The sequence below is a fragment of the Calonectris borealis genome, chromosome 28, assembly GCF_964195595.1.
Source record: "Calonectris borealis chromosome 28, bCalBor7.hap1.2, whole genome shotgun sequence".
Taxonomy (NCBI): domain Eukaryota; kingdom Metazoa; phylum Chordata; class Aves; order Procellariiformes; family Procellariidae; genus Calonectris; species Calonectris borealis.
Genome location: NC_134339.1, coordinates 241,475 through 472,590, shown reverse-complemented (window position 1 = coordinate 472,590; position 231,116 = coordinate 241,475). Strand labels below are relative to the sequence as shown.

The 231,116-nt window shown below is 50.7% G+C and overlaps 8 protein-coding genes across 26 annotated transcripts; 4 read left to right on the top strand and 4 right to left on the bottom strand.

Moving 5' to 3' along the window:
- Positions 1–12,558: 12,558 nt before the first annotated feature.
- Positions 12,559–88,803, top strand: DOT1L (DOT1 like histone lysine methyltransferase). Of its 15 annotated transcripts, XM_075175720.1 has the most exons (29): positions 12,559–12,916; positions 29,458–29,501; positions 32,033–32,107; positions 34,281–34,344; positions 35,902–36,130; positions 39,487–39,581; positions 42,273–42,335; positions 50,462–50,517; positions 53,244–53,323; positions 54,677–54,745; positions 57,050–57,156; positions 58,172–58,213; positions 59,698–59,781; positions 60,513–60,747; positions 61,179–61,292; positions 62,744–62,835; positions 65,709–65,810; positions 66,405–66,542; positions 67,132–67,257; positions 68,090–68,571; positions 68,835–68,958; positions 69,774–69,920; positions 71,284–71,410; positions 72,898–73,511; positions 74,247–74,452; positions 75,221–75,285; positions 75,768–76,739; positions 77,870–78,699; positions 80,663–88,803. In XM_075175720.1, the coding sequence occupies exons 1-28, from the start codon at positions 12,836–12,838 to the stop codon at positions 78,457–78,459; spliced, it is 5,223 nt and encodes a 1,740-aa protein (XP_075031821.1). In that variant the 5' UTR covers positions 12,559–12,835; the 3' UTR covers positions 78,460–78,699; positions 80,663–88,803. The 15 variants fall into 15 exon arrangements, with proteins under 15 accessions (XP_075031821.1, XP_075031813.1, XP_075031808.1 ...); XM_075175713.1 differs by lacking the exon at positions 77,870–78,699 and having other exon boundaries at positions 12,563–12,916; positions 74,331–74,452; XM_075175718.1 differs by lacking the exon at positions 77,870–78,699 and having other exon boundaries at positions 12,564–12,916; positions 73,282–73,511; positions 74,331–74,452.
- An 821-nt stretch (positions 88,804–89,624) lies between these two features.
- PLEKHJ1 (pleckstrin homology domain containing J1) lies at positions 89,625–98,973 on the bottom strand. Its single transcript, XM_075175722.1, has 6 exons — positions 98,810–98,973; positions 97,904–97,971; positions 96,132–96,198; positions 93,603–93,693; positions 93,341–93,404; positions 89,625–92,753 (listed from the first exon to the last, which is right to left on the bottom strand). Exons 1-6 carry the CDS (start codon positions 98,901–98,903, stop codon positions 92,688–92,690), a joined length of 450 nt encoding a protein of 149 aa, XP_075031823.1. The 5' UTR covers positions 98,904–98,973; the 3' UTR covers positions 89,625–92,687.
- A 44-nt stretch (positions 98,974–99,017) lies between these two features.
- SF3A2 (splicing factor 3a subunit 2) lies at positions 99,018–104,780 on the top strand. Of its 2 annotated transcripts, none has more exons than XM_075175533.1 (9): positions 99,018–99,074; positions 100,059–100,229; positions 100,724–100,795; positions 101,102–101,148; positions 101,839–101,948; positions 102,590–102,639; positions 102,933–103,073; positions 103,582–103,650; positions 104,301–104,780. In XM_075175533.1, the coding sequence occupies exons 2-9, from the start codon at positions 100,104–100,106 to the stop codon at positions 104,631–104,633; spliced, it is 948 nt and encodes a 315-aa protein (XP_075031634.1). In that variant the 5' UTR covers positions 99,018–99,074; positions 100,059–100,103; the 3' UTR covers positions 104,634–104,780. The 2 variants fall into 2 exon arrangements, with proteins under 2 accessions (XP_075031634.1, XP_075031635.1); XM_075175534.1 differs by lacking the exon at positions 99,018–99,074 and adding an exon at positions 99,739–99,948.
- Positions 104,781–105,810: 1,030 nt separating this feature from the next.
- AMH (anti-Mullerian hormone) lies at positions 105,811–112,734 on the top strand. Its single transcript, XM_075175527.1, has 6 exons — positions 105,811–106,234; positions 106,342–107,731; positions 108,794–108,972; positions 109,637–109,760; positions 109,925–110,111; positions 110,288–112,734. The coding sequence occupies exons 2-6, from the start codon at positions 107,128–107,130 to the stop codon at positions 111,201–111,203; spliced, it is 2,010 nt and encodes a 669-aa protein (XP_075031628.1). The 5' UTR covers positions 105,811–106,234; positions 106,342–107,127; the 3' UTR covers positions 111,204–112,734.
- Positions 112,480–145,903, bottom strand: JSRP1 (junctional sarcoplasmic reticulum protein 1). 4 transcript variants are annotated; one of them, XM_075175528.1, is made up of 8 exons: positions 145,807–145,903; positions 117,381–117,518; positions 115,898–115,944; positions 114,858–115,020; positions 114,231–114,383; positions 114,075–114,137; positions 113,772–113,917; positions 112,480–113,628 (listed from the first exon to the last, which is right to left on the bottom strand). In XM_075175528.1, the coding sequence occupies exons 2-8, from the start codon at positions 117,496–117,498 to the stop codon at positions 113,140–113,142; spliced, it is 1,179 nt and encodes a 392-aa protein (XP_075031629.1). In that variant the 5' UTR covers positions 117,499–117,518; positions 145,807–145,903; the 3' UTR covers positions 112,480–113,139. The 4 variants fall into 4 exon arrangements, with proteins under 4 accessions (XP_075031629.1, XP_075031631.1, XP_075031633.1 ...); XM_075175530.1 differs by lacking the exon at positions 117,381–117,518 and having other exon boundaries at positions 113,772–113,941; XM_075175532.1 differs by lacking the exon at positions 117,381–117,518.
- A 299-nt stretch (positions 145,904–146,202) lies between these two features.
- Positions 146,203–150,320, top strand: OAZ1 (ornithine decarboxylase antizyme 1). Its single transcript, XM_075175723.1, is given in 6 exon segments — positions 146,203–146,403; positions 148,732–148,789; positions 148,791–148,877; positions 149,008–149,180; positions 149,679–149,764; positions 149,891–150,320. Coding segments are annotated over 6 exon segments (651 nt in total). The 5' UTR covers positions 146,203–146,287; the 3' UTR covers positions 150,022–150,320.
- Positions 150,321–153,483: 3,163 nt separating this feature from the next.
- Positions 153,484–157,304, bottom strand: PEAK3 (PEAK family member 3). The gene is made up of 4 exons (XM_075175071.1): positions 157,198–157,304; positions 156,248–156,393; positions 155,304–156,067; positions 153,484–154,744 (listed from the first exon to the last, which is right to left on the bottom strand). Exons 1-4 carry the CDS (start codon positions 157,302–157,304, stop codon positions 153,749–153,751), a joined length of 2,013 nt encoding a protein of 670 aa, XP_075031172.1. The 3' UTR covers positions 153,484–153,748.
- Positions 157,305–161,690: 4,386 nt separating this feature from the next.
- LINGO3 (leucine rich repeat and Ig domain containing 3) lies at positions 161,691–187,518 on the bottom strand. Its single transcript, XM_075175854.1, has 3 exons — positions 187,424–187,518; positions 176,449–176,552; positions 161,691–165,586 (listed from the first exon to the last, which is right to left on the bottom strand). The coding sequence occupies exon 3, from the start codon at positions 165,550–165,552 to the stop codon at positions 163,735–163,737; it is 1,818 nt and encodes a 605-aa protein (XP_075031955.1). The 5' UTR covers positions 165,553–165,586; positions 176,449–176,552; positions 187,424–187,518; the 3' UTR covers positions 161,691–163,734.
- Between the last annotated feature and the right edge of the window lie 43,598 nt (positions 187,519–231,116).

Here is a 231,116-nt window from a genome sequence, read left to right as displayed (position 1 = left end):
GCAGCTCCACAGGCTGCCGCAGCCCAGGCACCGGCTGCCACCACCTCACGGGGAGTGAGCACTAACCTCCGTGGCCGCTCACAGTCACTAACGCTGGTGGAGGCTTAAGGAGCCTCATGAATACAGTCACCCATTTCCCAGGTGACAAGTGCCAGCGTGGGAGAGCTGCTCCAGGTGACGGGTGGTGGGTGACGGTGACGGGTGATGGGTGATGGCCAGGCGGACACGCAGCCTCGCGGGTAGCACCATGCAGGCGGGCACAGAGCGGGATGTGGTTCCGCTTTGCCATGGCCGCAGCTCATCCTCACCCACGTGCTGAGCACCCGCATCATCCCTGTGTGTGTCTGCCCGGCAGGTGACGTGTCCCTCTGCGGGTGGGTGGTGCCGTGGAAGAGGAGGGAGAAAAGAAAATGTAGAAGAGCCACTTTCCCACCCCACCTTTGTCTCCAGAGTGGGATTCCAGCATCCGGGAAAGAAGAGGAATAAACGGAGAGGAGCTTGCAGACAAAAAGGAGACGTGACTTTGCCACGATCTGCTCGGGCTTTTGAGCCACTTTACAACAGGGGGAAGGAAAAGGATTTCTGTTTGCTTCCAGTGTTTTTCCCCTTTGTTCTCCATCTTCCAGCTTGTTTTTGTTGGACCCTGGCAGAAGAACGGAGCCCATGCGTTTGTTTTTGTTTTATTCAGAAATAGCTATGGACATCAGCTCCTACGCATTAGGTTTCCCTTTTTAAGGGAAAAAGTAAAGGGTAAGAGTTACGTTCGTAGGAGTCCTGGTGGTATGGTAACATCCAGGATGAGGCGGTGGGCTGAGAAGGGGCGGCTGTGCCCACCCGCGCTGTCACCGTCCCCTGCAGCCATCCCCTCACCTCCGCCGGTGTGCCAGCGCCACTCTCCAAGGGACTCCGCCAAAAACCTTGCGAAAAATCCTGGTTTTAACCCAGACTGTTTCAGTGGCTCAGCTGGAGCCCAGGCCCACACACTGTCACACTGTCACATCGTCACATCGTCACACTTGCAGGACAGGGCCAGGCGCGGAAGCCCAGGCTGGGAGATGCAACACTGCAACGAACCTCCCCACCACCAGCGCTAACGAACCCCATGCTGCAGGGCGGGAGCTGGGCAGGAGAGCTGCAGCAGCACCCGAGAGCAGGGTGCTGGGGACCGGCTCACAGGGAAAGTTTCCTACAGACGAATTTAGACCTAGGACTTGATCCCCCCAGACTGAGTTTCCAAGGATTTCTCCTCCTGGCGTGGCCTGACTTGGTTCAGCCTTAAAAATTTGGGGCAGTAACGACTTTTTTACTCTACTTCCTCCAAACCTTGGAGGATTTGAAATTCCCTTACGATCATGCTTAATTAAGAGCGTGGCTCTAAGCCTAATCATTGCCATAGGTAATATCTAAAGCCCTTAAAATTCCCAGCTTCTTGTCTTTTATGGCTTTTGCAGCTCAGATTTTTTTTTTTTTTTAATAAATAACGCCACCTCCTGTTTTTGCTGTTGTAATTTCGCAGGCAGCTTTCTCAGGGAAGGAACTTTCCCACTCGCAGCTGCGTCTCCTCCTGCCACTGGCAGCGAGCATCCTAAGGGATGCTGTGCCATGGGAGAGCTCTCGCCATCGGCCACCGAGTCCCAGTGGGAAAACACAAGCCTGGCCATCACATCCCTGATGGAGCTGGACCTGAGCTGCTCAGTTCAGGGCCTGATCCTGCTTTTTCCCTGAAGGCAGTACTTCTGTGAGTTTTCTGGCTGTCTTGCAGGGCTCCCCTGTCCCAGCACTGGGAGCGCTTCATGGATTTCGCTGCCTGGGCTCCATCCCAACGAGGTTTAACGAGGTTTGGCTTGCGTTACGTTAATTGCTATTTTCCTGTAAACTGATGTGGGGGAAAGAAACATGAAATCAGTGCTGTTCAACCTCCAAGGGCGAAAAAAGGATTTTCTACAAAAGCTGGACTCAGGCTGGGCTCCAGCAACCGCTGCAGCACGGGAGTGACCTCAGGCCCATGATGCTGGACCAACCAAGCATGGTGTCACTGGTCCCAGGGCCATGTACCCCCACAGTCCTGCCCCCAAAATGGGGGGCAGATGTGGGCAGGGTTCACCCAGTGCAAGGGGCTGCGGCAGCCTGAGCGCAGCCGGCAGTCTCAGGTGCCATGGCACATCCTTGCCCCTAGCTGCTGGCCCAGGCACAAGCGGGGCAATGGGTGCCGGAGTTGGGGTGATGGGTGCCCATGTTGGGGTACCTGTGCTAGTGTGCCTGTGTTAGGGTGACCATGCTGGGGTACCCATATTGAGGTGCCCCATGTTGGGGTGCTTGTGATGGTGTGCCTGTGTTCAGGTGACTTTGCTGGGGTGCCCAATGTTGGGGTGTCCTTGATGGGATGCCCATGATCGGGTGCCCGTGTTGGGCTGACCATACTGGAGTACCTGCATCAGGGTGCCCTGTCCCCAGGTGACTATGCTGGGGTGCCCATGTCAGAGCACCCATGCCAGGTTGCCCATATGAGGGTGCCCCATGTTGTGGTCCCCATGCAGAGGTGCCCGTGACAGGATGCCCGAGGTGGGGTGCGCATTTTGGGATGCTTATGCTGCGGTGCCCCATGCCGGGGTGCCCATATTGGGGTGCCTGTGTTGGGGTGCCCGTGCCGGGCTGCGCATTTTGGGGTGCCCCATGTTGCGGTCCATGTGCCAAGGTGCCTGTGACAGGATGCCCGTGCTGGAGTGCCCGTTTTGGGGTGCCCATGCTGGGGTGCCCCAAGCCCGGTTGCCCTGTCTTGGGCTGCCCGCTTTGGGGTGTCACGGTGCCCAGTGTTGCCCCGGCACAATCCCCGCCCACGGCCCCGCTCCACCGCCTCACCCGGCCGGCGGCCCCCGACCCGCCCTGCCCGGCCCTGCCCGCCCCCGCGCTCCGCCGCCTCCCGCTCGGCCCCCGCGAGATGGCGCCGGCGGCCCGGGAGAGCCGGGAGGGGACGGCGGGACCTGCCGGAGGTGGGAGATCCGCGTGGGGTGCCCCGTGTCGGGGGACAGGGAGTGACCCGCGTTTGGGGCATGGGTACTTGGGTGGAAGTGATGGGTGCTTGGGTGGGGGAGCTGGGTGCCCCGTGTTTGGGTGATTGGTGCCCCGTGTTTGGGTGATGGGTGCCCCATGTTTGGGTGGAGGTGATGGATGCCCCGTGTTCAGGGGATGGGTGCCCCGTGCTTGGGTGGAGGTGATGGGTGCCCCGTGTTTGGGTGCTGGGTGCCCTGTGTTCAGGTGATGAGTGCCCCGTGTTTGGGTGGAGGTGATGGGTGCCCCGTGTTCAGATGATGGGTGCCCCGTGCTTGGGTGGAGGTGATGGGTGCCCCGTGTTTGGGTGATGGGTGCCCTGTGTTCAGGTGATGAGTGCCCCGTGTTTGGGTGGAGGTGATGGGTGCCCCGTGTTCAGGTGATGGGTGCCCCGTGCTTGGGTGGAGGTGATGGGTGCCCCGTGTTTGGGTGATGGGTGCCCTGTGTTCAGGTGATGAGTGCCCCGTGTTTGGGTGGAGGTGATGGGTGCCCCGTGTTCAGGTGATGGGTGCCCCGTGCTTGGGTGGAGGTGATGGGTGCCCCGTGTTTGGGTGATGGGTGCCCTGTGTTCAGGTGATGGGTGCCCCGTGTTTGGGTGGAGGTGATGGGTGCCCCGTGTTTGGGTGACGGGTGCCCTGTGTTTGGGTGATGGGTGCCCCGTGTTTGGGTGGAGGTGATGGATGCCCCGTGTTCAGGTGATGGGTGCCCCGTGCTTGGGTGGAGGTGATGGGTGCCCCGTGTTTGGGTGCTGGGTGCCCTGTGTTCAGGTGATGGGTGCCCCGTGCTTGGGTGGAGGCGATGGGTGCCCCGTGTTTGGGTGATGGGTAACCTGTGTTCAGGTGATGGGTGCCCCGTGTTTGGGTGGAGGTGATGGGTGCCCCGTGTTTGGGTGATGGGTGCCCTGTGTTTGGGTGATGGGTGCCTTGTGTTCAGGTGATGGGTGCCCTGTGTTCAGGTGATGGGTGCCCCGTGCTTGGGTGGAGGTGATGGGTGCCCTGTGTTTGGGTGATGGGTGCCCCGTGTTTGTGTGGGGGTGATGGGTGCTCATGTTTGGGTGATGGATGCCCCGTGTTTGGGTGATGGGTGCCCCATATTTGGGTGGGGGTAGTGGGTGCCCCGTGTTTGGGTGATTGGTGCCCCATGTTTGGGTGATGGGTGCCCCATGTTTGGGTGGGGGTGATGGGTGCCCCATATTTGGGCGATGGGTGCGTATGTTTGAGTCACCCATGTTAGGGTATGGGTGATGGGTGCCCTGTGTTGGGTGACAGGTGAGCTGTGGGGTGGGTTGCGGGGGCAGCTGGTGTCCCCGTGGGCCAGGCACAGAGCGGGGCACCCAGCCAGCCGGCGCTGCGGGGACAAGGGACCCATTCAGGCGGCTGCATGCGCCACGGCTGCTTTTGGCTGCTCCGGGCCCCGCGGCGGGTGACTCGGGTCTGGCACCACGCTGCAGGCGCAGCCGGCACGGCCCCCACACCCCCCAGCCTCCCAGCGCCTTTGTCCCCCCACGGTCCCCTCTGAAATGGGGGTGCAGAACTGGACACAATGGGGACGGTGCTGTCCCGGAGTGGGGATGGAGCCCGATGGTTAAATACCGCAGCCGCGTGCTCAAAAATGCCACCTCTAATTCCTGGCTTGAAATTGGTTGCAGACGATGCCAGGCTGGAGCGGGCCTGGCCTGGCAAGCTGGAGGCTGGGGAGAGCCCGCCGGACCCTGCGGAAAGCTCGGTGCTGGGTGCCCCCAGACCCGGCTGCCTTCCGCGGTGCGGGCAGGGAGGGCAGTGGGTGCTGGGCCCGGCCGAGAGGCGCATTGGGGACAAACTGCTTGAGCCAGCTCCCAGCTTGCAAGCCCCAAGAGCTGGGGGTGAAAAAGGGCGACCAAGGTGGGAGGCAGTTGCGGGGACCTCCTGCGGGACCTGATTTGGCCTCCCCGTCCCCGTGTGGGGTCACGGCTGTGCCAGGGGCTGGGGCAGGGTGGGGGGTCCCCGCACGGATCCCGGGAGCTCCCAGCAACGTCGCATTTGCTAACGCACGGCACTGGGCGGTTCAAGCTCCAGCAGCACCTAGAAGGAGGAAACTGGGGTTGGTTTTCCCTGGCAAAGCAGAGCTCTGACAGAAACCTCCCAGGGCAGGGCGGGAGGCAGCCGGGATGGCATTCCCCAGCTCCAGGCTGTGCCGGGGGTGGTTTCGGCAGCTCAGCAGCCCCTGAGCAAACCCTGGTCCAGCTCCATGATGCCCGGTCGGCCTCAGCTGTGCCAGTACCCGGGCAGACCTGGGTTTTCCAGGAACAACTGAGCAGTGGGTGTGACCAGGTGCACGCACGCACCCGGGACATACCTGGTCCCCAGATTTCGGGGGTCGCATGTGCTGGAGAGTCCTGGGCTCAGAGTGGAGACGAGCGCCACCATTTTGTGCCTGCATGTTGCCCTCCGCAGCGAGAGAAACCCCCTTGGGGCTTTAACTCCAGCTCAGCTGGGTTTGGGCTTTCCCAGGATACCCGGCCGTGCCGCCGCTCGCCCACGGGTAATCTCCCACCCGTGCAGGGCAGCAGCCCCGGGGGTGGCCGGCCACTCTTGCCCCAGTGTCCCGCTGGAGCCTGGCTCCTGGCCGGGCCCTGGTGCTGCCGCACGATGACTCACCGGCACACAGGCAAGCCCACGCGGCCGGTGGCAGCCCACAAGCACGGAGCCAGGGCACGGCTCTGATTCAGAAGCGTCTTCCTTCGGCTGCCCAGCACAGAGGCGCGGAGCCCACAAGAGGTTGATTGGAGCAGGGGAAATTTCCCTCCTCCCCATCCTCCCAGTGCCCAGCCCAGCCTGGCGGTGATCCCCTGCGGGAGCAGGATCCCGGGGCCGCGGGACAGAGCCCTTAATCCCTAAGGCAGAGGAAAGGGGAAAGCTTGGTGGGGTTGCTGCAGCCTGAGGGGACGGGACCGGGGGGATGGCTGGGACACAGGGCTTGGTTGCAGCCAGGGCGGTGCACGGGGAAGGGCAGCAGGAGGGGACGGGCTCAGCAATGCCCCGGTGCATGCACGGAACATGGTGTTTGCTGCATGGAGGGGAGAGCTAGGAGGGGGTGGCGTCCCGTCAGGTCCTGGCCAGCTGGCTCCCGATGGGGGACCTCCTGGCGCACCCAGCCACGCTGGAGATGTGATCGGTTTGGGCTTGTTCCAGTGGAAACATCCCTGGTGGGGTTTGGGTCTGGCCCGGGGGGGCTGAGCAGAGACGGCGATTTGGCCGACACTGGCTGTGCCTGGTGCGGCAGCAGGCTGACAGTCCCCCTGGCTTTTTCCATCTTGTTCCCCAGTGAATTTGGGGCTCTGGTTCCTGATGTACAGCGCTCCCATCCCTCGGCGAGGGTGGCTCCAGCAGTGGCCGCCACCTCTCAGTGGGAAGAAAAGCTCCCAAACTGGGCTCAAACAGACCAGTTTCCAGGACCAGACTGGGAACATTCATGACCAAAAAGAGCTTTATCCCACCTAGACTTTTGCCAGCACAAGCGCAGCCGCGGCACCTCTCGCCCGCCCTGGTCCCCAGTGTTAACACCACTTCTGCATCCTGAAAGGAAACTGTTGCATCATTTTGTTGTTGTGGCAACTGCAACCGGAGCATCCCTGGAGAGATTTGGCCCAGGGAGCTGCTGGGACAGATGGAAAGGATAGATGCCGCACCGTCATGTGGAAGGAAACTCCCTGGCACGATGCAGGATTGACCCCGGGAATTTAAAATGGGGCTTGGAAAATTGCAAGTGGGCCATTTTGCAAGGAGGAGAAGGGAAGCTCTGCACGGCCGGGTTTGCGTTGGTGTTGTCAAATGTCCTGCCTAATTTCACGGGGCCGTCGAAGGGCTAATGGGGGACTGAGACGTGCAATTCCAGCTGGGGTTAAACAGCTTAACTGTTCCATGAAACGAGCTGTGCAACGGGAGCCATTTGCAGAGCCCGAGTTTTATTGGTCCTACCACGAAACAGTGAACAGAGCTTGGCCACGCTCCAGCCTTCAGGGGGAGAGAAGGAAAAACCACGTACCACGAAGGGCACCAGTAACCCCATCCCAGGGGAGCCTGAATTAGAAATAAACAGAAAGATGTGGGCACCTAGAATGAGGGGAGGCTTTGGCAGGGCTGGGGCATCAGAGCGGGGAGCCGGTGTCCGAGCAGGGAGCTGACCCCGTCCCCTGGGGCTATGGACCACCAGCATCCTGCCCTGCCGTTACGGGGGCAAATGCGCAGGGCTGCGGTTGGAATATTTAATCTGATGGGAACAGACTTGCCCACATTAACCCGCGTTGTGATCTAACTTGTTATTGTCAACTAAATTGGGTCAATAGTTGAGATGAGACATCACTGAAAAGGCAAGTTTCCAGAGCAGCTGACGTGCACCTCGAGCCCCCGCGTCCGCCCCGACCCCCAGCCCACGGCCAAGCACTCGCCCTGGCAGCGCCGTGTCGGCTGCAAGGGTTGATGCACCCGTGAGCGCGGCAGCGTGCCGCTGCGGGGAGCCGATCCCCCAGCCCCGAGGGGAATAACGCCAGCGTGGGAATGAGCTCAGGAGGTGCCTTTGCATGTGGCTTGTGCAGGGCGCGCTTGGAGCATCGCTTGTGCAAGACCCCCTTGGTGCGTTAATGCCCTCCCTGTGTCCCCTCACACCCGCAGGAGCCGGGACCCCCGTTCTGCTCACTGCCTGCCCCCCGTGGGGGTCCCAGGCTGCTGCGTGGGAGCAGAGGTGGGACGCGGGAGTGATGGAGCAGAAGGGGCTGCTGGCCGCTGCCCGAGTGCCTCCGCAGGGCCGGGCAGCAGCCGCACGCTGTACCTGGCGCCTGCCAGGGAAACCTCCCTTCTCCAGCGCCCCAGAAGCACAGCCGTGTGCGGGGAGCCGTGCAGCGCTTCCCCATTCCTCCTTCAGTCAAACCTGCTTTACCTGGTGGTGGCAAAAAAAAAATTAGCTCTGAATCACGCCGGCACGGAGGTGGGAGTTGCAGCCAGCGGGGTATGCAGCAGGGCCAGCAAACCCAGGGAGGAGACAGGCACCTCTCTGCCCACAAACCTCCGCACCAGCAAAATCCAACAGCTGCCAATTTCGAAGCCGGACTTGTGACTCTGGTGCAGGCGATGCTGCAGGTCACTGCCTGATGGCCCTGAAAAATCATTAGCCCGTGGAGCCCCGGCAGCACCCGGCAGGTCCTGCTGCAGTGCAGAGTCCAGCTGCGGGTAAGCACGGGGGCAAGGAGGCAAAGACGACCCAAAAAAGCAAAATTTCAGAGCTGTCGGAGGGGGCAGAGCGGCTCCCACCTCTCGGGGGGCTGCTCCCATCTCTTGGAGGCCCCTTCAGCTCACTGAACCGGCAGAAAACGAGCCATTGCCCTTGCTCTCTTCCCTCCCGGATGGAAAACTCAGAGAAATCAGTGAAAAAAGGATCTCCTGGTTAGGGCAGGCGTTTCAAAAATGACTTGCTCTCCGCTACCTGTCAGAAGACATCAGCGCTGGCGCTGAAGCACTGCACGGCAGCCAGATGGCCGGGCACGGGCTGGGTCTGTCCGGGAAACCCTTGTAGCTTCCATTACTCTTTATTAGCCGCCCAGGAGCCTGCTTGGGCCACACAAGGACTTCAGCGACGAACTGATTAAAGACCAACCTAACGAACTCAAAGAGAATTCTTTAAACGGAGCCTGCTGTGCCTCGGAGAACTCCTGCCATGTCTATTTATTTAAATTTAATGGAATTTTTGTGGTAAGCTAATTAAATATGAATTGATTATTTAAGAGGCAGTCAGAGCAGTTTAAGCACTGCTGACTTGATGATTTTAGTGTTTTCTTTAGAAAAGCGTTCCTAGTTATGTAGCTTTCTGCACATACAGACAATTAAGGGGGAAAAAAAGGATACAAAGAGAAGAGCGGCCGAGTTTGGACCCAGACTCGAAGGCGTTTCTGGATGAGGGAGCAACCTGCCATGGGGACAGGAGCAGGGGCACGTCCCAGGCTGAGCTCTCGTCGCAGGGCTGCGCGCCCACCTCCAGCAAACGGCTGCTCGTCTCAGCTGAAGGCTGTCAAGAAATACGGGTGTTAAATAACGCACAAAATACCTCGCCAAGAAATATCCCGCTCTGGCACGCAGCGGCTCTGGGACGTGTTTCAGGCATGGTGCGTCCCCCTGCCCTCCCACGCCGTGCTGTCGGGGCGATGGGAGCAGGAGCACGACAGCCGCAGGCTGTGACCCCAGCCATGATGCTGGTTTTCAGCACCAATATTGGACGTCTCTGAGCGTCACCGAGGCGGAGGGATCGGGATCCCGAAGGACTTTGCGGATGCCCACTGAAGGCGGGTGGCTTTGCCCGGCCCCGGAGCCGCAGCGCAGCGCAGGAGGAGAACGGATGCGATCGCACTGAAGCAGGGGCACCGCAGGCTGGTGCCAAAGCCCGGCTTGGTGGCAGGCAGCCCCCCAACCTCCCCAGCATGTCTGTGGCTGACCCACATCCTCTCCGTCAGGATAAAAGGAAGATGAGATTAATAAGCTGGGGGATAACAGCCAGAAGAGACAGATGGCAAAAGCATCCTGCCACCAGCCGTGTTTACCTATCTTTGGCTGAGAAAGTGAGAAACCAAGTGGGGGTGTTACCAGCCCCACGCCTGCATCGCAGGGCAGCAGCTCCCAGCACAACTTCCACTCCCAGTTCGACAGGGAAAGGCTGATTTTCCTTCCAGACGCCATCTGGCTCCGCTGCACCCAGCTGCAGGTCAGGCTGCGCCGCGGTGCCCGGGCTCGCCGATGCCCGACCAGGCTGCGGGTGCCTCCTCGGGATGCTCCTGCCCCACAGGGACGCTCAGCCCCGGCAGACACAGGCTAACTGCTGCTCTTCCAGCTCTCAAATGGAAACCAGCACCTGGCGCGGCTGTCCCCCGGCCCCATCCAGCAGCGGGGTGCGAGCGGAGGCGGGCGGCAAGGGTGTGGGTGCTGCGGTGGCACTGGGTGCGCTTCTCTTGGGGTCACCTGCCGCCAAGCCGGGGGACAGAGAGCCCCGATGAGCTGGGTGTTACAGCCTGGCAATGCACTGGTGTGCCATGGGCTGAAAACCTCTTAAAAATCACCTGCTGGAAGAAACTGGCTGCTTTTGAGGGTGACAGAGGAGCAAGCGGCTGCAGGGCTCCGAACTGACCTGAGGGTGCAGGTGCTTCACTGGCGAGAGCTCTGGGTGCACCGACACCGCCTGGCTGGAAACGCTCTTTCTGGAACAAGGACTTGAGACCAGCTGAAGCTGTCGCGATGTGGCGAAGGCAGCTCCCCTGGTCCTGCTCCGACCTTCGTCATGGACCCTGCGTTTCGGGGACGGGCATTTCTCAGGAGGGATCACACGTGTGTGCCCCAGAGGACCCCCCAGGGCTCTGCGGGCAGGCATGCGCCCTGCGAGGCGCCGCCATCTCTGCGGAGCGCGGCCGGGCCATTGGTGGGTGTCGGGATGCACCGACCCTTCACCGAGGTACAAGCGCGGGGTGGAGGTGACCCCCATATTGCCCACCCATGGCTGCGCCTGCCCGTGTTTCCAGCCCCGCAGGGTTTGCAAGCTGTAGCTAATTTGGGGGAGCTGCATGCAGCATCGGCAGCATTTCCTCCCATCTGAATTTTCTCATCCCCGCAAGCGGAGGAGCCCCGGGAGCAGGAGCCCCCTCGGTCCCAGCCCGCCGTGGGGCCGTGTCCCTGCTGCGCGTGGGGACAGTGCTCCGGAGCTCTGCTACAGCAGGAGGGAGCCAGTGCCTGCAGCCCAGGGCAGGGTGGCAGGGCACCCAGATGTCCCTGCACCCCAGGGTAGGGTGGCAGGGCAGGGTGGCAGGGCACCCAGATGTCCCCGCACCCCAGGGCAGGGTGGCAGGGCCCCCAGATGTCCCCACACCCTAGGGCACCCGCATGTCCCCAAATAAGGGAAATTAGCACACAAAAGGCCTGATTTTATCACTCAGCTCCCAGACGCAGCTGGGCACCTATAGAGATGCAAAATGATGGCATTCAGCTCCCCAGCTCCCGGCCATCAGGACACTATAGAGATGCAGGATGGTGTCACTCAGCTCCCGGCCACCCCCGGGCAACATCCCAGGGGCAGCACCTCCGGCTGGGGAGAGGGGACAGGGGGACGCCAACCCTCACCCAGGACACTTCCCAGCTCCCTCCATGCCCAGCGCCAGTCAGACAGCCCCAGCCCAGCACCGGGACCGTGCTGGGGTGCACATAGTCCTACTACCAGGTTACACCATGTCATAAGGCTGTAGTTGCCGGCGCAGCAGCTCCCTGCCCCCCTCTGTGCCCAGGGCAGCACTTACATTTTCCGCGCTTGGCGTCTGCAGCTGATGGACCCTGTCCACCCGTCCCCATTGGAAGATGCACACACAGGGGTGCTGCCTTGGTGCAAGGTCACGGCTCGGCTTTGCTGGGGGCTCCCAATCCCCCATCCCAGTAAAACTCCTACTCGGTGATGTGCAGAGCCCCTCGCACCAGCCTGGCGTGCTCGTCCATGTGCAACAGGAAGCCCCGGGCCGTGTCACCCACATGCGACACACGCGCCTTGCACCGTGACCTTGTGGTGCTGTGCAAAGCTCACACTGTCACTTGCCTGCAGACTTTGCACCAGCAGCCATGTGGCACGCGGGCTCGTTCCATTGTTTTAGTGAACCGTGCACGCGTTGTGCTGTCACACGGGGTGTCCCAGCCTTGCACGGCCACATGAACACTGCGTGCCAGCCTTGCACCATCACACGGGGTGCTCCAGCCTTGCACCTTCACACAGGGTGCTCCAGCCTTGCGCAGCCACATGAACACTGCGTGCCAGCCTTGCACCATCACACGGAGTGCTCCAGCCTTGCACCTTCACACCGGGTGCTCCAGCCTTGCACAGCCACATGAATGCTGCGTGTCAGCCTTGCACTGTCACATGAAGTGCTCCAGCTTTGCACGATCACCTAAATGCTGCGCGCCAGCCTTGCACCTTCACACGGGGTGCTCCAGCCTCGCACGATCACCCATCACACGGGGTGCTCCAGCCTCGCACGGCCACCCAAATGCTGCACACCCGCCTTGCACTGTGACACGGGGTGCTCCAGCCTCGCACGCCCCCCCGAGCGCCGCGTGCCAGCCTCGCGCTGTCACACGTGTGTGGCACTGCAGCCCCGTCCCGTCACCCGTCTGCACCGTGCCAGCCCCGCACCACTGCCCGACCGCAGCGCTCCAGCCCCGCACGCCCCCCGGGCCCCGCCCCGCGCCTCTGGCCCCCGCCCGCCTCGCGCCCTCCCGCGCCCGGCCCCGGCCCCGAGCGCGCCGCCCGCGGGTGAGGAGCAGGCTCGCGCGCGGGTGCCCCGCGCCGCCCGGCACGCGCTCCCCCGCTCTTCCCCCCCCACGCCCCCCGCCGGCGCGCGCGCGCGGGGAGGGGGCGCGCGCGGGGAGGGCAGCTGAGGACAGGGGGAGGGAGCGCGAGGCCGCGCCCGCCTCCGCCCCCCGCGTCTGGCGCGTCGGTCGGGCCCGGCCCGGCCCGGCCCCGGCGCCTCATTGTGCTTCGCCTCACGCCGGCCCAAGATGGCGGCGGCGCCGGAGAGCCCCGCGAGCCGCTAACGACAATAGAGGGAGGCGAGGGGAGCGGGCGCCCCCGCCGGCACCGGCCTCCCCTCCCCGCCTCTCCCGCCGCCCCCCGCCCCCCCGCCGCCGCCGCCGCACCTCGCACACGCCCCCGGCCGGGCCCGGCCGCCACACCCCACCCCGGCCGGCCCCTCTAGCATGGTGCGGGGCCGCCGCCGCCTCCTCCTCCGGCTGCCGACATGGGCGAGAGGCTGGAGCTCCGGCTGAAGTCGCCCGTGGGAGCCGAGCCCGCCGTCTACCCCTGGCCGCTGCCCGTCTACGTGAGTATGGCCCCGGCCCGGCACCTGCCCCGCGCCCTGTCAGCGCCGCCCGCTCCCCGGGCCCGGCCACCCGCGGCGGCCCCGCTCAGCTCCGCGGGCCCCCGGCCCCAGCCCGCCTCCCCCGGCCCCTTCCCCTCCCCGGCCCGCCGCGGCTCCCCCCGAGCGCTTTCTGTCACTTGTTAATCAATCTGCTAACGCGCGTCCTTCCTGGGAGCGGGAGCAATTCGCCTTATTTATCCGGTAGCGCTTCCCATGCGGGAGCACCCCCGAAGCCGCGGGCTGTGAAGGGCTGCCGGGCTGGAGCCCGCCGGGCTCCCCAGCCCGGGGTGCTGCTACTGCTCTCCTGGAAGTCAAATCCCCAATTTCTTTTTATAATTGGTTGACTAAACTTAAGGGCGGGGAGGAGGAGGACTGGTTAATGAAAAGTTTTCATGTTTTCCTGAGCTCGGCTCGTGTAACTGGTTAATAACCAGAGCTGCTTCGAGCAGGGTGAAATCGAGAGGGCTTGGTGGCTGATAAATATCGCCTAAATTATTGATGGCTTCGGGTGGTCGGGGGGACCCCCCAAAACCAGTCGCAGGAGTGGAAATAAACAGAAGAGAAGCGTTAATTGTGGGTAGGGGAGAAGGGCTTTGCCTTGGGTACGTGTTAGTGGCGTTGGTGCTGTTGCTTACGTTTCCCTCGAACGAGTGCCCTTGTAGCTTCTCTTTTATTTAGTCTGAACAGAATTCAAGTCAGGTTTGTCAGTTGATGGCAGCCGTAATCCGCATGCTTTCAAATAAAATGTCACTTGTCCCTGTTTAGTTACGGGAGCGGCGTTTTTTTCCTAACTTGCCTGACTTTTTCCTGCCTCTCCTGAGCCCTGAGAGAGAGATGTGTGACCTTGATAACAATGTCCATGTTCAAATTAGTGACAATCTCACGAGAGGCGAAAGGCTTGAGAGGTTTTTTTGTGTGTGTTGGGTAGGGCTTGTACCAATCCTTGAACAATTTTTCACCCTAACTGTTTGTAGCACCTTTGAGAACAGTTTGTAGAGGGAAAAATCTCTCTATTTTACTTGGCCTGAGTACTGTTGATTACTCCTTGCGTTTCAGGCTTTGCTCTTGTACGTGTGCTGCTTCGCGGGGAGAACGTGCTGGGGGACACGGGCTGGGGCAGCTGATGTTGCTGATATTGTTGCTCGCTTGGCAATCCTAACGTGCTTGTGTATGAATGATTAGAAAAATATCCCTTGTGGCAGGGGAGATGGCTGTGTATCCGTATCTGCTGCCTGCCTTTTGGTGCTGTTGCTGTATCTGTGGTTTCCAAAACATCCTCCATGTATACTGGCGTGCTATTTTCATCGGCTGCTCCCTGAGTTGGAGCCTCCAGCACACACTGGTTAATGCAGCCTTTCCTGTTTGGGCAGCTCTGTCATTCGTGTGTGTGTGTGTTCGCGGGCGCGCGCTCTGCTTAAATTGACAGAAACTGAAAGTATAACGATGACCAGTTCAGTTTTCTTCATGTCGCCAAATATTAACTTGTGTCTCCAAGCAGGTTGCGTGAAGTATAGGTTAAAGATTACATAGGTTAGGGATTAATCTGGAAGGAAGGAATGGTTTTATGTATATTCACAAAACTTCCTACAGGCTTAAAAAAAACCCAAACCACAACCTCCAACCTCCCCCTCCTATCCCCCCTCCCCCCTTAAAATTTAATTTCAATGCATTTTAATGCTGTTTGCAGCATGGGAAATAAGGATTTAGTTAATTTAGGAAAACTTGAGCAGCCGGTTCTGAAGAAGGCAGAGTACATAGATTTTCCTTTTCCAGTTAATCACAAATGCAACGGGCAGGGGAGCTTATCCACATGTGCTGTCTGCGTGTGTTAAGAAATACCGCAAAACCCATTAAACTGGCCTCTTTGCCTTGCAAATTTTTCCACAGTAATACAGAAGTGGATGGTTCATCTGGAGCCAATCAATATTCTGTCCTGCAGTTTTGGTGAAAATATCATGCTGCATATTAGAGAAGCGTGCGCTTGCGTGCGTGGGCATGCATGCATACACACACGCGCGCCGCTTGCAGCCCTGGCCTTTGCAGCAGCAGATGAACTCTGGAGCTTTAGAAATAAATCCTCCTCTCTGTACATGGCAATGTTTGGCCTGCTAACATTGTACTCTGCTGAACTGTAGACTTTCTTTCCCTCGTTGGCTCAGCCTTGAGTTGGCAGCAGGGTATATGTACCGTTGTGGTTTTAGAGCTCAGCTCTGTTTGACGTAAGCAGAACATTTCTTAGTTTCACCACTCTTTATGTTGCTTGGTTCCTAGGAAGCAAGGTGGGATACCTGGGGGGGGGCGGAAAAGTACACTTCAAGTAGTTTTATTTAGCAGTATTCTTGCTGCTTCCTGTTGTGTGCTGTGAGATATATTTTCCAAAGAGAGCTGGAGAGAAAGGGGAGGGGAAGCTCGCAGTCCTTGCTAATTATTTTTGGTGAGAGCGCCAGGAAGGGCAGGGAATCATCTTTCCCAACATCAGAGGCTGAGTGGTGTTGTAGACCTGCTGCTTGACGAGCACCGCTGCGTGATGTAACCCTGCATTGAGTAACTTGGCTATTTTTATGCTCTTACTACATCTTAAATTAGCGGCATCAGTATTGCTGCGTAAAAGGCTAAGGGTGTAATCTCTCGTATTAATGGATGCCTGGATTAATAACGTGTCTATTTATTGCAGGACTGCTGCTTATTTCATGTGTAATAGGAAAAGTGGGGTCTCTTCAGACTGCTGAGTTTGCATAATAGCTCAGCTGACAAACTGGTGCTTGTTGGGATACTAAAAGAGCCTGGGAGGGTGATGTGAAACATGTATTTCCTTACGAGTCTAATTAGGGCCGTGGGAGGAGAGAGCATTGGTGTTGCAGATACAGCCTCCCACTGGCTTACATACAAAACTGAAAGTATGACTCTTTCCCCCGCCTTCTGCTTTTCTCAAAGGAAAGGCCACGGTTTCCTAATGAATACATGGTGAGCAGTTCTGTCCGTAGCACACTGTGATGAGTAAGTTGAATAGTGCATGGTGAGTAATCTCTCCTCATGACTCACAAAATATTTTCTGATGTTGACCTCTGTTTTTATGAGTGCCCTGCTTAATCAGAGCTGAAGTGAGTTTATTCTTTTGTATGCCATTTAACTCCTTGACTCCCACATACCTGCCCCATTTTTTGCTTGCGTTAGGTTGTCAGAGACCAGCGATACTGTGTTAAAATTTTAATTTTGGTATTGGGTGAGATGCAGGCCTGGATAAAGCCAGTACGTTAGGTGCTGAAATGGGTGAGCGAGCAGAGTTAATGCATCTAGGTGGTCTTAAATAGGCTAATGCCGATAAGGGATGGCATTTGTAGTCATACTTCAAGTACCGATATGCACGACTTGGTATACTTATTTCTTAGATCTGATGGATACAAGGGCTGAAGTTCCCCTTGTAGTTCTAAGACTTGCAGATGTTTAGGTTTATTCCATAGAATTGTCCTTAAATTGGTTCATTCTCTTGTCTCTGACTTTTATTATATTTAAATTTGAATATTTATTAGGTTTAAACATGGAGATTTTTCACTACTGTGATAAGTTCTGCCTAATCTGTGAGGTGTCTGAGGTTGTACTTTGAACTCGTCTTGACAACAGTTCCTGCTTAAGGAGTCGAGCCTACTGTGTGTGTGGGGGAAAAAGGTGTGTGGGGTGGTTTGGTGTGGTGTGTTTTTTTGGGGTTTTGTTGTTGTTTTTTTTTTTTTTTTTTTTTTTAAAATCTGGATCATTTACACAGTCTGGTCTGGCATGGTTCTGCTGATACATCTCTGGCACCAGTGAGGGATTGCTTGCATACAGAACTGAGCAACAGGAGGCTTCAGAGCTGCTGAAGCTGAGTATTGTCACCAAAATCGATGTTTGCTAAACTGCACCCTATTGCAATGTACAAGCTTGTGAATGTGGAAAAGCCTGTTTTCTGGTAGCATGTGCATCAATAAAGAGGACACCGTGGTTCATTTCTTTCCTCTCCTTTAGGCTTGCGCTGAGTGGGTTTGCAGTGTGATCAAAGTGTCAGTGCTGACAAAGGAGGGATGGCGAGGCACAGCCAGGTGGGACTGGTGTTGACTTTGAGTGGCTTACACTGTTGTGGCACTGCGTCTTCACCTGGATGGCTGCAAATGACTCACTGCTTGTCATGTTAAGTAGTGTGCAAGTCCTTTCAAGTTTCAGAATTAGACATCTGCCTGTCTTGCCTTGCTCTTTTCATCTGGTAGGCCTTCCCATTGTTTGCCTGCTGAATAGCATTCCCCCAAAAGATGACTGCAAACCTCCGTGTGTGTCAGGTTTTTGTGTGTCGTGTTCCCTCCCCTCCCTGTTTGGCTGGTGAGGACTAGGCAATTGTGTGGTGATAGTGCCTGGGAACTTCTCCTGCAGCCCAGGCTGCTGACGAGCAAGACACTGTGGATCCCAGTAGGGTTACGCTCTGGGTATCTTTTACCAATTTTGTTCCCATCTTCCAGCCTGGAAGTCTCAGGCCCTTGACTCTGTCCCAGGAGGGGACAGTCCTGATTGTGCCATTGTACACATCTTACCAGGGTGAGGTACCTCTGCTGTGAGCTGCTGAAGTTTAAGCCTCCAAATTAGCAACTGTGGTGATAAGTCTGGCTTGAATAATGCGTTGATTTGTCTGTGTTCCTCCTCTTTGCTGCTGACTTTCCACTCAGCTGTAATGGCAAAAAATTCTCATTGGCTAATTGAGTGTTGTCAGAGCATCACTCTGCAGCTATTCAAGAGGTGTACGTGTGTCTGCTACTGAGGAGTAATGGGTTACAAGCTTGATAATACTGGACTTTGTACAGGTGGAAGGGTGCAGAGTGTGTCTGTGTGGTGTGGGGTTTTTTCTCTTTTTTTTCCTCTCTTCACCAGTCGGTGATAGAGCTGATACCATTCTGTCACCAAAGGAATGTGCTGTGGACGAAAAGCTCAAGGGCAGGCAGTGATAATGAAAATCACAGCCCAGCGGGGAGTGTCACCTTTGAAATTAAAGATCAACGGTAGAGATGAATAACAAACCTTGTTTAAGAATTTAGTGCTTTTTTTCGGTGTGTCACTCAGCTTTACTGGGAATAGTTTTTCTGATGACTAGCTTTGACTTCTGAGACAGTGAAGTAGGTGTGGGAGCAGTTGCTGATGTTGAGTGCCATAGCATAGGATGGTAAGATCAATTTAGGAAGGCCCTAAATTGGACCTAAACTGGTCCCCTCGGTCTTGCACGTAACCTGCTGGAGCTGCAGGCTGCTGCTGAGGGGGATCCCGTGCCCCCTTTCCCCCAGCCACTTGCACTTGCTGTTTCCCTTGTGCAGATCCAGCCCTTCCTTACTACACACTCCATTACCCTCTGGCAGGATGAGCTGCTGGAAAAGAGTTTCACGTTTTGCACGTGCGTGTGGTTTTTCCCTTGGATCAGTTTGTGCTGGAGGGAGAAGGTGGGGTGCCGGGCGGGGCATGGCGAGGCTGTCCCTTCAGCTGCTGTCTGCAGTTCCTAAGCGTGGTGGCAGACCCTCTGTTGTGCTGCGATGAAGCTGTGTGTGGGGCGGCTCTGTGAACCGGATCGCTGAAAATATCTGGGCTGGAAAAAAAATGTTCCAGTGTTTTCACAGCCGGCCCCCCCTCCGCCCTGATCTGTAATCTGACTCATGCTGCCTTCCCAGGGCAGCGGTGCCGGTACAAAGGAGGGGGTGGCGAGTGGAGGAAACTGTTGAGCTGGCTTGCCAGGCAAAACCTCCTCACACCCTGAGTAATTGCCCAGAAATTCGGCGGTGGTGGCAGAGGTTAGGGGATTTTCTCTGATTTAATAGATGCTGTTGATGCAGCTTGTTGGGAAATGTCTGTGGGGATGACTAATTACTTATAGAAACTTCTCTAGTGAAGAAAAGGTTTGAAAACTTTAGCAGATTTCTCAACACCCCTCTGCCTTCCCCAGTTCTTAAAAAAACGTGGCGTGGGGAGAGTGAATAGTGTAAAACTGGGAAATAATTGACTCGGTCATTTCAAAAGTACTTGGATTTCTCTGCTGCCCAGCTAATAAACAGAAGCAAATAACAGAGTTGGCACAGTTGCATAATTTTTCTGTACTTTTCTGCTCTCACGAATGCCAAAGGGAACCCAGCAATGTGCTGTTAGGAGGTGAGGTGGCCTCACAAGGCGAGGAAGACCGTAACCGTACAGCGTTTAATTGCGCAGCACGTGGTTATTACAGAATAGCAGTTTTCTTCTGGGCTTTACCCTTTGAAGTATAACTTGCCATGAGTGACAATCGGTACTTGTTCAGTTTTCAGACTGGCTTTTGTTCAAAGCTCTAACCCGTTGGATACCATATAAATCATGAATTCAGTTAACATACAGTTTTTTCCTAGTATTTCTGTACGAAAAATAAAAGTTGTTCTCCTGTATTGCATCTTAAGACCACAGTACTCTTTATTTTTCATATAACTGAATTATCTGAAAGGTAACTGTTGAAAGACAGAGTAGCTGTTCAAGATTGCTTTTTTTTTTTTTTCCTTTTTCAGCAGATGAGTGAGGATTAATGTTCCTGTCCTGGCTAGAGTTCCAGCTCTGCAATTCAAATTTATCTACCTAAAATTCACCCATCAGTTACACTTGGACACAGTATTGAAAGCTTTTAGTGTGCCAAGGGAAATCCATGCCACCACATGCAACTCCAACTCTTGTCCTTCATGGCAGCCTTATTATATATGGAGATGATTATCCTTTCAGGTCTCAGATATGTGACTGAATTGTGTTTCTCCTGGGAATTTAGGCAAAATATCTTACCTCTTGGTATCCAAGATTTACGGGAAATTTAATCACCCTTCTCCCCAGACATCCATATGTCTACTTTTGTACTCTTCCTTCTTTCTTTTTCTCCTTTCATACTGCCTTGCTTTTTTTCTTCCTGCTTTGAGTTAACCTTTGACTGTCTGATTAAAGCTTTTTACTCTAATGATCAAGACAAGGACCAGAGGTGGGGTGCTTTTTTTTTTCCCCCTTACAGTGTATTTATCAGATCGATAATCACAAAGTGTCTCAACATATTTAAAATATTTTTGCTTAATTTATTTTCTCCTTCCTAACAGAAGGATCCACAGAAGCAAGAAAAGTTCATATTTGGAATCGTGAACATAATATATTTACTTTCATAGTAAATATTAAAGATGACAAAACTAACTCTGAAGAGGAACAAGAAATAAAACTGAACATACAGTGATATTTGCCACACGCTGCTTTAGATATCGAATTGAGTAGGTAGTATTTTTAGAGCATAGGAAGAGGGTGAGTATATTTTACAGAAGGAAATGATGGCTTCATAGATATGAACAGATCTATGAATAACGAAAAAGTTCCTGTTCTGAGTATTTTGTTTTGTTTCATTTCAAGAGTGAATGAAAGTTTCCTAAAAATCTACACCGAAAGAACTTTTTAGTGTTAGATGAAAAATCTAAGGAACTACTGAAGACAACTAAATGAAGCACTGGAAACTTTAAAAAATCAAAACACTAAAGAAAGTTCTGAATAAATACTGTTTCTGCGATTGAGAAACTTTCTGGTATTTTCTGTGTAGTGTGAAGGGCAATTTCCTGAGGTTTTGGCATTAATTTTCATTTACTTCTTAGAGCTCAGCAATATTATTGGTGTTTGACAGTGTATACTTCTGAAATTCTAAAAAGTTTGAGCTTTTAAGACTGCTTTTTCATTCTTCAGCTGGATTTCCATTGGGTTGCAGGTGATCCCCTCTTGTTTGCGTATCTTTTGGCAGCAAAGCCCTTTGGTAGTGAGAGATCAGGTGCTGGCGCAGCGCAGCCTCTGACCCTCTGAAGCTGCGTTAGTCTCACTTTGGCTTCGTCCCTGCTTATTAGAAGAAATAGCAATTTGCACCGTATGAAGAATACTTTGTAATATTGTCGAGTCATTTATAAGTCTTTAAAATGGAAGCTTTTAAAAATGGTTGGCACTTAGAAGTTCATGTATGCTCTTCAAAATCTGCACTGGGTATAGCTTGTATCACTGCTCTGCAGCACAAGTTGAAGCTTACGGGGGAAAAAACATAACCATTCATGGTTTTCTTTTGTACCTCACAAACCGTCTTTCTTTAGGAGCTCAGTAGACTTCAGAAAGAACGCAAGGTTTTGTTGCTGATTTCTGTTGTAGCAGAATATTTGTGTGTGTTAAGCAGGAGCAGAATTTCTGAGCTGTCCAAGATTGAGTACCTTTACAGAATGTGAAGTGGTTGTTTCAGACGTTGTTGTCCTCCCAGTGGCCTGCAGGATGCTTCCCTTTGGCCTGCCAGTTTTCCTTGCAGGAGGTAGGGATCAGCTGTTCAGACAGCAAATGCTGACCGAAGAGCTAGGCTGTGCCATGAGCTTCCTCCCAGCACCCACCGAGGATGTGGGAGGACTGTGGCCTTGACAAAGAGATGGTAGCCACTTTTGGCACCAGCAATTTCTGGTTGAAAGGTAACTAAGCCAAAATGCCAGAAAGGTTTAGTTTTAGCTTAGGCCTTCCCTGACTTTGCTGTGTGCATGCACGGGCACTGCTGGCACAAAGCAAGAGGTGGCTTTCAGGGAAGCAGTGGTAAGGCAGGTGGCTGTGTTGGTTTAAACTGTGAAATGATGGTAGGGCCGCCTTTCTTGTTGACTGAGTGAGAGCCCAGCAGTCCACTCTGGCCCAGAATAAGCAAACACATAGTGCTGCTTCAGCTGCTGGAATAGCTACAGCATCCGCGTGCTCCCTCCAGCTGTTATATTGTGGGAACAGTTTATAAATGCCTAAAACTTAACTGAAAGGGCAGTAGGATATACCACTGCAAGGTACTGTTTCACCAAAATAATTGCATTCTCCTATATATTCCCACATAAAAATTTTGGATTTTTTTTTATCTAGTCTGTCTTTTTGCATAATAGAACTACTTACTTATGTCTGGTTTACGCAGACTAAAGCCAGTAGGTCTGTAACTGTCCCATGTGGGTGTTGCCTTAGACACTCCTGCAGAGTGATTGCACGTTAATGTATTTATACAGCCCCTCCTACACACTATCATGGGAACCGTTCCCTCTTGCATTTGTGCAGTGTCCGTAGCAACGGTTGGAATTGCTGTGTGGAAAGGCAAAATGGTTTCATTGTGGTTTAGGTAGCTGCAATGAAAGTGCGAGTCCCTATTGCAACCAGATCCACAACAGTCTTGTCTACAAATTTTGGATTGCCTGTACTCATGCTATATGAGGATTACCCGGAGCAGTTTGGATCTTCTTTTCTAATGCCTATTTCCTTTGTTAATTCGGTAGTTTTAGTATATTCTGGATCTTGGACCAAACTCTTTTTTCTTTAGAAGTCCTTAAGTAGCCATTAGGGAGGCTGTAATGCCCTCCATGTTTTCCGTGTAGTTTTGTGTGACAGTAAACTTACTAACTACTGAAACTACATCAAACTTGTCTGCTCTCTTGCTGTGTGGGAGATGGGTTTCAAAATGCAGCCTTGGTAGCTCTTGCTTCCCTCGCTGCTTGTCTGAGGCTGGGAGGAAAAGAACGGACACAAGCTGTTCTCTGCAGGAGATCTCTTTTTATACATACCAATATATATATATACTTGTGAATGTCCTTACACTTTCTTGATTAAGGGAACAACAGTAATTGGATACTGCAAAGAAGACTTTTGGTCCTCGTCTCACTTGGTAAGAGGACTTGTGCTTTGGTTGTTGCTGTGGAAGCTAAATGACACAATCTTGATTTGGGATAAAATCTGGTAATATTAAATGAAGTCTAGCTGTACAATATGAAATATTGCACAGAGCAGACTTTCCCTTTTCTTTACTCAAAGTGTAACTAGCATTTGAGCATGAGGCAAAGACCTTAAAATGCAAAGTGATTGAAGGCACTAGCTGGCAGGACTGCGGAGCTTGAGATCTTTCCTTTTGTTCGGCTGGCCCACAGGCAGCTCTTTGCCGCTGTAGCAGCTGGAAATACTTTGGTTTCAGCTTTTCATAGGCTCTTGTCAACCGCTTTTTGCAGGTGTATTGAATATGGACATGCTCTGGACATAGAAGCTGTACTGGTGAATCTTTCTAGACAGGGTGTAAATTAAGTTAAACCCTGGGGGAGGAGGAACGCAAACTTCTGACAGGCTGAAGGCAGTGGTTTTGAGAGGGCATCTGTGTGCCACGCAGAATACTGGATGCTTTCCTGGTTCCTGGGGGGAAGCTGCAGCTGCAGTAGCTCACATTGCTTTTCTTCGTGCCTAGAGAAATGCTTATCATCCTCCACAGATGGAGGAAACCTAGGGGACATTAAAGAGGCACTTGTCCCACTAGCCTTCTGCAAGATTGATTGGCTTTTCCTAATCCATCTTTTTGATCTCTGCTAACCATCTTGTCTCCAGCTGTAACATCCTCTCCTTTGGATTTATGGACCACTGCCTGGGGAGAGAGCTGCCACTACAGGCAACCAAGCTGTTCTTTAAAACCAGGGGCTAGCGAGTCTGACCTCTTTTGTTTTGCGAGTTAAATAGATCACATGTAGATCAGAATTTGGCAAATCAAAATGACTTCTCGTAATACTTGAGTGGAGTCAGCGTTTAGTACTTGGGAGCCAGTGTTACATGGTTGAAGTGTTGGAGGTAGAATGGTATCTGAAGACAATCATTAAAAGGTACATGAGCGTTGGCATTGATTTCTTTATAATTAGCTTGTTTCAGGTTTTGTTTTCTCCGAATTGCTTGGATTCATCTGGTGGACAGTGAAAAGCTTGTAGGAGATCTCTTCCTCCTGCTTTGCAAATGCTTGACCACAGCTTGTTTGCACATTTCTGAAGGGCTGCTTCGGTCACCTAGCTTGTTTTTGGGGGAGGAAGTGTGGTCTAGTGAGCCAAACACTAAACTGGCTCTGCAAAGGTAAGAATTGCTTTTGCTGTGGGACAGTTTAGTCTTGGGCAGTCAAAGCTGTGCACAAAAATGTTCCTATCTATGAAGAGTAGATAAGGGCCTTAAAGTTCTGCGCATAGTGCTTTGAGAGCTACTGGTTGAGGGCACATGAGCTGTATTTCTTTTCGTCAGGACCTCATCCAGATTTTCAAATCATTTGTTCTCCTCTCAGGTTTGCAGGTTTGGGCTTTTTGCTACCTTTACTGTGTAGCACTGTATAGACTGATCAGATCTCACAAGGACCCCACTTTGCCTGTGGGGAAATGAAGTTTAGAAAAATAGTGTTCACTCCCAAGCCCCAACTTATGCTTATCCCCAAGGATAAGCATAGTTTCATAAGAAGGACCTAAATATAAAAAGATGTGAGTTTGGAAGGGCACTAGGGTGTTGTTCCTTGCTTCAGGCAATGATGGCTGCCCGATTTAATTGAACATGTTCTTTCTGTTTGAGGAAGAAACATATAATGTTTAAATCCGTTGCTTTAGGTTAGAGATTCACTTTAGAGTATGAATTGTTGCACTGTGAGATAACTAGCCCTGTACAAATACACCCGAGAGTCTAGGATACAGTACTGGAATACAGAATTATATCAAAATAATGCCATTAAGATATCCTAAGGGATGTTAACTTGAAAGAATAATGTAGCCAAAATGGCCACACCTGGTGGAAGAGTGTGTAGTGCTTTGTATTCAGTGTGAATTACAAGCCCTCATAACAGCTAACTTGTGGCAAAAATGTAACAAATTGTAATTTTCACTTTACCGTGCTCTTGTAGAGCTTTCTGCAAAAACTTGATTCAGCTGTTTTTATTACAAATTTGGTGCTTTGCAGAACAAAGTTATGTATAGATAACTGAAACGTGTCTGATACTGTTCATATGATGCATAGTATGATTGGAGCTCCTTTAGTTTTCTTACATAGGTGTTAGAGTAATAGCTGTGATCACTACTGAGAACTTGTAAGTTCTGGTCATATTGATGATTTTTTTTTTTTAAATTTGGGTTAACAAGCAAAGAGTATGTGATTATAGAAAATGATAATGATTGCACAAAAATACATATTTGGAAAGAGCTTTTGGGCACTGCCTTATTTGGCCTTTAAAACCAGGTATAGGGCTTCTCATATCTGCAGGATAGAAAATGTCTTTTGTACAAAGAGAGCTGGCTGTCTTGAGCATTGAAGCATGCAGAAATGTTCATTATCCTTTTTTTTTTCTTCTTCTTCTTCTTTTTTTCCCCCCTGTGGTCAGAGAGCTGAGCCTAAACTGCAGGAAAAGGTCCTAACTGAGAAAAATCAGGATGGGAAACTTTTGGAGAAGAGGTGAAGGGAAAGATCAAACTCTTAAAAATTGCTCTATGGCCTAATCTCCATGTCCCAAAGGGCAAAACCTCTAAGGCAGCTTGTTGATTTCTGTAGGAGGACTCTGTCTGCTTGGCATGGTGTGTAAGCAGGAGTCGTGCATGCTGGTAGGGCTTCTGGGCACTAGTGCACTAAAAGTAATAGCAGTGGGTGTGTTCCTGGCTTCAAACTCTTAACTCCTGTGATTAGAGTTGTAGTAACATGTGGATGGAGAAATCTGTTGTAAGAATCGGAACTGCAAAGCTGTTTGAAAAAGTGGCTGCTTTCTTTCCATTATTTTTCCAATGAAATGTCTTGGCAAAAACTATTGAACTTTCTCTGGGAGCTCACGTTTCAATTTCAAATTGTACGTTTAGGTTGAAAACAAGAACTCTTTATTATAAAGTTCAGCTGGAGAGAATTGACTGCAATAACTAACTTTTAATGTGTCTTTAGGGTTTTTTTTTATAAACTTGTTATGAATAGCTTTGGGCATTCTCAATAATTACTATAGACTGCAACTTTTCACTTTAAATACTTAGTGCATAGACCACATTAAAGAGATAAGGTCTTGTCTCATGAAATAGCTTCCATTTATGTGGCTCAGAAGATTCCAAGGGCCTCTCAAACTACATAAATATAAGATCATTGCAGAAGTACAGCCAGGCCAACGAGCAGCACGTAGTGTGCTTCACATCGTGTGTAGGGGAGGAGGGAGGGAGGGAGAACAGCTTGGAGCAGAGTCGGAGGATGAATGGAACTCTTCTTCGTGACAGAGAGTACCGTGGCATCATCTCGTGACTGCAAACAGAACAGATATGCTTCTTGAGACTCGTCCAAAAGACTTCTGCACAGTGTATTTCGTGATTGATAGCCAGTCTGTTTGTAGGAGGCCCTTTACCAGGATATTTTACTGACAAAGCATTGCGAGTACGGATGCAGATGCAGCATAAAGCTGTCCTCTCACGGATGACTGTTTGCCGAAGTATAACACGATGTGCTTGTATAATGTGCCTGCAGTAGAGGTGTAGCTGGCATGCTGATGTTGATCATGGGTCACTGCAGCCTGAGAAAAGGGGGGGGGGGGGGGAAGTAGGTGTCTGAATTTGATAAGCTTCAGGCCTCTTTGAATGTGCTGGGTTGGCTGAGCCAGGTATAAGGTTTGTCAGACTGCTGTGATTGCAGCAGAGCCATTGGGAATTGCCGTCAGTGCTTCCCAACCTGCTGGTTTCAGTATTCATCTGCTGGGTCTATAAAAGGATCTGGGTTCAAGCTGCTGCACCGACCTCAGTTGTGTGTCTGTTCAAAACCAGTGCGTCTGCTTGAAAAGGTGATGGGCAGAGGCTGATGCTGGTTGGAGTGGAGTCTGTGGTTTTGGTGAGGTTTCTATTCAGCTTGCCTTTTGAGTTGCTGAAGACTCTCTATCAGTGTCATAAGCAATTGCACGAATACAGATGTGATGACTGGTGCAGTTTAATGTCTATTCTTACTAAATCTTACAACTGTAATCTTGAAATGGGACTAAAAGTTTCTCTAAAGAAAGGGAAACTGCTCTGTATTTCCTTTAGATCTGTTTCCCCCCCTTCCCTCCTCCATTTTCCATGGCCTTCTCCGCTTTGAAGAAATGTCAGGAGATCATCTCTGATTTTGTTTGCAAGACTTGCATGAGATCTTGGGAGTTTGTCTACTCAGACAAAGTATGTTAGTTATAGAGTGTAGTAAACTTGGTAAGTGTTTCAACATGAGAGGTTTAGCAGCTGTAAATGTGGAACTGTTTTCAACTTCATTATTCCTAGATAATGACACAAACTCAGAAAGGCCCCTTCTGGCTGGAGTTTCCACTTGAGGTTGTGTTAGTAAAACCACTTGCTTAAGTTGGATGATCTGTAGTTGTAGATGTGCATTGTGTTTTGTTTTTTTTTTTTTTAAATTTATTTTTCTCTTTTTGACCCAAGACAAAGGAATCTGTTAATTAAGCAATTTTGGTCATTTATCAGGGGTGTTTTAATGAAGACCTATAGGACAAGGCGTTTCTCCATGTGTTCTGCTAGCACTGAAACTGTCCAAAATCATCAGTGAAGAATACAACTTCTTCAGAGAAAACAGTTATGCCAGAATAAGCATGAATTCACTTTTCCGGTATAATGTGCTTATGTTGATAAAGCATATTCTTACTATACAGGAACACAGTTTACTGGAAGAGCTAGATCAGCCCAAGGAGTTTCTACTGTGATAATTCTGCGTGTAGCGAAAGGTGAAAATTTATAGGGGATGTTTATGATGGGCTGACTGTCTTGCGTTATTTTTATACTTTGCAGATAAGAAATGAAAAGAAAGATCAGTCCTCCTCCTGTGTGCTTTTTCTTCTTTTATATGTGTACTGAGAGTCAGGAGCAGATTTTGGTTCAGTTGCTTCCCTTTCCTAGGCCAAGATTTATCAATAGAATTACTTACCTGACATTTCTGAACTTAAATTGGGTGACTGTTTATTGGTGCTGTTGGTTTCTGTTGGATGTGGGCTGTCCTGGTCCGGGCCCTGAGCGAGTGCCATGGACTGGAGGAGGCACAACCCCAGATCTGTTCTACATGGCTTGCGACATTCAGGGTGTTTGCGTAGCATTGGCATGTTGTTATGAAACCTGACCAAGGTAACACTCAGCTTCTACGCTACTGTATATTTGATCTCAAATGTCCTGATTACTTTTATGTTGGCTGTTTCTCCTTTTTGAGATTGTAACTGGAATGTTTTTTCTTTGATTAGTCTCTTGTGTGACTCCTAGATACGGGGTTAACTTTTTGCATTCTGAAAATAAAAGCTTTTCCTACTGAATAGGAAGTGTTCCTTCTTACCTTTAATATAACAGACTTCAGAAATGTTTGCCTTTCTTTCTATCCCTCTCAGTCATGAGATTTTTATCCAGGTATCTAAGGGGCTCTGTACAAGTTTCTTGGAATGACAATTTCTACAAGACTGGCTGATCCTAAGTATATAAACCGGTTATACAAGAGGAAATCTGTTTCCTTATGCAAATACGAAAGCTGTGATATTGATGGAAAAAGCTTCTATTTGACTTGTATCATGTCCTTCCATGTCTTGAAGAAATAGAAATAATCCCAGCCGTTTTCTGTCATCTGTCCATTAGTGTTTCTCTTCTTCCATTCCCTTCCTTCCCCTGCCCCCAGTCCTCTGCTTTCTGTTGCTTGTCCCTACCCTTTGCTATAGAATTTCCCCCGGTAACTTTGTAGAAAATGACATTTCTGCAGCAGAAGACAAGGGGAATTATTTGAGAGTGAGTGAGCCTTTACACTTCTAACTCCGGAAGGTCCTTAGATACTAGACTCCTAATTAAAAGGTCAAAGCCACTTCAAGAAACAAATGTCTAAATATAACCTCAACTTTGTGCAGATGGATTCTGCACAAAGGCTTCAGAAGATGGATATGACAATATATATAGGAATTCCTGTAACTTCCCTAAGATAGAATTTTTTTGTAGCATGGTGCATATACATGCAGCTCCGAGGGCTATATTAGTACGAATTTGGAATGGCTTGCTAAACTCACTTGTGCTTCTGTTGCTCCTGAGTAAACTCCCAAATTAAAGTCAACAAACATCTGTGGCTCACAGTCTAGTGTATACATGTAATGCACAAGTCTTAACGTGTTTTGTGCGTATGCGTTTTGTTTTTCAGTTCATGAAAAGGTTTGCATATTCAGGCCTCCCTTTTTTTTGTGTACTGTAAGGTTGTTTTTTTTTTCTACACTGATATCCACTCCTACTGTTTATTTGATGCTTTATTTTAGAAAGTCATTCACTGTGCTAGAATCTTACTGCCCATATGGAGATACGAGTGTGTACCAGATGCTAGGTTGATGAAATCAGCTGTTCATTGTGGAACTTGCAGTCAAGTACCTACTGCATACCAATAATCCTCAAGGGTATCAGCTACACAATTCCTGATTTCAGGAATTGACAAAAAAATAAGTAGAACGACAGTTCCTTCATGTAGATCTTCTGCTAGGCCATAGAAATTTGAAAAATGTATTTCCTTAAGCTTTATTTTTTCTTCGAGGGTTCATTTTGATGGGTTTAATGGCCTGGGTGGCAATCAAAGACTCCTTTCCTAGTGTGCTTGCCGCCTATATTCTTAAAAAGATTGTGAGTCCTGTAATATTCTGACAAACAGCACACCTGATATCTCTTTGAAAACGTCTCTTCTTTTTATTTCAGGACAAACACCATGATGCTGCTCATGAAATTATTGAGACAATTCGGTAAGTGTTCAATAAAGACATGGCTAGAACCCTTTCCCGTGTCTTACTGCATCTCAGTGAATGGATATCTTGAGACAAGATATAAAGGAGGGCAGCAGTTATAATTATAGTTTAGCAGCTCTAAATTATTTTCTAAGCTGAATCGATATTGTTGCAATACAAATCTCCCTCTCAAATAGACTTTGTTTTAACTTGCCATATTCTATTCTCTTTTGAACAGAATTAAAAATGAGTAGTGATATTCAAATTTGGTGCTTATGGCAGTCTGTATTCAATCTTTAGAAAAGCAAGGTTAAAAAAACATCATTGGCATGATGCGTTAAGTTCTGGTCTTGCATATCCTCTTCCCCACCCTCTCCCTTTCCCCTTGTTGCTGTGATGTTGCAGCATTGTTAGCATTTGCATTGTTTGGGAATGATGTCCCTATTAGCATTCCTCTTAATTCTGCTGATAGAGTTGGACCAATGTGGGGAAAATGGGAGGATGAAGGTGAAAGGCAAATATGAAGAGTAGGAAGTCTGAGCATTTGTCAGCACGGGCAGCGGTTATGACATGCTTATTGTTATTTCAGCAGGATTGGGAGGTGACTTGCTATAGAACAACTTGTACTAAATGCTAACACAAATTCCCCAAACACCTGAGGGATGTTAATGTGTTATACACATTAGATTGTTTAAAGGCTGTTCTTGTTAACTGTTTTAGATCCTTACTATACAGGCTTCCCTTGTCTGAGGGCTGTATCTGCATCAGGTTTTAAAGGCTGGATGGTGCAGATACAGGTGAGGTCCAACGAATGGTGTTTTATCTGCATAGCCACCTGAGCTTGAAACTTGGTCAGTCAGATATGGCCTAGGAAAAGGCAGTGAGCCTTGTTAGCTCCCAGGATGAGCGTGAGAGCTAAGTGGTTGCATGGTAGTGTCACTTATATCACTTACATACATGAAATCATAGCATTTTCCCATGGTCTGTGGTGGGAGAGAATGTATAATGGGGCTGGGGGCTAGAGCTGAGAATTTTTCTTCTAAAGAAATTTCTGTTTCTAACTACAAAACCTTGACACAAGATACACTGCCACTACTACTTCCAGTTCACTTGTACTGATGCTGATAAGATTCTCTGCCGTGGGAACTTGTGACATCATTTGGCAGTATGATTATTGAGAAGACCCTTCCTGAAGGGATTTAAACAGATGTGGTACTGAAAGTGATTGCCGGAGTCATTAGTGCTAGTGCTTTCTGTGCTACAGTAGCTGAAGGCAAGAGGAAAACTGTGTTAGAAAGCAGTTGGGCCAAAGTAATGTTCACAACTGTGTTTTAAGCATGATTGCAGTGAATACAGTGTGTTAGAAGGCTTTCATGCTGCCTTTGCCTGCCTTGTGCAAAGTAACCACAATGTGGTTATGAAAGTGGTGGGTAAAAGAATGCAAAGAAGTGTTTATCTCTTCAAGCCAATGGTAAACAACTGTTGACTGCCCATTTCCCTGATCTAAGAGAGAAAAAATTTGCAGAGATCAGAGTCCTAACATTTTTAGGGAGATGGGAGATATTAGTCAGAAGAGAGTCAGCCATAGATGTACAAGTTCTGTTTTTTACTTGCCTATAGATTTATTTAGTAAGGGTGAATCAGCCAGAAGGAACCAGAATGGTTGGATCTCTAGTCATTATTATTTTTTTTTTCACCATTTTAATAGTGAAGCATGCATCAAGGTGCATGAAGAAGAAACTCTGCCGTTCCTATTGGAATTCATCCTATGACATGCTCTGAGGTTTTTTTGATGATGATAGTGCATTTTGATGCTTTTGGAGGAAAGTGTATGCAAAGCTTATTTGGCTTTTAAGTTGTCTTTGAAAGGAATTAATCTTCCTACATTCTGAGGGTGAAGATCTCTTCTGTGAGATGCCATTGTCAGATGCACTGCAAGTGGTTGCGCGCTTTCCATTTCTAATGGCAACAACGTATGGGGCTTTGTTAACTCAGCATGTAAAAGGGATCTTCTATTTTGAAAATCTGTTTTGGGTTGGGTCATGTAAGGTGTAAGAGCAGTTTAGAGCACTACACAGAGGAGAATATCCTTGCAATTAATGTTTGGTGGCATTGTTTTGGGGTGCTGTAGGAAATGTCTTCTCCACATTCAGCTTTGTCAAAGCTTGTTACGGTATCAGAATTCTTTTGAAATATTGCATTTCTGCATTACATTTTATGTTAGATTAGCATCAGCCATGGCTTTGAGTATTTTTAGATGCATTGAATACATTTATCACCTCATTTTGAAGTTGTGCCATTTCAAGAGCTTTATACTACTGCCAATGTCTACGGGCACCTTACTGTTTATTCAATACAAATGCGAACTATTGCAGCTTTCCAATTAGCATTTTGTGATGTCTGCCTTACTCCTAACAATATTATGAACTTTCAGGTCTGCTGCAGTATTCTGTCTTAACATACAGCAATACCAGTCTAGAATTGAGGCAGACTGCCTTATTATACTTAATTGAAGATGTTTTTATTCATTATTTCTTCTCTTGTTGCAGGTGGGTCTGTGAAGAAATCCCAGATCTCAAGCTTGCTATGGAAAACTATGTTTTAATTGACTATGATACAAAAAGGTGAGAGGAGTATTTTTTTTTTCCCCCAACAGGAAGACAGACCAGTGCGGTTTATAGTGAATTAGTTTGTAACTGGTTATTCTTAGACACTATGAACTGAAATTTTCTTTTAGAACTGGCTTCAGACTCTGCAGAGTTATTTTGGTAGGAAATGTGTAACAGAAATATTGGCAAAGGCTGTTGGATTAAGGACATAATTGGAAACTCCACACAGCAGAAAGTTGAGCTCTGGTGTACGTTGGAATTACTCACTCCGAAACAATGATTGGTATCTGTGCTGTTGGACTGCATCCAGTGTTAGGAATCTGAATGGCACTGAGGTTTCTACTTTTGTAGTAACTAAGAATTCCTGTTTAGAAAGAGGCATGCCAGAGCTGTCTGTCAGCACCATGTCCTCTGCCTGCGTGACTGTGGGAGGTTAACCTTCCCCATCCCTTCTCTGGGTAGGATTCAGTGGGATGCTGCTTGGGTGGGGGGCTAAATTAAAAGGCAAACCATTCATACCGCTCTTCTGGGTGGTTAGAAGTAACCTATTCCACGAACAGCTTAAAATGAATGTATAGTATGTGGCATTCACCTTGAGGCTGGGAGAGGCAGATTCTGACCTGCGGTATATCTGTGGGGAGGTCTGAGGTTCTGTGTACTGACTTAGCTGTGCTGAGATTGGAAAAAGAGATGACCCTCAAGCTGCAGTTTACAAAAATCTCCTTAGCTGATTTCATGGCAAAGACTGAATTTGTTCAAGTCCACAGCATGACTAAACTTTTAGAATAAGGTTTACAGATGAAACTTCATTGCTCTAATTAATCACTGGCTATTGTCCTGAGCACCAGATACTTCTATCATGATCTGCTTAAGGTATTGCTTCCTCCTCTCTTAATTTCGTTTTAATTGTTTCATTGCAAGACTTGTTAGTCCCTCTCTTCCTCCTGAAAAATTCAAAAGGAGAAATCAGGGTCAAGCATCCCTTGTCATCAAATCCATTAATTTGGATTTGTGGATTACTCGCAGTGACTGCAATGCTGTAACTTTTGTAGTTCTGGCATCCTCACTGGCCATGTTTAACTGGGTAGCATCAGTGTGGCTGGCAGCAATACCGAATAAAAGAGAAACCCATCTGTTCCCAAAAGTCACACCCCACTTATCTTTCTGCAGCTTTTCAAGGAAGTCATACACCTGTAATTTTGATAACGGCTTTAGTCTTTTTACTTCCTTTGAAAAAATTTGTCAGAAAAATTACTTGTAGCAGATAGACTGACACGTGGATGCAAATGAAAAGCAGTGGATTATAGAAATGCATGCGCTGTGCAGACAAAAACCTATCTCAGCCTCTTGCTTTGTCTTAATGTGGAAATAAACATGGGCAGTTAAAAGCTTGAAGTGGAAGACAGCAGTATTCCTTGGAGAGGTGTCCTAGCCAGTGTGGTAGCAGTGAGGATCACAGGAGACTGAAGAGCCACCTCCTTCTGATGTCCCCTGGTCCCCCCACCCCCTTCCTGATTTGGGGATGGCCATGATTTAATTATTTTACTCCTGTAACTCCTTGGGTTGTTTTTTTTGCTGCTGCTTTGTGGGTCTGATTACGTAGTGGATGATGTTCCTAGTAATATGTTTTCTTCCCTGGCCTGAGATGAATTTATTTAATCCTCTCAGCTTCTGTCATTAAGGCATCTGCCTGAATTGATTGTAATCCCAACCAACCCATGAAGCAATTGGTATGCTTTTCTGATGGGTGAAATTTTAGATTGCGTCCTGATCTGTCTGCATTTTCAGTCCCAGAGTTAATTTCTAGAAAAGTATCTACTTGTCTCAGGACTGATTATCATGGAGAGATGATGGAACAAAGGAGAAAAATTTACAGATGTCTTAAATTTCTGTGCAGCTGAGAATATGGAAAATAAGTAATACTTCGAGTTCAGTCTTTTTTCCATTAACTAAAGAAACTAATATTATTTGTCATGTACTCCTGGCCTACTGGGGAATTTTTTTAAAGGAAACTGTATCCAGAGTCCTAAAGCTGTGTATGTAATTACATGTTCTGCAAGAAACAAACCCTAAATAGCCACCTACTTACAGTATGTATGATGACAAAAAAGCACAAGGTTGTACCTTCAATCCTGCCTTTTGGAGCTGTCTGTTTTTAACTGACCCTGCGTTCTTTCTCCCCACATAGCTTTGAAAGCATGCAGAGGCTTTGTGACAAGTACAACCGAGCCATTGATAGCATTCATCAGTTGGTATGTATTTACCTTTGTTACGCGCCATGATGTTTATTTAGCTGGTTTGAATTGACATACAGTGAATAATATCCAGAAAGTGGTGACTGACTTAGCGCTGGATTATATGTGTTAGTCTAGTTGCATCACCAGTATTCAGCACTTCATTCTTTTGGGGAGTTAATAAGTCTGATATGAAACCTTATTTTATTGATCACACCTGGGCAGTCAAGGAGTTAATATTGGACGGATATTCTTATAGGAAGAAAAGAAAAAAAGCAAGCTATCACTCTTTAGTGTGCTCTTCTGGCACCGTTGTTTTGGCACTTTGAAATAGCTGAGTTACCTTTAGGGGGAAGAAAAAGTTTCTCTGCATTTAGTGTGTAGATGTTTCACAGGGATTTGTCATATAGATTTACTTTTGCGTGGGGAAATCTGTGGCTTATGGGTACTTAAATAATCCATATGAACTCTCCTGTGTATTCTGGAAGTGATCCATGGCTCAGGAATTTCCTTGCTTGCCACTCAGTTCAGCCGCTCTGTTCTGCGGGATCACTCTGACAAAATGAATAGAATGTAATCTCTTTTCAGACCAATTTAACAAGCTCTTTGGTTTTCTTACCCCTATAAAAGGTTGAATTGGAGGAAGCAAAACATGAACGATGAATTAATGTTATTATTCCGTTTAATTTTGAAAGTATAGGTGGATTTTTTTTCTCTGCTGTGCTTGTGGAAATTATTTGAAGTATGCAGTATTATGGCAGTAAGACTTTTTTGCCAGGCTTTCCTTCACTTTGTGGGCCTATAACTCCCTAAAACGTGTGCTTGTTTGGATTCAGGTGTCCTCGTGTGTGTGTTGGTTAATGGCTAAAATTTGAAGCTATTCAGCATTTGCAATTGGTGTCTGAAATGGCAAACCTGATTGGTTTCATTTTCTTCTTGCCATCTGAATCTCAAACAGAGGAACATTTAGGAGGGTCCTGGAGTTGTCCTTTTTTTGTTTGTTTTTCCTTATCAAAGGGAGAGGTACACATTTTTAAAACTTAACAACTTTTGTGTTTAGGACAGGGTTTTTTCTGAAGAAGAAAGGAAGCTTGATTTCTTTCCTGCCACTCCCTTTTTGAGTACATATGATCCCTCCCATCCTACAGTTCCTGGAAGAAAATGACACTGCTCTTATGTTGACAGTACAGTCAACATCAGTTCAGTGGTGATCTGTAAATAAAAAATGAATGAACAAACTTTTACACCTGCTCCAACTATATTCAGTATTAAGCTTTACATTACCTATTGACTTTTACATCTCTCTGATTTCCCCTTTACCACCTATTTCCAGCAGATATATTTGAAATTATCTATTAGTTGAGGTGAGACAAAGCATAGAGCCATCGGCGTTGCGTAATTTCTTTAGTATCGTTCACTGTTTTTATCTTTACAGAGCACCTGCAGACCAGCTTGTGAGAGAGGGGATGGGAGGATTTTCTCTCATTTCTGTGTTATGCCAATGCAGCATTGTTTTGGTGACGTTTACTTGTCCTCACATTGGGTTCCTATCTTCTTCCTGCTCTTTACCTTTAGTGGAAGGGAACCACCCAACCGATGAAACTGAACACTCGTCCCTCCAACGGGCTCCTCCGGCACATCCTGCAGCAAGTGTATAACCACTCGGTGACTGATCCAGAGAAACTCAACAACTATGAGCCCTTTTCCCCAGAGGTTTACGGAGAAACTTCCTTTGACTTAGTGGCCCAAATGATAGATGAAATTAAAATGACAGAGGATGATTTGTTTGTTGACTTGGGCAGTGGTAAGTGACCAATAACTTAAGTGGGTTTTCTTTTTCTCTTTTTGCTTGCTGTTTTTTCCTTTCTTTAAAAAAAAAAAGTGAAATTCATGTTTGGAAAGTAAACCAGGACTAAGGATTGTGTTACAGGATAAGCACCTTTTCTAGATAATCCGCAATGATGCTCCTGCTTTTTATGACAAGATTAAATAGACCAAACAGACATCCCAGGCGTTCTTCCCTGTGGTGTTAGTGAAATGTCAGCCTATGAATGCAATAAACATTTTTCTGCAATGTTACAGAAAAATCTTGGTTTCTGTTGCTATTGGTGGATACACTTATAAAGAAGAAACAATATTAAAAATGATGCTTGAAAGATAACAATAGCAGTTCCATTTCTAAGGATTCATCTATTTTCAGTGGATTCAGTTTGTGCCCTTCATATCTGAAAATGTGATTTCTTGACCCTTTCCATGCCAGCGTGAAACACTTTAGTGTGGAATCTGAAAATTAAGCAGTTTTTTTTTCTTCTGACATACTTTTCAGTGTGTCAAAAAAGACTTCATAGTTAGCTTTAACAGCTGCCTTGTGAGACCCCACAAAATCTAGCTTACAACCTACAACTGCATCTCATGAACAGGTTAGGGTTTTAAAAGGAAATAGATGTTTCTAGCTGGTAAAGAAACCAGATATGACTCAAACACATGTGGAAGAGATATACTGAGTAAGAAGATGATGTTCTTCTTTTCGTTGCTAAAATCTGGTTCAGAGCAGGAAAGGAGTAGTAAAGTTTTAACTGAAGTATGTTTTGGTTTTGTTGCTAGTATGATATAGGACTTCTGGGGCAAAATATTTTAAAATACATTCAGTTGTTAAAAACCAAATATATTTTAAATTTAAATATAGCAGGACTGCCATTTCCCCCCAGACTTAATACATCTCCAGGCAGGGATCTTCAGTAATTTTTTTTTTTTTTTTTTTTTAAACCCCCTGCTTCCTGCCTTAGTGGGACTTATGTCTGAAATTTCCTGTTTCAATGAGTTACGTTCAGATGAGACATTTAGAAAGGCATCAGATCTGACAAACTGTTTTCCATCTGGAAGAAAAAAAATTGCCATAGGTGCTCACAGTTGTTTGTTCAGGAAGGTTAAAGAAGATCATGTCTGAAGTCCTGTAGTGCTGCTATTTATGTAATAAGCTCAAATGTTAGATAGTTTTACCTGCTATCATCAGAAATACAATGAGGTATTTATTGCTAATCTCCCCACTTTAATCTTGGAGATAGACTGTGAATTTTTATACTGTTGGTCAAAAAAGCCTGTATGAAGGGAATAGTTTAAATTCAGAAGCCTTTGACTTTCAATGTTTGGAGCATTGAAACAATTAAAACCAGAAGATAGTTGTTGAGTTTGTACTGAAGGAGTGAACTTTTTGTAAATTGTAATCAATGCAGCATTGAGCACAGTGTAAATGAAAACACTGTCATAGCATATTATTTCTATCAATAAATTTAACGCTGTTCCAATAACTACATGCATACAGCAATGGCTGAACAGCAGGGCTAAACCCCCACCAGGATGCTGTGACTGTTCTTGTTAGTTTTGTGTGTGATGCCAGGAATGTGTGGCTCATTGCAGGAGGAGTTTATAGAGGTATGCATCATCATTAGGCAAACTGAAATTACAATACGGTTAAGTTCTTGCAAAAAGAAAAGCCAAAAAAAGACAAGATTAATAACTACTTATGATATAGCATATGATATCTGACAATGCAGTGTGTTCTTGATAGTCCCTTTAGTCTTTGGCCTCCTTGCTCTTCATAAATAAGAAACAGCGAAACAGTTCTGCCTCAGATTTTTGATAGTCCATGTTCTCCCCCCTGCAGAAATTTGTACATCTGTATTTGCACGTGTATAAAATATGCATGTGTACGCAAAATGGGAATTGGCAAAAAAAACCCCAAACAACCAAAAAAACCCAACAACAAAACCCCCTGTCAGCACTACAGTTCTCATTGTGCCAGACAACATTATAGTGGTAATGGTTTAAATGCAGGAGTTCCACCCCTTCAATTACCAGCGCCGCTTCCTGCCGGCAGCCAATGAAATGGAAAACAGCAATATGTTTTCTGTGCAAATGGGCTATCCTCTTAGATTCACTCTTGTTTCCCATGTGGTCATCTGCAGAATGATTAAGTGCACTGGTGAGACAACGATGCATTTTGCGTTAGTCATAGACAAAAAGTGATGCATCAGTGTACTATTGATGATATTGGATGTTTTAAGAAAACCTTAAGTGACTACTTTAACAAATGTGGAATGACATTGCTCTAGTGTGTGCAAAATGTGGGTCGCTCATACAGACAGAAATCTAATGAATATTTTTTTCTTTTTAACATAAGGTGGGGTGGGGGAGAGGGAATGCATTCAGGCAAGGTGTAGAAATGGCAGCTAATTACTGCTGGTAGCTTCTGTTCCAAGTAGAATGTGGAGTGATAGGAAGTTCATGCATTTTTAAGTACTACTTAGTCTTGCCAGCATAGTGGTTGCTTCTGAAGTTTGAGTGTTGAACCCTATATTTTCTAAAGTTGTATTCTAAAGTAGCTCATATATAAATAAGCTTTACATGTTCTCAGACTTTGTGCTGCATTTCATGGTGAAAACCAGTATAAATATTGCTAGACTATGACAAAGATTTTAGCCAATCTTTAAATTAATGGCGCAGGTATGTGACCAACAAGTACTTGTTTTGGGATGTGGTAGGGTTTGTCTTAACTGTTTGTTCAATTACTTAATTAAATAGTGAATTACAATGTAAAACCTGTAGATTTGATGGAATGCATACAAAATTTGTGGACAAAAAAATTAAAATACAGCTATTCTGAAATCTGTGTGAATTTGTAAAAATGAGCCTGTAATATTTAATAAAAGTAGCCATTAATAATTATCAGTGCAAAAATTGCTGTAAATGTTGTAGTCTTATGCTAGTATCATAAAAAGTGCTCAATATACTAAAAAATGTAAACCTCAGAACTACAAGAAATTCTTTTCTGTAAGAAAAGTGAAATTGCAGTGCTTACTTTCTAGTTAGGATGTAAACCCTTTTTACTGAAAAACAGGTTCTTAGTATTTCATGTCTTGCAGGGAAATGGGACTTACTTTAGTAATGCACATTGCCTTGAATCTGCTTTTCAGTTGAGACATAGGCAGAGTTCATATGGGAACTGTCAGACACAACTGGGAGTTGAAATTGTACCCTGAAGCCTGGTCCCACAGATTACCTGCATTTTTCCTGTTGGCCTTTGCTCTAAAAGCTCTTATCTCCCTTTGCAGTGGTTTTCTACTGAAATTTGTTCTCAGGTTTGTTTTTTCTTTCCTGCAGGTGTAGGTCAGGTGGTGCTTCAAGTGGCTGCAGCCACAAACTGCAAACATCACTATGGTGTGGAGAAAGCTGATATTCCAGCCAAATATGCTGAGGTGAGGTTTTTTTGAAGTGAGTTGTGTGTGTATGCCTTACTTGAAGGCTAACTGCGTGGTTCAGGGTCACTGTTAACTGCTGTGCAGGAAGAAAAGCAGAGTTTCAGTCCTAGTTGCTTTTGCTTCTCAGGTCAGTAAGACCTGGAGCTCGGCATGCTTGGGAAAAGAAGTGTATGTCTAGCCGTGCTAGAAGTGTATGCCAGCAGTGCTTGCGGAGTGCACAGAAGGAGCATTAGCATGTTTCTGAAGTGATTTCAGGACCAGGAGATGTAAAACTGTTTTAACAGTAGGACCTATTCAAAAGGAAGTGCAGTGTGAGCTTCACCTAAACACCTGCAATCATTCTGTGTCTGAAACAGCTCTAATACGGGGCTTCCAGAGATCATAGCATTAAGCAAATCTAGGAATGAATTCACCAACAAATAGTTCTTAAAGGTTTTAAAGGCTATGTTTCTGCTTACGGTGGTGATGCCTTTTTTTGGTGTCCTAAAGTTGAGGTTCTGCTTAGTTATTAAACTGTTGTAGGCTAATTGATGAGGCCTGTGTTGGGTATCTGGTTAATAACTGCTTAGTAGGCACCTAAATGAAGTCTTACTATACGAAAACCATAATGTTTAGTCAGGCAGGCAGTTTTCTTTACACTTCTAATTCTGTGCCGATGGGGACCCACAAAGATAATCAGTTCCAAGGCAAACCTGGGAGGCAAATGAGCTACAGGCAAACAATAAAGGTTAGTCATGCCTTACCATAAGAAGTTTACTTTCTTCAATAAACTGAACAGAAACTTATCCTTCCGTATTGCTAAAACAAGCTGACTCAGTCCGTACAGGCTAGAAAATTATACCTTCAGAAGGGAAGGAAAAAAAATTAAAATCCTTGATCCTCCTTTTCACTGGTGTGGGCAAAAATACATAAACACAGTGGCAAAGAGGATCAGACAAGGATCTAAAAATCCATTTTGTTTCCCCTGCCATGACCCAGTGGAAATTTCCAACTGGAGCTCTCTTTGCAGTCCCTCTGTGTGAGCGTTCTGGTTTCATTAGAGAGCCACTAAGGCCTGGACTCCCATCTGTGTTTAATAGTAAAGATCAGTGTTAAAGAGGGAAGGTTAAATTCTCACGTTCACTAATACCTTTTCATGTCATTGTACAAACAGAAGGCTTTAGTGAAAATGGTTAGCAAAAAAAAAATTACCCACAAATTGAATACTAGGAATATTAACTCATGGGGTACCTTCAGTTTCAGAAGTACACCGGTATTTCATAAGATTACTGGATGAACAAAATATACTGCATTATTCTTCTGGTTACAGATGATGTCCTGTCAGATTTAACAACTAAACAGCTTCTGCAGTGTCAGAATGTGTGAAGCTGCCTGTGTACAGCTAATCTGCCTTGTGCTGTGTGTAATGGACCAGTTTTCCTCCCCATCTCTGACAGACATTTGTGAAAGGGATTGGATTAAGTTTCTAGTTAAGATTGGCTGTGGCAACACATCTCTGGTTACTATGATAATTAATGCAGATGACTTTGAAAAGCTTCAGCTAAAGAGGAAGAATGTTATGGATTTTTTAGTGAAGTTCTCTTAAAAAAAAATTAAAATGTAAGTTCATACAGCATATGAAAATACTGAAGATTTTTGTGAGTTATCCTACTAAACTTCGGAGTACTTTTGAAACGTAAAGAATTTTAAAACACATCTGTCAACACACATTGTTTTATTGACCTGCTGATGGAGGTCTCCACCTCCAAGTTGTCAGTGAAGCCAGAATTCCTGCTGTGCTTCTCTCCTTTATCCCCTTTCCTTGCTGCGTCCAAATTTGGGCCCTCCCATATATGGAGTCAAATTCTAAAGATCAGGAGTTTTTTTTCAGTCTTCCAAGACACTTGAGTTTCATTTTCAAATGTGTTGTATAGGTGTAACTGGACCCTCACTGCCACTCTAAAGTAATGACCTGTGCTGCATATTGTCAATTTATGGGGGACAAGATTTTGTAAATGTGGAGATGCATATTTGTAAGGCACCAAGCTATCTTGATGTATGGGGTTTTTGGTTCTTTTCTCCTATATTTGGGCAATGGAAAACTGGCGCAGCTACCTGGTTGAGTAGTAGCAGCCTTCCATCCTCTGCAGCCCTAGTCTGTTTAGACGTAGTTTGAAGCATTCTTCCTGGTTGCTCCGCAAGTGTGATGCTCCTTCCGTTTGCTGTTGCAATGCTTTGCATACTGCTTTCTGCTTTCCCATTCACGCTAGAAGACCTGTCTTTATCCTGTTTGTTCCTTTGCTATCTGGGTTTAGACTGGACTGCATTCACTGCCTCCTGCTCGCTGTGGGATTACGTACCACAACACAGTAGCTACTTAAGGTTGCGCCATTTTTAGTGCTGAGCAGTGTCAACTCCGATTGCCTTGCTTATAACATGTAACTTTGATGAAAAGGGGGGAGAGAAGATGCCAGCTTTGACTTGGCCCTAATGAAGCAAAGTTGTTTGTTTTTTTTTTAAGGAAACTAAACTACAGTAGTTGTCTGTCTGCCTATCCTTTGAGTGTTAGTGGCAAAAAACCCTAAACCAACCAAACAAAAAGTCTTGGGGGTCGATGGAGACCGTCAGAGCTGCACCTCCTTTTACTGCGATGTAATTGGTAACACGAGATGTCCTAACAGGTGGTTTTGTTTTTCCTCCTTTTTCTAGACGATGGACAGAGAGTTCAGAAAGTGGATGAAATGGTATGGGAAAAAACATGCAGAATACACAGTGAGTGAAATTCAGCTGAAAAACTTTGTGATCCATGCTGATGTACAGAATTTGCAAAGTCCTCTTCAGCCTTTCACCAGCCAAGCAGCAGTATGAGTCATACCTGCTTCCTGGCTTTTATCTTGATCCCGAGGATGGTGTTCTCCAAGACATCCTCCCAGGCCGCTCTCTTTGTCTTGCTTGACATGTGGTACAGTGTTGTTGGGAGTACTTTCAAGTCTTTTCAGAAGCTCTTGGAAGATTTATTCTTCTAAAACATTGTCATTTTAACCGGGGCTGCCATGTGTCTTCTGTTTGTATTAAATCTCCTTTTACTTCCCCCCCTGCCCCCTGCCTCTCTCCATGATGTGGGTGTTCTCCTGGGTGGACTATTGAAAATGGCAGGTCCTCCTTGGGTATCTGAAATCTCCTGCTAGAAACAAAAGCCAAAGCTTTGGTTCTGCAGGCAGGTGAAGATGTGGTCACCTGGGACAGGTGGTGGAGGGGATGGGACTGCAGGGTTTTCAACACTGGGGAGTTGGGGTGGAAGTTCTGGATGAATGCCAGCACTGTGAGATTAGAGCAGAAAACTCCAGGACCAATTAACAGGAGAGATGGTTTGTAGTTGGAAGTAAGGGGTGGGTTGTGGGCTCAGGAAGGATGGTGGGTGGTTAGTTCTGATTTGGAAAGGATTGGAATTAGATGCTCTGAGGGTAGAGCTAGAGCAGGAGGAGTAAATGGGTCATCACAGGGCATCTCTCTACTTGGGGCTAGGGACACATGTTGAAATAGCTTTCCACTTCCTCCGAATGTTACTTAATCATTGTGGATGTGTTTTCCACTCTAACGATAGTGTGAAGCATGTGCAGAGTCATATGCTGCCTTGTGCCATTCCTTCCCCTTTTCCTTTTCTCCCTCTTCTTAAATGTCGTTAAGAAAGTCTGCTCCCTGGTTAATCACTTTCCAGTGAGGAAATGTATGTAATCACAGTACATAGGAACCCACTGGGAGTTTTGAAAATACATGTGTTTATGCTTCTCCTACTACTTTCCTATGGTCAAGGAAGAGGCTGGATGGATCAGGGTTGTTCCCTAATTGCCCAGAGAAGTTGGGTCACTCTTTCCTGCTCAGAAGTTGCAGCTACCAATGTGTACTGCAGTTGAAGTGCGAGCAAGTGTTTGGGGAACTACTTCTTCATTTTCCTTTTGTACAGAGCCATTATTGCTATGTTACCAGAATGGTTTGAACTGCATGCCTTTCAGCGTTCCAGCAATGTGGGATCAAATGGCAGGTCGTAGATGGCCTGCCTTTATTTCCCAATTTTCGGTGTCTGCTGGGATCCCTGGTGCTCTTTAGAGGGCTTATCTTGTAATGAAGGACGCTACAACTCTCCCTTCAGGGAGCAGGCTGGAGAAAGTGGTAGTGCCACCTGCCTCTGTGCATTTTTTTCCTTGAAATGCCTTTACTGTATAGTGTGATTTTCTTCAGAGGGATGCTGGGCCTGCTGTGGGACTAGTTTGTAGCAGGATTGATATCAGGCTGCTAACTCTTTCCTGCTGTGGAAACACTGTGAATGCTTTACTTTTCATGAAGTGGCCATATGGCATTTTTCCATTGTGTCACCCAGCTGGCATTACATGAAAGGAATTGTTACTGAAGATACTCTGCTTATGAGCTGTGTAATTTAAAGAATAGGATAGGAACTTGGACTAAAATATTGAAAGCATATTGATTGCCGTAGGCAGCGAGCATTTCCATATTGTGCATTCCAAGTGACAGAGTCTGGTACTATATTGAAACAGAGCTACTAAATTTTTTGCTAGGTTCTTTGGCTTTTGTAAGTCTTTTCTGAAAAGTGTTTAGAGTAAAATTTCTCTTGAGTATGCAGTCTGCTTCTCTGGGAAGGGTTGAACACTCACAGCACTTCTTGTCTTAAGGAAAGTTGGTTTCCTATCACCTTCTCATAGTGATGCTTGAAGATAGATTTTGGTCTTTTATGTGTAGACACACAGGGCAGATTTTATTTAGTTTTTATTGCTTCATCAAACATCCTAGGCTTACAATTATGTTTTTTTGCCAAACAGTATATTTTCTTTAGTAACTTCTTAGACAGCATCTTCTATAGGTGACTATTGTTAAACAGAGAGCAAACTTGTCTCGTAACGCAGCTAGAAGACACTGGAAGGCACGGAATTAAAAGCCTGGTATCTTTGTCTTTCTGGAAAACAACTTTGTCCCCTGCAAAATGCTTAGTGGGGTCCCAAAATTCCAAATGTTGGAGACAAAATAAGCGCAAATTGAAATAGTCTGTCATCAGCAGAGCTTAACTTGTGAATTCCACTCTAATGTTTTAGGCAGTCATATGAAAAATAAATATTTTGAGAAGAATAAAGTGTTGGAGGAGGGAAGCTTGGCAGAAGTTCAGTGGGAAGAAGTCTCAGGTCCCACCTGCAGCTTTGTCTGAATAATGTGGATGGTGGTTTTGACTTCATGCACTTAACAGCTGCTTTGCTGTAAAAGTAAAAATTGTGGTACATAAGGCAGCAATAAATCCTGGAGTTGGGCCTGCAGGGTTGTGTTGGTGTGTTTGTTTTTTTTTTTTTTAAACAGCCAAGAGCCTAGTACAATTACAGATTTCCAATACAAATGGTTTTTTGATTTCTCACTGAAAAGTGATCTGCTGCTTATCTTAAGTCTTGTCTTTTAGCTAACACTATTTTGGTGAGGCAATGGTTGATTGTCCTTACCAGCTCTGCAACCATCAGATTCACTTCCTCGCCTTCCCCACTGAAATATTCTTGTTACTGCTGGAAGTTCTGAGCTTGGACACGTGAATTCTGATGAGCAAGGTCCAGTGACAACATTTAAAATAAACCCTGATTGTCCAGGTATATTTCCATTTATTTTGTCTACAATCATAGAAAAAAGTCTCTTTTGAGAAGTGGTTCCATACAAAATACGCAGTCATATATATGCAGATCTTTTCAGTAAAACAAAACATCGTTGCGTAGTCACTTTCAGATGATAATTGCACATTAAACTTCTCCAGTAGCTAGTGGCAAAGTGTCTTGAGGCATGTTGGATGCCTAAAGCTTCCATAGAGCTATAGCTGCTAGTAATGGGTCATGGCTGCAGCTTTAGAGTGGGAAGATCCATTTGGGGCATGAGAGGAGTGGGAGAAAGGTTGCTCATCATACGTTGGCTTGTAAGTCTCCTTGATCTCTAGCTATTGTAGGTTATAATCCTGTTAATATAATTGTTATGTCATAATCCTGTTAAATGAACTGAATTTCATTTTAAATGATGAGCTCTTCAATCTCATGATTCTAATTGGGGAAAAAAAAAACTCCAAGAGAGTAACACTTTCTGATAAGAATTTTTCTTAGTTTTTATATTCAACTGATATGTTTCAACTTGCTATATTTACATGCCTATGCTGTGGTTGTATGGTTGTTGATGTTGAATTCCTGATCGGTTAGGGATAATCATATTCTTTGCTAGTCTTCTCTTTTGCATTCGTAGGGAATGCATTATACTTCTAGGGCTTTTTTCATCATCATCAGCTGTTTCAGCTTTTTGGACTAGAATGTCCCACTTCCAACACATCTCACTTTGTTTCAACTCCTCTTATCTTCTTGTTTCTCTTCACGTGGAACTGAGACGTTTCCAAGATTAGCCTTACCCCATTCTTTTCAAGAAAACTGTTGTCTGAAGGAAACAGGAGACTTTTCTAAGGTCATTAGGCCTAGATAATTAGAGTGTCTTTCTTGGGGAATTTCTGCACATGTGCAGTCATCAAATTAAAAAGCGGTATTGCAATTAAGAGGCAGATGGGTTTTCATGGTTTCTAACTGTAAATATCCTCATGTGGCCTCAAAATCAGAGCCATCTCCAGGTATCTAGGGCACAATGCTGAGATTGCCATGTAGCAGAAAGTGCTTAAGTGTTCTTCCTGGGCTACCCTTGAAGAAAGTTTTCAGTGTGTCCTCAGTGCCTACTATGTGTTGTACTCTTCTGCTAGGGGAAGGTATTCCTCCAGTCGTGGGTTAGAGTAGGTCTCTGCAAGCGAAGTTGGCGGTAGCTGCAGTCGCGTGTTCTGCTAAAGACAAGGATTTGTTTTGTTTTTGTTTACTCAGGGTTGTTATAGAATACCTTCACCTGTTCCATAAAAGCATGTTTTAGCAGTAGGTGGAAATCATCTATGAGTCTTCAAAATAAGTGTAGGAAAACACAGGTCAGCGTTGCTAAAGGCTGGAATTTTGGCTGGATGGACATCTCTGATACATGTGCTGTCTGCTCAGAGGAAACCCCGGTAGCTTCTAATTGCTGAAGATGCTCTGTGGTTCAGCCCCGTGCATTAGAGGTGATTTTTGTTGTGCATAAAACAGTGGAAGCCTGGCATCTGTAAGCTTGCAGGCTTGTCTCTGAGTTTGAGGTGCCCTGACTGGCTTGTTATTCTGGAAGTCTCTGTTCTGAGCAAAAGTGGAGTGATTTGTGTAGGAGTTTCATTGTCTCTTGTTGCCTGATACCAGCTGCTGGTTCGTGGGGATAACTGACATCACCTGTACTTAAAAACTTCCATTGCTTAACAGTACACTGCAACTGAGGAAAGGGCAAGATATCTGTTTGTCCCAGATATTTTTGAATGCCCTATTTCAGCGGGAAACTTGATGTTTTGGTATTTGAAAAGCCCTCCAAATGTCCCCTGTGGCTTTGAAATGGTGCCACATTTTGGAGGTTTGGATTCATGCCTCCAGTTATTTTTGAAAAGAACAGGAACCTAAAAATAACCATGTGTACTTTTCCAGGCAGAAATGACTGGTTTTTGTGAGCCAAGTGTTTGCATGGAGGCTGCTGGAATGAGGCATTCTGCGTGTGAATTTATGGCTTTGTGTAGCCGGTCAAACAGAGCGTTACCAGAGAGACTCCAGCCCAGCGCTGGGGTGAGAACGAGCCCTCCTCCATGGCAGAGGGGCTTGACCTTCATAAACTGTTGCTCTGCTACGTGATGAATGCACAGCTGCTGGAGTGTACCTCTTGTTGCTTCCCCCGGGCGGTGACCTGCTGGTTTTCTTCAAGTTATAGGAATCGGATGCCGTTAAGCGTATTTCTGCAGTCTCTGTAGAGCAAATTTATCTGTTTGAAAAACCTGAATAAAAACCTGTTTTGGCTTCTAAATTTAGAAACAATGCAGGTTGGCAGCTCTCTGAAGCGGATTTCACTGAGCTAATTATCCTTTTAGATAAAGCATGTCTCCTGCATTGTATAATCAGATGAAAATATCTGCATTACAGATGGTCCCTTCCATTCATTATTCACTAAGGAGATTAAGTTTCACAGAGAGAGGAGGAACAGGATGGGGGGGTGGGGACACTGATGGGAAGAGATTGAGTGCATCCCTGTAGCTGTCACCGCTGCTTTGCATGGGCGTGCCAGCTTCTCCCTACATGACCATAATGGATCATGTTCTTCTACTGGTTTAGCTACTGCAACCCTTGGCCAGGAGTTAGTTAGCTGGAGTTTCCTTACTAGTTCTTTTTTCGCTCTCAGAATTATTGTAAACCACTGGGATTTTGGGGGGGTTTTGTTGGATTCCCTGTGTCAGTTGATGGGGAAGGCCCTACTTTCCTCCTTTTAGGCCATCATTTATTGATCGCTGCTCCCCAAGTACCGTAGGTGAAGAAACTGGTCGTCAGGAGTAGTCAATCAGATAGCTCTTGTACTGTGCTTTGAATGTAGCAGACCGCTGATCCAGGAATCACTGTCTTGCTTCCAGAGGGGAAAAAATAACCAATTTACTCCCAACCACAGTTGACCATCTGGTTATTTCTGTAGTCCAGTATTTTTCCTGGTGAGATTTTTCCCTCAACTATTGGCTAAGTATGAGCTAGGGTAGCATTACAATACAAAAATAGACGGGTTCAAACAGGGCTGTAGTTCATTTGAATTGTAACATGGCTATATCTTGCAAAAGTAGATGGGGAAAAAGTGTTCAGCGTCCATGTGTTATATCAGGTTAAAGCATGGAGATGTTGGTTATAACTGCGTTCTTCCTAACCACACAGGCCGGACAAAATATAGTGTAACTGGATCCAAGTAAAGTATAACAGCCTCTTGGGTTAGATTTCAAGACCTTTATATGAAGCTTAGTATTTCAAAATAGTTTCATGTTACGCTGGTTCTTTGTTCTCTTACTAGACTATGGCTTTATAATCCCACTTCCTTATTTTTCAAATGTTTTTCTTTCTCCTGTTAGTGTATGAAAACCTCATGTAGACATTAGAAACTGTGTGGTGTGGAGGACTGCAATATAGAAGCTGACTTGCAAAAATGGTTGTGAAATAAATGTAGTTGCCTTGTATGTAGGTTTTCTTCTACTGTGTCTTGGTTACTCAACCATGAAACTATTTACTACAAGAACAGATAAGACTTTGAGACAAAATTATCTCTTAAAAATAATCTGGAGATGGTCTCTATTCACAAATAGGGCATATAGAGCTTCAAAAAAAATGTTTCCATATATGAAGTGAGAAAAACTCAGTACTCTTTAGAACTGTTCTGATGTTGCATTGAGTTTCTGGTTTAGGTATTGAAAATACCTAGTAGTATGTTGTTAGGTTGGATCTCTCTGAGTTCAGTCTCCAACGTATGCTTTGTTTTTACTATTGCGATATCAAAACATGCATTCCCTCCCACAGGTGTGAGAATACAGGTAGTAATTCTGTTTTAAACTCTTATTTCAGCGTAGCTGTTTGGCAGAACAGATAATTTTGACTAACTTTAGTTATTCTAACTTGCTGTTTTCAGCACGTTTAGTTTCTAACGCTTAAGGCTCTTTGCAAAGTTCTTGATCTCTTCCGCGAGAACCCTTGATGTTCGCTTTTCTCAGCCCTCTTGCACAGTGTGTAGCAGCAGGGCGTTTGGACTACTTTTTTTGGTTTTTTTCCCCTCCTTTCCTCCTGAGAAGCAAACCCACTCCTGTTGGCAACTGTGGCTTTGTCCTTCACAGTGGCTCAGACAAGTTTACCTCCCTTTGTCATCCCTTCTGTGGCTCTGAGTGGCATCAGGCTGCTCCGCTGGGAAGAGAAAGCTATGGTGGAAGACACCAGGCTCTGGTGCTTCACTGAGACAGGTATCCTGACTTAGCTAGCGAGGTTTGGAAGGATCTTGAGTGTGTCTGCATTGCAGTGCAGGCACTTCTGTTTAAGTTATCACTAAACGAGAGTAAGTGCTGGCATGTGAAATGTTCACTTCTTTCCATACAAAGGAATACATGCAGAAGAAGGATGCTAAGCAGTCACTGTTGTTGCTTTGATGTTCCTGAGGTTCTGATATAAGCCATCATCTTACTTGCCCCTTTAAAGTGTGTCATCATCATTAATTATATAGTTGCATATTATTTTTTGTCTCCTCCTCTTATCTTCCTCTCCCAACCCTCCTTCTGCCTTACTTGTGGCACAGCAAAACAGCATGGTCCATAGATTCCTCTCTCATTTCGAAAGCACGACTGAGAAAATGCTAATCTGTGGAAAAGCTATGTAGTTGCAGGTATTAACCTGGGACTTGATGTGGTTTCATCAGAAAGGTGCTATATAAGTCACTGAAATTACAACTATAATTATTTTCAAGTAAGGCCTTTATGTTACTTGATTTCCAATTTGAAAGTGTTAGAAGCATTCAAGATTTATATTTAGTACCACAGAAAAATCAGATGCCTGTCTGTCTGTTGCAACAAGAGCCTGAATCATGAGCCAGTGTTTCCAGCAAGCGCTGTGCTGAATCTCTTCGCTCTGGTTCCCCCTCTGCTAAGAGAGGCTGACCGAACCACAGGAGCACAGTCTTCATAGGGCATTGTTGATATCCAGAGACCCTTCCCTGTTTATCCCATGGCAGGACAGCAGCTGAGGGTGGGAGCAGAGAGGGAGGCACCTCCGGGACCCGAGGAATGGGCAGAGCCAGCTGGTGCTCTGGGTGCTTCATCTCCTCGGTATTTCCTAAAGACTTCATTTGGCCTTATTTGTAGTAGTATCACTGTCTTGGTACAGCATGTTTGGCCTTCTCCAAAGGAAAAGGGTTATGGAGCAGAAAGGAACAATGTTAACTCGTGTGTGTGTGTGGTTTTTTGTGTTCTTTGTCTTTTTTTTAAGCTGGAAAGAGGTGACTTCCTCTCGGAAGAATGGAGAGAGAGAATTGCAAACACAAGGTACAGTATGGCAGTTGAATGCTGCTTTATGAACTGAATATTTGGGAGTTTGTATAACGGAAATTGGGAGGCTGGCCAGCTTTTTATATAGAATTTCCATAGCAAATACCAAAAGTCTATCTGCCAGCTTTTATACTGGCCTCTTTAGATCCTGTTTTCTGACTAGAAGAATGGGTTTAAATGCATGTCCCATGATATTGCACACAAGGGTGTATCCAAGATAAATTCTGGTTATACAGAGAAGTATAAACCTCTGTTTGTTTTGCATATCCTTGTAGTTCATGTCAGTGATTCTGGCAAAACACTAGTTATCTTGGCTATTGGTGCATACAGCTAGGCTCACTTTCCATTTGAAAAAAAAGCAAAAGACCCAAGTGAGTCTGTTCCAACTTAAAGTGGGAATTCATTTAAGCTGATGGTCTTGAAGATTATTTCTGTGAAGATGTGTACAGAGGGTTAGACTCCTTTTTGATGGTAGCAAAAAGGGAATAAATTGTTAAAAGCATAAAATATTCTTCAGTATTTTTAAAGGCTTTGCATTCTTTCAGCCTTATGTACAGAAAAAGAAGTCTTTATTTTTATATGACCTTCTGGGCCACCCTGTTATGTGGGGGAATGGAAGACAGTTGCCAAAGAGGGCTCTCTGAAAGTCTTCAGCGTTGTGGCAATTTATGGATTGCTTCCAAGACACTCTTTTAAGAGTACTCCATCAAGAAGGCGTCTGCCAGGCTGATGACTTTTGCATTATTATGTACCTCAGTTAAACTTCTGGAGGTGCCTTTTAATTTGTGGACAGACTTGTCCCAGCCTTGCAGCATAGTGGGGTTTTGCTTTGTTCCTTGCTATTCCAAATGCACACTCCTCTGCTGTCTGTGCAATTTTCCTTGGAACAAATTTAATTTTTTTTTTGTTTTTTATTTTGTAGCTAAAGTACATCTAACTGTATGCAGAAATGCTGGTAGATGTTTATTTTGCGTGGTATGCAGCTAATTGTAGCCTACTGATGCACAGCCATCTTGCTCTCTGATACAGAAATCCCAAAAGAATTAGCTTTTTGCTTCGCAATTGTTAGGTGTTTGTGTTTGTTCCGAGTGCGCCAACTGTTCAGCGACTGCTCTATCTAATGAGACTGCAGATTGTCTGACGAATTCACATTGGAGCCATCCAATCTTAGAGAGTAAGTTGAAGTGTCACCCTTCCCATGAGCGTGGACCGGTGGCCAGGCTCTGAAGGGAAGGGTGCATTTGTACCAGAACACGGATCTACGTGGTTGAGTGCTGACATGTAAGCAGGCTGTGCAGCACGCAGTATTCCTGTTAACTGTACTTGTGGCTTAGCAATACGTGCTAAAAAGAGGGCTGAAGTCAAGGTGGACTGGGGGCTCCTGTGCTTCTGTCATGTGGATACAAAATATTGTGCCAGAATGAACACTAAAAAAAATATATCTGGCAAGCTATGTCTTTTTCCCTTCCTTTCCTGGATGTTTTCTAGTCCCATTAATATGCTTGGCTCTTTTGCAAGGCCTCTTTTTTGGCACGTGGTGGGAAGGAGGAGGAAGAAACCCCTGCTAGCCTTACTTGCCAGGCAGGGTTTCCCAAATTTCCAAGAGCAAGGCGTAGCAAGAATAACTTTTTTTTCCTTGGTGTATAAACATTTTTTTCATCCGTGGTTTTTAATAGCTTTGGCTGCTGCTCTTAAACTCAGTGTCCTTGTTGAACATGTTTCATGTGTGGAGGCACTAGGAGGGGAGTTTTCAAACAGACCTCTTGCAAAGAAATCAGTTCTTCATGTTGAAACAATATGCCAGAATGGCTTTCACAATTTATGCGTGCAGGGTGCTCAACGGCTTCCAAGAGATGTTGAGGACTCTTGTTGCAAGGTGGTAGGAAAGGAGCACCAGAGACAATTAGACCAGGCCCAGGCTCTTAAAAATAAAGGGGTATTTCTTTTTTAATCAGTGATGTGTTCTGTTTCTTTCCCAAACATTTTTATCATTTGTGTGATTCTACCTATGTGCTGGTTTCTTTGTTTCCTTATGACTGGTTTTTTTTCAGGAACAAAACCCTCTCATTGGATTTCCTAACCCAGAAAGAAAGATGCAATCCTCTGTTGTGGGTTAGGGTGAAGTGCCAAGTTTAGGACAGGGAAAACGTGCTGAGAGATGTCAACTGTCTTTTTGCATTACGGGGGAATTTAGAGCTAGAAGAGAAAATATATTTTGATATTGTGCTGTAATATTTTAAATGCACGTGAAGAAGTAATGGGATGAAATGGATGTCTGTTGTGTCGGAGTATAGCTTTTCACGTGTGGATTAACTACTGTAAGTGTGTTGGTAGTTGCTATGTTGGTGTTTGATTGCACCATGGCAGAGGGGTGAAAACATTTTGCACATCGTTTTTATGTTGAAACTTACGGTGCAAAATTCACGTGTATGCTGAGAGGAATTGTCAGAGCAGGACGCCTTTGAAATTTTTTAAATGTAATTATGTGGGTAATGTCTGTGAATGCTAAAGGTAAGGTACTGTTTTGTGTCACTGTGCAAGAAGAAAGCTTTTTGTTAGATGGAAGTAGCTGTATAGTCAGGGACAAGCAGCGTTTTTCAGTTTCAAAAGTGGCTGTAAAGGCTATAAGTGACTGTGACTTGTGGTTGTGGGGGGTAGTTGTGTGTGTATGCTTGGGTGCCATTTGCCTGTCCCTGTTCATTAACTAGACTATTATCTTGCAGTGTTATTTTTGTGAATAATTTTGCCTTTGGTCCTGAGGTGGATCACCAACTGAAGGAGCGATTTGCGAACATGAAGGAAGGTAACAAATCGAACTTAAAACCTTTTTCCATTGGTTTCCTGCTTACTGTGGGAGCTGGTGGTGGTAAGGGCTTAGTTACAGCCGTCAGGAGCCAGGTTGGTGGGTTTTATTCTGTGACTTGCAGGCAAGCATCTGCACCGCAATGGTTATTTCTTGGGCTTTTTACTTCCCATCTTAATATCTACTCTGACCTACCTGGTTACTTGGAAATAGCTCTGCATGTGAAGGCTCTCTGCGGAGCTCTGTTGGGGTGGGAGGAACTGCCGGCCCTTTCTTACCTGTTGCGGGAGCTGACAAAACATGCAGTGGCCAAGACTGCAAAGCTTCCTGACTGCATAGGCATGGCTTTGTATATCCAGTTTCTGTAACTGCATACTGAATTCAGTTACTGGATTCTCCTATTTAAAGTTGTCACATTTAGTACTGGGTATTAACTAATAACTATCAAAATGGGGACACTGTCCCTGGATGTCTTGTGTGCTGCTTGAGAAGTTGCATTGCAGACGGTAGTGACCGGGGATGCCCAGTAACCCCACTGTGGCCCTTATGTTGCCCGAGGTGTCTTTTTTCCTTCCTCTTAACCGCTTGGCTAAGTAACAATTTTATTTGGTTATGGCAGAAATTACAAAAATAAGTATTTCTGAAAAGAAAAATGTGTGGCATGAACAAAGAAGCTGTGGCTTTCCATAGTACAGCTTTGTGCTGAAATAAATAATGTAACTTTTGGGCTCTGTGGCAAACCGTAAAACCCCCAAACTTAAGCTGTCGTCTTTAATTTTAGTGGTTGATTTTTTTTTTTTTAAACTTTTTAGTGGTGGCTTGGGAGAAGTGGCAAGGTGGGGAAGGTTCAAGCACTCTTTAGAAAATGAAGAAACCTTAGTTCTCTTCCCAGAAGGTGCTCAGGCTCTGCGCCTTGGGCTGAATGACCGCAAATAGCTGTGAAATGCAGATTAGCGTTCTTTTAAATAAAAGGGCTTTGGGGGCTTGTGTATAAAAGACGCTAACTAGGAATGAGATAGCAGTGTTCCTAATTGAAATTTTTATAGATTGCCACTGAGAATTAATGCGCTCTTTTTTTTGAAGTGTTTTAAGATATGTCATTTTAAAGTGATCCTTGTGGTGTCACCTCATAGCTACCTAGCAGGACTAATATATTGACTTTCTTGGATGCTGTCAGAATAAGCTTTAAGTAATTTTCTTCTTTTTTTTTTTTTTTTTTTTTTTGTAATGATATACAAGTGGTAGTTTTATTAGGGCTGCTCTTTAAGGCTCTGTCCTGGGTTATGTTTAATAAGTAGTCATTTCTAGAAGAAACTGTGGTAGCTGACTTTGCTTTTTTTTTTCTTTTTCCAGGTGGGAGAATTGTGTCCTCAAAACCTTTTGCACCTCTAAATTTTAGAATTAACAGTCGAAACTTGAGTGGTATGATTACCCTTTTTATTGTTCATTACAATTATGGTGTATTCATTATCTGAACATGTCTGTAGTGGGTTTTTGTTGCTCTTTAAAGAGTTGTGTGAGTAAATAGAAAAATGCTGTTGTATTATTATAGTATACATGCCAAAGTGACATGTATTTAAAATCAAACAAACAAAAAATCCACCCAACACTGGAACAAACAGACACTCTTTTTATGAGGTTCATCCTGCTGTGTTTAATGTCTATAATGTTAATGTTTCCCTGGCTGGGCATCTTATAGTTGAAGAGAAATAAGGTGTTTTAAGGGCATGATTTATTTCTTTAACTACAAAGAGCTGCAGTGACTAACTTGCATGCAAATTCCTTGTACCACAGCTGTCTAAATTTGGACAGGTAAATCTCACCAGTCATGATTTGTCAGGCTTAGAAGCTAACATGTTCAACTTTGAATGCCTTGTCTTCCGTACTGTAAATTGATCAAACAGACCTATCCCATAAATGCCTGGTTGCCGTGTCTGTTTTAGTGCCAACAAAGTTTTGTTTTTCTTCCCTTTTGAACATAGTAGACTTGATATTTGCCAATGTTGTCCTTTGCAAGTACGTGAACTGCAGTTTAATGAGGTTTTGAGGTAACACCCTGTGTTGTTGGTTTTGCTTCTGACCTTTTTTCAATTTTTATTGTTGAAATTTTTGAAACAAAAGAATGATCCAAGCTGGGTTTTACACATATTTATTGTGTCCAGTGCAAAACATTCCCTAAATTTAAAAAATGCCTTATTCCCCTCCTTGTGCAAACATGGCAAGTTACATACTGAGTTACAAATCTCAAGCTGTGCTTTCTGTTTTTGGCCTGACACTCATGGTAAAGTGCTTTTCAAGAACAGTAATTTGAAGACTGTCATTAAGGCATTTCACTGAAATAGTGCCATTGTGAGTTATTTTTACTGAGCTTGAATTATTGTGAATGTTCTGTGCATCGGACACCCAAAACTGTCCTTTTCCTTCCTGTTTGATACTCTTTTCTGTGGCATCTGATTGTTTGGAACCTTATTAACTGCTGGGTCCTGGCCTGCCAATCCTTTGTAGACGTGGACTTGAAAATAAAAGGAAAAAAAGGCAGAATGGTACTCCTGGAAATCCTCAAACCTCCAGAGAGCTGAGATCAGTCTGTCAGTTTGCTAATAAGACAAAGAGCGCCTAAGTAAAGCCTACTGCCTCTTTTACAGCACACTAGAACTAGATGAAATATAAGAAGGCACTTCTGAGGTTTCAACTGGGAGACCTGCCTATGTAAATAAATTTTTTTTGGCCTCTCAAGCCTTTTCTTTCCTGGCTTCCGACCATTTTGGTATCTCTCTCTTTGCTAGGTTTGGGAGACTGCAGTTATTAAAAACGTGGTGGAGAGGCAAAAGGACCAATGTGTACTACTTTTTTCACCTACTAAAAGCCCTGATTATGACTGTCAGTTGAGCCAGTTCTTTATCCTATTTCAGCTTTCACCCCAGTGTGGATTCATTGGGAATGTTTTCTAGAATGCTGAAGTTTTATATAGTTTTTGTCCTTAGTAGTTCCATCTGGAAAAAGAAAGGGAAATGTGGAAAGAGTTGGGACAAACCAAAACAAGTATTAAAATGTGGTTAAAATAGTGGTTGAAGTTGCTGAATCCTAAACCTTGCTTTTTGACTCTTCTGGGTAATTTTCTATTTAATTAGAAGTGTGCCATAATTTCTTCTGCAGTCATGCCACTCACTCAGTGTTCAGTGGTTATGGAAATGCTTAGACACATTCCATACCTATTAATTTTAGGGAACAAAACAAATACAGGCAAGAAAGCAAATACAAAACATATTTGTCCCCAATCCAAATATAGTGCAATTACAGTTTACATGGGTTGGATCTAATGACGTTCTGTTACTGGTTCTATCTAATTAAATCCTGCCTGTTACTACAGATGTGTTGTTGCTGGGTTCCTTGTAAAAGTTGTCTCTGAGACACAGGAAAGTTCTGTTTGTTAAAAGCTTGCACTAGCACGTAATTTTACTCTAGAATGGCTGACTACGTCTGAAGAAATGAAAGGTAGATCTTCCAAATTTCTTAAGTTTTCTGTAGGGTGCATGTAGCAAGGGAATAAGAAATTGCTTTTTAAACTCACTGCAATGCTTTCTTCTAGGACATTGCTATCTGAATACAAAATTTATCTTTTTATTTTGAATATGCTTTTACTGTTGCATGGCTAGTTTCAGCTGAGTAGAACTGAGTGGTAAACTGAGCGAGCTTTGGTTCCCTAACTTGACTTTCTTCCTTTAGACATTGGCACTATAATGAGAGTTGTGGAGCTATCACCACTGAAAGGGTCTGTGTCATGGACCGGGAAACCAGTTTCTTACTACCTGCATACTATTGACCGAACCATAGTGAGTATACATCCAGACCAGTAAATCTCCGATTGCTTTACCTGCTCTGGAATCAACATGCCAACTTCAGATCCTTGTTCTTGGGAATTGTTTTGATATTTGTTTGCATATTTATAGACCTGTAACACATCTAATTGGGATGGGTGCACTTCCCCAGTTACCTGTTCAGCCTAGCTGAACGTGCAGATAATACTGCATGGCTTAGCCTCTGGCTGCTTCAGCGCAGCATGTTACACAAATGGTGTAATTATGGACAGTACTATGGTAGTCTGTTAATTCGTTGAAGGTGCATAGATTTACAAGTATAATTCCTTCTCATGCTCCAGAGTATGCAACTATGCAGAATGGTGGTCTTGTGCTTCCACAGTGAATAAAGACTCTGTGGGTCTTTAATTCTTTGGTTTCCTTTGTGGTGTACGGACCATTTCATTCTATCATATTTAAGCAGTAAATCTCAATTTTAGTAGAACTTTCAGTTGTTGTAGAACCAACCAAACTCCATAACAATGCTGATGCATTCACTGTTTTTTTTCAGTTAAAGAAAACAGAAACAACCCTGTAGAAATGTAAACTTTCGTGGAGAAATAGTTTATTCCCACACTGAGTTTTTTGCAATGTGATAGTAACACTATTTTTCTAAGTCTGCGGTAGTCTAATAATGCTTTTGTTAAAAAATATGCTAGAGTGCAGATATATATTTTAGGGGAGTACAAGATTGAAGTAGCTTCACTGAAAATAACTTTCTGCTGAGCGGAGATATATGACACAAAGCTTTAAAGCAAGGATAGGCAGTGGTGAAGATGATAAAACCTTGTTAAGGCTTGGATTATGTCCTGCTACACAACGTGTCTGTGTTGCTAAAAAGAATGAATGTAAATGGCTTTTTGATGTAGCTTATCAGAAGAAAACCAGTCAGAATTTCTGCAGTTCTGCATTTGTCTTAAGCTAATATTTTGTTCTTATGTATTCATCTGTCGTGACTTTGAAAATTACTATCTTATCTTTCTATTTTCAGCTTGAAAACTATTTTTCTAGTCTCAAAAATCCAAAACTCAGGGTAAGTTTCAGTCATTTTCTGTAGAAAACCCAAAGTAACGGAGCAGCCACTATGAGGAATTTAGTCACTTGTTAAAGATGTAAAGAATTGATAGAAAATCAAATTTTCTTGATAAGCAAGGAATGTGGGTGTGGAGCTAATTGAAGTGAAGCATCATATGCCATCAAGCACTAATACAATCATGTTCAAGAGCGTTCTAATAGAGAATTAATGGGGCAGCTGCAAGGTGTTTTTCCCTTGCATTGGAGGTCTATAAAGAACTATTCGTTCATTAAAGAACTGAAGTTAAAGAAGGAAATGGTAGTTTGAATCTGTCCCAGTGTTCAGCTGCATGAAAATGAAGCTGAAGAGCACTCTGAGATGTTACTTTTGGGACATACTATTTGAGACATGAAACGTGTTGTTAGTTGCTGCAGTCTGTGCTATCACATGTGGAATTAAAATGCCAGAGGATTTTTGAGACTGTGCTGGGCTGTATTAATCTGAAACAACCAATGAGGCTGGTATTCCCAGTAAGAGAATTAAGTGAGGCCACTTAATTTAAAACTTCAGGTGAATGTTAGTCTTCAGAGTGACTTGCTTAGCAAGTGTTGAAAACAGACTAATGGTAGCTTTGAGACTGGGTTATTTCAGACTGCTGAATTCAAACTTGGGAGAAAAAAGACTTCTCAGAGTCAAAAGAAAAAATGCAGGGTGGCATCCATATACTTTCGAACTTCTCTGCTTTTAATGGTGAGGCTATTTAAATCTGCCATTTTTACAGTCTAGTTGTTAATGTGGTTAAAGAGGTGTTGGAATTGCCAGAATTCTTATGCAAATTAAACCTCACCTGGAAGGTACAAGAAAGGCTTTGAGTGGGCTCCTTGAAATTTCCTGTCCTTACTGCCTAGTAGATTATCAAGCTTAAAAGTTGCTGCCTTTTTTTTTTGTTAGTCTCCTCTACAGACTTGGCTAAAGTTGAATTAAATGATGATTAATGGCTTTGCCATTTCAAGTCATGTAAGATTTTTAAAGTGATGTAGCAACACATGAAATGTTGGGGATATAGGTAAAGCTATTGAAATATTTAATTAATTAAAAAAAAAAAAAAAAACAAACCAAAACCTGTAACACCAGTGTGTGATTTGGGGGTGGGATTGCAAGGGGCAGAATAAGGGAAGAGGTTGGGCTTAATCTCCTTTGCCCTGTGGCTGCATGTTTGAAACCCATTACAGTAGGTAATGCAGTGCAAAAGGGTGACTTGCACTTATCTTCCTTTTCCCGCTGAGTGTTGCCTGAGGCAGGGTAAGTTGTGGTTTTTTTGTTTTTTTTTCGCTTGCTGGTAACAAAAGTTGTTTTGTTTTTTTTTTTTTAATTAGGCATTGTATGGTAAGAGCACTTACACGTAGCTCTTGTGGAAGACTAAGCTGGGAAACAGAGTGGTCTGTATTAAAAAGTGATAAATATATGAAACATTTTTTAATGTTTTTTAAACATTTATCCAGGAGGAACAAGAGGCAGCTAGACGTCGTCAACAAAGAGAAAATAAAAGCAACACAACTACACCAACGAAGGTTCAAGAAAACAAGGTGAACACCCTGCATTTTCATAGAGTAAATGTGTTTTCTCTTTAGCTGTGCATGAACTCATAATCTGTGTCAGGAAAAGCCTGATTCTGTGGGAAGACTGACTGTGTTTGTTCTGAACATGTAAACTGGTATAGCTGTTGCTGTGGACAAAAATATGATGGAGTGACTTAATAAAAGCTGCACTTGGGAATTGCACCACTACTTCTGGAAAAGGTATTGCAAGATGAATAGAATAGTTGGTTGTCCTCTCTTGCTTACCTTCAGCACCAGCTTGCAGAGCTTTCCCTGAGTCATGACCATTGAATGGAGTTCAAAATGTGCTGAGTCTCTTTTGCAAAGACTCATTTCCTTTCTCATTCCATTCCTGTCAGAAATGCAGTGACTGTTCATGTGCAAAAACATAAAGTATTGAATGCACTTTGACTTTTTAATGAAATTCAGTTGAAGAACATAGTCAATACAGGGTGAATAATGAGCTTTTCTCAGACAACAGGTACGGATTTCCTTTTCTGTAATCTGTAAGTCCAGAAGAGAATGAGCACAACTCTTTGGGTGTTGGGGACAGCTCATATCCCAAACAAGTCTACTTCACTGGAACGTTATTTAACCACAATGCATCAGTTTCCTTTTAATAAAATTATTAAACCAAGTTATTAATGCTTGCTTAAAAGGAATGCTGCATATGTAGGTAGAAATGACTAAAGAGCTTTTGGCTTTTAAAAATCTCTTAGGATTCTGGTGCTGAAGAAGAAAAGGCTGGGGCAAATTCTGTTAAAAAGCCATCTCCCTCCAAAGCACGGAAGAAAAAGCTAAGTAAAAAAGGAAGGAAAATGGCAGGCAGGAAACGAGGACGTCCCAAGAAAATGAACACTGCAAATACAGAGCGCAAGACCAAGAAGAACCAAACTGCACTAGAACTTCTGCATGCTCAAACTGTTTCACAGACATCTTCATCCTCTCCTCAGGGTGAGTTCAAGGTTGGCAGTGGAAGAAGCTTCCCCCTGCCACATGAGTGTAGATAAGTATCTGAGGCTCTGAATGCATACTTGGAGGTCGTTCTTCCTTTATTGCTAGGTTTAGTTTGGTTTTGTGTCTCCCTTGCCACGAAAGCAAAGCTCCCCTTGAGATGGGGGTATGCCTCTTTGAGAAGATGGTGATTGAATCTGTGTGTAGGTACTTGGCCAGAAGCTGCAGCTGAGCTGTGGCTGATAGCTTGTCTCTGCTGCTGCCGTTCTAAGGATAAATTGTAGATGTCTTTCCAAACAATCTGTTGCAGTGTGTTCATCTAGCTAAGTTACTGGATCTTGCATTGTAAATGACATGCTTTCTAATGGTAAAGTACTTGCCAGAACACTGACTTTCATAATCTGAAAGGTTATCTTTGTTTCTCTCTTTAGATGCATACAAGTCACCTCATAGTCCATATTACCAACTACCTCCTAAAGTGCAACGGCATTCATCTAACCAGCTACTGGTGACACCTACCCCACCTGCACTACAGAAGCTGCTAGGTAAGACTGTAATGTTGTCACTGTGTTTGTCATGGGAACCTCTACTTTGAGGTTTCTGAACATAGGGTAAATCAAAGGGCTACTAATAGACAGCCATTCTGGAAAGCTGTATATTGAACAGGAGAGCAGGATAGCTTCTCCCCCATCTTCCCCTGCCTGCTCCACTTCTATTAGCATCACCACGAGGTCTCTTCCCTTGCTTGCTGCTGAAGTTGATGTCTTGGTCTGCATTTGTTTTTTTGACATTGTTTCAGCTCTCGTTTGGCACAAAAGGAAATAAGCTTGGGTTTAGCAGGAATCCAAAATAACTTTAAATGGAAATGGCTAGTCAGAAATAACTTTATTTTAAATGAAACCATTCTCTTATTCTTAAATAATACAATCTTGGAGAACACGACTCCATTTTCTCTGCAAAACTTAGAGCAAAGTAAATAAGATGCTGCCTGAGTTTTTGAGGTCACAAAGGTGGTGTGGTTGGAAAATATGCTCCACATGCAAGAGGTGATTTAAGGAAGAACTTGGAGGGTGGTTTTTTGGGTCTTCTGGTCCCCCCCCTGCCATTTCTGGCCTTTGTCATTGGGCATGAGCCAGTCTAGGATCATCTGGGAATCTGATGTAATGTTCCTATCTATGTAGAGAACAAGGGCATCTGTGATGTACTTAACTCCTGGCTCTTTTGCTGTGGTGTCTTACAGTTATGACTGATTTCTTACTGTAGAGAAAGATAGAGAAAAAGAGTGAGTTAGAGGGAGGTTTCGAGTTGAGGTGGTGGGGGGGAGCGAGGAGAATGACACTTGTCTGGAATAAACCTTGCTGTAAAAGTCTGCATATCATCTATTACATGTTTTGGCTGCCTGTGATTGCAGTAGACTGGACTTAATCATGTGGTTGGCTTTATGATTATAGGGCCCCAGTGGTGAGGGCTGGGGAGAAGGAAGGTTCATTGTGTAATAGGAGACTGGAGATAGAAGGACAATGAGAAGCAAGTGCTCGTTGGAGGGTAAATGTGGGTGTAGAGCTTGTCATCTGTCTGTATGGAGGTAGGAGGAGTACAGCAAGCCCTGTCTTGTGACGCTGGGAGAATGAGTGCTCTGAGCTCAGGGCTGGTTTTGGCTGTTCCAGCTAATCTCTTTTATTATTTCTACTTACAGTGCATTAAAAGCTGTTCAACTCCTCTTTCATCATGCAAACACACCATTAGCACCCATCATCTTCCTCTGTGTTTTTGAATGCGTTGTCATGACTTCCATTGGGGTACCTATTATAAGTAGCTAATGGATCCAAAAGTTCAGCTTGCATCAGAAGATGGATTTTCAGCATGTTCTAAATTGATCTTTAATGGCTTGGGCTGACATACAGCCCAAATGAAAAGCAAGGGAGCAAATAGGGGTAAATAGGAGCATTGCACTTTCTCTCACTTGAAATGTATCATCTCCTTATTTATTTTACAGACTCTTTTAAGATCCAGTACATGCAGTTCATGGCATACATGAAAACTCCTCAGTATAAAGCAAGTCTGCAACAGTTACTGGAGCAGGAAAAGGTAGGTCTCATTTTTAACACTTCTAAACAAAATTGCCAGACTACCAAATACCTTAGATGTGGGGGAAAACAATGCTGGTGAACAGAACTGTGTACACTTAACATCAGTGCTGCCCCAGGCCAATTGTAAAGACTCTACCGGAGTAATGCTTAGGCTGAATGACTGTACCTGGGGATTTTATTGCTAACTCGGTGAGTCTGTGTGTGCTTAAATTTCCCATCTGCAAACTGGGAGAGATGCACCTCCCCTCTTGCCTCTGGTGCCCCTCCACCTAATAAGACTTACTTCAGTATTTCTGTTTTTTCCTCTATTTTGACATGAAGCTGTGTGTACCTATGCAGGAAGTTGGTGTCTTGAACGCTGTCCTTTTCTCCCATTTGGGATTGGCAGCTGCTTTTCTTCTCTAAATGTCTCATGGGTCACAGGAGCAAGAGGTGGTGGTCAGCGTCTCCAGCAATATGCACTGCCTGAATGCATTCCTGCCCTCCACTTAGAGGGGCTTTGCTGCGTGGATGCATCCTGCGAGCTGCTAGTCAAACTGCTCTTGGATAATTAAATTGTGCTTAATCTAGCTAAAGATTGTAGCAACTTTGAATGAAGACTATCTTGAAAAACACACAGATACTAATTCCTTGGAGCTGAATTTTCTAGTTTTTGACATCCTATTCTTTTCCTGCTGTGGGAAGGCCTAAATGAGTTGAGTACTCTAGCGTCACGATGGCTCATTAAACTTGTAACAAATGAAGTATGGGATTAAAAAACCCAAACTGTCGTCACTGACTTAACAGACTTAATGAAGCATCCTTAGTATTGATAATCTTAATATGTTAAGATTACACCGGTGGGCAAAGTGTAAATTTACGAAGTCATTGGTTGAAATACATGGAAAGGCGAAGAAAATCCTGCAGCTGTGAAGTGCGGCATTTTTCTCTGCTATGGAGCCATCTCCCCAGCAGAGGGAGGAGATCTACCGGCTAAACACCTTTTCTTCTTGTCTTGCTTTACTTCAATTATGAATAATTTAATTGCTTTATAAATTAGTTCTGATGAGAGAGTCTGTGCTTGCTACTTCTATGGAGGAAGCTTTCCCCACAGAGCTCAACAATCATCTTTGACTTCTGGCCGATTCCACCTTTTGGTAGCCCTCATGGAAGCTTTCCTTTGCTCTGTGGCCTTTGTGAAAGGGTCAGCATAAAGCCGTTGGGTTGTTTCATGGGGTTTTCTGTAACAGGAACTCTTTTTCCAAATGAGAGAGGCTAACTTGTGCCACTCCATTCGTTACTGAGAATTGGTTGATGCTGATGTGGTGTTCATGCAAACCTTTTTTTCTATGGTTGTTTCCATTTGTTTTCACAGTCAAACAGCACTTTGAATTTTCAACTTTTTCCGTAAGCAACATATTTTTCTGCTTGTTCTGTACTTGTCAGGAAAGTCAGCATAAAGTTAACTTATCTCCTTGCACAGAAAATAGCATGAGAAATGATAGCGTGCAAGTATTGTGCCGTGCACTGAAAGTATAAATTGAGAGTGTGGAAAAGTAATCACTTTGTGTTGTTGTCTGACAGCTGTTTCATACTTTAAGTCAGTATGAAAATATTTTTTTAATGGAGTGTCACATGGAGAGCATGGCAAGTTAAACTTCACAAAAGCAGAAGCAGAACTTTGCTGGTTGAGGTGCTGTACAGTCTATTTAATAACTCCCTCTTACCTGAAGGTTTTTCAAGTACAAGAAAAAACGTTTCTGTAATATGGTTTTAAAATAAACAAGATGCTGTGAGCTGCTAGTTCACCAGATTACCCTTAGATGGAGCTGTCAGCTCCACCATTGCTTGTAAAGGCTGAATGAAATGACTGATGTTGAAAGCATAAATGATTTTTTCAGCATCACCTATTGCAGTCGGTTTAGCATTGCACTGACTCAACTGTTTTCCCAAGTCGTTGGCGTGAGAGGCAATAAGAGCTCTATGCCAGGTCCTGTGTTTTCTCGTACATGTAGAACTTGCCAGCACTGCTGCTTCACTTCACAAATGGATTGCTTGGAAGATCAAGGTGCTTTTCGCCCTTGTCCTCCACTTTTTCTGGAGTGATGGCTCAGTTTCTGCACAACTCCTATTTGGCCTCAGCAGCAAAAGCTGGAGAAAAGTGTAATCTCCAGAGCCTGCTCTTCTTGCTGCACTCGTCTTTCAGTTGGGAACTGAATAAATGAGACTCTTTAGCCAGTCCTATCCTTGCCTTTTGCTGCTCTCATAGTGCACGACCATGAAATGAGTAAGCAAGTATCTACTTAAGGAATGTTATGGGCAGGAAGTGTTCTGCAAGTGGAAGGGTCGTGTGGCCCGCTGAAGTAATTTTGGCATTAGAAGTACAAGTGGTTTGACTTATTTATGACTTTCCTCCTACCTCCCCCACAGTGTATTTTCATTTACTGCGTGTCTTCCATGAGTATTGTGTAGGAAAACTCTGAATTGGGACTCTGGAGATTTAGTTTCTGTTCCCAGTTTAGTAACAGATTTCATACAGATAATATTTTCCAGTTCCATTTCTGCTCTGTAGGATGTGATTATTACTATTTCTTTACAATGCACTAGGAGAATAAAAATGAATTTTTAAGACTGTTCTGATTATATTTTACCATATAGCAGAAAAAAATACTTAAAAGCTCTTTTCAGCTTACTTAACTTCACGAAGTGTTGCACACTAACAAACACAGGCTCACAGAAGTCTGAGACAGACCTGGAATAGTTCATACATCTGCCCTCTGAGCTCAGATTCCCTCCCAACTTGCTTTACAAACTAGGTGTAAACATCTTACTAGGATGGACCATGCTGCAGTTGGTGCTAAAAGTGTATTTTCTCACTCTTCCCTCTTCCAGGAAAAGAATGCTCAGCTGCTGGGGACAGCACAGCAGTTATTCACCCACTGCCAGGCACAGAAAGAGGAAATCAAACGTCTTTTTCAGCAGAAACTTGATGAGGTAGCCCTGATCTGGTGGGAGTGAAGGCTTGTTAATCATCTGCATGCAAGCAGTTTTGATAAAAATAAGTAAGACCAGAGTAGTCTCAGGTCTTTAGCCTCCGTTTTGCAGCAGATCATGCTAAATAATGTGGAATCTGTATCACACTCTGGTTAGGTTTTATCTTCATTGTTGAAATTGTGTGCCATTCTATATCCAAGGCAAGGGGGTGACAAACCACAGACACTGTGGTATTTTAGTAAAGGATGCATCCCCTGCTGGTTGAACAAACTCTGTGTTGCTAATGCAAGTTCAGAAGCACAGAAGGAAATGTGGTAGCTCTCTACAAAAACAGTGTTCTTTTGGCTGGCAAGAAACTAAATGCTAGTTTTAAAGTTGAATTGTGGAACAGCAGCTCCAAGTGAGGTACTTTTGTCCTTCCTTGTTATCGCCTAGCAATGCCAAAATGCCTTGGAGAATGCTGGGGCACTTCCTGTGAGCTGCATAAGTTCTGTGGATCTCCTCAATGTCAGTTTTGAATGTGACAGTCGTCTGGAATTAGGGTGTCAAGACCTTATTGAATGATCTCTTTCCTTCTCACCCTTCATCGTGTAGTTGGGAGTTAAAGCTCTGACATACAATGACCTGATTCAGGCTCAGAAGGAAATCTCTGCTCACAATCAGCAACTGAAAGAACAGACGAAACAGCTGGAGAAGGATAACAGCGAACTCAGGAACCAGAGCTTACAGCTGGTGTGTACAATGCTTGTGTCTGAGTAGGAAGGTGATGCTTCCATTTATGTAAGGAGGACAGGTCGTAAGCCGAGGGCTGCCCTTGACTTCAAGGTATCTTAACGAATGAAAAATCATCCAGTTGCTATAGCTCCTCTGTAACAGAGAAGAATGATGGGGGAAAATGCTGGGGTGACAGTTGGCTCTGGCCTCAGCTGTGTCCTGTAAACAGCTGTGCACCTATATGCACACTTGTCACTGAATCTGGATCTCGCTAGCCAAGAAGTTTGTACAGTGCTTTGTGGTAGCCATAATCCTTGTATCGTTCATCTTGGTAACTCAAACTGTTAAGGTAGGTGCGGGGGAAATCTGGACGTGGAAGTGGTTAGGGAGGCTGGGTGATAACACTGTTTTTAGAAAGAATCAGGCCACCTCCTGCAACATTATATGGTGACCACAGGACCATTTAGCTTAGGCCCAGAGGAGTTTTCAATGGGCGAAGAAGCTTCTTGCACATATGCAGTTGAAAGGTGCATGGCTTTCAGCTTGCACGTTGGGTGGTGTGAAGTGGTGAAAGTTGTCTTTTGATTTGTTTATCCTGTCTTTGCAGCTTAAGGCACGGTGTGAAGAACTGAAGCTGGATTGGTCAACATTGTCACTGGAGAACTTGCTGAAAGAGAAGCAGGCATTGAAGAATCAGATTTCTGAGAAACAAAAGCACTGTTTGGAATTGCAGGTAGAGAGCAAGAAACAAATCTAGAGTCCCCAACTTGGGGTAGCTCTTGGGCAATGGGCCAGTTAAGGGTATTTGATTAAATATGATGCTAAAGGATAAGCTAGGTGGCTGTTTTTCTTCCCCACCTTTCCCTCCCCTACACTCCCCCAGAGACTAATCTTTTAATTAGAGGGTTTTAGTAAACTTAAAGAATAAGAATGTGGATAACTTTTAAAGGAACTAGATGCTATGACCTGATTCCTTGGTAATGCTATGGAAGAAGTATCATAGTTTATCATGGAATATAATTATAAAGCATGACCTGGTGAAAAGAAAGGTCCTGCTTGTTTGCATAGTATGTGGCTTCATGATAATGTCTTCTGTGTGCTCTGATGTCTTGATTCGGGAATCAGTTCCCACAGAATGTCACTTACCATAGCGTAAAGAAATTAAACTCCTGTGTCTGAAGAGCTTTTCTTTCCCTGTGAGATTAGCACTAGAGCTAATCCAGCCTTTTGCTGGATGCCTTGACATGGAGTGACTGTTTCCTTCGATGACTGGCAGGATTGAGTTACTCCATACTGTCTATATAAGTTGGAGATATTTTATGTTTGCTTTTGAGATCTGAAAGATGCTTTCTAAGAGTCTCTGAGCCATTCTCCTTACCTGAGCCTTTTGGTCTCAAGCTCAGAGCAGCATGTTGCAATTTGTTTCTCAAATTGTGGGTCAATTGTTCTGCATTGTTCCCAGAAATGGGGCCATTTTTCTTGAGAAGCATATCAAGGCAAAACTCCATAATGTGATAGAATTGTTAAGTATGGTCTTTAATCATTGTCCTCCTCTTCATTTAAAGATCAGCATTGTGGAACTTGAGAAAAGTCAAAGACAGCAGGAACTCATGCAGCTGAAATCGTACACGCCGTCTGATGAGTCACTGTCAGTACAGCTACGCAATAAAAACCATTTGAGCCGTGATCCTGAAGCTGATCACGGCAGGTTCCAACTGGAGCTTGAATGCTCTAAGTTTCCTATGCCCCACATCAATGGCATGAGCCCTGAACTGTCCATGAACGGCCATGCTACTCCCTATGAAATTCATAACACTTTTAGCCGGCCTTCCTCCAAGCAGAACACCCCTCAGTACACAACCTCTCACCTGGACCAAGAAATAGTTCCATGTACCCCAAACCACAGCAGTAGACAGAAGACAGACAAGATGACAAGCTTGTCTTTGCCTGACTATACCAGGTTTTCCCCAGCTAAAATAGCACTAAGGAGACACTTGAATCAAGACCATGCAGTCAATGGAAAAGCAACAACTAATGAGATACAGAGGTGAGAGTGATCGTTTCCTAGGATGGGGAAGGAGGGGTAATACTATTGCTTGTTTTTTATAACAGTGGTTTATTTGGATTGTGGAAAAATATTTTTAAAAGTGGAGTTTTATACACTTCTAAAAGTTTTGTGTCAGGAAAACCAGCAGTGCCAGCTGATTGGGTAAATAAGGTGGTACAGTGCCTTGAGTTTGGTACAAAAATTCCTTGCAAAAGAGAAGTCATTAGCTTTTGTATTCTAACGATCGTACATTTCTGTTCCAGAGCTGACCATGTCAAAGAGAATGGCCTTACATATCCAAGCCCTGGTATTTCAAATGGCATAAAGCTGAGTCCTCAGGAAACTCGGCCCTCTTCCCCAGCAGCCTTACCAATTGCAGGCGAGAAGGTAAGAGAGCTGCTTGTGCTCAAGTGCAGAGATGTTACACCTGGTAGAACAAAGAAAAAGTTGGCCAAACTAGAGGATGCAGGCATGCTCCTTTCTGTGGTCAGCTTGGCATGGAAAATAACACAAAATACAGTAGGTGTGGTACAACAAAAAGAAGGAACTGGCTAGAGGAAGAGAATACTGTGCTCATGAAAGCTGTGCATACCTTTGAGTTACTTGTTTGCATATGAACTGTGCCAGTAATGCAGTAGGACTTCTTTTTGATCTGGTGCGTGTCTACTTGACCTTGAAAAGTAGACTCTTTCATAGTTAAAAAAAATAAAAATAACAAAAAATTGTCCACGTAATTGGTCCAGCCATGAGTCATATTGGTGCTCATTTCAGAGCAAGCAAGTGCCCTCCAACAGGAGGTTACCATGGAAATATTTCTGGCTACTACATCTTCTGCGTACAGAGGGCCTCAAGATACAAATTCTGTTAGATGAGTGCTTTTCACAGAGCTCTAACAAAGACACTAGGAAATGAGCTTGCCTAAGGCATCCTTTTCCTTATGCTTGGGGCCAGCAGTAGCTTTAATTTACATATTGTTATGCTGTTGGATATTGCTGTCCCAGTGTTGGTAACTGGTGTTGGTAACAAAGCTGCTCCATGCATGCCCTGTCTTTGCTATATACTCATCACTCTTAATCGTGTAATTCTTTTTTTTAAAAAAAAAGGTGGGGGGGAATATAAATGAGCAGGTTACCATTAGTTTAAAAAGTCTTTTCAGTAATAGCATGCAGTTAAGAACATGACTTTCTGTTTTGCATTTACAGGTTTTGAGAGAGAGAACCTCTGTGAGTAATGGAGAAACTATCACCAGCCTACCTATCAGTATTCCTCTCAGCACAGTGCAGCCCAATAAACTCCCTGTTAGTATCCCTCTGGCCAGCGTAGTCCTACCTAGCCGTGTTGAGAAGGTGGTGAGTAAGGGATTGTCAACACTTTCCATCCCTAACTAAAATCACACTGGGCAGTAGTGGGGTGCTGTGCACCAGAATCCTTAGTGGGATGCTTTGGGGGAGGCTGCTGTTGGGATCAATCCTCTTGGCTCTTAGTCATTCTGTGGATTTTTCCTCTCATGTGTCTGTGGGGTGGTGGTGTTTCAGCCAGGAAGGAAAGTAAAGTACATGCCTCAAGAGATCCTAGTCTTAAATGTCTGGCTGGGTGGAAAAGGTGCAGAGTCTGAGAGTTTGTGGCAGTGAAAGCAGAGAATCACACATGTCAGTTTGTTCTTAGCCCCTGCCTTCTTGCATGACCCTGGGAGACAAATTCTTCTGCCTTAGTTTGGTCATCTCAAAATTGTCTATCTATCACATACATGTGTAGGATGAATGTGAATAGCGCCTTGAGGCTGTAATGGCTAATGTGCGAGTGACTGCTCTCTAGCAGTAGAGAGCAACTAGAGAACTTCTGGGGTCATCTCTTTTTGAAATCCTGATAAGTCCATGCTACTCTCAGTGGCAGAGGAGTTTAAAAAAGCCCGGTCCAGTTTCTCACAAATGTTTGTCACAAAAGTGTTACAGTAGAGAGCTGAGGAGTATTTGCTGCTTCCACATGAGAGCTGTGAATTTAGAATGCATCCACAAATGCTTGCCTTACAATCCCATATTTGGAAAGCTGGAATTGTTTCATAGTATTGAATCCATTATCTTTTTTCAGCTATAGACTTTTAGTTGTAGCAGAACTACAGTCTGCTTAGCTCCGAGCAGAAGTCGTATGTACTCAGAGAGAATGTTAGGTCTGGATGGCATCTCTCACTTCAACACGTTGTTTATTCAGGCTACCATTTCACAATTGTTTTGCCTGCTTTAGGGGAACACTACTTGTTGATCATACCCTCAGATAGCGTACCAGAGAACGTAGCCTAATGCATTTCATGTTCAGTTTGGGGTTGTTTTGGGGAACTTCATGTGCACAGGCTTGGGGACATGATACAACCATTTATCTCCTTTCTGGCTGCCCGTGAAACAGTGGACTGAGGCATTCGTTCTCTGATTTCAGTGCAGTCCTGAGTCTAAACGTTCTGGGACGATGAGCCTGTTCTCTCCCTATCTGCATGGTATCTGTTATGTGCTAGATACTATTGCAGTATAATTAATCATGGTATTTATTTTTGTCCCGTAACATGCTGATCTATGTTTTTCTCAAAACAAGCAAAATCTAGGACATTTAAGAAGTAGAACCACTTTCCTTGGTAGATCTACTAATGCATGTGAATTTTGTTTAAACTGTTGACTTTTGAGTATGCTTCCTGTACTAAAATGGCTGTTTCTCTCTCCCCAGAGAAGCACACCTAGCCCAGTTCATCAGAGTAGAGACTCATCGACACTTGAAAAGCAGATTGGTGCTAGTTCTCATAATGGCGTAAGCAATGCTGCTGGAAACAAGCCACTGGCTTTGGCTACCTCAGGTAACAGCCTCATCTACGCGAAGGTGCGCTGTCTTGTCATGACAGCACCCCCAAGTGCACGCGTCGGAGTTTTCCGAGCACTTCGTGTCAGGTCATTTAGGCAGTAGAGATAAATGTGTATTTTGTAACGAGACCAAAGAATCATGGATGATGATGTTTTGAGACAATATGTGCCTACAGCTTGGATGCATTCTGGCATAAAGTATTGGTTTGACGTGCCTTTACCTGAACTGCAGCACCTTGCAGTGTAAATAAATAATTGCTTTTGTAAATTCTTTTGTGTGGATTAAGAGATTCCTACCTTTACAATGTGGCAAACCAGTGAAGTGTTGCATAGCTGTGCTATGAGCTGATGATCTGGCTTCGGAAGTTTTATTTTACAGGGTGGCGGAGTTTTTTTAATAGCAAAATTAATTTCTTGATGCAGGTCACAATGCAGGTGCCTCATGAGCAGTTGTAAAGGCACAAGTATCTGGGTAGGAAGAAATGTCAAACAGGAGAGGGTAGGGGTACCTTTAAGTGCCGACATTGCTTCTGAACTCATTCATCTATTGATATTGTGGCCTTTAGCTATTCAGGATATGGAAATGTTGTGGACCAGGAAAAGTAGGTTCTAGATACAGAAGCTATTCTACAGCTGATCCCTCATCAGAGAGTGCATTTGTTCTTAATGTTTACCACCTTGAGGGGCTTGTGTTGTTTCTAGCATCTGTTTTGCAAAGGGCTTGGCTGCAGTTTTCTATAAAACCAATGAAGTATTTAAAAAAAAAAAACCAAACACAACAAAAAAAACCAAACCCCAAAACCCCCCAAAAAACCCAAAACAAAAAAAAAACCCTGTTGTAAAACAATACCATGTTCCCTTCTACCCCTTTCACTTAGACAGCCCAGAGACAAGGCCTTACTAGAACACTAAACCCATTAATCATACATCCTGACAAATACATAATTCCCTTTCCAAGCTTCCTCCCATGTGGCATTCTTCTGCCACAGTTTCTTTGAAGATCCCCTGTCGCTCCCTAAGCCACAACCTTTTGTTTAATTTTGAGAAGAAGGTGGGCTGTATAGATGACACAGTCCCTTCTTTTTTTGGGAAGGAAACGGACTGAATTTGGCTGTCTATTTCCTTGACGATACGAAGGAGTTGAGAGTAGAGGAGCCCTGATTTCAAAAGGCGTAATAGCTCAAACGAAACTTACACTTGAATTCCATTTAAAAACCAGGTAGAGCATAGGATATCTCCATAAAACACATGAATTTTTCTGAACTGGCAAAGGAGTAGTGGAAATTGTTAACCCCTAACTGAAACCGTCAGCACACAAAGCCACGTTCTCAACTGTGCTGTGTAAAAAGCAGCTGTGCAGTTTCCCCGGCTGCTGGCTGATCTAACACAAGTAGAGCTGAAACCACTCCCAGTCATCCCAGAAATCTAGCACTGTGAACTATCACTCAGCAGAAGCAATGATGTATACTTTCCCTTTCAACAGGTTTTTCTTACTCTTCTGGCTCCGTGGCAGTCAATGGAAATCTTACAAACAGCCCAGCCCATCTTAACCATAGTGTTGATCAGGCAGCTCTGGACGACTCTGGGAGTCTGTTTAACTCAGTAGGGTCTCGGAGTTCCACTCCACAACATCCTTTGCTAATGATGCAGTCAAGGAACTCTGGGCAAAACTCCCCTGCTCACCAGCACTCAACAAGCCCCAGGTTAAATGGCACCTCCCAGAGCCTGGTAGGGGTATTGCAATATGCAGATGCTCAGAAGATGTTTGCCGAAGGAACAAAGGGGGATCTTCAGTCTGATGCAACGTTTTCAGATCCTGAGAACGAGGCCAAGAGAAGAATCATCTTTACAATCTCTCCTAATACAGGACATGTAAAACAATCCCCTTCCAACAAGCACAGTCCTCTGCCCTCGAGCGCTCGGCTGGACTGTGGCCAAGCACACGCGCAGGATGGGAAGAAGCGAGGCCGGCGGAAGAGATCCTCTACTGGGAATCTCAGCGGGAACTCCGGGGTCTCCCCTAAACGCAAATCCTTACCTACTGTGTCTGGACTCTTTACGCAACCATCAGGTTCACCACTCAATATCAACTCCATGGTAAGGGCAAAAATGAAGAGCTCTAGCAAGAGAGAAAGGCCTGGCAAAGCGCTTTGAATTAGAAATAAGATTCAACTGTTCTGTTCTTTAGCTGTTTAATTCTTTAATTCTCAGGTTGTTAGAGTGCTAGTAGCTAGAATTGGCGTAAAGGCCCTTGTGAAAATGGCCCCTCTGAGAGGCGAGAGAATTGCTGAAAAGTTGGTGAGCTGTCTCTGTAGATAAAATATCTTCAAAGAGTTCGTTGCTGTCAGAGCATTAAAAATTAAAAGTAATCTCTTCCCTTATGACAAAGACCTTGTTTCTGCAGTGAAGTTGATTTTTAGGCTGTAGGTTAAATATTTTGAAAATAGTTTAAACTAAGATTGACTAAATAGCATAAGAGTGCCAGAAGCATATGGCATTCTTGCATAATTAAGCCAGCTATACAAGTTGTGTTCATGTGATCCTGCAATGGTAGTTTGGGGGGAAAAGAAAAGTGATTATCCCATGTCTTGATTTCTGTGTTTAAACGTGAAATTGAAGAATGAAAATTTTATATTTTCCAAATTATATTAAAGCTTTCATCCCAGGCTCTAATGCAGGATGGTGGAGTGTAACAATGGCAGTGCTAAACAAGCAGCTGTTGGCATATCCTAAAGCTGGGCAAGTTAAGCCTGCTTTTAATATCCTTAATAAGATGCCTTGTGTCTAAAGGGATACTCTCGTCTGTAACGGCTTTCTTTCCTTCTTGCCCAGGTCAATAACATTAACCAGCCTTTAGAAATAACAGCCATTTCCTCTCCTGAAAACTCCCTGAAGAACTCTCCTGTTCCTTACCAGGACAATGACCAGCCCCCGGTACTGAAAAAGGAAAAGCCCATCATTCAGACCAACGGCGTTCATTACTCTCCTCTAACATCAGATGAAGAGCAGGGATCTGAAGATGAGCACAATAGCAGCAGGTGAATACACAGGCGTAGGTTTCAGGATGAGATTTCTCTGAGAGCTGATAACGGTGCTCTAAACTGGAGAGGTGTGTTAGGCCTTCTTTGTTCCCTTTGCTTGGAGACCAATTCCATTATGCCAAGCCTCTTACGCGGCTGAAATTGTGAATAGTGCCTACTACTTAGGCAGTAGTACTTGAATGTGGGAACCTACTCTTGCTGTGTTTGCAAGGCTGACAGAGTCTGGCCTCTGAAAGAACTAGTGTAGAAATGATTTCTTTTTACTACGTGCTTTGTAGGAGTACTGAGGCTGTGTGTAATCATTAACTAAGAATCTGTCCCACCCTCACTCCCAGTTTCATCTTGATTCAAAATTCTTCACTTCCTGCCCCAAACTGTTGATGCGTTGCTCTGAAGATTGAGTACTTGCCACCCTTTGCCTGCCTGTGGGGTGCAATTTTTTTCTTGTTTAAGGTGCTGGAAGAGTAATGACTATAGAGGTGTGAGCAACAGCCTACTTCTTGTTGTGAAAGAAGAGCAACAATGAAGTCCTCTGAATGTGCACTAATCTTCGCAAAGAGCACAAATTTTGTAATAGCTTCTACTTAAAGTTTGTGGTGGATTTTTATGCTTTTGAGTTCCTTTAACATACAGCTTTCTAGCTGACTTGGGTTTATATACTCTAGTCAACTGTTAAGACGTGAACATGAGGAAAATAGGTTATGAGAGTAAATGTGCAACAAAAGGTCTGCAATGAGTGCTATAACCTTTTTATTTTCCCACTAGAATTGAAAGGAAAATTGCAACAATATCATTGGAAAGCAAATCTCCACAGAAGACTGTTGAAAATGGTGGGTGTGAGGAATGTTAATTATTTGTTGTAATGGTTGGTCTTGGGAATGGGTGTCTGCCACTGACTGAAGTTGTTAGTCAGAAGCAGGCTTTTCTGTGCTGCTGAGCAGAGTGCAGTTCTGCCAGGGCTTTGCGTAATCGTAGTTAAGACAGGTGGCTGATAATTACAGATTTTGAGTCAGTTCGTTCTGTAGTCATAGGTCACCAAAGATCTGACCTGTTTTTTCGCTGACTCAGGGTTTGGGGAGGGATCTGTAGTACAAAGACTGAGGAAAAAGTAGATCAGCATTCTCAAACTTTTTCAGAGTGTTAAACTAAATTTTAAGGACTTTTAGGTGACTTCACAAATATTTCTGCCTTTGGATCAGAAATAGAATTACAGACTGATAAAATGTGGGTGTTGAAAGATAAAACCCTGTTCTTAATGAGCAGATTCAGTGAATGCTGCTTTTTTACATTTATAAATTTTCTTCCAAACTAGGTGGCAGCTTATCTGGGAGGAAGCAAGCACAAAGCAACGAGAACATGAATAGCAGTAAATGGAAATCTACTTTTTCACCAATATCTGACATCAACCTGACCAAAACTACAGATAGTCCCTTGCCGTCAGTTTCATCTCTGAGCCAGAATTCGCTGTTTGCCTTCAAGCCGTCCTCTGAGGATAGCCTTGCCATCGACACCAAGATCATAGCACACGCAAGGAAAAGCATTGCCATGCCCTCATCTGGGACAGATGGGCTCAGCCCTAGTACAAACTCCACTAACGGATTCACGTACAACGGTGGACTGTCAGCTGACATTGGTTTACACAACTTTATCGATGGTGCTTCTCTTCCGCATAAGACTTCAGATGTGACGACTTCCAACTGCTCCCTGGGTTTCCAGTCGCAGCGAAGCAAAGATGTGGGGGTATCGGAAACTAATCCTTTTTTGAACAAGAGGCAACTTGAAGGCCTCAGCGGCACGAAAGGAGAAGACTTAAATCGGTCAGGGGTCAAAGGCAAAGAGATCAGCGAAATAAGCATTCGTACTGGGGGTTCTTCAGAAAAAAATTCTTTGCAGCATAACGGAAAGGTCGGCAAAGGAAGGGACCGAGATGTGGAGTTTAAAAATGGCCACAACCTTTTCATTTCTGCTGCTGTTTCATCTGGTGGCCTTCTGAATGGTAAAAGCCTTTCTACTGCTGTTTCTTCAGCAGGCAACCCAGCATCTTCTGTTCAGACGCACCATCCTTTCCTAAACACTTTGACCACTGGATCGCAGTTTCCCCTCGGCCCCATGGCCTTGCAAGCAAACCTCAACTCGGTGACAAATTCCTCAGTATTGCAGTCCTTATTTAATTCAATGCCAGCTGCTGCCAGTCTGGTCCACGTGTCATCAGCTGCAACCAGACTGACTAATTCTCACACTATGGGGAACTTCTCTCCTGGGGTTACAGGTGGAACAGTTGGAGGTAGGCAGAACTCTTTCTCTGGTATAAGACAGGGCCTAAAGGAAAGTCTGACACTGCCTCTCCAGGGGTGAAACCCTTTCATTTCTGCAGGATGTGAAGCAGATCTGTCCCACATAACCGGTCTCCTCTATCTCTTGGAAAATGCTAGGATGAGTTCAGTTCCCCACAGTGAAATCTCATGAGCTTTGTCTACTAGATGAGCTTGTTTTATCACCTTAATGAAAGAATACACCCAGACTTTGTGATTTCATAATGTATGCTTGTTCAGATGTTGCTGTGTCGGAACCAACTTAGGTCTGCCTGCAGGTAAAAGATTTAACTTGTCATGGTATAAGTTAAGGATCTCTAACTTGTCAACTTGAGTAAAGGTTGAGATTAGGCCTTGAATGGATTTAGCATGATCCAGGAAGAGCAAAACATCAGTGCCTCTTCAGAGGAGATGGTGTAGGGAATTGCATAGCATTCTGGCTCTTGAATGGACATGAAGAGCATTTCTTTGCCAGGAAGGGCAATGCCATATGCACCTTGCACTTCTGGGATTCTGCACAGGCTTGGCTTCTGTGACCCAAACTGGAGACAAGCTGGCAGGACTAGAAGATAGGCTGAACCTGCCATTACTAAGTGTCCAAGGCAGTTTTTCTTACCTGTCCATAATCATTCAGACACCATGTCGGGAAATCCTAACTCTCACATCTCTCAGCACATAGATTTGCTGGAAATACAATCTCCCCTCTGCTGCCCTGTAAGTGGGAAAGCAGGAGGGTGGGGAGGGAAGAGCAGCAGTTTGAGTCTTCAGATAAACAACTTTAGAGACCACGTAATCTCATCAAAAGTCTACCCGTGTGGTATAGAACTGACAGTTCTTGGGTCTGACCATTTTTCCTCGTGGCATTTAGAGGTTGGCAGTAGGAAAGGTAAGTGAAATCTTTTGTACCTCCTGGCCTGCACCATTATCTCTCATTGCTTGCTGCCTTCTCATGCTGCATATTTTTGTATGGGGCTGTAACTATTATAATTTTGCTTTTTTCTTTTCTTTTTTTTTTTTTTTGCTTTTTCGTTTTGTTTCTCTTGTCACTTGAGACTGTACAAAGCCCATCTGTTGAAGCTGAGTTTTTCTCTCCTGTTTGCAGGTATTTTTAACCATGCGGTGCCTTCTGCCTCCTCTCCTCATCAATTTGGAGCCAGTTTCAGCAGCAGTGCTGTCTCTAGCAGCACAGTGCTAAGCTTAAACCCTCTGCAGGCTGTTGCCAGCACCTCATCCTCATCCTTCCCACCCCCTTCCTCTAATTTAGTTACATCTAGTGAGACTAGATCTGCTCAGCACCTCAACAGAGCGCCAGTGCAATCTGTTTTCCATTCCCCTCCGCCCCCTCCTAACGTTTCATTGCCCCCACCTCCTCCATTACTTGCTTCTAACTCCGAGCCTGCGCTTCTGCAGAACCTGCCATCCATCCCACCTAGCGAAGCTTTTTTGCCATCCTCTTCTGCTGCTTCTGTCCAATCTGCTAATGCTTCTTTGTCTATTAAGCTAGCTTCTCTCCAGCACAAAACCTCCCGCCCCTCCTTTACAGTCCATCACCCACCTCTGCCCCGTTTGGCGCTGGCACAGTCCGCGCCCATGATCACGCAGTCCAACGCAGCTGGCACGTCCGCTATGTGGGTTACACTTGGCATGCAGTCTCCTTATGCTTCGCACCTTTCTGGGGTTAAGCCACGATAAAGAGCTTGCTTAGCTAACAGTTCTTATTTTGTAAGGTAAGGCTAGAGAAAAAAAAAGAGGAATTTTGTACAAGATGCTGAATGATGCTTCTTCCTTTTCAGAGATAGGTTGGGGATGGGCTCTGTGAAACAGAGAAGCCTCTAAAATGTGGGAAGCAAATAATCTGATTGCAGAGGGTGGAGAGTCTTAATGCTTTCTGCTCTGGGAGTCAGGATTTCTCGACAAGGAGTGCTCACAATGGTAACTCTGGTCTGTCTCATCTGACATTAGGATTATGTTCAGGTTGAGATCACTTCATGAAAATGTTTATTTCTGAAGATCAGTAATCAGGAGGAAATATCTATTTTTAAGTATGGTTTTATACACTCACTGGATGTGGTTGTTGCCTACTTTGATTCCCACCTCCCCTCTTCTTGCCCTCCAACACAAGACTGTTGCATCTCCACAAGTCCATGTTCGCATAGCGTTAGGATACGTGATGGTGCTGCTTTGTGACTGTATGTGGTGGTCTTGTTTTTACCATAGTCAACAACAGCTGCTCTAAATAATCATAAAGTTAAAAATCTCTAGGTTACAAGCTGCAGCTTTGTCTTGGAGAGCAAATGCACTGTTCTTGCATTGCAGTTAATGTGTCCCCTGCATCACTGGAAAACACAACCACAGGTAGCAAAGAAGGGTTGTAATTTATCTGTGCACTGCAGCTTTATTGGACTTGCCTGCTAGGGCTAACAGTAACCATCAGATGCTGTATTTATGCTCACTTGGCAATCACTGGCTTACTGGGTAGACTGTGAATGAGAACACAGGGAATCTGCAGGGTGAACTGTGGTCCATGCTTCATAAAGGTTGGGGCCACAGAAGAGAGGAGTGTTTCCGGAGACTGTATGCATTTTTACTGAAGCAAGTATTTAAATGCCTTTAGAGCAACTCCAGAATAAAGTGTACCACCACAGAGTTGGGTACTGTCGTTAATGAAAATACTCTGTGGCATCCTGATGTAACAACTTGTGCTTGCAAAGTTAAATCAGTATGTTAGGCCCCAGAGCTTGCTCCGTGCTTTTCTTGTAGGTCTTTGTTGTTGTTGCTGTTCGCTGATACCAAAGCTATATACAATATATGGTTGAATACTCTTTGCTGCTTATAAAACATATGACTCAATTACAATATACCTGAGAGATTCTTTTGACTGTGCATTGTGTATAGTGTCTTCATCATCAAATTGCTCCACAGACACGAACAAATCCGCATTAGGCTTTTGTCAGGCACGTACCTCTGTCCTTCTAAACAAGAAAGTTAGGCCGAGGAAGGGTTTTGAGTAATGTGGCCCCTGCGCGCCTGCAGAGACCAACAGTGTGATGTGGTTACAGAATGGGCTTGAAAGACCCTGAACAGAAACAAGATGGGGGAGAAGGGGCGAGGAGGGTTAGGCTTGGGGTTTTGTATACGTGAGCGACTCAAGCGAGAGCAGTGTGAAAGCCTTCTGCTGAAGCAGTTGCCTTACCTGGAATTGAGGTCATACTGGGCTAGACTCCATACCGTCGGATGTGACAGTGCCTGTCGCAAAAAGGTTCTGAGCAAAATAGGCAAGGCACAAAAGTGACATACGGAGAAAGGTAGCTGGATGACAAAGCTGGATTGTGGAGCAAAGGAGGAGAAATAATGCTACCAGGAGGTGGTGTACGACAGACGTACTGTAGTTGTGGTCCCACGCCGTGTGACTCTTGAACGTAGGTCAAATATTTGAGCAGTTTCATTGACTTCGGTGTGAATACATGTGCTCAGAGACCTTGATGAAACAAGGTTGAAATCTGGAGTCGGGGGCTAAAATAAACTACTTTGCTTCTCATAATGTTTCTCCCCCAGGGTAATAAAAAATTCAAAGCAGATTAGTGTGTGCTAGAAAAAGGTGAAATACTGAGCAGGGAAATACTTTTTTTTTCCGCCTACTCGAGGTCAGTCACAGGAGGACAGAGTTCAATGTGGTTACACTGTCAGAAAGCTTTAAAAACGGCAGTAGCCGGGAGGGGCTGCGTGTCACTCTTGGAGGCATCCTTTCTGTCTAATTGCAGTTGGGTCAAGAGTTGCTCCTTCTTTGCTGGCTAACGAGGTCTCGGAGCAATGTAGAAATGATTGACACATCTAACACACAGTAGATTTTTGTCTTTTATTTAGATGAGTCTCTTCCTCTTCTCCTGTTGTGCAGGTAACTAGGATTTCTACCTCAACCCAATGTGACCTATGCAAGGACAACGTGGACCAACTTCACTCGGCTTCCACTGAAAGGTGCTCACCTGGCCTGTGCAGGGGTTTCTACTCTCTTACTACTGGACAAAATAAAAACATAAAAAGACCTAAACAACAGAGAAAAGAATATTTACTGTGAATCTGAGTAAAAAAGAAAAAAGGAAAAAAAAAAAGGCAAAAGAAATGCTTAAAGCTCCAGTTTGTATTGTTGATAGTTTAGATAAAGTATTTATCTTTTTTTAAAGTGAAAACAATTTTGACTTATTTTATTCCACCTAGAATCATAAATACAACTTATTATTAAATTCTCTGAATAATAAAGGACTGGCACACCAGCAGAGATGTAAAGAGCCTCCTCTCGGTGCTATTTCATCCGTCAGAACTGTGCCTCTAGTTTGAATCCTTGGTGCTGAATTTGGAGGGTTGACCAATGCCAAACCCAGTTCTCAGAAAGGTCTGCAGTTTATTTATTCAACTTACTCTGTTCATATACCAAAATCCACTTGGTTTGCAGCAGTGTGAGCTACAGATAATGGCAGTCTTTTATCTAATGTTTTGTTTTTATTTGAACTGAGCCAGGCGCTCTGTTAACTGGGTGGTTTTCAATTGTGTTCATTACAAACAAGAACTCAGTACTCCCCTCTGGAGTGGCAGCTAGAGTACCTGGGGTGGCCCAGGCAAGCTCAGCCAACGCAGGCACAGTTTGAACAGAAGAAATTCAAGTCCTGCCCCATTCTAACTACTTCACTGGCCATTTGCAGTTGCTGGTGGCACTCAAGTCACTGTGAATTTTGGTAGCTAGTCTGGTAACTTGTTTTGGGATGTCATTGGCATATGAACAGGGTGCATAATCACTGGTATTGGTCAGGCCCTTTTTACCAACATTGGGAAGACTGAACGTAGTGCTTCTGTACTCGTGCAGGTAGCAGATTTTCTCAGCTTGTTGTTTTTGTTCCAAGTACAATGTATTTTGTTAGTAGGGTTTTGATACTTGATTCAGAAATGGCTTAGCCGTGTACATTTATTGACAAAGTGCATTTTGCTTTTATATTTCTTTGCTTTAAGTAGGTCTAAATGGTAGTTCACAAAAACACCACAATCTAGCTTACCGTGCTGCCACACTATCAAACTGGTGCAGTTAATTGTATTGTGACTTGGTGTTCTGTGTACAGAAAGTGCCGCTCAGAGCAGCGGCTGTATTTTATAGAGATGTGATGAAAAATTATAAATTTCATATACTTTATTTCATTTATTTTTAGATTGTACAATGCACAGTAAACTTGTAAAAACTTATTTATTCAAGTGCACAAAGTGAGGAGAAGGATGATCTATTAAGTAGAAATCGGGCTGGTCTGTAGTTCAGACTGGACCAAGCACCAATAAAGGAAACTACAGTAAAAGAAGGGGAATTGCAACAGCAAAATGACTAGAAGAAAAACACATTTAGGCTTTGGGAAACATCTTCCTGCTAGCCCCAGTGCTCTGAGGGGCGGCATTGACTGCTCTGTGTCAGAGGCACTCGCTGTCCTTGAATCCCTTCTAGGTCGCTAGTGCTCCCTAATGAGTCTCCCACCTCCAGCAATCGGGCATTCACCTTAGACTTGAGCCCTGCCTTACCAGCCACCTGATGGAGCATCCCATGGTCACAAAAAGCTGAATGCATTAGCTGTTTAACTCCTGCCTCTATTTTTGAAGTAGGCCAGGTATTTCTGCCCTCGTGTGCTCTCTCCTGCTACCTGGATCCAGGAGGAACAGTTGTGAGCGCCATGCTGGCTGTGCTCAAGAGAATGGTGGGGGAGAGGTGCCGTAACAGCTCCTACCCTCTACAGACTTCAGTTAGGCCCTTTTCTCTGTACCTCATCCCTGGCAATCTTAGTAGAGATTTAGGACAAAGTGCAGTTATTTTGTTGATTCGTACGTGTGTCTTCCATAGGCAGCCTTTGTGTGCAGAAACTGTTGATCTAGCTTTGCCTTCTTATTCACTGGAAAGGGAAGGGATTGGTAGCTCTGAAAATTAGGGACATTTTGGAACTGTTTTCTGCTTTGCGTGTGGGAGAGGACTTGACAGCGGTGTGCCCTGCTGAGTTATTAACAGCAAGATGAAAACCTGGAAAAGGGCGAAAACGCTGAGGGTGATAGCTGAGAAACATCCAGTAGCTTCTAGTAGAAGCCGTACACAGTTTTATGTCCTGGAATCCAGGAAGACAATGTAACCCAGATGTTTTGCAGCTGGGAGTTGGGCAGCTCCAGCTTTTTCCAGATCCTTGGGTAACTGGAAGTTGCAGAGCTGCCTTAGCATCCTTCCCAGCAAATGGCAGAGTGCTCAGGTCTTTGAAGGCTTTAAATTGGTAGACTGTGCCTAAGCAATTGCTGGAGGGGCAGCAGCCTTAATTACGTCTCCCCCCTATCATTTATATCCCCAATGAGAGAGATGAGGGAATACATGTAGAAGCTTTTAATCACACTGCTTTTATCAGATCCTTTTCTGAAAAGGGACCAAGATACAGTGCTCCTTGGACCTCTTGTGCCCCCTTTCATCTCAAACACAAAGACATCCAGCAAGAGAACTCAGCCGCCATCACTTGTTGTGTATGGGGAAGGTTTGCTTGTACTCATAGCCAAGGTGCTCACAGGACACTAGGAAAGATGCCTGTTTGGAGAAGGAACCGACTCGCAGAACTCTGTTGAACCTGCTGTGCTTTCCAACACCTGCTGAAGGCCCGTATCGCCCAGCTGGCTCCCGGCGCTCCTCCTCGGCTGAAGAGGATGGCCAGATCCTTGCTGCAGGAATGACTTGCTTTGCCCCGAGGTTCACAGCATTTCAGGAATTGGTGTCTGGGGAGCAAGACAGAACAGTCAGACATGGCTTAGTGGTGGACCAGGCAGTGTTAGGTTTATGGTTGGACTTGATGATCTTAAAGGTCTTTTCCAACCTAAATGATTCTGTGATTCTATGACCCTTTGGAGCAAAAGGCCCAGGCAAGGAGTTTGTCATCTGCTCTCTGGTGGGTGTTGTGGAAAAGCAAAACACCCTCTGTCCCTCATTGTCACCTGCGGTAGCGGGTACTTTGGTGGTCAGTAGTAAGCTAGTGTCTATTGCAGGACTTGCTCACGAGCAGCCATCGGAGATCGGCAGCACAAGCCCGCTCGCTGTAGCTGAGCACATGTGCGCTATCAAGACGTTTTCAGCTACCCAGCATTGTGGAGTCTGTGACTCTCCAGCTGTCATGCGGGAAGGCCAAAGGAAACCAGACGCTGACCCAGGAATAAATGCGTAGCTGCGATGTACTTGAAAGGGATTAAGTCTGCTGGCCAACCTGCTGAGCATCTGCTTCAGCCTCCTGGGGTCCATTGGGACCGGGCCTTCATCTACCTCTGCATCACCTCAGTGTTGTCTTTCCTAGTGACCCGATGTTTCCATCTTGGCAGCCCGTGTTGCAGGAGTCTGGAGCTGTTCTGGCCTTGTCAGTGTCTTCCACCCCTGCCTGGCACCATTGGCACCTTCACCTTGTGATTCATTGCGTAATTGCAATGCGTTTCACTTGTGCGGCAGCGTTAATCTAAATCTTCATAGTAAACCCCACTGAGATGCGCTTCCAGGAAGGTGCCTGATAAGCTAATGCTTGTAGGGAGCAGTGTGAGATAGGAAGCCAGGCGAGTGCAGATTTTGGACTGATGTCTTAGTATTGCATTGTTGCCAAGAGATTTGTGTTGTCCTCTTCCCCGCTCCCTGATGTTTTATCGCTTTACCATAATCTTGGGCAAGTTCAGCGTGTTTCTTCTCTGTCTGCAAAATGGGGAGAGCATTCGCCTTGCTGTGGGTTGCTGAAGGAATAGCTTTGAGATGTTAAGATCTGATCCATATGGCTATGAGAATAAGACCCTTGTGACCCTACTGTAGGAGCGCTGTGCTACAGGTCCAAAACCTGTTTTCAATAATTGGAGATACTTTTGAGTAATCAAAGCCAAACGGCCAGTTCCAAAAAGGAATTCCTTCTGCGTTACCACATCCTGCCGGGTCCAGTCGTTTCGTGGCTGTCACACATGTTCCTTCTCCTCCACGCCGCTGCTGCCAGCGAGGGACTCATCAGGAAGCTAAAATACATCTTGTAGCACATACATTGCCAAAAAAAAAATGGAACTTCCTGAGCATTGTGCTGAGCAAAACCTGTGCCCCGCTGCTAAATGTCAGCCTTGAGGAACAAGCCTTGCACGCTCTTCCTTTTTTGGTGATTTGCTACCTCTGGCTCATGCTTGCCAGGTTCAGTCCACTGAGACCCACCGTGCTGTGAAGCTGGGAGTGCTCCAAAAGCACTAAACCTAAACCCCCTATTTGCTGCAGATTAATCATTCAGCAACAATTCTTCCATTAGCCAGGGGTGTCGAGGGCACCCAGCAGTCAGATTTCTCTACTTTTTTTGTAGCTGAGGGAGAAAGTGTGACAGCATTGCTGGAGGACATAGAGGCTTGGGTTGCTGAAACCGAGCTGGTGTGCAGGATGATGGGGAAGTCGAGCTGTCTCTGCATCGCCTCTTGTTTTGGTGCAAACGAGGCTGTTTCTTTTAGGAAGGTGTGGATCAGTCTGGACGACCATAATGATGGGAAGCATCTTCACCTCTCTTAGTTCAGGCTGTGGAAGCAATGGGAGAGAGGCAAAGGGGAAGCTGCCAACAAGAGGGAGTGCAGCGCATCCTAGATGTACATGACACTTAGGGACAGAGCACCATCTCCGACCAGTTTCTTCTAATAGCAGGAACTTGCATCTCCTTGGCCAGACAAATGCAGAAATATTTTCTTGTGTTTCCGTCTCACGTCCTTCCTAGTGGTGATAGCTGCTTTATCTTTTAGCACACGGTTTGTGCTCACCCCGCTGTTTCCTGGGGTTTGGCTTGGCTCTGGGTGTGGGCACAGCCTGGGTTTGCAGCCTGAATTCCCCCTGTGCCAGGACTCGCTGGTGGGACGGGCACGTGGGGATGCAGGTGAGCTTGTAGGGTCTGAATCTGTGATTGCACTTACAGTCGCTGAAGTAACCCAGGCAGGAAGGTCGCATCTCTTGATCGTGAAAGGATCTACAAGTCACTGGTTTCATGAATCAAGAGCTTTCAAATCCCCAGGACTTGACATTCCTCAGCCTGAAACTCACCCAACTGTTTGTCACACTCAGTTACTTCATCTCAAGTCAAAGTGTTGAGTGGCTTCTTTCTTCCTTTAGTCAAACTTAATACCCGAGCAAGTAACTTCTTCATTTGAAATCTGCTGAGCAGATGGGTTTCAGGCTTGATAAGCTCTTCCATTGCATCTGAATAACATTTCAAAATAGAGCATTGCTTCAATACTGCTTGGCCATCGTGGCTGGTCAGGGTTGACTGTGTGGCTCAGTGCAGCATGGTCAGGCATGTGGGTGCCTGCCCTCACCCTGCTGGGGACAAGAGTTTCCTTCCAAGAGGTGTTGGTGACACTTCTCTGTACAGACATATCTGGGATAGTCACTTTGCCTTCAGAAAATAAATGGGAGGGGTATGAGCGGGAAGGAGATGGATGTAAGCCAGATCTGCCTTGCCCGCTTTTATCGCAGCGCAGATTCACACCAAACGCAGTGGGGCTACAACAGCGTGTGCAGGTCAGGCGCTCCACAGCACGATGGATTTACTCCCTGTGGTGATCAGGTTCTGTCTCATCCCAGCCTTCCCTGCAGAGGCTGTATCTTCCCGTACTGCTGGGCTTCCCCTTCCAGGAGAAGGTCTCTTGCTCTGGAGTAACGAGGCCGTGGACAGGCAACTTGGGCTTGCCTCCAGGGACCTGTGTGGTTTTGATTCTTGCTAGGATTGTGTATTTAGAAAGCAGCATCTGCTCCCCCCACCCATTATTTTTCCACTTGGAAGAGAGTGCAAGCAGAGGAGAGGCTGAGCGATTGCATGGCAGGGGAGAGCATCAGCGGATGCAGAGCTGGTGTCTGCAACGGGGTAGACTTGGCTCTTGTTCAGGTGATTGTTTTTTGAGGGACACAAGAGTCCCTGTGAGCAGTTTGAGGGCCAGCATGCACTTTCATCTCCTCCGAGTTTATTCAGAGGGCCCACCTCTTTGTGACTCCTGTGGATATGCCAGTGGCCCTTGCAGGAGGACGCGTGGGACCCGTGCCCTCGTGATGCCTCTGCAGCAGGGACTTGCTGGCACAAGGCGTTCCCGGTGTCGCTGTAGGCAGCAGGGTGGCTCTGCGGGCAGGGCAGGTTTGCAGGATTAGGCCTTTACGTTACCAAAGGCGGCTCTGTCGACCTGCGGCTGCCTGCCCCGCTCCAGGTTTTGCCGCATTGCTGGAAGAGGAGGCTTCCAGTGCTGGGAGCATGTTTTCAAGCTGCTGATCAGAGACTCCCCTCCCGGCTCAGACTTCCCCATGGCCCTTCCTTCCCCGGCCGGGTCTGGAGTTGGTGCTAATCACCTCCGAGCACTAATAACAAACATGCGCTTCCCCAGCCCGGGGTCGCTGTCCGTCGCCAGAGCCGGCTGGTGCCGATCACGGGTGCTGCTTGCAGAAGAGCCGTTCGTTAGGACTTGGTAATTTTGTCCTAGTGCTGATGTAAGGCGGCTTTGGTTGATCAAGTCCTATGTATAACCCATTTGCTTTCCGTGTTGAAGTCAGTCCTTTTAATACAGGGTATGGAAACCTGAAGATTATTGATTTTTTTTTTTTATTGGAGGGAGTTATCCCAGCTCACACAGGTGGCTGTCTTGAAAAATTCTGGTTTTGTTGTTTTGCCTGAGCCAAAAGCATAAAGAGGAGTAAGCATTGGGAGCTCCAAACAATGATTTCTTCAGTTAAGGAATGGACGTTGTACAGTGGACTGCAAACCAACAATAATGTATTTTAAAATCACAGTTTGGGGAGAAGAAACTAGACAGTGTTTTTGTGAACTATCTTTGCAGCACTGAGGAAAAATCACAAGGATTGGATTTTTTGGAAGCACAGATGTGTTGTCAGTGTATGAGTATTTCAAGTTTTATGGCTGTTAAAGATTTTTTTTTTTCCCCTCTCCTTTTTTTTGCTCCAACATTTCCGTAGCTTGCATATCAGGTTTTCACTAAGAGATGGATTACCAGTTTTAAAAATGTTGTTGTGCCATATTTTTTTTATCCTTATGCTTTATAAATCTATAAATATCTATTTAGACTGAATATTGCAATAAAAGATGCTATTATTGTGAACTTCAGGGTTTAAACCCGAGACAAAAAAATGGGGAATACTTCTCCAGTATATTTGCTGTTTGTGACCCTCTTTCTGAAGAGGTTTCATAAGTTTTTATAGTTTAAAAACAAAATCACGTCTTAGAATTCAACGTTTTAGGATGCTAACCCTGAAGTTCTCAAGTTCGTGATCCTTTGGTTTTTTCAAGCTACATCTGGTTGCTTTTCTGGTGCAGTCAAATCATTCTTTAGAAAGGTCTTGTTTCTGGAGTTAATGAGGAAAAGGTGGAATGGGTTGATCCATCCTGCTTGGCTTTTTTAACCTATTAATCTTTTAAGTGATCAATTTCAAATTAAAAAACAACTTTTTAGGTCTCTGTTCTACTTAAACTTTTTAGGAGTGAGAGCCTGCCGTCGCTGAGTGGGACTTTGATGGGGAAAGCAGTAGATTATGAGGTTGCTGTTGCTCAGGAATTGATTAGTAAACTTTTAACTACTAATAAAAATCCATTTTTCAATGGATTTTTTAAAAAACCCATTTTCTTAGAACAGTGATATGGGATGTTTCCTAGTGAATAGGAATTAGTTTATATAATTTAGCCTATTAAACTGAATTATTTAAAATTCAAACTTCCCCTAATTTATCTTTTTTTTTTTTTTGTTGGTTTTTTTTTTAATACCGGTAAGTTGTCCTGTCATTCCTTTCATTCTTCCATAGAAGTAGTGTGAATTCTTCTGGTGTGTATATATGTATGTATAATATATATATTTCCACCCTGCCTTTCTAATTCTCCACAATGTAAGAGTTAGTTTTTTCTCCCCTCCCTCCACTTAATTTCTTGTGTCTTTACCTTGATTTGTAATTGAAACAATGCTTTGAAGTTTTGTCTTTATATTAAAGTGTATGTATTTTAATACACCGTACTGTTGTGGAGTTTCACTGCTTCAGCAGGACAGGCGGCAGCAGGGGACGGCTCTCGGCGTCCGCCAAGGAAACGAGATGTTCTGGACGCAGCTGTATCTGGCGGCAGCGGCTGGCGCAGGCAAGGACAGGCCCCGCTCCTCTCCCCCAGATCCTGAATCAGGCAGCACGTTTAGCTGGGGAAGCTGAGGACAGTTGAGCTCTCAGGGTTTAGCATGCTAGTGACAGTGACATTGCAAACCCACGGTAGTGACATTTCCTATTTACCCTTTTAGCCAGTAATTTCACCCCTATCACGAAACTGAAATCAGCCAGGCAATGTATTTAAACTTTGGAAGGGACAGCCATAACGCTTCCTCAGCTAATTCGCTATAGGATTCTACAAATGAGATGAAGGCCCTGCTCACTGAACACTCGCACAGCTCGTGGAACATGGGAAGGCTCTAGATAGGTTTTTAGATGTTGGGAACAGGTTGCAGCAGCAGCCTGACCCAGCTCGCCTTCCTGAACGTGTTTGTCACTCCAGCTACTGCCGAGCGCTCAGCTCTGTTAGCAAAAGGCCTCTAAAAATCACATTGTGGAGCCACCTGCAGCTGGCTCCTGCGCAGGCGCCTTATCGCCTGCTCCTCCTCCTCATGGGACTGAAGGTGCTGGCTCTTCAGTGCATCTGCTGCAGCTCCTGCTCCATTGCTGATCCCTGCTGCGACACCTCCGGTCGGGTGAGATGCCCGGTCCCTGTGGGGCTGTGCTGGACCCTGAGCTTGCTGCAGCCACCCCTCCCCAGCGGTTTTGGTTTCTTAGAACAGGTCTTACTGCCACAAAGACTAAAATAAGTTTTTATTGGAAATGTTCACTGTACAACAGATACATGGCTTCAGTACACTTTCCGGGAGCCTGTACACAGCGGTCGTCAGAACAGGCCACTGAAACACAAAAAGCATAGTGACCAGAGTATGAAAAACGAACAATTGTCTATGAATCACCAGCAGTTGATGCAGACCTCAAGGTGTCTAGAAGTACCATCTTCCCTTACTCCTGAAACCTAACCCAGTGTCCTAGCGCTAGTCTAGAAGTTGATCTAACTAAGTTATGGGGCCTGCCGCTGGCCCGTGTAACTCTTCACAGCATTTGTCTTACATTCAGTTAAGAAATGTCATTGTTACCTCTTAAATAAGTGTTGGGATTATCTCTCGCTCACCCAACTGTTCCCCATAACATCTAAATAAAATGCCCATTTTATGTACAGTGAAGATGGTGGGTGTCAGCTCTACCTTCTGAAAGGCGTGTAAAGAGAGGACGCTAGCGATAGTCCTGGAAGGCATGCGGTTGAGAACGGTTAGCTAGTGAAGGTGGCTGGCAGAAACAGTGAGCCTCACTGTAGCACTAGAGTTTTGTTTGCTAGAAATGACTGAATGTTGGCAGAATTCCCGGGGTGTTGTTTATATGCGAACTGACTTTGCGTATTGAAGAATTCACTAATGCTGAACCTCGGGGAGCCGAGTTTGGACGTGGACATTCTGCCTCTGAAACTGGCTGGCAGGAGCTGTGGAAGCGTTTGCTGCTGGTAAGCCAACGCTGAAGCTGGAGAGCTGCCATACCTGCGGTGGGGGAGCCCACAGCTGCTCTGCTCGGCCCGCGCTACAGAAAAGGAGACAGTGGCTGCAGCGCAGCTCTGGTTATCCTGCTGCTGAGCCTGGAGTGCGTCCGTCCGTCCTCTTGGGCGACCAGACAGACAACTCTCTTTTTCACAGTAAGTAAAGCTGCTGTGTACCCCACCGACATGTCAGGAACATGCCCCTGCACTGAGGTAAAGCAGAGTAAGCTTGTGAGGATTATAAATGCACTTTAAAGTCATCTGAGGACATGAATTCCCTAAAGCACAAGCTCTCGTATGTTCCTGCATTTAATCCTTCATTGCTGCTTCCACTAGAGTTGCCATATGTCTTCTCAACTGCCCTCTTTTCTGCTTCCACCCTGTCATGCCCTCAGCTTATTATGCAGGACAGCTGCCCCTCTGCTGATTTTGGTAATTTCTGGAGCAAGCACCTGGAGCCATTGGAGGGAAAAGGGAGTATCTGGGGAGGGAAAGGAAAAATCTTGGCTTCGAGGTTAAAAATAAAGCATCAGTGACATCTGCCGCTCTCCTGGTACCCAGCAGCATGAGGTAAAGAGGGAAGGCCAGGCCACTAAAGCTTGCAATATGGGCTCTTGTTTCAGCTTAATTCCCAGCCAAAGAGGAAGAGACCCAAAACTTCCCTTCAAGCCCAGATCACGGCACCGGCTGCTCTACCGCACCTCGCTGGTTAGCCGCAGAGCAGCCTTTCTGCTGGCCAGGTGGAACAAAGCCCAACGCTGCAAATCCCCAGAGCTCAGGCCAAGCCCTCGTGCTGTGTTCACCTGCCCCAGCAGTCAGTCGAGTTCCTTCTGTCATCAGCTGTCCGACAGTGTTACCTGGGACCTTCCCAAGGGCCTTTCCTGGAGCTTTTCCTGGTCTCGTTCAGGGGAGCTGCTGCAGCCAGCTGCGTCCTCTGCTGCTGCGGGAATCAGGGAACTGGGTCTCCTGAAGCCCTGGGTGCAGGTGTGGGGAGTGTCTTTCCATCCCTTGTCTCTGGGGAGTTTTCCTTCGTGCAGCCAGAGCCATGGCTGAAGGCGCAGAGCCTTGAGGAGACGTTGTTCCTTATCTCTCCATTACAGCAGCCTCAGGGAAGGCAGCCCTTGTTCCCTGGCAGCTCGCTGTGACCTTGGCACAGTTTTCTGGTCTTTCCCTTTGGGCCCTCACAAAGGGGAGAAAAGCTGTGGCGATGGCTCAGGGAATGAAGTGTTAAGCCCAGGGAGCATGTGACAGGCATTAACTTCTGCATGCCCTGAATCTCAAACATCCAGCCAAAGTGGAGCAGTTCCTGTCTTTACAGACCTCTCCATCTGGCTTTCCTCTCTGGCAAGCTGAGTAACCACACCGCTCAGCCCACAGCGTTGCAGAGGGAGGCAGGATCAGCACACGGATCTCTCAGCCCTGTCTTTGCTCCCTTGTGCTTTGCAGTTTTGTTCTCTAATGCGTTTGTGGGAGTGCTCTAAAGGTCTGTGGCGTGGGCTTCATCAAGCCTCTAGGAATTAGCACCACCTGCCCAGAGAAGGGAAAAGAAGTAAACAAGCCCAAGAGGCAGGTGCTAGTAGCTGCGCAGACACTGCTGCCTTGACACAGGGGAGGGGATGCCCCCTCCCTGTCAGCTGGAGCTGAGCTGAGCTCTCCCTGTGTTACTGGAAGGCTTCCCACTCCTCCCTGCTCCATCAGGCTCTGCAAGCAGTTCTCTGCAACCGAAATGTCTTTGCAATGGACAGGAGAGGGTGTGACAGGGCTAACCCTGCAAGCACAGAAATGCAATCAGTTGGAGCATCCTCTTATAGCAAGGGGAGAACAACCCTCCATGGCTCCCCTGGGGACTGCAGGAAAATCCGGAGCCAGAAAAACTGAGTAGCTCCCTGCAGGAGAGGGACAAGGAGGAAGAAGAGGGCTAGAGCTGGCTCAGGGCCTGCCCCAGGAGCTCCAGGCCAGAGGACAGCAGGTGCTGGCAGCTCTGTTCACTCCCTGCTCTCGCTGGGAGCCAGGGTGGTTTTACTCCTGCTGCTGCAGCAGTGTGGTGTCAGCTCAGGGGCAAGGTCTGCAGGGAGCAGGTAAGACTGGCTGCCTCCACAGCTGGGGCAAGTGGGAATGTGCAAAGAATTCCCTTTAAAAAAAAAAATCATACAAAATTATTTGGCTAATAAATTAAAAAGTCACTTGGTCATCGCTGTGAGGAACTGCTGCTGTTCTTCCTGGTGGGGGCGTGGGGATGACCCTCGAGGTGAGCCAGGGCCAGAAGCCAGTTCAGCCCAGGCAAGGGGATTATTGCTTGTGTGTTCCCAGCTGGAAGCGGGCTTCCTCAGAGATCCCGTACTGCTCCAGGGGGTCCTGCAGCAAGAGCACAGGGAAGGCACCAGTGACATGCAGACAAGGGCTGGGCCGGGCGCTGATTCCAGTGTGCTGGGTTTAGTCCAGCCCCTGGCTGCTGTTTCTGGTGCAGAAAGTCAAGCAGTCCTTGGGGAGAACACAGCGGATAACCAGGGTTCATGGGCTACATTCAGTCCACTGGCCCAGGAGCGTGCGGGTGAGCCGCAGCCACCTCCGTCACCTCCAGCAGGGATGCTCCGAGGAGCCTAACAGCAGTGTGAGCAGCATCTCAACCCACACACACTCTGATCTGGCCAGGGCTGCCCGTGAACTCTTCCAGAGAACCGGTGGGATTCCAGGCTACAAACCTCGGGCCACTCCACCATTGGAAGAGTGTGCATAGGAGAACCAGAGCTGAGCACGACAACGCAGGCTGCTCGGCAGAGGAAGACTCTCAGGTCTGGCTGTTGAGACCACGACTTACTAGGGGATCTCTTTTGTACACAGAGCAGCGAACAGCCTTGTGCAGGAACACCTGAGATCACCGGCCCCTGCTCCAGTCCAAACCCGTCAGTCACCCGCTGACAAGACAACTTTAAGGGACTCACCTTCCCTGTCATTTTCTGGATCTCATTCCGGTAGAAAATCAAGCTCCTCCTCATGAACTCATAGCTGTAAGACAAAAACAGACCATGCGGCAGGCTGAGCAGAAAAGGATGTGGAGAAGTTTCAGATGCTATTTAGAGCTGAAGGGAAGCTTGCTTGGGAAGCAGACGACCGCTTTCCTCCCTGGGTTCACCACAAGCTGATCCCAGAAAATAAACAGCACAGAGCGCACGACGCAGACCTCGCACTAGTGGCTCAGCCTACCTGGCTCGCTTGAGTGCCTCAATCCACTCCTGACACTGCTGTTCACTGTCGCATTCGAAGCAGTATTTCCTCTCCGGCTCCTCAATGAAACCTGCCAGGGATAAGGAAAAGGTTTAAGGGAGGTCCTGGCAGAGCTCCCTGCGCTCCACTGTTCTTCCTCCCCAGCAACAGCCAGACTCTGCCAAGCCACAATTAGCGCCTCTGTTTAACTAAGGTGATCTGTGAACGAGCTGGTGACCCAGGCCTCTGTCCCCTCTCCCTTACCCCAGGTGGCTCCTGGCTGGCCCCGAGCAGCTGCCTACAGCAGCCAAAGACTTCAGAGAGGAAAGAGCAACTTCTCAAACTGAGAGCGACAGCTTAGAACTGAACCGGACCAACATGGCCAGATTCAGGACTGGAACTCCTCGAGCCTCCGTGCAAACAGTCACCAGAGATTTAGTAATCAAAGTGGAAAATGGCCCCAAGGAAGTGATGTTGACATATGCCGCGGGCATCTGAGGAATTAAATCGCACTCAGAGAAGGTACTGACATGTCTTTGCTCGAGGCTTTTGGAAATTTGGTCCTGTACACAGTGGAAAGCAAGTCCCTGTGCAACTCCAGTTCTTTACCAAGACAGAATCAGGACATCTAATTAATTACATTGTCCCCAGAGCTCTGCTCTTTAGTACACAGTCCACAGAGATCTAGGCTGCTGCTGAGAGATAACTGGGTCAGACTGCATCAAACCCCTCAGGGCTGCCATGTGGGGACACAACCTGACACCAACTGCTATCGGTTTTAACACTTTTCTCAGGAATCCTTATCCACCAGAGCTCCTGACAGTCCTAAAGCCCCAGAAATTCGGATCATGGTGCTTAGAGAGACAGGTATGTTCAGGCTGTTTGAGGGTCCTTTTGAGACAGTGAGAACACCACTTCTCCTTGCTAAAAGAGGAGACAAGGCTCTGCGCAGAAAAGCAGCTGTGCCCGACAACCAGGCCAAAAGATATGGGGATGGCCTTGGGGAAACATCCTGTTATTTTCGCCACATACCTCTCGCACAATGATTAGTTGTTGGATGAAAGGCTGCTTACAAAGGACGACACACCATGAGCCAGCTGGAGCCATGGCTATCGACACAAGGACAAACAGCGTGGCGGGAGGACTGGTGCTAGATTAGCCTGACAGATGGTTTATCTGAGGCTCCCTTTTTTTGATAAAATGCAATAGCACAGAAGCAGCGATCTGTCAATACCAAACCCTCCTAGAGAGGGATTCCCACAAGTGCTAAGCTGTGGTCTGTCTGTTGTTACTGCTTCTCTCCTCACATGTAGCTGTTTCAGCCAGGGATGAAATGCTGCTGTCCTCGGGATGGGGCACGGCAACGCCAGAGTAACAACTGGCAGCTGAGGAGGGGAAGGGCTGAGGGGCGCTGACCCCCCTGGGAGGGGAAGGGCTGAGGGGCGCTGACCCCCCTCGGGGAGGGGAAGGGCTGAGGGGCGCTGACCCCCCTGGAAGGGGAAGGGCTGAGGGGCGCTGACCCCCCCCCGGGGAGGGGAAGGGCCGAGGGATGCTGACCCCCCCCGGGGAGGGGAAGGGCCGAGGGACGCTGACCCCCCCCGGGGAGGGGAAGGGCCGAGGGACGCTGACCCCCCCCAAGGAGGGGAAGGGCCGAGGGACGCTGACCTCCCCCGGGAGGGGAAGGGCCGAGGGGCGCTGACCCCCCCCGGGGAGGGGAAGGGCCGAGGGGCGCTGACCCCCTCCGGGGAGGGGAAGGGCCGAGGGGCGCTGACCCCCTCCGGGGAGCGGAAGGGCCGAGGGGCGCTGACCCCCTCCGGGGAGCGGAAGGGCCGAGGGGCGCTGACCTCCCCCGGGGAGGGGAAGGGCCGAGGGGCGCTGACCCCCCCGGGGAGGGGAAGGGCCGAGGGGCGCTGACCTCCCCCGGGAGGGGAAGGGCTGAGGCGCGCTGACCTCCCCCGGGAGGGGAAGGGCTGAGGGGCGCTGACCCCCCCGGGGAGGGGAAGGGCTGAGGGGCGCTGACCCCCTCCGGGGAGCGGAAGGGCTGAGGGGCGCTGACCTCCCCCGGGGAGGGGAAGGGCTGAGGGGCGCTGACCCCCCCGGGGAGGGGAAGGGCTGAGGGGCGCTGACCCCCCCCGGGGAGGGGAAGGGCTGAGGGGCGCTGACCCCCCCCGGGGAGGGGAAGGGCTGAGGGGCGCTGACCCCCCCCGGGGAGGGGAAGGGCTGAGGGGCGCTGACCTCCCCCGGGAGGGGAAGGGCTGAGGGGCGCTGACCCCCCCGGGGAGGGGAAGGGCTGAGGGGCGCTGACCTCCCCCGGGGAGGGGAAGGGCTGAGGGGCGCTGACCCCCCCGGGGAGGGGAAGGGCTGAGGGGCGCTGACCTCCCCCGGGGAGGGGAAGGGCTGAGGGGCGCTGACCCCACTGTTGCCAGAGAAACAGAAGGAAAAGCAGGAATTAAGCAGCAAAACGTTTCCTTTTACGTAGCACTGTTTGCCATAGGGGAAACGCAAAGGGAAGGGATACGCGGAACTCACTGATGGAGAAGACGTTCTCCTCCTCTTTGGTGATCCTGCAGTGCTCCAGCAGCAGAGCTCCGATGGGCTGGAAAAGACCCAGAGAGAGGGTTTAACCCACGTCACCCACCAGTGCGACAGTGGTCTGAACCCACAGGGTTTGCATAGTGCCTTTTAAACGAGTTTCATAACCCAGTGCTACTTTTAAAGTAATTCAGTCTAATTGCATGAATGTTCCATGTTCTTTTAATTGACCTTTTTGCGTCTGCTGACATGCTTCATTGTGCTAGTCCTACCTGTAACACTTCGCATACATTAATTAGGCGTTAAACATTTCTACTTGCTCAGATTCAGTCTGGGCTTTAGCATTTGTTTCTGTGATGTGAAGACAGCGAAGTTCACTTCCTTGCTCAGTAAATCAAACAAAGATGAAATATTTAACACGACAGAACAACGCACGTTGTACCTCATAAGGGCAGTCCTCACGCCTTGCAAGAGGTTAAGAACGGTGCTGATGAACCAGAGCAGCTCAGGATAAGCAGACAAATGGTAGGTGCTATTTGCTGGCCAGCGTGCACCGAGCAAGGCCATCAGAACCAAAGGGTGATACAAGCCATAAACAAAAGCAACCCGCAAGCAAATTCTTTTGTCCAAGCTAAACAAATCGCAAGAGGCAAATAAGGCAGCAGGGAAGATACTGAAAAACCTGGTTTACCATGTATTTCTGGCACAATGGTTTTATACCAGCACCCTCCACCTACCTGACGAACTGTTTTTGATCCATTCAAGAACATCCTCTCCCCTCCCTCAGAACACACACGAGCGCTTACAAATAACCGCCAGAAAAGATGACAGCAGAGCAGCAGTGAAGAGACAGCGGAGGAGACGCGCCGTGTCCTCAGAGCCCGGTACTACCCCAGCGCAGGAGCCACAGCTGCATCATGACACACAGACGCGTGCCAGAGCGACCTCTCGGCCCTACCCAGAGAACCACGACCGCAGCTCTGGTGAAGCAGCGATGGGCGACGGCGCTTCGGCAGAACGGGGAAAAGGGTCTTTCTGAAAACAGGAGCTCAGCCGTTATCAGGGTAAAATATTTATGATGGAATGAGTCTAAAAATGCCACTGAAAGCTCTCCAGTTCCTTTGTAGCACACAGCACCTTTCTTCACATGCATTATTAAGATTGCTTTTATATTCATTTTCCAAGAAGAGAATCTTTAGCAGCAGTTATCAAGGGATTCAGTAAAAATCACCAGATCTCAGCAGTGGCAAAGCCAGAAACAGAACCCAAATGTCCCATCCCTCATTTCTCTTTTCCTAGACCTAAGCAGGGCTTCTGCATGCCCAAAATAACAATATTGACAGGGTATGGCCACAAAAGTTCCCCAGTAACAGTGAGCATTGTACACAAGTAGAATTCCTGGCACAAAAAAGAAGAAACAATGCTAATTCTTTTTCTAGGAGAGCTAGAGTTCCCTCAGAGTTTGGCACGATAAGGCACAGTCCTACAAACAAAGATAACAGACTCCACCTTCTGCAGTTTTGGGGCAAGGGTTACATTTAAAAGATCTGTTCCAAGCTCACAGAGGAGCAGCTGGGTGTGGTTAGATGGCAGCGCTGCTCCTCACGCCCAGGAGTTTTCGCTGAGTAGATAGAAAAGGAAACACGGGCGCTCTGTTCTGGCTCTGGCAGCCTGTTATCGTTCCATTTTACAAAGCCCACGCAATCAATTCACAGAAAAAGAAGACAGAGGGAGGAAAACAAACAACAACAGAACAGCAGATTCCATACCTCCGCTTCATCTGTCCGGAAGTAGAAGAGAAAGTTGACAACAAGCTTCACGAGGCGTTTCTTTAACACTGCGAAGAAGAATAGTGTTGAGGTGGGCGGAAGGGCCGAGCTGGCCGGCACGGGGGGACAGAGGGAAGCCCCTTCCGGTGCCCGGCATGGCGCCGATTCAATCAAACCTAAGGGGAAGCTCCAGTAGAGTTTACATTTTTGCTCCTGAAGGAGCTCACGACCCCCCACGCGCCCGGGAAGGGCACCCTCTGCACCGACCCTGCCGGGCTGCCCTCGGCTGAACCGCAGCCACAGAGTAACAAAGTCACTTGGTAGCTTCTCAAGTGGCTTCTGGGCTGACAGAGCCCACGGCACCATGTCACCGACACGCACAGGACGCGGCCTACGGGACCTCTGCCGCCCGCAGGGAATGCTCCAAACCCCGGGGGAGCCCACAGCTGGGGCTGTCAGCACAGATGTCACCTCTGAGGGACACAGTCCACCAGAACGCTGCAGGTCCTCGGGCAGAGGAAAGGCCCAGGACAAGGGAGCGAGTTTAAGTGCTGGTTTGCAAGGAAATTTGCTGGGAGATTTCAGGAAAGAGCCTCTTCCTCCAATCCCCCGTGGCCCCATCCCTCCACTCCAGGCCCCCGGACTAGATGCCGCCACTCGTGCTCCCCAGTCCTACACACCAGTCCTGCCCGTCTGTTCCCAGTCCTGCCCCCCGCCCAGTACTCCCAGCCCTCCCCCCAGTTCCCCAGTCCTGATTCTCCAGTACCACCACTCCTGCCCCCCAGGGCGCCCAGTTCTCCCAGTCCCTTTTCTCCAGTCCCCCTCTAGCCCTGTCCCCCAGCAGCTCCAGTCCTGCCCCACACCTCCACCAGCTTCCCCCGGTCCTTCCCCCCAGCTCCCCCTCACCGCTCCCCTTCTTGGGCACCCGCATCAAGATCTCCGCCGCCTTCTCGGCGGGCTGCCGGGCCAGGGACAGCAGCTCCCGCTCGTTGTACCTCATGGCCGGGCCCCCCCTGCTGCCTACGGCCGCCCCATCGCCCCGGCCGCGCCCGCCGCCCGCGCCCCGGAAGCGCTCCCGCCCGCCCCGGAAGCGCTCGCGCCGGAAGTCGCTCACGGGGGGGGGCAGTGCGCATGCGCGCCGCGGGAGTGGGGAGCGGGCCTGCGCGCGCCGGTACGGGCCGAGGGGGCCCGGGGGGTTTTGGGGGCTTGTCGGGGGTCATGTGGGGCCTTGACTGTCCCTGAGGGTGGTATGGGGGTGACCCTTGCTGAGGGGCGCTTGGGGAGTGTTTGGGGGAGGCTTTGACCCTCGCTAAGGGGTTGGGGGTGTCTGGGGCGGGGGCTTTGGCCCTTGCGGAGGGGCTGGGGGGGCTTGGGGGCGGGGGTCGACCCTTGCTGAAGTGTTGGGGGGCGTTTGGGGGGGGCTTTCACCCTTGCTGAGGGGCTGGGGAGCGTTTGAGGCGGGCTTTGACTTTTGCTAAGGGCCTGGGGGGCCTTTGAGGGGGGCTTTGACCCTTGTTGAGGGCCTGGGGGGCCTTTGAGGGGGGCTTTGACCCTTGCTGAGGGCATGGGGGGCCTTTGAGGGGGGCTTTTACTCTTGATGAGGGACTGGGGGTCTCTGTGGCCTTTCTGCAAAGGTCTTACCCTTTTTGGGGCGTTCATTTATGTGTGTGGGGAGGTGGGGGGGGGCTCTGGCCCTCGCAGAGGGTTTGGGGTTGCGTGGGGGTGGCTCTGGGGTCCTGGGGGGGCATTGAGGTGGGGGGGCAGCACTTAAACTTGGTGGTGGAGAGGGGCTTTGGCCCACGGCATGTTCTGGGGCTGTTTGCTATCAAGGTGGAGGCTCCTGGTTGTGCGGGGAGTTGCTGGAGGGGCTGCTGTCCATGGGGGGGAGGAACACGTCTCTGCGTAGAAGAAGGGACTGAGGAGATGGGAAGGGCTCTGGGGGCTTGTTATTTTGGATCATTTTACTTCTACTCAGCTTACTGAGTCAGTGCTACGAGAACATGCTCCCTTTGAAATTGCGTCATGTGTCGAGGGTCCAGGGCATGGTTTGTTGTGCTCGTCTCATATCCTTACTGATGGGTCTAAACAGTGCTATGAACTCCAGGTTAGGAGAAGCGTTAGTTATCACTCACGTTGCTTTTCCTAATTTTTCCAGACTCTCTCTTTCTCCATAAGTAGCTGAAGCACCGAAATCCCCATCATGGATTTTCAGCATCGTCCTGGAGGTAAAACTGGAAGTGGAGGCGTAGCCTCTGCCTCAGAAAGTAACCGAGACCGCAGGGAGAGGCTCCGGCAGCTGGCTTTGGAAACCATCGACATCAACAAGGTGAGCCTTGGCCTCTGTGTGCGCAGGAAAGAAAAGACATGGGGCTCCTGTCCTGCAGACTTTGTGGGAATAAGTTTAGACCTTTGCCTGAGTGAAATGGCTTGGAGGGCGAGAGATTTAGTGGAAAGTCATGGATTGGAATTAAATAGCTCTGTTTCTGGTAATGTGGAAGTCGAATGAGAAACATTTGTGACAGGGCTGACCTGAGAGGTGCCAGCACTTGCGTATTCAAGTAGCTGTTACTACATTATTTTCAGTCTTCTCGGGACTGGTTTGTATTTTGCCGTTTCTTGCCTGCAGTTGGGTGTGCTGTCACCAGTTAACAAAGCTGTTATCGTTTCTCTCTGTTTTCATAGTCCTAAAGCAGTGTTATGCTGTTAATTTAAATCTACGAACTCAGTTCTTCCATTGCAGCAAAAGTTCGGCAGTATTTTGATTATTCTGTTGTTTTGCCATGTATTTCGCTTGCAACTTTTTAATAATTCTCTTCCTAGGACCCTTATTTTATGAAAAATCACTTGGGCTCTTACGAATGCAAGCTTTGCCTAACGCTGCACAACAATGAGGTGAGTTGAGCAGCTGTCTGTCTTGATCTCGGCAGCAGGTATTTTAGAATAACAGTAGCTTGAAGTGCAAGAACCTGGGCCATGCCCGACGACTGACTGCTGAAGAGATGGGTGGGTAGTGGCTGGTATCTGTTAAGCCTGACAATTATGACAGTTCAGCAGTTGAGAGCAATCTGTGGTTTTTGAGTAAGGATTAAAATATCCTTGTCAACCTGTGATACAGACTCTTCTCTGTGACAAGTATCTGTCAGTTTAGGAACAGTCCTGTCTTCATTTAACTTTCTTCTACCTTGTTTTTTATTTCAGGGAAGTTACTTAGCACATACCCAGGGGAAGAAGCATCAGACCAATTTGTAAGTCATTCTCCACTGTAACTTTATTCTCTGTTACCTAAGCACTTTAAAATGATGCCTGTGTGCATCTGTAAATCTTGAACTCCATTATACAGTAGCACACTGTGCTTGAATGTTCTTTCACTGTGTTTATTTCCTGGTGAACAGCCTGGTACTAGGCAGGAGGTACAGCCTAGATCTGCTCCAAAAAATGGTGCTGACAAGCTCCGTTTCGAGCTCAACTTCAAAGCCAGTTGTGGGATTTCTGAAGGAAGGGGGAGAAAGAGTTTTAAAAGCAAATTGTTTGAGTCTAGTTATAAGGACTTGATTTTGTGAATGCAGGTCGGGAGAAGTTTGTAAGTTTTATTTTAAGACATCCAGTTTGCTTTGGTTTAGATGACTAGTTTGTGGGGTTTTTTCTTTTGTATTTCAAGAAGTAAGTCTTCGCAAATCCATCCGTGGAGATGTGCACCGAGGTCATCTTGGGGGTGGATAAAATAATTGAGATGACAGCCTTTAGTCAGGGGAAGGCACGGATACAATTGGCCTGTAGTGGTGCATGTGAAAGAGTAATAGCAGGTTTTCCTGGCGTGCTTTCTGTGAAGCGCTGAATATTCCATGGTGAGGCATTCGAACTGCTCCTAGTGTATCCTTTAGAAAGAAGTGTGGCTAACCTTTTAATTAAATTTGGCACATTTCAAATTAATTCAGGGCCCGTCGAGCTGCCAAGGAAGCGAAGGAAGCCCCTGCCCAGCCCGCACCAGAAAAAGTCAAAGTGGAAGTGAAGAAATTTGTGAAAATTGGACGACCGGGTTATAAAGGTAAGTCAGGGTAATGTCACAGGAGATACCTAATGCCTTTTGGAGCTTGCCTGAAGTGCAGTGCTGCGGATGTGTATTATTAATTAGTCTTTTTAGCAGATCTGTCCATGAATAAGGTATGGGCTTATCTCCTGATGTCCTTTATTGTTTGAATTACCCATGGAACATCTTTTTATTGCTGACAGTCGATTGAGAACCATTTTAATAGTAGATTGGTGTGTCTCAGTCTTTCAGGTCTTATTAGTAGTCATGCAGGAGATGATGACATTGTTTCAGTCTGTCTTCTCCTTTTATTGTGCTGTAGCATCTTTCACTGATACTGATAAATCACTCATTGCATGTATAGCTCAAGTTTTTTTCTCTGAACTCCCCATTGTTTTGTTTTGGCCTTCAGTACACGACTTGGCTTCTTATCTCCCAGCTTTGTTCGGCAGTGTGCAGTGTCTTTGCCCCACAGCAGCTGAATTTCGGTGGAGATCCTAAGTAGCTTCGGTTAAAGACAATGTGGCGTTTTGTTTGACAAATGGGAGAAAAATCTTGTAACACTTTGTTGTTGGAAGCTTTGTGTGTTTCCTAGGGCAGAAATAATGTCGCTCTAATCCTGCTATGTGATGTACTGAGCTTTCTTGCTTTCTTTACAGTGACCAAACAGAGAGATCCAGAAACAGGCCAGCAGAGCCTTCTCTTCCAGGTAAGGGCACTGTTAAAATTCTTGGTGTTCAGGTTATCCAGGTGCTGCTAAATGAGCAACTCTTTGCAGGATTCATGAAATAAATTTTAAAAAAAGCCCTACCTTGCTAGTCCTCTGCTGCTGATTGTGTCCAGCAAATCCACGATCGATTGTCAAGCTGTTTCCTTTGGTGGCACTAAGTTTTCTGTTTGGAGCTGATCTCTCAATATGCTTCATAGTTGAGGGATTTGTTTTGTACGAAGGAGGAGTGAAAAGGGGATGTTCTCCTTAATGCTGTAATAACTTCCCAACAGATTGATTATCCGGAGATTGCAGAAAGTATCATGCCTCGTCATCGGTTCATGTCAGCCTATGAGCAAAGGATTGAGCCCCCTGATAGACGCTGGCAATACCTTTTGATGGCAGCGGAGCCCTATGAAACCATAGCTTTCAAGGTAAGATTTGGGATTAACTGATTGTTGGGGAAGTTCCCTTCCCGTGTTTTTCAAGACATTAATTCCCAGTGAGCATCATTATAGACTTCTGTTCTAGCCCTCAGGGGGTTAATGGAGTGGAAAGGGGGGTCAAGAAGACATGACTGGAAGTCATTAAACCCTGCTAAGAATTAGTGGAGGAGTCTGGCATGAAAACTAGGCTGTGCGCTGAGCTCTGGGGAGCCGTTGAATTCTCAGTGTCTGGCACAGAAAGGAGCCTTCTGGGCTTTGCTCCTCAGCCTTTGTGCAGATGTTAAGAGGGTTTTTTTTGCCAGCACGCTTGTCCTTGACCGATAGGGAAGTAACTTAATTCTTTCCTGCCCCCGTCTCTATCTAATAACATCCAAGACTAGTGCATCTCACAAAGGCCTGGAATAACTGTGCTTATCTTGCAGGCTCTGGTGCTAAAAAGGGCCATTGAGCTAATCTGGTGGTGCTAATAATAGCTCCTTATTCTTTTTTCTTGCAGGTGCCAAGCAGAGAAATCGACAAAGCAGAAGGAAAGTTTTGGACCCACTGGAACAGGGAAACCAAACAGGTAGCTGTTTGTTTGTTGTGTTGTAGGCAACATCTTTCTTAAGGGTTAAAGAGGGAGCAAGAGGGCAGAGCAGCCTGGGGGGAAAGGCAACGCAGGGAGAGTGCACATCAGTGATATCCCTGCTGGCTTTGATGCTAAAATCTTCATTCCTTCAATGCAACTGTGCAGTGACTCCTCCTGACAGAAAGATCTTTCTGTGTGTGATCTTTGTGAGAATTTAACCTGGGAGGTAGAATCCTCGGTTGCTGTCAGCAGCAGAACGGTGCATAAACGTGCAACACCGTGTCCTCTCTGCGGCTCCTCGCTGTGTGTTTCCTGCACACAGCTGTCTGTGGTGAGCCTGTGGCATGGAGGTACTCGCTGCGTATCGCATGTGAGAGCAGGGGATGCGTGCATAGTGAGAGATACCGACCCTGTCACAGATAGCTTAGCGCTTAGAACAAGTTTCGGAGGAGTTAAAATACTGGACGAGACTGGTGCAAGCCATGACCGCTGCCAGGGCAGTCAGGCAGCCACGATCTGTGGAGGTAACAGGTCAGGAGAGGTCCGAGCTGTGTTCCTGGAGGCAGAGAGCAGCTGTGTTGTGTGATGGCACAGAGTTGTCCTGAGGATTAATTGTTCCCTTCTCTTTTCTCCCCTCCCCTCCCCAGTTCTTCCTTCAATTCCACTTCAAGATGGAGAAGCCCCCAGCTCCCCCAAACCTCCCTCCAGGGCCCCCGACTGTCAAGCGGCCTCCTCCACCTCCACTGATGAACGGCTTGCCCCCACGGCCACCTCTGCCGGACTCCATGCCGCCGCCTCCTCCAGGAGGCATGACCCTGCCTCCTATGCCTCCCTCCGGACCAGTGCCACCACCCCCAGTGCCACCTCAGTTGCCACCAGCACCCGGTGTACCCCCCCCCGCTCCTCTGCCACCCATGATGAGACCACCTCTCCCCACAGAGGGGCCAGGCACTATCCCCCCTCCGCCTCCCTCCAACTGAAGCCCCTCCTGGACTCAGTCCCGCTGGACTCCTCTAGCTCCTATCTTTTTATATGCAGATCACAACTGATTCAGAGAAATATTTCTGTTTTGTATGCCTGTGAATTTGACAAAATCCTGTAGGTTCATTAAAAGGTTTTCAATTTTCCTTTCTCTATGTTTTCCTGTGTCTTGGTTAAAAATGTTGCCGTGTGTTCACTTTCTTTAGCCCTTAGATATGGAAAACATTCCCAGTCTGGTTACATTTTGGAAATTCTCCAAAGAGGAGGCAAAGGATTGGAAATCTCTAGGCACTCGCCTCTTTCTAGTTGAAGTAGCTACATCAATGTCAGCTCAGCTGTATTAGCTTAACGTATTATCCCTTCTTAGGCTGCTTGACGCGTATCCCATAAATTACCAGCCAGTTAATCAGTTGCTATTCAACTGAAGTCCTTTATCAAGCCGTTCATTCTGTGATGGGGAGACTTGTCACAAGCACACGGAAAGGATTCTGTTACTGCATCCCCAGTAATCGCAGCCGTGGGCAGAATGGAGGGCAAGCAGAATTTTCTAAACGCAGTTTTCTCTGTCTTCCTGCTGAATTACAATCAGCAGAGCATCGCTCCCGCTGCATTCCAAAACCTTTCTCCTGCTGATGCCCGAGCACTGTACAGTAGCTCAGGTGCTGCCAGCTAAATCATGGAAACATCTCTGCTGAGGAAATCAGTTTGGACTGCTGCTCCGGGAGTCCTTGAAAAGCACCAGGCAAGATTTCATTGACAATTTCGGAAAGGCAATCATCCTTCCACAGCATGCAGCTGCCTAGCTCCTACCCGCTGCTTGCTAGACTGTTTATGCCAAATGTGGGCTCACAAACAAAGCGCCGGTGCTCTCGTCTGTGGCGGTGGCAGGGATCTCTGGGAATGTTTAGTTAGAAGAAATTGCCAAAGCTGCAGTGATATTATATCTTAGTTTATTATTATAATTCATTAAATGTTGTCTGTACCATTATGAAGCACCTGCTGTCACGTCTGATTTTTATTGTTTCTATCCTCCCACTAGTAGGTTAGTTCTGGCAAGCTTTTAGTCCTCTGTGGTTTTATTTATACTAAATGTTTCCTTCAAACAATCATTTGGTTCCCATTAAAAAGTAGAAGTTCTGAGATTTCTCCTCTCTGTCCTTTCCAGGATTCATTTCACTGAACTGGGGTGTCTCAGCGCGGGACGCCAGGGTGCTCGGTGGGCAAAGGCATCGCTGGAGGCCGGGCTGCCTGACCCGTGCTTGCTCTTGGCCAGTGCCTGGCTCGTTTTGTGGACCGCGGGGGAGGCTGTGCTGGCCGCAGCCCTGCAGCTGCGTGCCCCTTTGATGGAGGAATCAAAGACTTCGCCTCTTCTGCTGCCCTGACATGGGTGCCACCTGGACCTGGGCAAACGCCGGAGCCCTCGCTGGCTTTACCATCGTGCTAGCAGCGCTTCGGTTCAAGCTGAGCTGGCCCGAAGCTTGAACCGGCTTGGGTGGGCTCCCCTTTGCCAGGTGCGAGTCCTTTGTCATAGCTGCTGTAGATGAGAGGTCCGCCTTCACCAGTCCATCGGCGTGGTGCCCTTTGTCTCTCTCTGGTTCAGGTGCGCAGCCTGTTTATGTCGTGCTCTAGCCAGATCCTGAGCTCCAAACTGCAAAGTCTTGGAAACCCAGAGAAGGGTCTGAACGTGTATTGGAACTTTTTTTGCAGATACTTTGCCCCCTGCCCTCCGTTGCCAAAAGAGGAGATACCTTGGGTGGAGGGGAGGTTTCTCTGGGGTGGATTAGGTAGGTGGCATTGGTAATTCCAAGTGTTACAGTGAGTATTGGCATCTCATAGAGGGAAAAGTCCTTACAATATGTGTGTTGTGAGACCTTCTGAGTCAACTCTTAAGTGTTGAAAGTCATCAGGCTGCTCCTGCACCCCTTGAGATTCTCCTTCACAGGCTGAAGCAGTCTCAGGAGATGCGCAAGAGTCCCTGCAGGGCGGCCTCTAAACTGCAGGGAGAGGTACCCGCCGACGGGAGAGGCTTTCCAGCGAGGAGAGGAGAACGCTTTCTGTACATTTACTTAGTTTCTGCCCATTATCTGCCTCTGTCCCCCTCCTCCTAGTCTGGCTAATTCTTCACTCCTGGTGTTTCACTGCTGATGGGAATAGTATGTGCCAGTCCCCATGAAGATCCAAGTCTAGACATCCATCCTCCTTTAGAAAACATCTGAAGTCAAGGACGTGCATCCCTAAGAGTAAGAGAAACAGCTTTAATTTTTTTATGTTTCCAATACTAGATGCAAACCCAAAAATAGAACAAAAAGGTTTCTTTGAAACATCCCTCCCTCCTCTCTAGCATGAGTTTCTCAAGGGAGGTGTGTTGTGCATTGTCCACTCAAGGCCACTGGTTTTTTAAAGGGAGACGCCGTTCCTTCCCTTCCGCCCAAGTGTTCTGAGATGCGTGTGAGCAGCTCGAACGACTGCGTTGGGAGTAGCTGAAGTGGGAACATGAAGGCTGCTCTTAGGGTGCTTTTGCCGTGCCTGGTGCTGTTGCTCCCCTGTGCAGCACTTCCGAGGAAGGGGAACATGGGGGAAAGGATTTCCCCAATTAACCGGCTGGAGCTGAGCCTGCCGGAGGAGCTGGGACTTGAAGCAGAGGAGAGAAAGAGAGAAAATTCAAGTTTACAGGAAAGAGCGAGACCCAGCTCGGCAGAAAGATCAAGGATGACTGCTGCTACTCGCCCCTTTTCTAAGCCTGACCCAGGAGCAAAATGCCTGCAGGGGCTGGCTGAGGATGGGGGCACGGGCTGGTCCAGCTCCAGCCTGCACCCGTGGCCGCTCGGGGGGCTGGAAGGGCCCGTGTGCAGGGTGAAAATGGACCAGGACGGGCTGACCCCGAGCCACCTGGAAGTTGTGGGTGTTCTCACCCACTATGAAAGCAGCTTCATCAAGCTGTTGAGACAACACACCAGCTGGGACGAAAGCTATCTCGAGACCTTCGGGCTCTGCCCAGGCGGGGAGGCGGGTGCTGCTCTCCATCCCCTGAAGCACATCCATGCGCACGTGGTGGAGCCGGGGCAGGACCGCTTCCTCGTGCTGCATCTGGAGGAAGGTTGGTGTGAAATCCCTGCGCCAAGGCCGAGCAGAGTGGGGCAAGCACAGGGCTCGGGGAGGCCGATGGTCTTTGCTTGCCCCAAATCAGAAATTAAAACACAGAATTAAATTTGTGGGGTTGGGTTCCTTTTAAAATTAGTGAAGCGATACAGTAAAATGTCTTTCTGGGTACGTTTTTAAGAAGCTTTAGTAGTGATGATAGCTTGTGTGCAACAGGGTGCCTTGTCCCTGCCTGTGGCTAACGCCCAGGTGCCACAGTCTCGGTGGCATCTCCTCTGCTTTCGAGGAAACAAGGGTTTCTCACTTTCTGCTGTAATGACGCGGGTTAGGACCCCGTCCCAACTCTGTCTGATTGGGAAAAGAGAGGAGAGGGCTGGACGAGCGGACCTGCCTGGTCCTGCTGCGGTGTGAGCTCTGCTGCTCGCAGTCGGCTGCAGCACATGGCGATGTGGCGGAGGAGCTGGGTCCTGGGCTTGCTTGTGCAGCTTCAGCCTTATGCGAAAACCAGCGGCGTGCATCCCCCTGTCTCGTTTCAGTGGGGAGTGCTGTGCTTGAGGGAGGGCACCCTGGCTGAACCTCCGTCTTAATCCTGTGTAGCAGGAGGGCCACAGTGGTTCCTCTTTTCTGGAAATCACTTCCTCCCCTCCCAGATTTTGGATTTTCAGCTGAACTTGCCGGTGCCGGGCAGCTGGGGAAGTGGCTCTTCCCCAGGCAGTGCTGCTGGCTGCGACACAACAGCCACAATGTCCCCGAGCCACCGGAGGAGCTGCCGTGGGAGAAGAGCTTTCCATGGGGATCTGCCCATGAAGATTGGCCAGAGTCGCTCTGGGAGCGAGGCAGCCCACTGCTCGCTGGGGCTACAGGGTTTGCCCTGCTGGCCTCCTCCCTGAAACTGGGGAAGGGGACCTGCCGTGTCCCTCCACCCTGTCGGCTCCCGTCCCAGATGCTCTGGCTGCCCCGTGGGACCGGTGCCGCAAAGCCCCTTCCTCACCCATCCCCCCCCCAGGAGCCCCGCAGCCACCAGAGGGGCGATTCACCCCCTCTGCCTTCTCCTTTGCAGTGAAGTGGGAAGCCCAGGCGAAGCTGTGGTTCAGGCTGGCGTTCCAGGCGGAGGTGGGCCGGTCGCTGGGAGAGCTGCGGGTCGCCTTGCTGCTCTTCTACCTGGGCAGCCGAGAGGGCCTGGGCGCCGGGCGCAGAGAGGAGCTGCAGGCCACGGGCACAGGGCTGGCGCGGGAGCAGGTGGGTGGCCGCGGCCGGGGCGGCCGGTCCTGGGTGCCAGCAGGGAAGGTGAGAAGGGGAGTCTCGGCTCTGCTGCCCAAGCCCTTTGCCGTCCCCTCCCAGCCCCTTTGCCATCCCCTCCAGCACCTTTCCCATCCCCTCCCAGTCCCTTTCCCATCCCCTCCCAGCACCTTTGCGATCCTTCCCGGCACCCTTGCTCTATCGCACCTTCCCGCCGGGACCGAGCCGTGCCTGAAGATGGTGCTGTTATCCTGTCCCCAGCCCCCGGCAAGGGCAGAGGGACGGCCCAGGGTACCCATTCCCTTCTGGGGGTCCTGGCTCTCCCCCGCCCCGGGGCTCTCCGGCCTGGCCGGGGGCAGCAGCCACTGCCGGCGGAAGGGGCTCTGGGGCCGTGCTCGCTCGGGGCCCTCTGCCCACCCGGGGGTCCCGTGGGTTTCCCTGTGACCCACGGCTCCCGGAGCAGCTCTAGGGCTGGGTTGTGAAGCCCCTCTGCCCGCTCTGCTCCCGGTGCTCCCGACCCTCCCATTTCGCTGCTCCCTGGGCCACCGTGGGCTGGGTGACCCGGAGCCAGCAGGGACCATAGCGGGGGCTCATTTGAGAGCCCCCCTCATCGTGATGTTTCATCCACGTCCTCGGGGCTCCTGCGTCTTTTGCCTCCGTGCAGAGCCTCTGCCTCGCCAGGGACACCCGGTACCTGGTCCTGCGAGCCGCCGTAGCATCCGTCACCCGCACCAGCGAGCAGCTCAGCTTCGAGGCTTCCCTGGCGATCAGGCGTCACGGAGAGCGAGGTAGGGGCGCAGGAAGACCACAGTGGTGGGGGACGGTGATGTCTCTGCCCTCTGAGTCCTGGCTGAGGCATTTGGGATCTTCTCAAGCCTGTCTGTAATGAGGGGCTGTGGGGACGGGTGGGAGACCCCAGACCACCATCCTCACCCGCTCCTTTCCCCACCAGGTGCCCCCTTACCCCCCACGGAGAGCCAGCAGCTCCTTTTCGGCTCCGATGACAAGTGCTTCACCAGGATGACCCCCGTGCTGCTCCTGCTGGCCAAGTCACAGCAGGAGGAGGAGGCGGCTTTGGCCCCTTCTTCCTACCTCTCTGCCGACGGGGTCGTGGACGTGGCTCCGTACCCACAGCTCAGGTCCGTGGCCCTTGCTGCAACCATGAAAAAACACAGGGGCTGGGAGCTGGGGGAAGAAAGGAGCCGCCCCAGCCCTTTGGCTGTGGGACTGCGGTGGGAGGATGGGGGGCAGACCCCCTGGTGGGACCCCTGGGGTACAAGGGGTCCCCATGACCCTCCCTGTGTTCTCCTCACAGCCCACCCCAGGCCAGGACCGAGGAGCTGCCATCCCCCACTGCCCAGAGCCAAGCCAATACTTCATCCCAGGCGCCTGGCAGCAGCAACCAGTTCCTGGGCATCCTGACCCGGTTCATCCGCCAGGTCCTGAGCCCCTCCAGCGAGCTGCCCACCCAGCCCAGCTCCCACCACTGGCTGGACTTCCAGGTGATGGAGACCCTCCCTCACCAGCTGCTCAACCTGTCGGAGGAGGCGGCGCTGGAGCGACTGGTGCAGTCAGACGAGCCGTCGGTGCTGCTCTTCCCCCAGGACAGCGGAGCCGTGCTGGAACAGCACTTGGGGGGCTGGCAGCCGGAGGGGACCGTGCTGCAGCTGCTGATGGGCAAGCTGCAGGCGGTGATCCAGGAGCTGAAGGACATCCCGGCTTTCCAAGCCAACACGGGGCTTTTCCAGCATCTCCTGAGCTTCTGCTACTACCCGCTGGGGCCAGGCGAGGGTCAAGCGGGCAAGCGGCTGCCCCGCTCTGGGAAGGTGCACGCGCTGCTGCTGCTGAAGGCGTTGCAGACGGTGCGGGCACGTTGGCAGGAGCGGAGGAAGGTGCTGCGGCAGAACCGCAGCACGCAGCACCAGGCTCATTGCCGCCTGCAGGAGCTGACCATCGACCTGCACGACCGCAAGTTCATCGTCATGCCCACCGTCTACGCGGCCAACAACTGTGAGGGTCCCTGCAAGCTGCCTCTCTCCACCCGTGTCCCCAGCTACTACTCGCACACGGTGCTGCTGCTGGGCATGCAGGAGAGGGGCTCGCCGCTCCAGCGGGCTCCTTGCTGCGTGCCCGTCCGCTACTCGGACCAGCTCATCATCAGCCTCTCCACGGAGGGGCTGGAGGTCCGCAAGTTCCCCAACATGGTGGCAGAGGAGTGTGGCTGTCGGTAGAGGCTCCCGCCCGCCTCTCCGCTCGCCCTCGTCCCGCTCCCCCCCCAGGTTTGCCCTTGCAGCTCTGCAGCTGGTGCTTCTCTCCGAGACGGGAGCTTGTCACGTGTCCTTTCCCCACGGTTTGGTTCATTGGCGTCGCTCTGGTTCTGGGTTTGTCTGTAGCTGTGCTGGTCCCTGGAGGCTGCTCTGCAGCCTGGTGTTTCCCCACGCCTGCTCCCGATGATGCCCGAGGTGCCCATGGGGCCATGCTGCAGCATGGCTCTGTCCCCGAGGCAGGGTTTGGGCTGGATACGGGCGCTGTGGAGCCACCGTGAGAGGGCAAGACTTGGCGGATCTGGCCAGGACCACGCTGATTTAACCCTTGCCTTTGTTCCTGTAGTGGCTGTTGTTGCTTCCTCCAAGCCTGCCCCCACCACTCGCAGCATCCTCTGGCCATTTCCCAGCCCACGGCCGGTCACTAAGCCCCCGTTGGCCACATGGCTCCACCTGCGAAAGCAGAAGAAGACGCAAAATCCCCCTGCAGGGATCAGCCTTTACCCAGGGACCCATCCCTGCGTGAGCCAGGGGCCATGGAGAGCCGCTGGCAGTGGCTTGGGGCTTCCTGCCGGGTCATCACCCCCCTTCCTGCTGCATCACCCCTCGCTGACCCCACTCCTGGGACACTGCCAGAGCCGGGGGGCGAGGGGAGGGAGGGCTGAGAGAGGGGAGTGATCCTGTTACACCTCCTGGGCTGCTCACACCATTAATAGGAGCGGGCGCAAACTGCTGCCAAAGCACCTGCTCCGTGTCCCCGACAGCATCGGCACAGAGAGCCCGGCCGCCCCCAGATCATCTTCCCAGCTAAGCCCGGCCCCCAGTGACACCTGCCGGGGCTGCCGCAGGGTCTGACCCCCTGGAAAACAGCTCCTGGGCTCGTCCCAGCTGCAGACCCCCCCGTGCTGGGACCAGCCCTTGGGCTTTGCAGTGTCCCCATGGGGCTGGCGGGGGCATGGCCAGAGGCTGGCACACACCGGCCCCAGCCCCCAGCCCGCGTTGGGACCTGGGTTAGCCATGAACCCCTGTGCACCGGGGATGGGGAGGCACAGAGAACACACAAACATAGCCACGAACAACATCTTTTTTTGGTTGTTTTTTTTTTTTTTTTAACCATTCAATTTAATACCTTATTAAAAATGAAAATAGTTTATTTTAATCTCTATTGATTTAGCAAATACTTAAACCTGCCATGGGTTGGGGCTGTGAACATCTCCTGAAGTTGCCACAGTGCTGTGTGATATTGCACTTGTGTTTCATTCCTAAAAGCGACTCTGTGAAGGCAAGGCCCGAAGGGACCCCCCGGTGATGGGCTCTCCAGCCCTGTTTTGTTACCGGAAAGCTTCATGCCACCCTGCAGCGATGGCAGCGGGGCCTGGCGAGGTCGGGGTGGTCATTCCCCTGACGTCCCTCTGAGGACAGCAGCAGCCTGGCTTCGTTAACCCAGAACACATTTCTCTCTTGATTTGCTTTAAATAAAACCATTAACTGAATTCAAGAGCTACACAGTCTGGAGACAAACTCTGTTCACAGGGATCCCTGTGGCCACTGTGCCGCCCCCATGCCTCGGGGACCACGAGTGAAAATGAACTGCAAGAGAGATTTTGGGTGGGGATGGAGAAACAGCGCGAAGCCCAGATGAAGAGAAGCTCCTTCCCCTGGTCCTTTCGGGTTGCCTTTGTGCATCTAATCCAGGGGGGCCCAAAGTCCCCAGGGGGGGGGTCGTGCCAGGCTCCCGGGCTACTCTGCTGCTGCTCGGAGATCCTGGAGTGCTGCCCACGCTGCCAGCCCGGGGTTGTCTCTGGAGAGCAGGCAGGGAGCGGCAGGGTGCCCTCGCTGGGGGTGGTGGCAGGGTTGGACCCCCCTGGATTCAGCATCATCGAGCCCCTCTGTCGCCCCAGCCTCAGTCGCGCCTCTTGCCCTCCCTGGGCCTGGCAGTGCCATCCTTCCCCGGGGCGGCCGCTGGCTCCCAGGGCTTCCTGCCCTTCTGCTGCCGCCAGTTCCGCTTCAGGTTCTCCCGGCCGCCGTCGACCCTGCCAGGACGGCCCTTCCACCCCTCCTTCCTGGGCTCGTCCCGCTCCTGCCGGCTCTCCTTCCCCTCCCGGCCCCGCTTCTTCTGGGGCTGCTGCTCTGGCTCCCGGGGGGCCCTGGGGGCTCTGCTGGGCTTGTCCCCTGGCGCCCTGTCCTTGGCTCGCGCTTCCCTCCGGCTGCTCCGCTCTGCCTGGGCGGCACGGCCCTCCCGGGCCTTCTCCTCCTTCTTCTCCGGCTTCTTCTCCCGGCTCTTCTTCACCTCTGCTGCAGCTGGAGACACCTCGGGGACATCCGTGGGCTCTTCGTCCTCGTCCTCCAGTGCTGAGCGGCCAAACCACTTCTTGAAGATCCAGGGCTCTGCCTGGGGAGGGAACGGAGTGGACCAGGCACTGGTGATGCAGCCCAAGGGACTGGGACCCCTCTCCATCCCTCCCCCAGGGACAAGATGCTCCCCCTGCTGCAGGAGGTGTCCCAAGGATGCTGTCCCCCATCCCAGACCCATACCAGGTTGCTGTCAGCGTCGCCATCATCATCGCTGTCGTCATCACCATCGTCATCACCATCATTGTCCTCGAACATGCTGCTCTCGGGCTGGGCAGGCTGGGCAGTCACCACTTCTTGGACCTCCTCCTCCTTGGCACTGACCACCTCTGGGAGGGGAGAGGGACAGGCCACTGTCAGCAGGGGACAAGACTGTTGGGGTGTGATGTCCCAGACATGGGGTCCCAGGGCCACCCCACCCTGGGACATGGCCCCATCTTGGGCTGGATCCGGGGTATTGGGGCAGCCCGGAGCATCCGAACCCACCGTGAAGGGGAGGTGGTGGAGGGTCCTGGCTGCCGTGGCTGACTCCCTCCCTGGAGCACGGTGCTGGAAGAGAGGAGGGGAGAGGAGGCAGGAGGAGGCAGGAGGTGGCAGCAGGGTCTGCCCACTCCGTCCCCCTCCGTCCGGCTCCTGGCTCACCTTGCAGCACCTGGAAGGTGACGCTGAGCAGGGCGACGACGGAGGCCACCAGGATGCACTTGTTAAGAGTGAGCCCTTCCCAGAGGAGCGGCTCCTCCGCGGGGTCCAGGCTGGGAGGCTCCACCTTCCTCTGCACGGGGAGGCTCTTGGGGACTGGGGACCCCCAAGGAAAACAGTGTTACTGGGGGAGCTGGGAAGTGGCAAGGGGGATGGGAAGTGGTAGGGGAATGGGCAGGGGCAGGGGCAGGAGCTGCCTGCCCTGCCACTGCCAGCAGACAAAGGTGTTTGCACTGCAGGGGTGGGGAAAAGAGTGTCGTGGGGGCTGAGTCCGAGGTGTTTGGGCCATGATGGCGTTACAGCATCCTGGGGCTCAAGTGGGGAAAACCTCTGCCCCAGCTCCGCTGCTCCCCCTGCAGAGTGGAGAGGAAGAGGAGGAGGAGGAGCGGGATTTGGCAGGTGGATGAGAAGCCTCATGTCCATGTTGCTGAGCTCCCAGGGAACAGGGGAGAGCAGAGCTTATCCCGTCATTGCTCCGTGGCCAGACGGTGCCTCCCGGGCTGGCCTTTGTGGCCACCTGGGGCTGGGCTGGCCATTTTGGGGCAGAGAAGGGCTTTCCTGCACACCTACCTGGAGGCCCAGCAGCGCTGCCTTTGGCTCCCACCTTCTCCAATCGCTTCTTCTCCGCTGCTTTCTTGTCCACGCCGAGCAGCGCTGGCTCTGGCATGCTCAGCTCAGGCTCGTCTGGATCCCGCTCAGAGACGCCAAGCTGGGTCCTTGCCTCCTCTAGCCCCTGCGGGGAGGGGCGTGAGTGTGGCCAGGGGTGTAAAAGCATCGCACAGCCCCACAGGGAAAACAAGCAGCGTGGGGGGTCATGGCTGCACGTGTGTGCCTCCTCCCAGAACAAGGGGTGCTCAGCGCAGCCCCGGAGGGAGCTGGTCCCTGCGCTCTGCAGCCCGTGCTCACACTGCCCTTGTCCCCCGGGGCTGAGCCGATGCTGCCGGCCCCAAGCGGCACTAACCAGGCTCGTCACTGGCTCCTCGAGCACCTAACCCTGGTGTGTGTATTTGCATCGGCAGCCCTAAAAACACGTTGGGGTGGGTTTTTTTGTCTGCTAAGATGGATTTAGCCACTAGCTGGCTCCCTGCTGCAGAGCAAGCGCCGGGGTGTGGCCCCAGCACACACGGGTGGGCTGGTGGCTGCTGACCCCAGGGCTGCGCTTGAGCAAGCCCACCCCAGAGTAGCCCTCAGGGCTGGATTCGCCCCCAGCCCGGATGAGCACAGCTGCACAGATCCACCGAGGGCGGCGGGTCGGGTACAGGGCATGCTCGCCAGCGGGGTCAGCACGCTGGGAGGAGAGGGAGAGCACGACATGTCGGGGTCTGGGCTCGGTGCTGCCGGGCACGGGGGGTTTGGTGACCGGGCTGGCCGCTGGCCTGTGTCAGTGGCACCGGATCGGTGCCACGAGGGAGAGCTGCCCACTGGCACGGATCAGTGACAGCAACAGCTGAAGCACGTGGCCTTGGGCTCCCCCGGGATGGACGCGGTGCAACGCCCCGCAGAGCCCTCCTGGGCTGAATGCCGCCACGGGACAGCACCCTGCTCAGCCCCCTGCCCCGGCGCAGGGAGGCCCCCGGCAGCCCCCTGGCCCTGAGGTGCCGCACACTTACATGGGCTGTACCACTTTCCCCGTCGCTGCTCACTGGCGCGTCGGCATCTGTTAAAGGCAAGCACAGTGCAGTCCGTTAGGCAGCGAATTCAGAGAGGTGGGAATCACCGGGGGCCAGGGGTGTGTGGTCCTCCCACTGCCACCCACTGGCTCGTAGAGTGGGGACATTATGGCCACGGTTCCCCCATTAGCGCAAGCCAGGTCACCCATGGAGAGAGGTTTCAGAAGCCCCTGGCTATCACGGTAGCAGCTGGAAAGGTCGGGGTGTAAGAGCATCACCATGCATGACTGGAGCTGCTGAGCCCCAAAATGGCTTGGATATCCCCGGGGATATCCGGCTTGGATATCCCCGGGGAGCTGCAGCTGAGGGGGACGGTGAAGGGGGTGAACAGCCCAGGGTGCGCACAGACACCCTGAAAACACGTGGCTGGAGGCTGGAGGCAGCTCAGACTGTAGCCTAGACAGCAGGACAAGCTCCAGCTACCATGGAGCTACAAGACCTCAAAGACGACTGCAAGCCACCCAAGAGGACTGTGAAGCTCAGGGGTGACTCTTGAGGCTCTTCCCAGATGTGAAGTGGGAGAGAAAACCAGAGGGTCCCCAGGCCTCTGCAGTGGTTTGATGCAACGAAGGGCTGGGGAGCGTGCTGGGTTCCTTGGGCTCCCCGGGGGGTTTCTCTGCCCCTGGGCCTGGGGTAAGCTACGGGGGTGAGGATGCACTGACACGGTCCCGACGCCAAGTGGCTTCAGCCCTCTTGGCACCTCCAAGCGCAGCCCTCGCTCTGCAGGGATCTGGATGCCACGTCCTTGCAAGCCCTCACCAGAAGAAGGAATTTCTGCCTCCTTTGAGCTGGATTTAGTTCATTTTCCCCCGGTGGAAGAATGAACGCTGAGAAAAAATACCAGTTCTCAGGATGAAATCTAAGACATGATATTGGAAACAAAACAAAGAAATACAAGGAAACCTTTTGGCTGGGGAACCACGGCCTGAAAGGTCTTGGCTTTCAACAGGAAATCAAAAAAAGTCTTTGGTTTTGTTTTAGTGGTGGCGAGTCTGGTCCTTTCTCTGTTGGGAAGTGAAGGAGCTGCCCCAGGACTCGCACGTTGGCTGGGGGGTTCCCAGCTTCAAGGAAAGCACAAAGATGGAGAATTTTTCTTTAAAGAGTTTTTCCCCCAAGTGCTTGTCGTGTTTTTGAGCTACACAGTCATTCACACTTTTTTTGAGCAAAGATGAGTGCAAGGAAGACGGAGGAGGGCACAAGCCTCCATTCCTCTTGGCTGTGGCCGTGGCTGATGTCCGTGTGGGGTCGGCACCGTGCAGGTGCCCTCAATGTCCGAGGTCGCCCCGTGATTTCACTGCGCCGCAAAGAGCCATCTCTGCCGGGCTGAGCCCTTTCCTGTGGGACCTCAAGCACCACGGCAGTGGCACCGGCATGGCCACGTCTGGCACCTCCTGGCTGCCGGCTCGCAGTGAGGACAAGGTACCTTTTCTCCCGTCCTTCCTTGGCCGCCTCTGAGCGCTCTCCGCCAGCCCGGGCAGCTCGTCGGTGGCCTCAGGGCATCCCAAGTTTTTCTCCAACACCTCATGGGGACCTGCTGCCATGTCACTTCAAGGGACTCTCACTAAACCGAGAGGGATAAAACAAACGCCGGGTGGTCAGCAGGCAGTAGTGCTCTGCAGCACACGGCTGTCCTGCCACGTCCTCACTGTGGTCCCCAGTCACCGGCTGAGCTCAGCTCCCCATCACAGGGTGCTGGGCTGTTCCCACGCCTCCTTCCCTTGGGCTTCACCCAGACGGAGGAGCCCAAACTGCCTCCAGCCCCCGGGCACGTTTCCAGGCTTTGCTGCAATGGCTGCAAGGCTCCGCGACAGCCGCGCCGTAGCTGGGCAGGCAGCCACCCTCCCCCCCCCGGCGCCGACAGGCATTAACTCGGTCCCATGAGCTGAGCAGCTCCGTGTCCGTGTCTGTTTTCCCCCAGATGGGAGATGGGGTCCGTGCCAGAGGGAGGCACTTTGGGGCTCTACAGCCCACACAGGATCCTCATCCCCAGCCAGGACGGGTTGTGTCACCCGCAGGACCAGGTTTACAGGGCTGGTTCCTATCGGACCAAGGATATGGTCCTTCCTATGTACCAAGCACACGGCCACTGCCCAGGCCAAGCACGGCAGAGATGGCCACTGATGCCAGGGATGGCCATTGATGCCAGGGACAGCTTGCCCATGGCAGGCTGGACACCCACAGCCCCAGAGTCCGGCTCCAGCCCCCGGCTCATGCTGACTCCTGCGCAGCAGACCTCCCGTACGACTGCTCGACCCGTCCATCCCCTCCCCGGTGCTGCCTGTGCTCCTGCTCCTTTGGATGCACACTCCACACACAGATCTTCTCTTAAATGCACAAAACTACAGACACTGAATGCATAACCGGTTCCACTCTGCTGTAGCTGGGACTTCTCCTGCATGAGCTCCCGAGGTTGCCTCTACCGCTGACTCACATCAAAGAAACTTCCAAAAATAGTCCCCTCGCCTGCCCTGCTCTCGCTGTGTGCACTCGCATGGCAGCACCAGGACGGGCCCCATGGCCCCGGATCTGCCGCTGGCTGGCAGCAGGCCGAGCGCTGCCTCGTGGGCCGTGCCCGGGGGCTACCCCGTGTCCAGCTGAAAGGGTTAAAAGCCACAGAAAGTCATACCTGGGGCTCGACCACCGCCGCCTTGCCTCCAGCCCCCCGGCTGGCTCTGGCTCTCCGGGGTAATATACAGCAACAGCTGCCGAACCGTGCCGGAGCAAAATAGCACCCAATCACCGGGAGCCGGAGCACCCGCGCTTCAGCCCCAGAAAAGGCAGTTTAGCCCCAGGCATCGAAAGCAGGGGCTGCCGCTAGCAAGGCGAGCGCACGGGGATGTGGCTCTCAAGGGCACCTGGGACGCGACTTGTCCCTCTGTGAGCGCCCCCAGAGAGCACGAAGAGGGGAGAAGGGGCTGTTTGCTCCCCAAGCCAGGGTCTCTGAGCCACCACTCAGGTGCCAGGGATGCACAGAGGCAGATCAGAAACCTGCCAGGCACAGTTAAGAATGTGGTGCAGGAGAGAGGAGGAGCAATCCCCTGGGACCAGCAGTGCTTTGACAACCCCGGTGAGAACCGCTTTTTCCTAGTGTTTAGAGCAGGTCCTTTGCCCTCCGACCCCTCCGATTTCCCCGCGGTACCTGTTCCTGCAGTCAGGTCCCCAGGAGCCCTGCTGCAGCCACAGGCATCTCTTGGGGAGGCGGGCAGGGACGTGGTCCTCACCGCAGCTTCCCGCTCACAGGAGGTAGAGAGAAGATGAAGCATCTCTCATTTGGGGAGCTGAAAATGACCATCGGGCTCTGACCCTGCCTGTGCAATGTTACCCACAGCCCCCAGCTCAGCACGGGCAGGTACAGCCTCGGGCAGAAGCACTTGTCCCAGGGGACATGGTGCTGCCGTGGCTGGTACCAGCCCGGCATGTCTTGGAGGCATCCTGCTTTGAGGACATCTCACTTATGGAGAGCCACTTCTGAAAGACTTCAGGTTTAAAAAAAAAACACCCCCGAAACTGTGATGTTTCATGTCTGCAGTATTGACATTTTTCTTTAGCAGAGGTGTGAAAGGTCTTTGATTGCAAGATCTAAAGGAAGAATAAACTGGGCACTGGCATCCCGGAGGGGACTTAGCCTTTTTCCAGGGCTCCGGACACCCGGTGAGACTGGGTCATGGTCCTGCTTTAGGACCATGCAGCAAATGAACTCAAGAGCAGTTGTCTGCTTTCCAGGGCAGGGATTTCCCCTCTTTGGCAGAGACAGGACCGAGCACGCCGCGAACCCTGCTGCAGTATAAATAACACGCTACAGAAGCTGAATGCAGATGGAAGAAGGGATGGAGCTGTAAACACAGCCCCCCACGCCGTGCCAGGGCTGCGGGCGCACATGCCAAGGGTAGTTTTCTCAGTTTTATTCCCGCTCCAGTAAGGTCAGGTTTGTTAACTGGCAAGGCATGTTTGCTTTAAGTGACATAACGAAAGCAGAAAATCATAAACAGGCCAAATAAAAAATCCCTTCTTCCAGTTAATTGTGTTTCCCATGGTGCTTGCAGGTTTGTAAGCTTGCTCCTGCCTCCTGTGGGCAAGCTGGTCCTCCCAGGAAGGAACCCAGGGGTTGAATAGGCAACATGTGCACGCACAGAGCCCAGGCAAAACGTCCTCCCACTTTGTCCCGGCGCGGGGCCACGGGACAGAGAGCTCTCCCCACCCTTTCCAGGACCTTTCAACACTCAGTTCCTGCAGCGGGGAGGGACCAGGAGTGTTTTTGCCTCCACATGTTTAGCTCTGAGCAGTTCCTCGCCAAGCTGCAAAGCCTTCATCTCCATCAGACAATTTATCCCAGGCAGATGGAAGAAAGAGATTCCCAGAGGCAAATTCCTTCCTAATCCCTTGAACCCCCCAAATTCCAGCTTCTCCATTGCCCTGAGACTGATAAAAGTGTCTCTGGGATGGGGTTAGCTCAGAAAGGGGGGAAACATGATCCGGCTGTGAGACCAGGCGGAGGGAAAGCTGCTGCTGGAAGATCTCAGGAGGGCAATTGAGCAGCGTGATGGATGGGGGCCCGGCTGCACAAGGGCTGGGCTCCGTGTCCAGGCTAAATATTGACTTTCTGGCTTTGGCTTGATAACACAAATCTATCTTCTCTGACTTCCCAGGCTGTCAGCTTGCCTCGGATTCACACGGATGCGTCTCTGTCCGTAGCGCGCTGGCCGCCCCCGAGGCTCTGCTGTGGCTTTGTGGTTTGTGGTCCAGACAGACCGAGTTGTGCTGCAGCATCCCCTCGCTTCTATGGCAACACTCATTTATCCTCCCACCAGGACATAATCTTCTTTCTCCCCGTCTTTAATAACTCGCAGTTAAAAGGCAATCATAAAGACATAAAATTAGTCACTGATTATTTTCGACACAGGTTAGTTCTGGGGATGAATTTTCCTTTTCTCCATGCAATTCCCCCTCTCCCCAGAGCCCCTGCTGCTACTGCAGCCCCAGCCCGACTCTGGCTCCTCCTGCCACAGGTACAACGGGAGGTGGATGCTTCAGTCAGCTGTGCCGGTGGGTCTCCTGCTGCCCCAGCTCTCAGTCCAAACCCACCGTCTCACCGGGCTGGCTGCAGGTCTTTCCCCCAGATTTCATCTCTGGCTCCACCAGACCCACCCGACTGGGAATCAAAAACATCCTTCCAGCCCTTGAAGCATTTATTCTTCAACTCCTCATGTAGGCAGGGCTGGCTCTTGACCTGCTTTTAAAGACAGGAATTTGGATGTTGTCTGTTAAGGCCAGGTCCCCTGGGCAAAGGACAGGTTTGTAGGTCGGTTCCTGCTCCAGCAAGAGCCCCGTCACCTCCATGCCAGCATCGTCCTGTTGTGCAGCTGTGGGTGGCAGTGGGTGCCGGCTGATCCGGGGCTACACAGCTGAGTGCCACCCCTGCTGAGCCGCAACGCACTGCCTGGCAGCTCCGGCACCAAATAAATACCTGCTGGAGATGCACGTGGTGCCCAGGCCAGGCGTTGCATGGGCTTGTTGTAGGTGCTTCGTGTCTTGGAGCCCTCCACCCTTCTCTTAGATGTGGTTGGAGGTTGCCACTGGGCTGAGATGCGATTGGAGGGGAAGTGGGGCTGGTGGCTGGAAGAGAGGATCACAGAAGCATGATTTCTTGGGGAAATCAGGTGAAAGAGCATCCTGATTCCTTGCACGATCAAAAACCTAAAGGCACAGGTGTCCCCATAGCAACCTGGCCACGTCCCAGCGCTGACAACAATATTCTGCTGACCTAAAATTCCTCTTTCAGTTGGATCCAGCATACGTGAGCTCCTCCCATCCTCAATGGTTGTGCAATGTCTGTGTGCTGAAACACAGCTGCTGCCTCCTTACCCCGAGGTAGCAACACATCAGCGTCAGCCAGGGAGATTATTCCTCCGCGTGACTGCAAGAACCACAGACCTTTACGAGCGCTGGTGTTATTAAGAAGCGCTCGGGAAGTTACAGGAAGCGAAGAGATGTCTTTTCTCTGCCAGCTGTGCTTCTCCTGTCAAATCACGATCTATCATCACAGGAGATTTTAGATACGTTGAGCTGAGCAATGTCTTTGTGGAGGTGCAGCTAATTGAAAGCCCGGAGCATTCTGGAAGCTGGATGTTCCTGTGGCTTCATGCCACCAGGCATTGCAGTGGGATTGGGTAGCACTGCCTGTGTTGGAGGGAGCCAGCAAGAGAGCCGGAGCATCCTCTGCGCAAGCTGATACCTACAGCTGATACCTGGAAGGGCTCCGCTGCCCCGGTGCAATGCCCTGGCTGGCTGCTTGCAGGTCACAGCCCTGCTCTGTTCAGCTAATGGAAAGCATCCGATAGCAGAGAACTGCTGCAAGAACTCAGACCTGGGCCCTTCCCCATAGCTTCAGTGATTTGGTTAGCCAGGAAAACATAGCTGAGGGTACCTTCTGCCTCCTCTCCTGGAGCGAGGGTTTGACATGGTGTGGAACTGGCGAGGGAGAAGATGGGAGCTCTGTGGGACAGGTACTCAGGCCAGCTCCTGGTTTAAGAAATCACAGCTTGCAGCATCTTTGAGGACCTTCCTCTTGCCCTGAGCTTTTAGCTGTGGGTGAGCCTGGTGGGACAGAAAGCCAGAAACGCTATGGGTCTTTGTTTAAAGGCAAGAGGACATCCTGCCTATGGACCAGGCTGGGAGGACACACCACCACGGTGTCTTCAGGAGCACAGCATGATGCTATAGACCAAGCTCCAGCTTAACCACCTGTGGGCACATTTGTCCAGTCAAAGACGGCAAAGGTGATCACATCCATCAGAGAAACTCTCCCATGTCACCTCTGGCTTTCCAGCCCTGAGCTAGAGCCGGTCAGCTGTCCATCCAGGGACAGAGCAGCAGCCGTGCCGGACACACAGACCCACATGCAGCAGTGTCCCGATCGCGTTCAGCGTCTGGGTTGTCTCACAATCTTTCCCAGTGGTGATGGAGGAATCGTGCTGGGGACAGGCCTCAGCTTGGCAGAGCTGAGAAGGACAAGAAGCAGCGACGGTCCTGCCCTCAGGTCCTCGGACTGGGCCACTCAGCACTGTGACAAGTGATCAGGCTGGCAGGGGCAGAAAACACCATGTCGAACGTCTGTAACCAGTCGAGAGCTGTGCAGATGTGCTCTTAAATGAAATGAGCTTGTTAGGTCTCTGCGAAGAGCAGAAGACGCAACAGAGAGGGTGGAGGAAGCCCCTTCTGCCCCACGCCTCCTCCCGCACCGTGACGTCCGTGGTAAGCAGGGACGAGCATGGCGCAGGGATGCGCTGTGGACAGCGATCCCGCCCGCGGGGGTCCCGGCCCCACCGCTCTCGGCGCAGCAGCTGGGGTCACACACAGGTGAGCAACACCCGTAACCCACTGTGCCGCCAGCAGCCGGTACAAAACACTGCGGTGCTGCAGGAGAGCCTTTCACCGGGCTCACCCCATCACCTTGCTAAAAGCCGTTGGAAGCATTGATCCCTCAGTGCACTATATGATCTATAGGTATTCACAGCAGCTCTACATTAAAGTCAATCTGATCACACTTTAATCCACGTGTGACCTAAATACTCCAACTTACAAATCTCAGAGGTTTTCACTCCCTTTGCCTGGCAGAAGGAGCAGCATTCAGGTCAGTGGGAACAGAAGATGCTGGATCCCATTAAATGCTACTTTTAGTCTCAGCTGCTTTCAGTAATTGTTCCATGATCCATTTTCTCACAGCCCAGCACCGCTTAGGGCTAATCATTATTCTCTTTGAAGATTTACAGCTGTTCGTACCTCTGAGGAGAACACAAGTACGCGACTGTGTTTGAACATGACATTTCAAACGAACTGTCCTTGGAAGTGCCATTTGGGAATGGGGAAAGCGGCTGCGATGTTTGTCCCTTGAAGGGCCACTGCTGGGGATTGTTGCTCTATCAGACCGAAACAGCCATGTCAGGGGAAACTGAGGCAGAAGGAGACTAAGGAAAAAGTGAAGCTTTGAGTAAGGAGTGCTGGAACAGCCTGGGAATAATATCCCAATGATCATAAATCTTCCCCATTTTGACTTTCCTGCGGAAGGGCAGCGGCTGGTTTGTTAGTGCCTTTATCCGGTGAGGTTTGGTCCCCCGGCGCTGGCACCGTGGGCTCTGCAGATGCCGCTCCGTTCCTCCCTTTCCAAATCCCACCCAACGATGGAGCCGCTTCCCTCTGCTCCAAGCAGGCACCCTGCAAACAGCACAGGGCATCGGGAGCAAGACGATTCTGCTGCCGGAGCTGCCCCGTGCGAGGGGCTGCTCCTGCGTTCCTCGCAGCAGCCGCCTTCTTTGGGACGATGTCACCCCACCGGAGAGCAGGTCCTGCCAGTTTTAGCGCCTTTCCCAAGGCTCCAGGTTGTCCTGACACCATTAATAACACTGCGAAGCCCCAGCGGGATTGAGCAGCCATTTCAAAAGCGATCGGCTCGTGTCTAGAGAAATGCCTTTTCGTCCCTCTGCCATCGCTGGGGGGATGCTCACAGCCCTTGGCAGCCGGAGGCTCAGCCCCAGCACCCTCGCACCGGCTGTGCGATATGGCGGGGAGAGGAGATGCCTCAGGCAGGCTTCAGGTCTTTAGGGTTAGGAGGGTCATAAAAGTACAAAGTCCACCACAAAGTACAGCAGAAAGTACTGCAGCGACAGCAAAAATAGCGGGAACTTCCTAACACCCTCCCCACCCTGACCCTCGGCTGGGGTTTCCCAGTTTTCCTGGGGTTTCCCAGTGCCTCCCCCCCCAGTTCCGCATTTCTCTCTCTGTTATCAGACAAGAAATTCCCAAGTTAAAATTCAGCAGACTTCAGAAACCAAGGGCAAAAGTTTCATACGTGCCAGGCTTGTCTGTTCTCTCCTCCCTGCCTCACTTTTTTTTGTGATAGTAAAGAAAAGCTGGAGAGGTTTGGGTTCTGCTTTCTTAGTAAAAATCCTGCCTTTGACAAGACCAGGACTGCTTGCTCTGGTGCTGCTTGGTCCTGGAAGGCACTTGCTGGGGTCCTCGCAGATGTGTTTTGTCATCTCTCCGAGATTTGGAAACGCTGATGATGACTTTCCTTCTTCAAAATTTTAGCTGGTCTCCAAACTACTCTGTTAATTATAAGCAGCGCAGAAAAGGCTGGGACCTGGGGACAAGGTTTTTGAGTGAAGTTCCCTTCTGCTCTAGCTTTCCCTCTTCCTACTTGCATAAAGTGATGCCAAATGAAATATATTATCTAATAGTAACAAGCAAGAACCAAACCATTTAGGCCTCAAAATAGCAGCAAACTCCCTTTCCCAAAACCACATTCTTAATTATTCTCCTTTCCACCCACCATACTTAACGTCAGCCTGCAGATCAGGTTTTGTCCAGTGCAGGCAATTCCACTGCAACAAGGAAAATAAATAATTGTTTGCATGTGCCCTGCTTGCAGGTCTGTAGGAACTGTAGAGCTCTCGGCTCCCATCCCCCTGGGCTAAATTAGAAGACATCAAAGCTCATGATCTTTCATGTTTTCTAGTCCTTTCCCAAAATGTCCCTGCTGGTCATAGAATCATAGAATCATTAAGGTTGGAAAAGACCATCAAGTCCAACTGTCAACCCAACACCACCATGCCCACTAAACCATGTCCCTAAGCGCCTCATCTACACGTCTTTTAAATACTTCCAGGGATGGTGACTCCACCACTTCCCTCGGCAGCCTGTTCCAAGGATTGACCACTCTTTCGGTAAAGAAATTTTTCCTAATGTCCAATCTAAACCTCCCTTGGCGCAACTTGAGGCCATTTCCTCTCGTCCTATCGCTGTTACTTGGGAGAACAGACCGATCCCCACCTCACTACAACCCCCTTTCAGGTAGTTGTAGAGCGCGATGAGGTCTCCCCTGAGCCTCCTCTTCTCCAGACTAAACAGACCCAGTTCCCTCAGCCGCTCCTCGTAAGACTTATTTTCCAAACCCTTCACCAGCTTTGTTGCCCTTCTCTGGACACACTCCAGCACCTCAATGTCCTTGTAGTGAGGGGCCCAAAACTGGTCATTTGTTCCTAAACTATGTCCTGCTCAAACAGCACACAAGATTTGTATTTAAATTAAGGCTTGAGACTCCCCACAGCCGTGACCAAACTACAAGAAACCCGTGGCTGGCTGAAGCAAAGGACAGGCAGACGGAACAACGGACAGGGAACGGAGCATCCCTCCCTTGCCATAAACCCAGCTTCTGCTGAGCCCACACCACCAAGCACCCAAAGCCCGTGAAGCCAGCACCGGAGCCACCGTGCTTTTGGCTGGAGCTGATGGTCAGCAGCCAAGCAATTGAATTTCCCCTCCACCCCATAGCACAAAGGCTTCCAGGAGCGTCGCTCTGCTTTCGGCACCCGCGGCCGAGAGCTTGCGCAGGGCCCATCCGAGCGGCACTAAGAGGAGAGATGTCGCTGTATTTTATGCTCACGGGTCACCGTTAATACCCGCAGTTTGCAAGGGCTTTGCTGAATTGCAAACGCTTCGCTCGAGATGTTGGGTTGAAGGCCAGGAGGAGTGCTGCCCGTGTAAATCCAAGGCAGCTTCTCTGAATCCATGGGGTTATGCTAGATTTATGAGGAAATTATGCAGCTGTGGCTCTTTGGCATCAAAAAGGCTTGTCTTTAGGACTGATGCTCATTCACAGCTCCCTGCCATCACCAGAAGAAAGCAAATGTCCTGGAAAAGCCAGGCTGCGATCACCAACTTGCCATGATTAATATAAGCTTAGGTGGAATTTTTTAATGAATGACAGAGCAGAAGATTCAAGAATGAACCTCGAATGAAAGCGGGCTCCTGCCCACCTGGCTGGGGGAAGGTCTTTAAAGAAACTTGGACAAGTACCTCCACCCGGGTGGCTCCCGAGTTAAGCAATCATTCAGTCTGGAGCACTGCCCTGGTTTTTATGCTGTTTTCTCACCAATAACACATGGCGATGCGAGTACCGAGGCTTGTTCTGACTACTGACCCTTCTCTTTTCGCTCCTGAAGAAATCAAACAACCTCACTCTCACTCCGGTTTCAGCAGCCCGTGCTGTATTTTGGGGCAGGACAATGATCCATGATCATGCCTTGGATCACAGCAGAGTTTGGCACACACTGAATTAGTTCCCATGATCGTCTACGACACCAGTCTGGTATTTCTTGGCAAAAAGGCACAAAGTAATGAAATGCACCCCGGGATGGGGCAGGTAGATGCAGAGACATGCACGGGAAATGGCAGTGTGCCGATGTTTGCTTGCGTGCGCAGCCAGGGAGGACTTGAAGCAGGAGCGTGCAGGCTCTGGTAGTAACAGCTATTTAAAGTGATGATGGAATTATTAAAAAATGGCAACACTGGTGCATGAGAGGGCAGAAGAGCAGGAGATGAGCTGCTCCACAGCCTTCTCCCAGCAGCAAATTGCTCAGCAGCCCTGCCAAGCCAGGTTCTGTCCCCCGGCAGGACCCTCGCACCTCTTATCTAGGAACTCCTCAAGTGACAGCTGAAGATTTTGTGGCTTTGGTCGTACATCCCAACTAAAGGACCAGGGACCTGGATCCAGGTGTAGGCTCCATCCTGGGAAGAAAACCCAGGCACAGCAGCTGGAAGGGGGGGTTTGGCAGGGCACTGGGCAGGAATTGCCTTGTCCTTCCCCAAGGGGCAAGCATTTGACTTCGAAGCGCGGCTGCCCTCGAGTGGTGTCTCAGGGGCACGAGTGAAGCCCATTAAAGGGATGCATGCTTGCAACACAGCTCCAAGACAAATGTTTAAACACGACTACCCATAGTTTCATCAGTTCCCCTCCCTCCTCCTCGCCCCACATGTGCCCAGCCTGCTTCATGATGGGAGGTACGAAAGCAAAGCCAGCTGACTCCTTTTGCTGTTTTTTTTTTTTTGTTCCAGTGAAATGCAAACAACAGCCTGAAAGAATTTCCTCCTCAAGCCCCAAATCAGGCCCCAAATTAGCCATTCAAAACCATGAAGGTTTTCTTTCCTTAGGAAATGCTGCAGGAGGCTCAGGCACCAGCAGCCCCCGTTTCCAAACACCGCGTTTGCCAGGCTCAGGCCTCTGCGTCTCAGGAAGGAGCCAGGTCTCATCAGCACAGCAGAGCATGGTCTCCAAACCAGCCTCAGGTCTCTGCAGTGATGCAGCTGATTTCATATGCTAGACATCTGGGGATTTTAACAGCGAAAGGGAGAAGAGCACAAGACACCTCCCCTTCAACCACCTCTGCCCCCCCAGAGGTGCGGGGTAGAGGAGCCTTCTCCATCCCCATCAGCATCTTGCAGTGTTGGATGGATCCCACACACCACCTGAAAGCCAGGTAGCAACGCACACCTCTAACAGCTAATTAATACTGATTATTTCTGACCCTACATAACGCAAGGAGGGTGCTATAGAAATGCTGGAGGGGGGAAGAAGCAACTCCCCCCTTTCACGCCCACATGAAGCCATCCCCAGCTGGGGGACTAATCACCCCCAAATTGCTCTACGGTCACCACTGGGCTCTTCTGTCCTACAGTGACCAGGACCAGAGACAGAAGCTGTGGTGGCCCAGCAGGTGATGAGCAAGAGAATGAGGAAGAAGCCTGGAGAAACCAACCAACCCATGCCAGAATCCCATTTGGAGTGTTTTGCTCCTGTACTCGGAGGTGAATGATCTCATCGGAGAAGCATCAAAGGCAGCAAACCATTTCTGCAGGTGAATGAACAACAGAGCCAGGCTGAGAACCGCGGAACAAGTCGAGACAGATCGCGGCACAAGGCAGAGCTGGGGTTTGGCCACAGGGAGGTTCGAAGCTCTGGGCTGCCTCGTGGGAATTTCTTTTAAAGTCAGGCTGGGGAGGAGCATTGGTGAGTAACTGCTTCACAGCAGGTCCAAGAAGTGAATAATTTTCCAAGAATAAAGGTTAGAAGCCTAGAGACTCCAATGAAAGGCACTCTATAAATAGGACTAAGTAGGCAGAGCAGTGGGAATAACGGGCAAAAAAACTTAATGTGGAAAAGGGGTGGAAATGATCTGACACCCACGTTGGGATTGGACATGCGGTTGTCTCTGCCAAGGAGATGTATTACATAAGCTAACATTGCAAAGAGTTTTGGGTTTTGTGTTTTTCTTTTTCAAAACAACTTTCGGATACCTCTCTGAGAGCACCGCCTGTTGCACCGCGGGCCCGATGAGAGCGGTGAGCTGTCTGAAACCATCCTACCCCAGTGATACGTGACTTGACTTGTCCCTGGACCAGAGCATCATGCTGGTATATGGGACAAGGCACCAGGACAGCAACACCAGGAAATTTGGTGTTGCTCAACCCATCACATGGGATGACTTCTGCTGTGCCCAGAGGAACCGGAGGAGCTTTCCTACGGATTTCTGTCCTTTGCCCCTCATCCCCACCACCCCTCATGTCTCTCGGCGGGCACAAGCAGGGTGCCCTGGCTGGGGTGCAGACGGGAGAGCTGGTGGGCAGGGACAACCTTGCTGCTGGTGTGGGTGCTGCACGGGAGAGCTCTGCCTGCCTGCCCGTGCACAGACGTGCGGACCCGCATCTCCCTCTTTCACTCAAACAGGAAAAACATCCATCCCAGGGACACTGAGCCCTCCTTCCAGTTTATCTGTTGCTGGTCAGTGCTTTCTACAGTTATTAGAAAGAGAGGTGGGGTGCCAGATAGTATGATCACGTATGCTTTGGTTCTTTAAAAAGCAATAACCCATCTGCAATAACAGGCTGTAAATGAGCTAATGCTGCTCGGCGATCTTCGAGTCACTGCGGATGTCACTGTGCAAATGTCAGCTCAGGGCTTACAACAGTAAAAAGGCATCCTAGGGAATTGCTGCAAGTGGTGCAGAGATGATGCTAGAAAAGCCCATTCTGTGTTTGCAGAAATCCCCTGTGCACCCATGGTCTCGACCACTGCCAGCGGCTCTGGTCACCCCAGAAAAGACACAGATAAACGAGAAAAAGGGCTGGGATGGGTGCAGGAGCAGACGGTGCATACAGCAGAGCTTCTACACAAGGAAAGACTGAAGAGAGGAAAATATCAGCTTGGAAGAGAAACAAAAACGTGACAGAGCTCCAGAGAGGGAGCTGTGACTCTCCAATTCACAAAGCACAGAAATTGGGGGCCCAGATGCAATTAGCAAGCGACAGGTTGAAAACCAGCAAAGGTCTTCTGCACAGACACGTGCGGGAGCCATGGATCTCACTGCCATGGGATGCGGTAGGAGCCAAGTGAAGACCTACTTTCAAAAAGGATTTAAAAACCTGGTGGAGGACGGGTCCATGCTATTAGACTCAAGAGTCCAAGTTTACACTGGAGGGCTCACGTTAGCAAGTCGGTCAGCCGGCCGCGGCGCTGCACGCCTGCTGAGCCTGGCTGTGCTCGCTGATTTGCAGTTGCAGGGTAGATGCAAATCCAACAAAGTCAGATGATTTACAGGAGCTTTGCAATTTTGTCCAAGGTTAGAAGTGAGGCCCAGATCTGCACATCAAAACAGATTTCCCATAAATTACTGTGTTAAGGCTTTTCATAAAAGTTTAACAGCACGAAGTATGATTCATGAGGAACCTGTAACGTTTAATTAAAGGGGAGAAACTGATCCTGCTGTGAAAAACTTCCAGATCCCATGCCAAGCTCATCATTGACTTAATTTACGGGACATAAACAGGCCAGAAAATGGTATACGTGGTAAAGTCGTGTAACTTTTGCCAATTCGGGATACAACGGCTGTGCAAAGGGAGGGTGATTTACAAACTAAATGAGACGAAGGCGGAGGTGTAGCAAGAAAACAGTGAATAAACTCCTGGGCAGCACAGGACGGGAGGATCTAACCTATGCTCTGCTACAGCTGCTCTTTTTGCTCCTGCCCTGGTTTCTGCCTCCTGGCATGAAGGTCACTGGTCTTATACAGCCATGAAATTCCCCATTGGCTTAAATTACACGTGTCCTTCAGGCTTCTAACCCTAGATGTCAAACCATCAAGGCTGCCATGTCAGTGACATGGACATAACTTCTGGTCTAATTCCAGCGAAACTGATAGAATTACTTTGGATTTACACCAGTACCACCCCCCTGCACCCCACCCGCTGCCGGGGAATGTTTCTCCAGTTTCCCTGGGGCTCCGACTTTCTTGCCCTGTGCATGCCTCTCAGTGTAACCATGCCTACAGCGGGATGCAACGTGTGCCCAAAAAAGGATTCTCGGTATTATTCATATGGAAAAAATGCTGTGGGATTGCTTCCCTTCATGTAACTAACTGGTCCCATGACTTCAGTTTCATGATTCTTGATTTCTGAGTGAAATAATTTCCAATACTAAGAAGGGAGAGGCTGCTGGGTTTGTGGGGAAGGCAGCGGGGAGGCTGCAGTGAGCAATTGCTTGCAAAAGAGACCGGCTTGGAAGCCACACCTAAAATGATCTTGGCTCCAGCCCTGCCTCCCCACACCATCTTTCCGGTGGCTTTTTAGCAACCATGAGCAAGTCAGTGAATTGGGACCCTGAGCAATACCTAAGAGCCACAGAAACCTGTTGCTGGAGACGCCTTTGATGAGGTGTTCACCAGTCTCTAAATAGAGCAGCTCTCCACTTACATGGAAAAGAGGGAGGCGAAGAATTCAAAACCAAGAAGGGAGAGGAGGTCATTGCAGAGCTACTGGAGTTCAGCTGCAGTTTCACAAATGTTTTAAATATTGCTCCCTGCTGCCCTATCCAGGCCTGGGCAGGGTAGAGAAAGCTGAAACAGCTCAAGGTCCTGGGGAAAAAAAGGTGAACAAATAGAGGGGAATGACAGGAGGAGCTCCCTGATTGTACCAGATGCCTCCAGCTCCCTTCCTTCCCTCGGTCCCTGTAGGACTCAGGATTTTGCAACAAACCTGAATTTGGGTATTAGACAGTGAAAGGAACTGCAACAGCAATCAGGTGGCTTATGTCACATCCCTGAAGTGTCCCAGGCAGACCCAGGCTACAGAGCCACAGCTAAGTACCTGGCATGAAACCCAGCCTGTCTCCTGTTCCATCCCCCCCTTGGCAAGAAGGGTCTCACCAGGTTTCAGAACAACACCAGGTGCACGAGAGGGATTTCAATGCAGAAGAAAACAAATTGAAAAGGCAAAAATATATGCAGAAAAGCCCAACCCAAGACTCTTGGGTGCAAAAAGCATTGCAGGTGCCAGGAACACCTATGCAAGGGAATATTTGAAGATAAGCACTAGCTCACATCACGGGCAAGAGAAGATCAGCTTGTCAGGGCAGCCCGTTGCATTCCTGCAACACAATGGGGCTGAAGTGCACAGCCTGGAGAAAGGAGCATCTGGGGCAGAGCCACAGGCTGATGGAGGCCAAGCACTGAGTGTGGACCTGCTGTGGGCTCTGACCGGGGACAATCTCACCACCTCGCAGTGGTGGAGCTTCCATTTCTGTAAATAGAGGGAATAATATTTGCCATGCTCCCCACATGACAGAAAGGTAAATAAATTCACTAAGACAGGTTGTAGAAGATCCTAGATGAGTTTACTAGAGTACTTTGCATTTTTGTTGCAAGGTGAACCCTAAATCCACCATCCCCAACTATACAACAGTATCTTCCAGAGCTTTGTTCAGTTCAGCTTTCAGCACTGAACAATAGTTTTGCTGTTGCTCGTCTCAAGATATGATCCGCTGCTTGCCACATCCCACAACCAGAAATCATCCTTGACACCCAACCTATAATTTCCATTTATTTAGCTTAATCCCCTTCACAATACATCACCCATGCCACTACCTTCCTCCTTCGGGCACTCACCACTCATGACTGGCTATGGCAGCGATTGCCCAGCCGACCTGCAACATCTGCTCCCTTCGCCCCTGGCTTTTGGGGACAAATCCAGGCCCAGCACAGAGCCAGCTCCTGGGAAGGTTTCTGCCCTGAGCCTTCCCACGTCCATCCTTGCAGAGCTGATAACTGAAGGCAGCCGGCGGGGCTGGCGCGTGTCTCACAGCACCAGGGACCGGCTGGGGAAGGGAGTGCCGGGGTAACGCAGAGCGGCGAGGGAAGGCATGGTTTGCACAGGGAATAAAAAAGCCAGCCCGGTCAGCCCTGATCGCTAATGAAAGCCTCACAACCGTGTATCACCGGGATTTTCCTTTTCTTATACCCAAGAACGTTGTCATCAGGACCACAAAGAAAACACAATGAGAGCAAGAGCAGGAGATAAAGAGGAAAGCTGGGCAGCGCTGGGAGCGGAGGGAGGGGGGAAATATAAAAGGGAGGAGGAAAAGAATCAAGGATGTGGGTGCGCAAATGAGTCAGAAATTCGGGTAAAAAAGTCAGGGTCTGAAAAAAGTGGAAAAAGAAAAATGGAGCACTGTGGCAAAGCAAATCTGCAGGGAAGAGGCAGGAGGAGAGCGCCTGGTCAGCCCAAAGCATGAGAGCCATGAAGAGGACGGACAGATGGATGGACGGGCCCGCAGAGCTCCCAGGGTGGGTTCACAGGACAGCGACTGGCAGCCCGAGCACCAGAGCGGTGCCCGCGGCCACCGCGTCGCTCCGTGCCCAAGCCCCCATGTCCCTGCCCATTCCCCTGCCTGCTGCTCTGCCCAGGGAAGTGCCCCCCACCGCAGGGGAGCTCATGCCCGGTGGGTGCTTAGGACCGGCAGTGACGGACCATAGCCCACGCGGGCAGTGGGACCAGCACCCTCTGCTGCGGCCCCGCCACGGCCACCTCTCCCATCTGTTTTTGCTTGTGCCAGATGGGAAGGGGAGGGAGGGATGGGGGATGGGGCCGCATCGCTGGGATGTCGGGGATTCATTTCTTTCTATTCTTTTCCCAGTGACATTTAAATGGCTGGCCCCAAAACGCTTTCTGATTGCTGTGTGTTTTTTCCAACGACACAAAGGCGAGAGTCTTTCAGAATAAATCATTTAGAGGCAGGGGGAAAAAAAAAAAAAGGCAGCAGCTCTGACCCCACAGGCACATACACCTCCCTCCTCCTCGCCCTCCCCTACAAGCATGTTTTGGAGCTGCTCAAGCAAAGGGGAGAGTGAGCAGGAGTAATTTTCCACGGATGCAGGGAACAATTGAGCCCCGCATGGTTTTCATCGTTAAAATGCTTCCCTCCAGCAGTTTATGTTCATCCACACCAGACAAAGGCGATATGCATGCAGAGACCAGTTTAGTCTTGCTCCACCCGCCGGTGGTGAGGAGTCGAGGTGCAGGGCGATGTGGAGGAGGAGTGGGGGAGAGATGCTAACACCACGAGGTGGGACCCGGTCCAGCTCCTCTCCCGGCGCAGGCAGGGGATGGCTGAACCCAGCTCTGAGTCACCCTTACTCAGTCCCGGCGCAGCCTCAACCGTGCCCGGGAACGTGGGCTGGTTTGGGGAGGGGAGAGGGGACGGGCCAGCTTTGGCACAGAGAAAACGAGTGCGTGGGTTTAGGGGGAAGCAGTTTAGGGTGCCGGTGTGGCACCATCGTTTTTGCACGTGGACTGGAGGAGGAAGAAGGCCACGTCACTTTGCAGCCGTCAGCCTGGCTTCTCCTGGGATCCAGCCCCTCCACTCACACAGGGTCTCCAACTACCCTACAGACACGGGAGACCCTTCCCCATCCTCCGTGCAAACACCAGCTGGCAGCAGGATTGCTCCCTGCGAGGAGAGTGCGTGCTCGTGCTGAGGATGGATGCTGGTACCACGTTCCTGCTGAGAGGCTTTAGAAGGGCGCAAGGAGACGTGGGCATTCTCTGCACCGTCTCCCCAACAGCACAGCCCAAAGGAGCCTGAACACTGCTGGGGCTGGGGGCATGAGATCAGGGAGTGGAGCCCGAGCCCTGAAGCACAGCAGGGCGATCCCCAAGTCAAACAAAGCCTCACCACGATTCTTTTTCCTCTTTGTCATCGATTCCCTTCCCATCTCCATCTCCTTTCAGATGGAGGAACATACTTCAGTCACTGACAAGGAGCTCCCCAGCTCTAAGCATCACCTGCAGCCCCCTCAGGAGGAAGGAGGATGAGTTTGAGCCCTCAGATGTCCCCTGCCCAGGTGTCAAACCTACACATGGCTATGAAAAGCACAACTGTTCTTTATAGGGCAGATCTGCTCAAAATAAGAGCTCCAGGCTTTTGCAACTAAAAAGCTTTTAAATGTCCATCTCTGGGACCTGCAGGACAGCAGGGTGCAAGTTTGTGGCTGGCAGTTTCTCTGCTCTTGCACATCAAGTCACAGCATCGTTTCTGAGCCCCTTTTGGGACCTCTTCCCCGAGTGGTGCCCACAAAACCCACCATCCTCAGAAACTGGGAAGATGCAGGGCTGAAGGGGCAATACCACCAGTCTTGTGGGAACCATGTCAAGAGGACCTCTAGCTCTGAGTGCAAAGAAAGATGAAAAGCGACCAGTTTTCACACACAAAAAAATATTTTCTTAGTTCCTTATCAAAGATCAGCACATAGGAGCTAAACAGACTCAGGCCCAGACTGGTGGGAGATCTCCAAGCAACATTTTTGTGGTGCAGAGTAAGGTTTTGCCAAACTCCTTCCACCTAGATACTACCGAGCCAGTGGTTCAGACCAATGCTGGTTTGTATCCCTTTGCCAGACCACTGAAGAAGGCTTTCAACAAAAACATCAAAGCAGAGACCCAAATGAATCACAGGATCTAGCGCTGAGGCTCCAACAGCCCTTTTGTGAAGCACAACAGCGTAAGCCCTAACATCCTTGTCGAATTATAACCCTTCCAGGTAGATGTGCCAAGCTTTTTGCTCCTTGTTCTGCTTGGATGTGTGTGCTTTTTTAGCTCCTTTTCCAACATCCAGCAAATACATTTATAAATAGTTGGGTTTTACCTAAGAGATGGTCGTGGAGAGATGCTTTACATATATAGCTTGTGTGGGAAAGACTTTGGATGGCTGAGATACTTGACAAGAAGCGTAACAAGGAGAAAGGAAGCTTTTACAGCAGACGATCTCAGTTTGCTTAGCCTAACAAAACAAAGGCCAGAATGGGTAGGATTGCTACACATAAAAGCACCCAAGAGCGAGCTGAGACGCCTATTTAAGCATAAGGACAATGTTGGCATGAAACCAACTGGGAAAAAAAATTTGCTACAAATAAATATAACTGGGATTAAAAAGGAGCTTCATAATTCTTAGAGCACTCAGCTTATGGAATGGTGTTGCAGGGGACACACTGGAGGGTGTGAGGGTGGAGCACTGTACCTTTATGAACAGGATCCTAGGACCATGCGTGGACAGCAGGTCTGGTTTTGACTCAGAAGGTCTCTCCTAGCCCTAAGCCTCCATCAGTAAACACATCCCACATGTAGGTCTCTGAAACTGGGAAGCTAATCCTTGCAGCATGGGGAAGTCCCAGTGCTCAATGTCCCCATAAAGCTGTGCCAAGAGCTCTTGAAATCTTCCCAGATGAAAAGTCAATCAAAGAAGATACATAAGCTGACTTCCCTTGGATTGCGTGTGCCTTGAGGTTGGGAACTTTTCAAAGTACTATAATGAGCACGGATCTTGGAGAGCTACAACAATAGCTTATTTTCAAGGAAAATTAAGAACAGCTTGTTTTTCCTAATCTTACAATTTACTCCAAACAAATGTGTCACAGCTGTTATACCTGGAGGTCATGGAAAAAAGATCTCATCGGAACTGCTGTGAGAAGCATTTTGGCCAAGGAAAAAAGTTTGAACGTGTCCTGTATGAATATAATAAGGAGAGACTAAAGAGAAACTGTCTTCTTGCCCATGGTAACAGAAAGCTGAATAGCAGTCATGAATTTAAGGGGGAAAAGCCCAAATACTTTGTAGTAGTAAGGACAGAAAAGTATTGGAAGGGATTGTCTAGGGGAATGTTGGCTTCCCTATCAATGAAGGGTTTTATGAACAGGTTAGACACATCTGTGAGGAACGAATCCTGAAAAGATGATCCTTTTTTGGGGCAGGAGGATGGATTATATGGCCTTCTGAAATGGCAACTATTATCATCTGTGATACAAAGCTCAGCACCAAGATGAAGACGACACGGTCCTCTCTGATCACTTACGTTCAAGGCTGGATGCAGACTTGCTGCTAGCTGCCAGCACAAACCCAACGGGCCCTCCATGTCCCACAGCAACCTGGTGACACCAGGGTCTGAATGCCTTGATCCCAGCCTGCTGTATTACAGTCTGAACTGGAACAATAAAGGCTTAATCAAGCTTTATATATTATTAAACTTTATTTGCATTGCTTTGCATGCGAGGCTTAGGAAAGGCTTGTTGTTAAAATTCAAAGAGTTTTAAAAGTCCAGGGACACTGAAAGTAGTGATGCAAAAGCAGTGATGTTTCAGTGCCATTGCATTGGCATTGCATGACAAAGGCACAAGCTGCAGCGATGGTGGTCAGAGCCACGCAGGGGCCCAGGGTGGTGGTCATGTCAATCAACACCACCACGAGAACATTAAAATTAAAAAAAAATAGTTTTGTATAAATTGATATCTTGTGGCCACCTCCGTAACAGTTAATGGGGAAAAGTATTCAGTTACCACAAGCAAGCGTATTTCTGAACCCATTTAAAATCTTAAAACCGCAGTACATAAACCTAACAATACAAAATGGCAAGACATCAGGAAATCATTGAAAGAAAAGCCCAGTATAATAGAAGAGAATTAAACATGACTATCACTGCCACAGAATAATCTCCCATAAATATTTTTAAATGAGCATTGAGACAGGATAAGGACAGATAATTTAGTTTCAAGAGAACATTTTGCATATTTCAAAGGTTCTTTGAGGTAACCAGACTTTTAAAAGTGACCTAAACCCCCTACTCTCATAGGATTCGAGGTCAGAGGAGGCAGCCTGAAGGGAGCAGAGGTGCCAGACCTCTTCAGTTCCCATCTCAGCTCTGCCTCTGGTCCTTTCTCCCTGCCTCAGTTTCCCAATCCACAGTGACACAAGCGCAGTAAGTTACAGCCTCCAAAGGGAGCGCGAGAGCTGCAAGGACTAAGAGGTAGCATTGGAAGCTTAAACATGTAAACTACGAATCCTATTTTCCCTGTCTAACGCATATAAGCGGTCACAGGGATGGTGTAGGATCTGCCGCCGCTGCTGCGACACGCTCTGACCTCTACAGGGATCAGTTTTAATGTGCATACTCCAGCCCATTATGCCCGTGACTTGATTTAGCAGAACTACAGAGCTGCTGTACTGTGCACATTGTTCTGACAGCTGTTAAGGACTGACCTGCTGACTCTCATTGCTTCCTGTCACATCCTGTTCCTTGAAGGATAGCTGATTACATTTTCCTCCCTAATGAGCTCAATGAGTCTGAAGATGGGCTGAGACTGCACAATTGGATAGTATATGATCTTTGGCTTCCACTGCTGCCTGATGGCTGGCAGTCAGAGATCAAGGATATGTCCGTGTGTGAAGCCAAACAAACATGGAAACATCACGGAGAATAAGGAACCGTGAGCTAGGAAATTAATGTGCTGTAGGGCAAAAGTCCAGGGAAGCACCAGAAAGGCAGGGCACCATTACAATCTGCATTGCAATTTGAAAGGACATACCCATTAGACAATCCAAAATGGAAACTCTCTGACCCAAGAAAGGACAAACATTTATATGGGAATCAGATGTCCAGAGGAAAAGAAGTAATAGCTTCAGTAGCTAAAATACCCAAAAAACAAATTTAAGAACTAATTCTCAACTCCTGTCCAGACAGTTTATTTTCTGTAATCACAACTGCTCCCTTTCTTTGCATACTCTTCTGAAGCAGTAGGTTTTCAGATCATCATCTGAAGTACGTGATAAAAGTCACTGTAAGCAGGAAATCAAACTAACTAGGTCAAAAGTCCAATCCAGAAGAGTAATTTCAAGGTTTCTTGCCTTCCTTATGCCACCTCTTTATTTTCTAGCACCTTTGGAAGTCTGTTGGTCTTATTAAGAGTTATGAGCACATGCTCAGCTCTGCGTGGAAGTGCACTTTTGCACTCCCCAAAGATTAGGCTACCCTGCCACTGCAGCGGGAAGTCCTGTGGGTCGAGTTAGGTTATCTGCATGAGATTACTGAGCTTGCAGCAGGACACATGGGAATAAACAGCTCCCCTAAAGCCTGTTACTTCGGAAACATAGGGACAGGCATCACGATGCTCTCGGGAGCGCTGCTGGAAAACACTGCAGCGCTTTGCACTGAGTCACCCCTTTCCAGAAGGGTGAGCAATGAACCCTTCCAATCTCAGCTTCGTCTAGAGTTAATAACAAACAGCAGGCAGCGTAAGTTAATTTGTACCTAGAATGGCTTCATAAATAAAAACCTTTAGGAAAACTGGAAAATTCTAGAAATTAAATAGAGCTGCCTTCATTTTAAAGCCTCCACTCCTAAGTGGGTTGACAAGCTGGTGGCTTATTTGATAGCATTCGCTGTCAATCCCTTATAAACATCACTATAGCAGCAGTTGTCTTCGGATTTCAGTTTGTTGCTTACAGAGCAAGCGGTGAGGAGATGCCACGGCCTGCACAGGTCAGGGGTCTGCTCCTCATCTGCTGCGCAAAGGGGCTTTTCTGGCTGAAGAGGTGCAGTGGGTGGGCAGGCCAGAGGGGGTATGCTGCAGGGGAAGCTTGCGTTGCCATTGCTCTACCTGCTGCGTGGGTAAAGGCTCACCAGAGCTGTCAAGATGCCACCTTTCATCAGGCTGAAATTCAAGAGTATTTTTAAAAAAAATGTAAACAACCTGAGCTGCTAAGCTGGCCTGATGGCTGGTTCCAGCTCCACTTTCACTCAGAGGGATTGTTGAGTATCTTGGTACACAGAACCGTGAGTAAATATTGGTTCAAACATGGATAGCTCATGGGCAAAAGCACAAGGCTGCATGCAGCTCAAATAAACAGGCTGGCAAAAGCGACTGCTACCAGGACTGGACCTCCCCTGTCTCTCCTGCAGCACTCCGAGGGCTGCCCTGGCTGTTAACAAAGCTCCGGGTGAGCTCCGGCCGGTGACTTAGTGCTAAGCGCTGAATCCACAGGGATTATACCCAAAATAAAGCAGCGTGCAGCACAAACATACAGCTGGAAGAAATCGCACTTTGCCAATTCTGCTGGTCAGAAGCCATTCTTGGGCTCGCTCTCAGCTTCAGCAAACGGGTGAACTGGTTCCCCTACTCGCAACTCTCTAAAGGACGAGTGTAGGATATAACTTATTGCAGGCTAAATAACCTTCCCTGCCCTCGAGGCTCGTTCATTTTATTTATGGGAAAATATGCTCGTTAATGCTCTTATCACAGGAATGATCTAATCGGGGGGGAAAAGTCTCCTTTGAATATATCCATTTTAATGAGCTGCTGGGCAAAACGTTTAGGCAGGCAAAACTGACTCTGAACTCGTTTCTGACAGAGCAGATTCTGCACAGGTCTTAACGCTCATCCTGCTGGCATCTGTTTGTTTTGATAACATTTCCAAACGAAATTACGAGTTACAAAAACTGAGCTGTACTGTGCACTTCCTCATCCCTAAGGTTGACTGATCCAAGCACAATAGGAACTGAAGGAAAATAAGCCACCACCATCCAGCTTGCCTTCCTGACACAGAGGCTGTGAAAGTGGCCCATCCTGTAAAGAAACATCAGGTGGTGCTGAACTCTTCTGTAAGAGAACAGGGAAGCTAAGCAAAAAATAAACGAATAAATCCACCACACAAAGGCTCCAGCAAGCAAGTGAGGGAAAGGGAGAGCAGAGAAAGAAAACGTTCACGAAAGAATTCCAGAAAGCCGCTGCACACCGAAGTGCTGATTACATGTGATTGCAGAGGGGCTCGTTTTCTCAGGACCCATCTCTGCGAGGTGCTGTGCACCCCACCACTTTCTCCCGTGCTAACAGGAAGGAAAGCGCTCGATCTCCTCTCCAAGTTGAACTCCCCTCTGTGGCACTGCACCCTTTGCCAGAACCGGACTTTAATTACCTCTCATTAACTTGGGGAGGGGGAGTGGAGGGAGAGGAGGGGACGGAGATGTGAGCTGCAACTCGCGCAACGTAAACGAAACAGAAAATGGATTGTGGGAGGATGTTGCAATGTCTTCCATTTTATTGTTTTGTAACTACCTCTGAATTCCTCATGACCATTTGTTCATAACTGGCAGCAACACCCAGAGAAAAGTCAATAAAAAAAAAAAAAATCAAGCTTGTGGAATTATTCTTAAATTGCAGAACCGTAACGACAAACTGCTCAAGCACACTTCTTTCCCCAGAAACGTTAAGGTGCGATCCTCTGACGGTATCTTGTGTCTCCTGCTGTTGGTGAACCCACTCTCTAGCTGACTGTATTTCCTCTTCTTACTTCAAACTTTTCCCCTCACCCCCACATTATTTTTATATGGAAACTGAACTGCAATGCCTGGTACGTTTGATCCTGCAAACTTAAAGAAAACAACTCAGCACTTATCAGGTGACCAGCACTATGTTAGATTACACCCCTAAATCAGATAACGAGACTTTAAAGCATTTTAAGCATCTGTTACCTCATCTGCATTCAATACATAGTCCTCTTCATACCAGTCGTTTTTAAGTGAGAAAGCAGAGATCCAAAGTTTCTTTGGTAAGAAGTACAGGCATTGGTTGGCCTGACGAACTAGTGACTGCTTTCTTCTAGTTCAATATCTCACAAAGATCTTGGAAAATAAATTCTTCCCTGTGCTGGTAAACATCTAAGAATTCCGGCTTAACTTCGCAGTGGCATGCAGAATCTCCTTCCAGCACAAGTGGGTCTGCAGAAAACCTGACCTTCAAATCAAATCATTCTTGCACGGATGACAATGAAAATGAGGAGAGTTTTCCAGCTAGAAAAAGTGTTCTAATTACATGTCCCACAAAGATCAGAATAGATTCTAACTCACCAAATAGCGTTTTTAGTGGGGGAGTATTTAAAATTAGATAACTGGTAGTTAACTGTTACCTGTAAGGAAATGAACCAGAAGTTCTAAGGAAAGAGATTTTATAGTCTGGCTCAATTAAATTTTTTTTTTTTTACCATTTTTGGAGAGTTACTTAGTGTGAAATGCTATGTAAGGACTGCACATGCTTTAAAAGAGCGCTCATGTTTTTCTTTCTGTTGTACTTCCCTAGTCAGCAAATCAGAGATACATTAATTCCCACGATGCTGCTAAATGTCATAAACATCTATTTCCACATTCAAGAAGAGCTATGACAGCATGATGCAGCTAAGCAGAAAATGTACAGGGGTTTCTGCTACATGTCAAATACCAGTTTTTTCCATTCACCTTCACTGGAGCTGTTACTCCTCTAGAACATGGATGCAGGGGCTGCTTCAACGAAGCCCACTCTCCAATAGCCTCCTTAGTGGCAGAAAAACATACAGAAGCACTAATATCTGCAGCCATGTTATTTAGTTATGTTTTAATCACCTAAACAACAGAACAGTTTATCTTTCCTTCTCGAAATAAAAGATGTGTTACAACTATGGTATCAACGTGCAGGATTTCAGAACCAGCAAGTCTCATGAGTGTTTCAGGTCCTGTACATCTTTCTAAGCACTAGTTTCGTGTCATCTGATCACAAACACTTGCAAACCTGAAAACAGACAATGAAGAGGAAAGACATTCAGTCACTCATCCTGCCCATTTCTTGCTCTAACATCTGTTTACATCAGCTACTGGTTTTGAATTTGACTTTAACTCACTCCTGTGCTGCCATAAACTCTTCTTCCAATCTCGTATTTTTCAGAAAGTAAAAACTATAAAAGCTTGACAAAGCATCATTAACTGGTGATTTTGACTAATATTTGAGACCTCTTCTGCTAAAAGAAGCTGAAAAGCATGCTGAAACAAGCTAAAAAAGGAAATTCTAGAAAATGAAACTCCTTGGCTTTCCTCAACCTGAAACAATTTCAACTTCAATTCCGAACGTGGGGTTCAGTTGTGTTGCTTCTTCGGTACTTTCTCCATTAACAGGTCTGGTTATTGAGTAACTCTGTACAAGATATTTTCCCAGGTAATTTCATACAGCCTAATTACTACGACCTGCTTGTGTAAGAACACAGAACAACTGGGACTCGCTGCATGCTCTCCTCTGAGGAGTTCAGTAAGCAGTTCAGGAGAGAACTGATAGAAGCTCCCTGCTGCATCTCCTGCTTTGGGGACTACGCTGGTCCTTTGCAACATGTATTTTTTGGAGATGGGAAGGCTGTGGTAGTTGGGAGCCAGCGGAATGAGAGGGCCTTTGATAGTGTATTTGCGGACACCAGCATAGGACTTGGGATGAACTAGAGCCTCAGGACTTCGATGGACGAGATTCTCTATTTGCAATTGTCTATCTTTCCTCTGTGTTGAAAGCTACTGTGCCACAGCAGATGTGGGCAAGTAGGGATGGATGCCCACACATCAGCTGTTAGGGTCCACTGCCCAGCGTATTAGATAATACCAGGTACTGAGATGGGTTTGGACTACGGTGCCAAACTAGGAATGCAGCTGGAGCAACCGAGACACCGACACACAGTTACTTCTGCCTGCTCTGCTGCCATGGATAGGGTAATCATGGCAAAGCAGTGGTAAAAAAACAGCTGGAGATGGCAACATCTCAAACTGCCTCAGCTGGTAATCCTGAAATTGTGAGTCAGAGGCTTCTCTGTGAGCATTTATGAATCACTGTCACTGCTAAACTGGAAGTCAGGCTATCTCAGCAAAACTGCAGCTGGAACTAATCCCAGACAATATTTAATGCACAAAACCAAAACAGGTTGATTGGGCTTTTTGCAGACTACAGAGCCCCACAGCGTTATCTGGGTCACTCAACTGTAAAATGGAATGATGGCCCATTGAGATGACAGGTATCCAAAGGGCAAAGCTGTTTCCAGAGCCACAGTAAAGAGGAAAGCAGCTGCAAGGATGATGTCCTCTGACACAGTGCCATTATAAGGAATTACAGTCGGATTACTACATAAATAATAAATGCCGTTATTAGAAATAATGAAACCTTTCACAAAATGCTAAGGCAGTCCTTCCATCAACTAACATATTCATTCCCCCATCAGGAAAACCTTTCTAAAACAACAAAACATGAATTACTAAATCTTCTCTGATGTCCTTCATTTGGTCCGGATATTCCTGAATTGCAGCTATCCTATTGTTTCAAGTTGGTCTCTGGGTAATGAATTAAATCAGTCAGTTTCCCCTCCATAAATCAAGAGCCAAATCTAGAGAGCGGGGTGAAGGCAAGCCCTAATGTCTCAGTTATGCTGTGTTCTGGGAGCGAAGTGCAGATACCTGCAGCAGCAAAAGGATTTTTCTCTCGTACCTCTTACTTACCATGACTCCCAGACTAGTCACTGGCTGCTGGCCAGGCTAGGCTCCTCATCTAAGCTGCAGGAGAACAGACAGTGTTTTCTTTTGGCAATACACTTTGTTCCATCATAGTCAGTCAGAGCAGTTTCAGGACACAGAAGGTGGGTGGGGATTTAGACACTTATCCTTGTGGAAAGTGGAACGAATCAATGGACTATCCATGTGCGCTGAGCTCCTCGATGGGAATATTTTAAAGCAAATAAAAATAAGATAGATAGTAAAAAAAAAAAAAAAAAAAGCCCAAATGCAGCTATGATACCTGAAGGCAATCAAATAAGCGTGTCATTGCTTGAGTTGAATGAAAAAAAAAGAAATACAGCCATCTACAAATTTTTGTTTTAGAAAAACATGATTTTGAAAATCATTACAACGTATCTTTAGGGGTTTTCTTTGGCTCTATAAACACCTTTTCCCACTTAATTTACAAGGCATACCTGACTGCAAACTCAATTGAGCATAATTTAAACCATTATTTTGAGCTTTCTTTCCATATAGGATATAGATCCACTGTTTAGGATGTGCCCTGACTTCTGTGATGTGCTTCTGACTTACTTTCAGAAAAGGCATGGTGTCGCCTAATATGTAACAGGCTGAAATGTTCAGAAATGGCTGAGTCAAAGATCTCCTGTCATGGAAATCATAACCTATTTACCTTTTGTACACATTTGCTGCTTTTAAGATGAATTTTGAAGACTGCCCCCCCAAGGGATGAATCTGTCTTTTCATCAATATTGTCCAAAAGAGAAACGGGGTGTCCAATTTTGAAATTCACATCCTTTCCTCCAGACCTTCCTCTTGCCGTGGGGCTGCAGAAAGACCCAACCCTGCCCCAAGCCTCGGATTTCCAAAACCCTTGCAGGAGATGAAAAGCAGAGCGCTACGCCCGTCAGGGGAGCGATATGGGCTGTTTGTTATGGGGGTGTGGATGCAGACCAACTTCTGCTATGTAAATAACCAGGATTTACTCACTTCCTCACCAAGGTGCAGCACAAAGCCTTTTTCCGTTTAAAAGATTACCACCAGCCATTCCCCATTCCCCAGACAACCGAAGCTACAAATTACTGCACAACACCCTGGCCGAAGGAAACTGGGAGATGTTGCAGCTGGAGGCGGGAGCACGGCCCAAAACATGCACCCCAAAACAGGCTCACGACTTCAGCCCGTCCTTTTAGGGTCCCTCTCCAGGGATCTTCTTGTTTTTTTAATTAAAGTTTCTCTCAGCAACCAGCCGACAAACGCCATGCGTGACAGCTCTGAAGGCAGCGATGCCCCCTCAGGCCCACTGCTCCCCACAGGAGGCCCCGCTGCCGCCACCGCCCCCCTGCCTCCTCCACCAGCGAGCGGGCAGCCCCAGGGCCGTAAAGCCCGGCCGTCCCGAGGCCGTACGGAGACCCTGACCCTCCCGCCCCAGCCGCCACCCGCCGAGCCCCTCTCCTCCCCTCACGCCCGCCTGCTCGGCGCTGAGGAACGCTCCCCGCCCGCCGCCACCCCGCTCCTCCCCCCGCCGGCGCATGCGCGAGGCCGGGGCTGGCCCCTCCCCTCCTCCACCGTTTACCTCAGCCAGGCGGGGGCGCGGACGCGGGACTCGAACCGGCGACTCTAAGGGGAGTGAAGGCTGCGGCGCCGCGCTGAGGCCTCCCGGCCGAACCCCGCCAGACCCCGCCCACCCACAGCACGCGTAGCCAATCAGAGACCGCTATTCCCCCCCTCCCCATCTTGACGCCCTTCTAACCAATGCTGAACCCCCTCACGCTGCCAGCCAATAGGGAAAGAGCTTGCTGTTCCGCCCTCCGCTCTCCCTTCAGCCAATGGAAAGGGAGACTTTCTAAGGGACAGTCGGGGCGTTCATCGGACGGGAGCCCTTTCCCGGTCGGGGGCGTGGCCCGTCCCATGGGGCGTTACCATGGCGGGGGGCGTGGCCTGGGAAGGCTATATAAGGACCCACTGCAGCGGCGGTGCCATTTTGTGTAGCAGCGCCTGGAGAGCGGCCGGCGGGAGGCGGCGGAGGGTTTCGGGGTTCGGACCAGAGCGGCCGGATGGTGAAATCCTCCCTGCAGCGGATACTCAACAGTCACTGCTTCGCTAGAGAGAAAGAGGGGAATAAAAGCACCATCATGCCCGCTGTGCTGAGCCTCAGTACCGGACAGAGCAGGTGAGGGGCCGGGGTCTCCCTCAGCCTTCGCACCGCTGGGCGCTCGCCGCCTCCTCCCTTTCCCTCAGGGCCCGCCCTGATCCTCCTCCTCCTCCTCCTCCTCGTCTCTCGAGCGCTGGTCATCTCCCCCGTGACCGGGGGGAGGGGTGCTCCGTGGCGGGTGGGGGAGGGGCGGCCCGCGCCGCCGCCGCCTCAGCGCTGGGCGCTGCGGCCTGGCCTCCTCCCCCGCAGAAAAAGGGGGGAGGGAAGGGGAGGGGAAAAAAAAAAAGAAAGGATTTTTTTTAAACGCCCAAGGCGGTGCCTGCCCGTTGTGGCGCCGGTTGCACCCCCTCCTCGGTCCGGTGTGACTCACCGCCGTGCCGGGCGACACGTCCCCCCTCCCCGGGGGGGCTGCCCGCGGCCACCACCCCCAGAGTCGCAGAGTTGTCATGACCGTGGGAGGAAGCCTTGAACAACGCACACCGGCCCCTCATGGGAGGCGGCTGGTCCGTAAGCCGCTCCCGAGCCAGTTAACGGGCTGAAAGGTGCCTGGGGAAAAGCCGGGCTGGAGGCAGGGCCTGGAGGTGCCTTCTTCCTACTGGGGGAAAAAAACCCACAATTAGGCAAAGATATCAACGGATTGAAAGCTGTTATCCCCTTACGAAAACTAATTGAGGGTACTGAGCCTAAAGTAGAACATAAGAGTGTTAGGAGAGCTATTGGTTTAAGACTCAACCAAAAGATTAAACAATCGCGACAGATGCTGGGAAGAAAATACCTGAATCGGGGTGACCGGTGTAGAGTGATGGAAGCTTAGGACATCAGTCTGCCTTGTATGAAGGAAGCCATGATTAGACCTTCTATGTGGACTATGAAGTTTTTTTAGAAAGCCATTTTTATACTTGGCTGCTGTTTAAAGGTTACTTTTTTCCAAGTCATGCATGCAAACATGACTCTAAAATATATTCTCGATTGCAAAGTGTAGGCAACCTTCATTGTGCACTGCCTTTCATTGGGCAGAAGCTGAAATTGTATAAAGGATTGCCACTGCACGCTTCTGAACAGGGTGTTTAAAGGGTTGTTTGTAAGGGTAATTAGGAATGCGTAGCTCTACAATCATTCTGAGATAAAATAAGTATCTAATGCTAGTACTAAAGAAAGGTGTCTCTCTTTCAAAGAGCCTAAAATAATGGATTGAACACTCACTAAATTGAGAGAGTGCAAATTTAGTTTTTTTTAATAAAACTTTGCAGTCGCTGTGCTTACTAGTGCCTTCCAGCATATAATATTTGACCTATATGGCCATTCAGTGCCTTTCTAATATGGATTATTCTTCCCAAATTTCAAGCTCACTAAAAAAAAATCAAGCTCGTACAAACTGTGCAAAATGGTGGATTATTTTGTACATGTTTATTCTGATTTGCAAATGGCTGCTGGCACTCACAGACAGGGCGATTGTGAAAATTTCCCTAAGGGCCTCGATTGCTGCATCTGCTGAGATGATGCAACTCAAGAGCGAGCCTGCAGGGTGAAGGATGGTGCAGAGGGAGGGGCCAGTCCGCACAGCGTTCCCTCTTAGTACAGTAGAAGGCTTATTCGTTTAAGCAGGCTTATATGGATGTGGTGAAACTTAGCATGCATACAAGAAATACGTTTCATATCTTAAGAGGATAACTTTCTACCTGAACTGAGCTGAGCAGTGTCAGATTGCTCCAAAGAATTCAGTAGAAAGGCTTGTAGGTTTTCAAATATTCAGGAGAGCTGGCTTATGAGCATGGTGAAAACATTTGAGGTAGTGACGTCTGTGAGACTATTTCATATAATTTTCTGATCTCAGGCCAAGGGTGCTGATGCAAAGGTCTAAGGTAATTAGGGCCGTATATTATGGCCCTAAAAAAAAATGATCCCTAGCTTGCTGGGCCAGTGTACTCATGATAAGATGCGAACAAAGTGAGGGAGAAAATGGGATCTTGCATATGTGGTAGCAGAATGGCTCTTCTCTTGAGATCAGGTCAGGCATACTACTGCCTTGGTATAGAGGTACACCTTGCTCACTTCAAGCTGAGAGTATTTTCATCTCCAAGTTAGTCTTTCCCTCAAAATACTGCAGTAGTAGCTTTCTGACCCTTGTTGGTCTGGGTGCGAGGCGGTGTTCTTGACCCTGGTGTGGAGGTTCCTTTGTCTTGCCACATTCCTAGGTTGCAATGGGAGGAGTTCCCTTGGCCTAGGTTTGTTTTTTCTTTTTTTTTTTTTTTAAATCTTGTTATCTAATCACTGTTTAAAACCTAGAATTCACAGGGTTTTGTCTAACACTGCTTGTTTGCCTCTCTAATTATGATCCCTTTCTAGTTCCAGGGTTCCCTTCAATTGCTGTAGTAACCTGGGTCCGGGGCCTCGGTGGTGCTCCTGATGTCCCTCACCCACCCCTGAAGATCCCAGGTGGGCGAGGGAATAGTCAGAGGGATCACAATCTTTCAGCTAATTTATTTTATTCGGTGAGTATGAATAATAATAAGCAGCTTGCTATGGTGAGCTTGAATGTGTTTCTTGCCTCAAGCCTATTAATAGGAGTTACCCCTTCTCGAAAATGAATTGGAAATAACTTTGCACGTATTACTGCTACAGGATAATCGGCTGAATGTAACAGAAGAACTAACATCTAATAACAGGACAAGAATTCTGAATGTCCAGTCAAGGCTTACAGATGCCAAACACATTAGTTGGAGAGCAGTGCTGAACAACAACAACCTCTATATAGAAATTCCCAGTGGTGCTCTGCCTGAAGGGAGCAAAGACAGGTAGGTAGAATAAAATGCAGCTGCGGTTTCACTTGCCTCTGGCTTGAAGGCCTGTCAGCAGGGTGGAATAACACTGTACTGTTGTTGTTCTCTTTCATTGTTCTGAAAGTTGAAGTCTAATTATGGTGCTTGATGCTCTCTTGTAAGAGGCTGCAGCTAAGGGGTCCTGCTTTGAGGGCTGCTTCTACCTGTCGATGATTTCAAGCTGTGTTCCCAGGTCCTGGGTGCCTACTTTTATCCACTGAAAACACCAGCCTGGTTCTGAGTCTGTCACTGCAGTTCTCCCTTCAGCTGCAACAGAAAAGCATGTTTTCCGTGTTACTGAAGACCTAGATTTCTGCCTCAGGTTAAACCTAGCGCTCAGGGATTTCCTGTAGGTGTGAGTCTCCAACCACTAGCCTACGAGTGCCTGCGCAGATTGGCTCACAGGGCCTTGCTAATTATCTGTGAAGGAAATGTTTGTTCATGTGCATTGAACACCTTGTATTTGTCTTGTAGTTTTGCAGTTCTTCTAGAGTTTGCTGAAGAACAGCTTCAAGTTGATCATGTGTTCATTTGTTTCCACAAGAACAGAGATGATAGAGGTAGGTGTTAACTCATAGCACTGTCTCTAGAGATGTGAATGCAGTATTTGAAGTTGGTTTTGGAGGATGCTTTAACTGTTGTACAGTATGAAATGGATGAAACTTGTTTTCTGCTTTTTTTTCTAGCTGCATTGCTCCGTACTTTCAGCTTTTTGGGCTTTGAGATTGTGAGACCAGGGCATCCCCTTGTCCCCAAGAGACCAGATGCTTGCTTCATGGCCTACACGTTTGAGAGAGACTCATCAGAAGAAGAATAGATTGCAATGTTTGCCTCTTAGAGCTTTCTTGTTGTCTATAAAGATGATTCTGTAGAAATTTTGTCAACATCTATTACAGTATATATAACTCTGTATGAAACATTGTGACCAACTGCTCTGGTGGTGAGATGTTGAAAATTTCAGACTCCACATCTTTTTCTGGATTTGTGCGCATGTTGTGGTTGTGCAAATAAATGCTCCCTCCAAATTAGCAGTATATTTCTTGAAGTTTAATATTGTGTTTGTGATACTGAAGTATTTGCTTTAATTCTAAATAAAAATTTATATTTTACTTTTTATTGCTGGTTTAAGCTGTTTAAGACTTGCACTCTGAAGAGATGGCTCTGGAACTGCCCTAACCATTAAAGCTGCAGGTATGGAAAGGTGTTGGTCATTCTTTGCTTGGCTGGAACTCATGGCTGTGATCTACCCGGACTTGAAATAATCTAGCAATCCTAAAAGCCTATTTTAGTGAAATAATTAGCAGGTTGTCCATTCCCACTGGTAATTAGGATCACTGCATCCCTGCTCTGTCAAGTGTTTCATAGGGTACTTCAGGGCATGTGTTAGTTGGAAGGTCACAAGCGAAATACTGAGAAGCACAGCTCAAGGTGCCTTGAGCTTCAAGTGTCTTTGAGTAGCAAATATGCAACTTTGATACCTGAAGTCTCAATGTTACTAGTAACAGCGGACTCTTACGCTAGTGTGTGTTAAGCACGCAGGATGGCTTGATGGGTTCTTTGGCTGTGATCTAGGCAGGCTTGTGGTACTTCTCTAGCTAAATACTGTCATCGAGGCTGGGTGGCCTCCAGAACAGGAGCTACAACTGTCCTGGGGAGACAGGTTGGGGCTGAAGTGTAAGGAGAAGGGGTCATTGTCAAGCAGTGCCTGTTGTTGGAGTCTGCGGACATCTGTTAGTGTCTGAACAGAAGGGAGAATGGCTGCTTGTGTAGTGCTAGAATTAACAAAACCTGTGCTGAAGGTATGGGAGAGAAGTCTCCAAAGGGCTGTGCTTTAAAGCATTGTATTTCATTTTTTCTTCAGTACTCGACACTTCCAGCTTTGGAGGCGTGTTTGGCACCATTTGAGCTGATTAATCTTTCCTCTGTAAAACCCTGGAGCTGTGAATCCCTGCGATGGGCTATTTTTGTGAGTCAGGGTAAATAGAAGCACATGATCTTCCTGAGTGTGTGCTCTGCCAGGGACCCAGCATTCCCACGGAGCTTGGCTTTAGGAGCTCTGTACAGTGTGAAATGTTGTGTGCAAGTGAGGGGGTCTAAGGATCACCCCACAGGTCATCCCTGGGCAGATGTTCTGGGCTGAGCAGTACTGGAATCGCATGGAATACACCAAAAAGTAATCCCTGAACTTCCCTTCTCGGAGACGGAGCAGGGAGCAGATCCCAGCACAAAGTAATCCAGAGGGATGGATGGCACCATGCTCCCAGAGAGCCTGTTGTTAAATTAGCAACACAGTGACAGGTGGATGTTCTTGATGGTCTGTTTAATTGGGTTCAGATATTTATATCGGCCTCTCACTAATGCTGCCCCAGCTTGGGCTGCGCTCTGCTCCTTGGGTCCCGGGGTACAGCACGTAGCACAGCCGTCACCTCTGCTGGGACCAAGGCTCCTGGCTGCGCTGCAGCCCAGTGAATGCGAGAGGTCTCCTTCCCACAGGTCTCTTGCCAATTTTTTTGTGGCCACACAATTGTGCTCTTCATGTGGGTTTTTTTGGAAAGCTGTGAACTTGCTGTTCTTGGTGTGCCAAAGGCCAGCAAAGAGGAGGTGGGCATGACCAGGGAGAGGGTGTTCCTCCTGTACTCAACAGGCTGGCAAAGGTCTGAAGTTCATAAACTGGTTCCCTAGAGAAATTCTTTTCCTCTGTGATGCTGTGCCTGTGCTGCCGTCTGCTTTCCGTAGGGATGTGCGAGCGTGGAGATGTACATGGTCCTGCCTTGAAGGCCGTCGTCCCCTGTAGATGTTTCACTGACCTTGGGTACTCCAAGCTGCTCCTGGCAGAAGGGGAAGGGGTCACCCAAAGTGGAAACCAGCAAGGGGGTGCTCGGAGGTGCCGGCCTGGGGCTGGGGTGGGCCTGCAGGCGCTGGCAGAAGCAGGTTTTGTCTTTGTTTTTCCAGGATCAGATGCCCAAGGTGGCTTTGGGTGAGCTGCTGCCGTGCCACGGGCTTTACTGCCATCTTGTAGCCACTCAAGATACTACAGGAGAAGTGTTGGGGACTGCAGGGCAACCCGTCCTGCATGTTTTTGGCCCAAAAGCCCACACTGAAATTTGAATAACATTTCCATGGACCGGCCATGCTTGGGTGGTGACCGTGTCAGGGTTTGTGTGGCCGGGGGGCTTGTTCGGTCCCCCACTTCACTCGTCCAGCCTCAGCAGGGAGGCCGCACTGCCAGGTTTGGGTGTTGCTCTGGGAGGGAATGGTCCCCCACCATGCACGGAGCCTCACACAGAGGGGCTGTGGTCTCAGCTGGGTCTTTGGCCCTGCTGCAGCCCAGAAGATGAGGCTGCTCCTGCCCAGGCTCAGCGGCAGGGCAGGAGGCAGAAACCCACTGACTGGGGGAGCTGGGTGTGTCTGGTTTCATCTTGGAGGGTCACAGCTTGGTTTACCAGGGTTTTTTTTTGAGCTCAGGGACTCCTAAGAGGAATCCTCCCCGATCCAGCCGTGCCACCGGCTCTGGTGACTGGTGTGGCACTGCCCATGTCCATGGGCACGCCGGGGCTGCCCCAGCGGTAGCCCAGGAAGGTCTGTCCCGCTGTGTGCAGAGCCCAGGGAGCTGCTCTTGCTGCTGTCAGGTGAGAGCTGCGAGTGGATTAACAATTACTTAATTAATAATAATATAAATGACCTGAGCAGGGCCTTGCATAGCATTCCACTGCGATGGTCACCTGGCATCTGCATGGGTTTGGGGACCAGGGCGCAGGTCCCTCGTGGTGCTGCATGTTTTATACCAAGCAGCCGTAAACTGACCCGAGCTATTTACTAGACGCCATCGAGGCTGTTCTGGCTAATCACTGCCAGGCAGTGAAGTTTGGCTTTGTGTTTCTCCCTGGATACATCACCGGGGTGTGTAACACTGTCAAAGAAGCACATAAAGGACCAGTATTTAAGAGGCTCAGCTTTGGGTTTTATTGAAGCTGTGTGGCTGTTGTATTTCTCCCTTTAAAATGTCATTTATATTTGTGACTATGCCACAAACTGTTCCTAGAAAGAGCAGGCTGTATGAGGTATTGTATTTCTCCTTTGCTAACGGTGCGTTAAGGTGAGCTGTAATGTGTGGTTTTGCTTTGTTATTTAAAACAATGAAAGCCTCGTGGCTGCAGGAGGGATCTGAGAGGGTTTTGTGCAAAGTCTAAGTCCTGTAAACTTTACTCGGGATAATCAGCCACTAAATTGGCGCTCGATCCTGTGGCTTCCATCCAGCTGTCTTTCCTGAGATGCTCCGATAAACTGGACTCACAGCATCAAACAAAAATCGGCCGAGGGTGTAAAAACACACCCTGCGTTTGGGAGCCATGGGTGGGAGTTTGGTCCCAGCTTCATCATTCATGTGCTGTGGGGGAAGCGGGTTCGGGTTTACAAGCAGAGTGTTCCCAGCCAGGACCAGCTTGGGTTCCTTGCGGGAGACGGCAGCTGGTGGATTTGGCCAGGTCCCCATGGGCTCTTGGCTTTGGGGAGATCTTTTGGGTGGGCTGAACTTCAGCTTGCCTTTAGGAAGTGTAGAGAGCCTGGGTGACTTGGTAGAGCATGTGTTCGGTGACCTCCTTGAAGTACTGGCAGCACAGCCATTCCTCGAGGCCGGGGCTCGCCCCTGCCCCAGCTGAATTCTCCGCAAACTTCAGGAGCAGCAGAGCCCTCTTCACCTCCACCCAGCTCCAGAGCAGGGTGAGGGTCTTCTTGCTCCTGGCGAAGAGCTCCTGGCGAGGCCCCCAGAGCAGGACCTGCAGGATGCTCCTTGCCTGCTTGATGGAGATCCTCTTGCAGGGATCTCTGTGGAGAAGCAGCATGGCCAGACGCTTGAGTCCCGTGGAATAGATGGACAGGGAGGGGATTTCAGGAAGTCTATTGCTTCTGAACCCCAAGGCGTTTTCCAGAGAGATATCCACATGCAAGATCTGATAGATCAGCATGCCTACATTCAGCTCATCTGCCACTGGGGAGGGCGGTGCAGCAAGCCCCTTGGTCCAGACCTGCTCTTGGCTGGTAGAACAAGGTCTTTGTTTGTCTTTAACCTTGAAGAAGCTGCTGATGAGCAGCCTTGGAAGGGACAGGGATGCCTCCTTGCCTTCCTGCCTCTGGGGAGGACACGGGCACCGCACTAGCAGCAGGTTCTCCGGGCAGAGGTCCCCCTGCCCCACGTTCTGCACCTGGAGGTGCTCCAGCCCCAAGCACACCTGCAGGAGGAGGAGGCAAGCCAGGCGTTCGTAGTGCCCAGGGCTGTTCCTGTGCAAACCATGGGATGCCTTCACAAAGCCCGCCAGGGTCTGGTAAGGAACCTCAGGAGAAATAAGGACCTGCAGGACAGGGCGGGTGGCAAGACGGGCTGGCTCCTCTCCAGAAGGGGACCGACTCTGCTCCCCAGGGCTTCCCGGGAGCACTAGCTCCCAAGGGAGGCGGTCGGTGAAGCGGCCGATCAGGCTCTGGATGCTGCAGTGTGCCCCGAGGGAGCTCTGCATCCCCAGGCTGGCGCAGCCCGGCTTGGGGACCTGCAAGGAGAGACATGGCGTGGCCAGCTGCACGAGGATGGAGCCACGGGGTGCGTTGTCCTGGGCCAGGCCACCGCCTCAGCTCAGGGGCCAGCAGTCCGACCCACGCACGGTGCTGCACTCCCCCAGCACCCTCTGAACTTACTGGTGCCTGCTGGAATGGTTTTGAGCAAGAAATGGGAATGGGGGGGAGGTGTAGGTGAGCTGCAAAGCTACTTTGATGGGTCTCATCCTGCACTGCCTGAGGACCCAGCTCTGCTCCAGCCTCTACTTTGCATCCACTGGCCCCTCGAGACCACTTGCCAGGGCATCTTCCCCAGTGGTGCTGTTTTCCTTGACGTGTCCTTTGGCCCCGTGGGAGCCGTTGCCCTCGCCTCCCCAGCTGCGCTGTCTCATATAGCAAATGCAGAAGTAGGTGCAGAAAGGGGAACCGCCTACCTGACGGGTGTCAGTGGAAAAGCCAACGCTCCCAGTTCATGCTTGCCTGCAGCCACCGCAGCCCCCCGGGAGCCAGCTCCCTCTGCACCACCTGGGGCATTTTCCCCAATTCCCTGCTTACCTTGGCTGCAAACACCAGCTGGGTTTGCTCAAAAGTGAAGCCCACTCGGAAATACCAAGCCTCCCTGCTTTCGCAGCATGGCTCCCGGTCCAGGGTGCTGAGCGCTGCCCAGCTCTTCCCCGCCAGCTCTGCCTCCAGCAGCTGCTGCCGCTCCTCCGGCATCACAAACTCCTCCTGGATGCGAGCTGAGAGCCGGGCCAGGGCGACCGCCTGGCACCCCAACACCACCCCGCACACCCCGGCCAGGCTCTCCAGGGACTGCAGGAACTGCCCCAGCTCCCCGTCCACCGTCCCGAACGTCAGCTCCGCTGGGCTGGGTGTTGGGGATTTTTGCTGGCTGCTCCAGGCTACCGGTTCCCCCAGGCTTTGGGACTTGGTCAGGGGCTTCTTGGGTCCCCAGGAGGGTCTGTCCCGTGGGGGGATGGAGCTGGGAGCCCCCTCCTCGTGCCACGGATGGGATGGTGGGGTGTTGTGGAGGATGCTGCTGGCCTGTGGTGTGGGGTCACCCCGACAGTGCCGGGATGGCCCCTGCTCCGGAAGAGACTCTGCTCGCTGGAGCTGCTTTTTTGGCAATGGGGGAGGCAGGGGGTCCCGGTTGGGCTGAGAGGGGGATGTCCCGGCTCCTTCCCCTCGGCTAGCCTTGCGGGGGACGAGGTGGGCTCGCAGCTCTCCTGGGGAGGGAGGAAGAGACACGGCAGGGCTGAGATTTCCCCGAGGGGCGAGCAGGGAGGGAGAAAGTGGGAGATGGAGCGGGATGGGGGTACAAGCATGTCGTTATCTGCCCCACTGCATATTCCAGCCCCAAAGCGATGCCCAACACCAGCCAGAGGGGGTCACAGCTGGGTGCCGCAGGAGGAAGACGGGGACAGCAGTGGGGTTTGTCCCCACCATCCGAGCTGACACCTCGGCGGGCAGGAGGGCAGCAGGGTCGGGGTGTCACTCACCCACGTTGCTGTAGATGAGGGCCGAGTCGGGGGGTAGATGTGGGCGGCCCCCCGGGGTGTCCGGCATGGGGGCGGGTGGTCCAGGGGCACCCAGGTCCAGGCTGCCGCAGTGGGTGTGCACGCTGCCCCACGCCTGCATGAGGGCCCTGCATGGAGCCGGGAGTCAGCACTCGCTCCCCCGGGGGGTTTCCGACTCCTTTCGGTGCCGGCTCAGGGGAAGAATAAGGAGAAAGGGGAAGCGGTGGCCTGGGGAGCCCTGGCTGCCTTGGTTTTGGGACAAAAGATGGGGAGTTTGGTGGCCCAGTGACTCCAGCTCCTGCACTGGGGAGGTCCTGGGGGTGCTCCTGCTCCTGAGGGGTGGGGCCTGCCTTGGGGGCTTCACATGTGCTGGTTCACACCTGCACGGCTATGGGGGGGGTGCACACACACAGGGTCATGTCTGCCCTGCAGTCCCTGTTGGGAGGCTGCGAGGAGAACACAATGGTGGGAGAGGTGTGGGATGAGAGCAGGAAAAACCTTTGACACCCCCCGGCCCAGGTCTGGGGGGGGGAAGAGGACAGGGGGGTCTGTGCATAGGGAGGGAAAAGCAGAGAGCCTGAAAGGAGGAGCGCAGTGGGAAAGAGCCGTCCGCAGCCCTGGCTGGGGTTTCACTTCCCCGTCCTGGCCAGGCTCAGCACAAATCTGCAGCTCTGACCCTGCCGCCACAAGCAGTACCGAAACCACGGTGGCTTTCTTTAAAAACTCCGGTTTCTGCTGGGGACATCACTCGCTGTGCAACTGCAGGCTTTGCCCCCTCTTTGGCCCACCTCGACCCCCCCGTTACCCCCCAGGGACCCGGGGATTATTGCCCTGCCTCTTGCCACGGTGCAAAGCGTTGGGCTGAAGCCACCTTGCCGGGGTGCTGCGGGGAAGCTTCTTTTTTGGGCCCCATTTGCGGAGCAGTTTGTTACCTCTGAGTTTTCCCTGGCAGCGGCGGGGGCCTGGGGGGCTCCAACTCCATCTCCCAACTCGGCAGTGGCTCCCGCTCCCTGTTGCAGGCTCCCCCGGTGCTGGCCATGGAACCGCCGGCAATCGCCTTGCACAACTTGCTGCAACCCCGCTCACAGGAGGATGTTCTTTCAAAAACCTCCTTCTTGCAAGTCTAAAGGAAGCTAGAGGCTTGGCCTCGCTCCCTGGCAGCCCCCTGCACTGCTCCGGGGCCGCACGCTGCCCGCAGAGGCTCCTGCTGCTGCCGCAGTAATTGCATTGCCTTTGGTGCAACCTGTTGCAATGGGTTTGCTTCCCCCGAGCTGCTCGTGGAGGCTTCGCGCTCCTCCTCCCCGGCTGCTTTCTGGATGGAAGCTGTATTGAAGGGGGGGGATTTCTGTGCTAACCCCCCCCCCCAAAACCACCTAATCAATTCCCTGCTCTCCAGGTTGTGTTACTCTAGATGGATGATTGGCGAGGTGGAATTTTTTTGTTTTCTTCAGTGTGTTTTGCTGGGATTTCCTGCAGCCGTTGCACAAGAAGAGCCCAGTCATTAGAAAACACTTTTTTTTCTCCCAGAGCTTTACAGGCGCTGAGAGAGCACGAAGCAACACGGCTCAGCTGCTGAAAAAACAAAATTACACCATCCATGTCTCTCCCCTCCAGGTACAGTTGCTCTTTTAACACGCTAAACCCCCAAATATTTTAATATCTCCTCCCTTCTATTCAGTCTTTGAACTAATAAGCAAATAACTAATGGCACTCATAGCAATTGGCCTGGGTGGGTGGGTGAGCCCCTCTGCCGAGAGCTGTGGGAAGCCAGCACATTGCTCCTGGGAGCACTGAGGCGGGGATGAGAGGCGTCGGGGGACGTGGATTAGCATGAAGAAAGTGGAAACATCCACCAGATTGCCGCCATTTGAGCTGGACCACCCATCCCCAGCGGTGGGGCGGGCGGCTGTGGGACCGCGCACCTCTCCCGGGTTTTGGGGGCCGGTTTGGGGCTCAGCGGGTGCCCGTGAGCCTGCGAGGAGCTCACCAGCCTCGGCGGTTTCCTCGCTGTGTATTTTGCAATCCGTATTTCCCAGCCAAGACCAAGCAAGCCAGTAGGTTTGCGTCTGTTTGCCCGCGGTGCTTGCCAAGGGCCGTTTCTGTGGTGCCGAGGCCGTATGCTAGAGCTGATAAAAATACATGTTGGGGCTGAGTCATGTTTGAATCCGGCACTAGCTCAGCCAGGATGTGCGAGACTTTGGGAGATGACAACCTGCACCAGGTCCTTCCCAGCTGCTGCCTGCTTCGCTGCAGGGCTGCAGCCCATCCCTGCCCAGCAGCGAGGCTTGGCTTGGTGTTGCTCCCTCAACACGTCATCTAGGGCTAGAATGCTGTAAAAATAAAGAATATGAATGGAGCATTTAAGATTCAGTGGGATCCTGGGCTTATTGATGTTGTTCAGCAATGGGGTCAATGTCTGTCCCTCGTCCCAGTAATTCATTTAAGTTAATGACTATAAAACAAACTGTTTTAAGCATCAGTTAATCTATTAGAAGCATCAATATTTTTCCCTAATGAGTAATGTTATCTTCAAGATAAACCAGAGACCATTAGGAATATAAGTACAGAATTAATACAATGAATGTGACCCCACCAAGCTAGAGAGAGGTGGCACGAGCGGGGCAGGCAGGAATTGCCTTTTGAAAAAGTATTAGCTGGAAATATCCTGATGCCTCTTATTATAATAAAGGAGACAAGGCCAAGTTTAAAAACAACCCGAGCCCTTAAAAAGGACTGTGATTTTTCCATTGCAGGACTAGTAAGCAAATGCTGATTTGCTTGTCCAAGCTACGGGGCACCCCTGAATCCATCGGTTTCAGCTAAAGCAGCTGCAGGACAGCCATGGCAATTGCAGTCTCTGGTCCAGGGGGTGCTGAGCCCTTTGCACCCCCCGAGCTGCACAGGGTGGGGTTTGGGGACCGCAGGGAAGTATTACTTAGCCAAAGTCTTTTTAATTTGTAAGGAAATTGGTTTCTCTTCCCAGTGGAAGATACGATCTTTAAATGCACCACCTGGAAAATTGCATTTTTCTAATTGTCTTTAATTTTTGGTAGGTTTTTTTTTTGTTGTTATTCTCAATATATCACTGCTCCGGGGACTCTCGGCTCAGGACAGGTCGGGCCGGTACCTGTTGGGCGGGGCTGGGCACCGAAACCACCTGAGCTGGTTTCTCAGCATCTTCAGTCCCGGCAATTCTCATCCCCCCAAAGCTGCTGAAGGAGCAGCTGCACTCAGCCCTGGCTTCCATGGGTGTCCCCGAGGCCATGGTGCACCCAGGCCCATCATAGAATCATAGAATCATTAAGGTTGGAAAAGACCTCTAAGATCATCGAGTCCAACCGTCAACCCAACACCACCATGCCCACTACACCATGTCCCTAAGTGCCTCATCTGCATGTCTTTTAAATACTTCCAGGGATGGTGACTCCACCACTTCCCTGGGCAGCCTGTTCCAAGGCCTGACCACTCTTTCAGTAAAGAAATTTCTCCTAATGTCCAGCCTAAACCTCCTCTGGTACAACTTGAGGCCATTTCCTCTCATCCTATCGCTGTTACTTGGGAGAAGAGACCAACCCCCACCTCGCTACAACCTCCTTTCAGGCAGTTGTAGAGCGATGAGGTCTCCCCTCAGCCTCCTCTTCTCCAGGCTGAACACCCCCAGTTCCCTCAGCCGCTCCTCATAAGACTTGTGCTCCAGGCCCTTCACCAGCTTCGTTGCCCTCCTCTGGACACGCTCCAGCACCTCCACGTCCTTCTTGTAGTGAGGGGCCCAAAACTGAACACAGGATTCGAGGTGCGCACTTGAGAATGGCGCGAGCTGGAAGACCGACCCTTAACCTCCTGGGTGCTCTTGTGCCATGCAATATTTTTTCGTGCAGGAAATGAGAGGAAAAATCCCCAATTTCCTCTTTTATGCCCCCGAGAGCTCTTGCCCCAGCTGTGGGGGCTGCAGGAGGCCCAGGGCAACCGGGTCCACCCTCCTTCAGGTGCTGGCAGCCTCCCTGGGTCCCCGGGCAGCTGTGGGGTGTGGAATTTCAGGGTGCAGAGGCTGGGAACTGGCCCAGGGCCCTTTTCTCCAGCTTTGCTTCTACCACCCCGCAAGCTCCCATGCTGGGAGCCGAGTCCCATGCTGGGAAGGCTAGGACTGGGGGCTGGCATGGGGACAGGCCAGCCGCTGAGGAAAGAGGGAAACGGGGGCTTTGGGGAGGTGTAGCAGCCCCTTTGCTGGGGACACAAGGACAGATGGTGCCCAAGCAGGGGAAGGGGGCAAGGGGACACCAGGATAGCCGAGCGCCTCATGGGTGATGGCAGCTCAGCCAAGGGCAGGGATGGCCTTGCATGGGGTAGGGTGTCCCCTGGGGCTGACAGGATGGGGAAGGGGACCGAGAAGGTCACTTCAAGAGGGGGACCCCCCCCCAGTGCCACTGGCTTCTGCCCCTTGGCCATACTGCAGTGCCCCTCTGTGCCTCAGTTTCCCCAGCCAGATGCGGCACAGACCCCCAGTGCCCAGATTTCCAGTTTCATCGGAGAGGTTTGGCCGCGTGTGTGTACGTGCACGTGTGCGCAAACCCATTTGCATGCGAAGCCTTTTAACACCTCGTCCCCTCGCCCCCAATTTCCCTGCAACGAGGAGGTACGGTGCTGGCTTGGCACCCTTCAGCTTAAGGGCATACTTATAAACACTCTATTAATAATTAATAATAGATTAATAGCAGTGGCAGTTTGTTAACACATGCGCATTAATCATTCATTAATTATTAATAAGGACTTTAGTACCCTCTGAAAGTTCGTTTAGCATTGTTTATTAAGGGGTTTGCAGGGGTGACGGTGGTGATGACCAGGTTGCAAACCCCAAGCCCAGCTGGGCGCTGCGGTGACCCGCTGCTGCTGCCGCCGAGTTTCCAGCCATCACTGCCTTAAACCTGGCAGATTTGCTTCCAGTTCATTTGTCACATGTAGGCGAATCTCATTTCTAAACGAGGTTGGTCAAACGTCATTAAGCCACTGGCTGGACCCTGCACTTTGGCATCAAAAGGGTCCTTGCCTGCAGCGAGGGACGCCTAGGGGTGCTGCGCTTCCAGCTTCACCCGACCTCCAGCCCTCCCAGTTCTCCCAGTCTGGGTTTTCCTGCTGGTTTTCTGGGATGGACGATCATCCTAAACCGAGCTCTGGAGGTTTAACATCTGCCTGAACCCCGGGACACCCTTCGGGCTGGAGCAGGTCTGGGGAGCACGAAGGCACGAATCCTGCACATGGTGCAAGCGGCTCCGACAGTCCTTTCTGGGTCCTGCCCAGCTCCACGCTCACGCTCAACCCTGCTTGGACTTTCTCCGCCGACTTTGGCTTTTCTTATTTGAGCCACATGGCGAAGGAAAGGGGGAAAAACCAAACAAGCCACAAAAGTCCCTTTTTTTTTTTTTTCTTTGCCCCCCTGCAAATACATTTCACATGCTCGTTACATATAAAACTGCCAGGTCTGCACTGCCCAAACCTGCCTTTGTTCCCGGCTGCAAGGGTCCGTGCCTGACCCCCTCCCCACCCCCTGCCCCCCCGCGGTAAAAAAAAAAAACAAAACAAAAACCCAGACACTGAACAAGGGCGCGCGGGTGACGCCGGTAGGACCCCCGGTACGAGACGGCATGCACGGCTCGGGGAGCGAGGGGGCACCGGGCATGCGAAGGGGCTGCGGGCAACGGCCGGACCCACAGCAGGGGAGGGCTGGGGAGAGATGGGCAGCACCCCCCATCCCCAGGCCGGGGGCCAGATCCTGGCAGTGACCAGCTGCAGCCCAGCGAGCACCTTGGGGAGGAGGGCTGGGTGCCGAGCCCGCCGGCTCCTTCACCCCTCTGAGGCTCAGCTGGGGGCCAGGGGGCACCCAACAGCCATGGGAGGGGGGCAGTGGGATGGAGTGCAGGGCATTACCCGAGCAGCCGCTCTCACTTGTGCCCCACGCAGTGAAGCTCACGGGGGGCCCACAGCCCCGACCCCTCAGGAGCTCCTGCCTCCAGCACAGCTCCGAAGGCCAGGGGATGCCTGGCAGGAGCCAGGCAGCTGCCTTCTCCCGCTCCCGAAGCCAGCGTGGCCAGCCTGACTGCCGCCAGCTGGAGAAGGGACATCCAGCTGGGGGGACGTGCCTGCAGGAATGGGGACCTGCAGCAACCCCTGGGGATGCACAGGGTGGGAGGAGGAGGAGAAGGAGGAAGCGATGGGCTCCCCGGCCTGTCTAAGTCCCATCCAGGCTCCTCCCTTCCAGCTGTGCCAGCTCTGCTCCTTCTCCCACCCAAAAACCTACGTCCCGAGCCAAAGCCAGTGCTGCCCTGGGAAAGGGGTGGGAAGGGAAGCTGGGGACCACCCCTGTGGCAGCACGGAGTGGAGCCCGGGGACACCGACCCGCGGTCCCCAGCACCGGAGGGTGCAGGATCCAGGTGGACGCGATGGAGGTGCGAGCCAGGAGCTTCTCCTTGTATTTGCTTTGCCTTCGGTTTCCAAGCTGCTTGTTCCAAGCCTTTCTCTCCTCTTCGTTCCTGGGCTGTACGGCCTCCCTGTGCAGGACGAGCCAGCTCCTGTTCTCCTGTTAGACTTCGGCTTTGCAAACCAAAGAAAATGGACCCAAAAATGCCTTTTGCACCCATACGAATCCCGACCACCCACCCCTTCACCCCGGCCACTGCCGCAGCGGCTTGGGGGGATGCAAAGATGGGGCCTGTCATCACTCTGGGGCAGCTCCTCCTGATTTTAATGACCTTTCTCCCTTTTTTTCTGGCTGACACCTCCTCAGAGCCCAGCCTTGGGTGGGTTATTATTGCTTGTGCAGGAGCATCCCCGGGCACCCGTGTTTGCAGATGCCACGTCTTAAGAGCCGATGGGAAGCTCTCAAGGCACGGCTGTGCCAGCTTTGCCAAGGGGCTGGGGGAGACCCCCGGCTTGCCACAACCTCCCCCAGCACCCCAGCCCTGCATCGCCTCGGAAGACTTTTCTCTTGGAAATTCATTTAAAAAAAAATAATCATTGAACCAAAAAAAAAAACCAGCAACAAGAAAAGAGAAGAACCATAAACAACCACCAGGAAAGTTTTCCAGAGAGTCTCTTAAAAAAAAAGGGAAAGAAGGGAAAAAAAGGAAGCAGTTGTTTTCCCAGGCCCAAACGCTGCTGATCTCTTGGCTAGAGAAATGCATAGTTGGTAGCAAAAATGTCGGCTACATTGGGAGCCCCTGGAGCCGGGACGGCCCCTGAGCCATTGTGCCCCGAGGGCTCACCGCGGGGCTGGGACAGCCGGGGTCATCGCTCCCTGACTCCAAGGTCCATGCGGTTCCGACCCTGCTGGCCCACGGCATGTCTCCAGCCACGTCCCAGCACAGTGAGGTCTTGCCGCCAGCCCTGGGACATCACCAGTGCTCCCACACCCCCCATGGCCCCGTCCTGCCGTGGCCGTGCCTGGCAGCAGACAATGGTTCTCCTCTGGGAGAGGCTCAGATCATCTTCATGTTGAACTTCCTGGCTCCTCCTTGGCCGGTGGTGGTGGTGGGACCGTCCACCTTGCGGAAGGAGTACTCCACTGAGAAGTTGTTCTTGTGCTGCCCCCGACCCCGGCTCCAGACGAAGAGGAGGAGGAAGCAGAAGAGCACCACGCCCAGGAAGGTGATGCAGCCCATGGCCGTGGAGACCAGGATGGTCTTGAGGTCCAACGTAAACTTCAAGAAGACTTGTGTGTCGTTGTGGGAGGTGTCGTTGAACTCGCTGAGGTACAAAGTTCGGTTCGCATAGTGGGAACCGTCGGCTGGCCGCCCCTTGACTGTCAGGGTAGCGAAGTAGGTGTCGTTGCCTCCCGCGTTGCTGGCGATGCAGATGTAGGTGCCGCTGTCCTGCACCTGGGCAAAGCGGATCTCCAGCGTGCCCCCGGGCAGCACCGTCGCCCGCCCCGTGCTGCGGGTGGTGATCATGCGGTGCTGGGGGGACACCCAGGCGATGGAGGGGTCCGGCTCCCCATCCGCCCGGCAGAGGAAGGACACGGACTGCCCTTCCCGGGCTGTCACGTGCTGCAGCTTCCGATCCCTTATCTTGGGCTTCTGGCAGGTGAAGTACTCGAAGAGCACGGAGTCCGGGAAGTCGCGCAGGGCGTTGCCCTGGATTTCGGGCGGCGAGGAGCACATGGGCTGCTGCCCGTCGAAGTTGAGCGTCTTCCGTCGCTGCAGGATCCAGAGCAGGCGGCAGTCGCAGGCCAGGGGGTTCCTGTCCACCCGCAGCGTCTCCAGCGTGTTGACGGAATGGAAGGTGCTCTCCTCCAGCGTGGAGAGAAAGTTGCTGGAGAGGTTGAGCAGCCGGATTTGTCTCAGGCCAGAGAAAGCCTGCGGCTCTACGGACACCAACAGAGCACCCACGATGTGGAGCTCCTGGAGCCGGATGAGGTCTTTAAAGGAGCCCTTCAGCACAGTGCTAATGGGGTTGTAGGACAGGTTCAGGTACCGGAGGTACACCAGGTTCCTCAAGGCAGCGGCGGGCACGGCTGTGATGTTCGTGTAGGTGATGGAGAGTGAGGTGAGGTTCAGGCCCTGGAAGCTGGTGGGGGAGACGTCTTCCAGCAGTGGCCAGTTGTCGATCTCCAGCTGCAGGAGGTTGTAGAGCTTCTTGAAGTTTTGGTCCTCCAGTGCGGAGATGCTGAGGTGCCGGAGCCGCAGCACCTCCAGGTTCTGGAGGTAGGAGAGCGACTCGGCTGAGATGGAGGTCAGATTGCACTTCTCGATGGTCAGCTGCTCCAGGCCAAGCAGCCCTGAGAAGGCCCGTTGGGAGATGTACACCAAGTCATTATCACCCACCTCCAGGCTCTTCAAGTTTCGCAGGTCCTGGAACATGTAGTCCAGCAGGATGACGAGTTTGTTCTCGCTGATGTCCAGGAGGGTGAGGTTGGTCAGCTTGGTGAAGACCCCCGGGGGGATGAGCTTGAGCTGGTTCCCCCGCAGCCGCAAGGTCTGCAGGTTGAACAGGTTGCTGAAGGCGCCCGGCTCCACATTGGAGATGATGTTCTCGCTGAAATCCAGCTCCTCCAGCAGCGGGTACGGGGAAAGGTCCCCCGGATTCAGGCAGCGGATGCGGTTCTTGTTGAGCTCCAGGATCTTGGTCTCGGTGGGGATGCCCTCGGGGATGGAGGTGAGCCGCTTACGGTGACACACCACCGACTTGATCTGCGGGGCGCACTCACAGCGGGCAGGGCAGGCTGCTGCCCGCGGGGTGCTCAGGAGGACCAGGTGGAGGACCAGGACCAGGAGCCAACATGTCATTGTGTAGAGCATGGTCTTATGGGCTCACTACCATTTTCCCATGCGCCTGGAAGGGAGAGAGATGCGGTGTTAGCGGTGAGCCCGGGCGAGTCTTACAAAGTCCTACCCAGCCCCAGATCACCCATCTGTGGGTTAAGACTGGAAAACGCTCCCCAAACCAAGGCCCATGGCCCTGATAAGGTCCCAGCCCGCCAAGGAAACACTCCGGACCCCTTTCTCAGCACCTAACGTGTGACCCAGTGACTGTGCCCTATGCAAACCGGGGCTAAACAAGCCTCACCGCCTGCACACACTGTTAGGAGAGCAGGGAAACTGAGGCAGGGGGAGATATTTGCAAGAGGAGACACTTGCAGACCCACATCTCAGCCTCTCACACCTGCTCCGTGCTGCTGATGGTGCACACACAGGTGTAGGAGACTGGCCGGAGGCACAAATCCTTCCCAGGCCCTGGGCTCAGTGAGGTCCTGCAGGACGGGGGACGCTTGGCGCTGCATGTAGGGACCAGTTCTCCCGTCCCTGTCCCCAGCATCGCCCTCTCGGAGCAGAGATTAGGGCAGCCGCAGGCACGATCTTTGTCGATGAGGGATTACACTGACTTTGCGCAGCGCGGTGCCCAGGCTGCCCTCCTTTCCAGGGATTAGCACTTCGCTGCCGCTTTCCCTTTTCCCTGCTTCCCCTTCCCCGCTCCCTGTCCCCTTCTGTGCCCCAAATCTGCCGGGCTGCCACCACACCTGGAAACACACCTCCCAGCGCCGGTGCAAACTCGTCAGCCGCCTTTGTGTAATGAAGCACTGTCATTAACCTAATTAAATGGCAGAGCAGCTCGGTTGAGGCGCTGCGGGGTGTTTCTGGGCCCAGTGAGGGAACACGGGCAATTTGGGGGGTACCGAGAGGAGAGCCAGCCCCTCCAGCCACCCCTGCGGAGGTGGAGCGAGCAGGGCAGGTCTCAGCCCTGCGCTGGGGGCGAAAGGCCCGTAGAGAAAATATCCCAAATGAGCCGACTGATGTGACCCGAAGCAGTTCAACATCTCCTGGGGCTGGGTCCTCACCCCTCGTCCCCAAAGCAGCGCGGGGGCGAGAGCCTGGGCAGAGCATCACCACCAGTGCCGCAGCAGCGTGCCCACCAAAGGAACGCGGGGGCACCGAGCTGGCATGCCTGCCTCCGCAGGGAGATGCTCACCATGTCCCAGCAGCCCCCTCCTCCTCCACCTCCTTGCCGCTGGGATTTATTTGCTTTGTGCCTTCCCCGGTGTCTCCTGGCTGCTGCACCTCATGGGCAGGAGGCAAGAGCATCCCTTTCCCCATCTGCTCTCCATCGACAGCATTTATCCACACTCCGGCTGCTCTCGCCGCGCCAGCCCTGCTTCTCACAGCGAAACCCGCCTGTCCATGGGACATCTCCGTTCGCACAGACTCGGACCCCTGCCTTTGCTGTTTTCCAAATTTTCAACGGCCCAGCACAGACCGATGGCTTGAAGGGGCAGAGAGGCACCAACCCCTCCAGCATGGGGGGCCACGTCCCATCACCCCCACAGCACTGGGGCAAACTGGCGTGCGGTACCTGAGGGGCAGCCAGGCTGGCTCCAGCCCTTCTGCCTTCGGGGAAGCCCAAGGCTCTGGGGAGCGCTGGACCTCACTTCAGGGGTCCCCCCCTGAAGCCCCCCGTGCATGCTCCCTTCTGTCCCTCTGGGCCTATTGGGGACCCCAAAAGCGGCCGTCGGAGCCTGGCAGGGTGCGGGGAGAAGGGACGGGAGGACGTGATGTCTGTGGCTGCTCAAGCCCATCGCAGCGTTGCCCATCTCAGTGCCACCACCTGTCCCCATTGCCCAAAAGCTTCTGAAAAGGCCGGACTTAAGGTGGCTGGTGATGGAGGTCATGGGGGTGATGGAGGGCGAAAGGAGGAGCTGCTGCTTGTCACCAGGAGAGATGGTGGGAGCTGCCGGGGCAAGCTTGCAGCGGGGAGAGGAGGAGCCATCACGTGCCTTCGCATCCCCCTTTGCTAAGGGGCACTGCGGAGGAGAGAGCACCCAGGGCCAGGAGGACGGTGGGGCAGGACATGTGGGTCCCTATCCCGGGGTGCTGAGCCATCCTCTGCATCCTGCCAAGCTGCCGCCCTTCGCCCAAACCTGCCGGCCCCTCTCCTCCCCAACGCCCCTCTCCTGCAGCATCCAGCCCTGGCTGCGCCCCATTGCTCCGTCCCGGCTGGCTCCGTCCCTCGCGTAGCATTCCCACCCCAGCCCCAGGGAGGCTCCACGGGACCGACCAGAAGGAACCTGAAGGTTTTGCCGTGCTCCCATTCCCCATCATCCCCTTCCCCGTCCTTCTTCATGCTCCCAGAGCGCGTGGCTCAGAGCAGCCCTGCCCCAGGGTCGGCACCGCCAGGACGCGCGATGGGGACCCCGGATCCCCCCCGGAGAGGTGACACTGATGGAGTGGGGACAGCAGGAGCTGGCCCATCCCAGCGCCTCTGTCCAGTGTCTCCTGCACCATCGTGGTTACAAAGGACACCAGAGGCCGGTGTCACCCTCCCTCCCGTCCCCGAGGGGCTGGCAGCACGTGGGAATGGCCTCAGGGGGCCAGCGGGGCTCCCGACCCTCTCTGTGCCCACATCATGGGGAATGATGCGATCTCCACGGATAATTTCCCGCCCTGATCCTATTATACAAGCTGAGCAATTCTCTGGCAATAAACAAATTGCTCGGTGCAATTTAAGAGCCGCAGGAGATTATCTTTTACAGACCTTTTTTTTTTTTGGTGTGTGTCTTAATTTTGCCACATTTCCCTTTTTCTTCCAACAAATCAAACCGAGAGGGAAGCATTATCATTTTTCACACAGCCGCAGGGAGGGGATTAGCCGCTGGGCGCAATGCAGCATCTTTGCCGGGGTCAGCAGACTGGGACCAGAGACCCCACTGCTGCCCCCACCAAGCGTCCCAGCCCCTTCCTCCCCCCTCACCAGCCATGCAGCCCCTCTCTCCACCCGTTGCACCCGACCCCCCCATGTCCAGTGACCGGGGGTCCCCAAATGCCACCCGGGCACCGTAGCGGGGACGCAGCTTGGCAGCCTCTGCCTTCAAGGAGGCTGCTCACAGCCCTACCAAGAGCCATTTTGCAATCGGCTCTGCCTGGCTGGCGGCCTCGGGAACCAGAGCTGGCTCTAGGTTGAGGGGGAGGGATGGCTTCGCGTGGTCCCTCCCGGTTCGCAAGGCTCCGCTCCTGCTCTGCCACGGGGCTGGATGGGAAGGATGCACCCAGGCACGACCTGCAAACCCACAGGAAAAAAACCCTCCCAATTTATTGTGACACTTATTTAGTGTCTCTACGCTAAATAAATATGCCCAGGCACCGCTGCCAGGCTAATGGTCTCCCATGCTTGGCTGTATCCTGTGCCCACCGTCACCTCCCCCACGGGGCAGGGGGGTATCCGGCCCCTCTCCCTCCCCAGCCCACGGCCGCTGTGCCGAGGCAGCCCGCGGGTGCGCCAGCTCTCCGCCGTGTTCATTATGAATGAGCCCAGCGTAACCGTACTCCGCTTTTGGTTACTACTTCGGCCACCTGCTCCTCTAAGTACGAACCCACCAGCGTTGTTTTACCCGGCAGCCGGGGAGCGGGAGCCGCAGCCCCAGGCTCTCCTCCCTGCTCCACAGCCGGAGCAGAGCATCGGCTGCCCCCGCTGCCCCACAGCCCCCACCCATGGGTGCCCCGGTGGAGCCGGGCACAGCCCCGACACCCTCAGCAAACCCCATGGTAGTGGGGGGGATTAATCGGTGCTGGAGGAACCCCCTCCCAGCAAACCCAGGCGGATAAGAGCTCTGGAGCAAGGAGCCGAGGTGGCCGAGGCCAGCTCTGCCCCTGTGGGTCCCTGCCGGCCCCAGGACACCCCACAGAAGCCGTCCCAGCTGCAGAGACCCCGTGTCCCCTGCAGTGACAACCGGGGCCCTGTGGTTCCCATCCAGCCCGGGCAGAGCCAAGCCGCCCCATTTATTAATAGCTCATTACTCCGATAGTGTGGCGTTCTCCAGGGCTCACCTGGTCCCGGGGGAGCGAGGCCAATTAAGACTCTAGCCGAAGGCCTAGATAAAGGCTCTTCTTTGCATTTAATTTCTTTTTAAAAATAACACGCCTGCTGCATGCAGGGCTGGGGAACGGAGCCAGGAAAGCCCGAGGCTGAGGGGCTGTGGCACGGCAGGGGGGAAGCCGAGCAGACCACCTTTGGTCACTTCTAGGGAGCAGCCTCCTCCTTCCCTCCCTCCCCCCCAGGACGTGTGGCCACCGAGCCCGTTCTGTCCCAGCCGCCGGCAGCATGGTGCTTCCCGGGAGGCAGAGGTCACAGCGTGCAGGAACCAGCTCTCGGATGCTCAGCTGCCGGCCGACCCTGCTTGCAGGTGGGTTTTCGCTCCCTCGCACCACCACTTCTTAGAGAAAAGGAGGTGGCAAGGTCTCTTCCACCCCCTTCGAACAGCTCCGGCTTCGGTGGCACATGCTCGGCACAGTCAGCTCCTTCAAGAGCAATTGCTCCTCAGCTGCCATTTCTCCCTTTTTCTGAATAAAGACCAGAAAATCAGCCCAGGTTGACGTTTCTAGGTTCCCCTGTTTTGACATCGCGCAAGTACAAATACTTCAGTCAAAGCGACGTCTTGTTTCATTCTTCCGCTGACTTGCAGGATGCAAAATGGTCCTGCTGAGACCTTCTCCTTCAAGGACCCCCCGCTGCCGCTCGAGGCCAAGCCCATGTTACCCCTCATTCACGGGGAGGCCCGGAGCACCCAGAGGAGGTGACGTGCTGGGGATACAGGATGCCGCTCCACCTTTCCAGGGGACCCCAGGGGAGGGTGAAGACCGCCAGGCAGAGAGGGAGCAAACGGGGCAGAAAGCGATGCTGGGACCCCCCATGCATTTCGGAAAGGCTCATCCTTAAAACACCGACGGGGGGATAATATCAGCACAGGTGACAGGGAGGTGGCAGTGTCAATGCGTCCCAAACTTGGCACGAGACAGGAGAGGGCTCCTACAAACACCAACGGCAGCCAAACACTGCTGGAAACACCCTGAGTGATGCCTGTTCACCTGAGAGCCGGCAGCCAGCCCTGTCCTGGCAGCGAGACGTCCCAGCTGCCTGCCCACGGCCGCCCTCGCTGCCTGGCTGCTCTCCCCAGCCTGCACCCAGCTCCGTGCCAGCAGCTCTGCAGAGAAGGCAGCGCCAACCACGGCTCTGCCGCACAGACGACGGCACCTCCGCGCTCACCGGGGGCCGTGCCAGCATCCCCGCAGACACCATCGCCTCGCACAGCCCCCATGCTGGGGCTCAGGCTGGATTTGGGAGGCGGACGGAGGGGCTGAGCATCCCCTGCCGAAGTGGAGGGATAATTTCCCTGGCGTTTACAGTTCGCCAGGATTGCTCAGGGGAGAGTGCCGGACTCTCCGTCAGCACGAGCTCCGTGCGCTCCCCGGTCCCAGGGTATCAACGAGACGCGATCTCAATTACCAGGAATGGGAATACGGCTGGATCAAGCAGGATCGATGGCTCGTCTGGGACTCAAACCACCTGGAGCTGCTGGCACGGGCTTGGAGCAGAGGATGGGCGCCCTGAACGCAGACGCCAATGACTCCCACAGGTGGGTGCCAGGCTGAGCCCTGGCCCCAGGCTCTACCCCCAGGCTGGGAGCCTTGGCCCAGGTCTCTGGGGAAGCCCAGAGCCAGAGCTGCCACAGGACAGAGCTCTTCAAGACCAGAAAACGAGCCCAGCTCCCCAGCCCCGTGCCAAAGCCCATCCAGACGTCGGCTCCTTCCTTCCTGCCAGAAAACCCCAATCACTCAATTATGCTGTGCAACAGCTAGCAAAAACAAAGATTCCTTTCATGCGGTTTTTGGTCTGTAAAGGGAGAAAAACAGGGTCCCTGGGAAGTCTGCTTTGTGCTCAGCTCTTGCTGGTGATGCTGCTGGCATCGACCTGCGGCACCCACGGGCTGATGTGGGTCCCTGGGGGACTTTTAGGCATTTTTCAGAGCTGACAGAGCAAACTTCCACGCCCCAACGTGAAGTCAGGGATTTGAACCGTGTTTTTCCAGCTGCCGCTGCGGGTGGTTTTGCTCACAGCAGCACATAGGGACATTTTCTGGGGGCACTGGAGTGAGGACCGAAGGTGACCTGTGCCGCTCGGCGTCTCCAGGGTTTCTCGTACCATCACCGTGACTCCTGCAGCTTTATTTTATCCATTTCCTCAAGTCTGCAAAACCAGTGGGTTTGTGGCCACATTGAGCTTCAAAAAGCCCCAGAAAAGACCAGGGGGCATGGGGAGGATGGAGGTGATGGGGGCATCCCCAGGACCTTCCAGGGGTGACACCAGCAGGTTTTTCCCTCTGATTAGGGCAGCAGAAACAACCCAGCTTATGCTGGCGAATGGAGGAGATTAAATCAGAGCTGAGGCATTAACAAAGAGGCAGAAAACTCAGAGAGTCAGAGGAGGCCAGTGATGTCCCCACGCCTCACTGTGACCAGGCTCTAGTGATCAGGCAATTAGCAAACCAAGCATGAGAATAATCCAGCTAAAACAGGGAAAGGAGGAGAGAGCTGGGGGTAGGAAGGAAGAAAATCAATCACCAGACCTAATGGAGAATTATCTAGCAGAGAGTTATTCCTAATCCCATCAGAGTCTGGCTGGGAAACAAATTCTCCCGGCTCTGCCACTCTCGGCACACTCCGGGCACATTTTTCTGGGTCAGTTCGTTTCCCAGCAAAGCCAAGCCAGGGCAGGCAGGAGGGCAGAGCTGGAGGAGCGGAGGGGGAACCGAGCGGCTAGGTGGGCAGCAGGGCAGCCCCGGCAGCAGGGGGGCACCCGGCAGGCTCTGTATGGTGGGTCCCCCCACACCGTGGTGGCTCATGCCTGCAGGACCTGGTGGCCAGGAGTCCCCGGGGCACCGGGCGGCTGCACCCAACAGCCATGGCAGTGCCCAGCAGCAGGGCTGGGACCCGTGGCCGCCGTGCTCCCGATAGTCACCCTTGTGTCCCTCTCGAGGCTGCTCAAACAGAAGCAGATTTTCCTGACGACTCGCAGAAATGGGGAGAGAAAGTGCGAAAGGAGAGATGTCTGTGCAAGGAGACAGGCTCCTCTCGGGTCACTGCAGAAAACGTCCCAAAGCCTGACTTAAAGGCACTGCTTGAAAAACATGAAAACCTTATATAGAAGGGAGTTATTTTGGTGACCGGCAGCTGCTGCATCTCATGCGTCTCCCCCTGCTCAACAGCCCCCGGTCTCGGGGCCAGCCAAGACGATGCTGGAGCAGCAAGACTGCACGAGCTTTCAAGCGGAGGCAGGATTTACCCTTTCTACCCAGCAAAAGCCATGACTGATGTCTTCATGGATCCATCTTCCCACCCTGTAACCCCATCCTGAGTCCTAGCCGAGTCCTCAACAGCCGCGACCACAGGACTCTCCACTTTCCTCCCACATGGAAACTCCCAGCCCTCGCAAATGCTGTGAAAACCCAGAAACGAGGATTCCCTAATGAGCTAAGATGCCAAGGAGACAACTCGAAAGAAGCCACCACTTATTTTTAGAGACAACCTTATGATTCTTGAGCACGTGGCCCAGGCAATACTGCGCAGGCAGCCACACATTGGCCGCAATCTGCTTTTCTTCTTGATAGACATCATGTCTGAATCTCTATCTCCACAAGATGCTCCCAGGAGAGAAGACATTTAGATACGACCACAACATACAACATTTCTAAAAGGTCACTGCGTGTACTAGGGAACGAGGTGCAGAAGCCACTCATCAGCAACAGGGCTATTGGGAGGTATTTAATATTCCACAAGCATCTTTATTTCTCTACCAAGGTGAATAACTCCTCTAAAAGGAGGGAAGGGGGAGTAGGACAAGTGGGTGTTATACTCTTACTGCGATCAGCTGCTGGCCGCATCCCTCGTGGTGTCCTTGTCCCTGAGCACCCACCCAGCTGGGAGAGGACCCAGCAACGAGCTCAGAGGCAGCTCAGGTCTAGGAGATTCCCCCTGTAAAACCACCTTCCTCCTCTCCCACCAAAGGGCAGGATACAGCCCAGGGGCTCTGGGCTTTGCAAAGCTCCCCCACCTGAACCAAAGCTCCCCATCTGAACCAAAGCTGCCCTAATCTGAACCAACCCGGGGCCCAAGGTTTGCCTCTGCTCAGGTTTCTTCCCAGCTGAACACCAGGACCGGGGATGGGGAACCTGAGCCCCCCGGGAAATGTCCTCCTGGCATCTGTCAGTTTTAAAGTCCACGCCATGACATTGCTGAGAGATTTACAAAACACAAGCCTGTAAGAGCACAGACGTGACGGTCAGGCACGCACATATCCTGGCTACAAGCAGAGCACCATGGAAAACAGGGTCACGCTTCTGGCAATGGCTCCTGCCCCCCCAGAGACACAAATAAAGATCATTAAATGGGAGAGGGGAATTTGCTCCTTCTCCTGCAGCTGCTTCCCCCTCCTGCCTCCTGGGGCGCACGGCCGCTTTACGAGCTCATCACTTACCTTCTGCACCAGGGCTGCCGAAACACAGCCTGGAGGCAACATCCCGGTAGCAAAACCTCGGCGGAGAAGAGCACTAAAGCCAGTGTGCCATGCTTGGCTGGAGCCACGTGGAAGGGGATGGAGGGAGCTCGCCAGGGCCAAGCGGGACGTCCGCGGCCAAGCCGGACGTCCCCAGGCAGAGCACAGGCTGCACTGGGACCTGTGGTGGGGACACGAGCTGTCCCCTCACGCTGGGAGCACCCATGTCCTGCAGGACACATCACCCCAAAGGGGTTCCCAAGCAGCAGGGAGAACGTGCCACCTCGTCACATGAAGGGGCCTGCACCTTCGCTCCTCTAACCCAGGCAGCTCCGTAATAAATGAAGTACAAGAGCAGGATGATTAATAATCATAACAGAAAAGCATACGCTGTAATTAGCCACCTTTCAGAAAGCTGATTGATGACGCTGCTTGGGGGTGTGAGGAGCGCTGGGGTTGGCACACACGCAGCCACCCCCCCGGCCCCAGCCCCGCTCCAGCCAGCAGCGCCCAAGCACAGCCTCTCCCCGTGCCGCCGGCCGAGGACTTTGCAGCAGCCCGAGTGCCAGCTGCTTCCCGCAGGCTTTGCCCAGCAAACGACCTCATTTGTCCACCTGGTCCAGCGCACCAGCCCTCGTTAGATTAGGTCAGTCATTAAGCTCAGCATCTCGGTGATGCTGGCCCCAGCCCCTTGGGCGGCTGGCACATAAATCACACCTCCAGCTGCTAGTGCTGGACCTTTGATGGCAAATTCTAGTCTTAATCCCTTACCTGAACCACGATGGCACCCACCGTGGTGCCAGGCGTTGCACAAAATGAAGTCAAGGCAGTCCCAGACACCTCTCCAAGGCTCACGGATAAAATGACAGCCGTTTCCAGACTTGACCCTCAGAAAAGACCCTGTTCCTGAGGGCTCGGCCCCATGGGGTGCCTTCACCCATGGTGCGGGGTGCAGGGGTCCCTGGTATGCCAGTGAGCCTGGCTTCCCTCTGGAGAGGGAGCCTGGAGCTCTGGGGCAGGCACCGCACCTCGGGAGGGCGACGCATTGTTCGGGAGGTTTTAATTCGACCAGACAGCTGGGCTCATGGGCAGGATGAACAGACTGACAGACAGATGTCTGCTCCGAGGACAGGGCGGGAGAGGCAGCCATGGGTGGAAAACAACCCAGTCCCAGCAGGACTGCTCAGCTTTCTGCAGGAAAACAAGCTTGTAGCTCTGCGAGCAAACTTCTGGGGGTACAGAGGGGTGAGAGGTACAGGTATGGAGCCCCTGATCTCTGGAAACCCTGCTTGGAGCGGGAATACCAGGCAAGAGGAGTGCAGAGCAATAGCCTTCCCTCCTCTTTTCAGCTCTGCTCAGCATCAATCCTGGGCTGAATGCATTTTTTAAGACCTGTCTACAGCTGCTGCATTGGAAATTTTATTGCCATCCCAATTATGATCATGGGAGCAGCGAGCAAAGAAAGCAAAATGCCATTACAGGGTGAAATAACACTTGACATTGCAATCTAGACCCGGTTCTGCCAGGTGGGAGGGAGGCCAAACCACCCCGCTGTAATAAGCCCCTGAGAAGGGACAGAGACAGGGGACTCGTCTCAGCCCTGCCTGAGCCCTGTGGAGAGCAGATCCCCCCCAGCCTCGCTGCTCAGATTTTGGGCCTTGGGGGGGTCCAGCTGTGCCACCCCCATATCTCCTCCAGGCTGGAGATTGCAGGAAGTGGTGACATTTGAAGCGAGACGTGCTGGCGTTGGTCCCCAGATCTACAGTTTCGGGGCATCAGCTGTGGCTGTGGGACCAGCAGAACATCTCCTTTCCCATACGCAGCCCCGACGAGGCTCTCGAAAGTCAGAAGTCTCCATGGCAGGAGGGGAAGGGGACAGCAGGGCCGTATCACTTAACTCCCTGTCCAGCGTCTTGACAGCAGAGCAAGGGCAAAGCCTCCAGAGCCCCTCTCCCAGGACGGAGCTGCTGGACTCCCAAATCCCCGTCCGAACCCCGAACCGCTGCTCTGCAAGGCGATGCTGCACACGCATCCCGGTGCGGCCAAGGCTGAGGTCCCCGCTGCTGTCTGCCAGCAACCTCAGAGCGAGTACCAGAGCTTAACACCCCTGAGCTTCGCATCACATCCCCATTTGAGTTGCTTTTTGTTTATTTTTGGGGTTGCGGCAACAGGCAGGAGATTTCTCAACCAGTACTGAGCACTCCACGCTGCAAAAGGAGGGTGGGGATGAGGAGGGAGCTAATGCCACCAAGCAGGGATGGCCACAAGCTAAAAATGAGCTGGATTTCAAGCGTCCCAGTGCACAAACCCCATCAGGTACAAGGGCAGTGATGATGCTGACCCCTCCCTCACCCTGCTCGAGCCCGGGCAGCGCTCACCGTTCTGCAGGTCCGGGGCCGCACCAACATCTGGGTCTGCTGTGGCATCCGAGACCAGTGACGTTTACATGGCAAAGTGTTCGGCACAGCCAGCCTCGGCTCCTCTAGACAAAACAGCACAAGGAGAAGACTGTAAATCACTTTTCCACAGTATCCAGCACAGAAATCCCAAATAAATGCCCCCGAAAGCCCAAGGACATGACACACAGACACCTCCCAGAGAGGAGAAGCATCCTTAGCCTTGCTCCAGCCTGTGTGACCTAATCATTGCAGCTTGCCTAGTTATATATATACACAAAATTATATAGCACTTTATACCCTGAAGGATCCTCTTACAAACAGGAGAGCCCAGCATCACTGCAGCCAGCTCTGGAGTGGAGCAAGGGGAGATGCAGCAACACTCCCCGGCAATCATGAGTGGAATTTCAGGAGGAGATGGCACCCACATAGTGGGTGCCCACAGCCAGCTCTCCAGGAGTCTGCTCATTTGGGGAGATTCGACCCAAACTTGGAAGCTGAAGTGCCGGACCCCCCGTCCTGCATCCCTCCCCATGGGTACTTAGCGGGGTCGGAGGACACGCTCCCCACCCCGACGGCCGGTGCAGGAGATACAGGACACCAACCTGCAAGCAAATGATTTGCTACGGTTTTGCTAAAGCATTGTGAGTTCTCTGGACCAAGTTTAATTTGCCTGTAACAAAAAAAGAGGGAATTTAAATAGCTCCTTTTTGGAGGGAAATCCAGCTCCTCTTGGTTAACAGACCACAAACAGTCCCAGACTTGGGTCCTGCTCAGCTGCACCTGCGCAGAGATGCTGCTGTTACAGCTCGGCAGCTGCTCTGACCTCTGCTCGAGACCCCGCTCAGGCCCCGACTCATCTCTGCCCCCTGCTCCTGCCCGGCCGAGCTGCCCAGGGCTGCCCAAGGGCAGAACCAGCAGCCGGGGAGGTTAATTCCTGCCGAGAGAGGCTTGGGAAGCCTTAGCCGAAGGAGCTTTCCGTTGCAGAGATTTGCTGGAGAACGGCGGAGAAACGCGGGGCTGGCTCTGCAGCAGCAGCCAGACCCAGTGGAACACGGCTCACATCCCTTAGTACTGGGAGGGGACATCCCCGGTGACACTGGGGAGCCAAGAGCTGAGCCCAGGAGGGTGGGGGGCCCCTGCCCAGGCAGGGTCGTCCCCTGCACCCTCCCTGCGTGCTCCTGTGAGCCCCGGAGCCATCCGGGTGCTGCTTGTGGGTGGGCAAAACGTCACTTTTGGGGTCCCTGGAGAACTGACAGCGCACAGCATTCCAGAAAAGCTAAAATTCCTCCAGGAAAACACCACTACCCCAAAGGAAAAGATAGAGGGATTCCCCTAAAACCCGCCGTCTCAGGCTCAGCTGTGCAGGCACCAGGCCAGCCCTTCACCCCATCCTCGCCCCGCTCCCGTTTTGCAGTCAATGGCAGGGATGCACACACACAATTCAATTTGTGCTTTGTGCAGGACCCCGGCAGGGATGCACGCCAATAAAGAAGGCGCTAAAAATCCCCCCCATTAGCAACCGCAGCAAGGAAATCTCCTGCCATGGATGTGCCGGGGTTTGCTGGTGGAGCCAGGGGATGCACCAGCCTCTCTGGGCTGGCCCAAGGCCGGGGCAGCATGGCAGGGCTCGGACAACAGGGACATGGAGTGCTCTGGGGCTGGCAGCGGGACGGGAAAAGCCCAGCACAGATCCCAGGCATGATCGCATCTCCTCAGCCGGGGAACGTCCCCATGCGGAACCCTGCAGCACGGGTGGCTGATGCACGCACGTCCGTGGAAATGACTCAGTAAATTCAAGAGAAAAGCCGATACTTAAAATAAAGGCAAGAGCAACCCAAACCAAGCCCTGCTATGGTGAAACGACCCAGAAACACCTCAGCCTGCTCTCAGCACCTGCGGGGGGAAGTTTGGGGCACCACCAGCAACTATGATGTGGTGCAATTCAGCAAGGATTTTGCCTAGAGAGTCAATCCAGTGTACGTGCTTCGAGGGATTACAGCCTCCACGGTGTCAATGCACAAATATCTGTTTCAGCTACACGCTGCTGGCAGCTGCAGACCAGGCGGGGCTTCTCTAACACCCAAGCGATGTGATAATTGGGAGGGAAGTGGATTTGTTCTGCTCTGAAGTGATGTGTGCGGGATCTCGCACGCTCCAGCACCTCTGAGCGTTTCAGCAGGGGCGGAGGAGGTGCCGCAGGCGATGCTCGGAGGTATCGCCATCCGAAAGTTAAGTACAACTGCCACGGAGCAGCTCAGCTTGCTGCTCTTGAAGGCCAGGCTCTGGCTACCCAGGATGGATAAAGCAAAATTTAAGACAAATTCCAGCAAGCTGGACATGCCCGTATATTTATTGCGAACCTGCTGAAACCAAATTGCAGTAAAACAAAATCTGCTCAACTCCTTGCACTTACCGGCCCCTCTCCTGCTCTCCCTGCGGGCAGTGAAGTACGGAGTGGCTTTGCCTCTGGACCTGCCTGCGCTGTGTGAACGCGGCATTTAAGCTTGCTTTAGAGCCTGCCTGGGCTTGGCTCATCAAAGCCCCGCACGTGTTAGGTGAGCCCGTCATTCCCAGCCCTCTGAACGATTAGGATCTCAGCTGATGGTCTTGGCATTTGTTTTTGGCAGCTCCTGCGTCACTTAGCAACCTCCGTGTCAGGTTCCTTCAGGTTTTTTGTCTGCAAATACATTTTAATCCCTGTGAAATGGGACCCACCAGCACACGGGTGAAGTGGCCTAAAACCTCCTCCGGTCCCACATGCCGGTGGCACAACTCCCTGGCCCTCGGTGTGTTCGTACCATCAGAGCGCTTGCCACCGTCTAGCCCCCGTGCCTTGTATTTTAAGGCACATATACTTCAAACTTGTATTTTAACTCTTTTCTAGAGCCAGGGGATAAGTCTGCTCTTCCTGGGTACTGCACAGGACCTGCCTCTCCATCGAGGAGGCCCTGGTGCAAGTTCTGCACACGGGAGCCTCTTGAAGAAGAAATTTTGCAGCAAAGGCAAAGGCCAAACGGGACCCAGGGGTCCTGTGAAATCAGTAGAGACACTCGTACCTCCAGAGGACTGGACCAGGATGCCCCGAGACAAACTCTTCTAGTACAGGAGCATCCCTTGGGATGCGCATACCAACTCTCCCAGCCGGAGCCTGCAGACATGCATGGCAGCGAATCTGTGGCTCATCCCAGCCCACAAGAGACCTGCAGCTCTCCCAAACCCACAAGAGACCTGGACCCCAGGAGCCCCTCAACACCCCCACGCTGCCGCTCGCGGCCACAGGACACCCGATGGTGCCCGGCCAAGGCAGCCTCGCGCCGTCCCAGCATCCAGGAGAGCGCAGCCTGGAGCAGTAAGCCAGAGACTTTTGCTCATTAGTGTAATTAACATCAAACTTCCGAGGTGGCCAGGCTGACCTTTAGTTATGGAAATATGAACAACAAAAACCGACATGTTATTGTGGAGGGGGTGTCACAGGCCGTTCATTTGAAACCCTCAGTGAAATCCTCTCTCTTAGTGACGTGAGCCCCCAAATAACATCTTTCTGCAAAAGTAAATGGGAAAATTCAGAAAACCATCAGGGAAGGAGGAAAAATTCAGCTCCACTCATCCACAGCAGCAGCCCAGCAAGGACACGGCGTCTACCGGCTTCTGGGAGTGCACAACCAGAAAGAACCCCAGGAAGAGAAATGGAAAGACAGGGCAGAGCTGTTAAAAAATGAAAGAGAGGAAAAAAAAGACCTGTTTCTTATGAGTCTTGGGAAAGTGGGAAGTCACTGAGATGGAGACAGCCGAGCCGGACCCCGGCGGCACTGTTGGAGCCCAGCCCAGCATCGAGCGGTCCCGGCACCGGGGACGGCTCTGCCCGTGTCCCGGTGTGAACCGTAACTCACAGGCCAGCAACAGCCACGACCCAGAGAGAACTTCAGGGCAAATTCATGGGGAATTAAAAAAAAAAAACCTGGCAGCCGTGACAGGAGCGTGTCCGATGATGGATGAGACCGATACATGAGATCACAACCCCATTTGCCACAACAAACAACTTGGGCCTGAATTTCCAGAGGTTGCCAGATGTTGGTGCGAGGCTGAGCAAGGCAGCGATGCCAAACCCCAGTGATGGCAGGACCGTGTGCTGCGCTGGGCGCTCCCCCAGTCCCGGGACACTTCCTAGGCTGGAAATTGCTTTGCTGCAAGGATATCCTCATCCTGGTGCTTGATGCAAAAAAGTGATCCTGAAGGCAAGAAGAGAAACCGCTCCCTGAACTCATGATGGAAAGTGTCCAGCCTCCAAAATACCTCCTGGAGCGATACGCCGCTGGGGCATGGGGCATGGCCGGGAGGCATGTCCGGCATCACTAGGTGTGTTTCCCCAGGAGCGGACCGAAGGCTCCAGCTCCACATCAGCCCTGGGCATGAGGACTAATAAAGGCAAGGATTATTTTTCCATTCTGCTTATGGAAAAAGGTCACAATTTATGTCACTTCATCTTTGGTTTGCAATTGCAGGGTCCTGCTCGTTTTCCATCCCAAATTAGCGTTCAATTACGGGGGCCCTGCTCCACCCCTCCTTGCTGCTGTGATGGAAAGGAGAAGCGACAGAGGTCCTGGCCATGCGACCTCCCCTGGGTCTCCAGCGAGGAGACACCCCGTAGAAAGCTGACCTGAGTGCAGCCTTTTTCCTCTGGCAGCACGAAGGGAACCAGATGGACTTTCCTTCAAATGAGATTTAAATGGAAAAATACAAAATAGCTCATTCTGGCAATATTGAAGGGTTGGTGCCCAGCTGTCCCGAGCATGGGGAAGGTCAGACCAGGTGACGCTCTGGAAAAAGAGGCCAGAAGCACTGGCTCCGAAATGGCAGCCAGGGCACAGCTCTGGGCACAGAGCACGATCCCTCTTGCTCCCCCCGAGGGGAAACAAAACCACTCGCCTCATTTGAGGTATTATAGTATCCATAAACCAGAGTCACTGCAGAGACTCGGCTGATGGAGTTTGGATGGGACGCTCGGCCAGAGCCGCTTCAGTTATCCTGCTCTGCAAACCTCTGCCGCTTACTGACCCGCAAGAGCATCACGAGGACCGTGCTGATGAGGCCTTTCGAAGATGGAAAGCGCCTTCCCAAGGGTCCTACTCAGGCCAGCCGTGGTCAATCCCCACCAGCGGCACGCTGCTGTTCCTCTGACTTTGGTTATTTTCCAGCCGACCCGGCTGCCCCATGGCTCCGTTTTACAGCCAAAGCTCCTTGTGTCGCAGGGCCAGGCGAGCCGGTCCCGCAGTGTGCAGCCCATCAATCCCCCTCTAAATTATTTCAGCCTTCAAATGCACCTTCTCATCCGCCCGGACTGAAACAGCATCCAAATCAAGCAGGATGTGCTCTGAAACCAACGGGGGCTTTGCCACCTCCACGGTGGTGGGTTCCTCAGCCTCAGGCAGGAGCAGGACCGTCCCCACCACCCAGGCTCACCCCAGGTCCCACACAACCTTCTCGAGTCTGATGGGAGCATCGGGGTCCTGTGACGTGACAGGGGCAGCGCTTGGGCTCAAACAACAACAATAGTTGTTTCAAACGTTTCTTCTATTCTCTTCCTATTAAATATTTTCCCTCCTCCTTTCCAAGAACCTCCTTTATTTCTCCCCGTCTTCCTCTAGCAACGGTATCTGGGAGAAACAATGAATTTTTAATAGGAGGGGGCAGTAGGAAGAGGGAGATCCTAAGGCAAAGAGGTAAAACATTGATCTATTAAATAACCCCCATCATCACAAAACCACATTTTAGGGAGAGGGAACCATGCGAAGGACCATGCAGCATCGGGCAGAGACCGATGGGTGCGAAGATCAGCTCATGCCCAGGGTCGCAGTCCCCGCTTTTCTCCTCATCTGGTGGTAGGATGGATTGTGTGCAGGATGCTGCGCACGAGCACGTTGCAGAGAGGGTGAATCTTGCTCGGAGGGGCTTCCCGGCCATGCCACATGCACTTGGCTATGGCCAAGGTGGTTCTGGGCATGCAAGACCCCAACCAGGCCATTGCACAGGCAAGGGGAACCCTCCAGCTCTCCTGACCTGCAGCACTGTGGCTTGTCCCTCTGCAGCATCTCAAAGCCGAGCTGTTCCCATCGCCTGGTCCCTGCATTCCCCCCCCCGCCAAATCCTCCCCAGGCTCTGCAGGGATGGGGCTCACCCTCACGGGGCTGAGGATGCCCAGCTCACCTCCCGCGGCGCCTGGCCCTGCCTCCCGTCACATGGCTGAACTTAAATATAGTCCCCAGTTCTCTTTTCTTGTAGACACAATCGGTGCTCCGGGTGAAAGTCCTTTCCCATGAACTCACTGTTGCTTAATAAAGCACAAGCCCTCAGAGACCTTGATGCTGGGATCAGTCATTTTAATTCTCAGTGACACTTGTTCCTCTCCACTTCGGCCGCTGCTATTTTGGCTGGCACATGGGGAGCCGAACAAGAAGCCCCAGCACTCCAGGTCTGAGCCGTTAAGAGCAGGGACGCAGCTTTAAAAAACAAACCTAGATGATGGATGGGGATGCAAACTGCAGCGAAGCTCATGGTGGCATGAAAAATTCAGGGGGAGGAAGGCAGGAAAGCAAGGAAAGAACTGGGCTGAGTCAGACGGCGCGGGAAGGAGCAGGGCACGTGCCGGCGCTGCGGTCGGCTTCGTTGTTGGGACGAGACAGACGCTGGCTCTGCTCCCCAGCCTGGTACCTGGGATCCCGCACATTGGGTGCCCGTGTGGATGCCAAGGCACCGCAGCAGCCCAGACCCATCATGGTTAGCTTTTTTTTTTTTAAAACTCATCCACAGGGAAGCCGTTTCTCGCAGTTTGTCCAAATTATCCACCCAAGTCTATTTGACCGCGCTGGGGTGAGTTTGCTCCTGTCCACAGTTTGCCCATTTTCCATGAAGAAGAGGGAAGGGCAGCCCCTGCTCGGGGTTGGGGAGGGCTCTGCTCTCTGATGACAAGTGCCATTTCCTCGCTGCCACCCACACCAGCCCTGGCCCCACGTCCTGCCCAGCTTCAGCCACCACCTCTGACACCCTGTGGGCCTGGGGCACCCCCGCGTCAGCATGGGGGTCCCTGAAGCATCACGACTTAAAGCAAAGGGATCAAAAGAAGGAGAAACCAGCACGTGTCATTGCTGACGGCTGCCCAGTGCCCGCTGCCAACGACCGAGCGATGCTGCGGTCCAGCCCCCCCTTGCTCCCATATCCCCGGAGCCAACCCTCCTGGAAGCGTTTGCTTCATATTTCAAGGCAAACCCCACATAAACTTCAGAAATAGCCTCCCAGAAAAGTCAACTGATAACACCCGAAGCCCCATTAATTTCCCTACTGTGGCTGGCAAGCCGGAGCGGCTCTCGGCATCTTTTCCAAACGCTCTCGCGGGTTTTATTGCTTTCCTTCATCTCCTCTCAAATCTCTGCTTTGAACATTTCTGCCCTCACCTGTTCGTTTTGAGGTTTTTCCAGGATTCACAAAACGGCCCTTGGGGCTCCAGCGGCACCTTCTGCCCCCGCGCTGCAGCCCCTGCCCGGGGACGGGAGAGATGCTGCGTGATGGCCCCTCCGCCCCTCTCAGACAATTCAATCATCGCTTTGCAGCTGCAGACACAGACAGGCAGCAGGATTTTGTCTGTCTGAGAGAGCACATGAACCTACAAAGCCAGGCCTCCAGACTACGCCCATTTACAGAGAGGGAAACTGAGGCACGGGATGCATGTTTTATAGCCACCTGGTGATTCAGCATGGCAGGGGACAAGCTCAAGGGCGGCCTCACTCGGCCCCCAGGTCCCTTAGCTCTGGGATGTGGGATTTGGTGCTCGGGAAGATGCTGCTGGCGACGGGTGTCCCACACCGGTGGTGTGGGAATTACCGCTGCCCACGCAAAACGCATCCATCCACGTGCTTTACATTCCCGAAGTTATTTCCAGGGGTACGGCAACAGCTCGCTCCTGTCCCGGGGACGTGAACACAGCAGCGACGTGACTCGCATCTGCTGGAGCAGCTCAGCTCCTCTGCGACCACCCGCTCCTTCTGCCTTATGGCAGCTCCGGTTCCCTGCACCGCTGAGCAGCAAGGGGCCACCCGCTCCCCAGCGGGACGCTCAGGGGCGAAACAGTGGCGAGCCGACAACCAGAAGTTGAAAAAATAAATTCCAACATCAATTTAAAGCCTTTAAATGCTGAGCGCAAATACGGCCGGGCGCTCTTGTCTGTCCCGTACCATCGGGCTTCAAATTCAATTTTTAATTCGGGCCCGTGCTGTTGCTCGGAGGGAAAGCGCAGTGATTAGGTTGGGCCTTGGAGCTAGGGATGCGTTATCTTGTGATGCAGGATTAACACAGCTAATAAAAGCAGACATTCCTGAGCTCAAAACACTAAAAAAAAAAAAAAAAAAAAAAAAAAGGAAAAGAGCCCCTGGCCCTGCTATCTTCAGCAAGGAATCAGTACAAGCGCTGAGCCTGGCAGCAGCGGGAGGTGGTGCAGGATCTGGCTGTGCCTGGGAGATGCCCCGGCTCTGCCCCCACAGCGAGTCCCTTGCTCAGCCCGGCGCAGCTGTCTCCCGCCCCGGGCACCGATGCCAAGGGGCAGCTCAGAAGGGCAGCCCAAGAGGGGCAAAAGGCAAGCCAGCCCCCGTTTCTCTGGTCCTCCCTCCGCCCAACAGAACAGGAGAAAAGCAAAATCTGCTGATTTTTAAGCCAAAAAACCCAACTGCTCATGAAGCTGCTTTGCCTCCTGCTTCCCCGCACCGGTGGGAACATGTTTGCTCCCTGCTCTCGGGGTGCTTCTCTGGCTGTTTTGCAGGCTGGGCATTGCCGTGTCCGAGAGCATCTTCCCCCGAGCTCAGTTCAGCTGAGGACCGGAGGCTTTGGGAAAGGCTGCAGACATCCAAGTGGGATTTTTGCAACCTCTGAAAACCATGAGAAACGTTGAGTGGGGGGATCAGAAGCCACCTGTCCCAGCTGCTCCAGCCAAAACTCACCCAGCACTGCCAGTCCTCCAGCAGCGAGAGGCAGCAACTCTGCTCCCTGCCCTCCACCTTAACGAGCACCACAGAAACGCTGATGATAAATACATTAGCTCAAATTAAACCAGATCAATCACAGGCTGTCAAACTGGCAGCTCCCCAACACATCTTGAATTATTCTCCCGTTTAAAGGACGTGCACCATGTTTCTTGCCATGTCCCGGGGTGCGGGCAGCAGGTACCTTACCCCTAGTCTCCATCCTGCAGCGTAAGGGATGATGAAGCAGAGGTGAAGGGCAGAGCTTTGGGGTGCAGAGCCCCAAGCCACCCTCTTTACCAAGGGGTTATGATGGGGTTCATTGCCTGCATTTCTGCATTTTTAAGGCCAGCAATAGAATCTGACGCCGGCTTTAAAGACACACACAAATATATCGCACCGAGCAGCTGTTTGGCTTGCTTGGAGCTGCCCAGCAGCTCCGCTTTTTCAGGTTGGGTTTTTTTTTTTTTTGTAATTCCTTGTGATTAGATTGAGAGAGATGTTTGTAGGAACTTTCCCTCTCTGGATACGGCTTTTCTCGTGGTGTTTCCCCAGCAGCGGACCTGGGTAAACCAGTGCCCACCGGGGTGGTCTGCTCTAGGCAGGACAGCCTCCTGCCCGCAGGCAGCACATCCCCAGCCAAGGCGAGAGCGGGCAGCACCATGCTGGCAGCCAAGACCAAGCCACGAAACTAAGCAGCAAGTGGGAGCTCTTTGGAAGGCCCAGGCTGGTCCTCACCAGGCCATCGAGTGTCCCCAGGGACACCGTCCCCAGGGTCCAACCTCTCCGGCTGGCGCAGCGGGATGCTCTTCGCTCCGAAGGGCTCGCGCCCTGGGTGCTGCCAGGTTGCGGATCCAGGCACCGATCCGCTCTCCATCTATTTTGCAGGTGCTCTGCCTGCTTCTGCTATCCTCCCTCCTCCTGTTTGCTCTTTTCTCGTTCCCAAAACCTCATCTCAGGGTAAGGCTGGGCATGAATCTAAAGAGCAGCTGCTCTTCTGCAATCGCTCCCTTGTGTGAACGCAGTGGGAACTAGAGCACCTTTTGTCAGGTTTTAGCTCGATCCGCTTTGCGAGTGGATTAAGAAACTGGCACAAAAGTACTCTGGATCTGGAGTAGGAAGAGGCAGGCTGCTATTCCAGAACGGCGACAAGAGCCGCGTATGCTGCGATTGCTGCCTGCTCCATTTCCCTGAGAAACACAACCCCGATAACATTTGCATTTAAACCAACCCTGGGATTTTTGACAGGAGAATCCACCTAGCCCTAAAATCAAGGATGCTGAGAGAAGGTGGCAGGCAGGGCTCTGGGGTGGTGAGGAGCAAGAACCTGCAGGACTGGGGGGAAAACAGGAGCGATACGAGATGGGGGAAGACCCTTCCTGACGCCTGGCGATGTTCAGTCCTGCTCAGGTCTGCCAGGGAAAGGCTCCGCGGGGCTGCGAGCAGCGGCCCCAGTCCTGACGGTGGGGAGACTGCAGGTACCAGACCCCCCCGGAGCACCGGGGCCGAGGGCAGAGCGGAGGCGAGCGGTGGAGGATGGAGCCGGGCAGGTTCAGGCAGGACCCCCCCGGTGCAGCTCTCCGCCTGCTTGAGGCCATTCAAATCCCCGGTGCCAATCCGGCACGGGGGGCAACAGCCCTGCCCGCCACTGCCCTCTCCGCCGGGGCTGAGCCCCCCCTCTCCCCGGGCCGGGGGCTGCGGAGGGGCCTTGCAGCCCCTGGCGGTGGGCACCGACCGGGCAGACCCCGGGGAGCCGGTTTCGGGGTGTCGGGGGGCAGGTAGAGGAAGGTGGCCCCAGGGGCTGCGGGGGCTCCACAGCCGCCCCCCCCCCCCCACGTGTACGCCCCGCCGGGCTCTGCCTCCCCCAGCCCGGCTGGGTCCGATCTGGCCCGCTCCGGCACGGCACGACCCGGCGGCGCTTCCCCCCCACTCCGGGACCCCGCACTCACCGCTCAGCTCCGGCTCCCGGGCTGCCCATGGCGCGGCGGCGGCGCGGGCAGAGCCGCAGCCCCGGGGGCGGCGCGGCGGCAGCTCCGGCCGGACCCCGGCCCGGCCCCGGCGCGTCCCCGGGGGCGGTGCCTCTCCCCGCCGCGCCTGGGCGTGCGGCGGCGGCGGAGCGGGCGTGGGAGCCGCCCCCCGCCCGGCCGGGAGCTGGGGGGAGGGACGGGGACAGGGTCGATGCGCGGCCCCGGGCGGGGAAATGGGCAGAAGGGTACGGGGGTCCCCTCGCCGCTTTGCCGTGCCCAAAGGGGAGGGGTCCCCCGTCGGACAGCCTGGGTTCCCCCAGCCCCCGACCCCATGCCAGGGTACCCCCACACCAGCCTGCCTGGGCTCCCCCAGCCCCACGCCAGCCTGCTTGCATCCCCCCCACCCCCTGTCACCCTGCCTGCCCTCGGACAGGGTCCAGGTGCTCACCTCACTGTGAGCTCCCCTCTCTGCATGGCTTACCCCATGGAGGTGGTTATGGACCAACCATTTCCCCCCTATCCAACAGGGAAACTGGGACAAACAGGGCACAAACAGCACCCTAACACCAGGAACAAGCGCAGCCCCCAACCCAACTCCTGTGATCGTGCCCCCACAGTGGGCTCTGTTGTCCCCTGCAGCAGTGCCAAGCTCACGGGCAGCCACAGCAGGGCCGGGAAGATGCCAAGCTCACAGGGCAATAACATGGTGCACCCCACCAGCACCCACATCCCACGTGGAGACAGTGCTCACCGTTAGCCATTCCTCCTTGGAGCTGTCGTCTTGCCCCTCTCCTCTCCTGCTAAAGACTCCCACAAATGCAGATGACTTGGATAATTAGGCTTTGAGGATGAGCGAGACCAATTCCCTCGTTAGGGCTGAATTCCTTCCAGGGCAGAATTGTTGCTCTTCTCTATTCATCGTTGCTCAGTCCAGCTGGCGTTAGCCTTGCTGGTCACAGGGCTTAGGGGACGTGGGCTGCTGAAGCGGAGTGTCTTGTGCCCTTGATCTGTTGCGTGACAGCCGACGAGCATCACCTGAGCAATTCAGTTACATTTTCTGTATCCGACAGCGGTTTTCAAGCAGGGTTTGGCAGCATGTCCTCCATTTTACAGATGGGGAAACTGAGGGAAGAAATCAGGGGTAAGGAGCAGGGCACAGCACTGAATCCCAGGCTGATTTAATGCCATGGGCTCCCCTGTTAGATGTTCTTGTCTGGATTGGCTCCATTAGTGCAGGATGTTGCCAGGAGAAATGCCAACAGCTCTCCCGGCTTGGGTGCCTTACCGGTTCCATTTGCAACTTCCATCCCTTGCTGCAGCCCAGCACTTCTGCTGATGGAGATTTCTGGCTGCCTCCTACTGCTCGTTTGCTCCAGGGTGTGGATTTATAATTTCATTGCAGGCACAAGCATCTCAGGCTTTCCCATTTGAGTTTCATCCCCAGCCTCATCCCTGGATCTGCAGTTAAAACCAGGACATTTACATGGGTGTGAAAGAATTTCGTTGCTGTTTTAAACCATAACAATTTATCTGCTTAATAAAAGATGAAAAATCCAAGCGTAAGAAATGCAATGGTTTAGTTGGAGATGTATTTTTAAGAGGCCGGCATGGGCGGGGAGGGCGTACCGGAGCAATTCATGTTTTCATTTCAATTCCCCAGAATGAAAAGGTGATTCTGGCTAATTTGAACCTAGTCATTAAGCCACTGTTTCAAAAACACAGAGTCAATTAAACAGCACCCCCCCCGCCCTAGCTCCGCAGGCCTGCGGATTGTTATTAATCAAGGGACAGGGGGAATTGCTTCATCCATACAGCTCACGCTCTTGTTGCTGGGAGCCAAATGCTGATCTGATTTTGTCTGATGGAAGATGCTTTCCTGCCTGCTGCTCAGGGTTAGAGTTGATTTGGGGAGGGCAGAGTGCTGGCAATGCAGCGGGGGAGCTAGAGGAACCCGGGTTGGAGGGGGCCACCTTGTCCTTATCCCCTCCCCAAGCCTCTCATCAGAAAAACAAGTTATTTATGTCACACCATGTCCCCTTCATACCATTATTTTACTTTGGGGGAAACTGAGGCACAGACAAGTGATTTGCTCACGGTAAGGGAAAAGGCAGGATGTGACTAAAGCCCATGACATGGGTTTTAGCTCAGCCCCGCTCCCCGCCGGGTGTGTCCCGTTTGCCACCTCCTCCCATTAGCTTTGATGCCCCTTTAGTGTCACTTTGGGCTTTAATGAAAGAACAGGACAAAGATGCAGAGAAAAGGCGCCAGGCTGAGGTTAACAGCTCTGCTTCCCCGAGCCGGAGCCCCGCAGCCCCACGCTAGGTATCGGAGAAGCCCGTGGGGCTGTGTCCCTAGGTCTTGCTCTCCAATTAATTCAAATTGGCTTTAATATGAGCATTAATCAGAAAGGACCTTATGCCAGGGGACAGGGGACAGGTTGGGTCAGGGGCCCCCTGTCCTCTGCGCACCCAGAGCCTACTCCCTGCCAGGGGCTGCGGCATTTGGGGCACTGAGATGGGACCTGGTCCACTCCTTAGGTCCCCTGGACTTTACCCCCACCCTGTCACCTCTGTCCCAAGAGCCTGGCCTTCACAAAATAGTCCCGTCCCCCCCCAAATGAGGATGGCGACCCATAAACCGCATCGTTCCAAACTCTGCCTCTTGCTCAGCATCAGGATGGGGATGCAGCGGGGCCACCTGGGTCCCAGCTGTCCCCTGTGAACAGAGGGGAACACAAGTGTCACCTACTCCCGTCAAGGTGTCCCTGTCCCCAGCTTGGGGGGACAAAAGCACAGAAGCGACAGGGCCCTGGGGCATGCAATGCTTTGGGGAGGGTCTCTGCCTTTGGAGGTGCTGTTCTGAGCAAGCCAGCGCTGGGAGCATCTTGACAAGTTTTACTGCTTTCTGGGGCATTTTCATAGACTCAGCAAAATGATTTAAAAAAAAAAACAACAAATGAGAGGGAAATAAAAAAATCACAGCTGCTCTGGCACATGCTCAAAATCCCCAAGAGTTTTTGGCTGAAACGTGCCAAGGGGAAAAAAAAAAAAATCTAATAAACAGAGAGGTAAGCTCCCTTTTGCCCCCAGTTTGCCCTCCCATGGTGGAGCATGGGAGCCTTCCCTGCTGAACCCAGGGGCCAGGGCCTCTCCCTGCCGGGGGGCCTGTGCCAGCCCCCAGCACCGCCGGACGTGCTGGTCCCCTGCCAGCTCAAATGCAGCAGTCCGGCACTGCCAGCTCCGGTGACAGCCAGTGATTTTTTTTCCCCCCTAAGGATGCAGCAGTGGGAGCCACGTGATGACTACAGACTCTTGGTGGCCATTAATTTTGACTAATGGAAACCTCGATTAACTCCTAGAAGGAGCTGGCCAGATGGCTCACGATCCATGCAGCGGAATCAGAAGGAGCCAGTGTTTGACCCTGCAGAAAGCGAGTGGCTGAGGAGCTCCCCAAGTGCCTCTTTGGTGCTGGACTGATGCTGTAAGGGCTCGGGGATGCCAGTCCTCGCTTAGTGGGGTACCATCCCCAGGGCATGGCTGGAGGGCAGCCCAGACACCCCCAGCCCTAAATGCCCCAACACCAGAGCCAGCCAAACCAGAGGCGCTGGAGACAGCACCATCCCCAGGACTTGTCTCCCTGGCGGGGACACTGCTGGAGCTGAGCCCTGCCCTGGGACATGCCACGGTGCCTCTTTCCTGGGTGTCTGAGGGCTCCTGGGGCGCACGGAGGGGGTTATTCCCCCCGGTAGATGCTCTGGTCGGAGGCTTTGCAAGAGACCCAAATACGAGTGGAGAGTGACACCGCATGGCCGGAGGCAGCAAGGCCCTGGGTGCCCTGGGGACACCACCCCATGTTGTCCTCTCCTCTGGCTGGAAGGGTAGGAGGAGCCCCACTCCATCTGCAGGTTCCCAGCCTGGAGCCACCCTCTCCCAGGGACTTGCCAGGGTGGGACCCCGCGCTGCCTGGCTGCGAGGTCCCATGGGCTCGCTCCGGCTGGGTCCCCCATCGGCACCCCAAAATGCAGCCTCCCCCCACCCGTGTCACTCGGGCATGACTCCAGCGTGCAGACGGAGGGGCATGGCCCGCTGCCCCTGCTCCCAGGGTTTGGGGAGCTCAGGACAGGGTTGCTGCTGCACCACAAGCAGCGTACGTGACCTCCTCTGCACGGAGCTGGTGTTGTTCCTCCCACAAAGCCCATTTTTCTCCAGCTCGCTCTGCCCTGACCCCGATGTTTCTATGTCTGCAGTTTTGATCTGCTACAGAGCATGAACCCCTGAGGGAAGACATCTCACCCTTGTATTTACCTACAAAGCACCGGACATATGTACCTGCTCTGCAAAACACAGCCTGAGCCGATGACTAATCCTAGTTACTTTTAATAAATATTTGGTAACTACAGTGAAAGTTTCTTTGGCCAAGCACCTGCTGTTCTGAGCTGTCCCCAGCAGAAACACCATCAGGCAAAAGGTTTTAATCGGAGCAGGAAGGAGAGGGACCTTTCCCCCCTCCAACTGCCAGGGCTTCGAGTGACGGTAGAGAGGAGACAGTGAGAGCTTGACTGCTCACCTGCCCTTGCTCCCGGCTGCCTTTAGCAAACCCTAAGTGAGCCCTTTTGCCAGGTCAGGGTCAAGGTTTCCCTTCTGGCAGTGAAGTCAGCCCAAGGTGACAAACTCCCACAGAAGGAGGATTTCCCCCGCTCCCTTTTTTGAGATTTGTGGCCCAGTTTTGCAGAGCCACCGACCACCAGTGCCAATTGGCTTCAGCAGGAGCTTTGCACGCTCAACGGCCCTCAAAACCAGCACACCTATTTCCCTTTCCAGAGAAGGATAAAGCAAATTATCTCTGGTTCCCCAGCACGGGCTGTATTTCTCCCCCTGCCACCCAGCATGATGCTCATGGTGGGGCTCAGCCCTCCCCGGGTCCCCTTTGTAAGGCCATCACTTCTGCAGCCGCTTTGCTGGAGGGCAGGAGAGCTTACACAGCACCCAGGTCCCAGCACTCGCCTCTGCTCGCGGAGCTGATCCCTGTCCGGCGTGGAGCATGTGCTCCGGGTGCTGTGCGCTCACCTCCTGAGGCTGCTGGCCCCCAGTACTTGGCTCACGGCCCCGCTGCAGCTGGCAGCTGAGTGCAGAACCCACGGCCGATGATTTATTCCCCTCGGCAAGTGGGGCCAGCACTGCTCAGCTCATTTTCTGATCCTGGCAGCTGAGGGGTTTCTGTTGGCCCTGCTAATCCAGTAAGGTGCTTCAGGTACTGCATTAATAGAGGTGCATTAATAGAGGAATCGCTGACAGAGGATGTGCTCCGGTTCCTCCTTCCCACTGTCATCCTCAGCTCCAGAGTGGTTTTCTGCTGCTGCCCAGCCAGGCAGGATTGCAGAGCCACCTGCATCCCCAAGGGGTGGGATGGGCTGGGAGCAGCCCGGGGTGGCAGGGACGCTGCAGTGACATTGTGGGGTTTGGGGGGTCCCTGGGGTGGGGAAGCCCAAGGAACTGCCTCATGCTGGGATCCCCACCTGACCCAAAAGCAGCGAGGAACAGGAAATGTCAGGCTCTAAATCCAGGTCTGAGTGCAGCTGGCCACAGCGGCAGCTCATCTCTGGGGCTGCCTGTAGCTCAGGGTGTTTGGGGAGACGGTGGCTGGGCTGCGGGGACGAGGGCAGGCTGCAAGCTGGGCACGGCTGCTGCAAATGTTTCCTCCAACCCACCTGGCTCTGCTGACAAACTCAAATGACACATTTCTATAGCACCAGGGCCCTTGGGGGTCCCCCAAGGGCTAGGCACACATGGAAGTCAGCACCGCAGTCACTCTGCACCAGAGTGAACGGGCAGCGCACGTCCCTTCCCAAAGCATTGGCTGCAGCTCTATAGCGGCAGTGCAGGCAGCTGTGCGGGCTCTCCGCTCGGAGGTGGTAGATGCTCAAGGAGCAAATCCGGCAGCTGCCCATGCAGCGATTTTCTTCCCATTCCTTGTCCTGGTTCATGGCCCATCCATGCAGGGGTCAGGCCAGCTGATGGCCCCCACACCATGGAGCCTCCAGCTCTGGTCTGCGCAGGCTGGACTCCACTCGTGAGTGCGTGCAGGATAGGTTGGAGGGAACCTGGCAGCACCGGTGCGATCACTGCCAGTAGAACTGGCCGAGACGTGGGCTGGAGTGTGCTTGGGCACCATTGCAGTGTGGCCTTCCTGCTGCCAACGAGCAGGAGAAGGGGTGATGAGCAGTGTCGGCACAGCAGTTTTTTGCAAGATGTTGCCTGTTTCACCTCCTCTCTTTGGGGCAGAGACACCGGTGGCTGTTGGAAGGTCACCTCTCCATCCCTGAACAAGGGCAAGGGTTCATACTGGATCCCAGTGCTCCCCGCTGTCAGAGAGCTGGGGGCGGCCACTCCGCTGCCTGCTTGCTCCCTCCCCGCTAGGAGATTGCTCCTGATGAAATTCAGCCCACATTTCCCTTTACTCAGCTGCGTCGTGCGAAACGCACTCCCCGCCCCCGTTTCCCTCGCCCTCCCTCCGCGCGCGCATCCTGCCTGCCTTTATCTGAGAGTTGCATCGAATCCCTGCTGGCAGCTCCAAGCTCATTTCCAAATATCATTAATGCTGCTTTGCAGGCGATTACGATTCCAAGCACTGTGGTGCCGCGGATGGCAAACACACCATTTGTACCTGCTAGACGGAAACAATCCCCGGAGCCTTCTCTGCCCCGTGCCCCCGCGACCGCGGCGTCTGTCTTCACGCTTAATGCAGATAGACCAGGTTCTCTTCTTAATTCATCAGCTCAAGCCATGGCCGTGTCTGCTCACAGCTCTGGGAGCTGCTGGTTCCCAGTTGGAGATGGGCCCTTGCAGACAAGTCTCGGCAGTCTTGTCCCCAGCCAGTCTGAACAGAATTGCACGAGTGGAGCACATAGCACGGTGGCAATAAAAACCCAAAAGTCGTGCCCGTCTCCGCTGTGGGATGGCCCTTGCCAGGGTCCCGCGCAGGGATGCTGCGGGTACGCAGCGTGCTCGCTGAACTGGGGTGCTGGCAGCGCAGGCAGGAGGGAACTCACCACCCGGGCTGGGGACCCAGGGGGCTGCTGGGGCCATTGGCCAGGAGATGTCCTCCTCACCCATTTCTAATGGCTCACTCTCAATTAGACAGCATTTCTGATCCACTGGTCACTCCGCAAGACACCGTCTCGGGATAAAAGCTGCACATTGGTGTAAATCGCTCAGGGACACATCCCTAGCCACCGCCAGACTTTTCCCCTTGCTTGGAAGGAGCTAACTCAAAGCGCCAAACACGCAGAGGAGACCACCCGCACCCCGGCTTCCCTCCCAGCTGGCAGTTGCCTGGCCCCTCTCCTGCTCTGCCATGTCCAGCGGTAGCTGGCAGGTGACGGTGGTGACAACGCACTTCTCTGGCCCTTTTCTTATCGGAGGCTTTTAAGGTTTCCATCACTCTGCTCTGCCCTGCCTTTGCTCACCCAGGTTGCCCGGAGGGACGTGCCCTTTTTAGTCCCTTTCATCGTTCAAGGGCACACTGTGACGAGGTGCCACTCCCCAGCAATTTCCTCCATCTTCCCTGTTCCCATGTGTACCACGTCCAGAATATGAACACAAATGATGAGGGAAGAAACTCCCTTGTCCCCAACTTTTACTGCTCTGCTGCATCCAGCACACAGGGTCCTGCTTTTTTTTAGCTGCCTACTTTTGCTCCATGTCCTCCGAGTGGGATGGGAGCTGTTATATTGAAAGACAAGACAAATTATGCTGGTGTGCAGTAATGGTAGAGCTGATTCATCAGCCAGGTGGGTCTACAAGGTCTAATTTGGGATGGAAGATAGCTGACGACTTCTTTAGTAACTAGGAAGACTTGGGAAACTAACTTTTCTTTGACGAGCACATTATTACCTACCAGCTTAACACCGTTGCTCTCCCCATCCAAGCGCTGGGCTGTCATATTTAGGAAATAGGTTTTAAAGAGGAAATATTTTAATTAGGAAATGGCTTAAAATTTGCCAGGAGGATCACCCATGTGTTGGTCTCCAGGGTCACTGGCCAACACCAGTTTGAAGATGGCAGTTCCTCCCCCGGGAGATCCAGCTGTTTCCAGATGTTGAGATTCTTTTCTGGCCCACGCATGAAGCTCCGCAGTGCCGACCACGTTTCGCCTGCCAGAACAACCCTCATCCCTTCTGCCCTCCGCGGGGACCAGTAGCGGGTGCTGGGGTGCTCTGGCTGCCCCGATGCCGAGCGATGCTTTGGGGCTGAACGTGGCTCCAGGGCTTGAAGCGAATTCTCCAGCTCGATGCTGTGGGAATTGGCTTCGTTGCTAAAGACTGCCTGCAGCCAGGCAGGTAGTTACAGCACCGCTGGCAGCCTCATCCAGACGTGAGTATCTCGGAGGCTGGAGGAGAAAGACTCTCCTTCGACTGTTGATAACTCAGCGCTGGGGTCTGTGCAATAGGAGCTGCTCTCATGCACCCGCTGGGGCTCCCCGGGGGGGCTGTGGGGTGGGGGATTGGCACGGAGGGGTGCTGCGGGAGCATTTTGGGGAGCATCAGTGCTGGAGGTAAGAACTGATGCTGCACCTGGCACCCGGCCAGTGTTATTAATGTCTCGCTTTTGCAGGCAACAAATCCACCCACGTCCTCAATGGAAGGAAAAACTGTTTGGAAGCAAGACCTCTATCTGGCGCTTGGATCCAGAGACGTTTGTCACCCCGTGCCTCCCTGCCTGAAGGCGTCTCGCCCTGCAGCACCCAGCTCTGGGCACACTGCACCACGGCATCAGCAGGAGAGGGACAGCTGTGCCCAAGGGACCACAGTTCCACCATGACTGTCCCCACCATCCTGTCCCCCTTCCCTGCTCGTCATGCCAGCGACAGCTCTCTGCACCTTGCAGCACTTAATATGCGAGAAGGGGCGAAGATCGCTACACCCTGCCTTGCACAATGAATTATTAATCCAGCATTAGACAGGTTGGGCTGTCTAAATCTTCCCCACCAGCCATCCCTGGCTGTCCCCCAGCACGCAGGGACACCGGGGCCGGGTTGTCCAGGCCCTGCTGGGGGAACTGGCCAGAGACCGAGTGACCCAGGCCAAGCACAGTCCAGCCTGTCTGGAGACTGTGTCCCTTCCCCTGCTCCACCACTGAATTGCGGGGAATTCAAGGTTGCTCTCACCCCTCGCCCTGTGCCAGTCTTCTCTGCTCTGCCCCAGGGACTAAACCTTGGGGTCCTCCTGCCACGTGCTGGGGCTCCTGGGAAAGACCCGAGCGCAGGGCAGGGGTGCTGCGGGAGGAGGGTGGGCTCCCAGGGGTGCAGCAGTGCACGGGTGCTTGGTGCTGCTCAGGGAGCACATTGCAGCGCCCAGGCCTTGCTGCACAGAGCACACGGGCCCCCAGCCCAGTTCCCAGCACGAGGGCAATTGTGTGGGGCAGGTACCAATGCTGGGGCTGCCTGGGGTGATTCAACAGGGGAGAGACTGGCTCAGCTCCCGTGGGGCAATGCTCTCCTCTCCCTGCAGCACCGACAGCCAAGACCCTGGGGCAGATCATGCTAAACCATGGTAGCACCCAGCCTCACCTGTGTTTTCCACCACTGAGCGCTCAAGCATCACGCAGAGGAAGGGAGGAAGGGCAGCTCGAGGGTGCAGGCTGGCACAGCTCGCTCCACCTCACCTCTCCGGTGACAGCTCCGGCCACCCCTGTGCCCCCTGCGTCGCTCTTGCCCTCCTGTCGCTCCACGTTTGCGTCCCCGCTGCCGATGGGCTGTTCGCTGGCAGCTGCCGTCAGATCCAGCCACCCTGCCCGCACTGCTGAGCCAGCCTCCTTGGCAGGGGGATAATTAAGGCTGCAGGCAAAGGGAAGCTATTGCCGACTTTTGCATTTTCCCAAGCCGTTGGCTCTGTTAGTGTCTGTTAAGCATATTAAACTGGGATCCCAGGCAGGGAAGCCCCGTGCCCGGCTCACCAGGCTGCTGGGAGGCAGAAAAGGAGGTCAGGGGGTTTCTCTGAGTCTGGGAAGCAGGAGGAAATTTGTTACAATGCGGGTGGTGAAACACTGGCACAAGTTGCCCGAGAGGTGGTGGATGCCCCATCCCTGGAAACATTCAAGGTCAAGTTGGACGGGGCTCTGAGCAACCTGATCTAGTTGGAGATGTCCCTGCTCACTGCAGGGGGGTTGGACTAGACGAACTTTAAAGGTCCCTTCCAACCCCAACCATTCTATGATTCTGTGATTAGTAAGGACCTGATCGTTCACTCAGAAAGATCCAGGTGCAAAGATGCTGATACCGGAGCTGTGCATCGGGGGCCACCACACCCACCCGTGGGGCTGTGAAGGGACGTGCTTTGTGGGGAGCAGCATCTCCACTCAGATCACACAAGCCCGAGGGATGCATCCACATTGGCTGACGACTGTTGATGCTGAGCCAAGCTGTCCCTGCTCCACCTTGCAGGGCCCATCCCACCTCCAGGCTCTGCTCCACCTCAGCAGCTCCCTGTGGGAGCTCAGCCCTGTGCCCTGTCCCTTCTCATAATGAATGTCCCAGAGGCTTCATCCAGTCAAGCCCCTGTATTTGCTGGAAGCCCCCAAACATCTCTCATCAGTGCAAATGAGAGGAAGAGAGCGGGATGAAGCAGGAGCAGAGGTGCATTACAGCTTAAGCAAACACCCAAGGAAGTGTTGTCTCATTGCTCTCCATGTCTGACAAAAACTAAAGCTTTATTAAACTTTAGGAGTAGCAATAATCCATCACACTGCTGCTGTCATTAATCCTTGGTAATTGTTTCTATAATTAAAAGCCCCATTGTGCCTTGTCTCTCTAATATGATTTATCAGATAGGGAGCACTCTTGCATGAATGATGCATGGTTGTTGGGACGACATCTGCCTCTAGGCTGCTTGCATTTAAGAGAAACACACGGTGCCTGCCTTCAGTGCCTGCTGTTCCCTCACCGTCCCCATCCCTTGTGTGCACCTCAGGCTATTCAACTGTCCTCGAGACACCCCTTTGCTGCCTGGACATCAGATTGTTTCAATCCTTCGTGCAAAGCTCCTGGCCTCTGATCCACAAATGAGCTACAGCCAAGGACAAAACTAACTCATGAGCGAAAACAGCAAAAGAGAAGCCACCTACTTCCCCGGAGGTGCGTGAAGGCTGGGTTTCGTGTCAGCAGATCACGCTCCTGCCTCTGATGTGAGCTGCATTAAAAACTTAAAACAAGGTGGGAGGACATACTCTTTGCTGGTGATAAGCTAGGTGGTCTTTAGATTCCCTCTATTAGAGACCCTGGAGCTGATGAAGGGACTGGCTGGAATGTGCAATAGAAGATGCAATCCAGGGCGGTTCCTTGGTTGCACAGAGCTGTTCTGGGCATGAAGTTTCCTTGGCTGTAGACTCCTCCTGAGAAAGCATTTTTGATGATAAAGCCAGGAGCTGCTAAGAAGGCTGGAAGAGTCATTGAGGTCCCAGCAGACTGCCCACCTCCTCCGTGCTCTGCAAGAACACCAGCCTGGGGCAGGCGCCTGGAGCCCCTAGAAGCACCAATTGCAGTGAGTGGGGCACAGCCAACCAAGATGAGACAAGCAGAGCAGAAAGTCCACTGGGGACAAAGCAGCGACCTGCAGCCTCGCCTGCCTCTTCACATTGCAGACTTGCAGGCACCATGCCCAGATCTCCCCTCCCCAGGGGGGCTGAGATATGGGGGCACGTCAGGAGGACAAGTCACCCACTGCTACTGATGAGGTCCCTGGGGAGAAGGGGGGTCAGAGCAAGGAGGGGACGAGAGGTGATCTACGCTCCAGCCCTGTTGGTGCCCTGAACTGAAGCCGCAGGTGCCTCTTCCCATGCAGACAAATCCAGGGCACCCCAGCCAAGAAACTCAATGCAATCCTTGGCCCCTTTGGGCTCCTCTGCACCCCATACCTGGAGCCCCCTCTAGAGCACAGGCACTGGGACATCATGCATTAGCGCCAGCAGATCGGCTCGCTGGCAAGGACCTCATCCTTCCCTACCTCCGTGGGGTTGTCCTTGGCTCTCAGCCTTCCCTGTTGCCTCCCATTTTTCTAAGATCTTGCAGCATCTTAAATGAAATATGAATAAATACAGTGAGTTTTGGAAAGTGCATGGATGAAGTTAATCGGACCTGAGAATTCTCTCCTTTCTTGTGAGTCACACACCTAATGTATGTGCATATTAATGCTCGCAGCATGCTCTCCTTCCCATCTTTGTTTTCAAGAGCTTTCACTGGGGGTTTAGCTAGAAAGACACACACCGCAGCCACTGCAGGAGAAGGCACAGCTCATTTCCCAGCTCAGCTGAACATGGCCATTATCATGGGGGGTCTGGCCTGCTGGATCTCACAACTTTTCTGTCACTTTGCTCACAGTGTGACATTCAAAAAGTCTCCAGGCCTCAGCTCTCCATCTCCCAGCTGGACGTCAGCCCAGCCGTGGCATCCGGTACAGCACCAGTTTCTCCATGCCACCCAGCTGTGACCAACAGCTTGGCTCTGGTTCAAGAGACTACAACAAGGGCAGCAGCAGCACAAATATTGGCTCAAGGCCTTTGGAAAACTTCGACATTCAGAGCACACATGAGCCAAAAATATCTGGCCTGGAAACTGTGCACCTCCTAGATGATGGCTCCGTTTCTAGCAAGATGATGGTGACGGCCAGGAGCATTCTGTCACTGATAATCTGCTCCCAGTTACACACTTGGAAGCAGCCCTCTTTGCAAAAGGGGGCTGTGTGCCCAGCTCGGGACTAACACACTGGTTAGTTGGTCCAAGGCATCCTTGGACTCTCAGATCCAGATAAACCACCGTGAGCGGTGATCAGCCCTGACTGGCAATGGCAAAGTCCCCAAAGGGCACTTCGAGGCCAACTGGCTGGGTCTCACTATGCATAGCCCTGAGCAAAGCAGAGCCCACCAACGGCCCTGCCTCCAACCACCACGTGTGGCTGGGACCACACCATGTCCTCTGAAAAGACACAAATTAATTCCCCAATCACCCAGGACCAGGTACCTTACCTGTGATGACAATTGCCAGAACTTTTTGAGATGAGCAGATATGGGGACAGTTGTTTGTCTCTTGACCATGCAGATGTGCAGCTGCAACACCAGCTGTAAAACCTCTTGGTTTTAGGGCAGCTACAGTGCTTTGACACTGGCTGCCTGCATCGCAGAGCAGAGCCAGATCCTCAACACAGGCCCTTGGCACTGCCTGGATCTTGTACCGAGTTCCCCAGGGACACATCAAAGTCTCCCTCGTTCCAGCCACTGTCGCAGCATGGAGAAGATAAAACCGGGATTATCACTGCGAGCTGCCAGGAGTCTCACGTGGATGACAACACCGAGCAGGCATCTGCCTGCACCACCGAGGGTTTGCATCTCCTGCAGAGGTGGTGGGAGACCGAGCAGGAGCACGGACAGAGGGAACACCTGAATAACCGTGTGAGGAAGGAGGCTCCCAGGCCACAAGTGCTCCTGATGCTTTCCAGGAACTACAATACCAGCTGCCTGCTCCTCTCGCTGGCAGGGATACTGGTTTTGCTGGGGCAGAGCTGGGACCATGCCAGGCACAGCACCGCAGCCCAGCATCTCCTGGGGTTCACAAGCTCACGCTTTGCTTTTCACGCAGCAGGATCCCTTAGAGAGCAGCCGTGCACAAAAACTGTTGTAAACTGAACCCTGGGGCTGGAAGAAAGAAGAAATGCTGGGCCGTTTCCTCGCAGAGGTTCATGGAGCAGAGAAGCTGTGGTAACACCGGCAGTTGTCCCACAGCAGGATTTCCTGCAGCCGAAGCAGCTGGGGAAATACCTCAGGCCAAGCACAGCGATGTCCTAAAGCCCAGCACCCATCCTGCCGTCCCTGATGGACAGGTTTGCTCCGACAACTGCCCAAGCAGAGACGGAGGAGAGTCACAGCAGCCCCTGGCTGCAAACCCCAGCCCTGTCCCTGCTCCCAGGGGTCCCACTCCCACAGGAGGGTGAGCCATCCCTGGGTTGGAAAAGGCAGGGGATTGGGTTCAGATGGTGCTCAGTGCCTGCCCCTCACTGCTGGAGTGGTGTGAATAACCAGTTCTGGGGGGACGCGGAGACTGAACAGGAAAGAGAAGCCCGATGAGAAGACAAACACTGCAGTTTCATATTTTCCCAAAATAGAGAAAAAAATTTTATAACAAAAATTATGACCCATAAAGATGATTTTGCTGGAAACAAATGTTTTGAGTCCCTGGCAGTTGTATGCATGTGATAGGAAAGGAATGCCTCCTGTAATTTTAACAATTACACTTAACATTTAACCTCATTATTTCCAGCGTGCCAGGGCAGAGGCACTGCAGCCGAGCACGTTCCCCCTCCGCAGCCCCCGCGCACGCGAGGAGCGCAGCAGTCGCCCCTGAAGAACTAACAGGAACAATTTTTCTCTGCTTCTTGTAGGAAAGAGCAAAATGGTCCTTCCAGCCCTGGAACAAGGTTGGAATGGGATTTCTGACCCTCTTGATTACCAGCTTTGAACAGCCGACAGCGACGGCATTTGTTACGAAGCTGCTCTGCGGGATGCGATTGCCACTCTGCCCATCAGCTCACCCCTCCGCTGAGTGCAGCCTGGCAAATCCATTTCTCCATCCTAATTAGGCTCCGCTCAGGGCACAGAGCCAGCAGCCCGAGGAGAAGATGCTAATGAGCGCCAGCCCCGGGGGAGCACCCGCTGCCCCCTTTCCCTGCCTGTCCCGGCCGCAGGGCTGCTCCCACACCACCCCATCCCCCTGCACTCCCAATGACAGGCCCAAGGTAACCCGCCCATGGCTCCTAATTGGATTTGCTCATGCTAATTATGATCATTTTTACCTCAGTTAAGCTATTTGTTTCCCATGCAACTCCCTCATCATAGGTCTAGCTCAGAGCCCTTTGCAGCCTGCTTGGTCCACATGTTCTCTGGGGACCCTGACCGTCAGGGTCACCTTCACTTACTGCTTCAGGCTCCCTCAAGGGCCACACGTATCTTTTCATCCCCCCACCACTGCATTAACCCCTCAATTTCTCTCCCTCTCCCCATTCCCCCTCCCTCACAGCACCCCCCTTGCTCTTCGGTGGCTCTTGCCAAGGAGATGGACTGGCCCTGGTGTCACCCACAAAGCCATTGAGACTTAAAGGACCCTGGGACTGGGGAAGGTGCAGCCTGCACAGTTCCCACCATCCCAACCCCTCTGGTCTGCGGGAGGAGGTAGGGAAACATGGCCTGAAAAAGCAGTGACTGGAAATTTCCAGGATGTGCAAGTGTGGAGGGAGGGAACCTGCTCCTCAACACAGCCCTCCACTACAGCACCAGTACCCTGCTTCTCACCATGGCCACCCAGGGGAAAGGGTGAGGGGGGACCACACAAAAGCTGGGCTTGGACGATTCACAGTGCAGCAGTGACTCAGCTAGGCACATCCCACATCCCCTCTTGGGCCTTTTCCCAGAACAGAGGATGCCAAGAAGGACTCAGAGCATCTCCATCCAACTGGAGTTCAATAAGCTGCTCCATCAGGCTGCTCCTCACCTCGCCCAGCCCCAAACCGAGCTGGGCTACAGCCACCCTGCGTGGCCTGGGGCAGGTCCCTGTGCTTCACCTCCCCATATCAGGGGGAAAAACAGGCAAAAAAGCCACAGACCAGGGCAGGGAAGAATAGGGACAATGGAGAGGAAGGGAAGAGATGCTCAAAGGTTCTTAGCAGATTCTTGCCTTTTGGCAGAAGGACAGACTCTCCCATCCATCCTATACCCTGCTTTCAATCCCCCTGCTCCACCCAGCTGTGAAGAGGAGCCAGCTCCTTAAAAAGCATCAAGTTCTGTAATATCACATTACAGAACAGGCTGGCTGCAGCACCACTGATCCTCCCCAAACAGCCTTTTAGCCACCAACATGTATTTCTGGTACAACACCTATTTCTTCTCTACAAGCCTTATCCTTCCGCAACAAGACGAAGCCCATGTGCAAGCAGGTATTTAGGGCAGCTCATTCACATCCCTGCAGAACCCATCACCCCCCAGCAGTGGTGACACCCGTCAGGCCACCAGCAGCCACTGCTGCATTCAGGCACCTCCCAGGTGATCGGCTGAGCCTTTGCACACTGGTAGCAGTGTGACCATCGGCTCCCTCCTTTTCACCCTGCCTCGCTGACAATACAAACATGCACCACCTACCTACTTGGGCTGGATTCAAGGTGTTGACCTTGGGATAAAGCAGCTCTGTGACTAGTTCTCAGTCCACTAAGCCATTTGCTTCCTCCATGCTCATCTGAGGAGGTCTCTTCTTCCTAAATCAGGACTTAAGACTCTGGGAAGCTTTGGGCATGCCCCTTATTGCAGACAGGTGTGCGCAGAATTAATTTGCAGGTGAGCAAAAAGAGCCAGATTTAGTGCTAGTTGCTTCCTCACTACATTTTAAGGCATAATCACTCTGCAGCCTGGCACCCAGACAACGAACAAAGCCTCCTTTTTATCTCCACATCCAGTGCTACTAAAGCTCAGGAACAAGCAGGAAAAGCCCGCACAAATTTCAGAAAAAGCCCTTACCTAGCTACATGCCACTAAAGGATGTTTTATTAATCTCTGCTTTGAAAACTCTGGCTGCAGAGAATGGGAGAGCTATCAAACACAAACAAGGAGCAACTGAATTAATGCAGAGCCCAATATAATATCCAGGAGTGGCACTATCAGCTCCTTTATCAATCTTAAGAAAAACCTTGCTATTATTCAGCAGTAATGGAACCAGTGCTATTGCAGCTGCGGATAATGCCAGGTAAGAGGCATACCTGCATTTAAAGAGACACTACCTTGGGGAAGGATGTTGAGCAGCTTTATAACTACTTGAGCTTCATGACTCAGGACTGTTCTGCACATTGATGGTGCACAAATAACTGGTCTAACCTGGGAGAAAAATGCCTCTGCCCAGTCCAATTCATGCCCCACTAAAGCAGAGGAGCCAGTGCCAGGCCTCTGGCCAGCTCTGTACAGGGAAAGCCAGCTTTAGAGTGCCAAGGAAGGGTTTAAGGGCTGCAGCTTGAGGAGAGGTGTCCTGACCCCAGCCACTACTTTAAAGCGCAAGCATTTCTTCCTTTAAATAGTTCACTGCTGGCCAGAGCAGCCCTTTGCACAATCTCTGTAGCCCAGCAGGAAAAACTGCACAGAGCACAACGTGCCCCAGAGCTGCTTTTGATAGAAGAAACCATCTTTAATTAGAAAGACATTAGCATCCCAGATCACAGCAGGGTCTGAGAGCAAGGACACCTCCATCCTCATTACCACCCTGCTTTTGAACTCCCTGGGATTTTTAACTCCCACTCTTTCTTGCAGCCCATATAAATGGGAGACAAGCGAACAAAACCTTGGGGCATCTCAACACTTCCCTCCCTTCAGAGCTGGGAAGGATTTATACTTCTTTAGAGGCTTTGCCCATGGCAGGGGTCAAGCACAGACATTACTAAGCTGGTAGGCAGAAGTGGCTGTCAGCTGCCGTGCTCAGAGCAGAGCTGGCCTGGCCCATCCAGGTTAGACCTGCCTGAGAGCTCCGCTTGTTCAGCGGAACATCCCTGCTGCAGGATGCTACAGTTATTTTTAAACAGTCAGAGCATTGTTAGTCCAAGTTGATATACACATAAATACAGCTCAAGGCAGCTGTGCCATCAGACACAGCCTCCAGGCAGGCCCAGAGCAAGACAGCCAAACACCGTGAGCTGTTCCCATTTTTAGACTCACATTTGGAGGATTTACTGCTCTTTGCAGCTTCAGATACTGTGACTTGTTCCAAACAACAGAGCAAGTGTTGGCCAATTTCAAGTCACTCCAGAGCTCTGGGCTGCATTCAGGCACTTTCTGATCCCAGCCTGCCTTTCCAGACCCTGAATCATCCTTTGCTCAACTCTTGTACTGAACCAAGGTCCTCTGTAGGATCTGGGTGGAAGGAGAAGGCTCCATGCAGAAACACCCAGGTATAAGGAAGCCAGAAAGCAGACTGAAGACCTATAAGTGCTCACTGAGCAACATGGGCTCCATGTGAAATTGGTTGTTTTATCCCAAGGGCAGAGACTTGCTACTTCCTGTACTTCTGAAGATGTCATGCATGTGGAGGGAGATCCTACTGAGGTACCCATCCTGCACCTCTGCACCCAGCTAGCCCAGGGACATCTGGGGACCAGTCAGTGTGACCGTGCTCAGATGCTGCCACATGGAAACCCTGCTCCACTCAGCCTGAGCCTGCAGCTCCACTCCCTGCACCCCTCTCCTTCCCATCACACATATCAGCATTCCCAAAGTTATCTCCCTCCCAGGAGCCATGAAGAGCCTCTCCACAGGAGGGATTGGAGGGGAAGGTCTCAGGTCTCACTGGCAGCCCCATGCCCTGGACTCCCACCAGCACTATGTCCATGCTGTCTGGTGCACAGGCAGAACCTGCCAGGTCCAGGTACTGAAAGCTAATTGCATCCCAATTCACATGAAAAATTTTATTATAAAGTTCAAAAAAAAAATCAACATAACATTTAACTGAACAGCTTACTCGAGGACACAGCTGCCCCAGAGAACCAGGCACTTTGCAGCCACAGCAGAGATCCGGGTCCATGGGTCAGGGTTCCTGCTTATCCTAGAAAACACAAGAGACTTTACCCACAACACTTGCCAGCCAACATTGACACTGAGCTGCTGAGTTCAAAACAACCCACCCTGCACCTCTCCTCGCCCTCCATTTCCCTGCAAACCAGGCAGCTGAGCACCAGCTTCAAGGGAATTGGGAGGGTGTCCACCAGTGCTGTGGCAGCAGATGGGTCTACAGCAGTGAAGGACCCCATGCGAAGTTGCTAGCAATGAAGACTCTCCCACAAATCCTCCCCATTTTAAAGCACAAGATACCTGGGCCAGTGAGTCATGAAGGGCTCATGGTGACCTGCTGGTGGTGGCTCTGGTTCAGAGGTGGCTGCTCTGGGTACCAGCACAAGATGCTCAACGGGCATTTGGCAGTCCTGTTTCTCAGGGGTGAAGATGCCGACAGCACTGTGCACACCCAGCATCATCTCAACAACATATGGGGACTGAGGTTGACTCTTTACACAGGGAGAAGAACTAGAGCCCCTACAACCCTTTCCTAGCTCACTTGGCAGCAAAGGGAATGGAGAGCTATGTCAAAGGCTCAGAGCCTGGGGACATCCTCCCAGGCTGAAGTACCTCTGAGCTTGTGACATCTCCCCTGCTCCACACTAAAGGAGGGTGGGTGGGATTATGGCTCAGCACAAAGAAGTCCTTACCCCATACTGTGACAAACTGCTGCTGTCTTCACAATCTGCATCAGCCTCCTGCTCACTGCCATCCCCACTGCTCACATCAGCTTCTGGCTTCTGGGCATCATCACTATCAACATCTGGAGCATCTTCCCCACTGCTGGACCCAGCTGAATCCTCTGGTCCCAGCTCCGTGCTTGCGGCCAGCAGCTCTGGGGTATCGCTAACCCCAGCAGGGTGTATGTCCTCCACCTGCAGAGACAGGGAACATGGTCAGACTGCAGTTCTGTGGAAGGGCAGCACAAGACCTATGAGTGATCTCATGAAATTCAGAGTAGTCCAAGTATCCCTGGACACCTCTCCTTCTGTAGCCAAGGGAAGGACTGAAGTACATCCTTCCAGCCTAGCATATGCAAGTGTACCCAGGACCAAGTCTGCAGCCAGTACAGGGCAGACCCACTCACCTGGAGATCTGATGGCTCCTTCAGCATAATGGTCCTATCCTGCTCTTCAAGCTCCATGTCTGCCTCAGTGTCATTTTGGGACTTGTACTCCTCACTATCTGTTTCCACGTCTGAGGGCTGGGGAGGAAAGAGGCAGTCTGAGGAAGGACACACCGGCCCCATTCCTGATGGGACTGGCAACCACAGCCAACCAATCAAGGGTGACAGAGATGCCACTTTTCAGGGACAGCAACCAAAGGGAAACTTCAGTGTTATGGGAGGAGTGGAGCACCTATACCTTTCATCACTGATGATGTCATGTTCAAGTGCTCTTTGGACAGCCTGCAGCCCTCAAAGGGTGTACAATAAAGGAAACCTCTTTACAGCTCCCTGCACAGGCTCCTTTGCAGTGATACTCCCAGTCTACCAGGAACACAGAGGCTAAACGCAGTCATCTCTGAATTGCTCAGCCCCTGGGGAACCAATCTGCTCAGCAGGCAGAACATCATACCTCATAGGTGAGGTCTTCAGAGTCATCCTCTGGCAGGTCCCTCTCCAGTACCACCAACTCCTCCAGAGCTACGTCATCCCGCTTCCTCTTGTTTGCTTTGTTAGATGGGTTAATCAGAGCTTCTCGAATCTCTGCAGGGATTCATAGAAGGCACAATCACAACCCATACAGAATGAACACATACATCTATGTGTTTCCCAGCTTTCTACCCAGCACAGGAGCTCCAGACCTAGCATGTTTTGATGTCATGCTGTGTGCTTCTTAGCTGCAAAGCCTTCAGGTGTTCCAGGAAGCCACAGCTCTTACCCTTGGGCATGTTGCTCTGGCCCCAGTCTGCTGGCAGGTAGCCCAGGATATTCTGGATCCTGGTGGGGATGATGGAGAGGAGGAGGCTCGTTAGTCTCCCCCTGCGCTTCTTGGCAAGTCGTCCAGGCCTGGTAGGAGACTGGGTGGGGTAGACTTTGCTGATAATGGTCTCCACAGGGATCACAAATCCAATCCAGACTGATGCTTTCTGAAGGATCTTCAGCTGCCAGTAAGAGAGAGCTACATTAGGTCATATGAGAACTTCCATCTATTTAAAGTCCTCAGTGAAACCCTTAAACCCTGTTCTGTCCCAGTGTGGTGCTGAGATTGGGACCAACTTCAGCCAGGTAAAACAGAACCAGATAGCTTGTACTTTGTCCCCAAAGACCTCCCATCTCTCCTGGCCCAGAGAAGGAAAGAAACATGAATGCTGCAACAACCATTAGCAGAAGGGAAGCAAGGCAAGACCAAACCAGGCAAAGGGCAAAAGCTGGGGTGGGGAGAAAAGCAGAGGACAAGCACACACTGAGGGAAGAGACTGAAAGAGCAGAGAGGATGATCTGGCAGAGAAATCAAAGGAACTGCCAGTCTCAAGGTCTCATCACCCCATCTCCTTAGCCTCAAACTCCTCCAGCAGCAGGAACATCACCTACCAGGTACTTGACAAAACTCAGCTGAAGGATCTGGCACAGGAACCTGCTAGAGGAGAAGTCAGGCTCCTTGCAGGTAACCAGCCTCCCCTAGACAGAGAGAGAAAGGTCAAACATCCTCCACGCCAGTGCTGACAGCACCTGCAGCAAAAACAACCCCATTAGCACCTGGAAGATCTCTACCTGCTCTGGGCTGGTGTGTGGCCTTAGTTGCTGCTCCATGAAGCCCCAGAGCCTGAACTGGACAAAAACCTGGCTTAGCCCAGCCTGCAGCCCTCAAGCTACTTATAGCTACTGGCCCAGCTGCTCCTCATTGCACTGACGAGCTGCCAGCCTCACTAACCGGTGGGGCAGCCCAAAGCCCTCCCATGGGGGTTCACCTGGTATGAGCACTGGTCCTGGTGCCTTGCTCAAGGGCTGATGGCTCTCAATTAGTGCTTTATTTTCTCTCGGTTTGGGATGCCTGTCCCCTCCCAGGGATTGTATCTTGCCAAGCCAAGACTCTGATTTGGGATATCTCCCCTCACTCTGTGCTGATGCAAACAGCTGAAGGCAGAGGGTGACGAGATGCCAGAAAACTTGCCCTGCTGAGCCCCCCCCCCAGGAGAAACTGGACCCCAGGTGAGGGGAGGCCCCTCAGCATCCCTCCTGGTCCTTCCTCCTCAGCATCCCTCCTTCCCCTTGCTTGCGCACTGGGGGGAACCTGGGGCTGGAATATGTTTTAGTCAATAAAGATGAAAGGAAGGGAGTAAGCCTGGTTCTTTGAAACCACAGCCTGATTCAATTAGCCAGCAGTTCTGTGTGCACATGCACGCACGCTCCCCTTCGTAAAACAGGCTTAGCTGAGTCCCCAGAAGCACCTTCCAGAAGCTGCTTCGCAGCAGATCCTCTCAGCTCCTGCTCTGGGCACTCTCTGAGGTTTTAACTTCGTGCAGACCGTACACCCGAAGGCTGCACTGGGCATTACATGGACAATAGACCTGCCGACCCCCGTGTGTAGCTCAGTGTTGATCCTCCCCCCAGCTCTGCGCTTCACCAATCTGGGCACTGTGACATGCAGACGGGCTGGGGTCCTGTCGCTGACCGATTCAGGCCTCATGACTGTTAGGAGGGATTTTCAGCTGTTATTTCTACCAAGCAGGTGGTTTTGGAGCGGGGAAGGGCATTTAGTGCATTTAACCCGTTGCAAGGTGACAGACACCCTGCTGCAAAGGCTGGCGAGGCCCGGGGAGCGGGCATGGTGTGTGGGCATTGCCCTCGGGGTAAAGGGCACAGCATCGGGATAACGGGGCACTCACCTCCCTGCTCCGTCCAGCTGAACAGGGCATCGTGGCAGAGGTTACCCTGCAGAGATGGGGACCCATACCCAGCATCCGCAGACCTTGCTTGTAGCCCTGCCACTGGTCACGCATTTGGGGGACAGACGTGAGCCTCCCCCTCAGCGGAGCTGGGATGTGGCTATTTAGATGCTCTGAGATGATCTCCTGGGCTTTTCCATGCTCCCAACCCCTGTTTGTGCCAAAACCAGCCTGGCCTTGCTCCTGTTCCTATCGAAACCCACGGCAGAGCCTCTTCAGTTCCCAGTGCAGGACAGGACGAAAACACGGCACGTTACAACAGGCCAGCTGCATTGCTGCAGGGACAGACCCTGCACCACACAGAAACGGAGCTGCTTTTTCTCTCTGCGTCTCCGGCTGCAGAGGGGGAAAAGGCAAAGCAACCTTTGGCTCTGCTGGGAGAGCAGTTTCACGGTCCCACCTGGAGGATGCACAATGCCTTTCCTTGCTGTGGCCTGCCCGGGACCGTTCCCACCTGCAGTCCCACCCCCAATGGGGACGGGAGCACAGGGATGCTGCGAGAAACAAGCCAGCACACAGCCCTAGCGACCGCAGAGATGGGAGGAGGGACTTGGGGATCCCAGTGGTTAAAATTACTGATTTCTCTGGGTAATTGCATGGGTCGAGGTGGAGATTTTCCAGACGGGAGTTTTGCTAGACAGAGCTAAAGTGTTTGTCTCCCACTTTCAGCTCCAGCTGCCCCTTCCGCTCAGCTCCACCTGATGCCCATGGTCGGTGACTCATCCTGCACAGGCCACTGCTCGCTGCATTCGCTCTTGCTCCTGGTGCACGGCTCCCTCCCACCCTGGGCGCCGCAGCCGCAGCTCAGGCCGCTCATCCGGCTCCTCTCCTCGGGGCCCCCCCACTCCCATCTCATGGGTGATGGGAGCTGGCCAGCGCCGGTGGCTCTGCACGTGAGCAGGAGGGCAGGAGCAGAGGTTGGGGATGAGTGTCTTCTTGCCCGTCCCCCTCCATCTGTCTCCCCTGTGCCCTGGTGGATGACAAATTGCTGCTGGTCCGGAGGGAGCAGGTGTAGGGACCTGGCAGCCATCGTCACAGTGCGTCACTGCGCGGAGAGCAATCAGGGCTGGCTGCAGAGCATAAATACACAGCGCTGCTCCAGGGAGCCCCCGTCGGTCCCACCATGTCGCTCTGGGAGGGGATGCTCTGTCCCCACACGCTCCAGGGCAAGAGATCCAGGGACATCTTCCTCCACGTGGTGACCCCCGACCGCATCCCACAGTTTACTATCCCCTCTCTGGACATCCACAAGAAGCACAGGCACTCAGGCAAGGGGAGGGGGCAGCTGGCGGGGACGGCTTGGAGGAGCGGCTCAGACCCAGCAGTGGAGGGTGAGCACGACGGCTCTAGCTCATCCTGCTCTAACGCCGGGCTCGCTGCCACTGCGCAGGCTATCCCAGACCCTACTGCTCGGGCAGCTCTGTCCCTGCCTCATCTCCCCAAGGTCACCACCCCGTATGGCTTTGTTACCCTGGGGCAGAGCCCACAGGTCACCAGTGAAGAGGCGTTGTTTTTTCACTCAGGCTCAGGTTATCCTCGAGGTCCTGCTGCTAAGATATGTCCTGGTTCCCAGGAGGAGCCGGGATGCTGCAGATGCCCTGGGATGCCTGTTGCTGGAGGAGGTGGCTGCTCCTGGATGAATGGAGGCCTGAGGGACCGCAAGAAGCCGAGTCCCCATGCCACTGGTCACAAGGACGGCAGAGGCAGCCAGGCCTACAGGAACCCAGCAGGGCTTCCCCTGCCCAGGAGATGTGCCAGCCCGCTCAGAGACATCCAGATAATGGATGTGCTGGAAAGCAAAGAGGCAGAGAAGAGAGAGAGGAGGCTCCTGGAGGTGGGCTATCGGAGGAGCAGCTCCAGCCTGGAGCTCCCCACTGGGACACCCAGGAAGAATTTGCTCCAGAGGATCCTCAGGAGGCACCTTGACTACCCTCGGCAGCTCAAGCCTACGAATTTCACACTCCATTGATCCTGCAAAGCAGCTCCAAGAAACAGAGGCTCCCTCAAGACTTGATAAAGAGGGACTCTTTGCAAATGCCTTAAGCTCAAGCCAGGCTCAAGCACGAGGGCATCAGATATGTCACTGTACCTGGAGGAAAAGTGTAGAAATGGCATTGCCCTTGGCTGGGGCATCAAAAGTGCTCTGCAGCAGGAGACTCCACAGGGCAGGGTGCTTTGCCAGCCGGGGTAGGACACCCTGAGGCAGGAGCAGCAGCAGCAGCGGCGAAGCTGCGCGGGGCAGGCTGGGGAGCAGAGGGGGCTGCAGGTTTGTAACTGTATGGGGTCTGAATAAAAGTGAAAACATTTTAACTGACCACTGCACCTCTCCTTTTTTCTTGCCTGTCCCAGCAGTTAGGTATCAATAGGATATTTTGGCGCACGCCAGCACTCCCTCCCATTGTACCCCAGTCTCAGCAGCTCCTGCGGTTTATCTCCAGGTGAGAGCAGGTTCTAGATGAGCTGAAACTGCTGAAATACAGAGCAGGACACTGTTCAAGCCCCCCAAGACAGCAGGCTAGGAAAGAAGAGTGATGATCACATCCACTTTTCAGCTGGTTTTCAGCTTTGTGGCTGTAGGATGGGACATTTGCATGTGTCGGGGTCCCTCTCCCAGCCAAGACTTCTGCTTTCAGGACACAGCAGCTTTCCTGAAATAGCTACTCCATACCAGTCCACAGGGTACAGTTGCCAACTGCTCTTAACCAGCTGCGATAAAGTGAGTTTCACATTATTGGCCGTGCTCTCATAAATTGCTTTTTGCTTTTATTGAGAAGCAGAACCTGCAATACCAGAACTAAAGCGTTCATGGTCAGCAATGTTTTGGGGCTAATGGAGCGGAGCCTCCTGGCTCAGCAGCGCTGGGCTGCTGCCACGTTTATGTCAGGGCTCTTAATTCTCAGTGAGGATTCCTGAGAGGTGGAACAGGGAGGGCTGGTCCTGGTCCAGGCGGGCAGCTGGGTGGTACTGGGAGTCAGCTGAGGTCCTTGCAATGAGACCACACGGAGCAGGCAGCAATCAGGTTTCGAATCAGGGCCATTAAACAAGGAGTTAATAAACTCAATTTGAATCCCATTCCTGCCGGGCTGGCTGTGCAACCTGGGCCATGTCCTGCTCTAACTTGGTGGCTTGTTTTTCCCCATCTCTTCAGTCTAGTTCGAAGATAAGCCCTTTGCTGGAACTGCCACTTACAAGGGAGCTTTGCCCAGTGTGTCTGAGCAACACCCAGCAACAAGGATGAGCAAGAAGCAAGATGCGGGCCCCCAGAGTCCCTGCTCTCCTCCAGATGATGCTGCATGAAAGCGCCAGTAGTCAGAGGACTTCAGCGTTGGCGTGAAAGGGGGGTGGGAGCTTTTCATACTGCAAATCCCAGACTTCTCCAGGCCTATACATGCCCTCCTGCATGGCTCATGGCATAGATATTAAAGACTCTTTCTCCAGCACAGGAGAATGTGGCAGCCAGGGCTGCTAGAAAGGGAGCCGGGACCAGTTATGTGACAGAAAATTCGCTCAACAGTTATTATAAGGAGTGCTGGCACCATGGAGCGAGCCAGGGACTAAGGCTTCTGAAAACTTAAATTGATCTCCAGCTCCTGAGGGCATCGTCTCTGTTCAGCACTTAGGGCTGAGAGGGCAGATTATGTTACCAGAGATTAATGAATGAGTGGTTATCAGTTACTTGAGTTGTGATATCTGAACTTGTCCATGCTCCAAGCTGACAGGCAAATGTGAATTAAGGCATACTCCTGTAAACCTCTCTCCTTTTTCTTTTGATGCTTAAGCTACTACATAATAGTGGCTCTAACTGCCTCATCATCTTCCGTGGAAAGCATGGGGACAAATTCTCGATGGCAGCTCACTGAAATTATGACCCTGCTGTATTTAGCAATTAAACCTGGAGATTCGGAGCTAGGACTCCTAGGTTTTATTCCCTGCTCGGTGACCTTTCTGAGCTCCTGGGAACCTTTTTGTGCCCCATACCTTGTCTACAAAATAGGAAGAAATCTGCTGTGCTTCACGGGTGGCTTGCAGGACTTCATTCATCCTTGTTCACAAGACATCTCTGGTGCCCTTGGCAGGATTTCCCAAGGGAAGAAATATTATGATATGTTATTACACCCTGCCATGGTACAAGACTCATTTCCTCTGGATGTGCCAGCGTGGGGATTATCAGCCTGGACAGATTCACAAATTAAAGGTTTGTTTAAAATGGTTGTGTGGGGATTGCCACATGGCAGGTGCGGAGCCAGGGCTAAACTAGGAAGGAAACATCAATTCACTGCAACACAGCAAAGGTGCTCTGCGGTGAAACTGTGCCTCTCTGCCATATTTCTGCTGGCTGCCAGGTTACAGCTCGAAGCATCTCTCCAGCCTGTGAAGTGAGAAGGACAATATCTCCCACTGGAGCAACGTGGCTCTGAGATTTACAGGATGCCCTTTCCCTGCAAACCCCACTCCAGGCAGTGAGGACGTTACAATGGGAGACATCACTGATGTGGCAAGATAAATAGTCATTACCAGCGACTGATTATTCTGGCTGGGCCTGGTACATTTTCTAAATGCTGTTTTTGTCTGACTCAGAATTTTGTTCCAGCCTCTTGCAGGTACAGACAGCAGAAAAGCTCGGGGCTAATTATCCACTCTTAATCCCACGTACAGAGGTTTTAGCAGCACTAACCACGCTTGGCTGTAGGTAGGTGGAATCAGAAAAGTAACCAGTTCAAATCTCCTGAGCATGAGGGGCTGGATCGGGGACAGTTCTCTAAATGCTCTGCAGCTGGCAGCTTCCCCGGGACCCTCCCGCAGGTCTCACCACCGCAGCCGGAGAGCCAGGCGCTGCCGCCCCATCATGCTGTGGCCTTCTCCAGCCCCATCCCCAGCTGGGACTCTCTCCTGTGATGCTGAGATCCTTTTTTACCTCCATGCTGACCCTTCTGAAAGGTCAGATGCTCCAGACACTGCAGAGGCTGGTTTATTTGAAAGAAAACCAGCCAAACTGGGCAGATACCTAAAGCATTTCCCAATGCCTCATTCCTGCAAACTCTCTATCAAGAAAAATAAACAGACCTTCCCTTTGATCTCAGTGGATCTAGTATATCTGTCAAGGTCTCTCTGGTAGTGTTATTATCTCCCCTGTTCTCCAGCATTTCCACTGCAACCTATGGAAATCAGGATATATCCCTTTTCGTTTCAAACAAGCCCATCTTCCCCCTGACCAGGCTGCTACGATTGCTGGTCACATTGGCACTGCAGCCTGGCGCCCTCCCGTTAGGTTCTACGGGGGCAGAGCAGAGACCCCCGAGGGGATGCCAGTCTCTCACTGTTGACAACCTTGGGTGCAACAAATGTCACCTCTTGCATGATGAGGGCCCTTCGCCACGCTGTGCACGGAGTGGTGTTGGTCTCACAGACACCAGGCTCTAAGCAGCAGCAGGAGTCAGATGGGAGCAATGAACATTTCTCTATGTGATTTTTATGCGATGGAGCACCTGGCCTTCCCAAGATCAATACCGAGCTGCTGTCTTTGCCAAGAATTTTATAGTCAGTGTCCATGCCTGCCGGGTGAGATAAACCCCTTCATTTGCTCATTAGCTGCATGGCTCCTCTCCCAGCTAATTGGCGCTGGAAAGGTCAAGATGTAGCTATGAGACAGCCTGCCGCAGTTAGGAGTCCCAGCCTGGGAAGCAGAGAGGCACGCAGGGCCGGAGACCAGGATGTTCTTCCACTGACTCCGGTGGAGTTGGGGATGCAGTTTCCCATCTGGTTTCTCAAGCGAGGGGAACCATGTGCATCTCCCTGCCCAGACGAAGCCTGGCTCTCCTGCCCTCCGCCCTGCTGACCCCTCCTGAAACGCCCTCCGCTGCCCTCCAGCAGCGTGCGTGCTCTCGCCACCCCGCTGCACGCCGCAGGCGCCTGGCTGATCTGCGGGCTTCACCGGTGCCTGGATGCTACAAGAAAAACAGCTTCTCCAGTGGTTTAGATTTCACCTCCTCAGCTGGCAGGCTGTTTGTGACCAGGTAGCGACTGCCTCCGATTTAGCTGTTATTCTCATTTGTTCCGTGAGTGGGTTTGTTTGCTTGTTTCCATAACTGCAAACATCTGACAGCCAAGCTGTGCTCGTTAGCTGCACGGGGCACAGGGAAAAGGCTCAGTGCTCCTGCCAGGCAGAACCATGTGGCAGCAGCTGCTCTCTGCTCAGCTGCGCTTGCATGGAGAAACCACTTTTCCACCTATCCTGGCTCAGCAGCAGGACCTCTGTCCCCAGTCGCACTCTGCAGAGGCACAGCTGTGTGCGTGCATCCAGGTCCTTGCTCTTCCCTTCCCTTCCCTTCCCTTCCCTTCCCTTCCCTTCCCTCCCCTGCCCTTCCCTCCCCTGCCCTTCCCTTCCCTCCCTTGCCCTCTTTCCCTTCCCTTCCCTTCCCTTCCCTTCCCTTCCCTTCCCTTCCCTTCCCTTCCCTTCCCTTCCCTTCCCTTCCCTTCCCTTCCCTTCCCTTCCCTTCCTTTCCCTTCCCTTCCCTTCCCCCTGTGAGGAGGAGAAATACTAGCCGTGTTCCCCTCCTTGGGGTTTGCTTTAAACCCCAGCATGATCATCTGTTGCTCTTCATGAAGAGTTGAGAGTCATATCTGAGTAACTTTCAAGCAGCTCCTCTTGCTTTGAATATATTCAAGTATCTCTAGAGATGGGGTTTATATTGTGCAACTGGGAGGATGTGTGAGAGCAGCCGGTGCACAGGGGATGTGATGTTATCTCTGGACATCTCTGCTCTATTGCTAGAGCCAGGCTTAATGGAAAAGGAAAGACAAAGCAGCTTCTGTCCTGTGAAAACAAGGAGGAAAATTCCTGGCTGAGCCCATCCCAAGGCAGCAGCTGGGATGTGGCAATCGGAAAGCAGGAGCTGCTGGGACAGGAAAGAGCTCAGTGGGGTTAGCGATCGAGCCAGGCAGGGCAACAGAGAGAGCCAGGCTGCTGCAGACCTGAACCTGCCTGACAGGACAGGACTGGCAGCATCACCTGGGGAAGAGGTGGGCTGGGACCTGGCACACACCTGCACGCCTTTGGGGAGCGTGTAGGTGTGCCTGTGAGTGGGCACAGGGATTGACAGGAGAATTTGCCCCACAGACTGATGTTCCCCGTAAATTTCCACCTGTGGCTGTGTAATTCCTCCTGCAGCTGCCCTGGAGAAGCGGGCAAGTCGTTTCCCCCATGCGGTGACCTCAGCAAGGCGAGGAGCAGTGGGGGTGGCCGCAGGGCTTTGCTTCCAGACCCTGTGATGCGAGAGTTGTTCCCAGGACGCAAGGGATGCGGGCTACCCCCAATGCCCGTGAAGGTGAGGGGCAGAGCATGGTGATGCTGCAGCCCTACGGCTCCTCCGTGCACATGTAGCATGGCCCTGCACATCACCCTGATGCTGCAGACCCCCTTCAGCAAGCCCAGGAGGCCCGGGTCCAGTGGTGGTTCACCTCAAGCAACCTCCTTCCCCTGCATTTTCCCATCCTTTGCTGTCACTTCTTCCCATGCTGATGGCACCTGCCCGGGCAGGGACACTTGTTCCGAGATGGAGCAACAGAGACAGAACATGACGTGCTGTGAGAGGCACCGCAGTCGCAATGCTGCCAGCTGGGGTGAGGTGTTGGGGGGATCCCCCCCAGGGCATCTGCACTGAACCCCAGGCCTGTGGCTTCTGGCTCCTGTTAAAGGGGATGCCAAATTTCCCGAGCCAGAGATTTTCACTTGATGCGGTTGTAGCCCTGGGTGCTGAAGGGTGGCTGGAGACCTGTGGCAGCAAGACCAACAGGCAGGAAAGCCATGTGGGTATTCATAAGGAGTTGCCCATTATTTTTTTCCACCTGCAGCTTGTCTGACCAGGGTTTGCTTGAACTCGCTCCTGGATAATGTCACTCACCCGTGGTTTAGTGTAGCTTTTAGGCCACACACCATGGATACTTGGCTCAGCCTCCTCTTCGGTGCCAGCAGTAGGAAGATGATAAGCAAGGTGGTGAAAAGCTCAGCAAGAGCAGACCCAGTGCCTGTGCTAAATGACTGTCTCCTTTAGCAGTCCTCCAAAGCTGTGCCTCCGGAGAGCAGCAGGACTGGGGATGGTGAACCTGGAGATGATTTCCCACTGGAAACAGCAGTCCTGGGGATCTCTGACTCTGGCTCGAGGCTTCCCAGGGTTACTGCAGGGGGTCTTCAGCCATGCGAAATGGCCTGAGAAATGCAGGCAATGATGGCAGCACATTGTGAAGGTGCCTCTGCGACAGCATGGGTCTGCAGGAAGAGACCTCAGTTGTGACACTCAAATTAGGACTCGTTCCTCAACGCAGCGGTTTTGGCTGCTTTGCCTTCTTGGGTTCTCCGTGCTACACAGGCTTCATTACGACAGCACGGCGGAGAGTGCAGTCGGTGGCGAGGTCCCTCACTGGGGCTGCTTTCCCACCCACCTGTGAAGACGCAGCAAAAAGTCCCAATGGCAGGACTCATCCGAACTGTAACAAAGCTGCTCCCTCTGCTGCGGGCTGGAGTTGGCCCAAACGAGACTGCCAGCTCAATTAGAGGAAACACACAGAAGGCATCTGCAGGGATAGCTCCAGTTTTCAGCACAAGGCAAAGCCAGGGAACTATATTTTTGTCTTGTTTCTGCTAATTATCCATGTAGATGAAACAAGCTGTTGAAGTTGGAAACCCAAATAATTTTCTTCCATACGCTGCCTTCGCACCTCCCAGGATTTGACCCTACTGAGGAGCAGAGAGCTGCTTTGTTCATTTGTGGGTATTTTACTTCCTCCTGGCGCCTCTTCCCATAAGCTTGTCTAGACATAGCAGATGCACCAGCCAAAGCCTATTGCTGTGCCCACCCTTGAGAAAACCAGCATTTGCAAGAAATAGTTTTCCCAGGCTTGGGGTTGTTTCTTACACAGCGTGGAAACCCTTCCAGGCTCAGGCCAGACGCAGCCATGCTGGAAAAGCCTCTCCTTGAGTTAGGCCGGCAGGTCTTGCAGGAGCATGAAGCCCTGGGAAGCTGCGTGTCGTGCTGCCAGTGCCGGCTCGGCAGCCCGGGTCTTGCCAGGACCGGCTTCACAATGCCACAGCTGGCTGCCCACAGACAGAAGGAAGGAGGCAGATGTGCATTACTCAGTGTCAGCTGCTGTTTTTCTTGTGTCCGACAAATCAATAAACTGTGGCTGAAAATAAAATTGGTACTTGCCTTGCCTCGCCTCCTTTCATGTTCATACTCAGCAAGGAGTTTGAAACGCCAAAGGAAAGGGAGGCCGATTGCTTCAGCCTGATTTGCGGAAGCGGCTGAGCCGGGGCAGAGCTGTGGAGATCCCAGCCCAGCTTGGCCGCAGAGATGAGCTGGAGGTTGATGGGGCTGCAGATCCCGCCAGGGCACACAGGGCTCCTCTTGGGGAACGAGGTACCTGCTGGGCGCAGAGCGGCAGCGAGGAAAGTCGGAGCAAACCTGTAGCGGAGAACAGAGGCAAACTCAGTGCACCTGGTACCAGATGGCATGAGTGAGAATGGAAACATGGTGAACCAGTTTTCTTGGTGAACAGATAAACCTACAAAGCAGTTTTTTTATCTACGCCAGGGACTTCAGCGCAAATGCAAGCAGCAGAGCTGGGATTGCTACACAGACACTAGAGCCAGAGCCCCTCTGTGACTGGTGCTGTACAAACACAGAGACAGCCTGAACTTTGCTGCAATCAGCATCCCACATGGCTGAGCCTCTATCTAGTTCATGAGTTATGAGACCATTTCACCTCCAGTAACCGCTGGGTAATTGGGCCTGCAAAGCAGGACCAGCCAGAGAGCTGAAGGAAGGAGAAGGGAGAACAAGGTACCAGCTTCTTGTCATATACCCCAGCCTGGAGGCTGAGAAATCAAAGGCACCTGGTTTGCAGATCTGGGGCCTTTCTCTGAGTTATTTTCAACCTCCAAATGCCTTCTGGTTCAATGGCCCTCAACTGACGCTCTCCACAGCTGCGGTCTTGTCCCTCTCTGCATGAACCTGTGTGCCAAATTGCTGCCTTTTGGCCCCTGCTCTCAACAGCACTTCAAGCCGTTGGCACGTCTTCATGTGACGTCAGCCAGCGAGTAAATTTAGATGATCAGTAAACATGACAATTGCAAATCTCTTTGTCAGAAAGGCTGAATAATGCTTACCCAGATGCCACATTCTCATCTTCTATCTCAACCCCTTTGTGAAAGGTCTTGAGAGTGTGAGGATGGGCTGCCGGGGGAAATGAACCCACCCGCGCAGTTGCTGCGCACGCTGCCCCAGCTCCCTGCTGCATCACCAGTGTAAGCGCAGCAGCGAGTACCCGCTTGCTCTGGGGGCTGGAAAGTCCTTCGGATATCAGCGGAACAGGAGCAGACAGTGCAGACTGCAAAACGCCTTTGTGCTCAGGGGCTCTGTGTACAGAGCAGGAGCAGTCTTCAAGCAGGACTTACCGGGGAGCATCATGTCCTTCTGCCCCAGAAAGACCTCACCCACACAGCTCCTCAGCTGGGCAGGGAGAGCTCGAACTGGCCTTTACCTGGCCGACTGCAGAGGCATTCAAAGTTTCAGGGAAACTGAGGCACGGAAGGTTACCTCGCTCACCCAAAGCTGTCCAACAGGAAGAGTGTTCTGCATCACCACTAACTGTGCCAGGAGGTTTCCTCCGTTGGGGGCTAATTTCCTAAATTACACTGGGCTATACGCTGCTGGCAGTTTGGCTTTGCTCCGAAGGAAAGCCCGCCCTCGGAGCTGAACTTGTGGACTCTGGTTCGTCTCTGAATCACTCACGCACACGGCAGAGCAGCCGTCCTCGCTGGGGGCAGCTGCCCAAGTGGACCCTCATTTGCAGGAGCAAGAAAATGGCTGTTCCTCGCTGGTGCTTATCAGAGTGTGTCCATGCTGGGCTTGTGGCCGGCGAGAACAGCGGAGGTTTTGTAGCCCTGTGTGCCACCGAGGGGTCTCACCAGGTTTTGAGGCAAAAGAGGAGGGACGCTGAAACACGGAGCCACCTTGCAGGAGAAAAGCCAGGTGAGCAGAGCACAGGGCACGTGCCTCGCTGTGAATTCCTGGCAGAGGCGAGATTCCTCTTTTCTTCTCGCCTTGTCACCTCCCTGTCGCTGCTCAAGTCTCTGATGGAAATTCATCGTTCTCCTTGGCTTGGCGTCTCCCCCTCGCTCCCCTGTCACTCTTGCTGCAGCGGCCTGGGGCTGCCTGCGTGGCTGCATGCCCACCCCGTGCCGCCGAACCGCTCCTTCAATGCAAGGGACTCGGATTTCCTGACACGACTCTATTCTGGGAAATCCTTTTCAGCAAGACCAACTGGGCTGATGGGGACCTAATCACTCTGTGCTTCAGAAAAAGTCGTGAAAAGGCAATAATATCTGGGTATTTATGGCCCCACGATTGTTCTGCTCTTCAAGGCAAGTATTGGGGAGAAGTGAAATGGGCAAAGCACTTGGAAGGGCATTTTTTTGTGCTTCTGAAAAGTGGAAGGAGTGTGAGGATGGGCTGAGCTCTGCAGAGCTGGCCGACACGCAGCCCTCTGAGCTAAATGGCAAAAGCTATGAATTTGCTGAGTGGGAGCTCTTGGCAAAAACCTGTATGAACACGGTTGCACAAGTGCTAGTGTTGGAAATACGGATGGCTCGACAAGGAAGACCCCAGGGAGGAGGAAGTGTACGTTGTGATTTATGTGACCAGCACAAAAGAAGAAAATTTCAAAAGCAACAGTTGTCATCAACAGGTGACTGAAGCCAGATGCAGATCTTGCGGTGGAAGAAACATGTGCTGTCACGGGAGGTTTTGATGGTAACCATGGAGCTACGGGAACAGCGACCTGATTCAGTTTATCTTCGCCAATCTCCCTAGCAGCTGGCTTGGGAAGTGTCTGGTGAGATCGGACATGCTGATGTGAAGACACTGCAAACTAATAAAATGCTGGTTTGTTTTGGAAAGAGAAATCTGCATTGTGGTTTCATTTCTGGCTGCCCTACTGATCCGAGCCATGCTGGCATGTGGGAAAGGATGCCTTAACCCGTGGCCCAGCTGTGATTTGGGTGTACGAAGATGAACTGGGGTATGCAGAGGAGTGAGGGAAATACTGGGGTCCTGAGCAATCCTGTAAGACCACAAAAGCCCCTACAACACGAACCTAATGCACTGCAGAAGAGCTGTCCAGTAACAACCATTTGCAGGCTGCATAGCTCCAAGTTCATCTGTGTTTCTGCAACTGAACACTGGGATGAGTCTATGAGGACAGCAGGGGCAAACAGCCCAGCGACGTGACCCTCTACTGAACATGTGTCAATGTTTACACAGCCATTTGTAGCCACTCTACAATAACAAAACATCACATCCATTCCCTGCTTTTCCATTCCTTACAAAAACCAGTGACTCTTTGCTCCCTCCAAAGCTTAGCCCTGGAAAGTTTTACAGTAATTTTTTCTAAGCACTGGAAGTTTTACAGTAAGTTTTTGCTCTGTCCAGAGATGTCTCTTGTCATCATACCAAGTGTTTTAGTCTCCACCTGAAGGCTGTTCAGCCTGTCCAGGGTCCCCTCCGCCCTGCAAGTCCCCCATTCCCCTCCCCACGCGTGGCAGACCTCCCAGATCCATTGATGTTTTCCCTCCTCTTGGCAGGTATCTCAGCCGCTGGGCTGCGACAGGGCAGACGGGCACGGAGGCCCATCAGGGCAGCGCCTGTGGTGCAGCCGGCGATGGCTCCCATGCGGATGGCTTGCCCGAGGAGGAGGAAGAGGCTGCTGCCACGTTGCTGCTCCATAGACTGGCTCAGGGAAGAAAATCTGTGCTTGCCCATGGAGGAGGGAGAAACGTGGGGGATACTTCATATCTCCACCTTCAGTAGAAGTGAATGCTTTTAAGGATAGAGCTGTCAGGGAGATCTCCTTTCTTCTCCTCCTCTTTCTCCCTTCCTTCTTTCCTTTCTTTGCCTGTCACCTTACAGCTCTGTTCCGCTGCACGTAACCTTTCAGAGAGGCACTTCCCTGCAGTCCCAGTGGAGTCTCTAAACCTGACAGCATGGTGAGAAACCACTGGAGGCGACTAAACTCACAATCTTCTTTGAGGATTACGCTCTGCAGGAGAGCTCCTCGTGCTCTCCTCTTCTGCGGGAATTTGCAGTCTGCCTCACAGCCTCCTGCCAATAAGTGAGATATGTGGAAAAAAGATTACTTTAGCCAATTTTCCTTATACTTTTGGGGTTGACATATTACTTAAAAATGGTTCAATCAAGCTTTTTATTATAGAAGGACAGTGATGCGAATGCAGAGGTAAGTACTATATCTACCCAATTAATGAGATTAGTCCTGTTGATTTTAATGGGGGTGATTCACTGGCTTGAGATGAAACACTAGCTTATTTATCTACCGGATCACAGCCAGAGGATGCAGCATCTTACAGGTTCTGGCCCTTAAATATCACAACTCACTACAGTCAGTGCAGGAATCCAGTCCTTTTAGTAGTGCTAGTCTTGAGATTATGTTGGAGATTTTATTGCTATTATTTTAGGCAGAGTGCCCAAGAGGGAACAGTATGATTAATATTCAGGGAACAAATCCAGACGTAATGGCCCCCACGAGCCTGGGGCCAGGGAAGCTGACAGCTCGGTTTTCTGGGTAGCCAGGTGGAACTGCTGATTTCTGAGCTGCACGTTGGATACACTGCCAGCAATATTTAGAGATGGATTGATGGGCCTAGAAATAAAAACTGTTTACCCACACAACTCACCCGCTCTGCTGAAAGGGACCATTAGCCCTGTTTCTATAAGATCAGTACTGTCTCTGGGGTCCTGCCTTCACAGGGTGTGCAGATGTGATCTCCCTGATTTGCACCTCCCTGGTACCTTATGCCCAGGCAGGACCCTGTTTGCATATGCGAAATTGCCTCCTGCCTATGTGCTTTGAGCACAAACCTGAATTCAGATTGTCCTTATAACAGCAGGCATCCATCCTCCCAGCCACACAGACATGTGCAAAGCGGCTCACCTTCCCCTGCCTGGGACAGCTGGACATGGAGCCAGAGGGACTGTAAGGGCAATGCCCCCCCCGAGCAATGAAATGCTGTACAGCAGCCCAGGGATGGGTGCAAGCTCAAGGTGCTGAGCTGCCTCCAACACCTACCATCTCGCTCCCCTGGGCTGGCTGGCTTTGCAGCATCTGGTGCCCTCCCCTGGCTCTCTGCCGCACTGTTCATGCTCGATGCCAATCTTCTGCAGCTACTGTCCAGTGCTCACAGGTTTTTAGCAGAGGCAAGAGAGGAAAGTTGCTCCTTGCCCTACATTTTAAATGTCTGTGTTTTTTCCATCTTTGTGGAAAGTTCAGTACCTCTGAGAGCCCCTCTATAGGTTACATTTCTCTCCTCCAAATTTTTCTCTTAGTATATTTAATTTCTTCATTTTACCGTTAGCTTACCTTTCTTCTTCTCCTTTCCCCTCCATGTCTTGGTTTAAACCCATCCTCATTTAGCTAAGGCTAAGATCAGGGTTTTTTTAAGAAACAACCTCATAACACCTCTCCTACGGGTGCTGCCTAGGAGCAGCAGGAAGGTCCCAATCTCCCTGTCAGATACTCCCTAACAGATATCATCACATTTGCAGAGAAGCATAGAGGATCGTGAGTTATTCCTGGGTGAAGGGGATCCATTCTGCCCGGTGCTCAGCATCAGTCCCAGCCCTGGTGCTGGAGGAAGCCGAGTGCTGTTCTCAGAAACGTCAGGGCTCTCCCCGACTCCAGAACAAGCAACAAATGTGAGCATGCATTCAGCTCCATCCGCATTTCTGGTGCTGGGGAGAGAATCAGGAGAAACCTCACTCTTCTCTGGGGTGGGACGTTCCATCTTCTGAACAAGATTGATTTCTAATTAATGGCTTAGGAAGAAGCTTCCCAAAGAGCAGGATTTCCTATGGTCACCTGTGATAGCGCTTCTGTTTCATCTCTTGTAGCCACTTGCTGCTGCCCATCGCGAGAGGCAGGACGCTGGATTTAGTGGGACATTGATGGTTTCCAATTTGTTTTTAATGACCACGTCTCTAAATTTGTTTGTAGTTTTGGATGCTTTTTGGTTGGTTCATTGTGGGAATGCCGGGAGCCAGAAGAGACAGTCCTTTTCATACAGCCCTCAAATACTTCATATTCCCACAGTGAGGCCAGAAAACAAGCCCTGTAACAGCTAAAGGACCAGGAGAGAGTGTGCTGATCCTCAGTACTTTGTAAATAAATATTCAGTCACCACTTCAAAAGAACTGGGCAGAAACGCTGAGCTCTGAACAGGAGACGCTTTTGGACTGTTGGAGGCGCAGACCCTGTCTGACAAGGGGTACATCACTTCGTCAGTGTACGCAGTGCTCTGCCCTATTTCAGCTGAACCTGCTCCTCCTGGGACTTGTAAAAGCTTTCTACAGTGATGGAAAAAGGACGGCTTTCGCCCTCAGCCACACAGCTCCCAGCAGAGTCAGCACCCATGGGAATACAATCGATCCTTCATGGACAGGAGTTCAGAAAGTTTTGTTCTCTATTCTTTGAGTTTAATATGACAACACGGTCTTAGTCATTGGACGTTCCTGACAGTGCACGCCACACAGATTAGTCTATGCTATGCTTTAAATTCCGAGTCTGCCTATGCAAGGGAATAATAATTAGACTCTTGTAAATGTTAAAAAAGAAATGTCTTAACACTAATTAAACCTATTTATGTTTCAAAGTTAGAGCAGTTAACATCCCAATAAAAAGTACCACAGGAAAACAATGTGTTTATCAAATGATTTTCCTGAATGTAAGGGCTGATCCTTTACAAATGATGAAATGATCTTTTACATGATGAAAGAGCAGATGGCATACGAAGATGAAAAAAAGCCTGACTGTTGCCCTGTATGTGATCTCAGAAGCGAGGCAGCTCAACTGAACATCATCATTAATATTTAAGGGAACAGCAAGACTTCTTCATGACCCAGGGCCGCCTACTACACAAGCATAGTGTAAGGACAGGCCATTCCAGCAGGAGACTACAGTCCTTTGCCCCACTAAACAGGGGTCTTCTATCCATCAGCAAGCTAAGCATCAACAACCTTGTGCCACCTGGTGACTGTGAAGAGGACCAAAGCCCTGCACTAAGGGATGATTGTGGTACCCAGCTTTTCCAATGACAGCAGTGGCCGCACAAATTGCAGGTCAGTGATGAACAGGGCTCAAGGTCTGCCTGGGTCTGCTACTCAGCTCCTACCCATGACTGTGCTGACTGGTGCTGCACAGCCAGGGTTGTGTCCCCTGTGGTGTCTCAGCAGGACGGGCAGCCCCACGCTAGCTGGACAGTCAAGCAACAACCAAAAGGCGAGGAGACGCAAGAATCACCTATGTGTATCTGGACAGAGGCTACTGTGCTGGGTTACCACCACAGCAGCTGTGTAACCATGGCAGAGTGAAACGAGCTTGCCCGATGTGTAGAGATGTCCAAAGCCGTGGGACCTGGCATGGGAACAACTGGAGCAACTGCTCCAACCCAACCAGGCTGCGGGGGGCAGCGTGACAAGTTGCCCATGTCCTGGCAACATGTGGCTCGGTCCCTTGTGAGCACAGGAAAGCTGTCTAGCAGACCCTCCTCCTAGCCCATCAGTGGCCTCAAAGATCAGGTATCTGAGGCCGCTAGCCTTATTGCAGGTTTTTCCAAGCACATGGAACCAACAACATCTGACTTCAAGAGCCTGGAGCAGAGGTGACCTCCACTGATAGAAGTGCTGACTGAGGCAGGACCGTGCCTGCATGCTGCCCGCATTGTCACCTTTGTCATGCTGCATCCCTAACTGAAAGCTGAAAGAGCCCGGGGGAAGGCCAGGCAAGAGACAAGTCAGCAAATGAGAAGAGGCTGCTCTGTTCCCTTTGTGCCAACATCTCCACTCAGCCTTTTTTTCAAGGACACAAGTCTTTGACAGATGAAAGGTGCTGCATGCAGTGGCGACTTCCAAATCATAGATGTGGCTGTTTGCTGCAATGTTCCTGATGACGTGGGTAGAAGAGTGGGTCCAGAGGGAAAAGGAGGCAGCAAAAAGCAGAGCCAAGGAGCAGGAAAGAGCTGCAGCGTCCCTGGGGGAGCAGAGACATTGAAAGGAATGAGAGAGGAGGGAGTTATGCAAGTGGGGAGAGCTGGACATTAAAGAAAGAGCCTGACCATTGGTGTCAGGAGCAGCAGGGTGTATAGGAGGATGAGCATGGGACAGGCTTGACATGGAAAAGACTTTAGAAACTTTAGTCTCAGTGAAACGGTGAATAAAAGCCAGTCTGGAGGGATCCTGAGGGATGAGAAAGGACAGGAATGCAGGCAGTGATTGATCATCATTCTTAGTTAAAAGGAGCTAGGAGAATGTTTGCTCATCAGTGGACTGGGGCCATGTTTGTGAAACTCTGGGCATGCTGGCACTCCAGTTCAGACCAAGGACTGTCAGAAGATAAAACTAAACCTGCTGCATTTACACCCATCTCCTGTTCTAGACGTGAACAAAGAGGTTTGGCATGTTTCCCTGGCCCAGCCTATGATGGGAGGTTGCACCGAGACCATCCCTCTAGGTACACAGAGATGTCCTTTCAATCATCTGAGCCCCCGGACCAGTTAGTCTGCAAAAACCTGAACTGGCTTGTAAAGACAGAGTGTCCTCTGCACACATGAAAGCAAGCGGCTGTAAAACAAGGAACATAATATTTTCAGACAACATAAATTTATCTGCTTTTATTTATTCAGGGTGTTGATCTTCAAGTCTCAAGAATCAAACTGGCTTCTTACCTTTGAGTTGCTAATTGTTATGGATTGCCTGGGAACAACATGTCTTTACTAGTGTGATACCACAGTATAAATTTAACAGAAATTTAATGCAAATTTTGTGATTTCTTTTACACAAGCTGATAAGGTTCATCTTTCCTGTCCTGTAGTCATTTTTTTGAAAGAAAACGACTACATTTACCTCGGGGTGTCATTTTCAGAAGATGGGTTTTGTCATTTGTTGTGCCGTTAAACTCCACACTGATCTAGTATGAAATTCTTGTCTTGAGATTATAACCACGACAAACTGCAACAGCTATCAAGGCCGTTGTCAAAATCCATCTGGACTTTTTGCACTTAAATTAAGTGTTCCAAATACTAACTTTGTTCCTGGAAAGAAAACTTCTTGGCTCTGCATTGTAGGAACACATTAGGAAACGCATCCTGTTTTGATTACATTGTTAGCATCCATAAAAGGTAGAGACATTTTAAAAATTCCAGCTGAATCTCATGCTTCAAAGGCAGCACAGCTCTTTGTAGGTGCAGGAGAGGGTTACTGCCCCCCGATGCACCACCGCATTTTCAGGGGATGTATCAGATGTTTTCATGAGCTTTGCAGGCCTGGTCCTTGTCTTGGCTGGCTCCAGATGCCAGACTGCAGGATGCTACAATTGAGAAAGCACAAGAAGGGAAAGGACTGGCAGCAGTGAAATTTCCTGAACGTTTGCTTTGATTATAGCAGTTTTTATATTCTGGCCAGGCTGCAGTTTGGCTTAGTTTGCAGCAGACAAATGCGCAGTTACAATGAGAGCGGGGCAGATGAAAACAGGCTTGTGCACGGTACCAAGACATAGTAACATCGGAAGAAGCAGCAGCTGCTCTTTTCCCACCACCAAAGCTACATATGGCTTGCAGCATCTACCAGCAGAGATTTGGGTGGCCAAGAGGGACAGTGTCTGTCAAGATGGAAGGGTGGTGTACAAGGTGGAGGAGAAACCTCTGAGCCTGCTCTCACATGCACCAGGTTCCTGTGGCTGTAAATCTCCTGCTTTCAAAAGCAATTGATAACATAAAGTTCATCCAAGCACAAACACAGGTTACTGCAGGATTTCCCAAGCCTTCTGCTCCACACCATGATACTCCAGGCTGAACAAACTTCCCATCTGCTGCAATTGTTTCGACACTTTCATTTCTGCCTGGGGACAAAGTTCAGGCAGAAGCAGCTGAACCTGACACCTCGTCCTTTCTGCAGACCAAGATGTTCTCGCTGATGGAATAAGCTCATTTTTTACATCCGTCTTCTACCTGCCGGCATTGCTCTTGCCTCTACTCCACCTCATGCTCAAGATCAGGAAAAGGTCAGGAAAGTGAGTGAAAAGGGATCTGTCCTTGTAGGGCTGATGTTCAGCTCACAATGTACATGGGCTCAGGAGCTTACCCCTGGAGGTAACAGAAACGAGCTCGGGTCCCATAAAGGCCAAAGGCAGCTTCCCTCTGCTCGCTACTGAGACTGCCCAGGAAACAAGCTGTTAAATAATATCCCATACCAACTGCAAAATTACACAGAAACCTACTGGGACAAGATTCTGAGCAAGTTGCCAGTAGTGGAGAAACTGAGATGAACCTTTGATAATTGGTGTAAAAATTTCTTGCTGACCTCTTGTTATGATTAGATTCATTACAGAAATCACATAGAAAGTATGCAACATTGTTTTTATCTGCACTCTCATCTGCTTGGCTCAATACAAACATAAAATTAATCAGCCGTACTGAGAAAAGCTTTTAGAAATTCACATAATTCAATTAGACCATCAAAAAGATGATCTAATCATGTCAGTTCAATTATTCAGACCAGGGCAAGCTAAAGTCTTTCATGTTACCTAAACTGGAAGCCTTCTGCTGTGCCAGTCCTCCGGTAGCAATCCACTCATCTAAGGAAGAGATTCATTCAGACTTTATTCTTGCTTTTCAATTTAGATAGGGGGTCTTTTTGGAGAAGAAAATCCTCTAAGCCTGATATTAATCAGAAGGAAAAAAAAAGGACACCACAGGCTATTTTGCAGGGTAGGAACAGATGCAGTGTGGGCTGGAGTTCCTGCAGGTGGGGATACACACAACTACGTTTAACATTGGGGCTGGTCACAGAAGCTGTGCACTCTGCCTGCCTCCCATGGAGGTGTGTTTTGGCAGAGGCCCCTTTGTCCACTTTGGCTTGGCATCGTGAGATTTCATAATGACGATGCCTCTGTGTTCCCTTTTCCTGCTGTTCTTGCTCATTTTAAGCTTCTCCACCCTCCCTGCATTCTGCTCCTGTCCTTTCACATGGCCGCCACAAACCCAAATGCAAGACGACAGGGTTTCCCACCATTCACTTGTCTGGCAGGACTTTCACTGGGATCACTGGGAGATCAGCTGTACATGCACATCCTCTTCTAACTCTTCCTCTGTTCTGTGAAAGGACCCAAGATCTGACCTTCAGCAAATCCTTTTCTCCCAGCCCTGCTGTATCTCATTCCTGACTCTTAGCCTACACCCATATACTTGCTCTCCTGTCAATCACATATATTGCTTTGCGGTTAAGGTGCTGTGCTAACACCTGGACTCTCATCAGGTGCTTGGTTTCTGGAGACAAAATGCACTTACACTGAGCAATGTGTCACTATTATTCCTTTTGAAGCTGCCCTGCAGTTAATACATCCTCTCTGAAAACAAAAACATTGGAACAAGTGGATGAAGGGTATACAGACGAGCCTTTCAACCTCAAGCCTCACCCCTGAAGCCGTCCCAACAATACAGAGAGTTTAGCCTTGATCAAACAGAGCTAAGAGCACACTGCTTGCGCTGCGCTCGGCTATTGTTCTCGGGCAAGTCCCAGCTAGCAGCAGCGATGGCCAGATCCGAGGAGGAGGGAGCATCCGAGAGCCAGCTGGCGGAGGCACCGTTTATGCTCCTGTTTGCTCACTTTGTCTCGGAGACTTCCAAAAGCCTCTTGCTCCAGCAAAACAAATAAATTGCAAGCTGCTGAAGGAATCTTGAAGAACACAGCACATGGCAACAACAAGCCGAGTCCTCCTTACTGGGCTGTAAACACGCTCTATCTGCATGGATCCACAACACCACATGGGCATTTTTGCTTACCCCTGTTTTATTCCAGGGACCTCTGATGAGGAGATGGAGGCTCAAAGCTGCTCAGATAAGAGCGACATGGTGGTGTCCAAGTTGTGTCGTTAAATAGCTCCGCAGTGAAACGTTTTCTCATTGATTAGAAATAAGTCAAGAGATAAAAACCAAAATGTAGGAATAAGAGGCAAACTTTCAGCATGGAAAGAGATTAGCAGCTCGATATCCTAACCAATTATGCAAGAGACAGATTACTACATATATTTAGGCATGATCTATAAAA

Coding starts and splice junctions, on each gene's coding strand:
- DOT1L (XM_075175720.1), top strand. CDS start 12,836: ATGGGCGAGAGGCTGGAGCTCCGGCTGAAGTCGCCCGTGGGAGCCGAG. Junction 65,811..66,404: donor TTCAGCAGAAACTTGATGAG/GTAGCCCTGATC, acceptor TTCATCGTGTAG/TTGGGAGTTAAAGCTCTGAC. Junction 73,512..74,246: donor CACTCAATATCAACTCCATG/GTAAGGGCAAAA, acceptor CTTCTTGCCCAG/GTCAATAACATTAACCAGCC.
- PEAK3 (XM_075175071.1), bottom strand. CDS start 157,304: ATGGCCAGCACCGGGGGAGCCTGCAACAGGGAGCGGGAGCCACTGCCG. Junction 156,394..157,197: donor CTGCCAGGGAAAACTCAGAG/GTAACAAACTGC, acceptor GGCTCCATGCAG/GGCCCTCATGCAGGCGTGGG. Junction 154,745..155,303: donor AGCTGGTGTTTGCAGCCAAG/GTAAGCAGGGAA, acceptor CTCTCCTTGCAG/GTCCCCAAGCCGGGCTGCGC.
- PLEKHJ1 (XM_075175722.1), bottom strand. CDS start 98,903: ATGAGGTACAACGAGCGGGAGCTGCTGTCCCTGGCCCGGCAGCCCGCC. Junction 96,199..97,903: donor TCCGGACAGATGAAGCGGAG/GTATGGAATCTG, acceptor GGTCTTTTCCAG/CCCATCGGAGCTCTGCTGCT. Junction 93,405..93,602: donor GAGGCACTCAAGCGAGCCAG/GTAGGCTGAGCC, acceptor TTTGTCTTACAG/CTATGAGTTCATGAGGAGGA.
- JSRP1 (XM_075175528.1), bottom strand. CDS start 117,498: ATGGCAGCAGGTCCCCATGAGGTGTTGGAGAAAAACTTGGGATGCCCT. Junction 115,945..117,380: donor AAGGAAGGACGGGAGAAAAG/GTACCTTGTCCT, acceptor TGCCTTTAACAG/ATGCCGACGCGCCAGTGAGC. Junction 113,629..113,771: donor GCGACGCTGACAGCAACCTG/GTATGGGTCTGG, acceptor TTCCCTCCCCAG/GCAGAGCCCTGGATCTTCAA.
- SF3A2 (XM_075175533.1), top strand. CDS start 100,104: ATGGATTTTCAGCATCGTCCTGGAGGTAAAACTGGAAGTGGAGGCGTA. Junction 101,149..101,838: donor AAGAAGCATCAGACCAATTT/GTAAGTCATTCT, acceptor AAATTAATTCAG/GGCCCGTCGAGCTGCCAAGG. Junction 102,640..102,932: donor AGCAGAGCCTTCTCTTCCAG/GTAAGGGCACTG, acceptor ACTTCCCAACAG/ATTGATTATCCGGAGATTGC.
- AMH (XM_075175527.1), top strand. CDS start 107,128: ATGAAGGCTGCTCTTAGGGTGCTTTTGCCGTGCCTGGTGCTGTTGCTC. Junction 107,732..108,793: donor CGTGCTGCATCTGGAGGAAG/GTTGGTGTGAAA, acceptor TCTCCTTTGCAG/TGAAGTGGGAAGCCCAGGCG. Junction 110,112..110,287: donor GCTCCGTACCCACAGCTCAG/GTCCGTGGCCCT, acceptor TTCTCCTCACAG/CCCACCCCAGGCCAGGACCG.
- LINGO3 (XM_075175854.1), bottom strand. CDS start 165,552: ATGCTCTACACAATGACATGTTGGCTCCTGGTCCTGGTCCTCCACCTG.